At 35.3% G+C, this 288358-nt stretch overlaps 5 protein-coding genes and 1 long non-coding RNA gene across 9 annotated transcripts; 4 read left to right on the forward strand and 2 right to left on the reverse strand.

Annotated features, from left to right (window-relative positions):
- Positions 1-12565: 12565 nt before the first annotated feature.
- On the forward strand, positions 12566-59955 carry LOC128990402 (CD151 antigen-like). The gene is made up of 6 exons (XM_054412750.1): positions 12566-12839; positions 42551-42669; positions 48044-48235; positions 55967-56140; positions 57675-57830; positions 59530-59955. Exons 2-6 carry the CDS (start codon positions 42574-42576, stop codon positions 59677-59679), a joined length of 768 nt encoding a protein of 255 aa, XP_054268725.1. The 5' UTR covers positions 12566-12839; positions 42551-42573; the 3' UTR covers positions 59680-59955.
- A 1476-nt stretch (positions 59956-61431) lies between these two features.
- On the forward strand, positions 61432-70819 carry LOC128989400 (probable cytochrome P450 6a14). Its single transcript, XM_054411290.1, has 5 exons — positions 61432-61501; positions 62999-64075; positions 65527-65651; positions 67308-67420; positions 70621-70819. The coding sequence occupies exons 1-5, from the start codon at positions 61432-61434 to the stop codon at positions 70817-70819; spliced, it is 1584 nt and encodes a 527-aa protein (XP_054267265.1).
- LOC128988555 (uncharacterized) lies at positions 70736-174218 on the forward strand. 3 transcript variants are annotated; one of them, XM_054409944.1, is made up of 17 exons: positions 70736-70986; positions 116228-116503; positions 117284-117392; positions 118440-118464; positions 119262-119408; positions 120665-120812; positions 122034-122227; positions 123408-123487; positions 124263-124327; positions 125568-125669; positions 126605-126727; positions 135192-135392; positions 150447-150647; positions 152006-152322; positions 153732-153930; positions 172434-172813; positions 174080-174218. In XM_054409944.1, exons 2-17 carry the CDS (start codon positions 116228-116230, stop codon positions 174111-174113), a joined length of 2601 nt encoding a protein of 866 aa, XP_054265919.1. In that variant the 5' UTR covers positions 70736-70986; the 3' UTR covers positions 174114-174218. The 3 variants fall into 3 exon arrangements, with proteins under 3 accessions (XP_054265919.1, XP_054265920.1, XP_054265921.1); XM_054409945.1 differs by having other exon boundaries at positions 123411-123487; XM_054409946.1 differs by having other exon boundaries at positions 70737-70986; positions 172434-172841.
- Positions 128681-133081, forward strand: LOC128988557 (uncharacterized). Of its 2 annotated transcripts, none has more exons than XR_008490401.1 (4): positions 128681-129245; positions 130093-130258; positions 131173-131283; positions 132932-133081. It is a non-coding gene; the product is annotated as an uncharacterized LOC128988557 (long non-coding RNA). The 2 variants fall into 2 exon arrangements; XR_008490400.1 differs by having other exon boundaries at positions 128682-129257.
- Positions 154290-170388, reverse strand: LOC128988556 (arylsulfatase B-like). The gene is made up of 8 exons (XM_054409948.1): positions 170281-170388; positions 165011-165170; positions 163258-163481; positions 162287-162548; positions 161478-161635; positions 159108-159243; positions 155427-155579; positions 154290-154877 (listed from the first exon to the last, which is right to left on the reverse strand). Exons 1-8 carry the CDS (start codon positions 170377-170379, stop codon positions 154456-154458), a joined length of 1614 nt encoding a protein of 537 aa, XP_054265923.1. The 5' UTR covers positions 170380-170388; the 3' UTR covers positions 154290-154455.
- Positions 174219-255996: 81778 nt separating the features above from the next.
- LOC128989401 (arylsulfatase B-like) lies at positions 255997-272541 on the reverse strand. The gene is made up of 8 exons (XM_054411291.1): positions 272481-272541; positions 271365-271450; positions 263163-263322; positions 260626-260849; positions 259221-259473; positions 257973-258130; positions 257008-257143; positions 255997-256064 (listed from the first exon to the last, which is right to left on the reverse strand). The coding sequence occupies exons 1-8, from the start codon at positions 272539-272541 to the stop codon at positions 255997-255999; spliced, it is 1146 nt and encodes a 381-aa protein (XP_054267266.1).
- Between the last annotated feature and the right edge of the window lie 15817 nt (positions 272542-288358).

The following is a 288358-nucleotide window of genomic DNA, read 5'->3' on the forward strand; positions in this document are numbered from 1 at the left end:
TCTAACATTCATTTGACTCAGAATAAATTCTCAACGTATAGTTAATATGCATCCCTTATCAGAATGTCTGTGTTTGTCCATAAATTAACAAAAACGTCCTGAAAAGTTTCAACTCAAATTTCATAGTGTGGTAAAGATATAAGAAGAGAGTACAGATTAAGTATTACCCATATATGTTTTAAATTGAGCTAATATCTGCTTATGTTTGTACAAATGTTGAACTTAGTAAGTAGTTTCGGTAAGTGACAACGATAAACTTATTTTCATGTTGAGGTTTAGGATAGCTTTTTGATGGTTTAAAATTGGACCCCTGATCAATGGGCTATAAACATGATACTGGCTAATGAAACAGCTGATCATAGCCAGTAATAAAGGATCACAGTTCATCTCGCACCATTATACACTCTTCCTTTACACATATTTGGCTAAAAATACGCATCTACGTCCCCATTTCAAATTATAATGACAGAATCGCCTTGGAACCAAAGCTGGCTGCTGAGTGTAATTTGTGGGTTGCCATAAACCAGTAGTGTATTTACACTTAAAATTAAACCTATTATCAGATACCACGAATAAATTAATCGTGACACTTTTTTGCCAATCCAGTTCGGGATGACTATCCTATTCACAACAAATGATAGTAATGAATAGATGATGCAATTTTCACCGATTCAGTTTTCAAATATGGAAAAGCTTGCTGGTATACATCCTTCAAACTATATGGGCTAGGTGAACTGAACAAATTTCTGATATAACTCTAAATTGATTCAGTCGATCATAAATTAACGTTTATTTACCCCTGCAGTAGAGCTGAGATGCAGTGTGTGCTACACAGCTGAGAGGGATGGTTGTAACCTCTGGACTTGTGTACCCTTCGTGTCCTACTCTGTACTCTGTGGACCAACCCTGGCCGATCTGCTGGTCCTGCTGCTCAACCTGCTGCCCATGTCCTTCCTCGCCTGCCTTGGCATCGCCCATCCGCGCTGCTGCAAAGGTGAGAGCAAAATACTAACAGAGTAGTACAGTTCAAATCCATAGGGTTGTCTGTTCCAATTGTTGTTCCAACAGGTATTCATCTGTTCTGTCCTGAGATCGAATGTAACTTCAAATGGTATGAAACTGGATCCAGCCATCCAGCTGTTCTTGATCACTGAGATTTTAAATGCTCCTGGAAAAAGAACGATTTTATCTTAGTCAGTAACAAAATTATTTCAATCACCCATTCAAAAATCGTCCATTATTAATCTTCGCCTTGAAAAACTCACTCAGAGGTGCCTTGTATGGATCCAAATTAAAAAACCCCACTAGTCTTTGATATTAGCGAATTTCCCTATAGGAAAGTAGCTATTACCGTAGGTCTCATGGTAAGACCTAGGCCCGGGACCGATTTACTTTTTCATTTTGATGTCCCCAGAGGCCAAAAACACCATCCGTTCAAATTCATTTATATATATATATATGTATATTTATTTATTTATTCATGTTTATTATGTTTATTATAATAGATTAATAATTAAAAATCAATCCAGGTAAATGGGAATTGGCCAAGTCGGCAGGTTTGCTGCAGCGGGGGTATTTGATTTATTATCGTACCAACCAAGTGTGTGGCTATTACTGGTGTGTATTGTAGCTATGTTACTAATCAAGATGAAATATTCTGTTATGAGTGAATTTATGAATTTAGGAACTTCACTTTGAGGTTATTTACCAAGTTATGATGGAAAGTTTGTGCATTACTTGTTCAAACAACATATGGAGCTTAATAATCTATGTAATTTCTAATAATTATCTTACTCTTGCCTCATTTTCTTTTTCTTTAGAAAAACCCAAACCATTCATCAAGAACTGTAATCCCGAGAAGAAGCCTCCGCGGTGTGTTCCAGTCAACAGGTGTGGAGACAGGCGAGAGGTGAAGAGAGCATCTTACCCTAAACCTGAGGCTGGCGACACAAGCTCTGGTGTGAGTGGTTTTATGGTTGTAAACCATAATACGTAATTTTGAGTTGCTAAAATCTAGATATTTTAAAAAAATGGTGTGTAGAGTGATCTATAACAATGACCACAGTATTTATAGCTGGATAAAATAATTGTCACTGTTAACGGCCCTGAGAATGCTAGTAGCTTTTTGTTGGTTCGAAACTAGACCGAATTTTCCTTGATCATTGGGTTAATATACTGTATTGTTTGCTATGTCAAAAGAAAGCTCTGTAGACTCATGTTTTACCCTCATTTTGCCCTCAATGTCTGACGACAGCCAAAAGTTATATTTAATCTTCTGTATCCAATAGTCAATGATTTAATCAATAAATAACATATGATTTATTTATATAAATAAAATTACAGTTTTGTCTGTACATTGCTTAGAATCATGCATTTTTTGGTTATTTTTACGTTTCATAGCCCAAGAAAGCCGAAACGAGTCTTATCTCAATTTCTGTCTGTATGTCTGTTTGTCTGTTTGTCCATTCTGTGACTGCGTCTGTAACGCCAAAATGTCATTTTACGCGGCCTACTCCTAGAAAACTAGGGTACCGATCAAGGTTCTAATCATTTTTCTGTATTTACTGGATTGGCGAGAGTGTCTTTGGCTATAAAAACATGGCCTCTCTTCTTTGAAAACAAAATAACAAACCACCAAAAACCCAATTTTGATCGATTTTTAAAACGTTTTTATTAGCTCGCTTTCTTGTCCGGTACAAATTTTGAAATCAATTTTATACTAACTTCCCGACGAGCTAGAGACTTGAAACTTGAACCATGGCCCACAAATGGAAGACAATGCAATATTATATAATTTAATTTTCATATTTCCCTTGGGCTACGCCCCATGGGCTTGTTTTTATTAAATAGCTTTCTTGCAAATTTTGATACTTCCCGATGAGCTAGAGACTTGAAATTTGAAACATAGCTCACAAATCGATGACAATGCAATATTAAATCATTTAATTTTCATATTTCCCTTGGACTACGCCCCAAGGGCTTGTTTTTATTAGCTCGCTTTCCTACAAATTTTTATATCAATTTTAAACGAAGTATCCGATGAGCTAGAGACTTGAAACTTGAAACATAGCTCACAAATGGATGACAATGCAATATTATATAATTTAATTTTCATATTTCCCTTGGGCTACGCCCCTTTGGCTTCCAAATTTTCCATGTTTACATTTTAAAAGAATGTAAACCTATAAATTAATTCAAGTCAGCTGTAAATACTTAAATTTGACAGTTAGAAGGGCAGAGGTTAAGAGGTACAGGTTCTGCTCCCGAGATATTCTAAAAATATAAAACAATCATTTCAAAGTAAAAATAAAACATCTGATTACAGATAATAAGGTTTTGGGTTTTGGTTATGCATTAAGAGGCAATATAAAATAGGTTTAACATATTTACACATTAAAGACTAAAAACTAGATAATAATTTATAAATAAAAATACTTTTTTTAAAATAACACGTTTTTAAACGTACTAAAAAGTATAAAATAATTTATAAAAAGTTGAGAGAATAAATACTTAAGATTTAAAACGAAAAACGTGGGGCGCATGCAATAGATCATAATAGTTCAATAGGTGAATTTAAATCAGCATGCGCCCCACGTTTTTCGTTTTAAATCTTACAAGTATTTATTCTCTCAACATTTTATAAATTATTTTATACTTTTAGTACGTTTAAAAACGTTTTATTTTAAAAAAGTATTTTTATTTATAAATTATTTCAAATTGTCTCCCAATGTTTACTATTACATTTTATGAAATAACGATCAGCTGTTTGGATTAGTTCTCACTTCTAGCTGTCACTGATATGTTTACATTCAAAGTTGTTTACAAATACCGCAACCATTTCCGATCAAGTTTTGTCAGCACATCCAAACCAAGTGAGATTAAAAACGTTGTGCCTTACTTATCAGCTTTAATTAATCGCAAGTGCAACGATTGTTCTTGAGTTTTGATAACCGGGGAAAATACCGTGAATCAGTGATGTATTAGTGCAAGGAAACTTACATTTTTTTAATCATCGTCACCAATACCGTAGCTTACAAAGGTTTCCACTCATTGACGGCGCTTCAAGGACAGTTGTGTTAAGTGCAAAGTAAAAAATCACAACTGCAGTCAGTGGGTGATCGTGGATGTTGCTGCGATCTTGGAAGATCTTTCTGATTTCGCTGTGATCGTACCGTAACAGAGGTTTAACTTAACAGATGTAGCTAAACTCGCTTTTCCAATGTGTCACTTTTGGTTTCTACTTATTTAAATTTCGACAACGATATCGGTACTTTTCCTACTTAGGAAATAAAACTACAAACGTACAAAACCCCAGATTTGTGCGTTTTTCTTCACATTTCCTCCGAATGTTTGCTAGATATATGTACCGATTATTGTTTAGGGATTACGTAATCTTTTAAATAAGAAACCTTTGTTTGGATAAAGGCGGTTTCTTCAAACTGTCGTTAATATGTTAACATTAAAAGCTGCTTACAAATAGTGCTATTAATGGGAAATAACTTTGATTTTCGAAAACTAAAAAAAAAAAAAAATTAAAACCAAAGGAGATTAATAACTTCGGTACCGGTACTGCACCACATAAAGTGAAAGTTTTTTTTAGCAAACCATAGTGATTTTTCAAAGCTTTACGTTGTTAACGTTACATGTTACATGTTTTGTGGCCTGTGTATTTATTTATTTATATATTTGCAAACAGATTAACACCTATAATACAGTTTGATTAGAAGGACAGTTTGAATTAGTCGTAAGTACTACAGTTATTTTCTCAAATGTAAACGTTGGTAGCAGTAAGAATCATTTTTACATACAAACACATCACTATTTTCACTATTTATTTATAAACACTGCACCTTATTGCTTATTAAATTTAATTGATGTCTTACTGTATAATTTTTAGCGTTTTCTGTCTGGACTCCAAAATGTTGTGTGGACTCAATTCTGTATTTGTGTGTGTATGTCTATTATTGGTAACGCATTAATGTCCTTATTTTTCGTGGAAAAGACGAGAGCACCATTGTTAATAGAAATTTCAACCCGAATAAAGTGTGCAGTAGTGAGGTTGAGGTAGTGTTTTAACTACTTTTAACCAGTGTGAAAAGTAACTTTCAATTACAGGCCTACCTTAGGGCTATGCCTCATAGATCTATACTGTAAAGCAATTCCTTTCATCATTAGATATCAAATATGGACTAACACGATTGGGTGACATTTAATTGCGAAGCATTCGTTTTGGCTTTGAAACTGTCTGATATTGTATTTGAGAAGGTTTACCTATATGAATTCCTAAACAATTATAGTTTTGCCATCATATCTGGAAAAATTCACCCTAAATATGCAAACCAACTCCTGTTCTGAATATAAGGTTTTAACTTACCACAAGATTCCCTTACGTAGAACGGGCAAACAGCTAGTGTTGAAATAAAACTATGACCCATTCCATTACTGTATGAACGATTGAACTTAACTTGTAGTTTTAGCGAATTTCCCATACAGGAAATGCCAGACGTATATCAGCTACTACCGTAGTACTCATAGTAAGACCTGGACCCGGGACCGATTTAATTTTTCATTTTGAGGACCCTATAGGCCAAAACGCCATCCGTTCAAATTCATATCCATGTGTCCGTTAGCACGATAACTCGAGCAAAAATGATCCGATTTTAACATTTACGTAACACACGTGTGCAAGTGGAATAGTGTACAATATGTAGCCTAACCTTTTTTGATGCGTGTTTCATATTGGCTGAGATCGAGTCCGTTGATGGTGACCAACTCTTTGAGGAGATAGATCGCTACATTTCGGACGATTGAATAACAAGAAAAAAATTATAAAAATAAAACTAACTGTACATACAAAATACAGGGAACAACACTGATATTTGTGTTCAGCAGATGCCTAAGGACTTTAGATCTATACGAGTGTACCTTTAATGTATCATTGAAGACATTCACACACCTAAGAGTTGTGAGGTTATAGACGGAGTTGCATATCAGTCTCAGATTCAATTACTTGAGTATCTCTCCTCAACTTCCGACATTGCATCTGTCACGCTTATTTCTCGCTGTTATATCACAGACATTTCTCTCCTGCTTTGAATATCAAATATTTGCAGATGATTTGGATTTCTTTGCGGTGTACTCTGTGCAGTTTTAAATTTGTTTACGAAATTGAACTTTTGATTGAAAATACTTTGTTCGGTAAAAGTTACATTGTACAACAACTTCTTTACCAAAAATGATTTACTTAAATTTTTTTTGTTCAGTGTACCTATGTCCTGAATAAATTATTTTTAATATTACATCACATCAATAGTTGTTATTTTGTATCACTAATATGAAATCGTGTGTGAGGTCGGTTAAAGCATGGGACTTTTGTCAAAAAGACCAGGGTTCTTAAGGGCAGGGTGGGTGGGATGGTTCTTCACTCTTTGCTAGTTATTTAGCCATCGTCACTAGCTATAAGCTGTGACACAATTTTTATTGAAGTTGCAAAACATTTGGTAGCTGTGGAGTTTCTATGGAATATATTGAAACATCGTGATTATGAATATATATAAAACCTCATAACATTATTTGCATAGCTTGTTTTATAAAGGCCAACAGTAACGTTCGAAGACTAGTGGTATAAATAAGTCGTGGACAAGTTAAGAATATTGGATACTACGAATAACTTTCTTCCATATGAAAGCTTCGCAGCACAAAAGGATTTCATACACGAAAAAGTCTCTTAGACAAGGAATTTCCCTCTTTGTAAGGGATCTCCATCAACAAAAACACAATTTTAGATTTTGCTAATTGTTATGGCAGAACGATGACATCTACGCTTGGATGCACGGAGAGTACGAAGCTCTGGCCCAGGAGTTGGCTGAGATCAAGAGATTGACGACGGAAGACAACGACACTGACAACAGAGACTTGCTGCAGGCTAGGAACTACGTGCTGGACAGACTGGCGGAGATGCTGGCTATGCGAGAGGAGATAGAGAGGTTGGTGTCTATTTTTTTTTTTTTTTTTTTTAAGGGGTAGGAGGGAAAATGTTTTTGCGCACAAAGGTAGCCAGCTTGTAGTGTGAGACTCCTGAATCTATCACAGACTACTCACTAAAAAAACCCCCTCTACTCTGTCGGACACAGACTTGGAATTGTTTGTCACATTACTTCAAGTCAGGCCAACATGTGACCTAAGCCCTCAGGGCTCTCACCATTTTTGGTATTTAGATACTTTATGACCTACACCGTATCCCGGTCAAGATCGAGCTTCTTGGCGCGGAGAATACCCTGGATGTAATGTGACACACAGGTCCTATTAGTGTGAGGTTGGTGGCTATTAGTGTCATTGTTATGATACTATAATCCCTAATAGTGCTACATTCAATGTTAGTATATACTGACTGACTTCAGGGTAAACACGTATCAGTTTGTCAGTGATTCACAAGGTACAACCGCTATACCTAGTACGTGCACGGGTGGTCTGATTCACCCTGTTAGCAGACTGGTGATTTTGTCTCACATGAGCTGATATCGTTATCTCCTGATAATTACTGTGCCATCAGAGAGGTGGTGCACCTACGGGACGGGTGGCGTCGTCCTATAATCCAGCTACTAGGAGGTCACGAATTGTGGATATTTATAGGGATGCACTGTGAATGTGATGCTCCCTGGTGTGGATTAACGTCCGCACTAGTGAGTACTTACAATTATCCGCAGTACTATCATGATAATTAGACCAATTCGTAAATTACGAGGAAAAAATGTGGTTCGGATTCCACTATAAACTAACTGTAGGTCCCTTAGTTGCCATTAGCTGTATGGGCTATTAATTAACAGCTGTGTCTAAGGAACTTGTCGACCTTAGCACAGAAAACATACTAAACCTTAGTCACTAACAAGACTACAAGATCGCGCCACTCATCCTACACTCATCCTTCACTCATATTTGGGTTAAAAGACGCACATAGTGGCGTCCCCATCTAATTGATTAATTGATTAAACATATACATACTCACGATCAATATCAGTTGGCATGATAACCGGTCTACTCCCTACTCAAATGTCAATTATATTGATCTTAAATGTCTTCACTTCTTAAATCTCTTCAATTCTATATTAGTTTTTGTAATTCGCATAGTATTTTGGTTGTCGGACATATTTTTCTAATTTATAATCTGCTGTATGTTTCCAGAAAGGAGAAAAAGAAGCAGAGTCGATGATTTGGGATATTGCATATCTAATACGGCAAAAACTAACTCTCAACATACTCTTCATTAATTTTTTCTTTTGTGAAATTATAGTCCGTATAAAATTGTGTTTGTAAAAAGCTGTTTCGTGGTATGTATTAAAATACAGCCATAACCCTTGAGTAAACCTTCGAAGATAAGGGATGATTGTATCACGAAGTAAACGGTTAAGATGGAGATCTGTGTAGCTTCATTAATGACTAAGATCAGCCAATGCTAAAGGAAATTTTTATAAAAAGTCCTGTGATGAAGGACAACAACTGAGTCCATTTAACCATTGACTTTTGGAATACTGAAGTACACGTCTAAACTATATTAACCAGCTGTCGCCAATTTTTGTAATTAAAATAACATAGTTGTGTAGTCTAGTCACAGATTGCACCAGTGTCTGAAATTCTATGTTCTACCTTATAATTGTTGTTTGTTGCTACCAAGTTATAACAGCTGCTATAGCTCACAGTAAGTTGGTATTTACTCAGGGGAGGTATGGAAGAGGCTACGATGACGGCTGTGGGCTTCTTATTAGCTGAGGAAACGCTATTACTGTAACAAAACAGTCGGTAGCCATCGGCCTCGGTGGTCTAATGGTTAGCGTGCCGGGCTGATATACTGTAAGTCCCGAGTTCGAATCCTGCTGATAGATTTAACTTTTTGTCCAAGATTTTTTTATTATCAGCAAGTTTGGTTGGTTTGGTTCGGTTATTACATTTTAATTTGATTATTAAGTCATTACAAAATTTTAATTGAGCAAATTCTAGTTTTATTTAATAAACAGAATTATTTTTCCGATTACTAAACTTTTGTTATATTATTTCTTTATCAGCAAGTTTGGTTAGTTCGGTTAGGTTATGATAGTTTAATTTTATAATTAAAAAATAATAAAATTGAATTTCAGACATTTATAATTTTATTTTATGAACAGAACTATTTTTGCGATTAGTAAACCTTCATTGCCAAAGTGCTCTCTACTACAGCGCTGTTCACGGAGGAATTTTGAACTAAATGCCTCATTCGTACCTCCCCTAAGTCAGACCCCAGTAAGTTCCATTAGTTTGGATTGGTAAAAACGTTGGTGTTGGACAGAAATCAGTAATTTAGATCAGCACAATCTGTCGGTGGCTCACATCAACTATGACGATTTCGATTTAAAAACTGGTGACAAATTTAACATGTGGATGGAATGTCTAGTTGTATCAGTCAAAGATATGATATAACTTTAAAAACACTGACTTTTCATAGAATCAAACCGACAACCTTTTGATTACTTAGTCGAACATTACGACCAAAAGGTGATCAAGCTTTTTTACCGTATTAAATTTTCCTATGTTGATTTCTGTGTCAGTGGAATAGACACAAGAGCTAATTTACATGAAGCCTATATATAATCAAACTGTTCTTGGTGTAGGTAGTAACCCAACTACAGAGTGACTATAGACAATGTTGTTGTAATAAACCTTGTTATTGTAGCCAACCCAGTAAATATAGTTCATATCCTATGCAGCACCTGCATGAGGTGTTACATAGCTATTGTAGCAATGATGATGCAATCACAAGTATCATTTGATTTTTTACTAAGATAGTAATTTTTGTTTTGATACCATCCGTACACATACTTTTACAGTAGTACGTTTTCACCTAGAAACGCAAAATAAAATTATTCCCCCTAAATCACATACGAAAAATCCATTTAAAATAGAACATGATCCAAGCACAGGGTGTTCCAGAAATGAAGGTTACGGATTCGAATCTCGGAATGTCCTGATGACAACATATATCTCATTGTACAGTTTTAGAAAGGTCTTGAGTTACATTTTGGTTCAAATAGAACTCAATTATCTCAATTAGTTTTAAAATGGCGGCTACATTTGTGATTTTTTCGCGTATTGACGTAATACCCTGTATTTTCAAAACCACTAAACATGTTTCCGTCCTCACAGAAAATTCTTTATCCTGGTTAACACAGATTTACGATGACGTGTCACATGTAATAATTTTCAAACTGATCATTTTTTACCCAAATTTGTTGTAATGTAAGTAGCACTGTAAATAAAAATTCAAATAGCAAAATATTTAAAATAGGATATCATTTAATAAGTCTCTTGTTAAGATTAACAACTTTCCAATTTGCATCTAATGTATATTTCTTTTAGTATTTGAGTAATAAACCAACAACTAAATTTTCCCATATAAAATGCATGTTAATTTCAAAAACCTAAAACTAAAAAATATTGTTTGGTAAATACGTACGATTACGGATGGTACGCCTCACCCTGTATTTTAACAGTACTAATATTTGCATTTATTCATTTTGTTTAACATGCATTACATTTTTTCTTAGCCCTACCATGTATTTGAACATAAAAACTGCGAAAGGAACCATATTGTTTTCTGGCTAGAATAAAAAAAAGTTATAAAGATTTAAGAGATGTTTTCTTACTTGTTTAAAGTACCGCGCTATACTATACAACTTATAGCATGAATGATATTTCTTACGTGAGAGGACGAATTAACTTTATGCGATTACCTAATTACTATTTGAAGGGGCATCTACTACAAATGTTAAAACACGTACTTTATTTGAAATTTTATTGGATGAATACTAAGTTTTTTTTATGTATAATTATGTAGTACCATTACATACATTAATATGTTAAAGCCTTGACCACGGGGATAGAAGATCATTTTAACTTTTAATAACTAGTAGCTATAATTAGGAATTGCCTCTGTGTAAAATCTTTTCCGCGCAAAAAATATAGAAAGATTTTTTATCTAGTTAATGAATGCTAAAGCTTAATGAGTTTTGAAACTTGGTATTCAAGCAGAGTGGGTCATGCTCTTTAGAAAGGAATCTTCAGTCACGTGCCACTGCATTTCACGCATGTTTTATAAGTTATAATGACATTTAATGATCAGTGTATTGGACAAGAGTTGTAGTTTGTTGCAAGTTTGTAATTCTTTGTTTAGAGGTAATTGTTATAATGATAGTAATTTAATGGGGAATTGAGGAATCCTTCAATAAAACCCCAAACCATGTTGTTTTATTGTAACAATGGTCTTTTCTCAATTGTATTGATGATTATTATTTTCAAACTTGATTGATTTTTTTTATAAAAGAGGTTGGCTCTCGGATTGCAAACATGTTTTGAATTTAAAATTCCAAATTTTTTCCAGTTTGAAATAATTTAAAGTATTAAATACTCTATACGCAAATAACCCTTGCCGATTGTATATTTGCAAAAACTAAAAATAATAGTCGATATGAATTGACCTCTTTTCACTGCATGTTGGATTATTATATTTATATTATGTTTGGTTTTGTCTCAGTCATACAAAATTAAAACTATAATAATTAATTATTGCATTTTAGTGATGATTAAACACTCGAACATATAATAAAATCTACAGTTCTGCTGGACCGATTTTATTAATTAATGGGTCGTTGGAAAGCTCATCCCCTGCAGATTTCCAAATAATTATGAAATATTGTTTTTGTTAGTGTTTGTGGTAAAAATAAAAATAAATGTTTTCCATAAGAAATACATAGAAAAGAGGGGTGTTCATTTTTTTTTTAAGGCATGTTTTGAGTATTTTCATGAAATGAAAATATTAAAATATTAGAAAATATTAGATTTGTAGGAGATTTTATTCTCTTTCAGAATATCACCTTCCACTTTTTGGCCGATTTCCTCACCATTTAAAAGTTATTTGCAAAAACTTAAACGACCTCTGAATGTATAGTGGTGAGGAAATACTGATTTAGGCTATATATTTTTTTTACTTTGTACAACTAAATCTTCCATCCTTTGGGCCGATTTGATTAATTATTAGGTAGCCTAAATGGAAGGAAAGCTTCATCCATGTAGATTTGCAAATAATCATGAAAGTTTAATTTTTTTTTACATTATTAGGGTAGTAAGGGGTTTGCCGGTATGCATAAATTTGATCATATGGAACTTGTGTTAATAAAACAGCTGATTGTTGTATTGTTGTTTCCTTGGGTTTTCTTGGTTTACATGTTGTAAATAAATCATATATTATGTACTATGTTGTAGTATTAATAGTCAATAGTAATATTTTAGAGAATGTTGTATTCAACCACAACGGGCTCTGTTGCTAATTATACATACATATAAACAAATAATACAAAATAGTGCTTCAAACTCCAATTCCACTACTATACTTCTTTTACATCAAATGCAAATAGTTCACAAGCCTATCTAAAGACAGCACTGACAGCGCACCGTGTTCAATCTACCCTACCGACCTAGTTTCAAATGTCGCCGACAGGAGCTCTAGTGTACAGGACACAGTGAACTGCAAGGAGTTCATTCCGGTACGGGTACATCAGCTGTAGTGTAGTAGTTGTGTAAAAGTTGCTAGCGCGCGGTTGTTCTCAAGGACGTGGTTGTTATCATCAACAATTAGCCCTTTAACACAACTCTGATAACGCCGTTATCGTAGCCGTAGGATGTAAAACGTGTAAAGTGAGAATATTTGCATCTTTAGATTTTTAAATTTAGAAAATTAGTTTGCCTGCGAAGATTACGTGATGGATTTATAGTGTGATTTCTGCTTGTGTGCTTGAAAAGGAATTCTTCAACAGGTAAGATTTTTAATTTTTTAAATTTAAAAACGAATTTTAGGAATAATAAAATGTTTATTTAGAATTTTGTTTTATTTATTCGTACATTATCACGTAGATTGTAAAAGACAATTATGTGAATTATGTAGTTATTACGGTTGCTTTTAATTTTGCATATTATTTGATGTTATATGTTTACCATTTTGATGGATCGTATTTATTAATATTTAGGAATATGTACCACGACTCCGACATGGTATATTATTTAAGTGTAGTAAACAGATAACGTCTTAAAATCTTACGCAAATAAATATATAAAAATAATACGATGAATATAATGAGAATAAGGTTTTGATAAAAACTAGATCAGGTACTTCAACTTTGTTTCAATTTGATAGGAAAAGAGATACAACTTTGAATTTTATTGGATTTATTAAAAGAAGTCTTTTCTTGTTAACGCTAATATTCTATGATATATATGTTCACTGCCAAATTAATAATTTGTTAGTATTTTGATGAAAGATTGAATATTCTACTATAAACTATTAGTTTAAAATTTTACAAAAAAAATATACACTTTTAAGGAGTTTAAAATGAATATAGCTATGCTATAATGTTAAATAACTCACCAAAAGTGATACTGGACCATTTGTAAAGATTTAAAAAATTGCGTTGCACAATAAATTAGATTTTGGCGTAAGACAATCTACTTAAATTAAGTATCATGTTCACATGTTTGGTAGTCATTAAAAATGTTGTAAAAGAAAATTTTTCAATTTATCGGCAAAGTTTTATAAATAATATTAGTATTCAAGATAAATCCTAATTTACATTGTTGTACGTTACTTCGCTAAACTATGTTTTGTTTTTAAAGTAATTTCACGTATGTTACAAATCTACAATGTTATTGTTGTTGTTATCCGACAGTTGTCCATTTCAATATTTTTATTCAGATAGAGCATTGTTGAATAAACGTTCTTTTTTCAGTAATTAGACAATGCAATGCTACCGAAGTTATCTTCCTCATATTCTGATTTGTGATTATTGTAACGGTTATTTAAAGTAGTGCAGGGTACAAGTTGTTTTATCTTTAGCCTGGTATTTTTTTACACCGGGTGCAACGGTGCAACTGCAAATACAAAATTTGCATCTTCTTCAGGCCTTTCTTATAATTTCGATTAACCTATAAGCTCAAGGACAAAATCAACAGTTTCAAGTAAACAGGTTCCCTTCTCTGGACTCGAAACCAAGGCATTTTTTGTTTATGGAATACAATGACTTCCAGGTTTATTATAATTCATTATGTTTATGATGTTGTTATTATTATTAGCTGTGACATCGTGATTCCTTAGTCAGTGCCTCAAAAGCATTTAATCCGGAACTATACTTCGTTAAACTTTCTTATTGCATTCCTTCATGTTTGATTAGGGCTTAAAGAAGAAATTACAACTGCAAAAGAAAGCGTAAGCGTGCTCATGATAGTTTGATCCTCCCAATAAAGACTACAACATATAACATAGCAAGTAATCCTTCTGTTTAATTTATATATCTTAACAACTTCACGGAAGTTCCCATACCTTCATAGAAGTAAATTATTATATTACTGGTTTTTTAAGACTATCTACAGCCTTAACATTGGGATCAGAAGTCTACTTCTATCTGTAGTCCTAGGTTTTAGCCTCCACTAAGGTCTAGTTCCCTTTGTATCTTTGTCAGCTCAGCCTCCCGTGGACTCCAGACTCTCTCACACCCACACACGACGGCCCGGTACACCCTAGTGGGCGTAGACCTCCCACTATCCTAGACCCTAGACGTGTTACTGTGTCTCTAATAACATCTGTGATTAAATATTGTAACTTTATTGTTCTTTAGTCTCAACTGAGGTAATTGACATCCTTGACTAAACGTGTTGAGAATTGCTTCCAAAATACAATTTTTTGTAAAGATCGTTCATATAATTTCACTAGCATTTTACATTGTAATTGTTTCACAACAGACTTACGTTGTTATTAAAACAAAGTGTGAACAAGAACACTATTTTTTCAATAATACAATACAATTTGAAGTTTGATTTCTTTTGTGTTGTAATTAAACTAGGCCTATAACAGAACTTATCCAGTTGTTATTGTAGACCAACGTTATTTTCCACTTTGCATGATCGTCAGAAGTTTACATTAGGCTTCATGGAATTGCTATTCATTTACTTTCTCAAGACAACAGTTCAACTGGTGTTTACAACTGAAATTGTTGGCATCGCATCATATTGTGAAATATAAACTCTGTTTTTAAAGTAATAGTGTTTTTCATACTAGAAAATTTTAGGGTGGGGTATGTGAGTAGACTAAATGGCAATAAGTTAATTTAAGGTAGATTTTACGAGTACCGTTTGGTTGAATTGCCAAGGAAAATCTTTTGCTTATAGTCTGAACATTTATTTTGGGTTGGGGTAGTTTTAAAGAAAGTTAAGCGAGAGATAAAATGGTAAACAACAAAATGCCTCTTAAACTGGACGATACAAACTCTAATATTGAGTTTAGCTGATCGGTGACTGATAAATCTGCAAAAGAGTATGTTTTGAATAGTATATAACCCATGCAGCATCACATGATGGTGTAGTATGATTAAACACACTTGTAAAACAATTAGCTTAACATTTCAGTTAAAACAGCTGTTTCGATGACGATCATTGCCCTATTAACTCCGGGGTTATCTGTTCAGTTGCTTTCGTCGATTTATCATCTGGCAACGGGCTATTTCGTTGTTTTCAATCGAAATCTGAAAGCCTTTTGTTTTATTTATTGTTTATAAATCTTCATGTAGTTTAACTTTTTGTAACATGGATTGCCCTAGAATATATCTCTTCAGCCACTAAACAAATAACTACTCTCCTGCACACGTTTTGCTTTGCGGTGGCCTAATTTAGAGTTTGTGTGTTGTTTACAACATGTATAATGAAGTCTATTTCTATTAGATTTTTGTACATTTTGTAAGGCTGTTAGTAGAGAAATCTCTTAAACATAGAGAAATCTCTCTTAGCCTGAAAAATACAATTTTCGAGTGATTTCTTGGTATGACGTCACCACGTAAACAACGCTTAACACCACTACTATAGGTCGGCCGCTTAGAAAGCGACCTCCTCCAGTATTGGTTTAGCATTAGCGCGCAGGTCGTTTTCTAAGCGGCCGAACTATAGTAGTGATTGGGGAAGAAGCACGGACTTTGGTTCCCAAGTCCCAAGTTCATATCCATCCAGTACATTTGATGTAAGGCCTACTCTCAAGGCCTAGTCTATGAACGTGAAACGGTTCTGGGTGTTGGTTAGAGCTTGGGTGGGACAAAAGACACAAAATAACCGATTGGCAAAATTTGAGCCCCAGCTCAGAACCGCTCTAACCTCTATCCCAGCCACTACCGGAAGTTTTCACACTAGCGCCTCCGCAAGGTTCTCCGAAGCCTATTCACCGTCCCAGACGCTGAGAGATGTTCGTGGCCCGAGGTCCATCAATTACTCTAACTGATGGTCTAGAGGAAGCCGTCCGTGCCGACCAGCGAGTCTTTGTCATTAGCAGACCTCTGTGAAATTGGGCTTCCATGTTACGGACCCACCTCTCACCTCTACTCCGGTGAACGGGTTCGTAACATTTTGAGCGACGCGATTCTATCGAAATTGACACAACTAGAATATAGTGTTTAATTCACTAACGTTAATAATTCTGTGAAGCTTTGTTCAGTTTAGAACCATCACTACTGCTCTTTCTAAGAATCGAATTATTTGTACTTTGTGAGCAATAAACCCTCTCAGCTAGCAATGATTCTCGATATAGACCTAAATCTTTATTTATTTCAAATCTGCTAATAAGACCTCTTCAACAACTATTTATCCAAAATACACTTTTGTGGTTTTGTGACTGATTGTCACTCAACATTCTGTATGTGACAGCTGAAACATATGTTAAGTGACGATCACAAAACCACAAGGCAGGCATAAATAACTGTACTTTGCAACACTAGCCTGCCTAAATAGTATAAACTGTCAAGTGAATTAATTCCTACGTATATGAGTGTAATAAGATTTTAAAATATTTAAATTTTGAAGATGATATTTTGTCAACATGTAAAGTGATGTATATACAGTATGCAGTGGTACTATTCATATTTAGTGAACACGCCTTAACTTTGGGCATCCTTATAAATCGTGTAAAGAACGTAAAATAATATTTCTAAACACCGACTATATAAGTATTTCCATTTTCACCCACTCCAAACAATATTCGTGTCCCGAAATCTTTAAATTTTCATGAAGGTGATTACATCGTTCCACTGACACCACATATACCATACCAAAAACTCACGGGGAGTCAAATACTTATAATGATAACAGGTGTTTGCCGTAAAACCCAAAACGGTTTAGCAAAGAGTAAAAAGAGAAATGGACATTTCAAATGTGAAATAAGTTAGTGACATTAGATGACGGAAGTGTCTGTTAAGGGTGCCGGTTGACCAGATGGTACATTATCTACGGTATCTGCTATCTTCTGGTAACGGAGCAAGTCACCAACGTGCTGAAACCGGTTACTGAAGGTGCTTAACATCAACTATCCTCCGCTCATTACACCGCGGCCTGAGATACTGTACACTGTACACAATATTGTACAATGTACACTAGACACTGTACACAATATTGTACATTCTACTACACCATACACTAGACACTGTACACAATATTGTGCACTCTATGCCATACACCAGACACTGTACACCATACACTAGACACTGTACACAATATTGTGCACTGTACACCGTACACTAGACAATGTACACAATATTGTACACTGTACACCGTACACTATACACTGTACACAATATTGTACACTGTAAACTGTACACTATATTGTACACTGTACACCATACACTAGACAATGTACACAATATTGTACACTGTACACCGTACATTAGACACTGTGCACAATATTGTACACTGTACACCGTACACTATACACTGTGCACAATTTTGTACACTTTACACCATACACCAGACACTGTACACAATATTATACACTCTACTATACCGTACTCCAGAAACTGTACACACTATTGTACAATGTACACCATACACTAGACACTGTGCACAATATTGTACACTTTACACCATACACTAGACACTGTACACAATATTGTACACTCTACTACACCATACACTGTAAACAATATTGTACACACTGTACACAGTAAACAACGATTGGTGTACAGCGCCGTTGGGTTGACAGTTCCCGCTGTACAAAGGTAATAATTCTGATGAGATCAGCTCTATACATCGTGCACTGTAAACCTATTACTATACAACCAGTATTGCACGATTCCGTTCACTTATAAACGGCGAGGCCAGTTTGTATACGATTCTTTCGACAGATACATTTTGAATAAGAAAATTAAATTGTAATCATAATGTTAGGTAAGCGAGTGACTCCAAAACTTCGCCTTAAACGATCTTTTTTAGGAGCTTTATTTCGATAAAAGAACGTTTTGCAAGAACATCACATTACTATCCTCATTACATGATGGTGATTATTGAATATAAACTATATACCGATCTTAAGCCACATTCAAATGTCTAGTTAAATATCATTTTTATCGTTTATGTAACATAAAGCAATATAAACCAATTTTTACAGCAATAACATTATTTTGTGGCAAACTTTTGTGTCAGGCGCTCCATAAACATTTTCCGTTCCGTGTTTGCATTTTATGAAGGTCACGACGAACAGCTGTTTATGAATAATACAAGTGACACACAGTTGAGTTGTGTTGATGCCTAGACCAGCCTGGTACCAGATCTCTGTATGTGTTTGCTGTGCACAGAATGTTAACTGCAGTAGTATTGCATCGCAAGGCCGTTTGCTCTGTAGTTTGCGCAACCACCCGCCACTTGCTCCAACGTCAATTAATTTCTGCAGTTGCGCAATCTTCGAACTCGTTAAACTAATTGCCTTTTACTGAAATTGCTTTTTGTATAAGATAATGTTCTGCAACTGTGTATACTGTGTTAACATACTATCACTAAATTGGCATAACTGTTGGTGTGTTTGAAGCAACCATTTACTTTAAAGAGGACTGCTAGATATTTTAAATACTTCTAAAATCACTTGTGTATCCACACACCCCTTCTCAAGAGTTAAAACCAATATTTAACGCAGTAAGGGTAAATAATTCAAGTTCACATTTTGTTTAACCTATGGTACAATCAATCAAACACTAAGCCTAATAGAGATTAGTGATGATGAAATGGGATAGGTGAGACTTTTCCATATTGATCGTCAATTGAACAATTTTTTGCTAAACATTTCTTGTCGTGTAAATTATCCCATATGATTGGATGAATGCTATATAAAAATAGTTCTATGACTCACTTTACGATAGTATAATCGCATAACATTGCCAACGCATGAAATGCTAATCAATAATTTACGGAGAGAAGTCGAATAACAAGTCGCGAAGTTTAGAAGGCACCGAGGAACGTATTTTATCTATTCAATTGAACTGTAACTGGTATTGTAATAAACATACACGTACGAGTTCCAGTGCTGACCAGCGGCCACTAACAGTGGATCACATATCACATCAGTGGGCGTCGACCTGCTTTCTCTGGTTAATGTATTCTCTCTAAACGTTCAACCCAAAACGGTCGTGAACATCACATTAATCCGTCTGTTTCAAAACCTACGTACCACGGTCTGAGCGTAGGCGGAACATGTAAACAAACTTACACTTGGAGCAAACTTCGAGGAACTTGGATTTGATCCATTACAAACGTTAGTAAGCTCTAAGTCCTAAACTGACAAGAACATTAGAAAATTAAACCATTTGAAAAAATCGTTAAACTATTTAAGAAAAAAATCAAGCGAGATGGTAGGCCTACATTATTTGGAACTCGGATGAAACTTTGAGGATGAATTTAGTTACTTTTGTAATCATTGTAAACGTTCTAAAACTGAAGCGAATATAATTTATTCCATTGTTTGAAATCTGACGTTCCAATTAGTAAATTCATTGAGACGGTGACCCATAATTGGGTGCGTATTTTTATTTTATGCTGAACATGAACGCAAGATAGCTCTGTTACAGAGACACATTTATCAGCTGTTTCATTAGTCACATTTATTAAAAGCCCAATCATCTGGGACAGCTAGGTCAAGTTTTGAACTATACATAAAACTACTGACATTTTCCAGGATCACGGTTAGGAACAACGGGGGATAAATGTGTCGACAAACTTTGAAGCTATTTACTCCAACAATATATCAAAAATTAATCCTGAATTTCACGTTTTAGCAACTTCTTCAAATCCTTCATCAACTCGGGAACGGAATAATGCGTGAGCAAATTTGGAATCTAGATCAATATTTTAAAGGAGACTTGGATATTCAATGTCAATGCTGAATCCTCTTAAAGATAAATACCTCATTGAACTGTTTCATACCAAGGCCCAACTCTAGTGGGGCCTTGTTCATACCCGATGTTCAGCAGTGCATAACAACAAAACAGACAAATGTAAAGACACTTTAAAAGAATCTTTGAGTATACACTAATGCTATTTACCCAGAATGTTGAAATAATACAGCTGTGTTCTTGACATGCCATATAATAACTAATAGTTTTAAAAAGAGGAAAGCGTCAATAAAAGTGAAACTTTGGACCAGCTTTGTGAATGAGTGGCAAACATCAGGTGGGCCTGTAGCCTGTAATGCATGGATGCCCAGTGTTATAATAGGTGACCTTTTATGTAGTGGGTGGAGTACATGCGCAATTAACTATAATTGGACTTTCAGAAGGTTCGACGGTTGGTATGAAATTACGCTTGCAAAGATGGTTGAAATAACATTGGTTTCGGTTATAGGAAACTACTACTGTACTGTACTTCTTTGACAATGCAATATTGAATACTCATATTTTAAGATAACCATTGATTAAAAGTGTAACACCGTTAATTAGGTGTAGAAAACACAAATGTGATTTTTCTATCATGAATTTTTTGTGATGATTTACTTATCTAAAATATTAGAGTTCAACTTAGGCATTTAACATTTCAAATATTTTGTGAAGAGTGTAATATTTTCAGTGTATTTAGGTTATATACACATTGTAATCTGTCCAAATAGGTTTACCTACGCATGGATTATATTTTTGGTTAATTCTTATTTTTACCCAAAAATAGTTGTTGAATGTTTAAAAAAATGTTTTTTATAGAGACCAATTTTACTAGAAACGGATACCACAACATTAATAATTAATAACTATTTGATCAACTTTAAACAATCAGTAATAGTCCTCCTTATGTAAAATTCAACATCACTTTTACAAGATTTTATTTATATGTAAATTTTCGGTTAATTTTTTTAACAAAAACCTAGCCCTCGTTTTTCACCAAAAGTTCAGTTACAATAAAATAAAATAAAATGCTTTATTGTTGTTAAAACTAAGTACAAAGTTCATGACAATCGTCAAAAGATTAAGAAAACTATAACTAAAACAATATAACTACAGCTGAAAACAGGTATAGTTTCCAAATCATTCGACGAAAGACTTTTTGGACTCTGTACAAAACACAGACACACGTGTTTACAAATATTACAAACACAAACGTGCTACTGTTTTTCTCTGCCAACGTAACATTCAACAATGAACATCGCCACAAATAGAGGTTATGATCTAACAGGCACTGGCGAATGTCCATGCAATTATATCAGCTGTTTACTCGTTACAAGAATATCTGGAATGCAAGATGCAACGAGCGCTGTGGTCATGGCTAAACTGGACTAATGGATTCAGCCAACTATTTTTAGAGACTTCAGTTTAGCCAGTTTTGTATTTTTGTGGTGTTAATTAACAAACTACGGAATTTTCATATAAAATCATTAAAAAGAATCGCAAAGGGCAAAATGTTTGATTTTGACGAATAACATTTTTTTTTTTAATTAGGATATATTTGTTTCATAGTTTCATTGCTTGGCTTTGTACAGTTTTTAGCTACGATATGAAACTTAAAGTTAAATTAAAATTAATCAAACTTTGGATTGCAAATAAAAACATTAGGTGAGTTGAATGAAATGCTTACAGATCTATCGATGACAACTATCATGGGATTTAAGATGCAATCAAAAGGGTATTTTAAGTCAAATTAAAGTAAATGCAAGAATAAGGTTTTGAGTGAGATGGTTGTGTAGAATTGTTACTGAGTAATATTATCTGTTTCTTTAACTAAGATTATTTAAGCTACACAACAAACAGTAGCTGGGTAGGTGAGTAAACATCACGCTCATCTAAAAATCACAATATGTTTAGTCCTGAGAAAAATCAGAGGCTTTTGATGGTTTGACACTGTACCCAGCTGTCCTTGAACTTTGAGCTTTTAATAAATGGTTCTAGCTAAATTACCAGCTGAACTTTCATCGGAAAAGCTCATTTCATTCATTTAACGCTCAAATATACATACACCTTGTATGTCGTTTGCCTACAACTCTAATCAAATCTGATAATATTATTTAACAACTTACAGAACCGCATTTTTGTGTACTACCGGTATATAATTTTATTAGCAACTAATCATTCAAGCTAGACATTGAACGAATCTCAATACTTGCAAGTGAAGCAACAGCAGTTATCAACCTTGATAAATCAATCCGCCAGCATTCGCAACATTGCATACAATGCAGGTAGTACTGCATACTAATTGATAGCATTGAATATATAAGTTGATACTGACATCTCAATATTTATCACGTGATTATTCTTCCATTACGAAGGTTGACAACAGAAAATGTCAGTGATTATGGTATTGTTCTCATTAAATCTAAACTCACCACTTTAAAAGGAATTTTAGATAACTAAAAGTTTGCAACAACTTCCTGATCCTTATTTGTGGATTTGGCCATTGCATCAAGAGAAAAATAAATTTAATAAAATATGAGGATGGACCGAAGGTGCTCAGTTATTCATAAATGTTTGTGTATCGCATTTACAAAATTCCTTAATAACTTAAGATCCGTTCGAGCTACAAACTTGAAACTTATTATGATTACTATACTGTGTACGAATTACACTTCATGTTTCTAACATTTACAGTATTTAAATTGCGAGTCTTAGTATTTAATTTTGACTTCGATATTTTAGTTTTAAAACGTTAACAATCCGCATTTTTTTCATTCCATCCTTCGGTAGTTGAGGAGGTCCACGTATGTATGGGTTACAAAAATAGTTCCTAATTTTAAGCGAGAACCTATTCCCTATTGAAGAACCGCCTCCGTCAATTGAGACTTGGGTATTTAATCTCTGCAGGAAATTACTCAAACATCCTCCAGTTCCAAGAATGCAGACCCCGGGTTCATGGAGGAACCACACACGTGGTATTCCAAGAGTTCGCACGCTGTCCACGAACCACTTCCAAATATCGACCACGTTTTATCGGCTGTACGTTGTGTGGTGCCAATTAGTAATTGATTTACTGTCAGACGTAAAAGGCACGTTGTTTGGAGTATTGTGGTCGGAGGAATGCTCCTAACAAGCGGTGTATTTTGATTCTACCGGACCCAGCGACTCGGAACTTGTAGTCAATTAGCCAAATTTGGTAGAGAATACTCGCAGAGAGGCAAGACGTGTAGATACAGGCAGGGGCTGTCGTAGAAACGTATGTCGGTATTTCCACAGAACAAATACTAGACACTGTATACTTTATTACTTTCTCTACTATAACTGAATTTTCAAAAAGCTTCTTATAAATATGGTTAAATTGAACACCAGATTTCTACATTGGTTGTAAAAGTATTCTAAAAGAAATCGTTTCAAAAAGACCCAAGGAAAAAAACTATTTGTGATATTTAAAAAAGATTAAACATAAGAATGTTTGTGTGTGTTCAAGGATCTGAAAATCGTTTAGCTAACACGCCTACAATTAAGTAAAGAAGCAAAATTGATCAAGGTTTTTCGTTCAATAATTTAAATGGCATTTAATTCCTCAGAAAAGTAGCATCGTAATAGATCACGTACATTATTTATACTTCTATTTCTTAATCTATTTACAGATTTTACATAGGTTATGTTTTGTTCTGTCGAATTGGCGATGTGTTTTAATTTTCATAGATAATATTTTTATTACAAAACTCACGGTTCATACAGTACTAAGTTTGAGCTTGTGAGAAATTTTAAATAAAATCGGCAATCTTCTGCTGAAGAACCAAATTCCAATCCCCCAAAGTTCATTAACGAACCATACGAGTGCATACCGAAATTGCCATCACATATCACATATGGCCGAGTTATCACAATCAGAAAGCGACGCACTCACAGAATATGTGATAAGAGGCGTCGTCTGCGATACTAGCCAGCTGTCTATGCAAATCAAAAACAGAACATCTCGCAGCACCAGCTGTTTTACATTAGGAGCTGTCAACGACTCTCAACACTCGACACGAATATCCTTCAACACGGACACGCGGACGACGCTCGTGTTGCGACCGCTTTGACGACACGGTCGTGTCCTATGTGTAAATAATAAATAAATGTATTTTAGTGGCTTAAGTTCTCAAATAGAGTTTCCGGTGGACCCCAAGGGTCAAAGGTCAAGGGTCAAAGGTATTAAAATAGCTAAAAGTCATGATTAACGTGATTTGAACCTAGCCCTCTGGTCCTTGCACTACATGGTGTTTCCATTAAAATTCATTTTTGTTACTTTGGCAGCAATGCACGCCAACAAGCTTATTTTATACTAAATATGCAGGGTGAATGTAGAATGGAGTGATGACCTCTGTTGCTTTGTTACTGACTAAGACCAGAATTAATTGATAAAAAAAGGACAAGGGCAGCTTGGTCATGTTTCGAATCAACCAGCAACTGATTTATCTTAAAATCGAACTAGTGATATTTTGCCTTTTAGGTGATTACTATAACTATTGAGCTACTTCCCGCTATCACACACAATGTTGTCTATGCAGCTTTATAAGAATGGCAACAATTCAAAATGCATAAACGTATTTGTTAACACCAAGGTTATGTCCACGCTAAAATATATGTATGTGACAATTTACTACCAACCATATTTACACATTTTTGTTTTACGTTTCATCCCCTACAATCACCTTGTTACGTAATTGACGTAATTCAAAGGCAGATTGCAGTGTGTTCTATAGTAGTTCTCCTAAACGTTGACTTTTTCGACATTCTTTTTAATCTGCTGTTTCAATTGTAACGGTACCAGGTACCAGTTACAATAAGTTCAGTTTAGGTAATAGCTTTGTCTAGAACGATACCCTACTGAGTAGAATAAGTATTAATCTCATTGCACATCACGTGATCTCTGTAAATTCACAGTCGCAACAATGAAGATAAGAAATCAGCTGATTGAAGATCAATGACAGCGACAAGAGGATGATGTTTGTAAACAGTCAAGAGACGCCCGCTGGCCCAGATAAACATTGTATATGTCAGCTGAGAGAATATAGGAGAAACGATGCCAACTAATTCCCTCTCGTAAATGGTTTTCTTAAAATAAACCATCCGTATTATTAGTTTCTAACGTTTTGTGTGTTTTAAAAACTAAGTTGCCTTATTGTAAATTAAATCACTGTAATATTTTTACTAAACCTTAAGTACACTTAAAAGTGAAGCTTTGGTTAAGTAATTTTTAACAGGTTTTTACCCCGTGATAGTACAGTGTGTTTCAAATAACCCTTAGAGAGACAGGTTAGATTATGTAAGTAGAAAATTACTTACAGACATGATTTTTCTGTCACTTTTCATAATGTGTGAATGATTTTACATGTAAGCTAAGTAGCTATCGTGTGGGCTCCAGCTACAATGCAGTAGCCTACAGAGTGCGGAAATGATATTTAGAAAAAAATTCATAAGTGCTTGTAGCTTGTCTAAACACAGATAAGTCACATTTCTTTGATCAAAGGTGTCTCTAAATTTATTTTCCTTCTTGGACATGGAGGAAAAAACTATCCTGCCTTAAATAAGAATTTTTATAAGAGCCATCTTAGGTAGGGCTTACCCGTCTTAAGACTTAAATTTTTATGTAAGACAAAAAATTTCTTGACATTCATATCGCATCACCGGTTATTCAAAGGTAAACAATCTTTCAATATTTCATTATTTTTACACGTGAAATGAACAAACCTACAATTTGTCAATACTGCAATTACCTTTTGCAACACCCAGTGTAAGTGAAATACTAAAGTTACCTAGAAAATGTCTAACTTTACTTCGGAAAGTTGTATCGTATAATCCCTAAATCTGAGCCACGACTTGTACCGCGAGGTCTCGTGTTTTATAGGCTATTAGCCAGATTCGACATCTCATCTCCATCTCGGGAGTTGGAGACGCCCTGATGGTAGATAGTGACCACTACTCTTTGAGGCGCACAATGTATCAAATCGTTCATCATGTCTAGCTTGAAAATAACCAGGAGTATCTCCTCAACATTATCGCATGCTAAAGGGTTCGTTACTCGTATTTATGACAAAAGAAAAATATTTGACTAGAGGTTGCTCAGTCGTCATAGTGCTCATCGTCTATATGAATGATGAACAAAAGTTTACCAGTCGATTAGTAGATTGAAGGTTAGAAATTATTGTACCCAGCTGTCCTTAATCTGGACTTTATGAATGATTCTGGCTACAGAAACAGCAATAGTCACAAGCTACATAAGACATCACAGTTAATTCTTGTTAGGCTATATTTGAGGAGTTATAAAATAATAATTTAATAAGACTATTTCAATTTTCAATATAACCATTTTAAACTTATATATCCATCTTCAAACCATTACAGTGCCACAATTATTTCATGGAAAGTAAATAAAAGAAACGTCTTGTAACACTTAAAACACATATTTACGCTTATACTGTTACTCACAAGACAGTAAATATACATAAAAGATGGTAAGTGTTGATCGATTTCGATTGGACACTCCAATAATCATCAGACCCAGGCGAATGTAGACCCTAACAGTATAAGTGTAACTATATGTTTTGATGTTATAAGACGCTTCTTTTATTTACTTACCGTAAATTTAATAACACGTACAATGCTGATCAAGAAGTTTACTATTCCATGTCGAATCTCCAGATTGAAAATTCATACTTTCATAAATCACTCAACTTTTTATGGTGGTGATTAAATGTGTGATAACTGAATGATCAAAAATCTTAAACTGATATTGTTATTTATTCAACTGTCAACATTTATTTTTTGAACATAAAACGTGGATGTATACACAGTCAATACAACCAATCGATAAAAGAAAAGTATTATGTATTCTCTTTTAAATTCAAAATCATCACTGGTCAAGTAGAAAATTTGGTTATGAAAAAATATAAATTTTTTGTTAACCAGTTTTCCCACGGAATTCTCTAGGCGGCAGTCGATCTGTGCTCGGCTCTTGGCAGCCGTCTTTATATTGACTATTGTTTCGGACGAGAACCGATTATGTTAAACAATAACATTGAGTAGCGCTTGTAACCGCCCACTAACAGAGCCAAATGTTTCTGTATCATTCTCCTTTTCTTCCATGTTCAGGTTCCGATCAGGATAATCTAAAATTCGTAGGCGTTTAAAATAGATTCATATAATGCAGGCTGTCCCGGAACTCCTTGATCCTCTTGTTGCATATTTCTTAATTGCATTCAGACAAACAGATTTTAAAACAAACACGGACCACAAGTGTGTAGGTGTGTAATACATCTAGACTATGTACTGTATAGGTATGCAAATGATTTCAAACGGGGAAAAACTAGAATCTGGTCTGCCATTTTTTATGGAAAAAGCTACAATTTACCAACTAGAGGAATAGTTTATATATTTCTAAATAAATATCAAGAAAACATCAAATCTTGGTACACACTCAATTAAGCAAGCGTTATGCAAGCGCAAAAACGATTGGAGGACGTACCATCTGAGGTTTAAAGCTAGAAGTGAAACTTTTGAACTGGAGTCTAAAATATAAAAACTAACCTAGAATAAATATAAAACATTTATGGAAGAGGAGAGAAGGAGAGATTTTGAAAATTTTATGGAATATATTTCGTCTATTGGTCTATTTACATAATAAGTTTCCTCCTAGCTCTAGGTGTATAGTGATAGTGATAATGGTGCAGATGGTATTTTATCACTAACCCCTCCTTGCTCCTTATCACTGCTTGTATGGCAGGCATCCCATGATAACACAGGACAAATATACCCACGTTCGTCTCCATAAGCCATATTATCGTCTAGACTTCCATGGATATAGACGGCTTTAGACGCCTCGACGGATGGATTAGAGTTATCCACTTTTATCCTCTGAGATATCTCCGGCGTCAATAATTGCTCTAGGTATACTCAAAATAAAAACTATAGTTTTTTTTCTAGATAGTCCTGCTAACTGGTTACTGTATTTTTTTATTGACTGCAATGAGACAGGAGCTAAATGTTGTCCTAACTACAAGCTATTTACTTAGTCACTACCATTTATCAAAAGCACAATTACTATCACTTTATTACTGAACCATGAAAGTGACGTAATTCCAGGGAGCACAGAATTTTGTGCTCGTTGTGTAATTCGTGCTGAGTAGAGATAGAGATTACTCACTTCGGTTGATACGCCAGGGTGTAGAGGTGAGGAAGTCAACTACAGTTTGACTTTTAATGATCAGAAAAACTGACTTTCCTCAAGCTTCAACCGACCTTCTACTAAATGTATGTGATCAACTTTAACCACCCAGCTACCCATGGAGAGAAAGTTGTACAACATTAAACTTTTGCACATCTGCTTAAAAAATGGCAAAATCTCAACTAGCACCTCCTAAAAAGCATCTCCTAAGTCTTCGTGAGGCAGTAAAACGGGTAAAATTATTTTTCATGTCAGGAACGAAACTTCTACAACTCTTTACAACGAAGTAATTACTGACGTCGGAAATTCCAGGAGATTTGCCATCAGAATTTCCAAAACTCACGTAGTGTCAGGTCATGATGTCTCTCTCACTCATGATGTCAGTGATGGTGATGTCCACGAGAAACGTGCTATGACATCATCTACTCTGACATTCACCGTACCTCTCCCACCGCCTTCTGAATTGCAGATCATCCGCCACAATGGGGCTTCGTTTGTCAACTTTTCACCTTTTAGGAAGAAGTCGGTTTGCTTTTTTCCGAACTTGTCGGCAAATAACAGTTTTTTGAGTGGATTTTATGGCTATAGAAACATTTTTGGACTCAACTATCAAGAAAATAAAGAAAAAACAAACAAAAGAAACAAAAATGGCAATATTTAAATATATTCATACATTTGACATTATGTTATTCGTTAAAGAAAATGATGCTCAAAAACTATTTTATTCACACTTAAAATAATATACAAATACACATACGCAACAAAAAAATTTCTCTTCAATTTTTTCCTTAAAAATTGGTTTTTCTTTAATTTAAAAATACAAATCGATGACTCATTAGGAAATTTAAAAACTCTATTAATGCAAGGAATAGACAAATATAAATCAATAATAACCAATAAGTATTGTTTTAAGGATAAATTCATGCAGAGGATGAACAAGTTGGAAGCTAAGTCTATATTTGGATCAACTGATATTATTTTACAGTTCACGTTTTCTTGACTGACGTAGCACGTGCCTAATATCCCGCGTCGAATAATAACTCTGCTGAAGACTCAAAGTACGACAGACCTATCTCTGTTTATTTCTCAACCGATTTCAAAACGTTGTTGGTACCAAACTGCTTGCTGCGTATAGTTTGGAATAAGACGTTTTAGGATCCGAAACCTGTGGCTTTGGACGTTTTAAAAAGCTTAGAGATATCGATAGATGAATAAAGGGGACCTCACACCTTCATGACACTAGAAGTTGGCATTCACAGTATTATTTTCCGATGACGACCGCCAATAACCTTGTCATGACGAAGTTATAGCAAACTTTGTGTTGCTCTGTATGTGCTGAAGAGTTATCATTGGTATCACCGGAAACTGACAAGACTTCCAAGACCCACTGGAGATAATAACTCTGTGTTGTTCAGTAATTTAGGACAGTCATTGACTTTGTACAGGACAAAACCTTTTTATCCTATTCCGAAGTTTTTCCATCCTGGTTTTGTAAATTGTTTATTGTTCGTTACATCTGAGTGCGCTGATGTTTGAAATGTAGATATTAAAATTATTAAGGAACGCGGCAGCGTTCCGCCCCGCCAAGTCCCCCAGCGGTACACAGCTGCTGCAGTGTATATATACTTGACGTGACAAAGTGGCTTTTTCACTCGTCTATAGCTCTGAAGAAACAAAAGCTATTAAAATAATTGTTCATCTATTGGATAGGGGCACTCATCCTCAACAAAATAAAAAAAAGAATTTAAAAAACTGTTGTGTTTGAGCCAAGAAAAACTAGTTTGAAAATTCACAAATTTTCCGTGTTCTCCTTCTCCTCCTTCTCCTTCTCCTTGAATGTTGACGGACCTACAGCCCAAACCACTGGCTCAATTTTAATGTTCTTTATGTTGTTTGAAAGCCCTTAACGTGTAGATGTGCCTTTTGAGGGTCTCAAGTCGGTGAGTTGAACCATAAACCCTTGGCAAGCCCTCAAAGTACGATTTTGGCCCATTTAAATAACATGGGATTAAAATCAAAACAAAAGAAGGACCAGCTGCGATTAAATCGCAATTAATTTAAATGTTAGAGAAATTCATAGGAACAGCTGAAAAATTATTTTAAAACTTTCATAAAGTATTTTTTCAGGTATACCGAATGATTTGAACTACTTACTATATAAAATTACTTAGAGCAGTGATATTCCCCGATACTTTCCATTGAAAAATGCAGTGTACCGATGGTACACTGGTACAGCAGTTCGTCATTTTTAACAGTTTAATACTACTTATCAAAACATATGAAACCTAGTAACTTGAAACTTAGTACTAGTACTAAGGTTTGTTTTATGTTTTGATACACTAAAACAAATAAAAGAATCGGGAAAGTCACTTTACGTATGTTAAACCAGCAATTACAATGTAAATATAGGATTAATTAGTTTTTCAATATTCGTTTTGCCTTATGCTATTTCCAACAAACCTAAACTGTTTGATTACATTTTTACTTCTATAATAAGGGCTCAATTTACACTAGTCTTTAGATATACGGGTTTAATTATCAGAACACTTATGTAACACCAACGCATTTTATGTTGTTCAAGATGAACATTGCTGAATTTACAGCCCCAGACACAGAACCTATATTAATGGATGATGACTAGATTATACAGTTTCAAAGTGTGTGTTTAGTTTAAAATAAACATATTCTTGACAAAATCATAAATAGAAACAACCACCCTGTTGACTATACGTTTAACACATGTTTTCAAAAACTTCCACCACCATGTTCTATTTCTTATACAAGAATATTATTCACACATCTTGCTTGAACAAACTCTATTTTCAAACTAAAACTAATGTTTACAAAAACATCTGACAACAAACATATTTAAACACATGATAAAAGAACAGACTTAATACAACATCCCGCTTCAAGATGTCCACATCTTTATGAATCCCAGTACCGCCTCGGTTTCTTAATGGACCTTCCGTAACGGGTTACTGTGCCAGCTCCTGGACGATCACGTGAGTTGCATGGACGATTAAGGACCATGGATGAACAGTTTGAAAGAATTCCATCTCCTCCGTAGTACGGTGCAGGAACTAAGAACTTCCTGTTTCGGCGAATAGTTCTCTTGTCAGTTTCCACAAGGTAGGAACGTGGTTCGTTCAATTTCCTGACTACCTTACCGTGTCGACGTAGATCTGTGATCCATACCATGCTTCCAACTTCTAATTCACTTAAACCACTCGCTCCATGTCGTTTATCAAATTGTATCTTGTACTTATTCTGGTACTTATTCTCCCTCTCAAGAAAATTCTTATTTTCCACAGGATTTCCAACCAATAATTGATATTGGGGAGTCCATATTTACATGTGGCCAATCATATGTTGCCTTGTCACGAGTGACTTCATTAGAAGGGCTTCATCTTATTAACTTTAACCCAAGAGATGTGAAGCCTCAGAAATCCGCCATTCTCGAATACAACAGACTAAGGCAGAAGTACAAATCTGATCTTCCACTTTACTTTCTGTTCCGTACATCAGAGAGATAATAAAGAACTCGGAACTAATTTGTCCTCAGTTAAAACAACATCTTCATGATTACGAAGTGTCTCCCTCGGAGGTTGTTTTAGATACAGTGATTTTAAGAAACCTCCCTAACAACAATACATATACCCTGACAGAGCAGCAAGACTGTGCTTTGTTCTTGCTGGACTTATTGGAGACCAACAAGGGCATTATAGAAGCCATCTCATACAGCACGGTGAAAACCACAAAATGCCAGCACTGTCATTACACATTCACAGGGCAAGAGGAGACAGGCAATATAATCAGAATCCCCGTGGTGGCTGGTAAAGTAACACTACGAAATCTGTTAAGCCTTACGATGAACGACCACTGGGAGCCCTTGTTGGATTATGTGTGCAGTAATGCTGAATGCGGCCAACGAGGATCGAGCCTGGGCAAAGTACACGTCACGAAGTCAAACCGCTGTGTTCTCTTACAGTTTTTAATATTCAACAACAACTTACAAAAGATTACCACAACAAACATAGCAGGAGTCCCAAGTGCTCAAGTGACTATAGGTACTAAAACATACAGACCTACAGCAGCAATCTTTCATCACGGAGATACAATATCACGAGGCCATTACACTTGTACCATGAAGACAGCTTCAGGTTGGACAACAGCCAATGATGAACAAATATCAAACCAAAGATGGCCCATTGGTTCAAAGAATCTGTACATGCTGTTATTAACAGAACAGTAGAGGCAGCAGTTACAGTATTACTTTGTTACTAATAAAATTTATTTTAATTTTTTTTTCAAAGAAAATAGAATTTTTATTTTAACTGTTAATTTTCTACAAAAATAAATAAAATCTAACAAAAAACCACTAAGTGGTAATACTTTCCCCGCCAAGTCAGCAATCCAAAAAAGATAATAAATCATTGTTTTTTTCCGCCAAGAAAAACAATGTAATGTATGGCTTGTTAAATACTTCAAAACATCAATGGCATCTTTGCAATGGCAAAAGTTTACTGTTAATTTATTTTCTGTAGTAAAATTACATCATTTTGTTGGTTTCTACTTTTATTTTTTATTTTTAAAATCACCAAGTTTGGCAACTTGGCGGCAGACTTTTGCTCGATCACTTTAAAAAATACCATAAAATTAGTTTCATTGAGCAAGTATCTCTCCCATTAGTACATTGCTAGGTGATAGCTTATTTTTAAAAAAAGACCTTATTTGAGCCACATTTCATAAAATCATAATAATGATGGTTTTATATTTACTGATTACCTCGAAATTATTATACTTAGTTAGTTGGACTAATTAATTAGAGAAGTTGATTTATGAAATTATCCTCAAACGTAACTTTAATGAAAAAACCAAGCAAAAGTCTGCCGCCAAGGTGCCAAACTTGGTGATTTTAAAAATAAAAAATAAAAGTAGAAACCAACAAAATGATGTAATTTTACTACAGAAAATAAATTAACAGTAAACTTTTGCCATTGCAAAGATGCCATTGATGTTTTGAAGTATTTAACAAGCCATACATTACATTGTTTTTCTTGGCGGAAAAAAACAATGATTTATTATCTTTTTTGGATTGCTGACTTGGCGGGGAAAGTATTACCACTTAGTGGTTTTTTGTTAGATTAACAATTGGTTATGTGGCATAAAATATTCTCAATTTATAATGCTGAACATTCTCGTTTGTTTGTATTGACAACAATCTTTCCTTGTTTCAGTCCATTTGTGTAAAATACAGCCTACTCTCTCAATGTAAACACATTTTTACTCTATAGGGGACTCTTTTACTCTAGACTTGTCCTCGAGAATAATTATAACATCCAAATACAACCATAGACCAACGGTGCAAATGGACTGTTACGGTTCAAATAGTTTAACAGCTGGTTAAATATTTAAATTTGGAAAGAAGCAAACGCTAATCGTAATGAATCTACGAGAGAGCAAATTTAATCCACTATAACGAAAACAAACTCGGTAAAATTGTTAGTGGACAACACTATATTAATCACGAGATAATTTATAATCCAATAAACGTGACGTCGCGTCCCTCGGATGTGAACGTCCCCTCAGCCCTTGGAGGTGTCAAGAATGAAGAATTGAAAGGAGCCGCCAGGTATTGTGGACTCAGGCTGGCCAGGCCTAATTGCTAGGTGATACCTGAGTTCGTAGAATCTACAGGGTGTCTCACAATAGAGTTTAGGAAAGATGGGGACAAGGAAAGTTAGGGACACGGAAAGTTAGGGCCAAATAGGGGTTCGACCGGGGGGAGGGAGAGATTAGCTGAACTAGGCTCTGAAACGACTCTTTTAGAACGAATCGTTCTCCTGTTTCAATTCACAGAGAGCTACAGTAACGGGATTGACTTCAAAATCATAATTTGAATATTTCCAAACAGTAAACCTAAAAAAATTAAGAAGTATTTTAAGTAGCCTAAAATGCGATGATACTGTGTATTAGGAAGGAACTCTTTAACAACAAAATAATCGTTTCAAAAGTTATTTGTTTGGACGAACCTTGACTGGGCACAAGCCAAAAAGGGTTCACTAATCCTCGCCTTGGCTGGGCACATGGTCCACGCCAGGCAGACGGCGCGCGGCAATGAATTCCTAGAAAATCCCGAGTGACTAGTGAAAGTGCAATGTTACATGTTAATCAACGGAAAGTAAATGAAAGAAACGTCTTATAACACTTAAAACATATATTTACGCTTATTCTGTTACTCACAAGACGGTAAATATACAAAACAGATGGTAAGTGGTGATCGATTTCGATTGGACACTCCAATCATCATCAGACCCAATAGGCGAATGACAAGAATCTTAATGGCGTCCATACTTATACCCTATTGGCTACCGGAAGCACCGGCCAATACATTTTTATAAGTACAACTGGAATCAAAATGTATTTGTTCATTAATCAACTTATTTCTATTTTTACATTTTTCCTTATAAATATACAATTCTTCCCAAGCATTCATTACATATCCTTTCTTACAATTCTTTAAATTATCTAGACTATCCTCAATTTTTCCTAGTGAGTGGCCATTTTGTAACAGGTGTTGTGCGACATTTGATCTTTCCGGTTTGTTGTTCCTCCACGCAGATATGTGGTTTTTGAAGCGGTTAACGAAGTTCACAGTCTGTCCAATGTAGAAGTTATCACAATCGTTACAATTAATTTTGTAGATGCCCGAAGCGTCGAATTTGTTGAAATCTTCTATTTTCGGATGCAGTATTTTACTCATGGTGTTCTGAGTCCTGTAGGCTATTGAAACTCCGTATTTCTTGAATCTGTTAGCAGTCCTTTGTGTCGTAGTCCCCGTGTAGCTAAATGTGATATATCTGGTGTTTTCCTCTTTTATCTCTTCTAATGTTGTTCTGCTGTGTAGTGTATTCTGCCTATCGATTTTCCTCCTCGTCTTCCTTGCGATGTCCTCTATCGTCTTGGTTCGAAATCCATTAACTTGAGCGATCTTCTTAATGGTGTCCAGTTCTTTCTTCCTATTAGCTTGGCTAAGTGGGATCTTATAGGCACGGTACAGCATAGATCTAAAGGCTGCGGTCTTGTGGATTGTCGGATGGATAGACTTCCTGTTGATTGTAGTGTCCGATTGCGTAGGTTTCCTGTAGATGTCAAACTCTATCTTGCTGTCTTTTCTCTCTAATGTGAGGTCCAGGAAGTTGATCTTTTTGTTTTCTTCAAACTCGTTGGTAAAGGTGAGGTTTGGGTGGTGGCTGTTTAGTGTCTGCATCATCGTTTCGTGCTCTTGATCCTGGGCTTGTCTGAAGATAACAAGAATGTCGTCTACATATCTAACATACAGTTTTACATCATGATTCTTTCTTAAATTCTTTAACATTTCTTTTTCCTGATGCTGTAAAAATATTTCTGACAAAATTGCCGAAAGTGGACTTCCCATAGCTAAACCATCTGTTTGTTCGTAACATCTATTGTTAAATCTAAAATAATTTTGTTTCAAAACAGTCACAAGCAATTTTACAATCTGATTGACATATTCATCGTCTAAACTATTCTGTAAAAGCCTACATTTAACAAGATCTACAGTTTCAGATACAGGTATGTTGGTGTACAGATTTGCGATATCAAATGAGACTAGCCTACTTTTCGAATTTATATCTATGTTCTTTACACGTTCAACAAATGTTAATCAAAACAAGGGTTAAGTTAATTCTAAAATCCCAACATTAGATAATTTTTCAAAAGCTAAAATATAAGTGAAGTGATTTGATACACAGCACACATTTGAAAGACAGCTGGCAACAACAATGAACCTCTTGTGTGAAATCTATATAAATAAAATTACAGTTTTGTCTGTAAATTGCTTAGAATCATGCAGTTTTTGGTTATTTTTACTTTCCATAGCCTAAGAAAGCCGAAACTAGTCTTATCTCAATTTCTGTCTGTCTGTCTGTTTGTCCATTCTATGATTCCGTCTGTGACGCCAAAATGTCATTTTAAGCGGCCTGCGGCCTACTCCTAGAAAACTAGAATACCGATCAAGGTACTCCAAATCATTTTTCTATATTTACTGGATTGGTGAGATTGTCTTTGGCTATAAAAACATGGCCTCGCCTCTTTGAAAACAAATTAACGAACCATCAAAAACCCAACTTTGTTCGATTTTTGTCCAATTTTCTCCCAATGTTTACTATTACATTTTATAAAATAACGATCAGCTGTTTGGATTAGTTCTCACTTCTAGCTGTCACTGATATGTTTACATTAAAAGTTGTATACAAATACCGCAACCATTTCCGATCAAGTTTTGTTAGCAGTGTTAGCACATCCAAACCAAGTGAGATTAGAAACGTTGTGCCTTACTTAACCGGTTAAATTAATCGCAAGTGCAACGATTGTTCTTGAGTTTTGATGACCGGGGGAAATACCGTGAATCAGTGTTGTATTAGTGCAAGGAAACTTACATTTTTTTAAACATCGTCACCAATACCGTAGCTTACAAAGGTTTCCACTCATTGACAGCGCTTCAAGGACAGTTGTGTAAAGTGCAAAGTTAAAAATCACAACTGCAGTGGGTGATCGTGGATGTTGCTGCGATCTTGGAAGATCTTTCTGATTTCTCTGTGATAGTAACAGAGGTTTAACTTACAGATGTAGCTTTGAAGACTTTGAAGGCTTTGAAACTGTCAGATATTGTATTTGCGAAGGTTTATATGTATTCCTATACAGTAATAGTTTTTCCAGCATATCTGGAAAAAATGCACACTAAATATGCAAACCAACTCCTGTTCTGAATATAAGGTTTCAACTTACTATAAGATTCCCGTACGTAGAACGGGCAAACAGCTACTGTAGTTAAAAAAATCTTCGCTTGTCTATCAAACATGTCAGCTCAAGCACAACGTTACTAATCCTGAAAATAAGTGTTTACTGGACGACTGTGGTCGTTCCCGTGCGAGACCAAGTCGAGTGCGGGATTACCATACGAGTCCGGTAAACACATTTTGGACAAGTGACGTACAATAGTTTACTCTTGTTATACTATTTCAGTGAGGGTATCATCCATAAATATATTTTCTACGGTAAAAGGTTATAAAAATATATCTATTAGCAATAGAAGAGCAGTGGTCTATATATTCTTTTGTTTTTATTAAAATTTGTACTGCCACATCAACAATTCACGATAAGCCACTGTGAATAACCAAACCTGGTAAGAACTTTCAATTTTGTGATTATCAGACCTAGACATCTGATGAAATTTATCAAAGAAACATTCTTAATTTCAATCTATCAAACTGAACATCAAATATCCAAAAGTACAATGTTTGAAAAACTTTCTACAAAGCATCAAGAATAATAAAATACACCCGCCGCAGCAAACCTGCAGACGAAGCGAATTTCAACTTGTCTGGTTAAATTTTTTTCTATAAATAAGACATTATTGATTCCCAATTTCAATAACATTAGATTTAACGAGTGCTTAGGTTTGTTACTACGGGGAAGGTAAAACTGTCTATACTCATTTTATCTATGGTAAAACATGTTGTGCCCCACTAACAGACAGGAAAACGAAACAAAATGTGCGTTTCATAAATCAACAAATTGAACTACTTAACGATCGTGATATTGACAGCAGTGTATCTCGTACAAAGTATCACGTTAACATTTGTGTTCATCGGATCTAAGCATTGTAGATTTTGTAAAACCTATCTTTTTGATATGCGATATAAAACCTGCACATAGGAGAAATGCATTTATTTTTTTTTATTAGTCTTACGTTCATTAGTTACGTCTTTAGTTCACTGGCTACGTGAGTTATTCCTGGAACCAATGGGGGCAGACCCTCCCTGCCAAAGATAAAGGATGTGCCCAGCCAAGGTGTTTAAGTTGCCGCATGTGCCCAGTAAAGGCAAGCCCATTTGTTTAAGCACATAATGCGTTGGAATAGTGATAATTAGTTTGATTTTTTTTGCAATTTTGAGGATGAAGCAACCCGGCATAATCCTGTCACTATCTAGTTCCCACGAAATCTATCTACTGACTATATCACTGATAGACAGTAAATCACATAGTAAATGGAATACGGAATACCTGGAGACTACAACTGATTTGTCAGTTTGTAATCACCTTAATATATTAACGGATGTCTCGTAATTCTTGCGTACACATACAAAACTGTCTACGGCCATATTCACAAACAGTAAATTGTAAAATAAATATAACTATGCCAAGAAGCTGTAACGTTGATGGTGTTGTTATAAGTCATACGGCGACGAGCATATACATAAAAGTGTAGCAAATACTCCTTAGCAGCAAACCTAAGTACTTACTAAAATTAATGTTAATTAAATAGGAAATAAATCTGACAATTTGTATGGAATATTTTAGTAGAACTCAAGCCGGGTAAATGGAAATTAGCTTAGTTTGCAGGTTAGCTGCGGCGGAGGTATTTTAATTTAGTTTCGCGCCTCGCGGCACTACCGGATCGCACAGCGAAAGACATACGGTAAGAAGATTATTCCTATTCTTGGCGTTATAACTATATGCCTACATACTTTTGCCTTATCCAACATCATACCTTGCATGTTAGGCTGCCAACTAACAGAATTCGTTGTTACTCATGGTTTTGGCATAAACAATGTTTTAAATGTAGGCCTACTGTTCGATGTTTTTTTATCTTAAAATATAATTGTTGCTGGTTAAATTAATTTGATAGTTTCATCCTGAGATCATTAGTTCACCTTATTTAGATTAACAAGTTATTGTCAATTGACCAAAAATTTATCAAAATGTATTACTTTGTTAAGACTTAGTACTATTGATTCACTCTGATTCGGATTCCTTTGACCCTACTAAGAGTTATTCTTGCCCGCGAGTCTATGACATGAGTTAGTTATGTACCGATTGTACTGGTACTTTGAACCATAAATACATTTTTTTCAAAAACCTGTACCGATAACGAACGTGTAAAATTTGTCACTAAATTAATTGTCCTGGAAGCGATTCCAAAACACGTCACTGATTGTAAATAACTTATAACTTAAAGATAAAAGTGGAAGTTTGTAGGAAGAACACGTTTCTAAACAGATCGGCATTTGTTTTCAGACGAAATATTATATCGTCACATTATTGGTATTTGGTAAGTGACGTTTGCAGTAAAGAATTAAAGAAAACGTGTCCAATATCATACAAATCAGTGTTTGGATAATTTTTTTTATAAATATTTCAATCAGTATATACTGACGACGAAGGAATAAATTAGGCCTAAATTACTACCACTTTTAAGAATTCACAAAAAAAATAGTTTTATCAACAGCTGATCCTTAGAGTTCCTCTTTTGCGATTGCCACGTAAAACCAAAACAATATTTAGGTTGGGAATTGGAGGTCAATCAAACTCTCGCAACTACACAAAAGTGAACTGACCCGAGTGACCCGACACCCCAATAACTGGCCTGTTTGAAAGGAAAATCTAAGAAATTGCAAATGTAGTCGATTCGGAGAAACGTGCGAGGGGATTAACGGGACATCGCTGTATTCTGTTCACTCATATTTCCATTACCTTTCCAAGTACTGAATGTTTATGGGTTTGCTTAGATTAAACAAAAGGTGGAATACTTTGTACCAGATGCCTACGACTACATTTTACAACAGGTATTTCTTTAATCTTTCTCAGTAATAGCTAGTCACGGGTTGTTCCTGAATTATATTGTATTATTGTTCTAATACAAACGAGAGAAATTCGTCTATGTTCACGGTCGTATAACATAAATTGGAGGCTATAACATCCTCACGAAGTTGAAGCTACTGTTTTAGAAATATTCAAGTGTATTTTTTATTTAAAAAATGTATGCTTGAATAATCATTTACAATTCGAGTTTACTCCGTGATTAATAAAATAACCCTACAAAAACACTTCAATGTACTAAATCTGTTGTCCCTAAGCTCTACAAAAGTAACCATTTAAACAAGGTGAAAAATGTAAGGGGAGATAGAACTAGATATAAATACAAGTCGTAGTTACGACTAGACCTAAGTACAATAAAAATAGAGAACGAGTCGATTTAAAGAGTCGTTCTCAGAGCTTAGTCAGCCTCCGTTTGCCTCCCCCTCGGCTCAAAACCCGATTTGTCCCCAAGTTTCCGTGTCCCTAAGTTTCCTCGTCCCCATCTTTCCGGACACCTCACAATAAACCTCCCCAACTGAGGGTCGCCCTTATGTTGCCACTCCAGCCATCACCGACTGTCAACCGTTAGGCACTCAGCTGATTTCAAGTATCGCGTTAAGTACATCGGCAGTTAGGAAGGGTTGAAAAACCCAGTTGCTCTGCATTGATTAGCGTATTAGAATAAGCTGTTAAAACAGCTGTTACGATATAGATGGCATTATAGTAGGTTAAATACGCTCCAGAATTACTTTCGTATCAGAATTAGTATCCTCATGGATCAAATTAATGCAAAGTGGTGTTTGTTTGTTTAGAGTTTGTAGGCTTTTATTGTTGCCACGACCCAATAATTTGCAAAATTATATTTGTAAATTATTGCTTGTCCAATGGCATAGTCAAAGGTATAACTCAAGTAAAGTAATTGTAGGTGTAAATTATTTTCTTCCTTTGGGAAAGTAAAAAATAGTGCAAAGGGAAATGAAAATAGCATAAATAAGCAACTTTGTGTCAAAACAAAATAACAAATTTGGTATGTATGTAGTCCTAGGAAAAAACACATTTTTCGTAAGGGGATAAAACACATGGTATTGGTGATTAAATTTCATTGGGAGGACCTTCGCTACTGGGCAGGGTTGCCACTTTAGGTTAGGGAAAATGGGATATTGCCCCCCTCCCTCTAGGTGTCGAAAGAGATCTACTTCAAATTTATGTTTATAAGTTTTTCATCAACAATTTTACATTGCCAGTCAAAATTTCACATTTCTCTCTCCGTCATGCCTGTCGTCGTGTAGGCCCGAGGCACAACGGTCCGCTCACCGCCAAAGTGAATGCTGATGCTGAATGTCCGCGACGCGACGCCAGCCGCAACTTTCTACGAGTTCGCCAGTTTAATCATGGCAGTCGTGGCTTTACCACTTTCTATCCACTTCCGCGGCTCGGCACCCGGAGAAATCTTTAGTTAAATTGATTCGAAAGTTCGTGATTGTCAGTTTTTTTGTCGCATTGAAATGTTGAAACGTTTTCACTCGTAGTAAAAGTGCGATTGTGAAGTACTTTTAAGATGATAAACCGTGAAATGCCTATCAGAAGGGTGATAAGCAATATGAGAGTAACGTGTGAAAGTTAAGTGGAGATTGAAATGAATCAGACTCTGTAGTTTTTCTGACCAATTTGCGGTTTCCTGGAGCATATTTAGTCATTGTAGGTCGTGACTAGCTGTTGATTCATAATTGAGTAATGTGGCTGAATGGTACATAAAACATTTGATAAAACATTCCATAAGTTCAAAACATTCAGAAATTCCATAAAACATACATTTAATTTTACCCAAACCTCCCTTATTTTTCCTCAAATAACGTATGTACGAAATAGTGTAGATCTTAGATAAAAATAACCAGACAGAGATCTTATACTCCGCATATACTGAGACCATGGTAAGACGTATTTTGTGTAGGACTCTATAGATTTATATCAAAATCAGATAAACTGAAATTTCCTAAAAAAAAGTAACTAAAAATCTATCGTGGACCAGCGTGCGTTTGTACGGCTTTTTTTGGCTTAAACATGAATTTATTTCGTGTTCAATACATGGTGTAGATGAAGTCCATCGCCATAGTAAATATTATTGACAATGGTTCAATGTGTCTAAATATCTACCTCAATTCCAATCTAACCATTCCAGGCTTTAATAAAAACATTTGGTTGAAGTGGTCGATTGAAGACATCTGCATAAGTATCCATTTTAGCACGCAGGTTTACAAAAACCTTCTATGGAGTATATTTGATGAAGTTTGGTGACGGACATTACTGACCCATGGAAACGTGACCAACCCCGTATAATGAGTGAACTAGAGAAGCTTACGTTGACAAGTAAACGCACTCTAAAACAGTTAGTGAAGGTGTGAGATTATTATCTGTTTTGTTGCAGAGAGATGATGATGAGATAACGGCATGGCCACCACCACCCCCGCCAAGACCCGAGACTCCGACTTCTGCTCTGTCAACTTCCTCACCTACTTCTTCCACATCTTTAACATCGTCTTCTTGGTAAGTAGATTCGACTGCTTGCAATGTTAAGTGAATTTAATTCGTTGTTTAAGGCCCTTTTATCATAATTTAGACTTGGTAAGTAAAGGTGTGACTTGGTTGTGATGTGTAATACAATTTTTGAGCACAGGAGTTTATACAAGCAGCTACGGAACTATGAATAACGATCAAAACAGCCTGTTAACCCCTTAGTATTTTCCACCTTTAAAACGATGGATTTAAAAAAGTTCAAGCTCACTATAGTTTTAACCGTCACATTTCTCTATTGGGGGAGGTCCTTTAAATAAATTTTCAAAAATATCAAATGTAAGCCACCTTATTTACAGAATAACACCTTATTTTAAAGAAATTGGTTGAAACACATTGATGCAACCCTAAATGAAAAAAAAAAAAAAAAACACCTTCAATTTTAATCGACATTTTTAACACTTCCTCCACAACACAATACGTTCCACTACAGTGAAAGGAGAGGGAAACGGTTCCAAGTTGCAAAAACAGTTAGAAAATACAGTATGAACGTAATGCTAGAGTTTCATCGGTTTATGGTTATTCGCAAGAGGAATACTTAGAAGGTTTTCACACTTTCCGAACACCCGGTAAGTCTCGGCAACGACTCAGCGCAGACTCAGTACTCCTATCACTACATACATCAGCTGATTCAACACCTGTGCTGATGAGAAGATTGGGTTACAGACACGTGCAGCTTCAGCACAGCGCGTGCTACGAACGGTGGAGCACACGAGCGTAGAGTGAAGTTCTGGCATACGAGATCACTGGAGTAGGCCTAGAGTAGAGTACCATTCGGGTCTTAGGGCGCTGATGTAGTGGAGCACGAGCACTGAAGGATTAGGCTGGAAGACTGCTGGAGTTCTAAAGCTTCCGGAGCGCTAGAGAAGCGTAGCACTGAACAGCAAGAGTTTGGAGCAGTGAAGACCTTTGGATAGCTCTAGCCTTGGAGGAATGCTAGTGTAGAATTGCTGGAGTACTGTATAGTGGAAGCTCTGGAGTGGCGTCTGCTGGAGAACAGGTGTGTCCAGTGGCTCTTACACGCCCACACTGTCTTCGGAATGCGGCGAACCCACCGTGAAGTGGATCTTGTATGCAGGTCTGACCAAGGTAGAATGCAGGCTGTTGGAGATAACAGTCTGAAGAGAATATTTGATATGTTTACGTATTTTGTACCCACGAGTTGTCTTTATGAAATTAGTGTACGCAATTTAAGATTGGCAAAGAATCAGATCTCGAGTTTTCAACATTTAAAAATCATCCAAGGAGAAAACTACCTCCACACACAAAATGCATGCCTATATGCAGAGTTATGATTTTAATTAGACTTGCTGTACCACAAAATAAAGCTGACTCACTTTATATCTTTGACACCATGCCTCAACATGCTCTGGGGAATAAACTAAGAGTTAATTTGAACAATGCATAGTGAGCCACATATTGTTAGCTATCCATGTTTCGATTTTCATTAGCCTACTTCCGTACAGCGTAATCTGTTCTCCCCTGCCCCCAATACAATCTTAGTTCTTCATCTATGTCAAACCCCCAATAAACTTAACAATTTTTTCTCACCTTCTATTGCAAAGAAGAAGCATTTTCATCAAGACACAGTTAGAAAGCTATAATATAATACTAATACATAGCACATGGTTACTAATACGGCACACGTTTTAACACGTATTTATTACTGTGGGAATGTACGCTCATGGAATGCACGCCTGAACGACGTTTTGAGGTTAGGTGTCAATGTTTACGGCACTTTGCCGCGGTTTACAGTGCACGTGTGTGGCCGCCATGTTAGTAAACATTCCCGCCATCGCGGTCTCGGCTCGCCACTTCAGACACGTTCATTTATTTGTGGCAACTCCAATGTGTATTTGTGTTCAACATGCAACGGGTCAGAAATAGGCCAATGCTTTCATCTGTACAAGTGGAGAAATTGTTACCTGTGGCCGAAATATAAAATTATATCTTTCAAAAACTTAGATGAACTTGCTACAAAGCAATGGCCAAGTCAAAACTTGGACGGAATTGATTAAAATGATGATTCACTCTTAAATTCATCTGAAGGACCTTCAAAAGAAAGAAACTTTAAAATTGTATTTAATGAGTTAAAATATATTAAAAGAATTTTAGCTAATGCAGTAGCTTTGGCTGTATATAAACTACCACATTGAAACCCCCATGTACAATCGAGATTGTTGATGTAAAATAAATGTCTCCTTCTAATAATGTATAGGCCTACCTACCATTCCAAATAATGTGAAACTGTGAAAGAGCATTGTATTCTAAACAAAACCAATAATACGACCTTAACGTTTCCTTGGCTATCACAGTCAGCATAAACATCTGCAAGAGGAAATAGAACTTCAATACAGTACCTCTCTTTATGAGAGGTTCATCCAGCCATGTTGTGTAATGTCTTTCAGTAAAAACAAATGCTGCAACAGGATTTCGACTTCAGTATCCAATGTCAATGGTTAACAGGATGTGGGTAGGAGGAAAATTATAATTTGAAGTACGTATTTAGAGGAATCGAGGACTATATCAGGTATTGAAGAAACATTGTTGAAAACGGGTTGATTATACAAAATAATCTTGACAAATACACATTCTCATTTACAACTCAAAGAAGGTTTTTGCATATTTGTAAATGATAGTGCACGTAGTATTGTTTATGTCTCTATTGTCCGTCGAAACATGCCAATGACGTTTGCATACATTCACTTAATTGATTTTGACTTATGGTGAACATTGTGGGATCTGAAAAACTAAATTATCATGAATCTGCACCTCAAATAAGCCGTGTCAACCTTAATCACATACGCAAGTGACAATAACCATCAACTGCCCCACTAATGCTTCTCGTATCAAATCTTGCTCGTGAATAACAAAATGAGAAAATAGCCTCAATTCAGTAAGTGGTGTAAATCCTAATTCCACATTGGGAACAAAACGGCCAACCACAATATAATTCTTCTCATCTCACATCAAATGTTGTTCACAATTTGAAAAAATCAGACTACTGCACGCCGATTACTGATGTCTTAATCAGACACTGGTGACAAACAATCTGACCTCTGTAAAGCTGAAGAGGGAAAAAGTCCAAAACAGCCCCAGAAGACTCAACACCCTGTGAAGTCATTATCACTCTACGTCTTGTAGAGTGAATCCAAATCATCCGAATCTGGAATCTCAATAGGCTATGTCAGTTTTAATAACACACCCAAGTGACAAAAGCCATCAACCACCCTTGCAATTCATCTTGAAATCTCACCCATGTATATTTATGACGAGAGAAATAATTACAGCATAGATCAACTCTGACAGAGACAAATGTGCTGTTTACACTTGCTCAGACCTAAATCGACTCCGACACTCAAGACTAATGTTGACGAACAACCAATTCACTCAATTACCGCTGAAAGTCGACATTAGTTTAGCGGCGTGATTGAAGACGGCCCGCATAGCTGAGAGTGTGTGTGTTTGATACGTGCCAAGCATAGCTTCTGGGGCCCCGCTACTGAAGGGCCCCAGTCAGGACGTCACTACCCAGATGGGTCGAGTGGGTGTGTGTTTGACACGTGCCAGGCATAGCTTGTGGGGCCCCGCTACTGAAGGGCCCCAGTCAGGACGTCACTACCCAGATGGGTCGAGTGTGTGTGTGTGTGTGTGTGTGTGTGTGTGTGTGGGTGTGTGTGTGTGTGTGTGTGTGTGTGTGTGTTTGACACGTGCCAAGTCTAGCTTGTGGGGCCCCGCTACTGAAGGGCCCCAGTCAGGACGTCACTACCCAGATGGGACGTCATTACCACACAATGCCACAGCCCGGAGTGAACCATTGTCTCACGGCTCGGTGATCCTGGATCAATGGGGATTATAACAAGCGTACAACTCCATTGCTGAGTCATTCCACGCTCAAATTGGATCCGGATGATCATGAGTCATTTTGAAAGTTACATGCGGGCTCTTAGACAAAAGTTACTTGTAAGTAGGATAAAAGTCACTGAAACAACTGGATTGGTTACAAATGTGTGTTACTAGAAGAGAGCTAGTAGGCCTTTGCACTTTTTTTAGTAAAAATAGTGAACTCTATACCTACTATTGGTTATGGAAACAAAACTTTATTCTTCAACTCCGATTTGATTTCTATTCTATTCCATGTAATTGGCTGTAGCATAATGAAAACTTTAGGAACTTAAGAAACCAAACTTATAGATTAACTAAAGACAGTTGAGGATTCTTTTTGATGTCTTGGACTCATACTAATGTTTACTAAACAAGTGTCGATTTTGACTTAGGGCGTTCATGGTAAATAATTACGAGATGAATAGGCTGTTTGTTTAGCTGATCTCGTAATAATTAACTAAAAACAATTCTGTAGTTTGTGCGTTTACCTGATACAGACACAAAGTCAGAAACAATAATTTACTAATAAATATTGATTGACAATAAGTTAATTTGATGCAGTGATTTCTTGGTCTTCGACTACTTAATCGTATAGTGGGGATAGACATTATATTATGATCAATCCTATCATTTAAAATCATTTAAAATCACTCGAAAATTGCTGCCAATTCCAAGACTACCTCCGATATTACCTTTAGAACATGGATAAATAATTGTTGCTTTCATTTTTATCTCTCCTTGGCGAGGTTTCCAATCTGAACTGAGGAACAGTGAAACTTTAGATTTCACTATAGACAATTATCATATCATAATTTATAGAAACTTCTTGCACATTATACATTATACTTCACTTTATTTCTTTTTTAAAGGGTTGGTCTCCTCTTTTAACCCAGCAATTAGCTAAAGTCACAAAGAGCTGTGTGTGGAACTTGCCATGGATGAGGTGGTAAAGTAAAGAATAAATTGTAGTGGTGTATTTAAATTCGCTGTCATTTTTGTACCGTCTTTCAATCTACTAAGCATACTCACAAGTCACTCTTTGATCATGTTTCTGTTTATACCTTTTTTTTAAGTATGAATCTAGAAAATGTATGTGAATCCCTACAGTTTTATCTAAGCTATCTAAACGAATTTGTTCTTGTATTCAGGTGTACTTCTTAACAGCAAGGGATCAAGGCTTAGTGGCTTTGTTAAGGAAGAGAAGAAAATCTGAAGAAGTTTAAAAGTTGGTTCTTCATGGGTTCTACTGTCCATGAAGATGTGTCTATAGCCCAAATGCATTTTCAGGAGGGTAGATGCAGTGACTTCCCAGCTTTTACCATTCTGAAAACGTATTTGAGCTATCGATAGCATAGCCTCATAATAATCCAGGAACTTTTTGCAGATCTCTTGGAGTTTGGGTTACGTTTTTTATTTGGGACCTCTCTCTAGAATGTTAATTACACCTCTTTGGTTGTTCCAGCTATCAGGCTGTGGAGTGTTGGCTGTAGGTCTATGGTCAGTGATCTACAAGCACCAGTACGTCTCCCTGTTGACAACATCCACCTACGCCCTCACAGGGTACGCACTCGTCCTCGCCGGAGCCCTCGTACTCCTGGTGGTCGTCCTAGGATGCTGCGGAGTGTGGCGAGAGAACAGATGTCTTCTGTTGGTGGTAAGCCGTTGTTGGTGGCCATTGCTCTAACGTTTTGCATCCCTTCCATAGGTATAATGGTATATCGAATTTCGGTTAAGTTGTGAATGAAAACGACCAATCTGTAAGGCTAGCAATTTCTACTTGCTAAAATTGCTAAACTTCGAGCTATCATATCAAAAAGGTTCACTCATACATTTTACTTACTTGAATATTTTTTTTACCTTGAATAGATTCGAAATTTGACTATTCAACATGATTTGTCCATACAAATCGTTAGTTGATTCTGATTGGGAAAGAACTTTCTACGAAAAATCAACTGAAAATAACATTATATTGTTGAATTATTGTGATCTTTGTTATTTTCTTAAACACTTGTTAATTCTCTTAACTGGTCAATTACTCACAGATCTAGATCTATATGAACTAACGACGGCATAGTTAGTAATCGTATAACTTAATAATGAGAGAGGTTATCCATGTAGCTTTACTGGCCAAGATCAGATATTGTGTATGTAGTATGGATCAGTATTTATTAAAACAGATTTCATCAACACCTGAAAACTACTGACTTTTCTCAAGATTAAACCAGAGATCTTCTGATAGGGTGAGCGATCTCGGTTTAGGTGTTTTCCATTCGTTTTGCAAGAGACGAAAGATATTTTCCACAGCAATAACTTGAGTGTACACATCTCTTAGACACACACCATCTCGTTTCTCTACTTTTCACTGGCTAGCTGTTGTACATGTTTTCTACCTGTTTTACAAGGAAGATATTCTCCACAGTGGTACTGTATAAGTAACTACAGCATTTACTGCAAAGTATCTCGTCACTATAAACTACTTCTTTGTACTTCCTAGATGTTTTACTTGTTTTCAACTGGTTTTACAAGGAAGATATTCTCCACAGTGGTACTGTATAAACAGTAACTACAGCGTTTACTGCAAAGTATCTCGTCACTATAAACTACTTCTTTGTACAGCTTCTTCCTAGCTGTTTTACATGTTTTCAACTGGTTTTACAAGGAAGATATTCTCCACAGTGGTACTGTATAAGTACCTACAGCATTTACTGCAAAGTATCTCGTCACTATAAACTACTTCTTTGTACAGCTTCTTCCTAGCTGTTTTACATGTTTACATCCTGTTTTACAAGGAAGATATTCTCCACAGTGGTACTGTATAAACAGTAACTACAGCGTTTACTGCAAAGTAACATCTCGTCACTATAAACTACTTCTTTGTACTTCCTAGTTGTTTTACTTGTTTTTCGAGGGGTTTGCTGACGCCACGTCTAGACCGGATATTGAGTAACCCATCTTCTACTTCCGGTGCTGAGAAAGTGTTTGGTTTCTGTTGAACGCTGAGTCTCATCTTGCTTGGTTTGAAGGTCGACGCAGAAACCTTATATGATTAGGAATGCCATATTTTGGCTAAACAAGATGAAGATGGAATAACCTACTACTGACGTGGTAGTAGAGATTGGAGAACGTTCTCTACGAATTATCGGGACAATAATTCTATCTTTAAAATGATTACGTTAAATATTATTTAATTTTAACACCTATCTTTATTACAAAAAGTCGTGATTTCCCCCCTCTTAAGCATCGTTACATTTAATAACTTTTAATTGTAATTGAATGAAATGTATTAATGAATAAATACACAAAAAACTTCTATGTATCGTTTTATTCTTTGCAGGGTTGTAAACCTGTATTCAAACTCGATTAAAATAATTCCATGCATTTTATTCCCGATTGAAAATTTAAACCAAGTCTGTAACTGTAAATGAAGATTGTTAACTACAAGTAAGAATTGAAAATAAGATAAGCATCTACGAGAAGGAATTAGTTGGCATCGTTTCTCCCATTTATTCTCTCAGCTGACAACAATGTATATCTGGGCCAGCTGGGCGTCTCTTGACTGTTTATAAACATCATCCTCTTGTCGCTGTCATTGATCTTCAATCAGCTGATCTCTTATCTTCATTGTTGCGACGTTACTCACGAAACAAACAAACAGCTGATCGATCACCTCGTTAGATGTTGATAGAAGCGGCTCTGCACAAGAGGGTTGCTCATAGTGTGACGTTTTTGTTTAGTGAATGCCATTCAAAGTGGTGGATAATACAGCAAATCAAATAACAAAAAATATGTTTATTATAAATATGTCCGTTCTTAAACAAATGTTACAGCATTCAATAGCAAAGACATATTTTTTAATTAACAGTAAAACTTGGGCATAATAAACTTGACAATTTTACCCTTGCTTTTGATTAATCAAACAAATTTATAAACATTACCAATAGTTGACTATTAAACATACTAGTGTAACATCTAAAAATTGTAACATTATCAATTATCAATCAATTATCAATTATCAATTAGTTAAGATGGGGACGCCACTATGTGCGTATTTTAACCCAAATATGAGTGAAGGATGAGTGTAGGATGAGTGGCGCGATCTTGTAGTCTTGTTAGTGACTAAGGCCGACATGTTCCTTAGACACAGCTGTTAATTAATAGCCCATACAGCTAATGGCAACTAAGGGACCTACAGTTTATAGTGGAATCCGAACCACGTATCATTAAAGCTTGTTTTGATAAACGTTTTATGTAAAAGTGCTCAAGTCGACAAAATTTTTCCTCGTATTTTACAGTAGATGTTAAATATGCATTAAAGTCATTCTATTTGAACCATGAGAATTATAAATCCATAAAATAACATGTTTATCAATAATCATTGTTTTCAATTCCGTCCATTAAATGGGAAAAGGATGGAAGTCTAAAAAAGAAAATTAACCCCACTATTGATCCAACAGAGAACAGACACAATTAATTAAAAGTCACCATAAATCTTGATGAACCCATTGATTAAGACTTTTAATAGATTTGTTGTTGGACAACTTTGTTTCTACTTTGTTTCACGAGAAGATATACAGTGTTGAGACAGAACATTAATTTAAGGTTATAATAGAAATTTACGTTGTAATTGTTGTTGTAATTCGTTTGTAAATTAAAATACTCCCTGAAGTAACCCACATTCGTAAAAATAAATTCCAATGTCACGCATAGTATGTGATGCATAAAAAGTATGAAGTAATGACATGACATCATATTTCATACTCATGAGGTTAGGTCTAAAATGTTTTTAGATTCTGCATAATTTGTATTTCAATTGGAGTTCCAGCATACAGTGCGAGTGGAGTAATTTGATTGGCTGATCCAACAGTGTCAGATGGCAGATGCAGATATTCCACATTTTTAACTAATTATAAAATGAAACTGTTATAACCTAACCTAACCAACCAAACTTGCTAATAATGAACAAAATCAAATGAAGGTTTACTAATCGAAAAGATATTTTCAATCAACACTAGGGCAGCTCATAAGAAACTGTACCCAAAGTCATGACATCAATATGTATTTTAATATGACCGTTGATGAATAAATAAATGACGTCACTGTTAGATCAGCCAATCAAAAGACTCCATTCACAAGCCGGAACTCCAATAGAAATAAAAATTATGCTTCCTGGCAGAGATTTGCACCCATAACCCATCATAACAGAAAGTAACTTAGTGGAATAAGTGATAGCATAACATCATAAGACTTGTTGTAAGATTTGTGAGGTTAGTTCTATATAGTCTTAACTGTTTCTGAAGGATATTTTCGCCCAGTGTCTGGCTATTATCACAGAAGCCGTTATCACAAATCCTTGTGAGGTAATCCTCAGACAGCTCAGTCTCGTGTGTTTAAATATACCCACCTTGCCTCATATAAATTACTAAGCACTCGAGATATCACTGGGTTAATGACCGCACATTGTGTTCTTATCTACCTAGGTTTAGTAAGAATGAGGAAATCATTGTTGGGCAATATGTGAAATTAGCATAGCTCTGAAACGTAGCAGATCATGCGATCATACGTTCTAAGAGTGTGAACTATCGTGTGGTAAATAATGTACATTTACTAATGAAGAGTCGTATATATCTTTGCAATATCTTTGAATATCTTTGCAATCCTATTGCAGAATGATACAACTTTTAATCCAAGACTGGATGACAAATGGAGTCTAGTTTGACGGATTTGTATTATCTTCATAATAACGGAAACCAATTAAGCCATTAACACAATTAAAGTACACTGGTCATTTTGCCAGGATGATCAATACAAAATAATTCACACAACTTAATCACGTTGGTTAAGCCAATTACACTATCTGTGAGGCAAATGATTTTCTGCATACCAAACAACACCTCTAAATGAACAGGAAATTATCAAGTTTTCAAAGCCAACAAAGCCGGTAAAAAGTACGTAGTAAAATTGCTATACCTCAGGAATATTTGGTCAGAGTTAACCCGTAAAGGGAATGGTAACCTTGCCGTTTTACGGTAAACGTTTTTTCATAACCGTACATTTCGCAGATGTACAGGGTGTTTCAAAAGGACTCCACAACGGTAACTCATAATGGAAGTTTAACCAGATATGGTTTTCACTTTATCAAAATACCGCTCTTTTCCGTTCAAGTTTAATAGTTACAATACTACAATATGACTTCCAAGTATGATGAAGCAAGTTTAATAAATACCGGTAGATTTTAGAAAAACTGCAGCGCTTTTCTGAATCACAATTATGGAAACCTTAAAATTTAGAGAACTGTCAAGAAGACCATCATGTCCTAACGAACGTTTCTATAAAAGGTTAATTCTATACTTTACCCCACCTTAACGTCGGTGGGGTAAAGTCTAGCATTTAAAACTTTGTAGTTGTTTTAGGATGTGTCCTTTTTGAAACACCCTGTATTTTCTCTCGCAATGTCTACCAGAATACGTCTGTTCGACGACATGTTTACGGTCCTCCAGATATATCTCGGTCACAGTGCACGTGTTCAAAGACGTGGCGACCAGAGATGTGGGCGTTTTATGGCAAGGGTTCCGAAGAGTTTTATAGTGTAGTAAAATCATAATTAGCTCCGTTCAAAAGTGAACAGACTGTTCAGAGATGAAGCGGTTGAAAAATGTAGTCACCTTACCAGCTAGAGTATTCTTGGTGTTCAAGACTGGAATCTCTATGAGATTTAGTTTATGTTTAAGAAAGACGAAACACTGGATTCGGTATCATTGTAGGTACTGAGTACTGACTTGTTGATCACTTAAATGTATTTTTCAGCCGAGAGGACGTACTCCAGAGGAAGGTAATTAAAATGGCCATTTACAAATTTTAACTCTAAGCATAGGAGGGACACGTTGCGTAAATGGCTACTAAAATAAGACCATTCGTTTGGAAACGGTAGTCACTAAACGTTTGTTTTATGCTAAAATTGTTAAAATACGAATCAGTAAGTATTTCATTCCGTTCAGTACGTTATTTGAAATTACATTAGCACTAAAATAAAACAAACTTTGGGTGGCTGCAATGTCCCAAACGAATACAGAATTGCTGGATACCTGAGGGAATAAAGTGTTCGCCCAAGAATCTTAAGATCGACTGATCCTGAAAAAAGTCAGTACCTTTTAAATGATTCCCAACTGGATCCCTTTTGGCTTTGAATAGCTTGAGGTGGAAGAAACAGTGTAAATTAGCCAGTATCAAATTGTTGGTACACGCTGCATATCCTTTTGTCGATCAGGAAGGTATGCAAGTAAATTAAATGACACTTTGTATCTTGCTTTATGAACCGTTGAAATCACGTTTAGAACAGAGCGAGCGAGAAAAGAGGTCGAAAGACTCACGGTTTGAAGCGGTTCACTTCACATCTGCAACGAATCCGTAATGGGCCATCGCTGACTTGTAACCACATTGGACCGCTCAACTGTGGAATACAGCTAAGAAAATGTTCAGATGGTACTTAGTAAATGTAGACGGGGCAGTAGAAATACCCCTGGCTCAGCAAACATGTTTTACCACGTTCCTAGTTGATAGAAGCACTCACATTTCACTCATATTCAGGTTTGATACATATAATTGAGTCTCTGTTTCAACGGAAAAGTGATAGAATAATGAACATTCTCGTAGTTTGCGTTCACACAAAATAAACACACATACACAGATACTTCGTAAAGGAGCCAAATCTCAACAATCCCATGCAAATACAGCCAAATACAGCTAATTGACTACAAGAGATACAGATAACCCAGTTTGCTGGTTGGATGTGGTGATGGCGGGGATGGTGGGGGGTCAAAGTAAAAACCCCGCTTGTTAAGGGGGCATTCCGCGTCGCCATATCCCCCACAAAGCCCCAACGCGCCTTATCCGCACAACAATACATCATTCGCTAATTGGCTCGATGGGATCCACAGGCAATAAACCCGAGAGCTCAATATTATGGAAATGAAATCAGCTGCGGTCGTTCTGCAGAAATGCAACGGCCTGTGAAATGTTTATGTGCCATTCCAGGGGGATGTTGGTCTACGGGAACGGTCCAATTCGTTTTTCAGCTCGTTTGGTTCTTTCTCTCGTGTTTGCGGTGCGGTTCCGAGCGATGGTCGGTCTATGAGGTTGTGATTTCATTGGATTACGCTAAATATGTAATTGCCGTTTGGGGCTTTTTCTCCAAGTTTATATCATATATAATTCATATCATGCATGTTTTCTCAACACGCATATTCATTAGCTTCTCCAAAAAAGCGAGCATAAAAGTGGGCTCCAAACAACTGGGTCGAAGAATCATCACATGGTGGGATTTACATAGTGGTATAAAGTAAATGCTAAAAGTTACTGATGGATTGATGTTTAATGGGATTTTTTACTATTGATTACTTTCAAGTATTAACCATTGATGTCTGGTGATATTGACCCTGTATTGCAAGCTATTCCATTGCATTGATAAATAATGTGTTAAACCAAGACATCCCAAACGGTTGGCGTATCTTCACCAGCGTCCGTCTATTTGTGGCAACACTTTAGTCGGTTATCTCTGGCACTCTTGAGCGTGTTCGTGAACGTGTCGAGGCGTTCAAGCGTGTACTCTCATTTGTATAACCACAGCCTTCCTCATCTCATCAACGTGTGTTAATTAAGCCATCGAGGAGGCCGTGCTACGGCGACACCGTCAATAATTAACATTAATTAGACGCAGAAAAAAATACATAGAAGCTGGCTGAAAGGTTTTGCGATTTTATGTTTTACATCATACAGTAGGCTACTTTTAATAAGAACTTTATCTATCCGTGATTATGATTTCTGTGACGCAATTTTGATTTGGCAATCATGTAGGATTCCTTATCACATGATTAAACTTATCAAGTTGACGTAATTTTGCAGTCATCGGTTTCATCAGAACGGTTACGGAATGTTTGGAATCGAGTGTCACTGTAGTTGGCTTGGAATCGAGTGTCACTGTAGTTGGCGTGACAAAATGGATGAAAATAAAGATTAAGACTAGCTTTACAAATACTCGTATTGTATCCTTCACATGAAATTTCTTAGGGGAATACGTGAATTGGCTCTTTACTTACCAAGGCGAACACAATTAAAATGTATCACGCCTTGCCTGTTGTTAGAGTGATTTGAGATACAAACATAACTTAGTATGTAGTTATTGTGCTCTTTAGTTATCAGAAGGCTACCGGTTCAATCCCTAAAACAGTTGATCTTAGTCAGTAAGCAACAAAGCTATAATCTAATTCATTTAAAAATCATCCTCATCTCAATCTCAATTCAGGTTAAAATATGCATAATTTAATGGTGTGACTGCAAATCTAATTTAATCCTATTTAACCTATTGAATCTAATTTATTTTGTGGTACAGTACACGTTCCTGTTGCTGCTGATATTCCTGCTCGAGGTAATGGCAGGACTCCTGGCCTACGTCTATCAGGCTCAGATAGATGACGAGTTGTCTCACACGCTCAACGCCACCTTCCTGGAGACGTACAGGATCAAGAACGAGCAGACGGCTGCCATAGACAGAATGCAGCAAGAGGTTTGTGTGTGTGTGTATTTTTCTTTCAACTCATTGAGTTCTGGGCCAATTTGTCAGGCAGAAGAGTAATAACTTGCCTTTTGTTACCCCAGACCCCCTTGGGTGTGGAGGTGGCGTCTTATTAGATTACTTACTACATCCTTGGCAAATTTCAAGTCTCTAGCACGTTTCTAAACGGTTCAAATCAGCATTCCAAAGTAAGCAACTTTCAAGTTTATTCCCCATGTCTCCCCAAACCAGAGAAAAGTCTGAATTAAGGGGTTGAGAATGATAATTTATTTAGCCAGTAAATATTTCATGCTAATTCGGCAGTATCGGTATGTCAAATTACAATCCCGGCTCTGTTAGTTCAGGTGGGCAACTCATTACGAATTTACCTGCCTGTATATGGCAGAGCTATTGCTGAAACATTCACACGTTATAAGTATATCTTAATTTTGTTTTCCTCATTAAGGCCATGAAGGAATCAGAGAATTTAGATGCTTGATAGTTCGGCTGGGCGCACACTGATCCAGCATTTCACCTGAAGCAAAATGTTGCACAACGATTTGCTTGAAGCGTTTTGTTTATTTGCTTCTCCAGTGTGCGGGAGGTTCAAGCATGGTTTCAAGAAAAATTAAGAAAAATAAAAATTAGAATTACATATTATGTCTACTCGTCTTATACTGCAGTATTGTTTTAACATATGTGACAAGGAAGTCGACTATTGCTGTATGTCAGTTTTTGCAAAATGCTGGACTAAATAGAAAGACAACATTGGTTTCCCCCAATCAATCTGTTGATAGACAGCTTTCCTCTCAGAAATTAAATCAGATCCAGGGAAATTTTACAATCATTGTCGAATAAATGCTATACTATTTTATGGAAAGGGTTTTAAATACCATAAGAAATTATTATTAGATAGTGTCGTGATGGTTAAATAGGTAATGATTAATGAACTGAATAACCTTGATAATTTCTTAATTATTTTACTACTTTGCATGACAACCAAAATGTTAGCAAGAAAAATTAACAACAGTATTGTTCAATATAAATTCAAAATATAATTGTTAAGTTATAACGCAACTTCTGAATTCATTTTTCAAAGAAGAGTTATTTTTTAATCAACAAACGGTCAATTGAATTTTGAAAGCCACTTAAGCTTTACTAGCTAGAAAGGATTTGGCGCATGCGCAGAACGTTTTGCTCCTTGAAACATCAAACATCGTGCTGTATGGGATCCATTCGTCGAGCAACTGCTCAAATGTTTCAAGGCGTTGCGAGGCGCCTCGCAACATTTGCTTGATCAGTATGCGGCGTCCCATTGAAATACATGGGGTGCTCGTACCCAGCGAAACATTTTGCCTCGCAACACTTGCTTCAGGTGAAATGCTTGATCTGTGTGCGTCCGGCCTAAGGGAGGTCTGATATACAACTGTGGGCAAAAATAAGAAAATATGTCTTCCAACCTGAAATCCTCCGCAAAGATGCTCCTCCCTGTTAAGAACAGGAAGCTTAAGGCTTTGTAAATGTTATGGTCTATTCCTCTTCACAGTTGGAGTGCTGTGGTGTCAACAGCTTCGAGGATTGGCAGTATTCTGTGTGGAAGCGGCAAAGTTCTGAGGCTCCTGTGAGAGTTCCAGACACTTGCTGCCTCAGTCCTAGTCCAGGCTGTGGCCGAAGCATCAACCCCAGCAACATCTTCTATGCGGTACGTAATACACCAGTAAACAACTTGGAGACACTTACATGGTGTCCCACTTTATCGTATATTGTATACTCAAATAATGTCTATGCTATAACAAAATATCATAAAGGCTACAACCCATGTCTGAGGTTTTAGGAGGAAAGCCACAGGGAATGCTCCTCCGAGAATACTGTTCTGGAGCCGCATCTGGCCTCAACCAGTCAACTTTTGATGTTAACTCAAGCTTTTTCTTAAAGGATAGGCCTAGTTACTGAACATGTTCAATTGTGCTCATGAAAAAAGAGAGATCTTTGTAATAGCATATTGCGTTACTAGTCCGGACTGGACGAGTGTGGTCGTGGGATTACCATACGAGTCCAGTAAACACATTTTGGACGAGAAACGTAGAATATTTTTTTCCTACAGTCACCCGACAAAGTGAGCTTCCTTGCACAGGTTATAGTACAGAAAGCCTTACTTTGGTGCACAGTTTTTACTTTGGCGAACACCAGTATTCCAACCAAACAACACAAAACAGCGTGCTTTTATTAGGCACGTAATACGTGAACGCTTGAAAATAAGTTGGCAACACTTAAAGATATTACGACTACGATCAGCTGGTGCAGCGTTTCCCTTTTTGTTCAATGTTTAGATTTCACCTAACTTAAAAACGTGTTGTATAGTGTTTGAAAAACTAATTATTTATATAATTGATAGAGTAACTGTAGGAAAAATATAATGTGTAACACGAGTGCAAACTGCCTTTGCTGCACTCGAGAAACTTTCCAAAAGTAAACATTCCAGTAAACATTTCACTCGTGTGCAGCAAAAAATGTCACTTTGTCCACTAGTTACACAAATTAACTTTTGCCATGCTACTCTATGCTGACCTAAGAATAAAAAAAAACCTGTTTAAGTTATATATTCGCACCGACTTAACGACCAACAATAACTACTGAGAGAGGTTAAGTTTTTGTTTATAACCACTTCTTCCCAAATATGATCAGCTGTTGTCCGGTAAAAGCTCATTACAGTACAATAAAACACAGTACAACCAGTAATAAAACAGTATAATGAAACCCTATTTGATTAAGCTGGTGGCAAAAAAAGCTGTTTTCCGGACTAATTTCATGTGTGGAAAGTCTATTAAAACAGTGTAGTATGGTGAAAAAGAATTATTTGATCACTATATAAAGCTTGAAAGACTTGAATGACCTAAGTTTCATATAGGAAACTTAGGTCATTCAAGTTTTTGAAACTAGAATTGAAAATAAAAAAAATATAGAAACTGACTCGTCCATAGGTTAGTTATTGATAAATTAATAACTACAGTGGAACTTTGATAACAAGACCCTTCTTAGCACGTCATCCTCGATAACAAGTGTCATTTTCTTATTCTCTAGAATTTAGGTTACCTTCCCCTAACATAAAGGTTCTACTGTAAATTCTTTGAGTGTAAGTATTCTTCAAGCTTTAATTATTCTTTGAGGTACAAGTATTATTTGAGGTACCACCGGCACAAGTACTCTTTGAGGTACCACCGTTACAAGTATTCTTTGAGGTACCACCGGTACAAGTATTCTTTGATGTACCACCGGTACAAGTATTCTTTGAGGTACCACCAGTACAAGTATTCTTTGAGGTACCACCGGTACAAGTATTCTTTGAGGTTTATGCCTTCAAGTGGTCCACTGTTTATCTATCTTATGATCTGCTTGTACAGGGCTGCAAGGACGGGTTTGTGGAGGTGTTAGTGGAGCAGCTAAACATCATAGGAGCGGTGGGTCTGGGTCTCTGTGTGATCCAAGTCTTCGGCATGATTCTGTCCTGCTGTCTCTACCTCAAACTTCGCTACATTACCGACTACGTCTGACTTCAGAATCTTCAAGATTCCGTCCACCTGTACTTAGTCAGTGGTCAGAGACATTCAGAGATCACTCTAATCCGTCAATTCTGTCATTGATGTTTGCTTTATTTATTTTCATTAAAAGATCTTCGCAACGCCTAGTGTATGTGTAACAGTTAGACTAATAAGGAAAATGAAGCTTGTTATCTTTGTTCCTTTATGTTTAATGTACTAACATGTAAGTTCTGTTGAAGTGTATATATGTAGGGAATATATGTGTAAATAAATATACCAGTAACTGAATTTTGTAGTATATGTGTTTTATTTTGTAATCTTAGTCTTTGAAGGATGGGTACTTGTGTGGTATCTTGGTGTTGTCTGGCAATGTTATAGAAAGAGCTCCCACCCTCGTCTCTTGAGCTACTAAGGCTAATTTATTGGATGCAACTCTACTTCCACTTACAACAATCTTTTCGATCATATCTCATCTAAAAATCTAAAATCTTGTACCTGACAAAACTTGTACTGCAGCCAGGGATTTTATTTAATTTCATTTTTGATTTTTTGTTTTTGATCACGGCTGATGTTAATATTCCCATGATAGCGGGAGATGTTGAGGGATCACGATTCAGCCCCGATTGTGGGTGGCGATAACAATGTCCCCTTAATAGAGGGAAATGTTCACAATTTTGCTTTGATTGCAGGCAATTCTTTTTGCATTTCTTTTCCACCCGCGACTCCTGGCTTGATCCACCACTGATATTAGACAAGACAATCAAAGTCTTAGCAATTATCACAAAGTATCATCTCAATTAAACACATTTGAGCAACAAAAACTCCATTTTCTGAATTAATTTAAGACGTTGGCTGCTAAAAATCAAGAAAAGATGAATTTTTTATTCTTATTGAGGAATTACAAGTTTTGAGAGCTGTATGCTTGTGACAACCAAATATTAAAAAAAATCTTTTATTTGTTCTTATAAAAATCGTACTTACATGTTTAATGGACACATAATAATATACCAATTTTTAAATTATTACGTTTTTAATATTCTAATATAAGTACCATTAAACCTTTGGGCCATTTTCTAAAAAATAAGTTTGTGTGCCTCGTGTTAAGAATTAATGTAAAATGCCATTGGCACTAAGAAAAATCCACAGTTGGGTGGTGAAAGGGCGGCAAATTTATAACTTGCCCCCTTTCCCTAGAAAGATTTGTAGCTGCTGCCCTGGTTGTTACAGGCTTAAGCTACGTTCGAATACTGAATTGTATACATAAGAAACAAACAAATAATCAAATCAATCTAATAGAGGAAACACCTAATTAATTGTGGTGATTCTTAAATTCTTAATATTTTGTCAGATTTGTTTATTTATTCTGTTTGTTCTTTGTTTGAAGTTCATTGTTGGTGATGGCGAGTTAATGTTGTTCAAAGGTTTATTGGGGACATTTTCCATCACAATGGAAAATACCATCATTTTTTTTACCATCGTGAATGTCCCAATAAACCTTTGAACAACATTATTCTGTTTGATTGTTATTTTAATTCTAGGATCGGTTTCAAATTTAATTTAGGTTTAATAAAATCTAAGTTTTCTTCTGAAAAGGTTTATTACAAATTTAGTTTAAGATGAGATTGGCAGGTCATATAATAAGAAAAGAAGACAACACTTTACCAACGGAAGTACTGTTGTAGAACCACCCAGAAGTAAGAAGTCCCCTAGGTACCAAGTAGAAAATGACATAAGAAAACTGGGTAGAAGGAAGGAGGATGCAAGATGCAGAGATGTATGGTGGCAGTGTGCTGGGGAGGCCAAGTACCATTTAGGGTACCAGTGGCCACAGCAAGTAAGTAAGTAAGTAAGTAAGTATTACAATATTACATGACTAGTGCACCTGTTGCTCGAATTCGAGCAATTGCAAAGTATTACAGGTGTTATTTCAAAACAATTATAAAAATAAAACAAAATAAGTAACAAGAACAAAAACCAAAAACTACTCATGTAATGTTACAATGTGCAAACCACAAGCAACAAGAGGTTGATCGTTAAAGTCAAAATCATGGTAAAATGTTCTGGATGTTGCCCTTTTGGCCAGGATCAAAAACAGCAACAGTGATTAAGAGTTCGATCTTAATGGAACTGCTATCTTTTGCAGGCAACTCAAAAGGCATGCAACTACTTCTTGGGCCCATAGCGCATCACATGCAGAATATGGCTGGGTGCTTATAGTGCTCGCCTAAGAATGAAAGGTTGCACAATTGATCCTAAAAAAGTCAGTAGCTTTTTGGTGGTTCGAAACTGGATCCAGCTGTCACCTGATCATTGAGCTTTAAATCAAATAACCCTGGCTAATAAAACAGATATTATTAGTCAGTAAAAAAGCTATAGATCATCTCACTCCATTCTATACTAATTCTTAATCATATTTATTTGGGTAAATAATATGCACGTAGGTGGTGTTTTCATCTCAATACTGTAATGAGAATAAGACTATAGACTAACCAACACAAGTAGACTTCTCACCCCATTGTAAATTTTGAAGCACGTTTTTCGTGTCTAGTTCATGTACAGTGACAGTGGGCGCTAGTGTTGAAAAAATTTTGTTCCTATTATTTTAGGGTTAATCTTTATTTGTGCTTTACTGTTTGGTTATATAACTAGGGGATAAGTTATTGTTTATGATTAGATCGTATTGTTTGGTTAAACGAGGTTTTGAATGACTGTAATAACGGGAAACAAATTGTAAACAAAACAGAACCTCTACATAGACCATACTGTACAGAACTAACAATAAAATTGTCATCAGCTGTTTCATTAGGATGAGAAATCTACTAAGGGAGTATGTTTTATCTATGATACTATGTCAAGTGCCAGAATATTAACACAGGCAATTGAGCATTATCTTGTTTTGTCAGTGCAAACCCCTGTACACTGTATAGGAGTTTTCCATTACTTTTATCTAATGGATTGTATTATCATTTTGTTCCCTTGGAAAACCTGCTAGTATCGATAAATGTGTAGTGTACTTTGAACATCAGCTTTTCTTTACTTTTAGAAATATTTGGAAGTTTTTAGTTTGATATTGTTCTTGACAAGTGCTTTGCAATGTTTGTATTTTTTATACTAACACTGGTTACTGTGCTATGTTTTATATATTGGTTTTTAACAAAAAATAACAACTATTGGAAGGACAAAGGTATTCAATACATTGAACCTGCTTTCTTCTATGGCAGTTGTAAAGATGAAGTATTAAACAAAGCATCATGGAGAGAATTTCCTAGAAAATGTTACAAAAAGTTCAAAAACCACCAATTTGGAGGAATATTCTATTTGAATTTTCCAGCATTGTACGTCTGTGATGTTAAGGTTATTGAGACAATTTTAGTAGAAGATTTTTCATTCTTTAAAGACAGGTGGGTGAAATTTAAAAACCCTTTAGTAGATTCGCTCACATTCGGCAAAGGAGAAGAATGGCGTGAAAGACGTCTTAGAATTGCTCCAGCCTTTGGTCCTGGCAAAGTACGGGGTATGTTTCAGCAGATATTTGGTGCTACGGATGGAATACTTAAAGAAATTGAAGACCAAAATGCAAGAGAAGAATGTATAGAAATAGAAAATTTAGCAAACCAGTTCTCTATAGATGTAATGTCCAGTTGTTTGTTTGGAGTAAATATGCTTCACTCCCGTGAAGCCATTCTGATTAAAAAAGCCCTCGATGAAATGTACGTTGTTTCAAAAAGTCACCCGATAATAACGATGATAGGGTTGAAGTATCCAAAAATTTTTGATTTTCTATACATGATCAAGGGCTATCGAGATGCAATTATTTCCTACGTGAATGTAATCAATGACATAATTCAATTTCGGGCGACAAACAAAACCAAAAGAAACGATATTCTTCAAGTTATGCTAGACTTGGAAGATCAAGACGAGGAAATAAGTGAAAATGTGAACAAATCTAAAGCTGAGCAAACTAATGAAAATAATGCAACTGTTACCTCTCAAAAATCTAAACATATTTTCAGCCATGAATTAATTGCTGCAACAATACATAACTTTTACCACGCAGGTATCAAGCCAACAGCCGTAACCATTATGTTTGCTCTTTATGAAATCGCTAGACATCCAGAAATCCAGGATAATTTAGTAGAAGAAGTAAAATCATCATTGACAAAATACAAGGGATGGAACCCTTGTGCTCTTGAACACATGACATACTTGGATCAGGTTATTCAAGAGACTCTCAGGCTATACAGCTTCAACATTTCACTGTCTAGAGTCTTGACCAAACCCTACACCTTGCCTGGGACTAACGTAACTCTAGATGAGGGAATGAATGTTTTTGTTCCAATCGATGCCATTCACAGAGACCCAGAGTTTTATCCGGAACCAGAGAAATTCAGACCTGAGAGATTCGATGGTATTGATAAGTACTTTTATTTAATTTTCTATTAAACTTTGGTCCATTTCCAAGCTATCAAAAAGATTTTGACCTTTCTAGGATTGGGCCAACAATCTTCTGATTTTAATAAGCTTAAAGTACAAGTACTCCATAGATGGACTCTTTTAAACAATATGTATACCAATAAATTAGAATAGCCTCGTAGCTTAGTGGTTATGGTGCTTGCTTTGTAACAAAAAGATTAGCTGCTCAATCCTGAGAAGAGTCAGCAGCATTTTGATGGCTCAAAATAAAGATCACAGCTGTCTGTGGTTTTCAGGCTTTCCCAAAGGTCAACACTAAAGAAACAGCTGTTCCTAGTCGTAAAACAGACCACAAAGATTATGATACTCCATTCTTCTCGCTATGCTTCCATTCTACTCACCATACAGTTACTCACCATATCACATTTAGCTTAAAATAATACAACTAAAAAAAGTGTTCTGCTGCCTTAAAGGATTTTGATTTATTTATTGATTGAATTCCTTTTTTGAAGAATAAACTTCTTGTTGTAAATAATTTGAATTAGAGTAGCATCAAAGCAAACTCGTTATTGTCTAAAAAAATATTCTTCTCATTTAAATAAGACAGCCAAGGGTGACTACTGACTGACTACCTTACCTTTTGGTGACAATCATAAGCAGCCCACACACTACACCATGCCAAAAACAGATGAAACGTGCAATTGTGTCGTGAACACCGTACAAGCACGGTGTGCATTGACATGGCTCAGTGGAAATGAAAACGAGTTTGATTTTTGACGTGCCATTCCAAAACACGCCGTTTTGACGTGCCAGTGTGTAGGCGGTCCCGTGCCAGGTTCTGGTATTTAAAAAAATTTCGACAGGGATTGACCCTATAATAGTTATTCTTTCTTATTAGTTTTTTATTGTACAGCATTTTGTCTTTGGCATGACCATCGATATTTATATTATAACACAATTGATTCAAATCAAATCAAATCAAATCAAATTACATGATTACATGCTGTATGTGATGCGTGAGCCGAGATGCAGTCATGGTTCTCTATATTATATTATAGAGCACACATCCTCCACCACAGTCCTGTGAACCGAGTGCTGTGTTTGTATATCTGTTTGGCAGAGGTGTAAGGTCTGGACTAACCTAAGGCGGTTTAGTGCTGTGTAGTATATATTTTTTAATAATTAATTAAGTATGTTCTTAAAACATGCCATATGTGTGTGTTCTGCATTTAATTTTTACGAATAGACGATGCAATTTGGCAGGTTGCAGGCTTCACTGAAGATCAATTGTGAGGGCAACAACGTCCCGTGCTAGGGCACGACGTGCCATGCACGTGTAGTGTGTGGGCCACTTAAACGGTGCCAGACAGAAACCGCGTACTTACATATTGCTTGTTGAATAATGCACTCTGGTGAGCACAATATAAACTAATCTAATGGCTACAGGTCATCACTACAAGCCTACCTCTACGTTCCTTCCCTTCGGCCAAGGCCCTCGCATCTGTGTGGCTATCCGCATGGCTGTCACTACAGTCAAACTCTGCCTTGCTCGCATATTGGCTCAATACCAGGTAATTACTATAGTTCGGCCGCTTAGAAAACGACCTGCGCGCTAATGCTAAACCAATGCTAGAGGAGGTCGCTTTCTAAGCGGCCGAACTATAGCTGGATAGTCAGTGCTCAATTTGTGGGGGAACGTGTCGGAATGGAGTTCCCCTACCTCTCTTTCGGAAAGATAATACCCCCGCCGCAGCAAACCTGCAGACTAAGCGAATTTCCATTTGCCTGATTGGATTTACACTAAAATGTCTCCTTAAAAATATCACATTTATACCCTATTTAAATAGAATCAGTTTAACACATACTTAGGTTTGCTGCAACAGGGAGGGTATAAGTGTTTTTTGATGTAAAATGTTAATAGTTAGTAAGAAATTAAAACATTTTCCAAATTTGGGCAAAATATGTTCATAAACAAGCAAACTACAACAGTTTACTTATTCTCCTTAAGAATAACATGGGAATTTTAAATTAACAATTTCTCCGTAACCATTAGGCGCATTATAACGCTTCAATATACTAAATTATTTGTTTTTTTAAGCTCTACAAAATAGTTTGGAAAGAAATTACAAAATTCTATGTTTTTTTGGTCAAGAATTGGAAAAACCCATTTTTACCCCATAAAAGCCCCCACAAACCCCCGTTCCCATGGTCCGATCATGCTGGTTCGCGAACTCGTTCGAATAAACGTAGGTTTACACGTTTGTACCAAATTTCATCAAAATCGGATCATTTTTGCTCGAGTTATCGCGCTAACGGACATATATATATATATATATATATATATATATATATGAATTTGAACGGATGGTGTTTTTGGCCTCTAGGGACCTCAAAATGAAAAAAAAATCAGTCCCGGGTCCAGGTCTTACCATGAGTACTACGGTAATAGCTTATTCCCTATGTGGGAAATTCGCTAAAATTCCCTATATGGGAAATTCGCTAAAAATATTGGTATAAATAGGTACTAATTACATTAAATTAGTTACAGATCTGGTACCTCATTTTTTACAAATCAAGCACTGCGGACAACATTTTATGATGGTATTGTCACTAGGTGGTACCTATGGTATTTCAGATAGTCAAAAGTCAAATAACAATTTTGACTAGTTACTTACCTCTGTTAATTCAATAGCTTATATAACCATTGACAGTTTATTTTTGTTGGGATACAATAAGAATAACTAGCCTATATGTGTCATACAAAAGATTGTTTTACAAATTCAAGATGTGCTCTGACGTTGTTCTTTCCTTATAAGCAGACTATGCTTTCAGTACAGTATATGTTGACAATCAGGTAACAGCCAGGTGTCATGGTTTTTGGACTTTAATTCACCAAGGTCGATGGTCTGGTATGTAGCTTATGAGGAATTAACTCTGACTGAGGTAGAGACCCTCAAAAACACAGCCCAGGTATAAGTTGACGAGATGAGTGGATGTGTTACACTTCTCAGGGGTTTTGAAACTTTTACCCTCCTTTTCTCTGTGCCCACAGCTGAATTGTGATGATATTTGATTTTGTGTTTACAAAATGGAGAAAAGAATTAAAAATATTGCTCAACGCTTAATTGAACCCATCAATAATGCCTGGGAATTTGAGGGTTAAATTGATTATTTTAATAGTTAATTACTTTCACAAATTTCTTAATATTGATCAACACATTTTCCAGGTGAAGATTGCAGACAAGATGCAGCTTCCCCTGGAGCTGATTCCGAGTGAGTTCTACCCCAGACCTAAGGGTGGCATGTGGCTGCAGTTTGTGCCAAGAGAAAATGTCACACAGTAACTTATATGTTAATCATGGGACCATTGCTATCTGTAATTTATAATCCTATCCTGTACTAATTAAAGTATGATTTAACACACTCTATGACTTCAGATTTATGATTTTGGTACCTAAAGATGTGGAAAAACTTTCTACAACGTGCAAGGTAGAATAAGATTATTTTCCTACATATATCAATGTTCTGTGGTTTTTAAGTAATTGAAGGAAACTGTATATTTGAGTTCCAAACTTGTTTACATATGTAATTTGTCTTGTAAGGTTTATTTATGTGAATAAAATGTGGGAGCCTCTAAACCAGAGATCTATAAACCCTTTTGACATCCTATTGTTATCCAAATATTTTGTAGGTTGAAAATTCTTCCAAATCATTGTAGAGTTCATAAAAATGCACTAAAGTAGTGTGAATTCAGTAATTCATTTGACAGTATTATACCAGTGGAATGCTGCAATTGATAAATACCAACATTTTATCAACGCCTGCAACTAAACGACGCTAACCGTTCAATTGGCGCGTGTATTATAGTAGTATCATAAGTTTGGAAGGAGCTAAAAAATCGCGTTGGACACAGAAACCAGACCAAGGACGTCAACATGTCATTCAGCGAAAGGTTCATCCTTTGGAAAGTAACGCACCTACAACATTATCGGCATTGCCTTTAGAGGACTGGATTGCGATATGTTCGGCTAAATGACCGACACTCGAAAAGGGAATAGATACTAATTTTGTGATTGTAAAATGTAATAGTGGCATATAAACCATAGTATCTGGATTGTTGTAGGTTTATAATATAGATATATAATTTTTGCGTTAAGGTTTCACCTTTGAAACGCAAACTACCACAGATACGACAATAGTATTATAATAAGTATAAGAGTTTACATACTTATTCCCTTCTTTGTGGTATTACTGCTTTGCTTATACCTGCCGATTGCTTGGGGCAGAATTAAAAATGAAGGTTTTGCTGATCGAGATTGGTTTTGAGATTTTTAGTGCTTGCACAACGCTCAGAAACGCTTTTTCCTACAGTTACTAAACAAAGTGGGCTTCCTTGCACTGATTAGAGCACGCCAAGTAGTAAATTGGGGCATTTACTTGATTTTGCCGCACTAATTTTTTTGCCGTACTCATTTTTTCCCGATTTCGTTCAAAGCTTGTTAACCTAACCCAAAAACGTGTTGTATAGTGTTTGAAAGACCATAGTTATTTCGTTATTTGTATAGTTATTTGTATTTTGTCTATACAGTAGTTATTTGTAAAAACTAGTGGGCGAAGTAGAACGCTGCACACGAGAGAAATGTTTACGCAGGCGAGTGTGGAAAGTTTCTCGAGTGCAGCTAAGGCAGTTTGCACTCGCGTTACACGTTATATTTTTCCTACATTTACTATAAAGCATATAAATAATTGATCTTTCAAACACTATACAACACTATTTAGGTTAGGATGTTAAATCCAAACATTGAACGAAATGGGAAACGCTGCACCATGTGATCGTAGTCTAAATATCTTTAAGTGTTGCCAACTTATTTTCAAGCGTTCACGTATTAGGTACGTGCCTAATAAATGCACGTTGTTTTTTGTTGATTGGTTGGAATACTGGTGTGCGGAAAAAAACGGCAAAATTAAGTAGATGCAGCAATTAGCAACTTTCTGTACGGAACTGTAATATGCTTTATAGTAGTTTAACTGTAGGAAAAAATGTAATGTGTAACGCGAGTGCAAAGTGTCACTTCGCACACTAGTTAAGTACACAAATAACTATTTCCAAAACATGATGATTTGTTTTACATAATGTGATAAAATAATGAAAAATGTGTTTTTACAATTATTATTGTAGACATTTATACAGTGTAGCTAACTTGTAAAACAAAATATTCTTGGTACAGTACTAGGTTTTTAATATATTTGGCAAAGCTGCTAAAATTCATTCAACGTAGTACAAAAATCGTGATAAATAATGGTTTTAACGAATTTCTCTATAAGGAAGTAGCTATTACCGTAGGTGGCATTAGGCCCGGGACCGATTTACGTTTTCATTTTGATGTCCCCAGAGGCCAAAAACACCATTCGTTCAAATTTTTATATATGTATATATATAGATTTATATATATATATGTGTCCTTGAACACGATAACTTGAGTAATTTGTGTCCGATTTTGATAAAATTTAGTTTGAAGGTGTAAAGTGGCATAAACTTGAATGAGTTCGCGAACCAGCATGATCGGACCATGGGAACGGGGTTTTACGGGGGGTTTTATGGGGTAAAAATTGGTTTTTCGAATTCTTGATCCTCTAAACCCCAATTTCTTCTCAGACCTTTTTGGAGAGCTTTAAAAAACAAATAATTCAGTATATCAACTTTTTTTGTATAATAATTAGTTACGGATAAAATTCAAAAAATTGTTATTTAAAATTCCCATGTTATTCTTATGGAGAATATTGTAAAATGTTGTAGTTTGCTTGTTTATGGATATATTTTGCGACCATTCCGGCGACCCTTTTGATCAAACTTGGTAAATTTATTTATTTTGTACTAAGTTATTAATATTAAAAAAACAGATTTTTTCATCCTCCCCGTAGCCTATGTACTCATAAAACCTAATGTTAATTAAATACATTTAATTGAAAATAAATTCAGACAACTGGAAATTCACTTAGTCGGCAGGTTTGCTGCGGCGGGGGTATTGAGTTTAATTATTTACTTAAGACGCTCAAGTAGACAGTAGGCCTACGTCTGCATGAAAAATCTGAAGCCTATTTTCATCTCTCTCGTGCCCGGTTGACGTTTATAGTTTGTTACTAACTGGGACTCCAAGTGGTATGGAAGTTTGGATTAAATTAAATAAACTATACTGCATGAAAAAGTCTGTGCTACTCCGGGGCCGTTGGTAACCTCTTGAAGGCAATGAAAATTTACACATTAAAGCTTGATTAGTGTAATCTTAATTTTAAAATTAGTTAATACTGAAGCACATCGTAAACAATTTAGAAAAACACAAAAAAATTCAATGTGCTTGCTTGACTTGATTTATTTTATTTTAGTCAAAATTTACCCTAAGCCAATCCTATAAACCAAATGGAACCTCTTAAACCTGTCAAAGGTTTGGGTCCATCAGCATTCTTGTCTCTTTATTTTCTGATCCCTGTCTTCAGATATATTGCTCCCTGATGATCATTATTGTTCCCGCACCTGTCCAGAGTCCAGACCCTGATACCGGAAGCTACAGTGTTGTCCCGGTTGCCTGGGCAGCGACAACGACAACGCCACCTGGGGGAGGGGGAGAGAGAGAGAGAACACTACTCTGTTCTGTTTCTGTTCGTCTGTTTGTCAGTTCACCTGTCTCGTCTCGCACGCGAAACCAACGTCGCTGCGCTGTGTGCCGCGCCGGTTTTATAGTTTCATTGTTGCGTAGACTCTCTCTTGTGTTTTATTTGTGTTTTACCGTTTCATCCAGTGTTTTGTGTAATGTATCACCGTAGACTGGACGAGTATCTAGTAGCTTGTGTTGGATGCAGTGATCAGTGATCCGTGCAGTTCAATAACCTGGACTCAACATTGTACAGGTAACTTTTCTTATTTAATCAAATTATTCGTTGTTTGGTGTGCGAATAGATATTTTTGTTATACAATAATTCGTTACGGTACTGTATGGTCATGATTCGTGCTGTTTAGACTTGCAGTGGTGTTTACTGGTTTTTGCATGTTACTGCATAGGTCTATTTAGTTATAGGTTTTTTGTACTTTTACAACTTGACGTAGCCTGTCGTGACTTGCTCAAACTAAAACTGTTATCAACGGAATTGTTCAATTGTTAGAACTTTGCTATGAAAATCATCTTTATTTATCATTATGAGTGTCATTGTTATATTGTGACATGGACACAATGGTTTAGCATATTAACCTGATGATGGATTTGAGTGAAAGATAAGCGTTGATGAGTGAGAAATGCTTTGTTTTGTGTAGCTTTGTTACCTACCGTCTAACTCCAGTAAAACCAGATAGTTTATAAGCAGAACCATGTTACTAAATCAATGATAAAGAACAGCATGTTTAACCATCGAGAATAATAACAAAGTTAAATCTCTTTTCTCGGGATCGAACCAGCGACCCTTTGATTGTTGGTAGCCTACAGACCAACAGTAGCATTGTAACCACATGATGTTTGTATAGGCTACAGTAATATGAGATCAACTGCGAAGTGCGAATATGTGATCAAAAACCAAAGATAGAACCATAGATAAAACGTGTTGCTTAGTCTATGATAGAACGTGCATGTGCATGACGTTAGCTACCGTAACACGTTGATTCAGGAATGGCCAATGGGTACAGTTTATTTTATGAGGTTGATCTATTTATCTACAATCTTTATCTTTTGTATTTGAATCTATGCTATGCTTCGAAAAAGTTTAGACGGGTTCGTTTGGTGAGGTCAAGATAATCAATACTGAGAACAGATGGTTATGCTCTTTGGGAGTTGAACTTTTAACAAACATTTGTTTGTCAAGAAACAGCTGATGTTAGATAAACAAAGGTACTTGCACGAAGGACCATAGATAAAACACTACAGATCATCGCTATTTAATCCATTCTAAAAAAACCCGTACTGTGTTCATATTCAGATTATAACAGGTACTGTACGCATAGTAGGGCTACATGCTGTCTTTGTGAAATGTTACAGATGTTTTGTACTACATCTTAGCAATAGGTACGGTACTAAACTAAATGGTACTAAACAATCTCAGTTTACAATAAACAACCGGTTTATAATCTACCTTATATTCAAACAATGGTGCATAAAAAGCACGTTTCATTTAGAAGAATTGTTTGGTTGTTTACTTGTAGTGACCTAACGAACAGAAAGCTTACTTTTAGTAAAAAGTTTATTGTTGGTGATGTTGATTTTATGTTGTTCTGTTGCTCTGTGGGAATTTGTCTTCATTGATTAGTCAACTGGTTTTACTGACAAAACACAAAAGTCTGTGGTAAAACTGACAAGTCATGTTTTGGGATTTGGAATCTGATGCTCTTTAGTTGCGATGAAACCTATACCTATGCTGTTTTGTGGTTTGATTTATAAATTACTAGATTTGTCCAATGGCTATACATAATGTGTATATATATAGGTACAGTATATGAGTATATGCGTGTAATTTTTTCACTGATAACCTATTGCTATCCACTGATTCACTAGATTTGGCTAGTGCTTTGCTGTAGGGTGAGAAATCGTGGAAAGATATTATTTTTTAAACATTCTTAAAAAAAAGAAAAATAATTACACTTAATATATTATTTTTATCAAATATAATCTATCGTTTTTATCGGGCGTGCAGTATTACAAATTTGGTAACATTGGGAAACTTAGAACAAATATAGCCTATTGTTTATAAATTGCATGTAGGTAACGATTTTGACTTAATGTACTTGCCATACTTACTTTTATTCTGTAAACTACTTTCACAAGCATATCATAAACACCTTTCTATGCCTTGGGCAAATCCCTACAAAATGTAAAACATTGATATGTGATCTGTGTTTGTGATTTAGTGAAAATAATCTAATAGTTTACACGTGAACACGTGACACGCAAACTCACATAGACACATTCATAAGTTAGATAGATTAGATTAATTTGTCGCCATAAAGGGAAATGTCAGCTCAAGCCTGTCAAAATGTTATGACGTTTAAGCTCTTTACAATAAAACAGCTGATTCATAGAGTTTAATGCGTAATGAGTTAATGACGTCATTATTATCGCCTCGAGGGGTAGGACTAATTAAGGTTAGTCACTGTTACCGAACACTTTCCTGTAATGTTTAACTAACTTTTGACTTTGCCTAGAGATTAGTGCAGTAGGTCTATATGTGAGTCGATTAAAACTTAGTACTAAACTAATTGTTGATCTAAAAACGCTTTTGATTAAACCCCTAAAACAGTTTGGGTCAGGCTAGGATTATTGCATTTTATTCATGTAAGATATTATGAAATTCAATACAATTTATTTTGAAATTATGAAAATTGAATAGTTATCCTGATCTGACGCAACCTGTAAAAGTTAGGGTTAGTATCTTACAGATTTCGACCCTTAATGTATTCCCTAGAACTGTTCCATGTTAGTAATTTAAAAATATACTATAGTTTAAGATACTCAGTGACGGGTTCTGTTAAAGCGAAAAATTGGTCCTTCGAACCGGATTAACTAGAAATTAACCTTAATGTTAAAAGTTATATGTAATGTTTCTTTTTCTGAAAAATTGAATTGAATTGAAATGAATTTTGATTCCCATTTTTTATTAGTGTTTTTTTTTATTGAATCGGCTTATAGCGAACTGTGGACGCTAGGTTTTAGCTCGGGATTGTTTTCACATTACTGCAGTGGCTAAAGGTTGCGGCTTTATAACTTAGGCTAGATAAAATATTTGCGAATGGCGGGATTTGAACCCAGGACTTCCGAGACCAATGTGAAATCAATTGAAATGATGCCAGTAAATAAGCTTACCATTCTAACCTAACACAACTTGAATTTAAAATATTTAACACCGAATACGGGATTTCACTACGTGTTTAGGTACAAACAAAGACACCTCTTACACAAGCAGGTAACGTTTGCCCACTGCCATTCTCGGTTTCATTTACATCTTGTCATCCCAGGAACTCTTCTACAGCCTACTATTGGTCAGTTTTGCCACAAAAGGCATCACAGCTGTTTTGACCCAGTTACACAATGTTCTTCTTATTCGTGAGTTTACAGCTGCTCAGTTATAGTCTCCAGTATGAAGTCCTTTCGCTCCTCTCCTTCTTGGGATTCAGATTACAGGCTTGTCAATACTCCGTGAAGAGTTGTTATGTTTATTGCAGACTGACTCCAGACTCCAGTCCATCTGTGGACGATTTTACGAAGCAATTTCCTGCAAGTGTTGTTGGCGGGAAGAGGAGTTCTTTGATTGGATTTTGTGTTCCGTAACTGTTGAACCAAATGGATATTGGTATAGTAAAACAGTTTTGATTGCAATTAGAGATAAACAAAGATATTCCGTGCAGTTTATTAGTCTATTCGTGCTTAACGGAACATTAGTCAGAAATTAAAACGATGCATAACGGTTGCTACAAACTACTGTTATTACCAATGATTATGTATTTCTCGTTGACAAGGTACTGTGTTTTGGCTAAAGTCTACTAACTATGGCCATTTTATTTTTATATTACATTCTATTACCGTTGTACCCAGTATTACACTGGCTTTGTAACGGAAATAGAATGTCTTGTACTGTCCTTGGTTCAAGTTTCAACCATTTCACAGATACACAAGCCTATATGCATTTCTCAGCTCCTAGGTTTGTCTACCTTTCACTACGGATGGGCTAGACTTTCGATTTTAGTTCTATAGTTTCATGTAGTCGAATGAGCCAACTTTTTGACCAAGTCCAACTGAAATGACAACTTATCGTCGTAACCCACGTCAACTATCACAGCAACAACAGATAATATTTATGTACAACAATCTGCGAGTCTACCATCAACTGTGGTCTTTTAGAATAAAATAAAACATAGATGTCTACAAGTATCTAAAAGTCACTGCTTCTACTTTACCATGAATTTTGCTGGGTTTTCTATGGTTCAAAGCTTCAACTCTCTCGCAAAAAGCTAATGCGTTCTCACACCTCGACTTCCAGGTTTGTCCAGAACACGCTCACATACCAGGCCATCTATCATCCCTGTGGCTGCCTGAACCTCTGGTAGAGAGTGCGATTTGCCAGGAGAAAGTAGATTTGTTCACACTCAGCCACAGCCTCCGGACAACACGTGTGGGACTGATTGAATGTCCTTAGCAGTTTACCGTTGCCAGGACTGATCTTATCGCCGTGTTTGATGTGGCCGCTGTTTAATGGTATAGCACGTAGAGGGATTGTTCCGAAGATTGCCTATCACGATTAGTAAATATACTTTATCACGAAGATTTGGGATCTGGAATATCCGGTACTTGGGTGATAAAGTACTAAACCATAACAATGTTAGTACACAAAACTAGCCAAATCGGAAAACCATAAAAGAAACCCCGCATAGAGAAACGAGCCTACCATCTTGTGTTGACGTGTGGGCCTACATTTGTACAATTTGTCGTTTTTCTTTAATCTGGTTTGTAGTCTTCAATCAATGTGGTTTTACTTGGTGTTTTTCTACTTTTCCTGAAGTGTACTTAGGGAAATCTTGTTACCTCTGATACTTTTTCATCCGAGGCGATATCAGGTTCCAGATCCCAAAACCTTGTGAAACGGGTTTCGAAAATCATAACGAAAAGTTTCAGCAACATCACCTTGAATAACACAAAACTTATCATAATCAACAATTCACTTTATCAAAGGACATGTTTGAGTTTGCAACAATTACGAGTTAGGACTGTTATGTGTGCGATGTATCTTGACAAGACAAGACTAATCAATGCAGAGACCGTTTAGTTGTAGATGAGGAGTGATTGTGGTGACAACTCGCTCAAGGTAGGAAATCTTTAGTTAGGCATTCAAGCATTATTAGTCAATCTAGTTAGAACATTTTACAAAACTAGTCGATCTTACATTATGAGTCAGACGATTCCCACTCCCCCCATTTCCTATCCAATTCGGGTTAGAATTCTCAAATTGTAAAAAGTAAGAATCCGTGTTAGCTGATTCTAACTTCACTCTGAGACCACTTTGAAACATTGAGTCAGACGAAAGTCTTGTAATTTCCTTTCAGCAGACGTGAGGTTCATTAGGGACAAACCAGATCGGCGATCGTGCAAGAGGAATTAGCCGAGTTAGCCTCAAGGTCTTCGGCGTGGTGGACGTTCAGATACCAGAAGGCCGCGTGGCGAAGATGCGTGGGAAAGCTTACCAGTTTCTCCTCTGCACACATGTTACCGGTTACCACTTACCATATCCAAACACAGGTCGAGCTGGTATGCTCGGACATGCAACTCAAAGATTAGCATTTATCTGGGTAGTTGGTGTTCGTCTTGTAATCTGAATGTAGTCAGTAATGATGAATTATTCTCAAATAAATCTCTTCAGATTTAGCGCAAAAAACATAAAATTAAGAAACAAATCGTCGCACTTATTTTGTGTGAGTTGAGGTAAATTTCGATGATTTGGCTGGACTAATCTTCATGTACAAAATGTCGATCCACCCAGCTGACGTCGATCATTTGACGATCCTGGCCTGTCCAATGAAACAGCTGATCTTAGTTAGTACCAAGCTATATAAAGTATCTCATTCATCATACTCATTACCATATCTACTCATGCTTACATCCGCCATTCGTATTTCTAACGGAATATACAATTGCTTCTCGTGTATAATGATTGAATACTACATAAGAAATCATATTGGTTCTGTAACACCACCTTGTTTTATAGCGTTCTTAGTATTGTATGAATAAAAACGTTTTTTTGACGGAATTCTGTTTACGTATTTTCTTCATCTTGGTGGAACTCCCGATTCTGAAAAAAGGGTTATCGTACATTTAAAAATTATTTTTGCATGCAAAGAAGATCTCTGTTTTGTACTACAGTACGGTAGGTCAAGAAATGATGAATTTGGCATTCATACAATTGGCTATAGATACATTCCAAATTCATCAGTTGTTTCATCCTTGGTCGTTAGAGACATTTTTGTATTCGCTCTCGCTGTGTTTGCTTTGACACATTTGTCATGTATAAGACTTATAGAATATTTGTCTATTAAAATAATTTCCCATACTCAGTACATTGATAACAACATTGATGAGTCCCAAACCTAGTTAATACTATATCTGATGAAGCCTGTCTTACCCTCATCAACGCATTCTTGATTCAGTTAATTTAAAAAGTTTAAATAACTCAATTACTACCACAACTCAGTAACGGCGTAACGCTGGATGAACTGTAACGTTGCAAGCCAATTATTGCACCGGACACAGCCGAACGTAACTCTGGATTATCTAAGTATCGTTAATTACTGCAGCTTACATCACGCGGTTGAGTCTGTCGTGAGTGAGATGGTCGGTTATATAAAGGCAGAGCTTGACGCTGGTGGTCATTGACGCGTGACGGTCCAACTGTTTGTCATGCTACCAGGAGAAACTACCGTCACGCCGTGCCGAGGAACTGCTACTGTTCTGTAGCCGCTACAGAGTTTAGTGTCTGGGATTCTCACTGCTACTGTACTTACTGTACTTGCTAATCTATAGATTACTTGAACTTCAGCAGGTTTTGGTCACATCCTAGGACGCTAGGGTCTGTCCAGAAAGATTAGGCCTAGAGGGCGTTGTATATTATATACACAAAGGGGTGCCGCCAGAAAATTGTACAATTGGGGAGCAACTTACCAATGGGTATAGGGTGTGCAAAAATATACCCGGAGGCCTCAAAAATATTTGAACATTTTTTTTAAGACGAATCACACGAAAATTAATTATGTTGCTCGTATTAACAGAAATGTCGATGTATGATACAGAAAGTTGCCAATTTTATTCACTATTCCATGCTCTAGCTGATGAACTATTTGGTCTCTCCAGCCACTAGCCAGTCGTTGGGGTGCAGTACAGTAGAACAATCGCCAACTAAAGAGGATAGAAGGAGAAGACACATGTAGGTACATCACGTGTTAAACAAAACAGGCTACATCACTGGTAAATATACCATTCCTACACCGTATATTAATACTTATAGATTCGTTGTCTATTACAATACAGTACCAATATTCGTACACATTTTTAGCAAAATAAGATAATCGTTTCCGATACACCCAATACTGTCCATAAATGAATATTCTGTTCAATATTTGCTTGTGTAAATATTATGTACAATCCTAAATACTAATGTAGTGGCGTGCTTAACGCTTAATGAACAGTTATTCCTTCACTGTTACCCAGCACTGTGATAACAACAAACGTGAAGCTTGTCTCACTTTCCACAACTGTGACAATGCCAGTCGTGAACAGTTTAATTACAAGTATCAACTCCAACTCTCTACAAAGATGGAAACCTTCACAATGAACGTGTTTTGTCGTGTCGCCCTGGTTTTTGTGGTCTATCTGAATTTGACAGAGTTTTTACAATGAATATATTCGTAGTTTTGTTAGTCAACGTTACTGTAAATTGTTATGGATTCTATCACCATGTGGGAATACATTTGTTCTATAAATTGTTCATAAATAAAATACTGTGCAGCGAATATTGTAGTCGATACAGTTACCACAAAATACTCATGGAAACGGGAAACTATAACTAAGAACCATTCATACCTGAATAGGTTTGTTTATAATAACGTTTCCGGAAGAGTGACACATATGTAGATGAGCTTAAAATACTACAAAAACACCAAAATACATCCAAATCGTTAGAGACGTTTTCGAGATACCCAATATTGTATAGTTCTAAAAAATGAATGAACACTGTACAAGAATTGCTTTACCAGAATGGAGGGGTTTGACTAATCTTTATAATGAAACTATCTTGTTATTTTTTTTTTTTTTGTGACATTTAAGATATGCTATGGGCTATTGAAAATTTCATTTAGATATTACAGTACCAAGGTTGGGATTACAAAATGATATTTAAAAAATATTTGTCAAAAGTGTCACAAGAAGCATAAAATGTTAGGAGGTTAAAATTAATTAATGTGATCACAAAAGTCTTATTTTGATGAAAAACCTTATAAGTGCTCTAACATATTGTACATAAAGCCACATGTTGTTCTCATGATATAACAACTCAGTCATGAATTTTCTGTGGGAACCGCGTGGGAATTAAATATCGTAGTTATTTTTAGAGTGAAGCATAATACGGTTTATTATGAAACTATATCGTTGTTGTATAAGTATACCATGAATTATTGATATTAATAATCGATCAAAGTCGAAAACTAATAAAAATATAATGTACTTTAAACCCCAAAATATGAAATCAAGTAAGTACAATATTAATCATCTTAAATTTCTTTTATCGATACATTTCGCAAAAAAAAATCCTTAGACGTTCTGAAATGTTATTAAATTAGCTGAAGATTATTCAGGTCTACAGTTTATGTTTTAAACTATTTCTAGGTCATTCCACATAGTTAAACCAGGAAACGCAAATAGATTTTTTAGGAAACAGCTTATTGCCGACAAAGGACTCAGATACCTTTATGTATTGACATAACGTGTTTACCACACGCCTCGTTTACGTATACGACACCAAGATAACAGTGGGAGTGACGCAACGATGTAACGTAAGGAAAATACTCTGGCAGTTGAAAGTGTTTCATTTCATCACCTACAGTACAACCAACGAACTATGCTTATGCTAATAGTACTGTATACAGTAGTTTGTATAGTTGTATAGTTCGTAGCCTACAACATAAACGTGATGCATAGCGAGTTTTCTTGTTGTGCTATTTAAAAATAAAACACGTAGCTGTTTGATAATTGAGCTTTTTAAAAATGGACCAGCTTTAAAAGTGATCTTGGTCAGTTGTAAAGCTTCACTCATCCTACATATCTCATTGTATTTGGGTTATTTTGGAATCCACCTTTGCTGTTTGCAGCATCCCAATATCGTAACTGTGATATAGGTGGCATTAGGCAATGTGAGGGCAAACGTCTTGTTGAAATGCTTCTCAATGTAAAATAGTAAACTAAGACAAAACTTGTTTCGGCTTATAGATGAAACGTCAAACCACAAACTTCAAGGTTCTAATATAAAACACACTCCCAGTTCTACGCAACGCACATTGACAAAACTGTAATTTTATTTATATAGATAGTCTACACTAATATGTTTAACTAAAAACTGACCAAAAACACTTAAACCCTAACGCAGATAATCTATATTTAACTAGTCGACTAGAATGTAATACACTGTCTCGCGCCGAAATGGAACTTTCGTGACGAGTATTGAACGATATTTTTTATCACGATGAAAAAAACTACTTCATTAAACTTAAAAAAATATCTGATATTTCCTAATCTAGAAGTTTTTTTAGTTGTAACTTTGTTGATGTCAGGCAAAGTATTGTTTGTGTGGCGAAAGTAATGTTGTAAGGAAAAGTCAGCTGACCACTATTCAGAAGATCTCAGCTGTATGGGAATGGCCCATTTTCGAATAGAGAGTGATTCAAAATATTTTACACTTTAAAACTGAAAGAGAAAAATAAGTTGAATATAAGCGCAATCGAAGAGAGGCTGATTCAATTACGTTCTTTTTAGTAAATAAACTAGCTACAGCTGGTCCATGATGGCAAGTCTACCTATACGAAATCAATGCAACTTGAACATATTCCAACCTTTCACACACCTCCAGGTTAGTTTCTCTGGTGTCTTTAAATGGTCCAGATTGTTGACCTTTCGACCACACTGACATCTCATCTGATAGTACAAGTACAGTTATTGTTGATTCAGCTGCATCTATGGATCCTCGACATCGTTGGTATTCATTAGAGATCGATGCTATCACAGTTCCGACGCCGACATCCTTTCCTGTCAGACATCATGAGCGATGTCCTACTTGTCTCAAACTATGTCTTGGAGCTTGAGGTCTTGAAACGTTCTGATTATGTGATAATGATTAAACATACCGCATAGGGTGAAACTTTTTAATCGTTTGGTATTTACACAAATCGCATGAAAAACTTGAGTTTGTTAATTTGATGATGTTATAGAACATATGAGGAGTTGGGAAGGCCTACTATATTTTGTAGCTTTTCAAAGTACTTATTGAAAAAATACCAAGCTAAAGCCCAGAGATGCAAAGCACAGTTGGGATTTAGATACTCTAAATACCGTGTATTTATTTATTTACATTGTGGTTCCAAATGTCTGACATAGGACCTCTTAAAATCCTCTGGGGCGAAGTCCTTTTGACAGATCTGCACCGAACTTCACACAAACCATCCTTGAATAATGCCTGAAAGTCACTACTATCTGTTGAGTGGTTTCGGAGTCCATAGGCAACATACAAATATATACATACTTACTCTTTTATAGATTTAGATAGGGAAACTAATCAAACTACATGGAAAACGCATCCAGATTCAATATGGCAATAGGTAGTCAAGTGATTTCCTGTTAGTAAGTAAATCGCTTGTAGTATTCCGTGGTCAGATCACTTGAAATCCATCTTCCAGTCACGGTTGTTTCTGAAACTGAACTTGTCACTAAATAGAAGATAACTAATGAGAAATTTTATCATGGCGAGTAAATCTCTGAGTGGTTCCGCATGCCGTAGAGTTAAGGCTGGAAAGGTTTGCGAGATAACGTTAGATAAGGCTATGCCAACCCAAGTATTGTCTTAAAACTAACCGTGTTCCTGAAAATACCGTTGCCAGGAAATAGTTACTATGAATGACCAAACACAAAGATTAGGCCATAGACGAAAATAATTCCTATGATAAGACAATCAACGTTTTGAAGCAAAACACAATCAAAGTACGGTAGGCCTACTTTTTGATTGTCTCGTTTGTCAGTAGAATACACAAAACATATTTCCAATAATTTGTTGTTTAACAAATGATTTCTCATAATCTCAAACAACCATTTTTCGACCCTCATTCTATATCATAATATCATCGTACCATTAATCTCCAGAGCAACATTTAAATCCGCTTTCGCCTCATTGAGTCTGCTGTGGAACGGCTTGGCCGCAAAATCGCATTTTGGGCCAACTAGTTGCAATGATAATCAATTCTGCTGGGGCAGGATGTCATTAAAATAGGTCAAGGTGGTGTTTGTGGCTTACCCGTGTTAAATAATAACATACAGTTCAGTTAGGAATTTTTGAACTTAGTCAAACAGTCCTCCAACGTAAACCCATTTTACGCAGATTGAACGCAGGAGTGGAAAAGACCGTTTGTAAAAACTAACTGTTCCACCTTTAAAGAGCTTGGATAAGGTCTAACCGTAACTGTACAAGAACAGCTTCTCTAAGACACCATTACCATAAGGAACAACAATAACAAATGCACACAATGTTACATAAACACCATAAACCTCCCACGGTTATCCAACTATAGGAACCTCCGCAGATAGACGATCAAGCAGTACACACTGTGACTTTTACGAGTCAATGGGAGTATTATGGTCCTGAGAAACCGCAGTACCGCAGTACCGCAACGTAGGCCGGTGATTCCCGCTGATTGATGGCCGAGGAAGGCCAAGGTAGGACGCCATTGTTCTGGACTGTGTGGATGCCTCTAGGTATGAATGGCGAACGGTGACCTTATGTGGTGAAAGCCGCGGTAGACGCTGTGTTATGCAGATATTGTGTCGTCATCTCACCCACAACACGGGAATGTGACGCACCTGACTGTGGTGATCTGTGACTGTAAGTAGGTCATGTGGGGAAGAAGCTGAAGAAGCCAGATAACTAGAAGGCTAGAAGGAGATGTAGAATAACTGCTTTAGCTATTGTCTGTGTTGAGGCTGAAGATGGGTTCTAACCTTTTGACAGAGTACATAACTGAAAGTAGGTCATTAGGATGAAAGTAGGTCAGAAGGAGATGTAGACTTGAAGAAAAACTGCTTATTGTCTGTGTGCTAAAAGAGACTAACCGTGTGCAGAACTTGTTGAAACCAGGACTGCAAGTAGGCCTGAAGAAAAATATGTTTAGAATAACTGCGCTCACTCATTCTGTGTACTGAAAGAGGATTAGAACCTATTGACAGGATACATAACCCTGTGAGTTGGCAATTCTGTGAGCTGGAAGATGTTTAACAGTTTAATCGTCTATAGCTGGCTTATCTGAATATTTCATCTTGGCTCAAAGAAATATCCTCGAATACGTTTGAAAAAAATCGTAATGTTTATCTTTTGATGTGAAATCAAAAATATTATATGTTAAACTTCAAATAAATTTCACATAATCTGATTAAATTAACAATGTATTCTGAAGGACTCCTCTAAAATGAAGACTTTTTCAATACTTTATAAACATGGTAAACACACACGGGAGGAAACGATGATAAGCATTGAAGTACCACTAAGTGCCGGCGAGGAATTCTTGTTCTGTGTACGAAACAAATTTGTTCAGGCCGCATTCCTGGACCCTACACTTCCGACGACAAACAAGTAAAGATAACTGGGCATGTCTTTGTGGTTGAGACGGTGTAGAAAGTCGGCTTCTCTGGCTGTGAGAGAACATCACGTTTAGACAAAAACAAGATGTGACTGTGAGATGAGGAGAGCAACAAATACACAGAATCGTTCGACAACTCGCCTCTATCGTCCTGCGAAAACATTTAATAATGTTCATAGAGCATGGTAATCATAGAGATTATTTACCATGGATAAACATCATATCAAGTTGAAGTATAGTAATGCCACATTGAATGTAGACGTATTGCTTAGCGAGAGTAAAAGATAAAATAAATTGATCAAATCCTAAAAATCTTCGTAATTATGCACTTTATACGTTATATTTAAAGAGAGCAATCCTTTAGTTGTATATTGTATAGTATTCTAAATAAAGAATTATGTGTTGTTCGTTCATTATTACGATCCAATGAATGGCCATTCCATCATGTACAAATAGATAGTATGTTAAGAGCGGAACAGGTTACAATTGTTAAAAGGATCAATAACAACTTTGGATTCCGTTGCGTGGTGTGTGTCTATTCGATCAAACCAACCAAGGTCAAAATAAGAGAGTGTGCAATCGATTCGATTATTCTCGTACATCAACGGTTTTGAAAGCAGTTCTCAATTAGCGATAACCTTATTTGAAATTTCACAAGTTCATTATTGAAACCAATCTCAATAAACCACCAAATCGCAACATCCGATCTTCATCACTTTCACAACAATCGTGAATTGACAAACTCACCTCTCAATCCCACACGATGAAACATTCCGCGATCTCAGCACGAGAAAAATCTTTACGAGTTCGTGTTCCGGTTTAAATGACGCGAAGGAACTGTTAATAAAAGTCAAACAGAAATGAACGAGTTAGCAGTCTGCAGCGTGGTTATATTAAGCAAGAAACTATAAAGGTCACCGAGCGCTGCCGTTGCGTGGAAGTAATCAGAGAACAATCCGGGCGATGTACTTTCTACCTGCACTCCGCACTCTGGTTGACCTTTACACTTATACCGACCATCGCCTCTCGGAACTCTCGATCGTGCCCGACTGCAGACGACTCCTCGCCTTGCAGGATCCTGGATGTTTTTGTCTGTATGCTGATGACTCCTTTACTTGCAGGATCCTTTATCCGTAGGATGTAGACTCCTCGCCTTGCAGAATCCTGGATCGAATCTGTCTGTAGGCTGATGGCCCCTACCTTGCAGAATCCTGGATGTATTTGTCTGTATGCTGATGACTCCTTGCAGGATCCTGGATGTATTTGTCTGTATGCTGATGACTCCTTGCAGGATCCTGGATTGTACTTGTCTGTATGCTGATGGCTCCTACCTTGCAGAATCCTGTATCGTATCTGTCTGTATCCTGATGGCTCCTACCTTGCAGAATCCTGGATCGAATCTGTCTGTAGGCTGATGACTCCTACCATGCAGAATCCTGGATCGAATCTGTCTGTATGCTGATGGCTTCTACCTTGCAACCTTGCAGAATCCTGGATCCTATCTCTCTGTATGCTGATGGCTTCTACCTTGCAGAATCCTGGATCGAATCTGTCTGTAGGCTGATGACTCCTACCTTGCAGAAACCTGGATTGTATTTGTCTGTATGCTGGTGGCTTCTACCTTGCAGAATCCTGGATCCTAGATCCGTCTGTATGCTGATGGTCCTACCTTGCAGAATCCTGGATTGTATTTGTCTGTATGTTGATCGCTCCTATCTTGCAGAATCCTGGATCCTATCTGTCTGTATGCTGGTGGCTCCTGCCTTGCAGAATCCTGGATCGAATCTGACTGTTTGCTAATGGCTCCTACCTTGCAGAATCCTCGATCCTAGATCTATCTGTATGCTGATGGCTCCTACCTTGCAGAATCCTGGATCCTATCTGTCTGTATGCTGATGGCTCCTATCTTGCAGTATTCTACATAGAGAATGTATGTAGGCGGAAAACGCTTAGTTTTGCTGGATTCCTTGTGAAGTAGTTGACTCCTAGCATTGCAGGATTCGTATTGTGCCTGTGTGTAGGCTGTAGTCTCCTTGAATTGAATTAATAACATGGACTTCTTCCTATAAACACGAGGGTGTTCGTAAACACAACATCCGGGACACGAAACCATAGGGATTCAACACATCCGGATCCGTAATAGAACGCTCGTATCTCGTCCATCATGTGAAGTATTTATTTACATTGGCTGTCTGAATTGTGATTAAACTTTTGACATTTTAAGATCATTAGGAATGGGATGATCATTAGGCTTAAAAATAATAAACCTTAAGTAAAAATAGGTTACATTTTCAAGCTCTTTGTTTTGAGTTACCTAAGTGACTTTCACACGAATTATTTTGACTAAAGTAGTCTAAACAATGAGATGATTCACAATTGCCAGGGAGGTTGCAGATAATGTAATGGATGCACTCCTCCCACAACATGCAATTGGAATAATGTAACAATGGATGAGTTATACTTTGATATATTTTCAGCTGAACGTTTGCTTTTTGCCTTTCGACAACTGCAAGGCTTCTAAAATGGCATAGACGTGGTGGAAAGAAGTTATGCATTTTTTTCGTGTAAAATAGTCTTTAAAAAAATAATTTGTATGTGTTGTGATAACATTTTCCGTTGTATCAAAGTTTTGGTTTATAATCCACTTTTAATATGATAACATGAATTGTGAGATGGCATGCAATAAACTAGTTGTTTATAAACACCACAAAGAATAATCGCCGCTCTCCATAAAACACGTTTAACAAGAATTGCTTCGGTGAAAGACAATAATCTCCCGTCTTCCAGTTCAAGAGGACGTCTCCAATTAAGTTTGATGGAGATTTAGTCTCAGGCACGTAGATTGTTTTTCTTTAGAGGGAGAGATTTCGCGTTTCTTCTTTACATTCCCCAAACAATAGCTCCAGTGTAAAACTCAATACAAACCAAGACTTATTTTAGAATACCCTAGCAAAGTACACAGCACATCGGCATTCTTAATTTCTCTAAAGGTGGTTCAACTACGTGGCTTCCTTAATCCTTCAGCAATATTTATTTATTCCGACAAATATCTTAGTTTTCTTCAATATCAAAAACTCCAGGCGATATTCCCATCACTTCCTCGTCAGAACTTTCCCCCAGTGTTGGTCAGACAAGTGTTTCTATTTGCCATAGCAACCCCTGGATTGCCCGGGGAAGCACCCCACGTCCACTTCCCCCTGCGGAAGTGGCAATGACGTCATCGATGTACCTGGCACTGGCAATGTCACGCTTCAATTTACATGCGATAGATCCAATTATTCTGTTTGGTTTCCCCTTGGATCGTAGACAGGAACATTAATCTTACCCATTTCGAGACAGGTTGGGGTGAATCCTTTAAAGGGTGTTTACGTTGAAATGTAGAATTTAGTGATGATGAACCTTGGGGATAGCGTGATGGTAAATACAGTAGACATAGTACAAGGAGAAATTCCTAGATTACACTATATTATTGTATCCAATTTGAGGAAATTGGTTTGGTTTTGAATGTATTTTTCTTTAGTCAACACCATTTTGTTACAATGGTCAAGGACAACTCGGTACAGTTCCAGACCATCAAAAGACTACAGACTTTTTTAGAGTCTAGTCTTTGGGAATATGCACAACTCTTACTTTTAAATGCATGCGCATCTTACGAGTATACATGTATCCAACCACTGACACAGTTTTGAAATCATCACCGCAAATTAAATTTTCTGAAAGTCCTCTCTCTCCAGATTTAATTTCAGCCATCGAGCATTTTCCAATCACATCGAAATCAATTGGTTTCCTAATGAAGACCTACCTCGCGAAGGGAAGATTCCAATGGGTCGGTGGAAGGTTGGTTTATAAATTGACGAACAACTTTCTTGTTTCAAGGATATCATGATCATACACATGCTTCGCTTCACCCGAGCGGCCGGTGATTTCCGTTGCATCACTTACCACGACCCACCCATTTCCTTCAGACCGTCGTCCTCCTGCTCGGGGCGAGATTTCGCTCAAGTATTGATTTAAATAGTGAACATTATACTGCTAAGGGAAAAGTGTCCTTTCTCCGCTTTGTTAGGGTTGTTGCTATATCTTCGGGTGAGTATTATCATCATAGATAAGAAGGAAAATGGTTTGGATACGTATTAGGAGACCCCATGGAAATCCTTCGGGTCTCCTAATCCCTCAGGTGCCACGGCTCTTTAACCGCACTGTAGGTGGAACTACCGTGGGCGAAAATGTTCCTTTTCTTTACCTTTTATGTATTTTAACCAATAAAAAAAAAGTATTCTGTTGGTTAGTTTTGGCCTTTCGAATGCGTCGTTTCAAACATACACGGGACATGACTATAATTTAACATAGTTTGATCATCAAACTTTGACGATCATTTACACGGCATTGTTAGTGAACAATTCTGAACATATAACGGTATAACCTAAACCTTCAACGACCTTTCTGCCTCTCGTCATTGGAGAACAAAACAGTATTTACCACCCTTCCATGGACTTCAGAGTGACATTTTTAGTCGCTTATTCTAAACATCTCGAATCGTTACCTTCGAAGTTTCTACCAAACGTGTCTTGCTGTATTATCACGGTCGACACCTGCTCAACTTTACCAGTCAATCGGACTTTCTCCCACGAAGAAAGCATTAGTCCCACGGTGTTTGGACACTTGATAGTAATGGACGAGAGGTTCAACACGAAACACATTCACTCCCCATGAGTCACTGTTTACTGGGTCCCATAACTCACTTTGACATGCCTTTGCAGGGAAAATATGTTACAACTGGAGAAGCATTCGATACCTAAAAAATGGACGAAAATTTAACGCAAACCACATTTACTGACTTGAAAATCTTCACCGTTTATTTAGATGGTTATTCTTACTGACATAATTTGAAAGTTTATTTAGATGGTTAGCAAATTATGGCACGAAAATTAGGGATGGGAGCACTAAAGTCCTGCTGTGTTATTTGTTGCAAATCATAGGTAATCAGTTGGACCTTAAAGTTCTCATTCCTAAAAGGTAGATTGGCAGATCTGGTTCTATTTTATGCCCCCGCCCCCATCAGTCCATGTTTAGCCCTATACTTTCACCCTGTAACCTTTCTTCCAAGGCCATGTAGAAAACATAGTTTATTTGGAAAAATTCAACCGCGATAAATAATCAGTTGTGTTCTCTACTGTTAAAAGAGAGATGTTTTGCAAAGTATGGGGTGAAAGGGTGGAACAGACTATGGATAAATGTCTTGAGAATCTAAGAGTAACGATTCGTTGCCAAAGTTAAAAGTATTATTAATGTATCACAATTGGAACTCGTCAGATTCGTACAACCTTTATCATTTTAAGAGTTTGATAATCAACCCCAACCATATATTACAAAAAATAAGAACGGAGAAATACTTTTGGAAATTTAAACCCCTCACATTCGGGGGTTTGAACCTAACCACCGCAGTCTTCTCCAAATGAAGTATCTTCATATTTTCACTCAAGTGGATTTCTTCACAACATTCGTCACAAAATTGAATCAAAAGAACAATCAACTTTCCATGTAATTTTCTCAGCTGTTTTTGCTCATCAAACATTAGGGCTACAACCACACAACCATTGCATCAATTACTTTGACAGCTTCGCAGAACCACATTACCATTACCATCTCATAACCAGTAGGAAGTAGGTTCAATTTCGCTCCAGTACGATCCAGTCCGATGCGGAGCGACGCTAATTCGCTGAAAGGTAAATCCATTCTCTACGATTTCGCGACTGCAGTGGGTCGACGTCGACGTGTATGCGATGTTACCAGTTGTGGCTTGGACTCCTTACTTCCTCCGTCGTAACACCTCATTAAATATGGCCGAATAATGGGACACTAGAGGCTCCCGGTGAAATCGTAGACATCGAACAGCTGATTATATTGATCAGCTGATTGTCAGCGGCGTCTGATCAGCTGATAACCCTGGGTCAGTTGCTAACCCTGGGTCAGTTGCTGTGGTGTAATGCTTCTTCTGGTGATTTCTTTTGCTACAAAGAGGGAGATTTTTTAAAATTTATTATAGTTTGTAGTTTTACCCGAGTTTTCTGCTTTTCAATTGGGTGAACGCATAAGGGATGAATGTAGTGGTTTCAAGCTAAATGTAGAAAGTTTTTGCATCTGACCTTCAGTTATACCGTACACGATTATATAAGTTTACTATATTAGTTACCAAATTTCCTTTCGGCTTAATTCAGTCATCCATACACAGTAATAGAATATGTAAGTGGTTAGAAATGAAAAGTGCGAATGTAAACTTTGTGGTTACTATTTTGTGTTGCCAAGTAGTCTTTAGGTAAACACTCCTACAGTAACCCATGGTCTTCCGTGTGATAGTTAAATTTAATTTCAGCATTATCAATCTGTAGTTTTTATCATGCAAAGAGAACTACATGATCAAATTCCCTAGTATGAACTATTTTAACTTATTTCAAATTAATCCTTTTTATATGCTCATGGTGTGCTAAGCTTGTTCACAGAAAAGGAACAGTTTGAATAGCACACTAAAACGGTATGCTATCCCCATAACCTTACTGAATCAAATCGGGTGCGTTTTAATCTTAAAATCACATAACTGAATTCAACACAATTAAGACTTAAGTTTATAAAGCCGTTGAAATGTTACATTTAAGAAGTCTCTGCACGATCTTGATACTGTACCACAACAATACAAACATCAAGAGAGTTACTTAATATATTGTTGCTCGTGGGAAAGTTGAGATATTCTATTCAGCCGTTCCCTCCCGCCGTGATATGGTTGTGGACAGAGGCAGGCGATTATTTTCTCCATGCCAAAACAATTGTGACTTTCGATTCTTTTCAATCGTAACAAGATTGTTGATACATGTCGTTTTGTTATTTGTTTGTTTATATGACTTGCTTTTGAGCGATTAAATTATTTCTTAGGTGACAGCTTGAACTTTTCTTTTCAGGCTCCAATACCTAAAGTAGGTCAAGTAGGAGATAGACGATTTTAAGTTCTTGAATTATTGTTATGGAGTGGAGTGAAAACTATCTTTAGAAGGAGTATTGCGGGATAATTCTGGATAGGAAGGCGGGTTTTTTTTTCACATTACTTCAGGCTAGACCCTGGGGTTGCGGCATTATCACTTAGATAAAATCCATTGGTGACTTGGCGGGGATCGAACCCGGGACCTCAGAGACTGAAGTCCCGCGCTCTAACCACTAAGCCAGCTCGCTCCCCTGGATAGGAAGGCGGCGGACTGGTTCAAGTTGAACCTCTGTCCAGATGGCTCAGGTTTAAGCCCCGCCAATGACCAAAAGCGTTTAGTTGTGTGATTATGCCACTGCAAGTGAACGGAACCACAGTCTGCCATACCAGAGCACCTCTCGTCCTACGCATCATTCGAGGCCGGCATTCGGAAAAGGAAGTTGACGGAGTTGCAAAAAGAGGTTTTATGCGGTCACTACAGAAATAACCTACAAATTATCAAGCAATAAAAGTAGTGGACAACTTTCTTGGCGGCAAGTTTCCTGAAGAGTCGTGGCGACTTTCTATTTCTGCGGCAGAGGTCCTCCTGGATCCGTGTCACCGGGTCGGACGGGTCGTCGGGCGTCTTCGGACATTGTCGGACATTCTCGAGTGTTGCCGGACATTTCCGAGTATTGCAGGTTTCCTTGTGTGCCCTTTTGTTGTTGTAGTTGTATCATGTAGACAATGCATTTTCATTTATGCTTTAGATACTTTCTTTGGCTTTACATGCTACCTTCAGATACATAGAATCTGATCTTAGCAACAACGCTATAGGTCGAAAGACATCCATTAATTTTACACTCTTCCTGATTTAGCTTGGATATTTTCTGCTACCGTACCTCAAGATAGTATAGAAACTTATTGTTGATCTTAGTAAAAACACCTCACTCCACTACCTTTGTTTTCATCCCGCTTAAGCCTTACATGCCATCTGTTACCTCCAGATGTGTTTAAACAGCATCTGTTAACATCTTAGTCAACAAAGCTACATAGGTCACCTTTCTTCGTTCTACTATACTCCCTGTACTGTATCCATTTTTTAAATATTCAGCTTATATTACGAACACAAACGTGCACACGAAGATGTATCACTGTTTAAATCAAGTGTTTACTTTTTGAGAAATAAATATCAATTATTTCTGTGGACTATTAAGCTTAGAACTAGTCGTACTTTTATCCATCATTGTCAAAGCAGTAAAAAATAGTAATGCATATTTAACTCAGGGTGGTAAAATAAGATGGTAGAGATTCAAATAGATATAAGGGATTTGTTTGAGATTTAACTAAAAATTTAGTAGGTACTATACTTTTAAAATTAAATGTATACAATTGTATCTTACACATAATGACGTTATCAGTGAATTCAGTTATGTGAGTCATCATGGTTTTTAAAGAGTGAAACTGAAACTATTGTTGATAGCCAATCATAGCGGTTCAAGACTAGTTGATGAATTATGACATAAGCTTATAGGAAATCATGACTCGATTTATTTTATGTTTTGTATTGTAACAAACAACAAAAGAGATACAATACATGGTGTGACGAAAAGCAGTGACAATACGAGTATGCCTGGCTCTCTTTACAACATTATCTGCGTTATTAAGGATTGGAAACGGCAACAGTCCAATTATAAACCCTCGTCCCAGATGAATAATATGTCATTATGTACAACATAGTTTATATTTCTATCAATGTCACCCGTTCCTCATTTCACGGTTCCTAGTTTCGAAGTATTTGTTCAACGGTTCCAAGTTTCACAGTTCCCAAATACAGTTTCTCGTTCTACAGATATTCGTTCCACCATACCTAGTTCAATAATCAGCTGTTCCACCGTTCTCCATTCCTAAAATCTCAAGTTCTCCATGTCACAATTCTCCGTTCCTCAATCCTCCGTTTCGCAGTTCTCAGACTCAAAACTCTCCACTCCTAAACATCCTGTTCTGCTACAGTACTCCCTTGTGCAGTTCTCCATCCCAAAATTCCCCTTGCCAAAGTTCAGAGTCCCACAGTTCTTTATTTCACAGCCCCAAACTCAAAAGCTCTCAATTTCACCGTTCACATTTCTACAGTTTCCAGTTCATAATTCCACACTCCAGAGTTCCCATTTCTAGAGAGGCGACACCACGGATGCGTATTAATTATGTGTTCGTCTCAGAATCGTGTTGCGTGTCGCACGTGACATTGGCGGGAGATGATTTCTACATGAGCGCTACATGTTGTCAGAGAGAAAATGTTACAGTATGAGGAACAATTGTAAAACATTTAACAGAAGATGGTGGTAGAGGACAGAACTGTAATGAAGAATAGCTTTAGACTTTAGGGAAATAAACCCTACATTCATTACATCGATGGACTGCCAGACACATTTTACAGGAATGTTAAAATACTTGAACCTAACTAGAGTAATAGGTTTAAAAGGTAAAGTGGAAGTTGGTCGAATAAGATTATCTCCAAGCATTAAGGATTTTTTCTGACAAATTCCTTTTGTGGTTTTAGATAAACTAGTGGTCGTCCAGTGGTCGGAAACTCGACCAAAAATAAGTAATGTACAGGCTCTTTTTACCCTAGCTGTAAATAAAACATGTTATTGTAATTTCATCAATTTGTTTTAATTTTCTGTTTATTTTTTGTTGTTATCACAAGCATAACAACCCATAAGGCCCATGTAAAGTGTTTTGAAATTTCAAATTATTTTTTTGTGCTTATTCCTGAGCCTATTTTAATTTATAAAGGGGTTTGGCACATCTACAGGATCTTTCTAACTGTACGCGTAGATTTTCCCTGCGATGCACACGAGCTGAGAAAAAATTGTGTAAAGAAACATGCTTTCCTATTGAGACAAAACTCTAATTTTTGGAAAATATGAAATTGTCTGAACTAGTATAAAATCAAAGATTGCTTAAAATACGCGCCTTAAGTGTGCATCACATAATGTTATAAAAAACCCTGTGCCATAAATATACTTATTATTTCGGCATCTTAAACTGCAGTATTTTCTATTTTCAAGCCCGAAGTAAATTAAAATGAATACATTTTTGATACCGGAGTCGGGGATCAAACCAACTCAGATGTAGGAACCACCAATGGGGCTGAACCGGAGTCAGGGGGTCAAGTTAGTGTCACGTATTTGTTATTTATACTCTTCAGACCCTCATTTCCAAATATCTAATATTACGTTGTCATTCATCTTCTTTATCTCCGTATTCCCGAGGACCGGTTTCGAAACATACGTCGGCTGCTTTTATGTTACCGCTATGTCTGTTATTCCCAAACTACCCTGTAATCAAGGTGTCTTCTTTCACTAAGTATAATTTATGTATATTTTGGGTCAACGTAACTGGTTATATATTGTTTCTAAACCTTCGTTTGGTTTCTTTAGCATTTGATGAAGTGTTTTTTGGCATAACTATGTAAATCATTGTATTGTAAACCGGTATTTATGATTGAATGTGATTATACGTTTATTAAAACTTGTATTTTTATTACGCCCGTTTGTTATCGTGGTTTTATAGGACAACTAATTAATTGATTGTATAGTAATCATACCAATATAACGCCAGAAACAGCTGATGTTATATGCAAGACTTGTAGGAAGTGTCATCTTCCTAAACCCCTTGAAATCGTGTTTTCCCAGCTAATTTTGATTATTGGATCTTTAATTAATCAGCTGATCTAGGTCAGTAACAAAACTGCAAAAACATCTCACACCAATTTAGTATTCATTATTGGGGTTAATTTCTCATTAAAGTAATATCACTCACTGATCACTTAACGAAGTCAGCGTCATATTTCACCACGTATTTTCAGCTTTACAAAACGAGTGTAGGATTCAGGTAAGCTGTTTCTATATCCAGGAGCATTTAGCCACATGATCAAGGACTATAACAATGCTAAAATATCGGTACCGAACGTTTATCCCTTCTACTCAACACAATCCAATTTATTCCCAAACCATCTTATCACAAAATCTAACCACGACGCCATTGGGTTATTACCTTATCAGGTCTAATTCAGCCATTGCGTCTCGTGAAGCTATATTATATTACCATCCGCAACTATAACTTTCCATAAGGTCAGGCATGCAGCGTGACCCATGCAGCCTTGGAGTCCGTTGCGTTTACCGTTCGCATTCCCTGAGGAGACGAGGTCTATCCCGGTGTCCAATCGGAAATCGGAATAGTCAATGTGTGACAGGAGGACCCAGTTGTTTGGGTCATGCTATACAGGCTGTCCCGGTAGACCCTGGTCCCATTTGATCTGTTCGTTGCATCCAGACAATCATGTTGAATGATGTATACATGAGCCGACAGTTTGGTTTGTAAACTGGATTTAAACTTGTCCATCTTGCCCCGAAGATGGGTTGCGACGCATCCAAAACGTTTGCGAGTATTTTTGGTAGATCAACATAGCAGTCGTTTCCTGAAGATAAAGATTGGACAGTTTAAAACATCCGATTTTTAATATTGCGGTTAGGTTGATACATTTCTTTCTTTAATCATTTCCCTTTGACTCAATACGGGTTTTGATGGACAAATGCATAATTCATCGACCACATTCCTTAGTAATGTTTCTAGACAAAAAGAACTAATCTTAACCTGGATCAAGACAAGTAGAAGGTAGGTATAATCTCTTCTAGGCAGATCTTTGCTATACGGTGACTCAGTCATTCTATGGATTAACAAGCTTATCCTGTAAATATCGACCTTCGCGATGATTACGATTAGAGCGTAATCTGTTGGAATTTGACTCGAAAAAAAATGTAAATACACTTATAATGATGACTAGTGGTCGTCCAGTGGTCGAAAACTCGACCAAATTATGTAATGTAATGTAGAGGCTTCACTATTTTCACCACACGTTGTAAATACAACATCTACAGGAAAATATCTTTCTAAAAGTTTGCGTAGATTTTTCCTGCGATGCACTCGAGCTGAGAAAAATGTTTAAAAGAAACATGCTTGTCTTAATATGCAATTTCTGTCATATTCTTTCTGTAGGTTTAGTTGGAATGTTGAACTTTTTCTTTACATCAGTATGAATCTACTTACATCTCTATGAATAAAATTATATATTACTATATTATGATAACACCTGAGATTAGAGTTATCAATAGGCATACACTAACGCAAGAAAATACTAATTTTGTTTCGATATTCGCCGTAAATACATTGGAGACGAAAGACAAAGTCTTGCCTCTTGCTGGAATCCACCATCATAAAACCGCGAGTGGAACGCTTTACACGCTTGTAGTACCTGTAGAGCGTCGTAGTCTAATCTGTAACACTGTAGCAAACGATGGACGTCTTGCCATTAACTTCGTAACATCGGTTAACAACCGACAGTAGGGGGGGGGAGGGGAGTCAACGACCGACAGCAAATGAGTTTATTCCACCCGTATGAATCTACGATTTGGACTGATTGTATCGCAGTTTGCACCAAACGCGTCTTCCGTGTGTCGGTGAAGGTCTCGGCCGCCATTCATGTTAGAAGTCACAGGAAATGGTGGTCAAAGAAATGACTTTAAGGTCAACTTGGTGAGAACAAAGATAATTATTAATTTTGGAAAACGCTAACTAAAGAGATGTACATGTGCTTCTAAATTAATTGTTTATTACCATGACCTGTCAGTAGCACGATTATAGACGATTTTTTTTAATACTCATTCTAACCGCAGTGGACAGAGAAAAAAACCCTTACTTGGAGCATAGACAAAAATAATTCTTTTTTTCTATGATTGGAGGTTTGTTAAATTGCTCCATCTGGAAATTTACTTATCCCGGCAACCCTAACAATGATCATCAAGTACCTCAAACATTGAAATTATTAAACGTTTCCAATTGAAATTGCTACGTAAAATTGTCGCACCTTGGTTTGTTACCAACAGAACACTTCATATAATAATGATTTAAGAATTCGAACAGTCAAAGAAGAAATAACAAAATCTTTTGAAAAATACATGATCAAATTAGAAAATCATTCAAATCATTTTGCATTAATTTTATTGGACAATCACAACACAATTTACAGACTGAAGCGACATACGATATTGGACCTCCCATTCAGATTCGGCTGCGTTTTCAAAATTCTCTTTGTTAGCTAGTATTGACAGTGGTCAATCAGTAGCTCATGTTCTTCAAGTTAACTTTTTATGTTGTATTGATATTGCCTATTATTATACTTTTTGAACAGATTGTAAATTAAATAAAGTGAAACCCCCTTTAACGGAATAAGTTTGTTTGGCGTTTCTTAATAAAATAAATTTACTGCCTTAAACGAGATTGAATGAACCACATGGAGCCGTCCGTAAAACAACCGACAGTTATAAAAAAAAAAAACACATAATTTAATATCTATCTTACATTATATTCAAGTTTAACTTATACATCTACCTAATTAATCCCGGTGAATATGATGTAGATTCAAACCATCGGTTTACTTTTTACAGAAATTACTTTTCATGGCTGTAAACATGAGTATAGTTGTGAGGAGTTATTTTACACATTGTAAAAACAAACATTTTAAATTTAATCATATACCTTTTAACCCGTAATAAATATCTGTTTACCTTTATAATGCGTGGTTTAAATGCAGTAAAGTATATACATTGATCAAACACTTTCAATTTGGGTAGCTGAGTGGTTATAGTGCTCGCCTAGTAATCAAAAGGTCGCCATAGTTCGATCCTGAGAAAGGTTTGATGGTTCGAAACTGGACCCAGCTGTTCCTGATCATTGGGTTTTAAATAAATGATCCTGACTAATGAAACCACTGATCTTAGTCAGTAACAAAGCTACACAGGTCATCACACACCATTCTACACTCATCCTTCACTCATATTTGGGTTAAAATACGCACCTAGGGTGTGTCCACATCTCAATGATTGATAATTGATAATTGATAATCCTACATCAATGCTGATTCATAGTCTTTTTAGTTTAAACGATATTTTTATAAAAAAATATTAACAGGGCGAATGCCTAACAACATAACACAGCATAAAGTGATAACACTTTTATATATTGGAAATAAATATTTCCTATGAGAAACTAATAATAATGTAGGTGGAAATTTGATTTGTTGTATCAAGTTTTGTCAATTTTTCATGCTGTTGATTTCAAAGGCTTTCGAAAATCTTTTTGCTATCAAACTGTTTCTTACGATGCCCTACTGTTGTTTAAATTACAACAAAAACCGAAAGTAATGGATGATCGCCCAGTCAAAATATCCCTGTTTCCTCTCTGGTTAAAAGAATCCTTTGCCTATTATGACTGAGCATGAACTAGCATCTCATGATAAGATTCTTCATCACTAGATTTCCACAGCCAAACAAAACCACCTCAAAGACCTTCCAGGACCACAATAACGACACAATAGCTCATGTCCAGTGATAAGGGACTATTGAAGCTGAAGGACACATAATCACCGGGTTCAGTTAGTTTCTGAGGAAATTCAGCGTCCTGTAATATCCAGCTATTTTCACGCTTTCCATGTCTATCGGGGAAACTGTAATCTATGGAACACTCATTGATTGCCTATCGGGAAATTTCACATTATGTTTTCCACCGCGGGACTTTCTTTGTTGTAGATGCGTTTACTCGGTATTAAACGTTTGGGTGTTAGCATTAGTTTTTAACAAACGTATTTCTTATGTTTTTATGTAATAACATTTTCATTTGACCTTTTCATCCAATTTATGGGGTCTATTGAGTGCGTAATGCTCAGGATTTTCTTCTTGGAGGCGAATTTATAAAACAATTTATGGTTTTCATGTGTAAGATCAGTTAATCATCTAAAATCCCATCTTTTGATGTACATTTCTATTATTATCTTTATTAGTTCGTCATCATTAGAGGAATTCGAAAACGGAAACGCTTTCTACTTTCTATGGTAGATTTTTTGTTAACATCATATAATTGCTCGTAGCCAATCAACTTTGTGCAGAAGCAATAGTGCAATGATAATAGCACAGAGTAAAGAAAGAAGCTATAAAATGTATTTATCTTTTAACTCTGTGGTTGAAACTGAGGAGCAATTTTGACTCATTGACAATTTTGCCAAACAATCAATTGTTTCTACAGCTTTAGATAGAACACTAAACTATTCAAATGTTTAACATATGCTATCCATCAAAGTATAAAGAAACATTGGAATGTTCAGTAAATACTCTACTTAGCTTTGGTTTATGTACAAAACATTTTTTCAAAAGTAGTCAATTAAAATAAATTAGTTAAGTAGCTGATTGGTTATAGGGCGGGTGTGGTAATGAGGTTCCTCCGGTTAAACCTTTTGCTGATGAAAGTCAGTAGATTTTGGACAGTTTTACACTGGGTCCAGCTGTTCTTGGTTAAATCGTAGGATTTCAATAAAAGGCCCTGACTAAAGAAATAGCTGGCCCAAGTCACCAAGCATCCTACTCCATGCTACACAATACTTGATTTATGTTTGGGTAAAAATACTCCCATTTGCGTCCCAATACTAATTGGTAGTAGTAATAATAGTTATAAATGTCTAATCGATCATAAAACCAACTTAACGATTATCCGAACCAACACTTAAACACAATATAATCAATTATAATGTATAACTACTATACTACCACTCTATCGATTATATTTTGAATTTAATTGTATTTAGATCGAACTATTCGATTATCCAAACCTGGCCATTCAACCCATCTAACCCATTTCATCGGTAGGCCCTATAATCTACTTTTCCTACTTATCGATTTTAAAATCAATGAATCGATTATTTAACTAATCGGCCATGTAAATATCTCATTGATTTACCAACTCATCGATTATACAAATCGACCCATCGAATCCGATTATCGAATCCGATTATCGAATCCCCTTTGAGGTGCATCAGGAGCAAGGGCGATTGTCGCATTACGCAATGGTTATGTCGGTAGCCTTGCGATTCGACGCGGGGATGATCAGTGACCAAGGCCTCTCTAGAGGTCCTTTGTAATCATCTGCTGATGACACAGACTAGAGACACACGGATGTCGAGGGTATCATCAATACTTCCTAAGGACAAGAGGAGGCGTACACATGTCCTGTATGGGCTTATGATGACAACTCATAGTGCATCATCAGTCAAAGGATAAACACAGGTTTCCAATCATGGGAAGGTTGAAGAAATACCAATAACGTTTTAAGCCGTAGGTCGATGAGTAGGTTAGGTTAGACGGAAAGTAGGAACATTGTGACATATATATCAGTGTGACAAGTGATCAACCGATCAACTACATCTAATTACATTACATTAACGAAGCATTCCAAGGACCGAATCAGTGATGATTAGCATTAGATGTCGAGTATAATTGACGTATTTACAAGTGATATAATTGTTAAAAATACATTTAAGATGTTTTTTTCTGTCATGTACTATATACGCGTTTAAAATGTTTAAAATTCTCGAAGTGAATAACTTAAGGAAATTGTATAGATAACGTCAACCTATAAAAACCCTCCACTTGTCTTCACAGTGGTAAAAAAGGTGTCACTGGGAAAGTTATGATGATTCTCAGATATTCTAGATTAGTTCATGATTTAATTCATGAGTTTTAATGAACTGACTCACCACAGAAGTCTACAGTTTTTCAAGCCATTTTAAATTTCTTCCAACCATTTCTCCAGATGTTCTTCAACCCCCTTGCCGTTCGTCAACGATTCCATTGATGGACTTTCGTCAACAAACCAAAGAGCACGCTCGTTAGTGCGCAATCCGGACCAGTTCACATGTAACCCGATGTTTGAGATGCTGAGCGCAAACGCACAACAAAGGCTGTGCCATCCCAGAGGTTTCCGTGAGGCGGTTTCTCTTTGTTGAATCTCGGTATTAATTCCCACTTATGAAATCGTGTCTCCAGTGGCAACTTCGGTTTAAGCGTGTCACCTCGCGCGAGTTGGTTCTCACAAACAAGACGGGGCTTAGAGTGCGCTCCTGAGGAACGCCAAATTCTTTCGCAGACGCTGAGGAATGCCATTGAAGGATTAGTTACTTTTACGCTAAGGTTTTGTGAAGAACTCGTGATTCTGGTATGACAATTCCCTTATTGGAATAGTTAAACTATAACTCTTCGGGGAGAGTTGGTTTCATCAGCTTAGTCATCGGAAGATGGTCAAATGGTAAGCAACAACATTAAGCGACGGAGGATTAGAATTTTTATTTGTTTACTCTTGTGACACACTTTTTGGTACTCATAATACAATATAGTCAACGTGTATTCCACTATAGTTAAACTGCGGTCTTCTTCAGTGAATGATGAATGTGCTTGTCTTCGGGAGATGGTTACAGTACTGAGCGAAGTGGCGCTGCTGCATGAATTTAACATTTCTGGACTGCTCACATTTAGCGAGGAACCGTATAACAGATTTTTCTTCGTGGATGGAATCCTAAAAGAATTTGGAAATTTTAAACAGTTTAGTGGTAAATTATCTAAATACAAAACACTACAACATGTTTATTAGTTGTTTAATGAATGCATATAAAAAATTCCAAGAATATATAATAATATTAATGTAGCAAAAATCCAGAACTAAGAAAAGTATTTTTTTTTTCAGAGTTACCTTTTTATATATGAACTTATACAATTTCAACTCGCATAACTATTCAAGGAAGGTTCGTTAACCAGTTGAACGACTGCGATAAGATAACAGGAAACGCAAGTTCAAGAGAAGTAATAATACCATTGTGTTAAACGATCAACCTTGCATAGCCTTCACTTGACATTAACAAGTTCTTCGCTTTCAGATAGTAACGTATCCAAACAGTCGATACAAAATCAAAATTCCTTCTGATCAAGCTTGCATAACTTACGATAGCAGTACACCCCAAAAGAGCACTATGTTTACGAACAATTATACACCAAATTCAAACAATTAACGCAAAATTAACTTGCTTGTTTAGTTTGCCTGACTTAATATTGTAACCGGCTGACAACGCGCCAGTGAAGTGCCAAAATACTCGTTGCATATGAAAGGCAACATTCGTGACCTCAGAAATAAGCGTGTAGACCACGGGCGAGGTGACGACATCTGCCATCTCCCTCTCTCAGATGCAAAACAGAAAATTACACCACAAACATTGCCTCATATCTAGTCTACGTCGAAGTCCATCATATGGTAATGGTGCTAATAGCAGTGCAGCGTCTGAGGAATCTTGAATGCTGTTATTCTTGACAATAAACATTCATGTTCTGATGGGTAAAACACGTGTTTGCTTTTCCGCATTCCTTGTGTAATGAAATTGTGTTATGTTTGGTGGCTCAAGATATTATTATTTATCGAATGGGTTATATAGTTGTGGTAGTTCTTTGCTGACATGTTCTGATTGTTTGAGAGTCGAGTCTTATTCTATAGATGAATCTACAGCATATTTAGATTTCGTTGTCTGACTCTCCACCTACTAAATGTTGGCGAGGAAGATCATAGCTACTTTAACTGTTCAGTGAAGACAAATCATGAGATTTTTCACTTTACAGCATTGACCTAAATGAGCAAATTAATTCTGTTAAAGAAATACAACGAATGGAATGAATACTAGTGAGATCAACAAGATTTACCACAACTACAGACACATCCAAAACCCCTCCCTTGAACCGGACCTTATGACTGTTTCTTCACCTGCCAAACACCGCCAAACAGCACTCTATGTTTGCTGTAGTTAGCTGTTTCACCACAGTTTAACCGCACTTTGCTACCATGGTAACAATGTCGCAATTAAAGTTTAATTGCGCGTCGCAACCACGCAAGCGACGATTGCTCGGTCCATTGCTTGTGGTTATATCACCTTTCATCGCAACCGCAGAACGTTATGCCCCATCTGTCACATGTTGAGTGAAAGTCCTTCATAAGTAGGTTAAGTCTTCTGATTCGGAAATTGCGCTGGCGATCCTAGAGTCATTGAGTTGTTATTGGAGGAGCACACAGATTATTGCCAATTTGGTTGTTTGGGATGCAGCTAGGAGTTGTTAAGGTGAACACATTTTTATGACTCAGATTTGCAAGTAGTATTTAAAATGAATGATGAACTTAGATTACTAGAGCATACACTGAACCAACATTTGTCTCTTTGAAAAAAAAAGAAAAAAAACAACATTAGGGCCCTGTGTAATTTGCTGTTTGATCAACAATTTCAACATTTAATAATCATAAAATATTTTTCATAATCTAAACCAATTCTATGTTCAATACGATTCAATGTTCAGTGCAGAAACTTAACATTATACAAATGTTTCTCTACATAATCGATAACCCTCTATACGATAAATGACCTTTCTTCTTTTCAACAAAATATTATGTATTTATTTTTAATTTGTTAGTTCTACATGGTTAACGTATGATTCATATTCCGTTAGCCTAGTTGATGAAACATTGCAGCCACACAGGACATACAACGGTAATCAGTACCAACACAAGGCCTCAACTGGCCCGGAACACAACCTGAATGGCTCAACATACCACATACCGCTGTTGTTGATGTTGACCTGTAAAATGACATACTATTGTTGATGTTGGCCAGGGATGTGACAAACCACTGCAATAAAGTGTTAACAATTGCCTGTTTAAGGTTTTGGAGTTGAGGGTCAAAAAGGTTGTTGTGAACTGCATTGAGAAACAGCGAATTTAAACGATAATGTTGAAGTCTCATCGATCTGTTCTCCTACATTACAACTGAGTTCTGTTCCTCCAAAATATTTCGTATTTCTTCATACTTTTTCAATGTGTTACAGTTACACGTTTTCCTTGTTACTCGTACAGAGTTGCGATTACAAGGGTGGGAACTACATAGAAAGTGATACAATTCAGGAGTGGACAATGCAAAGTTCACATGGTTGCGTCACCGAGGCTGGAGGCTGCACGAGCTCTGAGCATTAGCATATCCACGCGGACCGCATCAGATAGGAGGATGGAGGATGGACCGCAGTCCGAGGGTTGGGAAAGTAACAGAGCGTTGGCGAGTGTCCGATGTGGGATATGCGAGGTTTGGTCAGACGGTTCAATAGTCGTTTGGTAGTTCCATGTTAAAGGTGTTTTATTTTCAAAAGACAATCATCCATTGACAACAAAATCAGTAATAGAAAAGATTCTTCTCCTAGGCCAAAGTCTGAATTGGGAATAGTCCACTATAGCTCACAACTTAGTAATCCTACCTGGCAATAAGTGAGATATAACTTAATATACAGTAGTGATTATATCTCAGTAATAACTTATTTTACTGATAAATAGAACTTTTATTTAGCTGCATTATTTTCATCTTTTCAGGACATGATGGATTACAGTTAAAAGTTAGGATTAGTTTTACATTTAAAAATTATCGAGTATTTGGTATTTATGGATGGACAGACGATGAACAATTAACATTAGGAAGTGCCAAATGTTCAGTAATTATAAAATTGTATACACCAAAAATCATTTTTTCCTAAAGAGGATTATTAGTTTAAAAAAGCCTTTGTTATTATTTTAGTTTCAAATAACTTCTGGTTGTTTGTCAAGTAGCTACGACAATTTCCTTTGGTGTATGCAGAATCCTTTTTTGGGTACCCTGTTTTATATCAATGAATGCGCAAGAAGAAAGTTCCCAGTCTAATGCAATTTGACGAAATATTCTTGAATCTAAAGGTTTGAATGTTCAAGGGGTTAAATAAAATATCTACGTAATTAAGGATCGGTCAGAAATGATTCAGACAATACAGAGTCATCTCAAGAACATTTTATGCCGGAGATCAAGTCACAAATTGTTCATAGTCTGGAAAGGTACTTTTCTTTTGTATTCCTTCTCGATAAAAGCCCCCAGGATCAAGCTATTCAGCTATTGTGTACACCTGGGGTTTCGCAGCACCGTCGGTCGTCATGGTTCTGCCTCCAATTAACATAGTCTGGTGCTCTGCTATCAGTGGTCGTGTCCACCGGCGTGGTTCCGCTTCCACCGTCACCCGACAACGTCCACGACCAGAGGCTTCACACTCCTCGACGGTCAAGTCAAGACTGACTGGCAATGATTGTATTCGGTCTTGGAGGTGGTACATGTGGTGGAAGAACAACTCTGGAAACCATCGTGGAAATTTTGTATTCGTTGTACATGTTATGTGTCTCCAAATCGAGAGAGAATCCAATTCTTCTAATGAATTAGCCTCCTTTCGTCATGTAATACTAAACTTGGAATGTATCGAGCAAACTGGCAAGGTTGCGCTGTAGTTGTCAAATGTATTTGTTTCAAGTGTCCCAACAATGATAGAGAATTCCACACTTGCAAACACCTTTATCTGAAGAACAACCCTGAGAAACGTTGTTGGGTTTGTCCAATGTATATGCTACAGACAAATATTCCAATAACGTTAAGGAGTCTACTCTTCTAGGCAGTTGGCCTTTACTTGGGAGCTGTCCATGTGCAGAAAATAGCTATGGATAACATCGTGTATGGAATGGTTGATGGCGTTTTTAGACTGTATATGTTAAATGAATTTCAACAACATGTGGGGTATACTCTTTAAGCAAGTGGTCTTGGAGGAGGTCCATGTTGGAAGAATAACTTTAGAAGGTTACTAGATTTGTATATAATGTAAAAAATGTTCCTACCTAAAAGGCTAGAAAACCCCACTCTTTTGAACAGTTATCATTGGAGGAACTCCATGCTGAAGAATAATTTTGCAGAGTCAATTAAATGTTTGATTTTTTCTCTGAAGCATTTACGTCTAAAGTTTTACTTTTGTTTATAAAACTGTCTAGTAAACCCTCGTAATCACAATTACACTGGACCAATTAAAACTCAATGCCTTTCTTGAGCAATCGGGAGAATGAGCAAATTGTGAAGGGAATTACGTCAAAACTGTCACAGTGTAAACTAGATTGATCTTGTAAATGACATTCAATCACGACTCTGTAGGAAATGGTTTCTCAAGAGGTTTAATATGAAATAAGTTTTGTTTGTAATTATGGAATTAGTTGCTTAACCCTAGATTTTTTTAACCCTAGAGATGACGCAGGAGTATGTATTTCAATTTACCATGGTAAAAACCTTACCCACTTGCCATTGATTAAACAAACAAAAACTGAATTGTACCCTTAGTTCTTCGTGTTGAATACCATCACCTGTATTTGTGTAGCTGCGTAATAATACTAGTAGCTCTATTGGATAGTGTCTGCTAAAGACATTGAATAAACTTGAGCGATTTTATGAGAAAGCAGTCTAACCCTTGTATGCCGGGAATCGAACCGAAATTGCATCGAAATTCCAGAATCTATGTTACGCTTGTATTAACATTCGTCGTAATGTAAAAAAATCTTAAAACTGAATTCGGGTTTTTTGCTTTGGTTACTTAACAATGATAATTATTCCCAATAAATTCACAAATAAACCTTTGACGCCCACGAGGAGAAATCCTAGGGGAATCCAAAAGCAAGAAAGTGCCTAACGTTGACCGGGTCATATAACTGTGTGAACTATTAGCTAAGTCGGTTCGGTTGTTTTTGCAAACATCAGGAGCAAACACACAGGACTTCTAGAAATATTATACTTCGCATGAAATAAGTTTGGATAGACACAACAAAATAGAAAATTAAATTTTGACCAGAGTTCTCCCTAGTATACTCCAAAACCAAACCAAGATCAATTTATTTTTATACTGATCTGATTCAAAAACCATCGCAAACAATGTATCAGTGTGATCGCAGTTGTTCACACTAGTTTAAAACCGGACGAGAAGCTGGTTATCCTAAGGTAAGAAGGGAAATTCATTTTTCCCTGATTGCTTCAGACTTCAGCCTAGTCCTGCAATTATCCGACAATTCTGCGGACTTTCGCCGAGCGAAGATCCGTGAGATTTCGTGTGCGTGTGCGTGTACACCTACATTCGTGTTTGTTAGAGGTCTAAGTGCATGGGATGACAACATTTATGTTTTGTTCAGACGAGTCACCGTACTTACCAACACTTGGCGGCTCGATTAGATAAATTACAGACACCAAGAGAATTACTCACATAATTTACCGTTAGAGAGCTGGCATAGCACCATTGTAGAATGAATAAACTTACACTGCAGCAGTGTAAAACTGTAAAGTTAATAATACAACTTATTGTTTCCATGAATAATTTAACAATCATACCATGGGAATTTGTATGTCCAGGACATTCCAGTGTATCGTAAGATTAGGAATGAAGAGATACATGCCCAAGCTAAATTCTATTTAACCCATTACGATAAAATGTCATAAACTGTTGTATGTTTGCATGAGGATGTTTTATGAAAAGCTCTGATGGGTCGATTAGAATACATAAAGAAAATACACGTTGATTTTTGCCTTTCCTCCACTAAATTGCTAAGCTATGTTAAAACGGAATGTTCCACGGGACGTATTCATTGAATTTGAATTTCTGTAGTTTAGAATATTTTGAGCCATCGGTAACCACGTTCGTTAAAGTCACCTTCTTCATCGTCTAATGGAGAATGCAATAGTCCATCAGAGCTAAAGTGGGGAATATTTTGTCTGTCTACTATCAAAACTCAATAGTAGCATACATATCCCTGACTGTAGCTTAGTAGAAATAATGCTCACGTAACAATCTGAAGGCCACAAGTTGAATCAAGAGCATATTCAACATCATTTTGATTGTTCAAATCTGAAACCAGCTGTTTATGACCATTAGAACTTCAGTAAATGACCCTGGCTCTAGAAACATCTTTTCTAGTCAAAAACAATACCAGAGTCGTCTCACTCACTATATTCATATTTGGGTTAAAAACTCCTTAATTTCGTCTTCGTGGTCATAGTAATGCAATGACACCTCAATAAAACCCACTTAAAAAGATCTCTTTTGGAATTTACTTGAATTATTTGCAGAACAGTTGATCTTTAATCGCAAATACCTCCGGTGAAGATTAAGCTGAATTAAAATTTTAGACGTTTCATGACCTTTTTATGGACATCTATTTTTTGTAACTATTTATCATTGTAGTGAGCATATCTTAAAACTAAAAGTAAAATTTTCTGTTGTATTTATATTTTGTATGTGCCAGGGGACTAATATTGCCTAACAATGAGAAGTTTGCCAGTTGGATCTTGAGAAAAGCCAGTACCTCTTTTCTTCTGTAAACGGTACCGAACTGTCTTTCGTTAACATTTAACAGTGTATTTTTTGTTCAAAATCACTTTAGACACTCATTCATGTTGGGTTATAATACAGTATACCTTTGTTTGTACGTCCCATGATGGTGGTGTCTGCCACTCCCATCACATCCTCCACATAGGGACGTCAGTTGGACGTGCCCAAGACGTGCCAGTCATCAGACAGTCTCCCAGTTACAAGTCCTACATTGTTCTCGTTTCTTGTAAACACGACCTGGATCCCCGTTACATAAAGGCCGCCGCGGGACCCCGGGACCATCTCTCTTGTTTCCCTCTCTCTCCTCCAGACTAGACATAGCCTGTAGGCGATGGGCTAGGCAGGCAGAGCAGTATATCATAGGACTACGGCACACCTAGGGACGAACCTTCACTGGGCACAAGCCAAAAAGGGTTCACTAATCCTCACCTTGGCTGGGCACATGGTCCACGCCAGGCAGACGGCGCGCGGCAATGAATTCCTAGAAAATCCCGAGTGACCAAAGAAAGTGCATGTTACATGTTATTCAAAACAAGGGTTAAGTATATCCTAAAATCCCACCATTAGATGATTCAAAAGCCAAAATATAAGTGAAGTGATGTATCAAGAAAGAAGACAGCTGGCAACAACAATGAACCTCTTTTGTGAAATTCTTCGCTTGTCTATCAGACATGACAGATTAAGCACATTATAGCTTATTACGTTACTAGTCCTGAAAATATGTGTTTACTGGACGAAAAGTAAGTAAGTAAGTATTACCATACGAGTCCGGTAAACACGTTTTGGACGAGTGACGTACGATAGTTTACTCTTGTATTAATTAAACTAGGACTAATTTTAACTAGGATTAATTTTCTATTTTAGTGAGGGTCTCATCCACAAATATCTTCTAAAGTAAAAGGTTATAAAAATATAGCTATAAGCAATAGAAGAGCAGTGGTCTATATATTCTTTTGTTTTTATTAAAATTTGTACTGCCACATCAACATTTAACGATAAGCCACTGTGAAAAATCAATACTGGTGAGAACTTTCAATTTTGTGATTATCAGACCTAGACACCTGAAGAAATTTATCAAAGACACATTCTTATTTTCAGTATATCAAACTAAATATGAAATTTCCAAAAGTACAATGTTTGAAAAACTTTCTACAAATCATCAAGAACAATACAATACCCCCGCCACAGCAAACCTGTAGACGAAGCGAATTTCAACCTGTCTGGTTACATTTTTTCTATAAATAAGACATATTTATTCCCAATTTCAATAACATTAGATTTAACGAGTGTTAACGAGGTTTGCTACTACGGGAAAGGTAAAACATGTTTTTTGACCATACGTCAATAGTATAGAATGAAATAAATAAATTTGCCAAATTTTATCAAAATATATCCGTAAACCACAACAACAAAAGTAAACTACAACAGTTTTCATTTTCTCCATGAGACTGTGGTCGTTCCCGTGCGAGACGAAGTCGAGTGCGGGATTGCTATACGAGTCCGGTAAACACATTTTGAACGAGTGACGGACGATAGTTTACTCTTGTTTAAATGTTTAAATTTTAACTCAATCTATCTTGTCTTGGAAAAATATATAATTAAAAATATCGTTATGCCAATGGTTTTAATTATTAATTTTGTCTTAATTTTTCCATCTTTTCATAAATTGGGTTTAAATTTTGTGTTTGCATTATGTTAAGGATGTTGTTTTCATTTTTCTTGTTACTAGATATACATGTAATTCTTCTTTTACATTCATCCTTCCTCCTTTTTGTTCATATTCTAACATTTTGACACTATCTTTAATTTGTCCATAACTATGGTTATGTGATAAAATGTGTTCGGCGTACATTGATTTTTGAGTTGTTATTTTGTTGTATTTTACTGCTTGAATGTGTTCTTTGAATCGTCAAGAAATTGATCACCATATTTGTCCCATATAAAGTTTAGAGCAATCTTTGCAGTTGATTTGGTATGTTCCTGATTTTCCACATTTGTGCATTAGTTGTTCATAAATATATATATATGCAAATGAAAACATTAGAAAACAATTAGTACCCTTTTAACTCATTTTATTATCAAACAACTAGTTTCAACACTTGGGCCATAGTCATGTTGATATTTTATTCAAATATAATAACAAATAATAAAAGGAATAATTATAATCATATAACTAACTATACTAACTAAGAGCTAACTTAGAATTTAGAGGATATTGATTTATTCTTTGTTTAATTTTGAGTATATCATATAATATTTCTGTTTTATTGCAATTGTAGGATTTTTTCAAACATCGGATTTGTTTTGTGGGTGTTCATGGTATTCAGTAAATTTTGAGGAAATCTTTAGTAATTTGGGTATATTTATGAAAATCCTCTTTGACATTTATATTAAGATTCATTATTTTGTTATTCTAGAATTTCTAAAGTTCCATGTATATTTTTATATTTATGCCACGTTTCAATTAGGTGCTCTGCAAATTTTGATTTCATTGTCGTTTTGTTACCTGATTTTAATGCTTGTATGTGTTCGTGGAACCTTTTCTTGAATTTACGACTTGTTTGGCCAATGTAGGATTTATTACAGTCTGAACATTTTATTTGATAAATGCCGGATTTGTTCATACTGTGTCTTTAACTTGGTTGTTATATGTTTCATTAAAAATGTTTAACATTAACCCCACAACCAATTTCTCAAAACTATACTAGAGGGTACTATTCAATGGCACAGAAGTACGATATAAACTGACGCGACGTGACGAAGGAAAAATCAAACTAACACTGTGACGGATGGACCTCCCTTTTAAGTTAGAATGTGTCTCCTCAACAAACAGATATTTTTTTTCTCAAATATAATCATAGATTAATCTTTATTGCACTGATGAAATCGCGGAAGTTTTTAACTACAAAAGATCCACCAATACGATTTTAATACTATTTAAAGGTTCTTCCAAAAGAAGAGATACCAGTTAACATACTAATAATAACTCCGATGACGTACGGTATGGGAAATATTTTATTCATTGAATGATCAACCATATTTGGTAACTAACGCAATTAATAGCATTATTGTTTTAACACTTATTACTCTTTAAACAATGCTAATTGCTCAAAATATGTATAATTTTCACTCAATTTATCGCAGTTGGATTAATTAAAGTAAGCCTTGAAAGTAAACCGTCGATTTTGACGGGTTTCACTTAGTATCTGTCTATTCTGTTTAAGAGATTTAAAAAAATCTAAATTGTAAGAGTTTGTTAGCTCACAGGATCATGGGAGAGGGTTCAAATTACAGGTCACAGGGGGTTGGGAAAAATAGCGGATTATGTCCAAATCTACCAGATCATGAGAAATAATGAAAAATATGCTCATTAACATGTGATTACAAATGAATAATTGTAACTTTTATTCTACTTTTAATTCTGTTGGTAGAGTGTAGTTATAATAAATACAATAAGCCCAACAGTTTTAGTGGTTTGTACTTACAGTCTTACGTTCATTAGTTACGTCTTTAGTTCACTGGCTGGCTACGTGAGTTCTTCCTGGAACCGAGGGGGGCAGACCCTCCCTGCCAAAGATAAAGGATGTGCCCAGCCAAGGCGTTTCAGTTGCCGCATGTGCCCAGTAAAGGCAAGCCCACACCTAGATACGCCCGCTCACTGCATTGTTTTATACTTAACTGTTTCATTGTAAATTGTTGTTGCAAGAGAAGGAGTACTTAAAATATGAAACAAAGTAGATATTGTTCAAATTCGGTTTACATCAAATGCAAGCCAGCAACTATAGGTTAAACAACTTATAGGCCAATTCAGCTATAGGTTAAACCAGAGGTTGATCAAGTTATAGCTGTCCATGATGATTAGGCTAAGCACAAATTGCAAAATCCATCCTAAAATAAGGGACAAAAATTTTACTAAGATAAACACACTAATTCAACCAACTTAATATAAAATACTACAGCAACATGCTACAAATGCAAAAAACAAGTACAAAATACTAAGTCTATAACACTAGACTAAAAAAAAACTACTAAGTCATAACAAGTGTCAGTCAAATGTATAAAAAGTATTCTTAAACTACTTCCAAGTCAAAGGTCCGACATAAATAACAATTAAACACATTGCAACGGAAGCGAAACATTTTGTGAGACTCTCCCAATGTAGTATAATACTTAAGAATTGAGTGGTTATACAGTATTTGCTTGTCTAACAACCATTGAATGTGATCAGCACTTCGCCGGTTTGATCTATAACTGGATTTTTGATTAATAAATGATCCTGGATCAAGAAACTGACGATCCAATCAGTAAAAACCTCATCACACTCTATTTTACACTCAACAAACGATTTAAAGTTAGTTTTTTCACTAATTCTGAATTCTGCACCAGTTTAAATGTACGCACATAGTAAGTCTCTGTTTTAGTTAAGTGTTTTAGCAGTTTTTATGAAAATTTTAGACAATTTACTCTTTTAAAAATTTACAACACAAATCCTTGACAGTGCTAAATGTTGGAGACTTGACTTAATATGCAGCGAAGTTTGTGAGAACTTCCATACGTCAGTCCGGTGAAGTAGTTCGTGCGCCAACCGCGACTTTCAACTTTATATAATATCAGAATGTATTTCTATGGCCCGTCAAGCACAATAGATGAATACGATTCTTCAAATACCGTCCGTAACAAGAGAAATGAATCAACCGAATCGCGTTAGGTAACACAAAACGTGCCATAACGTACTGAACGACTAATTGAAGAAAAGCAGCTTATGTTGAATGGAAACGTGCGTGGTTAATAATCCCTTGTCATTATCGGCCAATGCGGAACTTTCCCTGTATAACTACGGAACCAATTAGACGCGAAACCTCAACAGCTGTTAACAATAGAGACATCAGCTGACCGATGTTTTACAGCTGACCGTGATGGTTAGCGCCAGACAAAAGGCGATGTAATTTCTGGTAATCCAGTGAATTTCTCCCCACAAACAGTATGGCTGTAACTCTCGTCTGAAAAAGGACGTAAGTAGTAGGTATTAAATTTGACTCGCGAAATAGCAGTCGAATGATTTCCTGGTGTGCTGAGAAAGCTGTAATTGCCGAGGTTTCTGCTAATAGTTTAAGCGCTTCTGTTTTAGGCTCGATGTATTCTTTTAGACGCCGTTACTACCCGGAGAACAATAGCACTATAGATAATTCCTGTAGTTTTCTAAACGGAATGATTTCCTGTATTCCTTCCGACAGTTCCAAGTTGACTGGACATCCGTAAAACTGAATTAGTAAGAATTCTGAATTACCAAATGTCTTCTAGTTTGATTGATATGATACAAAGAATTATTGGATGACCTAAAACGCAGCATTACCGGTTTTATCAATAATTAGGGCTTCTATGAGCCCTGAATATTCATATACATATTCACACAACCATATAAATGCTTCGTAGTAGTTTTGCTGTTTAGTTTATCCTGTATTACCGAATATTAGACAGTTCTGAATCAGCTACCGCAGCTTTCGGTTTCAGATATAAATGGTTTGAAAAAATGCATTGACGAACTCTGAAATAGCAAGAGCTATTCATGAGATCGTTATTTTGATTTGTTTAACCTTATTAAATATTGAGTTTTTATTATCAAGACTTTTGCCTTTTGATGTATCTAGTTTTTGCTGTGTCACTTGAGATTGTATAGTTCACAGGTCAATCCTCGAACTACTGTCTGTTCTAACGGGCTCTTATGGTTCAGTTTTGAATTACCAGTGTGTATAAATCGAACTTTGGAGGAACAAGAAATGAAATTGCCAATGCTTTGAAGTTATTGACATTTTTTACTAATAATAAGATGAATGGTCAAAAATAAACAAGTATAGGCTTTCTTTGTTGGCTATCGAACGACATATATTTTCAAAAAAACCCCGTCATGTCTTTCTCAGCTCCTTGCAAAATATCGAATCATGAAGCCGTGCCCGAACACTTTACAGATCTTCTCGAAATGCCAGTTGCATCATGGTAGTGACTCGGTATTTCACACTTTTCCATCATTTGACACTTCGTGCATGATTTTGCCAAACCTCAACTAGTGGTTTCCAAGATAACCTCTGCATAGAGGCTGTGTGCCACTTCCACGATAAGTGAGAAAATTGACGCAATCATGATAACAGTCATACCAAATTGGAAGAGTCGGGTTTGTCTAACCACTGTCATCTTCGACTGTCAGTGACCTCAGGAATTGCATCACTAATGCTTGTTGACATGTCTTGTTACTTCATATGTTGATGTTGTATACTGTTATTTATAGGTAATGTTTATAGAGGTTCAAAAGTTCAACACTTTATGATGTGCTCTTTCAATTCGTGATATCAAATCCATCTATTATATTGCAAAGGGTTTTTCTGTGTGGGGGGGTTGTTCCGGGGTTGAGGCTGGAGTAACTTCTGTCATAGACTAAGCAACACAAGGGAGTATGTTTTATATATGCTTCTGTAAAGGCTGAAACTTTACAAAAAGTTAGTCTCTGAACTTAGCGAAAATTTATTTATCTGCCTATTCATGTAGAGTATTTGAAATCATTTAAAGTAAAGGCTGAAACTTCTCAAAAAGTTAGTCTCTGAACCTAGCGAAAATATATTTATGTGCCTTCATGTACAGTATTTGAAATCATTAAGTAATAAAATCAGTTACTCATGTTTGTTTATGCTGCATAATTTTTCAGAGTAGGCAATATTTAGTTTTTAGGAGCGTCGGAGTCGAGAGTTCAGTCCTTTATCGCTTTATCATATATCATGTACACACACCACACTAATTTTACCTCTCAATCCTTCACTCATTTTTAAGTATAAAATATGTAGGGTAACATTGTGTCTTTTTCAATGCAATAATAATTATGACCATGAGGATAATGATCACTACGCTGAAGTTGATAACTCCACAACAGAACAAATTTTCAATGTACGGAAATTTGATAACTTATAAGAAATTTAAAATAATTTTGACCACTACAAAATTACAATCTCTTAACCATCAACTCGGAAAGTCAGACAAATATCAACACTTTACCACATCAATAGCTGTCCTCCTAGTGGATCGCACCTATCAGATAATTCGATAACCTACAATTCCGAGCGCCAACCTTTGAATGGAAGCTGAGGGGGTAATTATAGGCTGATAGAGGTGAGATTGAGATGAGCGTGTGATAGCGTACCTCACCTGTTCTGCAATGTACTGCCCTCGTGATGTAATGAACTGTAATGTGTGGAATTACCTCCTTATCTGGGAAGTAAAGCCACATTACAAACCAGTGGCTATTGCTCTCCCTGGTAGCAATTTAAGTGCAATACGCACTGATGTGGGATTTAAACATGGTTAATATTAGTCATGAAGCTACTTCAGTAGCTTCATTAACATTTATGATGTTGGATTAGTATGGTTTAGGTATTAGTTAAGCGTCATATAAGATTTACGTTTTTGCATCTCATTTAAATAAGCCTTAGGATATTTTCATAGACTTTGAATGATGAAAGTAGACTTTTCTTCCTATAGCAACTTCTCCAGAATGTTTTTTGCATGAGTGATTTGAAAACCATTGACATTTATAGGGGAGATTGCATACCATGATTTTGTTTTTATCTAATGTGAACCTTATGTTAGATACCGCCATGGATCTAATGACAAATTGGCACCTCGGTCCAGAAATTGCCTCGATCATTATTGTGTCTCTTGTACACAGTACGTTTTCTGTGCTCTTGTATGTGTTAGATTTTCATGTTCGCGTAACAAAGTTCCTCCGTCTTTTATTTGCTTTACTGGCTTTACTTATCTCTGTCTGACTTTCGTTTCTACGCTTCCTCTATATCTAACTTGATGTCCCCAGAGGTAAGAAACACTGTTAAAATTTGTTTATTTTATTATATACACGATAACTAGAGTCATTTTGGTCTGTCTTTGACAACATAAAAGTTTAGGGTGGTATAAACTTGAATGAGTTTGCGAACCAACAAGAGAAGACTATGGATGGTGTTAGCCTATGGGGTCTGATTTGTACTTTATTCCCCCCCCCCCCTTAAACATAAAAATATGCAATTCTCACTGCAATCCTCGTTTAGAGCTTAAAAACAAACATCTTTTTATTGAAACATTGTTGTACGATTGAAGGTTAGGAAAATTTAAAAAAATAACGTTTAAACATTGTTATTGGGAAAACGATCTGTTGTAGTTTATTTGTTCATGAATATTTTGATTAATTTTGGCAAATTTATTTATTTCATCATATACTATTAAAATTTGGTCAGAAAAATCACTTTTCATCATCCTCGTAGCAGCAAACCTTAGTACTTGCTACATCTTATGTTATGTACCTAAGCTATTTGAATAGATACTATTCGACTTGTTTGTGGAAATATTTTCACTTAGTCTGTAGGGTTGCTATGACGGGGGCATTGTTTGCCTCTTTTGATCTGACTCTATTCTGGGTTTCTCTGCCCCTGCTTTGTTCCAATTGCGTTTGTATAGCCTGCATTTTCCCGCACCCTTCTAGTCTTAAACGTATTTCTCTTATTCGTGTGTCTGACTTGTATTTCTTTGTCTCGTGTTTTGATTAACTGTGTATATGACTCACACTGACACTGCTTGTTCCAGATGGCGTTTACCAGCACGCTGCTGCCGCTGGCAGTGCCAGCCCCGGCGTGCCAGGTCTACGCCGCCAGCTCCGGCACCTCGGACTCCGGCGGTGACACGTCAGTCAGCTGCCACTCCGGCAGTACCCGGCCTGGCCCGGCGGCACGCACCCTCACACTCTCCCGTCGTCGTCAGGGCAATCTAGGGTTCAGTCTGCGTGGAGGACGGGAACATGGCACGGGGTTCTTCGTCTCGGCTGTAGAGCGAGGGTCCGAGGCCTACTTGCAGGGGCTGATGGTGAGTGGAGGGGAGGAAGGTTGAATGTAACATATTTGTGAATAATGGAAGTCCAATAATATCCTGTCCAAGTTGACTCTTCTACTGAAATATTACAATAACGCTGTTGTTGGTTTTACACATCATAACAACATTTATAGTCCAAAAATATAAGGAATTTCCCGGGAAAAAATTCCCGGAGTTTTTTTCTCAGTGGTTTCTTATGTATTTTTTGGCACTGAATCCGATTTTAAACTTTGCCAGAGGTGAGCTAACTTCAGAAATTGCAAAACACTTATAAAATACTGTAAATACATTTTGCTGTCAGTTCTCACTCCTTAACTCAAACCCTCCTAGGTAAAAAAATTCTATCAATGATAGTGAAATATCCTAATTTGTTGTGTATAGTGTAGAGTTTACTAGTGCTTCTTGTGCTGGAATAAACATTTCTAATCAGGTAGGCCTGCTATTATAATTAAATCCCTTAAGACTTTGGCCGTTCCGTTTAATGTCACATCCTTGACTTATTGTTAATTAATTGGAAAGTATATTGACATACAAAGTAAATGGCACCACTACTAATTAATTTCCTATTAGTCCTTACAACACAGAATCCAGTAGGCAAGTACTTGTAAAGATGCCAATACAACCATAAAAAGCAAACGTTCACTAAAAGCCTTGATAATCAGTTGCAAACAATAACTTCTCCTTCTGAGAGTGCAACCTTTCCAAACAGCTGTTAGGAAAGGTCAGGGAGGATTGAGTGGTCAGGAGTGTAAGTGATGACCTCGGGTGTTTCAGGTCGGAGATCAAATCATCCGAGTCAACGGTCTACCTGTGGAAGACGCGACACATCGAGAGGTGCTACATCTCATACAGAGTCAGATTAATGTCACGCTGAAAGTCAGATGTAAGTTTATGCCATGAAAGTCTTAAATAATTGCAAAGAGCTTACCACATCCAGTGGCTCAGGAAATAACACCTGCTGCTTGTTTTATCAATGCAGGTGGATTCACTGGTTCCTACCATACATCCAAGAGAAAGAGGTTTGAAAGGTAGCCTTCAAAGTTGGGGAAAGCTCAATGAAAAACAATTATACAGGGTGTTATTTTAAAAACGCAACAAATAGTAAAGATATTGCGAGACACTTTTTAATGACGAACCTAGCTCATATTTTGGAATATCTGTTTTCTTTACTTCATTGCAAGTCAGCTGATATTCATTGTTGCACAGTTATCTATGAGTCATAGTGTTATTGGGAACTTATTATGAAAAAGACACAAACATGGTGTTTTTGTAAACTCAAAGATTATGTTTTGTACATTAAAAGTAAATCATTGGTTTTATGCCAAGAAAGGTTGAAATAAGGTTTCCAGAAGTGATTCCATGACTTAAAAAATTACTTTAAAAAATTAAAAAATACTTTTCATAAAATTAATTGTCTAAAGTTTTAGGAAGCCGGATCAGTAGAGAACAAATCAAACACATAGAGCTTGTGAAAAACCTGTTGAGTCTCATTTACAAGATTTTCTCAATAACACACAAAAGCTTTATAAATATCTATGCAGCAATGAGCAATGCATATTAGCAGATTAACAAGGAGGGATACCAACATGTGAGCTATATTTGTCGTAAAAAATATCTCACATTTAGTCTGGGTAAAAAAAATAATTAACACCCTGTATCCCTCATGAAAGAAAGAAAATCTATTACTAAGAATGTATGGAGTGTATCTTGCACACACCATACTTTTGAAGAGATCTGCCACCTTGGGCAAAAGCTCATCTGGAAACACATCTCTGATGCCTACCCATTTGATCTCATGGTTCCCTACGATACTTAACTGTCTTGTATTTCTATCGCTATAAAACCTCTAGACCAGTAGTCTATATATAGACAATATTTTGAAAGTTTTACCAATGTTTGAAAATACTCTAATAAAATTTTTATTTTTCAGCTGTGGGGATGATTCCTATAAAAGAGTAAGTACTGTAATACTTTAATACTTTTATGCCACACTACGCTGTTTTAAAAAACTTTCCACACAAGGATTTAGTCCAGAAAACAGCTGTTTGCCACCAGCTTAATCAAATGGGTTTCCATTATGTACTACTGTATCGTAATATCTTGAATTCAAGAGGAACAAAATACAAACATTTTTTGAAAATTCTGGGAAGGGGGAAGGAAATGACAGGAGTTTTACAATTGGTTTTGTGGGTTTCATTATGATTCTTTGGCCAAGGAAGTTAAAGGGGGACCATTAAATAATGGATTTGGTAATTTATATAAAGGCCATATTAACAGGGGAATAAAGTTTTGTCTTTTTCGTTGGTACTCAGTAGACATTCCACCTAGAATAGCTACAGTCAATTTTGTTTTCAAATTGCACATGGTCAAATTGACATCTTTCAGAGTGTGCTACTGTTTAAATACCTTTTTCCTCATTTTTTTTTTTTTTTTTTTGTAAATATTTGATTTGACATAACCAGTACTATCGTTCACAGTAAAATTTCTTGGCTTGGTGAAATATTTTGCATGTGCATATGGTTATCAGTAATTTACATCAGCAACCACACTCTCTCGGTAGCTGAACTAAACTACTTAATTGGTTTAAACTGGCATCCTTAAGACGGGAATGTATGTCTACTTCTATTTACACTCAATGGATAGAGTACTTAACATTTATTAGAAAATGCCTTAACAGTTTTCTTTTATTAAATTTAGAATGGGAACTAACTAGTGACATGCTTAGTACTAATGTCATGTTGTCACTCTACAGCAGCAGTCAAGATTCTCTCACCTGGAGGTTGGTAGAGCCAGAACCAGGGGGAGGGGAGGGAGGGGAACCTCCAGATCCTCTCAGAACCTCTTGTCCCACTGCTCACCTCTTCATCAATGTCGCTCCAAAGGCAAAGCTAGGTTGTGGGTAAGTTAAACTATAGATAAAGTATAAACCCTTAGTAGATTTCTCATCCTTATGAAACAGGTGAAGAAAATTTTATTGTTAGTTCTGTTCGGTCAATGTAGAGGTCGCTTTTTGTTTACAATTTGTTTCTTTTTGATCTAGTCATTTAAAACTACCTATCCAAAATAAAACAATCTAATCATAAACAATAACTCGTCCCCTATTTATATAACCAAACAGTAAAACACAACATGAAATTAACCCTAAAATAATAGAAACCAAATTTTGTCGACACTAGCGATCAGTGTCATCGGACATGATTGATCTAGACACAAAAAAGAAGCTTTAAAATTTACAATGGGATTATAAGTCTACTTTATGTTGATTAGTCTATGGTTAAACTGTATTTTTCCATACTACACTTAAGTAAGTACTTAAGTAACAATGAAAGTGTGCAAATTTATCAAGTACCTGTACCAAATTAACACTAAGTCTCTCTTATGAACTACTGTACGTTTTTCTCTTGAAGATGTTAATACTGTAGGCCTACTTTGTTAGAAAAAACAAACACAAAGCTGGATTTAAACAAGGCCCCACTAGAAAACAGGCCATGCTGCAGGATCCATGACGTCACACTAATGGATAGATTTGTTGATAGATTCACTGTAATATCCCAACATTACATATTTTTTAGGTAAATAAGTTGGCTGTTTTTTTCAGATTTTAACGGTAACAATTTAGTACAAATATCCACCACTGTGAGGTAGTGTTGCTCCGCAGCATGGCCTGTTTTTCTAGTGGGGCCTTTATTTTTTAAACCACACCGATAATTATTTCATGTGTTTAAAACAAACAAACTCGCTATTGAAAGAAAATTACCTTAAATAATTATTCATGTACAACCAAGCCGCTTGCTATTCCCTCATGAGGTTCAGAATACTAAACCTGCACAGACACTATTATATTTTATTACTGCAATAAAAATGTGACCAGTTGTCTTTGGATTCTTAGAAAAGCTTTGGCCAGTTCTCAAGTTCAGTGTGAATAAACCAACCTCTATTTTTACCTGGGCAGGGACGGTTAAACTGAATAGTATTTGGTCTAAGGTAGTTGGTTAAGAAATAGTTCACTGCCTGGGATTTCAAGTGAGTTTTCATCAACCCTTTTTAAATATATAAGAAGGCTTTTCACTCATACTTTAGGAAAAGGATATGGAACATGAACTGCAAACATTGTATTTAAGCTTCTCACAACCTGACCAAGTCTCTATGTTACAGCATATGCAAGGGTCCGGAGTGGAAGCCCGGCATCTTTGTCCAGTTCACCAAAGAGAACAGTCTGGCTAGAGGCGCAGGACTGAGGCCAGGAGACCAGATTGTTCAATGTAACAATGTAGTCTTCACACCAGACACTGCCTTTTCAGAGGTGAGATATTGTATAAGGAGTGTATTTGGAAAAAGATAAAATTCAGCTCATCTAACAAAATTTGTCAATGGGCTTATTGATACACAATAAAAGGTCATGGAAGTACTGAGATTACATCCACATCACCAAATCATATTCTTGGCAAGCTACTGTTGCAATAATTTAATTAAAGCTAGCCTTAATGATGGATTGCTAGAACATCTTAAGCGTTGGCTAGTATTTTCGCCAGTCACCAAATCTTCTGTTAGAGACCAAGGTTTGACAAGCTATATCACAGTCTAATTCCCTATGACAGAATATGAGTGATATCACAGAGAAGTAGGGTACAGAGGAAACATCCAATGGAATACTTAAAAGTGGTGTCTAGCACTAGTCGCTGGTGTTTTGGGAAAGTCCAACATTTCCCCTCTCGCTCTCATGTACTACAACACTCAAGGTGGAGAAAGGCCCTGTGGCCCGTGCGATAACCAGCCAGTCAAGTTCTTCCTTGCTTATCACAAGCATATTTCCCCTAAAAGCGAGTACGTACACTCATGCCCAACATACTAGAGCCCCCCCCCCCCCCACCAAGTAAAGGGGGAACTTGACCATAAGCAAGTTTCTTTTTACCTTACTTCTCTGTGGTGTTATGCTATGATACCTTTTATTGTGTATCCATTAGACACCTGGAATATATTTTTCCGTGTTAAGCTGCTGAACTCTAGCCCCTTTCTAATAACTTCTTAATCACCCATTCCACTTTTCTTTCAAATTTAAATGATATGTTTATTTAAGTACAATGATTGACAACAGCTAATCCAGTTTAAAAAAATACAAAAATTACCAACCCCTACTCCATTAATACCAACATAACACGTCATAACCTAAACATGATCTTTAGTAACAAGGATTCGTCATTCTAACTACCTACCTTCTCCTTTTTGTGGAGTTTAAAATATGATATCTGAACTGAAGTATATAATAGACATCTTAACTCTAAAATGTGTGTATTTTGTATACTTTAACACTTAATACTTTAATACTTTTGATTTTGATTGATACGTTGTTCAAATATTTGAGCCTATTACCTAAATTTGACCCTTTCAATTCAGAATACACTTAACTATATTAGTGTTATAGTGTTTTATCGCTACAAATTTGGTTTTCTTATATATAAAGATATAGGGTAACAGAGCGATTATTAGTGAAATTTCCTACAATAAAATAATTTATGTCAATCAGGCGGTGTCCATCCTAAGATGCTCCGGAGTCCTGGAGCTAGTGGTGGTTAAGGGAGCGGGAGTTGACCTGTTCCCGGGGGAGAGTTCGGGATACAACAGCTCCGCATCCAGCCTCGCGGGAGACCAGAGTCCGGACACTTGGCCTCACAAGAGACTCTCCGTAGTCCGGGAGGAATCCCTGTTGGACACTGAGAGGTTAGTACAACTGTTGATTAAAGTTTTTAAACTTTAGGATAAAGACTATGGATTATCCCTTAATAAACCTCAAGAAGTATATGGAGTACTGTACACTAAAATTTTTTTCTATACGGTTTTAATGAACAACAGACTAGTGGCGGATCCAGAGGGGGGGGGGGGGGGTGAATGGGGCAACCGCCCCCCCCCCCCGGGCATATATTTTTTGTACTACATGTAATGTACAAATTTTGCCACGATCGGCGAAGACGATGATAATGCTCCGATACCGCAGGGGTTATTCAGGATTTTAAACCTAAGGTGGTTATTGTTATTTTTTTTTTGGCTTCACTGCTTATCTCGCCCCCCCCCCCCCTCAATCTAAAGCGGGATTCACCACTGCAACAGACTGTGACTAGAGAGGCTAGCTTGTTAATCCAAAATTTAACATTTGCTTTGTGGTCGTTGAATAGGTCTAACACATGGTGGAAGGAAAAAACATAGGTGTGCTATTCCCACATATTCTGACGTCACTCGGATTGCAAACAAAAGATCACCTGATTGTAACTGTCAAATAAATGTACACATTTGACAGTTACAATCAGGTGATCTTTTGTTTGCAATCCAAGTGACGTCAGAATATGTGGGAATAGCACACCTATGTTTTTTTCTTCCACCATGCGTCTAACATGTTTTTAAAAACCAGTTTAATGTTAGTAGAGACTTACATAAAATAGATTTAAGTAAATGAGCGAAATTCTGATAGAACAAAGTTTAATATTATACAATTTAAAGTTTCCACCCATCCCATTAATTTGTACCTAAATTGTACCACAGAGAAGTAATAAACAGAGGATACTTTCAATGGTACACTTTTGGTGTCTAGCTCTAGTAATGGTGTCTAGGGCAATGTCCCGCTCTGACCCCTTGCCCCATGTACTACAACGCTCACGGTGGAGGAAGACCCTGTGCCTTGAGCAGTATGAATTTTTGCACAGTGCTCTCGTTCAGCCTCTTTCTTGCTAGTCACAAGTATATTTCTGCCAAAACATACCAAAACTGGAAGGGCATGTTTGTACTATAACCTTATATCCTCTGTACCTTTCTTTGTGACGGGACTGAGAATGTAGTTACACATTTGTTGTGTCACTATTTTGTAGTAGCATTTTAGAAGCAATATTACTTATGATTTCCATTCCAGTAGATTGTCAGGAGAGAGAAGTAAAGACTCAGACAGACCTGTTCATCCTTCGCAGTTCTCTGTCAAGCCACAAACCACAGGTAATCAAGTTGATGAAAATATTTACACTTTAATTCTTTGCCAAATTTTTACCTTGAGGTTTTTAGATGGTTAATCATCAAAAGCGATCAATAACACCACACAGTGAAACCTCAATAGTCCGGCCCAACTCACTGAATCTGTACAGCTATTTATGAACATTTCATACTACTTCAGTAGGTCAGGAAAGCTCTACAGTAAAATATCCAGTTTTGTTTTTGCTTGCTGGTTTTTAGTGTGTGATCAATGATAGCATTTAATCTAACCACAGACACTTTCAAAATTGTGTTTTCATCTCAAGATAACAATGTCATTGTCGTGGCCATGGACATGGCCATTAAGTAAATTGACGGATTCATAGCCATCATCGCCATTCTCTGTAGACTTTTGCCCTATATTTAAAAAAAATATGTTTTGGGTCAAAAACAGCGAGTTGAATATCGTGGGTCTCTGACACTGGTATGCCTTGCATGAGGTTAGAAAAGTAGCTTCCACACTACTTCTTAAGACCAAAAGCCAATGTGGTTGTATTTGGCCATTCATAGCTTTGCTAACAGACAATGATTCCAGTAGTTGACAAGTTTTGGCAACCATTGCTTAAAGTTAGTTGTACCTCATCAGTTGAGAACATCATGGTGGTCGTCCTATGTGAGTAGGCCTATGTGATAACTACTTTATGGTATTAAATATTTTTGGGCTGGTAAAAAATGTAGAATAAGTTTTAAATATTGCTATTGAAACTTGAAAGTGCTAACTTCAGTTTTTAATGTTTTTCAGATGGTCCTTGTACAGTTATTCGTGTTGGACCAGACACTGAAAATGAGAAAACTCCTTGTACAAAGGTATAGTAATTATTTTTATCCCCTTGTTACGTTATATTGGTATGTTTTAGCATAGAAACACTTTACTGCCTTCCTATCCCTTTCAACTTAATCCTTGATAGCAGAAAGTGCCCTTATTATTGTAATACAATTATTTTTAAATATTTTCATCACTCCCTACAGATTCATTAGCTAATTTCAATACCAGCTGATTTCATTTCATATACCGATTATTTACTTCAACGGTGAATTGCCAATTCAAACAGGTACAATTCAAAATTGATAACAAATAAAGTAATTGTTTCCCAAGATATTATTTAGATTACAGCAAGGGATTTCTTGCTCTCAGATCTCCATTTGCTCACTTTGTTTGTTTACTTATTTGTTTTCTCTATATTGTTGAAATCAGCTGTTTTTATCCTCAAACAATATAAATGTGAACAGAAATATGCATGAACTAGTTTTGCTGTGTTTTTAGCTTAAAGTCCATGTTTGTTAATTGCCCAATACATAACCTTGATCTTGAACTTATGATTTTCCTTTTGTTATATGTAGGTTTCCCTTTCATATATACTCTTTGCCCTTATTTTTATTTTAGAATAGTGTTTATTAGGAAATATGATAGCTCTAATTTTACTAAGGCCTGTTATTCAGTATGTGAGTATTTTTTCGTTGTGATCATTCATAGCTTGTGCCAAAAGTGATTTTCTGGATGCAATTAATTATTCCGACCCTCAGCTTTGCCTTGTATTTGGAAATAACATTGATAAAAATAAATAAGCTAATTACATAATATTTGACCTGACATGTTCAGCTTCGCCTTGCATTTGAAATTTGAACATGACATTTTCAGTACCGGTATGCTACTAGTGAAATGAAATAATGCTGAACGTGTTAATCAAATCATAATAAACTTTATTTTACAAAATTATTTCAATTGTCTAAATTCCTAAAAAAATGTGAGTTGAACTCACACTCATCGCTGTCATAGCATCAATACGTTTTCATCGTGGGTTTTATGTAAATTTTTCTAATATGTTCATCTTTTCACCTTCCATATTTCCCAATGCAGGAACTAAGGATGCAAAATGATTGACAAGCTACATATATCGTAAATTCAGCGGTTGTCTGTCTAATGACTCGACAATGAGTCGTTTGACTGTAGATTGACAACCACTATCAACAATTGATTTTAAATCATAAAAATTATGCTTTCTACCGGTAGGCCTACTTAAACTAATTTTGTGTTTGATTACAACAGTTAGCAGAGATCTGCATGGTTTCGCAGCAATTAGAAACAAAGACAACGACGGTGCTTGTAGAAGTACATCAGAGCGGGGATGAAGAAACCACAAACAACCAGGTAAATAGTTGGTCTAATCTAGTGTATTTTTTAGGTTACTCTAACATTCAGTTTGTAGAACTTCCTGCATGTGCCAGTTGGAAAAATAGTTGTCACCAGTGGTGTGGAGGGGCTTGAACTTGTGGGAACGATGTTTCCTGCTTTTACCAAAGAACCTATCACTTCTCTGGAAGTTACCCCTTTTATTTTGCAACAATGGTAAGCATTCTTGGTCTAAAAAATTTACAACTACAGCACTGGTTTTCATTAGTTCTGTAGGACTACATGTCAACTGAGCAGTGCGTACCTGAGCCAACAGTTAGTTGAATACGGTATTTATTTTTAAATGTATTGTCTAAAATGTTTGTGTGTGCAAGTTTAATATTTTGACTACCTAAATATGAGTGAAGATTGATGTTTTTGACAAGGATTTTAACACTAATACCGAAACCCTACCAAGGCTGACGCTAACTGAAACCCCCAGTCTGTGAGACCCCATTTGAAAATAATGGACCCCGCTTAGAAACACACAAACCGAAACCCTGGGCCTGTGAGACCCCCCTTTCAAATACACTAACGCTGGGCTTCTGAGACGTGCATGTTATGAACAGACAACCCTTTCAAGGTCACAGCACCCATGCAAAATGAATAAGCAATATATCAGCAAGCAGGGGAGGATAATGGGGGAAGGTATTGGGGGAATGGAATTTCTCAAAGTAAACAGTGTTGCCAACATGTGTTTGTGAAAATTCCCGTGGGCCTGTCAGACCTGAGTATTGGTATAAGTGTTAAGATGACATAGTCTTTCACTGAAACGATCGTTATCCACCTTTATAGGAGGTATAAGAATCATAAGAAATCAAGGTGAACTAACCTTTCATTAAAAACATTCGAGCTACTACTTCCAAATTCAACCTATGACTGATGTAATTTTAAAGATTGACATTCTGTTACAGAGTGACAGTAGTCTGTGCCAGTTGACCAACAGTTCATCTGTCAGTTCCTTCTCTAGCAACGCCAGTGCTGGGGCCAACAGTCTCTGCAGCGCCATCAGTCAGGAGCTGCAGAGGAGATCTGAGGTTAGTTCTGTATTTTCATGTAACAGTGTTTTATGTATGGGTTTTCTGGTGGGAGATCCACTTAGGATGATTACAATACATGATGAGTTGACTTTTTGTTTTAGCTCTATCAAGCATGAATAATTAAAGTTTAATATTGCTGTGTAAACCCTACATCAGACCAAGAAGTTTTCAGCTCCTTGTCAAACAAAGGTGTCCCAAAACCCCCTCTTTCCTGGACCAACCCCCCAGTAAGTTGTAATGGGTCAAAATTATAGAGGGGTTAAGTTTTTGTATTTATTATTTAATTATCAGTAGGCCTATTCCTTACCTGGTTGGTGATAGTGGTAAACCTATCATGGTAAGGTAAATAGGCTGTTTTAGGCCTATCCTAGGGTTGAAGTAGGGATAACCTCACTTTTGGCAAATCACTAAAGACACTATTGTTGAGATTCACAAGTCACAGTATAGCATCGCTGTGTACAAAACGAGTGATAAACCGTTTCCGGGTAACCCCCATACCTAATATACACCTTTGGGAAGTACGGTCAAAGTTGTGTTGTTTAGGCTAGGGTGGCGAACCGCGATCACAAATACAATGTCGCGTACATAACATGCATACACTTTGTCGCACACTAAGCTACACGTCACGGGTGGAAATTATACTTTTTGTTTAAACCAGCGATGATATTAAAGTTCTGCCGTATAATTTCACAGTCGGCGCAGGTGAATAACAACATTAACAACATAACCTGTACTACTAGTCGACTGTCTTGGCATTGTGTTGAGACAGCGCCAAGTTTGAACTCGTGACGTCACCGATCAGCTGGTAATTGAATCAGCTGATTCCCCATCCCTAGAGGATTAGGGTGGGGGAAGTAGTGGAGATCCCTTGTGGGCTAGGGATGCGACGACATTCTAATTCTGCGATTTACAGTGTTAGGACGTGTCTTGCTTTGAAACGATTAGTGATTTTGCTAAACGTGTGCTTAGTGTGTTTTAGTGAAGATCTCTGGAGTATACAGGTAATTCACCGATTTTCTTAGTAGGGTTTATTATTAGTCAAGGCATTCATTTATAGCAATTAACCCTCATTTTATTCTTTTAGACATAAAACACACGGTAGGGTCTTTGACGGGTGTTCGAACCTGTATAAGTCCGCTTTAGCGTATGCTAGGGCACCCATGGGTGGCGATAAAGATTCAATACGTATAAATACATCGTTTAATATTGTGTTTACAATATCGATTGAGGGTGACGGGGTTTTAGCGAATATTCTGCCGGGATATTCAGTTGGTGTTGAACTGCTGCGACAAAGCGGGCAAAGTTGAACCCGTCTCTGCAGGTCGTGCAAACACAAGGTTGGCTAAGTAATATTCTGAAGTGTTGAGGTTGACGAAACTGCAACATTAATTTCCCACATAGCACAGAATATTTATTTGATATCAAATAAACGTTCAATATATCAAACTATGTCAAATCAAAAATTTGATATTTATTTGATATTCATTTAATGTTCAAAATGTCAAAGTCAAACAATGTCAAACTTTGAATATTTATTGTATCTTCAAAATATCAAAGTCAAATAACATCAAATTTAGAATATTATCTAAATATTCTTAATGTTAAAAATTTGATTTTCTCTTTGAAAATTTCCAAATATACTAGTTTTAAAAAGTTTTAGATTTAACTTTTTAAATTTTTTAGAGTAAAGAATTAGTCCCCAGCCTACAGTTTGTAACATGGAGGTCGGAGGTCAATTATCTCAAAATAATTAATAATAGGAAGGAACACTGAACACTGTAATTTTTAATTAATTGATGATGGATTTTGACTTTTCGCGGGGGGGGGGGGAGTTGTTGGAACATCTGATATTTTTCTGAATCTAGGCTTACTACACATTTCAAGAAGAGTTAAAGGAAACACAGCTTTTTTAAAAGTTTTGTTTATTAATAAAAAAGTCAAACTCTTAACGATTGGCCTTATCATTTTATTTTTACTAGTAAATTAAACCAAACGTAAATTTAAATTTTTTTAAGTGTAATATAACTCTAAAAATATGTTAAGTATCTAGTTTGAGCTTGACTTGGCCCATTCGTATGAAAGGAAGAGAGGAAGACTGAAGACAAAACACCAACTTAATTCTAACCTAACTCAGCAAACAAAACGAAACATTACAATTACAATACAAAACAAATTACAAAATCCGTCGCACGACCAGTGGTGGCCAGTTTACTCACGGTGTGGATTTATTTATTTATTAACCAACAAATTGCCCATTTTGAGGGAAAGTACACGATTTATGTAAAATGTACCTATGACAACTAACTTGTTGAGTAGGCTACACAAGTAGTGAAAATAAACTATGGAAGCAACAAGTGTATCAAGATTCAAGAACAAGACATAACCTCAAATCAGTTAACTTAAGTGTGCTGATATTTTGTTTAGTGTGTGTCACTGTTAGTTTAGAGTTGTTATTTTTGTGACTGGGTATTGGCATAACCTACACCGAACATCTTTTCACGTTTTGATCCTTGGAGTCTTGGAGTATGTAAGTATAAGTCACTATACCTAGTAACATAGACGTATTTTAGGCCTTGGCCTTACCTAGACCTAAGTTAAGCTACTGTACAAATTAAATTGGCCAACTTATCATTCCTAATGCCTTGTATAAATAGATAAATCTGAAACCTCAAAATAGGCAATCTGTTTTAGAGGAAGTATTTTTCTGCATACTAATTAGGCCTAGGCGTAAGCTACTAAGTTAGGCAGCTTGCTTAGTTCTTACTGAACCAGTAGTTTATTTAGCTTCAAAGGGCAACTTCCGGATGAAAATAGTGTTCAATATATAGGCTAGTAAGTAGGACTAACTTACTGGTTTACAAGGCAAATGGAATACCATACTGTTTTGTAATACCTTGTTAGGCTAATTTTGAAATATTACTAAGTTATGTGGGTTATATTTTACGTCAGTCACTAACGTTTATGTAAATTCACCATCAAGAATAAGTTAACTTAATTTAGGCTAGCCTAGGCCTAACATATTCTACCTCAACCAGGTTACAATTTACCGGTATTATAAAAGAAATAGCCTAGCCTATTTGAAATCCATTTTCCTTTATAACTGAATTGGGGTACACTTCCGTATCTGTTGTCAAAAACAACAGAATGAACATAGGCTATAACGATCGATATTTTAATTTGGTTGTTTTTGACAACAGATACGAAAGTCTACCCCTGTATTGTCTCTTAGTCTTTTGTATTTTAGTTGTTGTCTGCTTCCTTTACCAACCAATGATTAGGCCTAACTAATCTTGATACATATTTAGGCCAGAGAAAGGTATGCATGAATTTAACTAAAAGTAGTTTTCTCTCCATTGTTTCAGTTGATAACTCTGCAGCTTTGGTGGAAGTTATTATTTGGTAGCAGTGAATAATTTGCCTACGGTACCAATTCTCCCGAGTGACAAAGTGGCTGTCTAGCAGCCTGTAGGCTGGGAAGGAGGAATAAATTTTTCTTTTGCAATCTGCATCTGAAGCCAGCTATCTTGCGTAAGTTTTTTTTTTATTTACAATCAGACATTAATAATAGGTAGACACACATATATTTTAATTACGTTTTCTCAAAGTTAAAATAAGTTAAAATAAAGTTTCAATCTTAGGTGTTTTTAGTTCAATTTTTCTGTTTGATTCGCCATGACTGTGTATGTCTTTTTTGCCATAACGGGTACAGTTCCGCAGAGAACCTGCGATATATTATCGGATGAATAACATTATATATCAATAATTATCCGATTCAATACATCGTTCCCTATGTTTTTTCACTATGTAAACATCAAATTGAGTTATGATTTGCAGATTTGGTGAATTGGTTTTGCAATATTAATATAAAATCAGATATATATACCGTCCGATAATATATCGCAGGTTCTCTTAGGAACTGTAGATAAGTTAGGCTCTACCACCAAAACACAACCTAATTCATGATAGGTACCTATTGGGTAATAACGTAGCCTAAGGTTCATCACACAGTTAAGAGAGTTTCTCTTTTTTGTGACCCACTTATATAGGAAGTCTTTGATTTACACTATATAAATATTCCGGCAGTGCTAACTTGTGTAAAAGAAAACTGTATTAGTTGAATTTTTTTAAACGCACACATAGGCCTATACACACACCAAACTACATCCGACCGTTGCACTCATTTCAGTCAGTGCTCACCCCAATATTTGTCCGTTCAAGTGACTGAGGATTACTTTTACCACTACCTAGGTCAAAATTTTCAATTTTCAGATTTAGATTTAGCTTTAACAAGGCTACTCAAAAGAAGCAAATGCCATCAAAATATAAAATAGATTTCACTAACAATTTAATATGTGTACCTAGTTGTAGGCTATCCTGGGTGTTGATCATGAAAATTAAAATATATACAAATTCTAGTGCTAATACTAATCTCTTTTATACAGAGGCAGAACCGGTACGCAAGAACACTAGGATCGTGGTGTAATGGAAATATATGTTGTTGCTACTATAATCAAGAATTGGCTTCGCCCAGCAAAGTTTAGGATTGATGCAAGGTAAATTTATTGTGTTATTTATAATTTAGGTTAAAGAAAAGATTGCTTATCTAATTACCTAATATAGAACTTACATTTTATTATAATTAACAGATTAGGCCGACATCTAACTACTGTGATGTTTTCTTTTCAAATTGTGAATTTTCAGTGACAGGCTATGCAAATGAGCAAAACTTAATCTGCGGTTTTATCCATCTCTTTTTTCTTTATTGTCAAGAACTCAATGCCTTATCGACAAATTTAATTATAAAGTACAGGTATAGTAAAAAAATAGGTCTTAAAAATGCCTAACGAAGGGGTCTCCAACCTACAGCCTGTGGGCTACATCCGGCCCTCGTGCAGTTTTATTCCAGCCAGCAGAAAGCCAGCATACGTTTTTGAAAATTATTATTTTTTATAGCAAACACCAATTATATTCTCCCACGATTGCGTAAACACGTGTGGTCAGGTGGTCTCAGCTATATCGTGATCATCTCCCGTGATCTCGCCAAGACTCACGAGCATATTATACTGCAGTCTCGACGGTGCCGTGATTGTCTTTTGCAATCCCAGCAACACCCTTCATTGTTGACCGTGATTTCCTTGAGGTGTAAAAAGAGAACTTTGTCAATGAATGCAGGCTCAGCCATGGGATATTTATTTACCTCGCGGCTCATACCATAATTAAGAGCAATTAACTGTCTCTTCCCCATTCAACAAAATTTGTGTACAATACCCTGTCTCCAAGTTGGCAGGTTAACGTATTTAAATAGGAACATAGTAAATGTCTCTCACTTGCTAATTTTTTCTCAATAGGCCTAGGGGAATATTAGTAGTAGTCAAGTAGCGGCAGATTAATTTAAATATATATATTTTTAATTGATCCTAATTGGCAGAACTACAAATTGAAATCTTAAACTAGCTGACATTTTAAGTGTCAAATTTTATAGCCTATTCTCACTAAAAAATCATTGAACTTTTTGTCAAAGATTTAGCTTAGAATGTGATTGCTTCTTAATTGCACATCTTTCGTTAGAATTAGGGGCATTTATAATTTTATTTTATGAACAGAACTATATTTTAGATTATTAAAAAAGGAAACTATGTAGTTTATTTGTTTATGGATAGATTTTGATAAAATTTGGCAAACTTATTTACTTTATCCTATACTATTGACGTATGCTCAAAAAAACTTTTTACCTTCTCCATGGCTGCAAACCTAACCTTGTTAAATCTAATCTTCATTCAATTTTTATCTTGTATATTTTTTTATATCATCAGCAAGTTAGGTTAGCTTATGACAGTTTAATTTTATAATAGAATGCTCTCATTTTGTCCGTAGTAAACCTTAATTCAATTTTTTCACAATCAACAAGTTTGGTTAATTTGGTTAGGTTACAACATTTTAATTTTATAATAGAATGCTCTCATTTCGTCCGTATCACAAAAAGCCTTTACCTTGTGACAAACGACAACTACAACCGCATCGATAGTAGATGATGTTGTGATTCGATAGAGTAGCGAACAATTAACGTTAGTCGCTAAATCGGTGGCGTTTTTAGACAAAAAAGTGCTCACCGAGGAAAAAGGGTTGGAGACCCCTTGTCTAACATATTATATTTTATCTATAGCTGTCTTAGAAAATAACTCTGTTAAACCTCTTTTACAGGAACAATAGAAAACTCAAGAAGGCCATTTGGGAGATGAAGAAGACCAGAATTATTTTTTTTGTAAATTGTACATATCTTTTTTATATTTGTGTTTAAATAATTTTTAATTAAACTTATTTTATCATACAAACAAAGTTTTTTCTTTAAAATGTTTTCCTTGAATGCAATTTTGTTTTAAACAAATATGTTTTGTGATACTTTTGTTAATGTTTTGTCAAATAAGAAATATATATATATATTTACATTTTTGGGTCACCCAAGAACTTTAACAAACTACCTATAACTTCAGAATAATAAGTCAAATCAAGGTAAGAACAGTAAAGAAGTCTGAACTGATATTATTTTAATCGCCATGAAATTTGAAATGTGAAAAAATGCAACCTAATTCTTCTAAACATATTTTACCAATAAATGTATGAGACATTTATTTGATATTCAATTTAATATTTATTTAATGTCAAATTAAGTGAGGTTGGACCTAAATTGACCATTTATTTGATATCAAATGAATGTTCGCGAATATTAATTTAATATTCGAATGTCAAAAATCTTATATCAATATTTATCACCATCATATTTAAAATGTGAATGTAAATTCAATCATATTCTCTTTATTATAGTTTACCAATAAATTTATGAATGTCAAATTTGATATTTATTTTATATTCAATTTGAATATTTATTTGATGTAAAATTGAGTGACGTTTGAACCTAAATTGAACGTTTATTTGATATCAAACGAATGTTCGTGAATATCAATTTGATATTCAAATGTCAAAAATTTGATAGCTATTTGATATCAAATAAATATCTGGTGCTATGTGGGTTGTTACAACATTTCGTTGAACGTTTTTTTTCATTATTTTTGAATTTAATTTAATTAGCTATTTCCAGGTGTTACATGATGGTACAGTAGCGTTGTTGGTTACCGGTACTGAGTTCACACCTGATTCACACTACATTTTTGCGTAAATACAAATCTGTACCTGTGCTAGGTTGTTGAGTTAATTAAATAAATTATTTTTATCTGAACCCTGGAAACTTCCCAGCACGCCGATTTGAGCGATCCGCTGGCGAGAGTTGGTGACGTCTTTCCCGCTATTATAACTGCGGAATAGCGTATATATTCCGAGCGGGAAAAACGGCACGTTACAAAGTATGGGTCTGGGTGCAAGTACTTTTTTACTTCGGGTCTAAAAGATTTAGTGACTGTGAAAATGGTGACTGTCTAAATCGGCTCGGACCAAAATCGGATAGCTTTGGATTTCTTAAAATAATTATTACTATAAACCACAATGGGTATACAATAAATTGCAGACGATCGTGTTGATATTGTTTTGTCAAGCGTAAATTTAGTTTCCTGCCTGCTTTTTTATTTTTGAAACAAAACTGTCAATATTTTCCTCTTCCTCCTGTCTCAGCTGGAAAAAACGTATATCTCTTAAAACAACATTTGAGTGTGGTTTAAAATGATCGACAAAAGCTTTTATCACATTATCATAGGACTCATCATTTGAGCAAATTAAATGTTTCCACTGCATTCACCACCAATGTTAAGAAAAAGAGCCTTTTTTACGTCTGACTGCTCTTCATTAACAGAGGCTATGAAGAAAATTTCTAATTCTTGTTTGAATTGACACCATTGTGTACTATCACAATCATTATTTAACTTACCAGTTAGCCGATATTCCATTTTGTTTTTGATTGTGCAATCTTAATAGACGCTGTTTGCTATTGCAAGAATAAAAAGCTTGCATTCACGAACATGGAGCAGCTTGCACACCACTATTATAAATGACCCGATGCGAGTTTGACCCAAAAATTGTTTTTGGTCCGAGTCAATCTCTTAGTGCCAATCGCAACCCAATCATTTTTTCCGACAGTACCTTTGCTGCAATCTTTTTCCTAAGCCTGTGTCCTTCCTATAGTTACAGCACAAATAACCTGTTTAGTTCATTATAAGTGTAAAACCTTGAGGTCTCCAAAGGCGCAGCCATATACAGTTGCAGGTGTATCGCTAATCGAGTGGTTATTATCTTGGGGTGCAGTAAGGATGGTTTTGATCCCTAGAATATTCTCAAAAGCATTTTAGAGGTTTGTACCTTTTTCCAGAGTAGCTTAGAAGTGTTTAAAATCATTTCTTAGAAAATTCTAGAAGGTTAAAGGGACTTCCTCCTTTTCTCTCCAATAATTCCATTTAAAAATGCAACTAAAAGTTGTTTTGGAATAACATAATTGTGTCATTTTTTTATTTTACAGAAACGCGCTAAAGAGGGTCCCAGTGATCTAAGGCCACCCAAAGTTGATCTTCACAAATGCGGGATGGACAAAGAAAAGGTTGAACAGCACCAACAGCTGATGGAAGAGTTTAGAAGAGCTCATAAGAAGATGTTCGCTCACACACTTGGCGAGGAAAATAAGACTGAACCCAACCGGACTTGTGCCCTTTCTTCGAAAGAGGTGAGTGAAGTCAACTGTTTTTTAATCAGAAAAGATTGAGGTTCATACGTTCTAGAACAATAGTCTATTTGTGTCCAGTTTGACATCTGGTCCTGAAGTTGCCTTACATAAGCATTCTCAGGGCCGGATTTCCAAATAGAGAGAGGCCCTCCCCTATGGGCGCAAGCGCCCAGGGGGCGCACGTCGAAGGGGAATTTTTTTTTTAATGTCTACAAATAAAAATGAACAGCGATAACTTAACATATTTTGTAAATAGATTTTGAAACAAATCTGGCTGATAAAGCATTCTAATTTTGAAGTCCATTAGAAGAATTAATTGTTGGTAAAGTTGACTATTTTACAACATTACGCATCAAATTCGTTACGAAGGCTGTTGGGATGTTGTCGAGCGGTAGGGCCCATACATTGTATTGTCACTGCCACTATGCTGGCTCGGCGCTACTGCTCTGAGTGATTAGGGGCGTAAGCGCGTGCCAATGTTATTGTCTAAACACTGTGACCACTCTCTCTCACCAGGCAAAACAAAAGTTACTATCCAAATTTTTGATTAGCTTACAACAACCTGCATGGTCAAGTTAAAATATATAATTCAATAACCTAGGACTTTTTTCTATGTGTTTAACTACTTTAAGACTATCTCTTTAAAATTAAGGACACATTACTAATCTGAGTTTGCCATAGGAAAAAAATCCTGATCATTCTCGTCAGTCCTAGACCATCTTTTAGCAAAAATAAACTCAGGAATTTATTACCTTTAAAAGATTGTAGGCTATTATCTTTGTAATTCAAAAGTTCTAAAAAATGTTTTTCATGCCCACGTGCACTCCCATATATCTTAAGGAGTTTGTGTGTATGAAGGTACAACCAAACAAAACCTTTGTGAAATTTTAATTAGTCAAAAAGGTGCTATAAGAGCCATGTTAAATCTTGAGTTTGATGAATCGGTAAGGGAGCATTTTACTAACCAAAATATGTTAACCGTCTATAGTTTGTATATCCTTGAGTGTATTATGCATGTCAGGAAAAATAAAGCCAATTTTACAACACATGAAGATATACATAAATACAACACCAGAAAAAAAAAAAACATAGTCTTACCTTTTCACAATTCTGAGCTATATAAAAAGATACCCCCGCCGCAGCAAACCTGCAGACTAAGCGAATTTCCATTTGACTGATTTGATTTACACTGAAATGTCTACTTAAAAATATAACATTTATTCCCAATTTAAATAGAATTAGTTTAACAAGTACTTAGGTTTGCTGCATCAGGGAGGGTAAAACAGTTTTTTTTTTGTAAAATGTTAATAGCTAGTAAGAAATAAAAACGTTTCCAAATTTGATCAAAATATGTTCATAAACAAGCAAACTACAACAGTTTACTTATTCTCCATAAGAATAACATGGGAATTTTAAATTTAAAATTTTTTTGAATTTTCTCCGTAACCATTAGGCGCATAATAACGCTTCAATATACTAAATTATTTGTTTTTTAAGCTCTACAAAATGGTTTGGAAAGAAATTCCTAAATTTTATGTTTTTTGGGTCAAAAATGGGAAAAACCTATTTTTACCCCATAAAACCCCCCGTAAACCCCCGTTACCATGGTCCGATCATGCTGGATCGCGAACTCGTTCGAATAAACGTAGGTTTACACGTTTGTACCAAATTTCATCAAAATCAGATCATTTTTGCTCAAGTTATCGTGCTAACGGACACATATATATATATATATATAAATATATATATAAATATATATATAAATATATATATAAATATATATATAAATATATATATAAATATATATATAAATATATATATAAATATATATATATATATGAATTTGAACGGATGGTGTTTTTGGCCTCTAGGGACCTCAAAACGAAAAAAAAAATCGGTCCCGCGTCCAGGTCTTACCATGAGTACTACGGTAATAGCTTATTCCCTATATGGGAAATTCGCTAAAAGAAACCATCCTATGCCGGTTCTGTATTCTTAAAACATATCCCAAACGAAATATTGAGCATAGAAAATCAAAAATTCAAAAGCGAACTCAAAAGTTTTTTGATCAGAAATGCATTTTACTCTCTTGAAGAGTTGTACGATTTAATCTATGTGAATGCTGATGCTACATAACTGTAAATTTCATAACTGAGCAAATCAATGTAATGTACTGAGTTAGATTAAGGAACTGTGACGCTATTAGTATTGCTGTACATGAAACAAATACAGAAGTTTTGAATTTGAATCATTATTATATCATAGAAAAGTAAGAATACAATTGAAAATCCACACAATTTTGGTTATACAAACATCAAGTCCACATTTATTTTTCACATGTATCAGAGATAAATGACATCACATATAGGATATTATATTTTTAGCAACTTTATTTTGCCTTCCAGTACTGATTGTGTATGCATTGAAGCTGAAGATGGCATTGATACTAAAAAAATAATATGGGGTGGGACTGTAGGAAAATATTTGTGCATTCGTCTAAAATCTAAAAAAACACTTTATCCTGGCTCTAGGATTTTTACTCTATGACCCTGCTTGAGGAAATGTTAAAAATCGTTAAAATTATGGCATGGGCAGCTGAGTTTGCCTATTCATAAGAAGGCTGTCAGCTGCGTAGAAAATTTAGTTGCTTTTTGATGGTTCTAATCTGGACTCAGCTACCAATGGTCATTTGGCTTTTATCAAGCTAAAGAAAACTGCTGGTTTTAGTCAGCAATAAAGCTGCACAGATTGTTTTACTAAATTCTTAGCTCTGAATTTATATAGCTCATACTATCCATTTAATTTGTTTTCACCACATTATCATGTTTTTGGCTGTATTACATACGTTAATTGGTGGCCGAAAGTTACGTTTTGCTGGCGATGCCAGCTGTCCATAATTTGGGGACCGAGCAGGTTTTTACAGGCCGGGGCCGCAAAATCAGCTGTCCGCTTACTTACTTAAAACATGAATGCATTTTAAATACATAATCAAAATCCATAGCATTTCAATAGAATTGTGTTATTGTCACCGTTGCCTAGCAACTATATATTTTTATTTTTGCTGATTCCTCAAATTATTTCTTCACATAACCTTAAAGTTGTAGTTGTGTTGACTATCAGTGTGCATTATTATTGTGGTGAATAGTGGTAATAGGGTATAGTGTGGTGAAAAATAGCGTTCGTACCACGGACCGAAATGGTTTTGCGGCTCTCGATCGATTTAAGTTCTCGACTTCGTCTCGAACTTAAAAACTATCTCGAGCCGGCAAAACCTAATTTTCGGCCCTAGGTACGAAATATACTATTGTGTCACCACCATAAAGGACTTCAACAACCTCAACAGCATGTTTGCATTATTGTTTTCTAGTAAACAGCTTTTCCAAAAGCAATTATTTAGGCTGAGAGATTAATTAAATGTTTAAAGAACCGAAGGTTTAATGTTTGTAGGTAAATAGTACAAGGGCAGTATTCTCTCAGTTAATCAGTGGGAACACTAACTCATTGTTTGAAGTATTGCTCCACAATAGACAGTTGTAGAGAACTGGTTGAGTGTGATTTGGGAACTGTTCATTCAATTAAAGTTACTCTAGTGTCTTGTTAACTAGATTATTCAAAATTCAATTTTCAAATACTTTCTTTCTTCTGATTTCAATATTAGTCAACAGACACTTTTGTGGAAAATTTGTAGCTAAAAAGAAATATTTATACAGTTGGGTTTATTTATTTATGAACATTATTTTCTAACAAGGCTAGACTGTTTTGATAATTACGTTAACATCTCAGTAGTAAATGTATGTAGTAAATCACCAGTTACATTCAATAAATTTTATTTTTATTCAACACCCTATAAAACAGAACAAATAATTGTTGCTGTATAAAAAGATAATTGTAAAATCTCCGTTTTAAGAGTAATATAAATTTTTTTACGTTTAAAATATTTAATTTTAAAAAAAGGAAAACCTCCAAGTTAAAGAGTGGAATCTTCATGTTAAAATTTGAACTCTCTACATTTAAGTGAAAAATCTTTATGTTAAACCTGTGGTTCACCAGTAAGTCTTTACCTCACAACAAACAACTACCTGAGATTATTACTTAACTCATTTTAGAGTTTAAGACAATTTAGAAGATGTAAACAAGTCTATTTGTGTGACAATTGGAGAAAAGCTGTGAGAGAGGGAGAGAGTGAGAGGGATAGAGAGAGAGGGAGTACTCAGTACTTCCACTAAGCTCTCACATTTCCCAGCCTCCAGTAGTATTACATGGTCCCCCGCTGGTCTATTGTGTTGTTTGGTGGTTAGTTGTGGTCGTGTCAGCGACAATTCACCATGCATTTGACTACAACCTCCAAACCTTCCTTTACCCTTCAGACATATCAGGTAGGCTTATCATTCACACTGATAACATGGTGTGGCTTTAACTGTTACTATTTTGATCTCTCTAGTCTCTAGTTGATATTAAATTATTATTTGTAGGCCTATTGTATGTAATATATTGAATCAAAATGGTACTTAAATGTTAAATACAAAAACATAAATAATAAACATTTGGTAACTTTAAAATTAAAAACCCCCGTAAATAAGATCTTAATATCTACAAAAACTAATGGAAAGTCTAGAAAATTCACAGAAACCATTGTTATTCGTATTAACCAATTATTCGTATTAATATTATATTACTTAATCAAACTTAAAGCTCAATAGAAACCTTGTAAAAATCCATGAAGACATTTGATTTTGAACAAAAGTGCCAGAATCAAATTTGTATGCTTTTTAAAAATATTAGGTTATATTTATTTAAAGATTTGTTATTGTTAAATATTCATTGGATTGCCAATGGTGTAATGCCTTGAGTTATAACTTGCATACTAATAATACATTTATAAAAAAACATAAAAAATACAGTCACAGAACATCACATGAAGAGGCCGAAAGATTTCCAAAAGCTTTCCAGAATTACTACCACCGCAGGCATAAGGGGATTCTGCTATTTGATTTCATATCAAAACGCAATATTTTTGACAGTCATCAAACAATCTTTTATGGATTTACATGAACTCATAAAAAGTTTAATAATATGTATGCTACCAAGCCCAACTAACTTATTTTCTTTCACTCTTATTGCAACAGAAATACTTTTACTTAGGCCTAGATTGTTTATGGAAGCATCTTTAAAAATAAAATGTTGTGTCACTTATGGAATTGTAAACAACTGCATCACATTTCCTATTACAAGTTGTTGTTGATCAGATTAATCAGGTTTATGGGATTTCTAAGCTCTTTACTGCAGTAATGCAGATAATTTTGGGATTAGATGATAAACACATTTCAACATATCTAGAATGATAAAGTGACATTTTGTTCCTATATAACTTTGGCTGTGACCTAACCCAATGTACATTTTAGTAAATATTTCAGTTCTGCCAAATTTGCTCTTTGTAAATATATTTTTTATTGTTTTGTTTACCCTATCAATATTTAAGTCAAGATTATAACAGTAACAGTCGCATTGTTATAAACCTTGTCATATAGTCACACAATATAGTCAAAAATAATATACTAGAAAATTATCAACACTGTAAAACAGTATAGCAATTTTAAGCTGATTAAATGAGGACTTATTAGTTTTTCAGCAGTCCCCTGTTGGGAAATGTTACCATATTATCTTCATAGTAAGAGCTACGACTAGGACCACAATAACTTTATGTTTTATGCTCACCAAATGGACAAAAACCCTGGTATAGTACGGTGTAGTTCAAATTCACATAAGTAAATATTTGTGTTTGTATAGCCACAATCACCCCTAAAAGATTCTTCCTAAAATTTAAAAATGTGAAAAAACAAAAACATAACTTGATACACAGTCATTCTTGTTTTAAAGTGTTTTGATGTCTTTATTGCTGTAAGAAACATAAGATAAAGATATGCTTACTAACTTTATTGTCATGATGTTTGATAGCTTTCCAGGTGAATGTTCTTTTCATAGCTCATTAGTTATAGCTACAACCATGAAAATGTTATCATTCTGTCACCTCCAACACATGGCCTTGTCACTATCTAACAAAAAACCACTAAGTGGTAACACTTCCCCCGCCAAGTCAGCAACCCAAAAAAGACAATAAATCACCACTTTTCCGCCAAGTAAAATGTAATGAGAGTAAGAATGAATTAAAAAGAACTTTTATTACCTTTAGAAAGGTTTTTAATAACTTGAACAATACTACATTGAATTATAATGGACTTGTTTACAAACACAACAAAACAATAATAAAGAATTGAAGACACATGTTTTTTACTACATTCTTCCTCCCTAATGTTAATGAACGTAGTCATTTAAATAATTAGGAGGTCTTCTGCTTCTGAAACTTCTTCTCGGATATGTGTTATGGTTCTCTCCTCTAGAAGATTCTTGTCTAGGTTGTAAATTATCGGCAGTAGTATTCATTTCATCTTCTTGGTTCTCTGTTGATGATGGACTAGGAAAGTATTCAGATTCAGGTTGAGAAGTGGGTAATAGAATATTTTCATCACTCTCAAAATCTGTTTGCTCTATGTCGGTTTGGTACTCACCAACCGGAGCAAGATGACGTGTAGACACGGTAGTTTCTCTTCCGTCAGGCAACTTAACATGAGCATACTCGGCATTCCCGTGAAGAAGTTGGACCTCTTCAACAAGGGGCTCATACTTGGACGTACGATTGAATCTCTTCAAGTAGACAGGGCCGGAATTGAGAAGCCATGAAGGAGCTGAAACACCATTGTTCCCAGATCTACGTGGATGTAAGAACATACGCTCGTGAGGAGTTTGATTTGTGGCTGTGCAAAGTAATGATCTCACTGAGCTGAGGGCATCCTCTAAAACTGTCTCCCATTGGTTTATTTCTAAGTTAAGTGATTTCAACGCCAGTTCAATTGTTTTCCATAGAATGCCGTTATACCTTTCAACTTGCCCATTACCTGCTGGATTGTACGCAGTGGTTCTACTAGTTGAGATTCCAAGTGAGTTCAAGTAGCTTTTTAAGTCTTGGCTCATAAATGATGTTCCTCTGTCCGAATGTATGTAACTAGGAACCCCAAAAGTAGAAAATAATGTTTTTAGTTTCGACTTAACTGTTGACGATGACATGTCTGAACAAGGGAAAGCGAAAGGGAACCGTGAAAACTCGTCTACTATTACTAATAAGTAACGGTTTCGACTTGATGAAGGCAGCGGGCCTTTGAAATCGATATTTAGCCGTTCAAATGCAGAAGTGGCTTTAATCAAAATCCCTTTGTGTTTGAAGAATCTAGGTTTTACAGCAGCACACACATTGCAGGAGTTTGTTATTCGTCTGATTTCATCAATCGAGTAGGGCAAGTTTTTACTTCGAACCCAGTGGTACAAACGTGTCACACCTGGATGACATAGATTCGCATGTAAATCAATCAACAGTTTTTCTTGATTTTGGATTGAAGAACATACTCTAGTCAGGGCATCTGCAGCCATATTATCTTTACCGGGTCTATATACAATATCATAATGAAAGCACGACAATTCCAGTTTCCACCTCATTATCTTTTCATTTTTCACTTTGCCATGACGGTTGTTATCGAACATAAAAGAAACCGACCTCTGGTCAGTAATCAGCTTGAAATGTTTACCAACCAAATAGTGACGCCATTTCCGCAGTGCTTCCACAATAGCTTGTGCTTCTTTTTCGACACTTGAATGTCTATGTTCTGCTGGAGAAAGTATCCTTGAGAAGAATGCGACTGGACGGTTTGATTGAGTCAAAGTAGCAGCAATGGTACTCTCAGATGCATCAGTTTCTACGATGAACTGTGCTTCAGGGTCAATGCAGCTTACTACAGATCTGATGATTTCACTTTTTATAGTTTCGAAAGACTGGAGCCCTGCTTTGGACAAAGGGAATGTAGTACGCGCAAGTGGAATCACTTTGGTAGCATAATCTGGTATAAGTGATGCATAATGTGAAAACATACCAAGGGTCCTCCTCAGTGATGCGGTGTCTCTGGGTGGAGGTAAATTTTTCAAAGGATCTAGTCGACTGGGGTCAGGCTTGATAGTTTTGTTTGATATATGATAGCCCAACAAGTTGATCGATCGCAGTGAAAATGAAGACTTCTCATTATTAATCGTTAGGTTGTATTTGGATGCAGCTTCGATAAACTTTTTTAAGTTTATATCGTGTTGTTCTTGTGTTTTTCCACAGATTGTGACATCATCAAGATAGGCGTAAGTATCTTGTAACTGTTCTGTTCGTATGACTTGGTCAATTACACGTTGGAATGCTGCCACCCCATTAGTGACCCCAAACGGGATACGCTTAAACTGGTAGAGTTGACCACAGGCCTCAAAAGCTGTGTAGTGCTTTTCTTCATTTCTTATCTTTACTTGGTGGTACGCACTTTTCAAGTCGATAGTACTGAAAAACTCATAATTTGCAACTTTGTTAACGATATCATCGATTCTAGGTAGTGGGTAAGCGTCCAGTAATGTAAAACGATTTATAGTCCTGGAGTAGTCAATGACCATTCTTTTTCTATGATTTTCAGTAGTAACTACTAATGCTTGAGCCCTCCATGGGGACATACTAGGCTCTATAACATCGTCTTTAAGCAATTTACTTACTTCGTTTTCAATAAACTTTAAATCATCGGTGCTATGGCGATGATACTTGATAGCGATTGGCTTACATTCCGCTTTTAAATTAGAAAACAAAGATACCGGTTCTACAGTTGAGGCTGCCACGCTACATACGGTTAGTTGTGACTTGTTGCCACCAAAGACTACTTTAATACTTGCATGGTTTTTCAAAATATCATGTCCAACAATTATATCTGCACAAAGATCTGGTAACAATGAAAGATTAACTTGCTTGTAAAAGTGATCAAGAATGACAAGATTTACTTTGCACTGACCTGTTATGTCGGATGTGATTGATGTAGTAGCCATTGAGACAGTACCCCTACCTGGTTTTATAGGAATACCTAAATTAAGAGCAGTAGATTTGTTTATAAAACTTAGAGAGCTTCCCGTATCTATCAAAGCAGAGACAGATTTACCATTAACTAGGGCTTGTACTGTACTCTTTGTTAACCCACCGGGCGAAGCTGCTAGGTCAATAGAGTTCATTACTTCTTTAGATTTATCCAATTGCTTGGTTTGTTGTTTACCTGCCCTGCAGACCTTAGCAAAATGCCCCTGTTTACCACAGTTATGACAAATTGTATTTTTAGCTGGACATTTGACCCTAGGATGTCTTAGATTACCGCAAAAGAAACATTTTTCAGTCACAGCAGCTAGAGAACACTTTTCTAAACTGCTTGAAGTTGCATCAACATTCTGATTGCTCGCTTGAGTTTCTTGGGACGAAGTTGCATTTACTATAGATTGGAAAGATTGAAAAGCTAATGATTGCTCATGTGCAAGTTCTAGGGATCTGGCTTGACTATATGCCTGATCTAGTGTCAACGAAACATTTTCTAGTAAGCGCTGGCGAATTGCAGAAGATTTTATTCCAGCAATAAATGTGTCACGGATATAATCATCCCTATTCTTTTCAGCTGTGACAGCTTTAAACTGACAGTCTTTACTTAGTAATTTTAAAGCCTGGAGATATTGGTCAATAGTCTCCTCAGGTTGCTGCTGACGTGCAGATAGTTTATGTCTGGAATATACTTCATTTACAGGTTTTACATAGATACTTCTTAGCACAGATATAGCATCGTTATACGTACCGCTTTCACTTATGTACTCGTTGATTTCTGGAGTAATAAAGTTTATAAGTATTTTGAGTTTATCGGAGTCGGATGGTTGTGGTGTGATGCTGGTAACAAAATTCTGAAATGTTTTGTACCAATGTGTCCAACCCTTACTTGCAGATGATGAGTTTGGATCTACACTAAACTTGTCTGGCTTTAGGATCGTATCCATTTCACAATATCAAGTTATTAAAATTGTAATGAGAGTAAGAATGAATTAAAAAGAACTTTTATTACCTTTAGAAAGGTTTTTAATAACTTGAACAATACTACACTGAATTATAATGGACTTGTTTACAAACACAACAAAACAATAATAAAGAATTGAAGACACATGTTTTTTACTACATAAAACAATGTAATGTATGTAAGTTTGGCAACTTGGCGGCAGACTTTTGCTTGTTTTTTTTTTTTTCATTAAAGTTACGTTGGTGGATAATTTCACAAATCAACTTCTCTAATTAATTAGTCCAACTAAGTATAATAATTTCGAGGTAATCAGTAAATATAAAACCATCACTATTATGATTTTATGAAATGTGACACAAATAAGGTCAAATTTTGTAAAATAAGCTCTCATCTAGCAATGTACTATTGGGAGAGATACTTGCTCAATGAAACTAATTTTATGGTATTTTTTAAAGTGATCAAGCAAAAGTCTGCCGCCAAGTGGCCAAACTTACATACATTACATTGTTTTACTTGGCGGAAAAGTGGTGATTTATTGTCTTTTTTGGGTTGCTGACTTGGCGGGGGAAGTGTTACCACTTAGTGGTTTTTTGTTAGATTGTATTTATTTTTGTAGAAAATTAACAGTTCAAATAAAAATCCTCTTTTCTCTTATATAGACCAGGGCACAACTACACATAAAATGCATTGGTGTTACATAAGTGTTCCGATAATTAAACCCGTATATCTAAAGACTAGTGTAAATTGAGCCCTTATTAGAGAAGTAAAAATGTAATCAAACAGATTAGGTTTGTTAGAAATAGCATAAGGCAAAACAAATATTGAAAAACTCATTTTTATCCTAAATTTACATATCACTTTTTACATTCACTTTTTTGCTTGTTTAACATACGTAGACGAATTTTCCCGATTGTTTTATTTGTTTTAGTGTATCAAAACATAAAACTAACCTTATTTAGTTAAATAAATTTTGGCAATATTATGAAGAAACAATGTTAAAACTAACCTTAGTACTAGTACTAAGTTTCAAGTTCCTAGGTTTCATATGTTTTGATAAGTAGTATTAAACTGTTAAAAATGACGAGCTGCTGTACCAGTGTACCATCGGTACACTGCATTTTTCAATGGAAAGTATCGGGGAATATCACTGCTCTAAGTAATTTTATATAGTAAGTAGCTCAAATCATTCGGTATACCTGAAAAAAATACTTTATAAAAGTTTTAAAATAATTTTTCAGCTGATCCTATGAATTTCTCTAACATTTTTAATTAATTGAGATTTAATCGCAGCTGATCCTTCTTTTGTTTTGATTTTAATCCCATGTTATTTAAATGGGCCAAAATCGTACTTTGAGGGCTTGCCAAGGGTTTATGGGTCAACGCACCGACTTGTGACCCTCAAAAGGCACATCTACACGCTAAGGGCTTTCAAACAACATAAAAAACATTAAAATTGAGCCAGTGGTTTGGGCTGTAGGTCCGTCAACATTTACGGAGAAGAAGGAGAACACGGAAAATTTGTGAATTTTCAAACTAGTTTTTCTTGGCTCAAACACAACCTTTTTTTAAATTCTTTTTTTTATTTTGCCAAGAATGATTGCCCCTATCCAGTGGATGAACAATTATTTTAATAGCTTTTGTTTCTTCAGAGCTATAGACGAGTAAAAAAGCCACTTTGTCACGTCATGTATATATACACTGCAGCAGCTGTGTACCGCTGGGGGACTTGGCGGGGCGGAACGCTGCCGCGTTCCTTAATACTCACTACAGTAATTTCTCTTTCTTGTTTCAGTTTTCACTAATAATTAGTGAAATATATCACTTTTCATCACCTTTTAAAACACAAGTACTTTAGCCTGCATATATTTTTTTCATTCAAAACCACCAGCTAAGTGAATTCTGCTGCTTGCTTTAAGTTTTAGATTTTTTTAGCATTAAATGCAATGTACATACTTTAAATCTAGATGTTTTTTTATTTGTTATATAAAATGTATAACACATCCTAAATGTTATTTGAAGGATTTATTTTAATAGGATATAGTTTAACTGGCTTTACCAAAGGAAATTTAGAGCCCAGGAGATTAGGGTACACAGTACGAGGTAACAAACATAATATTCTTTTGTGAAAATATAATTCCCCAGAATGTACATTAGTAATTAAATTACTTATCAGGTAAGGTATTCCTGACTAATTTATTTTTTTTAAACACCTCTATTCGGCATTATGGGTTTTTCCCGTTAAAATATAACCTATTTTATTATTAATGTTTGAAAACATCATTTGGATATAATACTTCTCGTGTTGTTTTATGTTATTCACACTATCATTAAATATTGGTGATAATAATTTCAATCTTTTAGTTTTGCCTGTATTGAAGCAGAGGCCGGGAAAACATCTTTGAACTAGAATCTTACTTTTTTAAGCTTAAATTTTCAAATAAGTTTATTTATTTGGAAAATTACAACATTCAGCAAGGACAAACAATCTAATCACAATGCTATCTCACATTGCTGTGTTTACATAGGAAGTCTGATTAGCATTGGTGGTCGGAGATCATTGTTACTGGAACCGATCAATTAACGGTGTACCATTCCCATTTGGTTTTAAGGTTGTGTTTTAGCTTTTGTGCCTCATAGTGTTATAGCCTTGCCTGTTGAACTGGACATTTGATTTCCGTGGTAAGTGGTATTGTAGTGAGTTATAGAACAAGAACAAACTGAATTAAACCTCTGACAGTGGTTGCTGTCAATTTCTAAATTTATATTGTATACACTTACTTTTAACCAATCTAAACTGAAAGGTATTTATTTCAGAAACCATAACTTAAGTGGGCCTATATAGCAATAGTTTTTGTACTGTGTTTCATGCATTTGTTCATGTATCTTGTAGGTATTTGTATTTGTAGATAAACAAATATTTTTACTAGCTGGATGACTGGGGTGGTTACAGTGATTGCCTGTTTATCAGGAGATTATTACAATCATGAGAAAAGTCAGTACCGGTACTTTTTTGATGGTTTGCAACTGAACCCAGTTTTCCTTGATTATTGGCCTTTATATATAAGCGGTTCTGCTTAAAACCCCCTGATTTTGGTTGGTAACAAAGTTACACAAAGTACTCTATTCTAAATCAATATTACCGATATTTGATACCCATTTATACAGGATGCGGCAGAAAGAACTCCCCTATTAGGAAAGCTAATAAAAACAACACAAAGTAAGATATGACATTTTTATTGCTATTAACCAAAAACACACACTATGCCATTTAAAAAAATATAAAATTATAGTGCTTTAAATAAAATGTCGTTTTAATAATCGATAATGTAAAATTATCGTGTTTTAAATAAAATGTCATTTAAATGGCGGCCTCCAGTGTTAACACATTGGTTCAAATGTTCCCGGTAGTTGTCCAATACCTTTCGGTCATGTCGGGTGAGATGGCTGCAACTTCATGCCTTATTCTTTCCTTGAGGGCTTCCAAACTTTGAGGGCGATGTTCGTATACCTTAGACTTTATATAGCCCCATAAAAAAAAGTCACACGGGCTCAAGTCTGGCAATCGCGGTGGCCATCCAATGTCACCGCGCATTGAAATGACATGGCTAGGAAACATTTCCTTGACCAATGTCAATGATTGACGGGACGTGTGTGAAGTAGCACCATCCTGCTGGAACCATACATTGGCCAGATCAGGAAAGATATCAGCGAGTTTGGTTGCAAAAAAGTACGGAGCATCGCACAATAACGATCGCTGTTCACAGTCACAATCGCGCCATTTTCTTCAAAAAAGTACGGCCCAATTATACCCCTGTTAAACACACCGCACCACACTGTAACCTTTGGACCATGAAGTGGTCGTTGGTGAAGTTCACGGGGGTTGTTTTCAGCCCAATACCTACAATTTTGCTTGTTCACCGTACCAGAGAGATGGAAATGTGCCTCATCTGATAAGATCACAACATCTTCTTCCTGAATGAGTCGAAGAACATCCTGACACAATGCTGTACGCATATCAAAGTCTCGATCACTTAGCTCCTGTACCACGACGATCTTGTAGGGATGCATCTTCAAATCTCGATGAAGAATTCTTCTGACACTACGATCAGACATTCGTAATGCCGCTGCGTGTTTTCTCGCGGAACGTCGAGGGGATTGTTCAACTGAGTCCCGAACAGCAGCAACATTTTCTAGGCCAGTAACAGTTCTCGCTCGTCCTTGAGGTTTACGTTTCAGAGCAGAACCAGTCTGTCGAAAATTGGTAACCCACAAGTAAATAGTCTTTTTATCGGGAACAGGGTCCCGTCGACCAAGCGCGAAGTGGATACGAAAGGCGCGTTGAGTGGCTACAGGCGATCCGCCATTTTGAATGAACTGCTCCACCACAAACGCGCGATGCTGCCCTGACCAAGCCATGGCGTACACTGAAACGGCACATACGCATCTTTTTAAGGACTCAACCCCCACCACTCTACCTCGCCGCTGCTCGCTACCGCTAGCCTTAGAAATCGGGGAGTTCTTTCTGCCGCACCCTGTACTATTTTATCACCATTTTAATTGGTAAAACAGTACAGTGCACCCTGATCAGTTCGGACTCCAATTAATACAGTTTTCACTTAATCTGAACAATTATTTAACATCAGCTTCAAATTTCTCATATACTACAAAATTAATTATGTGCCTCTGTAAACAGTCTGCAGTATTTTTGCTGCACAGTTTACAACGTTTCAGCGATTTACATATTCAATTCAAAATTCACTATTTAAATTTCATTTTTGTGAAAGGATGTTTTATTACACACGAGTGAAGCCAATAGACCCTCGACTACTTCCTATTTAATCCAAACTTCCAAACTCATATAATGCTATTTGGAGATCCAAGTCATCGGAATTATTGTGAGAGGGCATATAAAGGTTTAACCTATTATAATAATATGATAATATAATACATTATCACTGCTCTAAGTTATTTATCTCTACCCTTAGGAATATGAAGTGCCCTGGAACTCATTTTCAAATACGGTACCTATTTTCAAGGGGACTCCCATATTGCTGTGGATATAACATTGTGTTAATAAACAATTTGATGTAAGGTTTTGTTACAGGAAAGAGAATCCTTCAGGGTGAAGAGGCAGCAGAAGGAAGAGCAATACGCTGTGAACATGAGTCAGGAGAGAGCTCTCGTAGCTGTGAAGGAGAGAGATCTCCGGTTAGAGAGAGACAAACAGGATACGACAGAGACGGAAAGAGAACTCTTGAGATTGGGAAGGAGACAATCTAGTTGTGTACCCCCACCTCCCCCTCCTGTGAGTTAATTGTTAACTTTAATCAATAATCAGTATAGTTTATCATAGACTACCTACTCAAATTAGCAATTCCGTCTATATGGACCATCTGTTGCCAGATTTATAATGGAAAAAGTTGGAAAATCTTTTCACAGAGTGTTATACTGAATATTTGGTTTTTACCTTAGTTTTCAATACAATTCTAGTTAATACTGAAAAGATGTTGTGATTTTTACAAGTTGACCTTTAATTTTGGATTGTTCAAACAGTTGCCGTTAACCAAACATCCTTATTATCAATGAATAAAAGTTAGAGATGAGAGGCATTCAAGCGACTATTCCAAAATGAATTATCCGAATAATTAAGTGGAGTAAACAAAATATCAAATAAAATATCTGTTTTGAAATATCAAATTGGATACACTGGTGCTATGTAGTTTTGTACTCACCGTTGTCAACCTTCTTATCTTAATTTCTTCGGAATAATTTGGAAAAGCTAAATTTGTCTGGTGTTTGGTGTTCCTGGGAGAAATCAATAATGGACAGTAGCACATTTTTTATAAAGGCCAATCCAATTATTACATTAAATTTTGTGGTTATCATTTAAAGATCCAGACAACGGTAACTTCTTTAATTTGGGTAAACGTTTAATTTAAGGCACGAAAACCGATATACACTTAAATATGAAATTATGTACTTTGTATAAGAAAATTATATGTATGGTCAAGTATATTCAACTATGGCCTATTATTATTTAATAATATGGACTCTTTTCCTCTCTGCTATGACTCAGAAACCCATGATGACACAAGACATGCCGTGGAATAGTAAACAACAGAATTTCCCTGTAAGATTACTTAAGTGATAAACAGTCTATTATACTATTACCATTAAACCTTAGTTAATTGACCAATGAAATAGAATCCAATGGGGGCTGTGATCCTTGATCTGAGTTTTAGAGTTAACTTGACTTTGACTGGTCCCAACTGAAGCTCCTATCTCCACCTACCTTGAAAGTTTTTTCTTATAGATTTCTGATTGCTATTTACTACCTGTGCCAGTAAAATTACAAGAGTTAGGACATCAGTCAGACTTACTCCTAGTTAATGGTGGCTTTACTACCAGCGAAAATAGGTTCCACCCTAATAGGTCTGGACTAGCAAATGTATTAACCTACCTATCGGCTAGCGTAAGAATGAGTGATTTAATCAAAGCACAAATACTTTGGAAATAAAAAGAGAAAAAGTGGATCAGTAAAGCTATTAATACTTCTTCATATTAGTACAAACAAATTGCAATCTACATCTAAGAGATTATTTTGTAGTGAATTTTGTATGGGAATGCTTCTTTAGGTGATTTAATTGTAATTTTCCATTACAGATGCCCTCAGACGATCTAGACTCAAAACCCACCAACGGCTTTGTACCTTTAGAAGCTACTCTGCCACCCTTTCCTCCAGATACACCGACCCCTGACTACGACCAAACCAGTCTGGCGTCCGAGGCGAGTTCCACCATCAGAAAGCCAAAGACAGTGGCACACAAAGCTGTGAACGGCAGCAAGAACGGCAACGCAGACTTTGTGGAAATGCAGTCTTTAGAGTCTTTCAAACTGACAAACCCAGAAGTCAGTAAACCCAAGCCTCCACCAATATACTTCCCTCCAAACGCTCACAACACCGTGTCGTCTACTTCAAGGTAGAGTCTAAAATTACACAGTAAACTTTAAACTACTAGGTATCTCACTATCGCGTGTGCGTGAATGATCAAAGTAGACATCTGAAATCTTAGTCTTCTGGAGACTGACTGATTCTTGAAACAGCTCAAATACTAGCCAATGATATAACTTAGCCAATGTTTCTTTTTCGGATGCATGGCAGCAAAATACAGGTACATCTCTAGGACAATCTTGAATTCAAAAACTGTCTTCATAGGATGACATATGGGTACTCCCGATATAGACAGTACAGTAGACTCCCCTCTTATCTGGACTCCTTTTAACCGGACATCTATTTAACCGGACAATTTTTATCAGGGCATTGGTTTAACCGGACTAGATCGGCAGGAAGTGGGCAGTACTGAAACAACTGTTCTTGTGGGAAAGATTTGAGACCAATGATCACGTGTCTAAATACAATGCTCTCCTAAATTTAAGTCAAATATCACAAAATATCTGGTTTTATCAGTTCCAAAAGTAACTTCCGTCAACGTGTGTTACATGTTTCGGCGAGCTGCCATTGTCAAACACTTCAATACAGGAAGATGTAGATCCGCTTGAATAGCTTCGTTACAACACATCACACGACATACAACATTTTTACACGACACGTAAAAACCAGATATTTTATATATTACAGTTCCGGGGCTACAACAATGAATTCAAATATCACAGTTAACAGTCCATTTTAACGAGTTTTTGGGGACGTCGGTTTAACCGGAAACCCAGTTATACGGACTAGCCTTGGTCCCGAGGAGTCCGGATAAGACGGAGTCTACTGTAATTGGATTCCAAATTGTCTTTGTAATTAGTAGTAACGATGTTTTCCAATGAAAATATTGTCTTGTCAGGTATTTTTGCTGTTCAACAATGCAGTCATCTTCCTGAGACCAAAAATGCACAATATAAACTTTTATTTATTCTATGTCAAGATTTGTTATGAAACATAAGCAGAACATATACACTTTTAATAAATGGTGGTTATTTTATTCTCATAGACTGAATTATAACAATCTGATTTAGCCACTTAAATATTTGAGAAATTTGGTACCAATTCAATGCTATTTTTGGATTTTAATACTGTTTTGATATACAATTTTGTTATCTTTCTAGAATGAGATTTACTCTCAAGATATCTTAATAGATATAAATCCAGAAAACAGAAGCTTATAGTAGCCTACGATTGAAAATTGCTATGGATATTCTTATTGGCCAAACAAAAAGAGGCTATATAAACAGAGAAATATTATAGAAAAGTATGAAGTCGTCTCTCAGGTTATAGAAAACCTTCTAGCTTTTTATCCTTTTCCCATTGGATATGATTATTAGATTATTTTATTAAATATATTTATAATGGTTTCTAAAACACAGCCGTTTTTACATCTAACAGCAAATCGTCAGAGGTGAAGCCCACAATAACTATCCGAGAGTATCCAAAGAGCAACGAGAGGAAGAATCCAGAGAGGTTCCAGTTCTTGGGTCACAATGGGACCAGCCTGGGCAGTGATGAGCCAATCACAGCTCGGCTACAAGACGAACTCACGCAGACTCTCTCCAAAGCCAACCTCAAGTGTGATACTTCACCTACTGTGAGTACAATTCTCAGTTTTAAATGTCAATAGCCTTTATCAACTAGAAAGGCTACTTAATTGGATGCAAGCGTAACATAACCTATCTTCTACTCACAAATATCCATCCGAAGGCAACATAGCAAACGCAACTGAAAGCTGAACTAGACATAAGCTGGAACCTGAAAGTCAAGTTTTGAACTAGTGCTCTTTTAATGGACATTGATGTTACAAAACCATTTATTCTAAACATTGGTAGAGAAGTCTGACGTTGCCTCCCTGGCAAAAATTTGCGAGACAAATCGAGGCATGTGAAGTGGGATAAAAGAAAAAAAAGTTACTCCACAAACAAATAAAATTTGTAGGTAATCAAATGAATTCATGTATTATACTGATTTACTTCACTTACTACTTTTTACACATCACAGAACTATCATTTAAACTTTTTTTCACTTTTTTCATTGAAATGGGGTGCTCGCTACTAGTTTATGAAAAAAGATGTTTTGATCGGAAAACAATATTCATTTAATGTCACTAAAACTGGTTTCATTCCACCCAAATACTCCAATCCCCATCAAAGTTCTCAGGATTAGACTCTGGGTCCTCTATTAGTGGAATCACAACAGCTCCTTTCCTGAAGGGGTCGATAACTTGTCGTTCTATGTGTTGTGTTGCCACCGGTAGCTCTTCAGCAATGTTGTATTGCTCGCAAGGGTCCTCAAGGATGTCGAACAAGCAAGGTTGATCTACACATTCCATCGCTTGGTCAAAGTCATGATAACAAGTGATAGTTGCTTGGTGTCTTAGTTGGTAGATACCATCGATTGGGATCAGAGTTTTCATATGTTTCTGGACAGCTTGCCATGTCGGTGATTGAATCACAGTCCTCAGGTTGTACTTGGGTTGCCTGGGAGAGAATATTGTGTTTGTGTTCAAAAACATGTCTTCAGGGCCTCCTCTTGATGGTCCTAGAAATAAATACATTCTTTTAATCCTTCAGAATAGAGGATAATAAATGGATTGAATTATTTAACGGACAGCACTCCTATTATTGTAGTGAGAAGTGCACAATACTGTATTTTGAACAGAATATGGGTGAAGGATGAGTGTAGGATGATGGTAGAATGGAGTGAAATGTGTGATATAGCTTTGTTACTGACGTTAGCCACCTTTGTCATTAGCGAAGACCAATTGCTAAAAGCCCACTGATAAATGATCAGTTGGGCCCAGTTACAAACCATCAAAACATTATTTTAAGAAGATTTTATCTTTGACTGACATTATTATATACAAATATTTTGAAGGTATTCCAATTAATTTCAACAGCTGGTTAGAAAACCCTCACTAATCCTGTATCTAGTTTAAGCCTCAATTCAGGAGCAAAAATATTTAGAAGAACTCATTCATACCATTACTTCAAACGATTTTCATATTATTTCAGTCAAAAATATATTGACTTTGAATAATGTTACTGTTCGATTCTCAAGGTCTGAACCTGTATTCTCAAGTTATGTTACCTTTAACGTATTTAAAAGTTTTGTAAATTGCAGCAACCATCTTCTTTTTGTCATCAACATCGATGATAACTTCTTCCCTCGGCCCTGGGTAGCCTCTAGATAAAGCTCTCCACTGGTCAATCCCATCTATGTCTGAAATCTTGCCTTTGTAGCCTGAAAATAAAATTAATTCAAATGTTTAGAATCTTTACAAAGTATTTGACCTACAAAACAACATAAGGTTGAAATTGAAATATGTGCGTAACTGTGTATGCTGATTTAGAGGCCTTAGTAAATAGAAAGTAGAAACAGGGTTTATTATCACAGGAGTTTCTCCCAGTTATCATCAGACCTGAAGACAACTCAAACCTTCCTCGATTTTACATTTTGAAAATTTGTAATGAACGGACAACGGAGTAGTGCGGGACTCACACCCACTGCTACACGGAACGTGGAGATCCTGGCTGGAATTCTCATAGGATTACCTCATATCTGGATCATGTACTGCATTCTATCAGACCATCAGTAAGGCTGTGGTTTCCTAGACGTGTAATAGATGCGCTGCGTGTGCGCATCTAAGACGCAGCACACTCGTCTTATGGAGTTTCGTTTAAGCGGTTTCCTAGGCTGCGTATCTAATGCGCGCGCATCTAATACGCGCACACCAATAGCTGCGTATTTGACCGACTGCTTTCGGAGCAGTCGAATCTGAGTTACGCTGCGTTTTAGACATGTCTTGTGCAATGGATTCGGAAGTAAATGTTGTACAGAAGGCAAAATTCTCCAACAACGACGAAAAATTGATTGAATTTGTCTCTTCTAATGACATGTTATGGAAATACTTTGTTCATACAATTAAAATTTTATAGTATCTATATATTAATTTGAAACCGTTTTTCTTTGTCATAGCTATTTTGAGAGAACGGCTGGGTGTAGAAACTCGGTAGAGGTGTCTAAAGAAAGGTCTTGGTCTGTAGATGAGCCATCAAAAGAGAAACATGGTGAATTCCCTTGGGGCTCTGCCCCAGTGGCCTTTAAATTCCTATCCCATGTTATTCTTATGGAGGAAAATGGGGTTTTTGTCATAGCTAATTTGAGAGAACGGCTGAGCGTAGAAACTTGGTAGAGGTCTCTAAAGAAAGGTCTTGGTCTGTAGATGAGCCATCAAAAGAGGAACGAGGTAAATTCCCTTGGTGCTCTGCCCCAGAAGCCTTTAAAGTTGCCTCTTCAGATTTGTTTACATTATGACCATATGCATAATTCTACACTACTTTTTAATGAAACAGCTGTTAATATTTAAATTGTGATTTATTGAATTTGTCAAAATGAAGTACAGTATTTGCAATGGGGTTTTCTGATTTTAAAATCAATTTTCTTCTGAATCGTGTCATGTTTTGCAATATAATGTTCTATTACCAAATCAGTGGAAAATTCTAATATCACAGTAACACTTAAAATTATTTCTTTTGGAGTTAACTTATATCTATTGTATGGGTTGGTTTCTGCCTTTTTTACCACTTCTTGGAGATTGTACGTAGGTGATATTTGTTGACATATTGCATCTGTAGACGAAACTTGGGTTGGTGTAATTATTACAATGGAAAAGAGCGAAAAATCCTGGACAATTAGATATAGGCTAAAAATAAAACTGAATTAACACTGTTCTACATTTCTTGAGCAATCATTGAAATAATCGATTTGCAAACAATGGAAACATAGAAAAAGTCATAGAACACAACCAAGTAGAAGAAATAGAAATAATGTTTTTTTCATTTATAATCGTTGTCATAGACAACCTAATGCGGCTATGAGAGGGAAAAATTTGTAGAAAACACTAAAAAAACAAGATAAGCTTTTTGAAAAAAGATAAGATATTTACAAAAGATTTTGATTATATCTAAGTTGTGTAGATCGTGAGTATTTCCATAATCTTTGAGTCGCCTGTAATGCTTCGCAATTGCTCGAATTCGAGCAACAGGTTATATTTAACACTAGTTATATTTAATATCATTTGTTATGTAGTGTTAATTTGCCCTTAATGTGTGATTTTAATATTTAATACCCTTGTTACATGTTCCCTACAATTAATTTGTCCTCACATATTTTCATATTGTTGTTACTGTATTAATAATAATAAATAAACCTAGTACTGTCAAATATTCTTTTTAAGTCAGCACAACCAACTCCCAAATATAAGTGCCCCCATAATTATTTTAAGAACTCCTGAACATCTTAGTAATAACTCCATAATAATTAATAGCATAGTACCCAAACTTCTTACGGGGTTGGCGTATAAGTGTAAAAGATATTTTCATCGATTCGGTAAATCCCGAATAGGTAAATATAATAACAGTAAAAGCAAAGTTTGACAGGCTAAATTAAGATTTATTGTTTTCATTTTAAATGTACATGTTTGCTTTAACACTACAGTTAAAAGATACGTTCCTAACCTGTACTTTTCACTGCTTACGCTTCTTTAAAGCTTTTAATGCCAAAATATCCATTTCATTATCTAAATCAACGTATTACACCATAGTAGCCACTAGTAATCTCTCCCGTGAACTTAAGTTACGCACCAACCATGTGTATTGTACGCAGGTTTTGGGACCTGGATAAGAGACGCTGCGCATCTAAACCACTGCGCATCTATTACGCGTCTAGGAAACCACAGCCAGGCCCGTTTTTGACCCTGTCAGCGCCCTAGGCATAGGCCTTAACTATATAGTAGCGCCCCTTTGCTATATATATATATATACAGGGTGTCCACCGACCAGGAAAACTGGGAATCTGTGAATTATGCTTGAGTTTTTTTGAACCAGGAAATATGCGTGAATTTTGTATATGCACCTGGAATTTTCAATTTACCGCCATTGCGAATGACAATAGTTACGTTTCCGTGACCGCGTGAGACGACAATATGTCTACACACGGCAACGAGGGATTATCAGAATTTTCCGCGATCGAAGAAGACGATGGTGATTGAATTGATTTGAATTGAATATCTACAGAGCCACGAGGGATGATCAGAATATTGTCGCGATAACGGAAGGCGATGATGATGTCCACACGAACGCAGGAAACAGCAAAAATTTTGCCGCGATCGCAGAAGACGATGATGATTGCCACAAGATGGCAGGAAATGATTACCATTTTGCCTCAATCGCGGGAGGCAATTGCTATAAACAAACGACCGCAGGGTACAATTAATGATGTCTTCACGGCTGCGTAGGGTAATCAGAATTTTGCCTCATTCGCGGTACACGATAATTGTCTCCTCACGACCGCGGGAAATGTTCATATATTGCCGCGATCATGGAAGGCAATAATTATGTATACACGACCGTGAAAAATAGTCAGAATGTTGCCTCAATTGCGGGAGTCGGTTACGATTTCTATACGGCAGGGAGGGATTTTTGGAAGTTTACTGCGATCATGCAAATACAACTACCAATTTTTTTTATTTCCCAATTTTTTGGCGCCCCCCAAAAAAGCCAATTGCCTCGCGCCCTAGGCACGTGCCCACCGTGCCTATTTGGTAAATCGGCCCTGACCACAGCCTAACCTATCAGTAACATCAGGTTGAAATTGACTGTGAAATATTTCAATTATTGAATACATTACCTAAATATGAAATATGCCCCATTTTGTGAGGCCTGCTATTCCAATAATACCCCTAATACAACTAAATAATGATTTCTTTACCTGCTGCACTCAACAGTGTTGGTAGCCAATCTGAAATATGCATCAGATCATTGTAGATCCTGGAAGGTTTGCCAATCAGCGGACTCCAGATGAGAGAAGGAGTTCTAACTGCAGCCTCCCACAGTGTAGCTTTTTGCTGTCAAAACATTAGTTTGGTTAAGTTAAATAAGTACTCCTTTAATGGATAACTCTACTAACTAGCTTAATTGCAAACCTAAAAAGCCCAAGTGTAGTAGTTTCAAACTTGTCTGCCAGTTTGCAGCAGATGTCAGGCATTTATCTGTTTTTTTTTTTTTTTTTAGTCGTATTCGTATCTAGATAGGTAGTTGTAAGTGGACACGGTGCTTATGTTACTCTTGTGTTCAATTAATTGAACCATACAACTCAAGGGCTTAATTAAGTCATAAAACAAATATGACACATTATGTTCATGAGCAAACAAGAAAGGGTTGGACCCCCAGTTACATTACTGGTATTTATTCCTCTCCAAGGGTAGTTGAACCGCCAGTTAAGTTACCAGTACTTCCTCTTCTCTAAGGGTAGTTAGATTTCCAGTTACTTCTTTACTGTTAATACTGTTCGATGAAATGGCTACCATACATAGTAGGTATTTTAAGCCAAGTATGAATGGAGATGAGTGTAGGATGAGTGGCTCGATCTTGTAGCCTTGTTAGTGACTAAGGCCGACATTCCTTAGACACAGCTGTTAATTAATAGCCCATACAGCTAATGGCAACTAAGGGACCTACAGTTTATAGGGGAATCCGAACCAAATTTTTTCCTTGGTATATACGAATTGGTCTAATTATCAGGATAGTACTGTGGATAGTCGTAGTACTCACTCGTGCGGACGTTAGTCCACACCAGGGAGTATCACATCCACAGTGCATGCCTATAAATATCCACAATTCGTGACCTCCTAGTAGCTGGATTACAGGACGACGCCACCCGTCCCAGTCCAAGTATCCTTTGGTACTTACTCCTCTCCAAGGGTAGTTGGACCCCCAGTTAAGTTACCAGTACTTACTCTTCCCCAAGGGTAGTTAGATCTCCAGTTACTTCTTTGGTACTTACTCCTCTCCAAGGGTAGTTGGACCCCCAGTTAAGTTACCAGTACTTACTCTTCTCCAAGGGCAGTTAGATCTCCAGTTACTTTATTGGTACTTACTCCTCTCCAAGGGTAGTTGGTCCCCCAGTTAAGCTATCAGTACTTACTCTTCCCCAAGGGTAGTTAGATCTCCAGTTACTTTACTGGTACTTACTCCTCTCCAAGGATAGTTGAACCCCCAGTACTTACCAGTCCTTACTCTTCTCCAAGGGTAGTTAGATCTCCAGTTACTTTACTAGTACTTACTCCTCTCCAAGGATAGTTGAACCCCCAGTACTTACCAGTCCTTACTCTTCTCCAAGGGTAGTTAGATATCCAGTTACTTTACTGGTACTTACTCCTCTCCAAGGGTAGTTGAACCCCCAGTACTTACCAGTCCTTACTCTTCTCCAAGGGTAGTTAGATCTCCAGTTACTTTACTAGTACTTACTCCTCTCCAAGGATAGTTGAACCCCCAGTACTTACCAGTCCTTACTCTTCTCCAAGGGTAGTTAGATATCCAGTTACTTTACTAGTACTTACTCCTCTCCAAGGATAGTTGAACCCCCAGTACTTACCAGTCCTTACTCTTCTCCAAGGGTAGTTAGATCTCCAGTTACTTTACTAGTACTTACTCCTCTCCGAGGATAGTTGAACCCCCAGTTAAGTTACCAGTACTTACTCTTCTCCAAGGGTAGTTAGATCTCCAGTTACTTTACTAGTACTTACTCCTCTCCAAGGGTAGTTGGACCCCCAGTACTTACCAGACCTTACTCTTCTCCAAGGGTAGTTAGATCTCCAGTTACTTTACTAGTACTTACTCCTCTCCAAGGGTAGTTGAACCCCCAGTACTTACCAGTCCTTACTCTTCTCCAAGGGTAGTTAGATCTCCAGTTACTTTACTAGTACTTACTCCACTCCAAGGATAGTTGAACCCCCAGTACTTACCAGTCCTTACTCTTCTCCAAGGGTAGTTAGATCTCCAGTTACTTTACTAGTACTTACTCCTCTCCAAGGATAGTTGAACTCCCAGTTAAGTTACCAGTACTTACTCTTCTCCAAGGGTAGTTAGATCTCCAGTTACTTTACTAGTACTTACTCCTCTCCAAGGGTAGTTGGACCCCCAGTACTTACCAGTCCTTACTCTTCTCCAAGGGTAGTTAGATCTCCAGTTACTTTACTAGTACTTACTCCTCTCCAAGGATAGTTGAACCCCCAGTACTTACCAGTCCTTACTCTTCTCCAAGGGTAGTTAGATTTCCAGTTACTTTACTAGTACTTACTCCTCTCCAAGGGTAGTTGGACCCCCAGTTCTGGTAAACTCCAATGTTTGGAGCTCCATTGTCTGAGAGGAAAACTATAATGGAGTTCTTCAACATTCCTTTCCTCTCCAAGGCAGTGATCACACTTCCAACAGACTGATCAAGTTTGGAGACCATAGCTGAAAATTATTTTGTCAAAACAATGAAAAAATCTCAATATTATTAGGCCTATATTTTATTGCATATAAATCTTGATAAATATCTTTTGAAAAAAGTTTAATTTCTTAGTTTGAATGCATTTAAATTAATTCTGCTGTCTATAAACTATAAAAAGATTCACCCACTCAAAGTACAATATTTGAGGCTAAAAGATTAATTAACATAGAGGTATGTTTGGTCTATTGATTTTCGTATATGGATACTGATTCCCCCATTATCGAATTGTTTTTAGACCCGAATTTTGATGCATTTTTGATCCATCGCACCAGGATTGCACACCCCTACTATTGAAGCAATTCATCTCTCAATTTAACGACCACTAATGACTTTAAGCAAAACTTCATGTGATCTTGAGGCTAGAAGCCCATCTCGAGTAGTTTTATCAATAAGGATATATTATGTAAGTTTTTTGTTTGGATTTCGTTATTGGTGATGTTTAGTATTATGTCATTGAAGGAGTTATTGTGGACCATCAAGAATCAATGAAATTTTTGTTTTGGCTAGTGAAAACCCTGATCCTAACACTGGAAAGTTGTTGATCGAAGCATACAAATTCAATATTTTATTTTTGAAAAAAAAAATAGGACTTATACACTTTTACCTTTATTCACCTGCGTAAGTTCTCCTGTTGGGATCGCTGATGTAGGAGAACTTGTTGATCTCGTCCTGAGGAGCCTCTAGCCACTTGCCCTGGTTGCCAGCGTGAGAGGCCAAGTGAGCCATGAACATGAACATCGGCCTGTCTGGCTCATGGCTCTCTATCACACGGACAGCTTCTCTGGTGAACAGATCTGTAGCGTACTGACCTACCATGTCACACGCCGAGGAGTAGCCTCTCCTCATGTCGTGGCCGCTGTAGTTGAGCGTCGGAATCTGTAATGTGGAGGAGGATCGTTGAAATTTTTGTGCTGATTGATGAATAGAGACCTGCTGGTGTGGATTACTGTATTATAAATCAAGATTTGAACATTCCATGCACAAACTAATGGATCACTTCTTAAAAATTGAAGGTGGATGAGTTGTTCTCGTTGAATCCCATTCAGGAGATGATCTGAACATTAAGATACAAATTCTATGAGGATGCCAGTTCAATATGGTTGGTGCCTGCATGTCAAACCACTGTGTAATGTAATCCAACATTAGAAATTACATGAGGAAACTCATTAGCACAAAATACTCAGTTTTTCAGTTTTTTATTCTAAAATGACTCCAAAACTACCCAGTCTTGCCAATGCCACGAAGACGAAACCATTGTAATAGTTCTTCTTTCAAGTGAAATAATAAAAAATAAAAACAAAAAAAAAACTAGATATACTGTCAAGATAGTGTCAATGTCTTAGAATAAAAGGCTTTTCTGCCACCTGATATACAGCCACTGTCTTGGCTCTTCGCATTAATCACATCTGAACTTCAAAAGTGTTCCATCACTGACATTTTACTCCTACAGCTTTAATACGAGTAAATTAGTGGCGTAGCGACCAGTCAGAAACCAGACTTGGAGTAAATATAAGTTTGTGACGATAGTACGTTGTGCATCTGTAAAAAGTATAACATTTTCCGGACTGGGGTGAAAGAAGCTTACCGGGTTTTCATCGATGTGGTCGTAGTAACTGATTGCTCCAGACCAGTAGCCGAAGTGAGAGTCAAACCCTCTCTGTAAAGGTGTAAACTCCTTTTTGTAGAACCCGAGATGCCATTTGCCCACCAGATGTGTGGAATATCCAAGCTCCTTCAGATACTGAGGAAGAATCTTCTCTGTCAGTGGAAGACCTGCCTTGTGAGTTGGTAGTAAAGCATCATGTAAACCTGAACGGGTATATCATCAATAGTGATATCTTGTAAATAAATAATTAAACTTTACTTTAGGGTTACCTAGTACACAAATATTATTTTTTTTCAGACCCCTTTTATGCTATTCCCTTAAAATACCAAAAGTGGATGGATTTTTTTTCCAAACCTGCTTTCCATCAAAGACCTAATAGCCGTGCAATGATCGAAGCACAGTAACATGTATTTCACACTGGATATTCACTGTCCAGTGGTGATAGGACTAATTGTATTGCATTGGCCATTATCATCATCATCATGACTTGATAGATAGCAACTACATCACCTAGGTGTGTAGAATTGAACAGAGGTGGTGTGAAGTCAACTAATTGTCACACCGATCCGGAACAACAACAAACAACATAAAATAAAGTGGTGTGTGCTTTATGACTGACTAAGATCAATGAATACAAACCCTTTAAGAAGCGCAATGCCTTTGTAAAAAATCAGTCTGGAAATTTTGAATTTTCAATAATTTCCACGTGAGCCGCTAGGCAAACCATTGCAAGCGTGCAGCCAAGTCAGGTGACTGAGTGAGAGAGAGTGAGACAAAGAATTGGCTTAGAGAGAGAGAGAGGTAGAGCGCGGCAGCCGTGCGAGCGATCGTAGTTGCGGCCTGGCGAAGCTCATTTCGCCGGCAAAATTCCAGTCTGACTATTCTACACAAGCATTTTGCTTCTTAAAGGGTTTGTATTGATTGCTAAGATCAGCTATTTCTATAGCCAGGACCATTCATTAAAAACCTAATGATGAAATTTTGATCATTTCTGAACCATTAAACCATTGGCTTGATCAAGTTTCGAACCATTAAATAATATCTACTAACCTTTCTCAGGTTTGAACTGGCAACTTTAATAGGCAAGCAGCGCAACCGCAACCACTGAAATAACGAGCCATTTCCCAATGAGTAAACTCTGGCTTATCAACTTAATGTTAACACGCTAACATTGAGCTACCGTGTCCGCTAGAATTGGACTGAACGAATCATATAACTTATGGGAGTAACTGAGTAAAGAGAAGCCCCCCACCTGGCTTAGTGAGAAGCTTTATAGAAAAACTCAACAAAACAACTTGATAGTAGCATGTACTACGTACCCGTGTGTACAGCGTATTTGCCAGTCATGAGGGAGGCCCGGGAAGGAGTACACAGAGGCTGAGTGTAGTGTCTGTTGAGAATCACCCCATTGTATGCCAGAGAGTCAATGTTGGGGGTGGGATCAGGTCAGACTTACCTGTGTGCACAGCGTATTTGCCAGTCATGAGGGAGGCCCGGGAAGGAGTACACAGAGGCTGAGTGTAGTGTCTGTTGAGAATCACCCCATTGTAGGCCAGAGAGTCAATGTTGGGGGTGGGGATCTGGTCAGACTTACCTGTGTGCACAGCGTATTTGCCAGTCATGAGGGAGGCCCGGGAAGGAGTACACAGAGGCTGAGTGTAGTGTCTGTTAAGAATCACCCCATTGTAGGCCAGAGAGTCAATGTTGGGGGTGGGGATCTGGTCAGACTTACCTGTGTGCACAGCGTATTTGCCAGTCATGAGGGAGGCCCGGGAAGGAGTACACAGAGGCTGAGTGTAGTGTCTGTTGAGAATCACCCCATTGTAGGCCAGAGAGTCAATGTTGGGGGTGGGGATCTGGTCAGACCCGTGGAAACTGACGTCGTTCCATCCCTGCAAATGGAAAACTAAAATACAACTGTAAAATGTGGAACTATAACAACAACTGTTACAAACTGTAAAATTAAGTAAAAACGTTAAAAAAGCGTCGATTAGACCCGGAGCATTGAAAATTAAAATGAAGATACATTTTCTAACTACATGCAGCATTCCGAAGTTAGTCCTGTCCCTGTAAATGTAATAATATCGAACAAACAATTGTGATATGAAACTGGCATATTTCAACCATTGTTCTGTAACAACCACGCATGGGAAGGGCAGAAACTCCATGATCAAATGCTTAGTAGAGAATTTAACACTTGGTTTATTACTTCAAAAGAACAAAGTTACTTAATATGAGTTGCTATCAGTTGCTACTGTACATAAAAACCAAATTTTAACGGAGACATGTCTACCGCGATGGATATGCTGGAGAGGGATGGATAGTACGCGTCTTCTCGACTCTTCCAACCTGACTAACTAACCGTCCCCCAGGTTCGGCAGTCCTACACACGGAATGATGACACCTCCTTGTCAGCAGAACAATTAGGCCACACATTCCATGCCAGGATAAAAACAATCGAACGTGATGTAGCAATCGATGTACCCAATACTTTGTGACACTCAACAAAACCCAATTAAACTGCAAGATTATGCTGGTAGCGGAGTTGCGACACGCTTCTACTGACCTATTACCAATACTACTGGCAATAACCAATAACTGAGTTTTGGGCTGGTATCCATGAAATTAAAAAAAAATATGGTTAATGACTGCCTGGCCATCACAGTTCCACCTAAAAAATAGATTGTTTTAAATAAACTGAAATTGTGTTATCAAAGAAAAACCAAAAAGTTTGCAACAATAAACCAATGATCTACATGGTTTTTCTTGTGGAAAGGTTTTGTGATGGAAACTAACATTCTGTTAGTTAAATCATTGACTACTGGTATTGGATACTACTGAAAATGACAGGTAGTTCAATAACTGACAATCAAATTACTTTTTGTGGCTCCACTTATGACATAACTTTTAGAAAGAAAATTTTAGGTGGAACTGGCACAGTTCTGTTCCATAAAGTGGAACATTCTCTTGGTTACTGAATGGATTTGGAATTGTAAAATAAATATGAAACATTGTATGAAAAAAAATACATCTTGTATGATTAGTCTAGTTACATAAAACAAATGATAATTGAGACCTATATGTGTTGTTTTACAGGACTATTAAACAATAGTCCTCATAGTAAACATTATTGGTACACAGTTATGTAATACAACTAGTCCCATAAAAGGAATAAACACTGACTCAGTGGATTTAATGAATTCCTCATTAAATCCACCTGTTCTTTGTTTGTGTTTGTCTTGTGGGTATAATTTAGTTTTTACTACTGGGTTATTTCTTATAACTGGTTTTCCTTGAAGTCATTATTTAAACATTCATCGAATATTTCACGATTTTAGGACTTTAAAAGGATGCAAACGTACTACAGTGTCTTTCTCATTTACTACCTATTTAGGCTTCCAGGAACTTTCCTGTAAAATCACGTTAGAAAAGGTAAACTGAACTTGTTCAAGCACAGTAATTCAAGCGCTTATATGCTTGTATAAGAAACTTGACAAGTACAGCGATTTGTTTGCTAAACAATATAAGTAACAAGTAAGCCTATTCCTAAAAGAATGTGTTTAAACACAAACAAGTTTATAGAAATAAAACAAGATTTGTGTAACAATAGTAAAAAAAACAAACTAAAAAGTGTTCATAAAGTAGCTTTTAGTGAAAGAAATATGAGTGGACATAAGTTAAACAAGTATAGACTTCATAAAATGTAGTCCTACTATTTTCTAAAAGTTTTTGTTATTTCAGAAGTAGCCTACACTGCACTGTAAAATGACAGGACATTAAATACTCAAAAGAGTATGGATTAAAATATTAACGGCAGGTTATTGCACCTTTTGATATTTCTTGAAATTTGAACAAGTGATGTTGGAGGCAATTTGAATTGTTCTGTAAAGGATATCTCATTAAGAGGCTGTAAACAAACCTTGGCTACTTCACAAACTATATTTTATGTAGTTATAAAAACTATATATAAGTCAATGTACTATTTTACTAAGATTTTAGAAACGTTTTGGTGGTAAATGTTTAGCTAAAATACAAAATAATGCTTTCGCTGTAATAGATTTACCTTTAGTATAAGATTTGTTGGCAATGTATTTGTAACTACCATCTATCAGTTAGCCAATCATGCTGGAGCATTATGTGGAGGAGGATTGTTTGCATTTGAAGCTGCCACAATTTGAATAAGGCCTTTTAAATATTCATGCTTTGTCCTTAAATCTGTTTTTTAGTAGAGATTGGCTAAAACGCTAAAACTTAACTATTCTGTTTTATATGCCGCTGTAATATACATAGTAATCTATAATGTAACCTAGGTTCGAAACATCATCAAACCAACCCCTAGAAGTAGATGAAGAAAAGAGGAAAATTTATAGTAAATGTGAAACTTATTTAAGAAACAAATATAATCTAAATTCAATATCAGTAATTGGCATAATGATTGGTGCAAGAGGGACTATTACAAAATTTTTTGACGAATTTTTAAAAAAATATGATCTTCCATCAAAATTAAAAAATGAAATAGTCATAAAAGTGCTAAAAGAATCATGTAAAATCATTCAAAATCATTTATATGGACAACGTTATTAATCTATGTTACATGTTATTTATATCGTAAATTTAAGTTTTTTTTTACTGTGTCTAATAGGCAAAGTTTATTAATAAACTCAGTTAAAAAAAAAAAAAAAAAAAAAAAAAATAATCTTTTTCAAATCAATCTATAGGTATATAAAAACATGTTGCATGTCTGTCTCTGTGTGTGTGTGTTTGCTTAATTCAGTTCAAAATTCTTTATTCAAATATAAATGTTTTATAAATGTTGAAAAACTTACAACTATCCCTTATTTACTGAATGCTGTTTCTTAATAGGTCCCTGATGTTAATAAGTAATTGATACTGATACTTGTCTAAAAGTCAATGTTAAAAGCGTAAATAGACTTTTAAGTTGGCGTACATTTTGAAAATAAAAAATAGTTGCAGTATTTTCATAATAACATGTGGCTCAGCACAGTTTAAATTTCACACTAGGCACCTAATAATTGTTATAAATCACTTACCTAAAAAATAAAGATCAAAATAAAGATTCTTATAAAAAAAGTTATACTATTGAGTTTAATTTGTTTTGTAAAACCAATGGTAGATGTGTGACTATTTCATACAGTAAAATTAAATAAACAAATTTGGCTCTTCTGCAACCTCTCCCCATTAGGGATAAAACTAGTATAACTTCAATAAACTGTTACAATTATAGGTCAACCTGAAAGAGATATGGGACCTCTACTAGTTGTAAATAAATAAAATAAATATATAAATAAACGATAAGTAAAAGTTATATAAGCCAACAGGAAATGTTGAATTTGTTAGTCAATAGTGGGTCATCCACATTAAAACTGAGATAGGATAATGACTAAACCACGACTTGCAACCTCAACATGAAACTAGACCTCATTTCCTCATTTCTCCATTTTCCAAACGTTTGGTTGTGTCTCTACTATTTGAGTCTTGGATTGAAACATGATTATATTTGGACATTAGATTATTTATTAGAAGTTACAGTAAGTGGTGTATGGAGACATTTTACAAAAAAATATCTCTGAAAATCTTTGATTTGTTTTGTTTTTCAATGAATTATTTATATACAAAATTTGATCTGCTTGTCTGTGTTAGTTTGTTCTGGGTAAAGGGAACCCTACCCTGTCTGAGATGAAATTACACAATAAGGTACATGTTAAACCTGGGTAAATTATAGACCTATTCACATTAAAATTCCCTAGGGCTAAGACCTGTGGAGCATTAATTGTGATAGATTGTATAGTCAATATTAGAGCCAACACATGAAAGATTTTGTTTAATATACATCTGTGTCAGCCCTAAGTACACTTAAAAACTTAATTTATTTTTTAAATCACCTACAGACAGAGCTTAGAACTGACTATGGAAGATAAATTCAAGATTATACTAATCATGTTTAAATGACTAGACTTAGACTTAACATTGTCTGTAGATAAGATACTGCTACTTAATCACTTCTAATTTTACAGTATTTTTCAAGTTGATCGTTTTAATGAAAATAAAATTGAAGTAAGTAACCCTACTTGACCTTGACTTATCTATATTCTGGATGAACAACAATCATCTGTAATTTATAACAGGTAAAAAATAATCATTGTTTTTTTTCAACCTGTTTGAAATAACAGAAATTGATACTGCAATTAAAAAAAGTGTTAAATTTTTAAAGAAAAATTTAAATTAATAAAAAAAATTTTTGTCCTATGAAGCTAGGCACGAGCCTGGGATTGTTTTTCACATTATTTCAGGCTAGACCTAATGGTTACGGCATTATCACTTAGATAAATCCATTGGTGACTTGGCGGGGATCGAACCGGGACCTCAGGGACTGAAGTCCCGCGCTCTAACCACTATGTCGCCTCGCTTCCCAAAAATAAAAAAATAATCAAATGATTAGGGACTTAAAACTCAGTCAATGAAGTAACTGATAAAAAGAAAATGTGTTCATCATGGAGATATTTTCTAGGAAGCGTTTTAATTCAAAGATGAGCAAATGCTATTTTAAGTTTGTTCCAAATAATCATTAGAAACACTAAGTGCATGTAAATAACAACATTTTTTACAATATCACTTTAAGTTGAAATTTTTATCGTGCATTAAATTTGTGTAAAGTATATTTTTATAAATTTACAACCAAAATGTTTAGTTCTAAAATAAAAATATAGACTATCCATAAATACATGTTAACTACTGTAACCTGTTACGTTGGTCGAAATTATTAGAAATGATGAAAAAAACGATGATAACCACTAAATTACACTGTAACAAATTCTTTTAGAAAAAACGCAGATAAATTTAATTTAAACAGTGAATTTGATTAAAAATAAAAATAAAAAAAATCATAAAAAAACTTTTACTAATAATTTGCTAAATACATTCGATCTAGCTAATACTTTTGGAAATTAAGGAAAAACAATTAGAAATAATATATTTACATACCAAATCATCTGCAAGTATATAGACAATGTGAGGAGGTTTTGAACCATCTTCTACTTTTGAACCAGCCACAAAATATAACAGAGAGAGGAATAAAAACATCTTGCTACTGGTCAGTACTCTGACAGACACACAGACAGACAACCAAACAACCTTGAGCCCCCCCCCCCTCCTTGGTGAACCCCCTCCCACCTGTACTTAGTTACCTATAATTGCTCACTTCATAACATAAGTACAGTTTGAAAAAAATAATTGCATCCTTACATAACTTAACTAGGCACTTGAACAAACATATAAAATAACCTTAACTAAAACATGTTGTCAGCGCTTCATGTTATGGGAATACGTTTTTAAAGTAATTAAATGCTCATTTTGTTTGGTTGTTGCTTATGGTCTAATATTTTACATTCCCAGTCCATTTACTTATATTGGGAACTTGAATGAAAGTAATTCATAATACACTAAAATCACGCTTAAAAACTATTTACACACAATATTGAGTAAATAATATTTGGAATTGGAATCACTTATTTACACTCTATTCGTAACTTGAACAGTTCATTAGAGACCAAATGATGACGGAATAATGTACATCCCTGTAGATTGCTTGCTATGAATATATACCTTTGTAAAATTTACGGATCATTTGGTGTGGTGGTGTGGATCTAAAAATATAAATTACCTTTTCTAATGAACATGTTTAGATGAAATTACAATAAAGCAACTGGAAATTCCATTACTTTGCAGGTTTTGCAAAGGTGATCATCATTGAAGATGTGTTAATCATTAGGAGATGTTTTCAACTAATTAGTGTTTTGATTTCCATAATAATTGAGAGCTGAAGAATGATGTACCTTTATGCAAAGGTTAATACAGGAAAAAAATGTGTTTATTAATATAAATTTGTCAAAGTTTTGTGTGAGTCAAGAAAGCTAGCAAATAGGTAAAATATTTAAAGTTAAGTTATAGTATTATTGTTATGACTAAAAACTTAAAAACAGCCCTGCCTTAAGAAACAATTTCTAGAAGTCCGTAACCAACCTACATTACACCTCTATCCATTCCACCCCTGTCCTTTGGCCCTATCAGGTTTAAATAAACAGCATTGTGTCCTCTAAATAATAATAACAATATGATAAATGAAGAAAATATAGTTTTATGAAATAAAAAGGGTGTCCCAGTAAGAACGCCGGATTTTAGGAGCGTCTTATTCTTATCTGTATTTCAATAGGAATTTCCAAATTATTAGTGATTTAATCAGTATTAGGTCCCATTTGTAGTCATGAATCGTTACACGACGGATCAACACGTGATCATAGTTAAAGTGCACTACAAGTACGGGGAATGTTTCGTGAAACGGTGCGGAAGCTGCGCGCAATTTTCGGCCGAGACAATGCGCAAAAGTCATCTGTCCGAAGATTGATTTCTAAGTTCGAAGAATTTGGCTCAGTTTTTGAAATTAAAAGCCCAGTGCGCAGTCGGGCAGGTCGCTCCCTTGAAAATATTGATGCTGTACATGATAGTGTAGAGGACAACGCAAGAACATCAATTCGTCGGCGTAGTCAGCAGTTAGGCCTAGCTCGGAGCACAGTACAAAGAATTTTTGTATAATACATGTTCCCTTACAAAATTCAACTCACACAAGAGATCAAAGCCAAGAGATCCCATAAAACGGCTTGAATTTGTAAGATAGGTGGTTGGAAATCAAGCTGAAAATGACATGTTTTCAAAAACTTTGCTGTTCAGCAATGAAGCACACATTCATCGTGCGATTAACACCGAGTGACTAGTTTCTTTGAGGATATTTAAAGTCGCTTGTTTGCGCCAATAATCCTTAAAAAATCCAAGACATGAAGGAGGAAATTATTTGTGCCATTAATAGAATTCAACAGCAAGTTGGTGAAAAAGTTATGGAAAACGTTGTCAAACGATGTCGGGCTTGTCAGCAGGCAGCAGGTGGGCACTTAAGAGACATGATAATACATTACTAATCGGAGATACTATGCTTTAAGATTCCTGTTTCATATTGTAATTTTAGCGAGAAAATATATGGTTTATTAAAATTTTAAATCCGGCGTTCTTGTTGGGACACACTTTACTTGACAAATAAAAGTTATTGAATGCTTTAGATCTGAAAAATTCTTTTCTTGTTACAGAATGAATCTGCGCCTCAAAGGCCTTCAGGCAAAAACACAGTAACAATATCCATCAGCGCTCAACCTAACCCTCAAAAGATGGAAAACGGGACCAAGCAACCTCCGTTCTTCTTGCACAACAAGAACGACTCGACCGGGAAAGAGAATCAGCGGAGGATCAGCACAACTGTGATAAGTCCCTCGTTCACGAATGGCAAGAACGAAGAAATCATTGGCAAGAACTGTGTGAGCTTCAACATGGGTCAAGGCAGAGATGGGAAGTCAGTGACTGTAGTGCAGCCTAACGGAATATTGAAGAACGGTCTAGCGGCCAACGTCGGCCAGATACAGACGAATCCTCCAGTCAAGTCGCCATGCAAGAGCATCAAGTTTGCTGGGATGTAGGTGTCAACTGCCTTCTATTTGAACGTAAGAATATTTTTAGAAAAAGTGTTTAAATACTGCTGAGTTTATACTGTTGGATGATCCGGACTCTTTTCACATGTGATTTAGAAATGTACTTATGGGGCTGAAGTACATGTATTGTCATATATTTTCTCATGTTTTATAGTCTGTCACAAAATTTTAGCCAGTTTAAAGGCAAGGTTTCCTTGGTTATCCCACCATTTCTTAGCCTTTGATCAGCTGTTGGCTGTTGTTTCAAAGAAAGCATGAGGTGGAGGGAATGAAATTGCTTCAAACCGCCAAAATTGTTTAAACAGAGTATAGTTACTCATGTTGTAAAGAGTCATCAAAATTCTTATTCAGATTTTTTGTTGTGAAAAAATATAAGTATGATTTAGGAAAATGTAAAAAAAACTATCTACTTTTCTTTTCTGTAGACTGTATTTTAATTAAAGATGTCTCTTATTTCACAAGGCACTTGCACTAGAAGATTTACGATATATGAAATGAGTCTTGGTTGATACAAACCAAAGGTGAGTCGATGGCTCAGTTGGTAGCGTCACGGACTTCGGGCCCAAGGCAGCAATGTCGTGGGTTCAATCCTGGTCACTGCCGAAAACATTTTATCAGTACAGATCACCCTGTAAAGTTTGATTGTGTTTTGTACCGGCTCACCCCTTCTATACTAGATACTATCCACGCACGGGCAGTTAGTCTATGTGGACGGGCAAATGCAAGGTCAAAAGAGGCCGCCAACCTCTTAATAAAAAAAGAACCCTTCTTTACAAACAATAAGCAATTAAACACTTCCAGGACCATAGGCGGATATATCCGCTTAACTTTTTGGCTCCCCGGACGGAAGGGTTATATATCCGCCGATTATTATGACAGTTTATTAATATTGTTATAGTTGATTGTCTATAACATAATTAATCTTCGTAAAAATGTTCTTTTATTCAATTATATCGTTAACCGATGTACAATACTAGAAATGTTTTTCTAGAAGAATAACAATTTAATAAAAAACTATTTTTTATACAAAAAGTTTAAAAAAAATAAAAAAGAAAAAAAAATATTTGAGGCAAAAGTGCTGCATAGGTTAGTTATTTACAACATTCCACAAACTATAATTTTAAATAAAATAATTTTGCTGTATCTATACATACTGGGAAGTGTTAAAACAATAGGTTTATACATTCAAATATTTTGAGTGAATAGTGAAAATCAATGGATATTTAAGAAACTGTTCATTTTGTTTTCAGATCTACAGCAGAAGTTCAAGAACCAAAGAAGTGAATTATTGGAGGAGTTCTATTTAATAGATTACCATTGATAATCATTGTAATGTATTTGTGTATTATTATGTTTAATATTGTATAAAATAAAGTAAGCCTTTCCTTTATATATTGTGACTTTATTAAATAATAAAACCAATTTAATGCAGCTATGGGTCAAAAGAAAACACTATACAGTAGATAAAAAGCCAAAGATCTTCATACCTGTTTAATATAAGGAAACTGAATGAAATTAAAATACACTCAATCTAAAAGGTAGCGAATTTCCTTAACAAATCCATAAAACAAAAATTTGTTAACATACCAAAAACTAGAACATGTTATTTGTGATATTGTTTATCAACATATCTAATGGCTATAATTTGAAAACCAAAGAGAAAATATTTTGTTATCTTATACACTTAATCTAATAACTTTCCTTGATGATCAGAGTTCTAAACATTTCAGCCTTGTTATTTTTAAATAATCGAGTTTTCCCTACTCTCATAACCTTTCACTAACTGCGCTAACCTTTTTCACAGTTTGGATCAAAACTATTTGAACTATAAAAGATTGAATGAGAACCAGCTTTCAAAACAAACATTTTTCAAATTCCAAACCAATAAGGGAACTAATTTAGTGAAAGAATAGTTAGTTATGGTGCTCGCCTAAGAATATCGTCAGACCAAATTCTGGGAAAAATCAGTTGTTTTTGATAGATGGTTCAAAACTGAACCGGCTGATCTTTTCATCATAATAAATTGCCTTGGTTAAAAAATTTCATCATAATAAATTCATAATAAATTGCCTTGGTTAAAAATACAGCTGATCTTAGTAAGAAAAAAAATATCATCTCAACCATAGAGCGCTTAACTCATCCCATCCATGTTCAACGCTCCCTTTCTTGGCCTTAAAAACACCCTCTGGTGTAAAATAAGGACCTTATCTTATCTTTTGAATATCTTTTTAATTGGCTTTCAAATGGCACTGGCTGAAGAAACAGCTGATCTCGGCCAGTAAAAAAGCTACATAAATTACCCACTCAGTTCTACTATATCAAACAGCTGATTGATTTATCACTTGACACAGAATATTGTCATTAGATGGTAGATCATCTCAACTGACTGCACCACGTCTTTTGGCTTCAGATTTTTACATTACATGGAAAGTCTATCTATATTCACATCACATAGTGCAATCTTAGCTATACAGTAATTGTTACTTCCAAAGCTATCATTGCGGTCTCAACAAGAAGTGTGGTGCAATCTTAGACGTGTTGTGTTGTAGCAACTGTTTGACAAACTAACAGATCAACAACTGAGACATCACCTGACGACTGCACTGTCAGCATAGCTAAGGTGACTTAATCTAGTGTTTACATTCTTTTATGTATGGAATGATTTCACCTTAAACCATAAATAAGTACTAAACCTGAAACACTAGAATACTGGACTAAACTGCAATGGGCATCCAACTACTAATAGACATCTGGATTTCTGGGTTATGTAAAATTGCTTACATTACCAAACCTGTCAAGAGTCTTTGTTTAGTCAAACTTTTGACTATGGCTTAAAAGATAAGTAGGTAGTTGTTTGGAAGGATCATTCAGTTTTGTTGTAATAATTGTACAGTTTTACACTCAAGTTTAACTGCACATTGTTGTACCTTAAAATTAGATGTTGCTGACTCATAAAAATTGTACAACTTTAAACAGTATGATATGTTAAAGTCTATGACAATATATTGTACTCTGCCACTATGAAACTGACTTGAAACTATAAATATAACTATATTTAAAATTGCACAATAGCACAGACAATATAATACTACTGTAATGCTGGTTTTCATCACTCTTCGCCGAAAGTAACTATTTTCGATAACAGCTGTCTTCAATGAAAGTAGCTGTTTCCCAAAGAGGGAAAATCGATCAGCTGATTTTCCCTCGCTCTCGATTAGTTCTCTATTTACTCACTACGTGCGCTAGTGTTAAGGTTCAATTTAATGATTTGAAACAGCTGTTTTTATTGTTGAACAATTTAAATCCATTCAGAAACAGGCATTAGTTTCATTTGCTGTGTTTTTAACATAGCGCATGTTTGGAATTGCTCAAAGTTTTTCTAACATTATTGATGATTTGATTAAAACAACTTAACTTATCACATTTCACCAGATAAATCACCGGCAGGATAAGAAGAGGAATACAGAAAGCTTGGACACTGGTTAAAGTTACAAAATGTTAAGTTAATTGACGTAAGTAACGAAGTATTTATGTATTTATGTAAATAATTACAATTATGAAGCCATATATTTAAGCTGTGAAGTGAATTTTCAATGATAAAGAGTGGTCTAATAATGCTACTGAGATATGTTACTCTGCATAAGTGTATTTTTGCGTCGTGATGAAAAGTATCGTTCTTAACTCGTACCAAAAGCATTTTTCCGACACTTGCTCCAATATTCCCGTCCTCGGCTTCGCCTCGTACATGAAAATAACTCTCACCTGGGGCCCTATTTTTGAAATGGTTGACTGTTGAGTCAATCGTCAGCACTCAACTCAACCAACAACATGATTTGGTATTTTTGAAACCCAACAGTTGGGAAGCGAGTTGGGAATCACTAGTTGAGAGACTCGTGGTGGAAATGTAGAGCATACGACCGTCAAAAATTCAGATGACGTCATTTTGAACCAATCACAATGCAGAGTTCTTGTGGACTTCAATTTAACCTCTTCTTACTCTAAAATCTGGCAGCTAATCTCAATCTGCCATATTTCGAGACACTGAGGTAAACTGTCAACTCCGTTCTTGAGAGATTGAGATTGAGGTTATGTCTTGCTTAATCTTAGTGATTGCAAAGTACCTTAACTTAAGTAATAAACTAAAGTAAACTAAATAAAGTAATAAACTTAAGTATAAAAAATAAAATTTACTATGGATGTTTGTTTTAGGGTGTAGCTAATTATAAGTTTAGGCATAGGCTGCACTTTACTTTAGGTCCTACACTCATCCTAAATACATTATTATTTGCTTTCTTCGTCTCTATTTCGGAACACATCACCTTATTTTAGTTTCCTTCATCGGTTTGTTTTATGTTATTTTTAATTGTTTTTTATTTAGGTTAAAGCGGCTATTTGCCATTGCACTGAAAGCATATCGTAACTTAAATTAATTTGATCCCTTCATTAGGTGAATGGTATTGAAACAAACTATGATATTGTTTCTCTCTACCACAATCTTTAATACCTTAAATCATAGGTCTAATAACAATAATTATCTTATAATAAGTTCAATTAGTATGCCTAGTCTATTTCAAACATTCCAACAAGAATAAAACCCTTGATTAAATAGTCTAGTATTGACACAGTAAATAAAATTAAAATGCGATTATTCTACAGAAAACAATCGCATAATTGGGTGCTAATACATTGACAACAAATACATAACCTCTAAATCGCAATTAGTAAATTAAAGCAATAACAAAACAATATGGCGTCGTCTCAAAAAGAGTAATTTTTTGCCGAAGGAGAGGAAGAAGAAAGTGCAGTCAACCTTCACTCAACAGCTCGATAGGTGTTGAGTAGTTTTGGTTGTATAAGTCCACCGTCAACCGTTTCAAAAATACGAAACGATTGGAAATAGAATGACTCGACACTCAACTCAACAGTCAACCATTTCAAAAATAGGGCCCCTGCTCAGCTTTGCCTCGCACGTGAAATTTGGGTTTCTTGTGTTCGGCTTTGCCTCACATATGAAACTAGGCGCGCGTCGGAAAATACCACTTTTGGTCCTAGTAATGAAATATACTATTCCGTAGTCTGTGACAATAGTGTAATTATAAATTCTAAATTCTATTATACTTTCAAGGCGGTTTTTGCAATTTATACATATATGTTAACTACTTGCCATGTAAAGGTAAATGGTAATGGCCGTATGGTAACCAGGAAAGTTTGATCTCCTCAACCTAATTTTTTATTAAATAAAATCCAATCATAACTACAACGTAGTTTTATATATATCTTTACAAATTAAAGTTGAAGTAAAATGATTTTATGTGTATATATGCAATGTTTGACACACCAAAAATTAATCAACAACATTAATCAATAAACATTGTGTTCACATAAAATCTGCTCTAATAATTAAACTTTTACTTTAGTTTATAAAGTATATTATCTTTGACAAATATTATGAAAAATCATTGCAGTTAACTTAAAACGCAGTTAATAAAGAGCTAATAACAAGTGAAGATAATTTAAGATATTTTGTAATTATAAATTTTCTTGGGAACGTTTCACAAACTCCAAACTTCGCCAAATCAATGTAATTTGAAAAACAATTCATAGTTTGTATATTTGTTGCTCATGTTTAATATGTTTTATTTTTTTCTCATATATATTTTTTACAACAAAGTAGGGGGGCCAAGATCCTCACCCAACCATTCTCTTGTGGTTGTTTACAAAATAATTTCGTTGCTTGGAACAACATCTGTCCCTGTTTACTTTACAGCTTTGCTGCTAAGTTAATTTAATTGTATAAACTGACAAATTCGCCGGAGGAACAAAGGTAATTGTACCACCTTATTGTTACACCAAAACTCTTAGACTAACAACCAACAATAATTGTAGCTTTATAATAAATTTTCTTGTAACTTTACATTCGGCTATGGTTTTTTTTTTATTTGCTTTTCATGGTATTTTGTAGTCAGGCACACTTTGACTTTTTATAGAACAGGAATAGAAAAACCAACACAAAATAATTTCTTGTAGCAATGCACCAAATGTGGTTGCTTTTAACATGGGATGTGAGACCTAAGTTATAAAAAAATAAAAAGATCTTTATTGAGCCTGTGTTTTTCAGATACAATTCTGCTTTTCAAAACAACTTTTGTCCTTAATACTAATTAACTATCCATAAAAACAATCTTTACTATAATACGAGTAACGTTTGTGATTTAAGGAATTATAAAATAGAAACGATATGGACATAAACAAACAAATGACACGAAAAAAACTTGTTTCTATTATTATTTTATTGCAACTGTCAAAAAACGTCTAAAACACATGCGTAGGCCTACATTATTAATATTAGATTCCATCCAGTTACGTCATTATTTTATGTTTTTGATCCAATGACTGCATGTCGCAACCAGAGAGCGCATAATATTCGCAACTCGCAACAATGCTGGCCAACAGCTGATATGTTAAACTATGTTATGTACAGCCCATTTTATCAACTTGAGCCCACGTCAAAAACTGTTACTTCAAGCCTAGTATTGAAACATCTTGAACAAAAACTAAATATAATATGAAACCAAATTTGGAATAAAACCAAACTTCATAACAAAGCAAAGAGTCAAACAAATGGTTTAACCTCAATACAAATTATTTATCCACAGTAACAAATCAGTCTGCACCGCAACTCTACAATATGTAACCACATTTGCATTTAAACGTTATATTTGGCTAACTGAAATATAACAATGGTAATTATAACGTACAGCAGAGCGTTCAATTTCAGTGCGTCTTTTTATCAAAGTTTCCCGCATTGTTGGTAATAGCCTGTTCAGCTGTTAATCCTAAAATGCTTGTTCTGTATGAGTTATGAGTTAAGTTTTACAGCTGGAGAAAGTGGGTGCGAATTATTGCCTATGCAGCTGTAAAATCCACTATGATTTTTACCTAAAACATAGATAACTTATTTTTTTTAACAATTTAATGGACGATTTTACATTTATATTTTTTTACTCTTTGTTTATTTTATTAAAATGATGTTAGCTACTTTTAACTTTAGATTTTTTCTTCCACATGATTCTCAGTTCTGTGATTGAAACATGTCAAACAAAACAAGAGGTAGCCGCACGTTCAGGAACTAACTGTAGGTACTTAATTACGAAGATGACAGAGGGTATGAGGACAATTGGACCTGTGTGTCACATTTCGTCCAGGGTATTCTCCGCGCCAAGAAGCTCGACCTTGACCTGGATGCAGTCTAGGTCGTAAAGGAATTAAATGCCAGAAACGGCGCGAGCCCTGATGGCCTAGGTCACAAATTGGCCTGACCTGAAGTAATGTGACTTACAATCCTAGGTCTGTATCCAACAGAGTAAGGGGTTTTTAGTGAGTAGTCTGATAAGCGAGTCTCACACTACAGGCTGGCCAACTGTGTACGTAAAACCATTTTTACCTCCCTTCCCGAAAAAAGATCCCTAGAGAATATTCATTCTGATAATTTTAAACAGAAAAGGGACTCTCCTAGTTATGAAGATTCTCAAAGAGTTTATGTGTTTATCCTCATTTAAAAATTTTCCTATATTTCTCATCGAGGTTTACATTTTTACAATTCTTCTATGAGTCTTTGTAATTCTTTCATACAACATGCATACATGATGAACATGTGTTCAAGAACCATACAGACCGGCGACTCACCATGCTCAATACAGAAAAGCACTTCAAGTAAATTAGATTATAAAACAAGCTAAAACAAATTGTTCTGTTGGTATGTGGAATTTACATGATAATCTTAGCCAGTGAGGGCTTGGAATTGAATCAACTCTGAATCTCTCTGAAAACCCTCAGAATTAGAAGAGAAAAGCAGCCACGCCTGGCCTGCATAATTAGCGAGAGTTACATGTGGAATTCACAGAATCCACTCGCTGAATATAAACATCGTACAACGCGCTTTGAATATAATATGTTACATCACATCTCTTTATTTGAGTAGATTTTGTATTTCATTAATCAAAGAATTCACCCATGTACAAATGAGCCTTAGGAGTAATGGTAGAGTAGACTGAAAAATTTCGTTGATAGGTTTTAGAGAAATATTGTAATCCAAGGTGATCAAAAACGATAAAATCTTGTCTTAAGAACTTACAGATAAATGTAGAAGTGAGATAAAGCTTTACTACCAATACAAGTAGACGCATAAAATACACCGGAAACCAAAAGTTTGAGAGCGTTAACAGTTTAATAACGGGTAAATCTTCGAAATTAGAAAACTTAAATGTTTAAACACAGTAATTAATAGTGTGCTAGAGTTTAAGTAATTTTAAAATTACAAAATGTATAATATGCCAACCTCTTATAGTTTTATATCAATCGATTTTTGGCAAATTTGCCCTTTAGGGAATTTGCCATTACCGTAGGGGGCAGATATATATCTGCATGAAAATATTTATAAATATGTCCATAGTGTAGGCTAGAACTAAAATAATGTCCATATTGTTGAAAATTGCAGGTTACAGGGGAAATAAAAAAAAACATTTGAAATTCTTATGTTATTATTATTATGGGGAAAAGTAAACTGATGTAGTTTGCTTGATTGTTGCTATTTTGTGATCAAATATGGCTAATTTATTTATCTTACAATATACTATTAACATTTTAGAAAGAAATACGTGTTGCCTCCCTGTAGCGGCAAACTTAGGCACTCATTAAACCCTGTGTTATTTAAATAGGAAATACATGTGACTAAGGAAATATTTGATTAAAAATCCTATCAGACAAATGGAGATTAGGTTAGTCTTGAGGTTTTCTGCGACAAGGGTATTTTATTACTAAATTATTAAATCTCATTCATCAAGACATACAATTATGTATATGGCTTATAGTGAAACCCAGTTTTAAACTGGTGTGTTAGATTCTGTAACATAAAAAGTAAAAAAGTTACACAAGAATATATATAAACATTTACATCTAGGTAGCTCGGTGGTTATATGTCTCTCCTGCATATGTATAATTTTGCATATGTCAAAAGTATACGTAGATGGCCACCGGTTCAATTCTGATAAAAGGCAATAACAATAGCAATAGACAATAATATTTTTTCTAGAAAATCATTTAAATTACAATAACGATTTAGGGGCCTTGAACGAAGTTTTTTTACGTATTTATTACAAGAAACACAAACATTAATAGGAGCGAATTTCGTTTAATATTTACCTATTTCAAAATCCCTTTTATAGAAGCGAGGTCATAAAAGCGAAATTACAAAGATAAAGTTTCCAGTCCAAAAATCAGCTGATCCCTGAGACTGTATGTCTGACTGCTAATTTTAAGTTAACATCGTTGGGACTTGAACATGTTCCAGCGAGATTTTCTCTCTACCGTATTTTATCCCAAACATTATTTTGTTTGTATAATAATTATCATAGGTTATGGTACAAATATTTTACATTTGAATTATCGTGCAGATACAGATTTAATGGGGCAATGTACCCAAAAATACTTTTTCTTTATAAATGGCCTAAAAATTTTTATTTATTGATTAAAATGTATCCTAGTGTAAAAATAAAAAGAAAATATGGTATGAGCCCCCCCCCCCCTTTCTCTTTCGGGTGAACGGGGGGGGGGGGCATTAAAAAAACATACGTTTACGTTTTACAGCATAACTCCTTTTGTATGGCACGTATTCCAATTTTTAAAACTTTGTTTCAAAGCTAATAAATAGCCTTACAAACTGTAGCATGGCTTTTGATATTCTTTTAAAAATAGATATGGGACATTTTATTTTAACTTTTTGACGAAATTCCGTTTATTTTTTTACTAAACAAAATATGTAAGGAATATGGTTAACAATATGTAAATTTCCATGCTACTGTTTGTGCACAATATATTGAAGAACATATGTACAAAATTTGACTTCTCTAGCTAAAAAAATAAAGAATTTATGCTGTAAAACGTGAAGGAAAACACTAAAAAAGAAATATGCGGGAAATAACAAAAACACTTTCCTTCCAATAGGTGCCTGAAGAAGAAAAACCAGCTGTGGATGCTTATGATATTTAGTCTAAAAAACTATTTTCAATATTAAAAATACAAAACTAATGCTTGATACTAGTTCTTAAATAGTTTAAGAAAAGGAAAATAGAAAAAAAAAATTTAATGAAGTTTTTTTGGTTACATTGCTTCCAAAATAGGCGCCTGAAGCAGAAAAGCCAGAGCTGTGCGCGCTTATGAAATTTAATCCAAAAAACACATTTTGAATATTAAAAAACCAAAACCAATGCTTGATACTTGTTCCTAAATTGTTTAAGAAACAAAAAAATAAAATACTTAAAAAAAAAATCAAATTTTTGGGTACATTGCCCCCTTAACAAATGTGTATATAACATCAACATTTAATTAAAGAAATATTTATACTCAGTTTTGTAATAAAGTAACGTTGTAGTAATAAGTTCATGACATTATTTTTAGGTAAGTTCATACTGTAACAAGTATGTTATAAGTACGATACTATATGTTACTACTATATTTTATAACATACTTTATAAGGTAGGTTATACTGTGTGTTTCAACATGCACTCCTAATGAAACAAGTAAATAGAAGCAAACTTTACTACTCAATATTTTTAGGACAAACATATATTGCAGACTATACTATAGGTTTTCCTAAAATAAACTCAATACATAAAAATAGAGAAAACTAGCTTGATAACCGATCCATTGCTACTAAGCAATGTTTATTGATCAAGCAAAAAAAAATTAAGAAAATCTTAACATTGTGCCAAAATTTCACTGATATTGTATATTTTTTACTGCTATAATTTTTCATACAAACACAAATAATCTGAAAACCCTCGGTCTGTGCAGTTTTTCATGATACTTTAAACGTCTTTTCTCTCCTTAGCAGTTAAGCTTGAGAAATATCAGAGGTGACATTTGTAAGCTTCTTACAGTGGTGTGAGTGCAAGATATCGACAATGTATGACCAGACATAGTAACTGTCTGAGAAGTGAAAAATAGTACAAATAGTTGTTTGTGTTAGGTAATAGTAGTTTACGCAACGATTGCGTTAAGTTAGTCTTTACGACACAAGGCTCGTGCCTTAAAAACTTCTACGAGTGCCGTAAAGACTATTAACGCGAGTTGCGTACACTACTTTACCTACGACAGTTTTTTAATTACTAAAAATCTGGTTTTTATTACTGACAATCACTATACTCATAACTTCCTAGAGAGGTTATGTTTTCGTTTATTGTCATTGTCACTGAAAGTGATGCAACGACTTATTGTATAATCAGCTGATTTCATGTAATTAAGTGTTTGTAAAACTTTATTAAATAATACGTTACTTTTTCAGGCAATAGGTTCTGCTAGCACCATTCTTACCATAAATACTGTATCAGGTACAATTAGGGAAATATATCATATATTTTTGGACAACTGAATAATATAGTGAAACAGTTAATTTACAGTTAGATCTCAGCATCAAATAAGTTATGTGGTCCACAACGAGTTGGGTAAAAATGTAGTTAAGAGGTTTTCAAAATAAACCAGAAGAACATTTTCATTTATCAATTTAACCTTATTTTGTTTCGCCCATTTAATGAATTGCTGGTATGTAATTGCATACCTTTGTTTTGATTTTGGTGGCAAAAGATTAGCACAAACAGTTTGTGCTCTCATTTCTATCTCGTCAACATCACTTTACTAACTGATATTTTAAAATCAACCTTCATTTAACTTCCACCAACTTAGGTTAAGAATATGCGAGTATCAACAGGAACAAGCCGGATCAACAATTAAAATTGTCAACTGATCAGCTGATCAGTTGATTAGTTGACGTTCGAAGTATCTATATAATTAATACGCTACATGAAACTTTGTCGGTTGAACTCCTCCGCCATTTCTTAACCGATTTTATCCATTGACGTCTCATTGGAAAGAGTGTGTCGCGTAGATTTGCAATCTGGCCTTACATTTTTGAAAAAGTCCCTTGGGCTCTGCCCCAGTGGCTTCGAAAGTTCCCATGTTATCCTTATGGAGAACATAATTGCTTACATTTTGATCAGCTGTATAATATTATTGTAGTACATTTATTTACTATTTGAGTTTGTGTAAACATAACCCCCAAGACGGATCGTGTTAGTATGGTAGTATCTTAAATTTGTGCATTTATCGTGGTTTTGTGTAGCTATAATTTGTTTATTTGTTTCTTTCTTTTAAATTCCTCCGACGCGACGACAACGAAACATAGACAGGAGGCGTAGTCTAATTGTGATAACGACCGCAGCTACAGAACAGTGGCTTAACTCATCACAGTCAGCACCTGACCCTGGACAATCTCAACTATTAGGTTACCAATGCGCCCTAACACTACCCCCACACGACTTTTCGTTCTCAATTGGCCCTCTATCAATGACCTGTATTGCCTGTACAGCGAGGCATTTTCAGAAGGAGAAAACCGACCGGAATGCTTTAGGTTTATCAATAAAAAAGCTAATCATGGACAACCTTACTTGGCTAAGTCAGGAAATGTTTGTAGAAAACATTAAAAAGCAATACCAGGTTATGAAATTTGATCAAATATTTACAGGAAACGATTATTATCGTTATATACATTGTGAATTTCTCCATGAGTTACACACCGGTATTCTTTGAGTTGACTCTTTTAAACTCATTGTAAATATGACCTGTGCAATTCGTTTTGAAATAACTCCTGCAATACTTTGCAATTGCTCGAATTCGAGCAACATGTACACTAGTTACAATTAATTGTACTTCTTTTCTCTCAATCCTTGAACCTCATTGGTCCGTTACCCGTGTTGTTATGAGAAAAACTCTGCTTTTATGAAATGAAACTATGCTGTTATGAAAGTAAACAGCTGTTAAGTGAAACTTTTCAATTCTAAGAACTGTACTGAAATGGCTACAAAACGGTCGCAGGTAAATATTTTATGACCACTATCAGATCAATAAACTACGTACGACAGTGATGCACTCACAGTGTGTGTTTTTAAACCCAAACATGAAATGGTGGGTGTAGAATGGAGTGAAAGTATCTTTATCGTTTTTGACTCAGTAAAAAAACGCCTCCTTGGATGAGATAAGATTTATTGTAGTAAAAAAATAATTACATATCCTTAAATTAAATTAAAACGGTTCCACATTAATGCATAACTGGAAAAATTGTATGGTTTCCATGAGTTTCTCAAAACTGTACTGAGTATTAGTTTGGATTACAAAGTACCATTATATGCTTCGACTATTGGTTTTAATAAGTTTATTTATAACATAAATTCAACAGAAATTACTTAGCAGAAATATACACGTAATATATTTATCTGAAAACTGGCCAGATGTAAAAATTTATTGCGAGTAGCCTAAAAGTACTGTTGAGTTGATTTTAATTTTATAAATTAGTTTATATAAATACCTAAACCTACCGACTAAGTGAATTTCCATTTGCCTGGATTGGTTTTCAATTAATCTATTAAATTAACATTTCTGTTTAACGAGTACCTAGGTTAGCTGCTACAGGGAAACTAATAAAGTGGGGGTTTTTATTAAAATATCAATAGCTTAGTATTAAATAAATATATTCACCAAGTTTGATAATTAAAGATCAAGGAACCTAAGATTAACAATGGAGTATTTTATTTTAACAAAAATTATGTACACAAATAATTAATAATTACCATTACATTTAATTAATTATGTATAAAAATCCATGACAAAACATGCTATATTGTTACAAAATTACGAAACTAAACAAGCTACAGACCTCAGCGAGTGTTGATACATTTTAAATGACACATCAAAACTAAACTATAAGACAGACTCTAAAACATCATTCAAAACAAATCCCTCGGAATTGACACCATCGCTGCAATAGCCTTAGCATTGTTCTCAAGATGGTTGAATATTTGTGAAAATAAGAATCTTCATTAAACGAACAACAAAGAAAAGAAGCTATCATTAGAACTACAAAGGTGGAAAAGTAATTTTGCCGCAACCTTGCGATTAACCTTGTTATCTTCTTCCTTGGGAGCCTCGTTTTCTCGAAATGTTTGGTCCTTTTATCAGTTTGATGGGTTCTACTATTATTAGGGGAAAATTTGTCCAGCACAAAGAAGAACAACGTTCTGTATGACTATTATGAGAGGGAGACGCTACCAAGGCCTAATTTACAATTCAAATATCAATGGGAGGTGGTTTCTTGAGTCAAGAAGATTTGTTAAAAGTCCAAATAGAACCGTTGTGTCAAGTTTCATATTATCAAAAGCTACTGGCATGACTCAGTATGAACTGTGCGACCTTCGGGATAGATCGTAAGGTAACTTTGTATTGAGTTCTACATTATTTGGCCTGGAATAGAGATGGGAAGTTTTGAAAGCATAAAATAGGCTTATGGTTTCAACCAAATCAAGGGAAGACACATAAATATTTAGTACAAAAGAAAAAGCGTTTATTTCCCTCTTTGGAATTTCCCATGTAGGGAATAAGCTATTACCGTTGGTCTCATGGTAAGACTAGACCCGGGACCTATAGTTAGTTTTAAGGTCTCCAGAGGCCGACTTTGATGAAATTTGGTATAAACGTGTAAACCTACATTTATTCGAACGAGTTCGCGAACCAGCATGATCGGACTATGGAAACGGGGGTTTATGGGTGGTTTTATGGTGTAAAAATGGGGTTTTCTCGTTTTTGACCCTGAAAACATACAATTTTGCAATTTCTTTCCAAACCATTTTGTAGGGTAGTATATTGAATCATTGTTGTATGCCTAAAGGTTACGGACAAATTCCAAAAAGTGTAAATTTTAAATGTTTTTGTTATTTTTATGGAGAATAAATCAACTGTTATAGCTTGCTTGTCTATGGACATATTTTTATGAAATTTTGTTTACTTCATACTAAGCTACCAATATTTTAATAGAAAACCCGTATTTTATTCCCCTTAGCAGCAAACCTAAGTACTCATTTAAATTAATGATATTTAAATAAGAAATAGATCTGACAATTTTAAGGGAATAATTTAGTGGAATTCCAACCAGGTAGATGGAAATTTGCTTAGTCTGCAAGTTTTCTGCGGCGGGGGTATTTATGTTATTATAAAATACTGTGTTATCTAAACTAACAGTCAACAGTTCTAATAACGTTATTGTCCAAAGATTCTTCCAATAATTTTGCAGCTGATTAAAATAGCAAACGAAATCCAGATTTTTTAGAGGAACGAAAGAGTCGATATATAGTGTTATGTACTGCAAACTTGACGTACATTTATACATTTTCAACAAAACGCATCACTGTTTCCAAAACACGGTCCGCAAAGGCAAAATTACCAAGGTAAGTTTTCCGGTCGAAACATCACTTAATCCCCTTAGCCTGCGCTGGTGGAAACATTTTATTTTAACATCATTAGGACTTGAAAATGGTTTGCATAGAGGTATTTTTAAATTTATATTTTGACGTAGAAGCAGAATGAATTTCTCTATTGGTGGATTAAAAAAATAAAATAGTTTTTTGTTAGTATTACGATAGTACTGCTTTCAGTTATTTTACCTGGATGATTCCTAAATATTGGTGTAAAATGAATGTTTAATATTACGTGTTTGACCTATTAAAATATCATTAGGTAGTTAGTCTAGTATAATGTAATCTACTCTTTGTTGAAATTACTAACATTATTTATAATGTAGAATAATTAGTGCACTGTATAACTACACAATACTACGAAATACTGAAATACTTAAATACTATACAGTACAAAACATAGGGCACACTTCACGGTAAAAAAACTATTTTCTAGGAGTTTCTTAAGTACAAAAGTAAACACTTATTTTATTGAAATAAATTGCCCGTCCTAACTATTACAACGCTTTTTACAATTACCGAAGGTGCTTTGGTAAAGTTTTTGACCCTCAGGATTTTGCTATAGTCTCTGAAACCACATGGTGGATCATAAAAACAAATAATTTAGTTTATTATGAATATTTTGATTATAAATAGTTCATAACATAGTTTTATAAGCCTAATGGTACAGAACAAATAATGTAGCCTACATTTAACAATGAACAAGAAAACTGTTGTAATATGTTTTTATTGATCTACTTGAATTAAGTTTGGCAAATTAATTTATTTAATACTAAACTATTTACATTTCACAAAAAACAAGCAATGTAAATAGGCGATGCAGATAGATGTAAGTTTGTTCGTAAACACTGCCTTTAAGTTGCCTAATTAAGAATCAAGGAAACATATCCTTTTGATATAAAGTCTATCTAGGATTTCCACGAAACAGATGCGTTTGTAAACGACTCTCTATCCGAAGCTTGTAGAGTAGGATTCTCTGTAATGAGGCTTTCCCAGAAAAATAAAAAAATAATAAAAAATAAAAAAATACAATAAAAAGAATTAAAAAAATGGTAAAATATATAACAAATTTTAGAAGGTAGTGTGAAAACTTTTTTGTATCCTAATGTTAAATAAAGGTAAACCTAGAGCCTGAAATTTCAAATGTGTAAGAATAAATTGAAATAATTGTAAAATGATAATTTTTAGTAAGCTTTTTGAAAGAGCGAGCTGGTCCAGTGGTAGAACGTGGGACTTTTGTCCCTGAGGTCCCGGGTTCAAATCCCATCAAATTACCATTCGATTTAATCTAGTGTTTGCTCCTCGTAAGTCTAGCCTGGAGTAATGTTAAAAGCAATCCTGGGCTCGTGCCTAGCGTTCAAATAAGGTCCAGGTAGTTGACAATAATTTTCTGTTATGTTCGTCACATGAGAGAATTATTGTGTTACAGTACGGTCCACGAGAGTCTGCCGTTGGAGCCTATTTACCACGTGACTTCGAAGGAGTCAATGAGGACAGTGCTGTGTTGCCAAATCTACTAATACCAGCTGATTTCAAAATATTGTTTAGTATATTTTAATAAGTTTCGAAAATTAGTGAACGGGCGATGTTGCAACGTCGCACTAGTCCAATCTTGCTATTGGCTGCCGCCAACTGCAGATTCTCGTGGCCCCTAGTGTAGTTAATATTTATTTGTTTATTCATATAGATATTTGTTTATCTGTTGATTTGTTCCTCAGTTCATCCGTAAACTTGTCCATCAATATTCCTTCACATGTTCGTTAGTTTGCTTATTCCTTTGACACTTGTCAGTGAGTTGAGCATAAGTTATATGTTGATTAGACCATTCCCAAGGCTGTATTGTTAGGATTGTATTCTAAAAGGGGAAGCTTTTGGCTTACTTACTTAAGTTTTTTTTTTGTAAGTAAGTCAATGTAGGTATGTGATTTTACAAGAACAACAAGTCGTTGTAAAATAATTATAAAACCAATATTGTTTACCAACCCTGGAGAAGCACCCAAGCCAATTCTAGCTTAATCTAGTGGAAATTGTAAGATACAATTGGAACAATTGTATTTAAGGTTACTTGGTGTGCATTCTTTACGTGAAATGAGGTGTTATCATTCTTGTATGTACAATCCTACTATTAGATTCAATATGGTTGCTTACAATTATTTAACTTATAGCTGTGTCAGTTAAAATGGTACTGAATTAGGAATAGAGGTTTGATCGGAAAACTATGCCATATTAGATGATAATTTATAGAGAAAAAAATTGTCTAAAAACGAGTACTGTATTACACTTTAAATAGTTTCATTGGTGTAAAGGCATGACCACACTTGGATTTTATCAAATGTTTTCCGTAGCGTCGTTTGATAAAGTAAACTAGAGTTTTGCTATACTTTATGCTTTTGGAGCGAAGGCTACATTATACTCTTTAAATGGAATTGATCAGAATGTAATAATTTCGAACATATAACATTATCCTTTTGAGCATAGCTTAGCCTTAACTAAGTAGAACCCATTTTCATTTCTAACGACTCTCATAGGCTATTAATTAACTTATTTATGGAAATATCTTACTTTATAACTCTTTAGCCTTCTGAAGAGGTTATTCTAGAACACTATATCTGTTCTATAACAGGAACTCGTCCATGGAAAGATGCAAATGTATAAAATATATCTAATATAAATAACTAGATAAATGTTATTTTGAATAATAGTTTTCTTTACTTCCTCAATGTGTGTTTTTGTATGTCATCAGTCTTATAGTATAGTTAAGGACATAAATTGAGGTTAACAAGCAATGAGTTTTATTTTATCAGACTTTTGTACAACAATATAAAAATAATAATAGTTTGACTTTTTTAAATTCTTATGGATAATAATTATTTTACCTTCAATGTCTACCAGTTGGTCATCTTATGAGATCTCAGAAAATTAATGAAACAAACATTAGTAAATTAATGTAGAAGGAAAATTAATGTACAAATCGAAACAGTGTGTACAACAGTACAAATGTATTGAACCGCTTAAGGATACAGTTAGCATTACCATTACGAAAATTTAAATAAACAAATGATGCTTCTTAAACTATAACCTAATGGAGTATGTTTTATATACGCAACAACAAAACATTAACAATAGTCAGTATAAATCCACTATACTTTCTGTCCCACCAATCAGCTGTTCTTTGAATAATACAACAATCACTTACTATCTCCAGTTTTTGTCTGTTTGTAAACAATGATTTATTTATTCACGTTTATTTTTGTCGATTAAAAGTTTATCGATTTACTGTGGTTGGAGGTTCAAGAAATATTTCTTTCAAGACGATTGCAATAACAAATTTTAACCTTACATCGCTAAAATACATCGTTTAGACTAGAAAAACGACCGAGTTACAATCAAGTGATTTCTATTCTTAATTTAATCACGGACAAGAGCTATTTACAATGTGTCCCAGAACTAACAAGTCATAGATATTATTTTATCAAACTTTCCCCTGTGAACTCTCAACAGCACGACATGTAGCGTGCTCTAGGCTCACATTATGCGACGTTTCTGTGGTCTCCGACATAAAGAATTGTACCTACTGCGGTGTTGGTCCTTGTACCATTACCAAACCTTGAAAGTTTTATCAAAACAAAATGTATCTTCCAAATGAAAATTCTGCATGAATAAGTTTCGTTTTTATTAAATTTCACAACAAAATTATTTATATTTAGGAAAAAACTTTATAGCTTTATCTTGAGCTGAAATAAAATTATGGATTTTTACTTTCTCCCCCTAGGGTACCTACTTTCTCGTATAAGTATATGGAAAAAGTATTGATTTCGTCATCATCTTCAAATTTGAGTTTTGAGTGGACATAACCGTTTTGGGCCCCCCTGAACCCAAAAAAGTGGTTTTCGAAGTGATGTCAGTGTGTGTGTGTGTGTGTGTGTGTGTGTGTGTGTGTGTGTCTATCCGTACGTGTGGATGTGTAAAGAGCTACAGACCACATCTTTAGTCAGATTTTGATGGAATTTGGTATGAAGGAATTGCATGGGATCCCCAGGAGTTTTTAAATTTCTTAGAAATTTTGATTTTTAATGGAAATTTCCCATAAAACCCATAAAATAACGAACAATTAGGATTTTCTAGAAAACGGCCCAAAAGATTTGGATAAAAATGCATTATGTTATAGTCTTTTATATCCTTAACAAAATAGTACAAATCCCCTACGGTAAAAATTACGGTGCATAAGTTATTGTAACTTTTGTGATTTTCCCTTTAAAATATAATTGTTAGTTACTACCACGATTACCCATGGTAAAGGTTGTTAACAAGCTTATGGGAGAAAGTATATGTCAGGTTGCTGATGCTGTTTATTTAAAGTAAATGCTTATACCTTTATATCTGAAGGTTTCTGGTTCAAATACTGTACAAAATTAAAAAAAGCATATCTATACACTGTCATCTTCGACCACCCTTAATGTAACGTTCAAATTACAATAACAATATTCTAAACCAATAACTATTATAGTAGAGCAATTGTACAAAGCAAAGTCGTCTATAAATACCAGGAGGATTCAGTAAGGATTTAATGGCGACTGTTTGCTGCCTTAACTGAGCACTAAACTAGACTACAGATTACATCACTTCTACTTAAGATGTTACTTGTTACGTGGACTGTACATTGTACATTAACTTAACAAGTTAACTAGTTAATGCAGGAACCATAATGAATATGGGTATATACACTAACTTACTAAAATATAACTACAAACGTCCCTGGAGTAAAAATTAGTTATAAAACAACTAAATTTATATAATTATTTACGCCTTATTGATCTTTTACAGCCAATTATGTAAAGTATTTTACTGATACTTTGAACAATGTGGAAATACGGCCGCATTATTAAAAAAAATCACCTCGAAGAAGCAAAATTTGTTAAATAAAGTTAAATGTAACTGAAACGAGTTCATAAATTACAGAGGTTAAAGCATGTTTCAAAAAATTATTTTCTTCTTCACATTCTAACCTAAATTCTAATTTCTTGGCAAATGACTTACTCTTTATTTGTCATACAAAAAAAAAAAAAAAAAATATATGAATCATATTTTTACCCATTTAAGATTTGAAAAATAAACTATCGTTAGCACAAAGGTATTAAGTAAAACTTCTATCGTAATTACTGTTCTATTGTTTTTGACACTTTTTTAAAGAGAAGGAATATAATAATAGTTATTGATTATAAATTAATAATAATAATTGTTCTTTTATACAAGTTTTTGTATTTTTGAAAAAATAATTACTACATACATTAACGTGTACTGGGCTAGCGTTACATATATTCGGATAACCATTGTAATCACATACATATCCATTATAAATGAATTACTTGTCTGGTGATGTACTACAATTTCATCTGTGAAAAACAGATACCTGACTTTTCTGTTCTCTTTGAGATGGGAAGTAACAGGGTTACTCCGTTCAGCCAAATAGGCATGACGAAATTAAAATGTTAAACTCTTCTGCTTTGGAATTAGGGGTTGTTTTTAATTTCTGTCCCAAAAAAACCCGGTCAAGGGCATTAGGTTTAACAGAGCCGATTGAAAAAGTTTAGTTTCGACATAGTTTAAGTAAATGTTTTTACTAATAATCTTTTTTTATTGTTTTAATATGTTCTAATATGACATGTGGTGATGCCATTAAGCTTACACAATCTCGAATGCAAGCTATTTACTATGTATTAGAGTAATATTTGTTTTGATAAAGTATTGCACCAAAAAGTTTGCATTAGGATTTTCTTTTTAAATCTCATACCCAAACTTATATGACGTCATCAAATGTCAGTAAGATACTGATATTACAGATGTGGTCACGAATTTTTAAAATTATAATCCTAATTATAATAATAGTCGTTAAGGAGCAATATTTATTACGTTCGGATTCTTGATGTTTTTGTGAAGGAAATAAACATCATTATTGACCTAACGAGTTAGATTAATCATACTTTCTTGACCCTTTCAAATCAACTCGAATAGGTTATACTAATTATTTTTCACATACCTTAAGCCATTTGAGTAGGTTTAAGTTTTCGGGCACTTGAATTAAATAAAAATACTGTTAAGGCCTATATGATTTGCAATACTTCTCTTCTCACGTTATGAAAAATATAATTAAATGCCGTGATGATAAGTTTACAAAGCGATATGTTTAATCTATGCAATATTATGCTCATCTACATGTGATGCGATACACTTTGTGAAGGGCTTTGAACCTCGAGTAATAACGAGACATCCAAAGGAAGCAATTGAAAGTTTTGATGTCGTCAATGTCTTACAGGAAATATAATACTACGTCAGCATTATGTATGTTGATTGAATTTGAAAGAGACTGCCATCAGTTTTATTCATAGCCTTTTTTTACGTCCCACTTTCATATTCTAGGACGCTAGGTTCTATCCCGTGACTGTTTTACACAGGCTGGTCCTAGAGGGTCACGGCAATATCAAAATAGATAAAATCCATTGGTGATTGGCGGGATTTGAACAATGGACCTCAGGTTCTGAAGCCCCAAGCTCTACTACTAGACCAGTTCATTCACCTTTATTCAAAGCTTTTAGATGTTTCGTGGTAGTCCTATTAGAACTTTGGCTTTGGGCTTAAAATACCTCAACTCTTTTAAAAAAAAGGATGCATTTCAATCAACGACTTACATGTTTCATTATTATGCGAATTTAATATTTTACGATCACAAAATTTAAAAATATATAGTGGGTAATACTCTTTTTGCTTGAGGATTCATTTTCCAGTTTACTAAAGCTGTTTGACGTTTTTAGTAAATTTTTCATTTACGGAATAAGCTTTTACCGTAGGTCCCATGGTAGGACCTGAACCCGGGACCGATTTAGTTTTCTTTTTGATGTGCCAAAAAACCCCTTCCATTCAAATTCATGTGTGGCCGTTAGTTACGATAACTCAAGCAAAAGTCATCATATTTTAATGCCATTTGGTACAAAGGTGTAAACCTACGTTTATTCAACACAAACCAGAATGATCGCACAAAGGGAACAGGATATTGTGGGGTAAAAATTAGTTTTTCTAATTTTTTACCCTTGAAACATCGAATTTTCTAACTCCTCTCCAAACAATTTTGTATAGCTTGAAAAAAAAAAACTAATAATTTAGTAAAATGAAGTGGTTTTTTACTGTTATTGGTTTCGGAGAAACAAAAAATGTTAAATTAAATTCCTATGTTATGCTTATGATGAATAAGTAAACCCTTTTAATTTGCTTGGTCATTTTCCAATCAAGCAAATGGCATTTCACTTAGTCTGCAGGTTTGCTGCGGGGTTAAATAGATAATATTCAGTTTTTAATTCACTGAAAATACAGTCCGCAAAGAAAATGTTTAAAAGACAAACGCCCATAAACTGCTATCTACGTGTAACAGTGTCTCAAGTTAAACAATGTGAATAGAAGACATTCGAGTGTAAGTAAATGTTTAGGATCCACTTACCTTAGCGTATCATTCTTCTTTGTGAATACTGTTCTTGATACAACATGTAAACGTATCTTGGGCAGCTTCCTATTTAGCTTCCCTTTAAATATTGTAAACTAGCAACAGAGCCCGTTGTAGTTAAATACAACGGTCCCTAGAAAGTACAGTAGTACATAATATATGCCCTTGTAAGTACCTGAACATTTTTTTAAGAATGAGATTGTTTATAAAATAAACAGATTTTTTAAAAGAGTAAAATAATGAAAAACACAAACAATTTTACAAAAATATTTTATTTACAGTATTTCTTTGTAAACAACATTCTTTGAAAAGACTTCATCTCTGATTGTTTTAATAATCTTCCTTGTTCTTTGCTAGGGATAATTTTAATTTTTATGTCTTCAAACCTTAACCCTTGATATTGCAACATACAATTGTCCATGGCTGAATACTGGTGCTGGAAGGTATATCCCAACTTTATCCAATGTCTGGCCTTGCGCTTTGTTTATTGTAATAGCAAACGCTAATTTTAAAGGAAATTGCCGTCTTTTTAAAACAAATGGTAAATCTGTGTATCTACTTCATACATCATTTTGCAGGCTTCTGCAAATGGATTATACTTTGACATGAATAAGCCTAATGTTTGTAATAAATGTTCATTGCATCCAGAGTTTTCTTTGATTTTCATTCTTTGAGCAGTAGCCTCATCAGGATCGAGTATGTACCACTGAGCATATTTACGCTGCTCTCCATTTTCAGGATGTAATGTACCAGCACGATGATAAATAGCGCCATTTATTCTAAAACAATAAGGACCATAACTTGAAGGGGGGACTATTTGTGCTCCCATCGAAGCAAAAGACAGGGAGCTGTTAATTGAACGGATATTGGACTTAAAGTTATCGGAATAAATATTGTTATTAGTCATAAGCTGTTCAAGTAATAATGCAGTTTGAATCCGTTCTAATGTAAATTTTCCTTTTGAGCAGCATCTAGAAAACATTTTATCACCAGGTCTTTCTCCGACAAAGTGTTTAGCACCACAGAATTCACACACTTCACTAAGACTACCACATGAGTGTAACTTTATTTCACTTTCATCGTTTATATCTTTTAAGGCTTCAGGCACAAAAGTAATAGGTAGCTGTAAACTATTATTTACATCACTATTGTTTCCCCCTCCTATTCTTGTGTGATGAGCTGTTGATTCACGTCTGCCAGAACATGTTATCCTTTTTCTATTCTTTGCTGGACGTCCTTGTTTGCAGGTTGAGGAAGCTGCATCATCTTTGAGTAAAGTGTTAGTCACATTATCTTGTTTTGTTTCATCTTCTGTGTCTCCATAACATTTTTTTTCTTTTTCCATTCTCCGCTGGACCTGTGTGATGAGCTGCTGATTCACGTCTGCCAGAACATGTTTTCCTTTCTCTATTCTTTCCTGGACGTCCTCGTTTGCAGGTTGAGGAAGTTGCATCATCTCTGAGTGAAGTGTTGGTCAGACTATCTTGTTCCTTTTCCTTTTCATTATCTGGGTCTCCATCCTTTTGATTGCTTGATAAACACTTTTTTACCTCTTGGAGTAAATCTTTATCTATACTATAAATCGGTTTCTTCAATTTATTTTTATGAGCTGTTGATTCACGTCTGCCAGAACATGTTTTACTTTTTCTATTGTTTGATGCACGGCCACGTTTTGATTTTGGTAAGATTACATCTTTTCTTGATTCTCAGGCATACTATCGTAATGCCCAGCATCCACATTTCCTGAGAATTGTAGTTTATAGATTGTTGTGCCTTCACCAACCGTTACAAAATAATCCAATTTCTCAGCATATATTTTGAATTGGCAGTCAAAAACTCTTGCTGCAGCTTCGATTTCGACATTACCGGCGTATTCCCCATCTTTGGTCATCAAATTTCTGTATCCCGTCGCGTTTTTTACTTCTAGTCTATATGTCTTATCCCCTACGATAAAAGGAGAATAGTAGTCCCAGTTATTGACGACTTCATCAACTACTGTGGATCGTATATCACTGTATCTGGATTGAGATTTATGGCATAAAAATGAGACACTTCTAAAGAAACAGTTTCCATCACCAACCATGTAGTGAAGAGTAAAGTTATTCATTTTTCAACTAATGTAAAATATTGAGTTTATAATTAACAGTTCAAAATAACGAATATTAAATACTATTTTAAACTGTGAATTATAAATTAAATTTGAACAATTTATAATTGACAGTTTAAAATAATAATTTTTGGTTATGAAATCCATGCATCACTTAACTTCCCAATACTTATTAATGGTACAGATTAAAAACATCACTTTAGAAACACACTTTACGGACCTCAACCACCAATTCAAATAGTAAACAACTAAATGTAAACAAAGAAAAATCAAGGAAATAACAATAAAACAATCAGCTGTTAAACTGTAGGTTAATACATGTGTTCCATATGATCAGATGATGCTTACTGGCTAACCCATTATTACTACCATAAAAATTTTAGATTATTCATACCGGCAAACGTATTACTACCATAAATAAATAAAACTCAAACTTTACTAATTATTTGGAAATCTACACAGATTTTATTGACCTATTAATTAATAAAATCAGTCCAATACAACTGTAGATTTAGTTGTAGAAAGTTAACAAAAATCTCTCCAATTCAATATTTTCTCACCACAATAAATTAGGAGGTTGCTAAGCTTTTTTGCAAATAACTCTTAAACGGTGAGGAAATCGACCAAAGTGGAAGGTGATATTCTGAAAGAGAATAAAATTTGCTACAAAGTACTCTTTGGCGTTTTTTGAAAATATTCAAAAAAAGCAACCTAAAGTTAACTATAAATAGAAATTTTAAAATATAAACTAAAAAAAAAACAGTTTTTAATGTATTTTTGCTTTTTATTCTTTATTTACCACAAATATTTAATAAAATCAAACTTTCATAATTATTTGCAAATCTACACAAATTAGGCTTTCCAACAATACATTAGTTAACAAAATCGGTCCAGTAGAAGTCTAGATTTAGTTGTACAAAGTTTAACAAAAATATCCCTAATTCAGTATTTTTAACAACTAAAAATTTGGAGGTCACTTATCTAATTTGACAATAACTTTTAAATGGTGAGTAAATCGTAGTAAACGCACGTGATATTCTGAAAGAAGATAAAATTTCCTACAAATTACTTCTGTGTATTTCTTGAAATTATTTAATAAAGGCAGCCAAAAGCTGACTACAAATATAAACTTGAAAATAAAAACCTGAAAAAACAGTTTTTAATGTATTTTTGTTATTTTTATTTTTCCACCACAAATATTAAATAAAATCAAACTTTCATAATTATTTGCAAATCTACATGAGTAAGGCTTTCCAATGATTCATTAATTAACAAAATCGGTCCGGTAGAAGTCTAGATTTAGTTGTACAAAGTTAAACCAAAATATCCCAAACTCAATATTTTCTCATTATTATAAATTCTGAGGTTGGTTAGCTTTTTTGCAAATAACTTTTAAATGGCGAGGAAATCGACCAAAGTGGAAGGTGATATTCTGAAAGAGAATAAAATTTCCTACAAAGTGATACCATACACTTCTTGAAAACACTAAAAAAAAGGCAGCTAAAAGTCGCACCCAAATAAAAAGTGTGAAAAACACCATTTTCAATGTATTTCTTATGGAAAACATGTTTTTTTGAAATTTTTCACCATAAATCATAATAAAAACAAACTTTCATAATTATTTACAAATCTACACGACCTAAGCTTTCCAACGACCCATTAATTAATAAAATCGGTCCAGTAGAACTCTAGATTTAGTTGTACAAAAATTTTTAAAACTGAATTATATATAGAATAGATAGATAGGTACAGTACCTTTAAAAGTAGTTCACGCAACGACTATATACGCGAGTTGTCTACATTACTTTACCTACGACGGTTTTAGCGAATTTCCCTATAGGGAAGTAGCTATTACCGTAGGTAGCATGGTAAGACCTAGGTCCGGGACCGATTTACTTTTTCATTTTGATGTCCCCATAGGCCAAAAACACCATTCGTTCAAATTTGTATATATGTATATATATATATATATATATATATATATATATATATATATATATGTGTCCGTGAACACGATAACTTGAGTAATTTTTATCCGATTTTGATTAAATTTGGTTTAAAGGTGTAAGGCGGGATAAACCTGAATGACTTCGCGAACCAGCATGATCGGACCATGGGAACGGGGTTTTACGGGGGGGTTATATGTAGTAAAAATTGGTTTTTCTCATTTTTGACCCTCAAAACACAAAATTTCCCAATTTCTCTCTAGACCTTCTTAAAGAGCTTAAAATAACAAATAATTTAGTATATAAAAGTATTTTTGTACGTTTATTGGTAACGGAGAAAATTAAAAAATTGTAAATTTAAAATTCCCATGTTATTCTTATGGAGAATATTGTAAAATGTTGAAGTTTACTTGTTTATAGATATATTTTGATCAAACTTGGCAAATTTATTTATTTTATACTAAGCTATTAATATTTTACCAAAACACACTATTAGTTTCAGTTTCCTTGTAGCAGCAAACCTAGGTACTTGTTAAACCTAATTTTATTTAAATAGTTTTAATTGAAAATCAATTCAGATAATAAATGGAAATTCGCTGAGTCGGCAGGTTTGCTGCGGTGAGGGTATTTTAATTACTAATAATCAATACTCATCACTTCCAAGAGAGGTTGTAAACAAAAACATACTAGTGGTAGGTAAAGTAGTGTAAGCACATCGCATCAATAGTCTTACGACACTCGTAGAAGTTTTTAAGGCCCGTACCTTAAAGTTTTACTCGTGTCGTTAACACTATCTTTACGTGATCATTGTGACAAACTACCATTAATTGAAAACTTTAACAATTATTTTTCTAAATTAGTAAATATGAGTGTCAAGTTAAGCTATTAAAAGCTTAATTGTTAAAAACTACTAAAACTATTATTAAACCATAAAAACTAAAGATATTTTTCGGAATCAAACCATTCTTCTGACTAATAGAAACATTTTAACTACTCAATCAAGAGTGAGTAAATAAAAAATAACAATAGTTATTTGTGCAACTTGTGTGCCTCGAGCTGCACATCACATTTTTCCTATAGTTACCATAGAACAAATAAATTGGTAAAGAAACGTAACATATTTTTACACAGAAGTGAACTTTTAATATGACATTTAATGATACAACAGTACAACAGCTGACCAGCTGATATACAGCCAGTCGTGCCAACGTATTTCGCGCGCATACGACCTTGTCCGCATGTTACGCCGTTACGCGCTCACTATTTCGTGCCTTCACGTTGCAAATCTGGAGTGAGTGAGACAAAGTAATTAGTTGTCTCACTGATGAGCGAATTGGCCACTTTGCTTTCTCAAATCAGTGAGAGAACAGTACATTGTTAGGTAACTGTAAGAAAATACCGTTTCAATGTGTTTAGGGACAAATATTCTATAGCCTATACTGTAATTAATTGTTATGTCGGTTTCCGTGTTTGATGCGATGAAGAATATCTGGTAAACCGTTGTAATAGCGGGAGTTGGAGGTTTTGATGAAAAAAAATATTAATTTGGTTTGCAGACGAATACTTGAGTTGTAATTCGTCAACAGCTTATTTATTCTCTTTTTTAACCAATCTCATTTGTGAAATCGTTCTAAAACTATAATATTTTTTTTCTGACAATTAATTTGGAACATTATAACACGTATGAATTCTTAATAGTAAAGATAAGGTGGCATTTTAATCAAAATATAACTAAATTCCCTACATTTTAAGCCTTAAATTGCAAAGTATATAAATTATACTTTGACATGATACCTTTACAAGTATCAATGGAAATAATTTAGAATAAACTATGTTTACTCACAGGTGTATGAGCGCAAATGCATTTCTACATTTCCACATTCTGAAACCAAATCTATGAACTACTATTATGTGACACCTAAGAAAAGTCTATAAATTTGCTGGTCCCAATTGTCTGTGATAATTGTACTATTAATTATTGGTCCTGACATAAAAACAGTAAGCAACAACAATATTGGTACATTGATTGGCCAAACTTAAATAATCATCGGTCCAAATTAGGCATCTCACTCTGACCTACAATCATTCGCAATTTGTATTTCTTGGAGGATAAACTACTTGAAGATGTTTAGGTTTTGTTCAAAAGACTTATAACAAGGTAATTTTCTCGGCAGACCAAAGCCCCGAGATTTAGTGAGTTTCACACAAAGGTATCTTACCGGAATTCCGACCCTTCCTTTTCCTAATTAACCTTTGGCAAAACCTCGTTTCGTAAGCTTCTTTATTCTCCAACGTTTGAATTTGAAACGGATTATTATGTCACAAACAATTTTGTTATAAGAAATATTATTACTTCCTATGGTTAATTATTTACTCCTACAAGTATGTTTACATACTCTATTGTTTGATTTTTATTGAAGTGCTTTAGCATATTTTATATTATTCAATTAACTGTGTCTTTGGTAGATATTCACCAACTTTATGGTATTTTTTAACACACAGTATTCAAACAAACTAATTAAACCTATTCGAATATGTCGAAGTTCTATTTGTAAAAGGTGGTGTAATTGATTTTTTATATAGAGAATCTTGAAATGTAGATTTAATTAAATATTATAAAATTAGTAGAACAATAAAATAGGTTCTCTGCAGATTCTAGCCCACAGCATATATTGCTATAGCAAGCAAATCGTAAAAATGCTAAAGACCATAAATGCTGTAACATTGATTTAGCTAGTTTTAAATAACAACTATAACCTTACAAATAGGTAATTTTAACGATAACCCTAACTGAGTTTCAAATGACCGACGGATCTTTTAAAGCTAAAAACCATAGACAAAACTGAAAACACTCTGAATGAAAAAAAATCCAATTGCAGCACATTTAGCTCAGAACGAGACTGGACAAATGTTTAAACGTATTTTCACGGCAGGCTAGCTACAGCTTGGGGCAGTATAATCTTGTTTACGGAATTACGCACCTCAAAGAGTTCAGGCAAAAAAATCTGTACAAATTTAGAAAAAAACCCATATAAACTAGAGTTTTATTACATTGTGAAAATTATGTTTCCCGGTTACGAAACATAGCAGTTTAGTATCATATATCCGCAAGAATGTGAACCTGTATTCTGACATGTGATTGAAAAATACTTGAAGACAATGTATAAATTCCATAAATAAATTCAACATATTTATAATGTGTTAAAACTAACGGAATGTGGTAAGAAACATCTGTTCATAACCTGTCTGCTGCATATAAAATAATCAAGAAGCTACTAATAAACATATTGTTTTTTATTCTTATGTAGTAAAGTCAAATCTAGTGTTTGTAGATTTACTACCAAAAGTAATATTTGCCATTTTAACACTTATTAATACCTATGACTTATCACAGAAAGATCTGCTTCGATCCTTTAAAAAACCTTAAAAATCATTTATTGATTGCGATAAAAATAATTATCGCCGAAGATTTTAAGCGTAGTGATAAGATTAAACCTTTCTAATGGTTAATTTACATTTGATGCAAATTTATATCAAATCAAAGCTTCTGTCGATTGAACGAACATATTTAATCTACATCCGCTCTATATACCCGTAACCATTATCCGTAACCGTATCAAAGGCACGTCAGAACTAAATTGCATCTTATTGGCAAGGAATTCCCTCATATCCTCTGTACAATTAAGGCTTAATATCCTCATTAAGCATCAGCATATGTGGAAGCATTCAAGATATTTGTACGTTGACATAGTTGTAAAAATAACATTGAGAGTAGAATTTCACGCGTTTTTACCATCATAATAGGGTAGGTTTATATTTTATTAGTATTTAATTAAGTAGTTTAAAAAGTGGGTGGATGAGAGATACAAGGAATTGAATTGAGACAAACTGACTTAATAAAGAACACAAGCGAGGTGAAAATATATTCCTTGGCGTTTATTCATGCAACCGACTAAGCATTATAAAAAAATAAACATTATTGAAAATTGAATTGGAAATTTTTGATTTTATACAGTATTATGTAGTTTTCCTAACTATCACCTAAAGGCAGTTTCTCTGTCCACTTACTCCCTCGTATAATACAATGTGCTGTGACTTAAAACACCACTAACTCCATTAACCTTCCTCCTCTGTAAAAGCTCTAAGCTTAACAAGAACCAGTATTGTATGAGCTAGACTTATTTTCGGGTGTTTGCTGTAGTTATACGTAGCCTATAGTATTGCTTATAAAATTAAAATTAGGAATTCGTAACCTCAATAGTCGTTGTTTATTTTATATAAAAAAAACTAATTTTTTACATAAAAAACCTAATTATATGCATCTTACAGTGTCATCAAAACAGTTTACTAAAAGCAGCATTACTTAAGTAATTAGAAAGTGTTTAAATATAAACACCAAATTAAGACACAGTGAAAAATATGGGTTGGTAAAATACACAACTGTATGTAATTCGTGCAAATCGTAATAATTAGTAGAGTTTTCCTTCCATTTATCCACACACTTTTGTCATAATTTATGCAAAATACCATATAGCAACTTAACGTACATCATTATTCATTATTACATCATTATTCCTAGATAGCACACACCATAGATAAAGTGACAGCAAATACTTCTACCTTTTTTATTTTTATATATAGCCCTTACCAAAACGGAAGTATACACCTCATTTTTTTCAGACAGCTGGTGGTACTACAATATTACTTCTAATTATTTTCGGAAAGCACGAAAAAACAAGTATTATTTACAGAGAGTACATATCAGAACATATTTTAAGCTGTCACTTTTTGGCAATATTGTTTGTAATTCCTAGGTAATTATGTTCAAGCTCACACCGGAAGTCCGGAGCTAGAAAGGTGCACAGGAAACGCACCGAGCTGTGCACATCCTCCGTGGTATACTGAGTTTTATTGAAGCGCGTGAGGGTAAAAAAATACCAGGATCATTTTTTGAAAACTATTCAAATTTCGCAAGCAATCGAGATGTTTCTTATTTGTGATGAATTAAATAATTAAAAATCATTATTGTTTGATCGAGTTTTATTTAATTTAAATCCCACTTTTTTCACTGCATTGCCTTAAGCACTTCCATAACTAAAATTTCAATACGACATAGATGAAAGCCATTATTTTCATTTTTAGTCAATCTTCTGTTTTTGATGTGATATTTGTGTGTTTTACTTTTTTCAGTAATTTAGTTGGTTAGTTAATTCATTTTCATCCATAGTAATTTTAGATAAATTAACTCTTGTTTAGTGACCAATATAATTCCGTAACGCACAGACACTGCTTTTATGGAAAACTATGTATTTATGCTAAGAGGTTTCTGATATGTGTGTAAACAAACTTTGATTGACACAATGAACTATTAAATGTACGCATCAATGTTGATAATTTATATTTTTTTTGTCCTAGGACGCTAGGCACGAGCCTGGGATTGTTTTTCACATTACTTCAGGCTAGACCTAGGGGTTGCGGCATTATCACTTAGATGAAATCCATTGGTGACTTGGCGGGGATCGAACCCGGGACCTAAGGGACTGAAGTCCCGTGCTCTAACCACTACAATTGAGAGAATCGAAATAACAACGCTATTCTCAGTTAGAACTTTGATTGTTTATTCAAAATTATGCAAAATTCTTAAAATTTATCCAGAAAGTTTTTTTTAAATTTAGAATCTACTTTGAATATAATAGGTTTGTTTTACTTTTACGCCAGCTTGTTATACTAAACAAAGATGGTTGCCAATTAAGTTGTAGTAAAAGAATAGCAACCAAGTGTCAAGTTTAGCTGTTTTCAATACTATTTTAATATTCAGTATTTTTTAACATTCAAATATTATCTTGAACTCAAGCTAAAAAATTATAAGCTTTCAATTTTATAGAAACTACAATTAAATATGACGTAGTACTGTATTAAAATAAAAATTATACAATAACTTTTTGAAAACAATTAGATTGGATGAAAAATTTTTTATTGTCTCGTTGGTTTTTTCAATCAATTCAATCAATCAATTATCAATTATTTCAGATGGGGACACCACTATGTGCGTATTTTAACCCAAATATGAGTGAAGGATGAGTGTAGGATGAGTGGCGCAATTTTTTTGCAATATTTTTTTAATAGTATCATTATTATGTTACACTGTGTTTTAGTTTTTTCGCCTAAAAAGGTAAATACCTAGTGGGCTTAACATTTGTGAAACTGGTATAAAACATATGACTTTGAAATCACAATAACATCGGTATAAAAGTTATTATTTCTACCAAAATCACTTATCTTCGAAAACAAATTTAGTTCTAAAACTCAAAGCAAACATCACTTAAACTTAAGTAGTTTTGACATTCATATCTCTGAATACACGAATTACTGAACGGAAAGATAAAACTGTCTGGGACATGAACTTTGACAAATATTTATGTTTCAACTCTAGACTTTAACACTTAAATTATTGATAACTTTCCTAACTTCAACACACCAACAGTCCAATAACCTAAATAAATAAATATTGATTATTATTTAAAAAAAGTTAATTTTACATTGACAATCATTATGTATCATATGATGTATTATCATAGATAAAACATACTCCCCCATTATTTATTGATTAAATACAACAGTCTCGGATCATTTATTAACAACTTTTTGACTTAACTTACAGCTTTATCCCTTGATTATTTTAAGATTTTCATGTTTTAAATTGTATATTGTATACATTCGGGATAAAGAAAACAGCAACCTTTTAAATGGTTTCAGCAAATTTCACGATTACTTAGTAAAATGACTTGGACAATTTTCTCATCAAGTACTGTCTTATTGATTATGTATGAAACACAACATTTACATTTGTTCCATGTACCGAAATGGAAATAAGTATCATAGTATGTAACATGATATAAAAATGCACAAAATGTATAATAATATAAAATTAATACCGTCCCCATTTGATTGTCATGTCATATATCTATTGGTTAGAATTTAGTATTGGTCTGAAACTGTGCAAAAATATATTTAGATGAAACAGATTTATCTTAGAAAATAATAATGTATATACAATTATTGTAGAATGAAAAAAAAAAACACGTTAAACGTATAAGTGTTAAATCAATTGTACATTAATAGGGCATACCGATTGGTTATTCCTTTTAGCTATAACTATTAGTAAGAAATTCGAAAATTCAAAAACATTCCAACTTGAATTATTTCATATTTTGTTTGTTTGATAGATCAATATAGCTACATTTAACATTTAACGCAAATTATCATCAGGTTGTTTTTTTCGTTTTCACATTACCAAATTACATATTTTCCCTTTGAAACTATCTTTTGCAGTTTTTAAAAGTTTTATAAAGCTCTCTAGACAAAAATTAGTTAATCAGTTAATCAGAGTACATGTGAGCACAGAAAACGTACTACTATAACCAGTACGTTTTCTGTGATGTGAGGCTACACAGTCGAAATTGGACACAAGAATTACTTGTTATAGTCTGACATGTTCTTTAGTGCAAGAATAAAATGTCATATCATTTGTTATTTGTGTAATGAGTATCATAATTTGTGTTTTCAATATTCAGCTGATTATATGTTTAGCTCATCAATTTATTCTACTTAATTTATTCTACTTGTAGCTTATTTATTTCACACATACAATCATCTCACTATCAATTATCCTATTTACTTACTTTTATTTGCGTGGTTGGACCAATACATTCAACCTGTTCAAAACTACTTACAAATCTCTGCATATTTTCTGTACTTGATTTCTATCCAAGTTAAACACAATTTCTCAAACTCTTTAATTTTTAAATGAATGTATTATGGTAAAATACTTATTGCTAAATTTTGAAAAACGAGACCTTCTCCTTTCCTCTTGATATCGGTTGAAAACATAACTCATTTCAGTGTTCTCTGGCAGATAATGGTGGTTGACATACAAGTTGAAGTACGAGTGTTTATAGATTTGCTATGCCTCTCCTTGAATTTAAAGTTTATTAAATGTGGCCCTTTAAATACTGGTAATTGGTTTTCCCGGTTACACAATAAATTATATTCAACAAAATAAATTACTTTGTGGTTCAGTTCACCTGATCAGTATAAATTCGTTTCTTGATAGGGAAATCTTAGGATGGCTGCAAAAAGCACAATCAATTGCCAATTGGTCCAAGGTGTACTTAGTATTTTGCATATCTTATAGTATGCACGTTCATGACGTCTGCCTTACCTGGGCATGTTTTGAAGTTTAAATATTTGTTTCACAACAATGGATCAGCTGATACATGCAAATCATGTTGAAAATCAAATCAAATCAAATCAAAATCTCTTTATTCCTGAATTAATGTTACATGTTTGTTAAAAATTGTGTGTGTACAGGAAAAATAGTTCCCAAGTAGACTATCCGTCTGTGTTTGGGAATGAGTTGCTAATACAGCTATACACAGGTCCATGACATTCAGGAGTAATTAGACACTTAATGATGATAGTAAATAAAAAAAATATTAACAAGATCAAGAGAGAAAAAAACCTAATTGCATCGAAACATCCAAAACTCAAATTTAGTGATTGTAAGTGGTATTTAGCAATGAAGGAAAAAAAGTGATTTGGTGACGCATGAAACTGCAGAAATTTATGAGTACAACGATTTGAGTAATCCTTCTGATTGCTCCCTGCCGATATTTAAAAGCCAGCTCATGACTCTACGCTTAAACACAGCGACTTATGAGTTCCTCTATCATATGGTAATTTAAAAAAAATAACTATGGATACCTAAAAAGGTTCTATTAGGCTTCAAAGTTGTTCAGTTTGTTGGGACGTATAGTCAAATTTTATGTCTGGATTAAAATTTGATCTGATACAAAATTTCAAAAAATAAAACAAAAAAACTAACAATAAATAATCCTTCCAACTTAGTGTTGATACATGCAAAACGCATGTTACTGCTTTATCATCCAAAACAACTCACTCTGATACTTTAAATTCAGCTAAATTAAAGTTTTCTGATACTTTTATATAAGAATCTGCGTTGAATAGATTCAAAACATATTTTGATTCTTCAAGTTTCTTATTAACTCTGCAAATTTGTTAATGAACACGCAAGTTTTTAAAGAACAACAATGAAACAAGTACAACGCTCCCAGGGACTCACAATTATACTTGCAAAATATTCGTTTGTTTTAGAAAGTTTCTAATTCAACGCTTTAACTATCTATCGTGTCTTGCGTTCCAGTATAGAAAGGAGCTCCGGTTAAAGGTTTTATGAATTTAAATCCATTCAGTACACGGAAAATCTGGTACTTTTTAACGTGTCAATAAACCTACCTTATACTGCTTTCTGGTCAAAATGGCAAATTGGAACAACGACATTAAAACAGTAAAACTCATCAGTAAAAATATTAGATTTATTTTCGTGTAAAAAAGGACACTTTTTTGGAGCATTAGATTCGGCAACACTGGTTTTCAGAAAAGGTTTGGCGTTTATTAAGTTTGAATACTCTTGATATAACATGTGAACGTAACTTGAAAAGCTTCCTCTTTCAGGGCAGTTAAATTATGTAAACACCGATACAAGTTATCGCAAACTTCTACGATTTCATTGAGATTAACACAATTTTTTTAAAAGAGAAAATAATGAAACATGTCCATTGCATTATTTTCAAAGAAATGTACACCTCTTAGATGCGGTTTGTAAGACAAAGAAGACAATATGGTTGAGCTAAGATAATCTGTTTCTTTAGGGTAATTTATAAAAAACCTATGTGCAATTTAAGGTCAGATTGGTCTAGTTTGGAACCAACTTCAGGGTCGAACCCGTGACGGTTTGTTTATTCCATAAACACTGAAAGTACTTACCCCAATTGAGTAAATAAAGTAAAACAATTACAAAACTGAAATGAAACATGTTTTGTTTTATTTTTTAGGTCTATTTACCAGGTGAAATTTGATTGCTAACTTGATAAACCGTTGTAATAGAGTGAGCGGAAGGTTAAAATACGAACAAAGGATTCGTTTGGTTTGCAGATGAATACTTGAGTTGTAATTCGTCAACAGCCTTATTTATTCTCTCTTGAAACGTCATTTGTTAAATCGTTCTGAAATGTTAATACTTCACGTCTGATAGTCAATGTGATATTATACACATGAATTCCTTTAAAGTAAAATGGGTAGTAAACAAAAATTCTGCTAAAACTACATATATTTATAAAGCCATTATTACATTTTATCCACATCATACTTTGTCATGTATAACTAAAACACAGTTTTACAAGAATGTATCAAGGGGATTTATTAAAATAAGTATGCGTTTACTCACAGCCGGATAAGCGTGTGGATAAGGGTATGGCGTTTTTACCATATTTTGAAACCATGTCTACCAATTACTAATGTTTGGCCCCAAGAAAAGTCAACAGTTGTTGTAATGGTTTTAGGAACCCAGCTGTTTATGATGGTTGCGTTTTCAGTCATTGGTCCTTGCCTTGAATGCGAATTTTTTACTCAGTAAGGCGTCTCATTTTAGCGAATTTCCCATGTAGGGAATGAGTTATTACTGTAGAACTCATGGTAAGACCTGGACGCGGGACCGATTTTTTTTGTTTTGAGGTCCCTAGAGGCCAAAAACACCGTCCGTTCAAATTCATTTACTGTATATAATATGCTTGTGTCCGTTAGCACGATAACTCGAGCAAAAATGATCCGATTTTGATGAAATTTAATTTAAACGTGCAAACTTACATTTATTCGAACGAGTTCGCGAATCAGCATGATCGGACTATGGAAACGGGGGTTTACGGGGTAAAAATAGACTTTTCCAATTTTTGACCCAAAAAACAAAAAATTTAGCAATTTCTTTCCAAACCATTTTGTAGAGCTTAAAAAAAATAGTATATTGAAGCGTTATTATGCGCCTAATGGTTACGGAGAAAACTCCAAAAAAATGTTAACTTAAAATTCCTATGTTATTTTTATGGAGAACATGTAAAACTGTTGTAGTTTGCTTGTTTATGAACATATTTTGATCAAATTTGGAAAATGTTTTTATTTCATACTAACTATTACCATTAAAAAAAAAAAACAAAACATTTTTGGAACATTGGTGGAACATGGTGGACCCTGTTGGAACATTTTTGGAACATTGGTGGAACATGGTGGACCATGTTGGAACATTTTTGGAACATCGGTAAAACATGGTGGACCATGTTGGAACATTTTTGGAACATCGGTGGAACATGGTGGACCATGTTGGAACATTTTTGGAACATTAGTGGAACATGGTGGATCATGTTGGAACATTGGTGGAACATTGGTGGAACATGGAAGAACATGTTGGAACATTTTTGGAACATTGGTGGAACATTGTGGACCATGTTGGAACATTTTTGGAACATTGGTGGAACATGGTGGACCATGTTGGAACATTTTTGGAACATTGGTAAAACATGGTGGACCATGTTGAAACATTTTTGGAACATCGGTGGAACATGGTGGACCATGCTGGAACATTTTTGGAACATTGGTGGAACATGGTAAAAATGTTCCAACATGGTCCATCATGTTCCACCAATGTTCCAAAAATGTTCCAACATGTTCCACCATGTTTCACCAATGTTCCAAAAATGTTCCAACATGGTCCACCATGTTTCACCAATGTTCCAAAAATGTTCCAACATGGTCCACCATGTTCCACCAATGTTCCAAAAATGTTCTAACATGGTCTACCATGTTCCATCAATGTTCCACCATTTTCAACCATGTTCCACCAATGTTCCAAAAATGTTCCAACATTGTCCACCATGTTCTACCATGTTCCACCATGTTCCACCAATGTTCCACCATCATTTTTGGAACATTGGTGGAACATGGTAGAACATAGTGGACCATGTTGGAACATTTTTGGAATATTGGTGGAACATGGTGGACCATGTTGGAACATTTTTGGAACATTGGTATAACATGTTGGAACACTTTTGGAACATCGGTAAAACATGGTGGACCATGTTGGAACATTTTTGGAACATGAACATTTTTGGAACATTGGTGGAACATGGTGGACCATGTTGGAACATTTTTGGAACATTTGTGGAACATGGTGGACCATGTTGGAACATTGATGGAACATTAGTGGAACATGGTAGAACATGTAGGAACATTTTTGGAACATTGGTGGAACATTGTGGACCATGTTGGAACATTTTTGGAACATTGGTGGAACATGGTGGACCATGTTGGAACATTTTTGGAACATTTGTGGAACATGGTGGACCATGTTGGAACATTTTTGGAACATCGGTGGAACATGGTGGACCATGTTGGAACATTTTTGGAACATTAGTGGAACATGGTGGAAGCATGGTCCACCATGTTCCACCAATGTTCTTAAAATGTTCCAAACTGGAACATTTTTGGAACTTGGTGGACCATGTTTGGCCCAGCAATGTTCCAAAAATCTTCCACCAATGTTTCAAAAATGTTCCAACATGGTCCACCATGTTCCACCAATGTTCCAAAAATGTTCCAACATGGTCCACTATGTTCCACCAATGTTTCAAAAATGTTCCAACATGGTCCACTTTGTTCCACCAATGTTCCAAAAATGTTCCAACATGGTCCACCATGTTCCACCAATGTTCCAAAAATGTTCTAACATGGTCTACCATGTTCCATCAATGTTCCAGCATTTTCAACCATGTTCCACCAATGTTCCAAAAATGTTCCACCATCATTTTTGGAACATTGGTGGAACATGGTAGAACATGGTGGACCATGTTGGAACATTTTTGGAATATTGGTGGAACATGGTGGACCATGTTGGAACTTTTTTGGAACATTGGTGGAACATGTTGGAACACTTTTGGAACATCGGTAAAACATGGTGGACCATGTTGGAACATTTTTGGAACATCGGTGGAACATAGTGGACCATGTTGGAACATTTTTGGAACATTAGTGGAACATGGTGGACCATGTTTGAACATTGGTGGAACATTGGTGTAACTTTGGTGGAACATGGTGGACCATGTTGGAACATTTTTGGAACATTGGTGGAACATTGTGGACCATGGTGGACCATTTTGGAACATTTTTTGAACATTGGTGGAAGATGGTGGATTATGTTGGAACATTTTTGGAACATTGGTGGAACATGGTGGACCATGTTGGAACATTTTTGGAACATCGGTGGAACATGGTGGACCATGTTGGAACATTTTTGAAACATTGGTGGAACATGGTGGACCATGTTTGTGGAGTGTTTATGAATAAAAATGAAATATTAAGAGAGAAAAAAATAAGTCATGTTTTCAAGAAGAACAGAAATCAATAATATTTATTTATACAGTTTGAATCATTTTTAAAACATCAGCTGTTCTAAATAAAGGCTAAAGAAAATTATTAGGTGATAGAACTTAACATACTCCCGGCCTTGAAGTGTCCTCACTTCAACATTTAGTTTAGAATAAAACACATTAACACAGTTAGTCGTAGGCTGGCTATAGCAGCTGGTTGCTTTTTTCTACTTCTGCTTTTGAACCTAAGCCATCTTTGCTGGGAATACGTTTAACGTACAACTTACGTACAACTTAAATACGTTTGCTGGAGACCACTGAAGCCCTAATACGTTAAAAATTATGATCATCAGAGTTTTGAAGACCCCTTGGAGTTTCATTATGAGACTGAAGAATATAAGTTAACAAGTATTTAGAGTTCATAACACATTTCTTCAATTCAAAAAAATTCTTGTTTTAATAATTCAACGAGTTGTGATTGTAAGGTGAGTACTTTTTCTGTAGTTTGTAATGAAGAGTAGCTATTGGTCAGAGCTCCATCGGAAGATATAACCACTTGACTGGATTGCTGGACTGTCTTCACTTGATGTACTTACAATTCGATAAAAATAAGAATCAAAGTCTTCTTTCTTATTCTGGGTTTGTTGCATGAGAGTCTTTAAGGCTTCGTGTTGCACAACTGTTAATGTTTCTTCTTGTTCAACATGTTGATCTACGATGTTTCTTATTTCGTTGAGACGAGTTTTAATAAAAGATGTGAGTCGTGTATAAGTTTCAATTTTAAAATCACTATTTGGAGATGCCATTGTACAAAGATGATGGGATAAATGTACAAAATTCAAAAAGTGTAAATGAGAGAGTTAACAGTTTCAATATGGAAAAGAGATCAGTTAGGTAAGAGTTCAAAGGTACAGAAAACAATGGGTGAAATGAGGAAATATTGATGTAAGAAGAGTTTAGTGGATGTGTGTAATATTCCAAATCGCTTAAGTAATATCTTGGATCGAAGGACCATTAAATTATGTGGAGTGTTTGTGAATAAAAATGAAATATTAAGAGAGAAAAAAAATAAGTCATGTTTTCAAGAAGAACAGAAATCAATAATATTTATTTGTACAGTTTGAATCATTTTTAAAACATCAGCTGTTCTAAATAAAGGCTAAAGAAAATTATTAGGTGATAGAACTTAACAATGTTGGAGTGTTAAACATTGGTGGAACATGGTGGACCATGTTGAAACATTTTTGGAACCTTGCTGGGCCAAACATGGTCCACCATGTTCCAAAAATGTTCCAACATGGTCCACCAATGTTCCAAAAATGTTCCAACATGGTCCACCAATGTTCAAAAAATGTTCCAACATGGTCAACCATGTTCCACCAATGTTCCAAAAATGTTCCAACATGGTCCACCATGTTCCACCAATGTTCCAAAAATGTTCCAACATGGTCCACCATGTTCCACCAATGTTCCAAAAATGTTCCAACATGGTCCACCATGTTCCACCAATGTTCCAAAAATGTTCCACCATGGTCCACCATGTTCCACCATCATTTTTGAACATTGGTGGACTATGTTGGAACATTTTTGGAACATTGGTGGAACATGGTGGACCATGTTAGAACATTTTTGGAACATAAGTGAAACATGGTGGACCATGTTGAAACATTTTTGGAACATTGGTGGAACATGGTAGACCATGTTGGAACATTTTTAGAACATTGGTGGAACATGGTGGACCATGTTGGATCATTTTTGGAACATTGGTGGAACATGGTAGACCATGTTGGAACCTTTTTGGAACATTGGTGGAACATGGTTGACCATGTTGGAACATTTTTGGAACATTGGTGGACAATGTTGGAACATTTTTGGAACATTGGTGGAACATGGTGGACCATGTTGGAACATTTTTGGAACATTGGTGGAACATGGTGGACCATGTTGAAACATTTTTGGAACATTGGTGGAACATAGTGGACCATGTTGGAACCTTTTTGGAACATTGGTGGAACATGGTTGACCATGTTGGAACATTTTTGGAACATTGGTGGACAATGTTGGAACATTTTTGGAACATTGGTGGAACATGGTGGACCATGTTGGAACATTTTTGGAACATTGGTGGAACATGGTGGACCATGTTGGAACATTTTTGGAACATTAATGAAACATGGTGGACCATGTTGAAATATTTTTGGAACATTGGTGGAACATAGTGGACCATGTTGGAACATTTTTGGAAAATTGGTGGAACATGGTGGACCATGTTGGAACATTTTTGGAACATTGGTAGAACATGGTGGACCATGTTGGAACATTTTTGGAACATTGGTGGAACATGGTGGACCATGTTGGAACATTGGTGGAACATTGGTGGACCATGTTGGATCATTTTTAGAACATTGGTGGAACATGGTGGACCATGTTGGAACATTTTTGGAACATTGGTGGAACATGGTGGACCATGTTGGAACATTTTTGGAACATTGGTGGAACATGGTGGACCATGTTGGAACATTTTTGGAACATTGGTGGAACATGGTGGACCATGTTGGAACATTTTTGGAACATTGGTGGAACATGGTGGACCATGTTGGAACAAATCAGACTTACTAATTCAAAGAAGAACCACACTGATTTCCCTCGTTTTTAACTGCTCTGTTTACAATATTTAGAGTTAGTTTTCAGCTGTTTATTGATGTCACAACCATTTCTATAGAACAAGGCAGTAACTACACAATTGGATGAGTACTGCTAAGTAAAATAGCAGTATCTGTAGGACACTAAATAAGAAAGCAGTAACTGCAGAGCATATACTGCTTTTATTCTTAGTACCTGCACTTACTGCTTTCTTTCTTAGGAAGCCTAGGGAAAGGTAACAGATACTGCCACTGAATATGTGCATAACTAAGAAACCACTGTAGATACGGCTTTTTAACTTAGCTCAACGGATTCAGCGTAGTCTAAAACCTGGAACATTTTTGGAACATTGGTGGAACATGGTGGACCATGTTGGTACATTTTTGGAACATTGGTGGAACATGGTGGACCATGTTGGAACATTTTTGGAACATTGGTGGAACATGGTGGACCATGTTGGAACGTTTTTGAAACATGGTTGAACATCGTACACCATTGCTGGAACATGGTAACAATGTTCCACCAATGTTCCAAAAATGTTCCAACATGGTCCACCATGTTCCAAAAATGTTCCACCATGTTCCACCAATGTTCCAAAAATGTTCTAACATGGTCCACCATGTTCCATCAATGTTCCAACATTTTCAACCATATTCCACCAATGTTCCAAAAATTTTCCAACATGTTTCACCAATGTTCCAAAAATGTTCTAACATCGTCCACCATGTCGTGTATAAGTTTCAATTTTAAAATCACTATTTGGAGATGCCATTGTACAAAGATGATGAGATAAATGTAAAAAATTCAAAAAGTGTAAATGAGAGAGTTAACAGTTTCAATATGGAAAAGAGATCAGTTAGGTAAGAGTTCAAAGGTACAGAAAACAATGGGTGAAATGAGGAAATATTGATGTAAGAAGAGTTTAGTGGATGTGTGTAATATTCCAAATCGCTTAAGTAATATCTTGGATCGAAGGACCATTAAATTATGTGGAGTGTTTGTGAATAAAAATGAAATATTAAGAGAGAAAAAAATAAGTCATGTTTTCAAGAAGAACAGAAATCAATAATATTTATTTGTACAGTTTGAATCATTTTTAAAACATCAGCTGTTCTAAATAAAGGCTAAAGAAAATTATTAGGTGATAGAACTTAACAATGTTGGAGTGTTAAACATTGGTGGAACATGGTGGACCATGTTGAAACATTTTTGGAACCTTGCTGGGCCAAACATGGTCCACCATGTTCCAAAAATGTTCCAACATGGTCCACCAATGTTCCAAAAATGTTCCAACATGGTCCACCAATGTTTCAAAAATGTTCCAACATGGTCCACTTTGTTCCACCAATGTTCCAAAAATGTTCCAACATGGTCCACCATGTTCCACCAATGTTCCAAAAATGTTCTAACATGGTCTACCATGTTCCATCAATGTTCCAGCATTTTCAACCATGTTCCACCAATGTTCCAAAAATGTTCCACCATCATTTTTGGAACATTGGTGGAACATGGTAGAACATGGTGGACCATGTTGGAACATTTTTGGAATATTGGTGGAACATGGTGGACCATGTTGGAACTTTTTTGGAACATTGGTGGAACATGTTGGAACACTTTTGGAACATCGGTAAAACATGGTGGACCATGTTGGAACATTTTTGGAACATCGGTGGAACATAGTGGACCATGTTGGAACATTTTTGGAACATTAGTGGAACATGGTGGACCATGTTGGAACATTGGTGGAACATTGGTGTAACTTTGGTGGAACATGGTGGACCATGTTGGAACATTTTTGGAACATTGGTGGAACATTGTGGACCATGGTGGACCATTTTGGAACATTTTTTGAACATTGGTGGAAGATGGTGGATTATGTTGGAACATTTTTGGAACATTGGTGGAACATGGTGGACCATGTTGGAACATTTTTGGAACATCGGTGGAACATGGTGGACCATGTTGGAACATTTTTGAAACATTGGTGGAACATGGTGGACCATGTTTGTGGAGTGTTTATGAATAAAAATGAAATATTAAGAGAGAAAAAAATAAGTCATGTTTTCAAGAAGAACAGAAATCAATAATATTTATTTATACAGTTTGAATCATTTTTAAAACATCAGCTGTTCTAAATAAAGGCTAAAGAAAATTATTAGGTGATAGAACTTAACATACTCCCGGCCTTGAAGTGTCCTCACTTCAACATTTAGTTTAGAATAAAACACATTAACACAGTTAGTCGTAGGCTGGCTATAGCAGCTGGTTGCTTTTTTCTACTTCTGCTTTTGAACCTAAGCCATCTTTGCTGGGAATACGTTTAACGTACAACTTACGTACAACTTAAATACGTTTGCTGGAGACCACTGAAGCCCTAATACGTTAAAAATTATGATCATCAGAGTTTTGAAGACCCCTTGGAGTTTCATTATGAGACTGAAGAATATAAGTTAACAAGTATTTAGAGTTCATAACACATTTCTTCAATTCAAAAAAATTCTTGTTTTAATAATTCAACGAGTTGTGATTGTAAGGTGAGTACTTTTTCTGTAGTTTGTAATGAAGAGTAGCTATTGGTCAGAGCTCCATCGGAAGATATAACCACTTGACTGGATTGCTGGACTGTCTTCACTTGATGTACTTACAATTCGATAAAAATAAGAATCAAAGTCTTCTTTCTTATTCTGGGTTTGTTGCATGAGAGTCTTTAAGGCTTCGTGTTGCACAACTGTTAATGTTTCTTCTTGTTCAACATGTTGATCTACGATGTTTCTTATTTCGTTGAGACGAGTTTTAATAAAAGATGTGAGTCGTGTATAAGTTTCAATTTTAAAATCACTATTTGGAGATGCCATTGTACAAAGATGATGAGATAAATGTAAAAAATTCAAAAAGTGTAAATGAGAGAGTTAACAGTTTCAATATGGAAAAGAGATCAGTTAGGTAAGAGTTCAAAGGTACAGAAAACAATGGGTGAAATGAGGAAATATTGATGTAAGAAGAGTTTAGTGGATGTGTGTAATATTCCAAATCGCTTAAGTAATATCTTGGATCGAAGGACCATTAAATTATGTGGAGTGTTTGTGAATAAAAATGAAATATTAAGAGAGAAAAAAAATAAGTCATGTTTTCAAGAAGAACAGAAATCAATAATATTTATTTGTACAGTTTGAATCATTTTTAAAACATCAGCTGTTCTAAATAAAGGCTAAAGAAAATTATTAGGTGATAGAACTTAACAATGTTGGAGTGTTAAACATTGGTGGAACATGGTGGACCATGTTGAAACATTTTTGGAACCTTGCTGGGCCAAACATGGTCCACAATGTTCCAAAAATGTTCCAACATGGTCCACCAATGTTCCAAAAATGTTCCAACATGGTCCACCAATGTTCAAAAAATGTTCCAACATGGTCAACCATGTTCCACCAATGTTCCAAAAATGTTCCAACATGGTCCACCATGTTCCACCAATGTTCCAAAAATGTTCCAACATGGTCCACCATGTTCCACCAATGTTCCAAAAATGTTCCAACATGGTCCACCATGTTCCACCAATGTTCCAAAAATGTTCCACCATGGTCCACCATGTTCCACCATGTTCCACCATCATTTTTGAACATTGGTGGACTATGTTGGGACATTTTTGGAACATTGGTGGAACATGGTGGACCATGTTAGAACATTTTTGGAACATAAGTGAAACATGGTGGACCATGTTGAAACATTTTTGGAACATTGGTGGAACATGGTGGACCATGTTGGAACATTTTTAGAACATTGGTGGAACATGGTGGACCATGTTGGATCATTTTTGGAACATTGGTGGAACATGGTAGACCATGTTGGAACCTTTTTGGAACATTGGTGGAACATGGTTGACCATGTTGGAACATTTTTGGAACATTGGTGGACAATGTTGGAACATTTTTGGAACATTGGTGGAACATGGTGGAACATGTTGGAACATTTTTGGAACATTGGTGGAACATGGTGGACCATGTTGAAACATTTTTGTAACATTGGTGGAACATAGTGGACCATGTTGGAACATTTTTGGAAAATTGGTGGAACATGGTGGACCATGTTGGAACATTTTTGGAACATTGGTAGAACATGGTGGACCATGTTGGAACATTTTTGGAACATTGGTGGAACATGGTGGACCATGTTGGAACATTTTTGGAACATTGGTGGAACATGGTGGACCATGTTGGAACATTTTTGGAACATTAATGAAACATGGTGGACCATGTTGAAGCATTTTTGGAACATTGGTGGAACATAGTGGACCATGTTGGAACAATTTTGGAAAATTGGTGGAGCATGGTGGACCATGTTGGAACATTTTTGGAACATTAATAGAACATGGTGGACCATGTTGGAACATTTTTGGAACATTGGTGGAACATGGTGGACCATGTTGGAACATTGGTGGAACATTGGTGGACCATGTTGGATCATTTTTAGAACATTGGTGGAACATGGTGGACCATGTTGGAACATTTTTGGAACATTGGTGGAACATGGTGGACCATGTTGGAACATTTTTGGAACATCGGTGGAACATGGTGGACCATGTTGGAACATTTTTGGAACATTGGTGGAACATGGTGGACCATGTTGGAACATTTTTGGAACATTGGTGGAACATGGTGGACCATGTTGGAACAAATCAGACTTACTAATTCAAAGAAGAACCACACTCATTTCCCTCGTTTTTAACTGCTCTGTTTACAATATTTAGAGTTAGTTTTCAGCTGTTTATTGATGTCACAACCATTTCTATAGAACAAGGCAGTAACTACACAATTGGATGAGTACTGCTAAGTAAAATAGCAGTATCTGTAGGACACTAAATAAGAAAGCAGTAACTGCAGAGCATATACTGCTTTTATTCTTAGTACCTGCACTTACTGCTTTCTTTCTTAGGAAGCCTAGGGAAAGGTAACAGATACTGCCAATGAATATGTGCATAACTAAGAAACCACTGTAGATACGGCTTTTTAACTTAGCTCAACGGATTCAGCGTAGTCTAAAACCTGGAACATTTTTGGAACATTGGTGGAACATGGTGGACCATGTTGCTACATTTTTGGAACATTGGTGGAACATGGTGGACCATGTTGGTACATTTTTGGAACATTGGTGAAACTTAGTGGATTATGTTGGAACATTTTTGGAACATTGGTGGAACATGGTGGACCATGTTGGAACGTTTTTGAAACATGGTTGAACATGGTACACCATTGCTGGAACATGGTAACAATGTTCCACCAATGTTCCAAAAATGTTCCAACATGGTCCACCATGTTCCAAAAATGTTCCACCATGTTCCACCAATGTTCCAAAAATGTTCTAACATGGTCCACCATGTTCCATCAATGTTCCAACATTTTCAACCATATTCCACCAATGTTCCAAAAATTTTCCAACATGTTTCACCAATGTTCCAAAAATGTTCTAACATCGTCCACCATGTCGTGTATAAGTTTCAATTTTAAAATCACTATTTGGAGATGCCATTGTACAAAGATGATGAGATAAATGTAAAAAATTCAAAAAGTGTAAATGAGAGAGTTAACAGTTTCAATATGGAAAAGAGATCAGTTAGGTAAGAGTTCAAAGGTACAGAAAACAATGGGTGAAATGAGGAAATATTGATGTAAGAAGAGTTTAGTGGATGTGTGTAATATTCCAAATCGCTTAAGTAATATCTTGGATCGAAGGACCATTAAATTATGTGGAGTGTTTGTGAATAAAAATGAAATATTAAGAGAGAAAAAAATAAGTCATGTTTTCAAGAAGAACAGAAATCAATAATATTTATTTGTACAGTTTGAATCATTTTTAAAACATCAGCTGTTCTAAATAAAGGCTAAAGAAAATTATTAGGTGATAGAACTTAACAATGTTGGAGTGTTAAACATTGGTGGAACATGGTGGACCATGTTGAAACATTTTTGGAACCTTGCTGGGCCAAACATGGTCCACCATGTTCCAAAAATGTTCCAACATGGTCCACCATGTTCCACCAATGTTCCAAAAATGTTCCAACATGGTCCACCATGTTCCACCAATGTTCCAAAAATGTTCCACCATGGTCCACCATGTTCCACCATGTTCCACCATCATTTTTGAACATTGGTGGACCATGTTGGAACATTTTTGGAACATTGGTGGAACATGGTGGACCATGTTAGAACATTTTTGGAACATAAGTGAAACATGGTGGACCATGTTGAAACATTTTTGGAACATTGGTGGAACATGGTGGACCATGTTGGAACATTTTTGGAACATTGGTGGAACATGGTGGACCATGTTGGATCATTTTTGGAACATTGGTGGAACATGGTAGACCATGTTGGAACCTTTTTGGAACATTGGTGGAACATGGTTGACCATGTTGGAACATTTTTGGAACATTGGTGGACAATGTTGGAACATTTTTGGAACATTGGTGGAACATGGTGGACCATGTTGGAACATTTTTGGAACATTGGTGGAACATGGTGGACCATGTTGGAACATTTTTGGAACATTAATGAAACATGGTGGACCATGTTGAAACATTTTTGGAACATTGGTGGAACATAGTGGACCATGTTGGAACATTTTTGGAAAATTGGTGGAACATGGTGGACCATGTTGGAACATTTTTGGAACATTGGTAGAACATGGTGGACCATGTTGGAACATTTTTGGAACATTGGTGGAACATGGTGGACCATGTTGGAACATTGGTGGAACATTGGTGGACCATGTTGGATCATTTTTAGAACATTGGTGGAACATGGTGGACCATGTTGGAACATTTTTGGAACATTGGTGGAACATGGTGGACCATGTTGGAACATTTTTGGAACATTGGTGGAACATGGTGGACCATGTTGGAACATTTTTGGAACATTGGTGGAACATGGTGGACCATGTTGGAACATTTTTGGAACATTGGTGGAACATGGTGGACCATGTTGGAACAAATCAGACTTACTAATTCAAAGAAGAACCACACTCATTTCCCTCGTTTTTAACTGCTCTGTTTACAATATTTAGAGTTAGTTTTCAGCTGTTTATTGATGTCACAACCATTTCTATAGAACAAGGCAGTAACTACACAATTGGATGAGTACTGCTAAGTAAAATAGCAGTATCTGTAGGACACTAAATAAGAAAGCAGTAACTGCAGAGCATATACTGCTTTTATTCTTAGTACCTGCACTTACTGCTTTCTTTCTTAGGAAGCCTAGGGAAAGGTAACAGATACTGCCACTGAATATGTGCATAACTAAGAAACCACTGTAGATACGGCTTTTTAACTTAGCTCAACGGATTCAGCGTAGTCTAAAACCTGGAACATTTTTGGAACATTGGTGGAACATGGTGGACCATGTTGGAACGTTTTTGAAACATGGTTGAACATGGTACACCATTGCTGGAACATGGTAACAATGTTCCACCAATGTTCCAAAAATGTTCCAACATGGTCCACCATGTTCCAAAAATGTTCCACCATGTTCCACCAATGTTCCAAAAATGTTCTAACATGGTCCACCATGTTCCATCAATGTTCCAACATTTTCAACCATATTCCACCAATGTTCCAAAAATTTTCCAACATGTTTCACCAATGTTCCAAAAATGTTCCAACCTTGGTGGACCATGTTGGAACATTTTTGGAACATGGTGGACCATGTTTGGCCCACCAATGTTCCAAAAATGTTCTAACATCGTCCACCATGTTCCATCAATGTTCCACCATTTTCCACCATGTTCCACCAATGTTCCAAAAATGTTCCAACATGGTCCACCATGTTCTACCATGTTCCACCATGTTCCACCAATGTTCCACCATCATTTTTGGAACATTGGTGTAACATGTTGGAACATTTTTGCAACATTGGTGGAACATGGGGGACCATGTTGGAACAAATCAGACTTACTAATTCAAAGAAGAACCACACTCATTTCCCTCGTTTTTCACTGCTCTGTTTACAATATTTAGAGTTAGTTTTCAGCTGTTTATTGATGTCACAACCATTTCTATAGTACAAGGCAGTAACTACACAATTGGATAAGTACTGCTAAGTAAAATAGCAGTATCTGTAGGACACGAAATAAGAAAGCAGTAACTGCAGAGCATATACTGCTTTTATTCTTAGTACCTGCACTTACTGCTTTCTTTCTTAGGAAGCCTAGGGAAAGGTAACAGATACTGCCACTGAATATGTGCATAACTAAGAAACCACTGTAGATACGGCTTTTTAACTTAGCTCAACGGATTCAGCGTAGTCTAAAACCTGGAACATTTTTGGAACATTGGTGGAACATGTTGGACCATGTTGGTACATTTTTGGAACATTGGTGAAACATGGTGGACCATGTTGGTACATTTTTGGAAGATTGGTGGAACATAGTGGACCATGTTGGAACATTTTTGGAATATTGGTGGAACATGGTGGACCATGTTGGAACATTTTTGAAACATGGTTGAACATGGTACACCATTGCTGGAACATGGTAACAATGTTCCACCAATGTTCCAATAATGATCCAACATGGTCCACCATGTTCCAAAAATGTTCCACCAATGTTCCAAAAATGTTGGAACAAATCAGACTTACTAATTCAAAGAAGAACCACACTAATTTCAATCGTTTTTGGAACATTGCTGGAACATGGTTGACCATGTTGGAACATTTTTGGAACATTGGTGGAACATGGTGGACCATGTTGGAACATTTTTTGAACATTGGTGGAACATGGTGGACCATGTTGGAACATTTTTGGAACATTGGTGGAACATGGTGGACCATGTTGGAACATTTTTGGAACATTAGTGGAACATGGTGGACCATGTTGGAACATTTTTGGAACATTGGTGGAACATTGTGGACCATGTTGGAACATTTTTGGAACATCGGTGGAACATGGTGGACCATGTTTTAACATTGGTGGAACATGGTGGACCATGTTGGAACAAATCAGACTTACTAATTCAAAGAAAAACCACACTCATTTCCCTCGTTTTTCACTGCTCTGTTTACAATATTTAGAGTTAGTTTTCAGCTGTTTATTGATGTCACAACCATTTCTATAGAACAAGGCAGTAACTACACAATTGGATGGGTACTGCTAAGTAAAATAGCAGTATCTGTAGGACACTAAATAAGAAAGCAGTAACTGCAGAGCATATACTGCTTTTATTCTTAGTACCTGCACTTACTGCTTTCTTTCTTAGGAAGCCTAGGGAAAGGTAACAGATACTGCCACTGAATATGTGCATAACTAAGAAACCACTGTAGATACGGCTTTTTAACTTAGCTCAACGGATTCAGCGTAGTCTAAAACCTGGAACATTTTTGGAACATTGGTGGAACATGGTGGACCATGTTGGTACATTTTTGGAACATTGGTGGAACATGGTGGACCATGTTGGTACATTTTTGGAACATTGGTGGAACATAGTGGACCATGTTGGAACATTTTTGGAACATTGGTGGAACATGGTGGACCATGTTGGAACATTTTTGAAACATTGTTGAACATGGTACATCATTGCTGGAACATGGTAACAATGTTCCACCAATGTTCCAAAAATGTTCCAACCATGGTGGACCATGTTGGAACATTTTTGGAACATGGTGGACCATTTTTGGCCCACCAATGTTCCAAAAATGTTCTAACATGGTCCACCATGTTCCATCAATGTTCCACCATTTTTAACCATGTTCCACCAATGTTCCAAAAATGTTCCAACATGGTCCACCATGTTTTACCATGTTCCACCATGTTCCAAAAATGATGGTGGAACATTGGTAGAACATGGTGGACCATGTTGGCACATTGGTGGAACATGGTGGACCATGCTTCCACCATGTTCCACTAATGTTCCAACATGGTCCACCATGTTCCACCAATGTTCCAAAAATGTTCCAACATGGTCCACCATGTTCCAAAAATGTTCCACCATGTTCCACCAATGTCCAAAAAATGTTCCAACCATGGTGGACTATGTTGGAACATTTTTGGAACATGGTGGACCATGTTTGGCCCAGCAAAATAAGTATGCGTTTACTCACAGCCGGATAAGCGTGTGGATAAGGGTATGGCGTTTTTACCATATTTTGAAACCATGTCTACCAATTACTAATGTTTGGTCCCAAGAAAAGTCAACAGTTGTTGTAATGGTTTTAGGAACCCAGCTGTTTATGATGGTTTCGTTTTCAGTCATTGGTCCTTGCCTTGAATGCGAATTTTTACTCAGTAAGGCGTCTCATTTTAGCGAATTTCCCATGTAGGGAATGAGTTATTACTGTAGTACTCATGGTAAGACCTGGACGCGGGACCGATTTTTTTGTTTTGAGGTCCCTAGAGGCCAAAAACACCGTCCGTTCAAATTCATTTACTGTATATAATATGCTTGTGTCCGTTAGCACGATAACTCGAGCAAAAATGATCCGATTTTGATGAAATTTATTTTAAAAGTGCAAACTTACATTTATTCGAACGAGTTCGCGAACCAGCATGATCGGACTATGGAAACGGGGGTTTACGGGGTAAAAATAGACTTTTCCAATTTTTGACCCAAAAAACAAAAAATTTAGCAATTTCTTTCCAAACCATTTTGTAGAGCTTAAAAAAATAGTATATTGAAGCGTTATTATGCGCCTAATGGTTACGGAGAAAATTCCAAAAAAATGTTTACTTAAAATTCCTATGTTATTCTTATGGAGAACATGTAAAACTGTTGTAGTTTGCTTGTTTATGAATATATTTTGATCAAATTTGGAAAATGTTTTTATTTCATACTAACTATTACCATTAAAAAAAACAAAACAGTTTTACCCTCCCTAATGCAGCAAACCTAAGTACTAGTTAAACTAATTCTATTTAAATAGGAAATAAATGTTACATTTTTGAGTAGGTAGACATTTTAGTGTAAATCCAATCAGGCAAATGGAAATTCGCTTAGTCTGCAGGTTTGCTGTGGTGGGGGTATTGTTATATACTTATTATTTATTAATATTTGGGCAAAGTTACATAAATAGCTATCCAACCTATAAATTTGAATACTAATGATAAATATGAAATTAATAATACTGTAGCCAACTTAAGCTTAGAGGATAAACTACTTGAAGATGTTTAGGTTTTGTTCAAAAGAGTAATAACAAGGTAATTTTCTCGGCAGACCAAAGCCCCGAGATTCCGTGAATTTTACACAAAGGTAACTTACCGGAATTCCGACCCTTCCTTTCCCTAATTAACCTTTGGAGAAACCTTATTCAGCAAGCTTCTACTTTCCACGTTTTCAAATTCAAACCTATAATTACAATAGTAAGTCACACCGTGGATATTTAAAAAGTCCATTTTTAACCATTAGTAACTCTCTAACCATTTACGTTTGCAAGATTGATGTTTGAAATTTATTGCAAATTATCTTCTCAAATAATAATAATAATAATAATTCTGTGTCAAATTGCAAAGTTTTTGAAACATTTCATTAGATCACACTTGACTATTCAAAGCTCCTACATACCAAAGGTGCATCAATATTAAATTACATCTGATTGGCTGAAAGGAAATTTCTGTAAGAAATCCCATCATATCCTCTATAATTAGGAATTTATATCCTTGTTAGATATATGGAAGCATTAAGCCAATTGTACTGGAATTGGTGTAGTTGTTAAAAATAATTTCCCTAGTGACATTGTACGTCTTGATGTTATTATAATAGGGATGGAATAAAGTATATTGCATTACTAGGACGGAAAGTGGTATTTTCCAGCACGCGCTCAAGTTTTTGTCGGAAAATAACTTTCGTATGAGTTATGAACGATATTTTTCATCATGACGCAAAAATACACAAACACAGAACAACAGACAAGATGATTAAATCCAATATCAATTCAATTATCAATTAGTTAATATGGGGACGCCACTATGTGCGTATTTTAACCCAAATATGAGTGAAGGATTTAAACAGTAACAAAACACTAGCGCACATAGTGAGTAAATGGAGAACTTTTTAAGAGCGAGGGAAAGTAAATTTAGGGCGAGGGAAAATCAGCTGATCGAATTTCCCTCGCCCTAAATTAGAGCTTGGGAAACAACTATTTTATTTGATATCAGCTGTTATGGAAAATAGTTAATTTCGGTAAGGAGTGATGTAATAGCTATTTACCTTACAAGTGTAGTAAGAGCGTTTTACATCACGCAGGTGAATGTTGTGCAACGAGCGGAAGCGAGTTGCATAATTTACCTAAGTGAAGTAAACACGCTCTTGCGCAACGAGTAACGTACAAGATTTTACCTGACCCGACAATATACAGGAGATTACGAACAATATATTTCATTATCCATTTCACTCATCTTCTAACAGTAACGTTCATTTACAAACAAAAGCTAGGTTAGGAAAATTCTTCAAAACAACAATAAAATTCAAGCGAACAGCTGATTTCTAGCGTTGAAAGTCGTTGGCTCCATAGAGGTATATTTTTTAAGTTCACTCAATGCTATTTAAATGTGTTTCATTACCTCACCGAGTGAGTTTTTTTCAACTTTACATCACTCGAGAAGTAAAGTAGTTGTATACATCACGCTTGGGATAGGGAAGTTTAACATGGCGGGTTAGGTAAAAACCTTTTTCGTGTTGGTTTTATTAAATGTATATATTTAAATAAGTTGTTCAAAATCATATAATAAATGTTGACCACACAGTAAATGTGTATAGCATAAGTGTTATTATATCAAATAGTGTTGGACTTCTGTGTAACGGTATAAGCCCATTTCCCCACTATTCCCTAGCAAGCAATTTACCTGTCCAATTACTTCGTATAAGACAATGTGTTGTGACTTAAAAAACCTCTAACTCCATTAACTGTTGTCCTCTGTAAAAGCTCTAAGCTTAACAAGAACCAGTGCAGTATTTCTTTTAATACTTGTACTCCGCTAACTCTTAAAGATCTGACGTCATCGTCAACTCAATCACAACTAACAGTATTCGTTGGAAAAATTAGGAAATATCTAACTACTACCACCTTGTACCACCAATGTTGTAAGAACTGAATAAAAAAAATACTATACAGACTGTCCCAAAAGTCCCGGACCGGTTTAATATTTTCTAAACGACAACAGATAAATCAATAAGATTTGGTACATCAACACCACACCTAAAAGTCTACTTTTTTATGGAAATATAAATTTTCTGTCACATCATGGGGACGTCCCGCAAGGAGTCAGAAGGAAATCTTAAATAGAAGCATAGGTTGATATGTACATCAAATTAAAGGTCTTTAATAGCAGAATATAATGCTGCAAATTTGAACTCAAACGGACAACCAAGTCAAGAATGACAGTGGTTCAAAGATTCATTTAATTTGCATTTGGGGGCACAGCCCTAGGAATCGGAAAAAATTTTTTTACGTAAGCATAGGTCGATATGCACATAAAATTAAAGGTCTTCACTAGTAGATTACAATGCCGTAAATTCAAGCTCAAAAGAACGCCTGAGTAAAAAATGGCAGTCGTTCAAAGATTCAAAATGGCAGGTTCCAGAAATCTTTGATCGGCCGCCATTTTGTAACGGGTGATCCTTTCGAGGCGCGGTTTCCGGCATTGAACTTTGCTAGCTAAGCCCTTTAAACTGATGTGCATATTGACCTATGCTCTTATTTAAGATTTCCTTCTGACTCCTCGTGGGACGTCCCCATGATATGACAAAAAATTGATAGTTCCATAAAAAAGTAGATTTTTAAGTGTGGTGTTGATGTGCAAAATCTTATTGATTTATCTGTTGTCGTTTAGAAAATATTAAACCGGTCCGGGACTTTTGGGACAGTCTGTATAATAGTAGGCTTACTCAGAAAGGGTGTTCATACACTGGAAAATTAAACAAGGGGTTTTTATATATTTAAAACTACTGATTCATACTATAAAAATACCTTAATATTTTTTCATTAGGGCTTACACCTGTATAGAACACATAATTAAGAAATCAACCCTCGTATAATTACATACATTCATAACATGAAGGATGGTTAGCCTATCTCTCGTATTTTGTAAAGAAAACAAGGAAAGTAAATATAAGAGACGTCTTATAACACTTAACCATCTTTTTTGTATATTTACCGTCTTTTGAGTAACAGTATAAGCGTAAATATATGTTTTAAGTGTTATAAGACGTCTCTTTGATTTACTTTCCGTAAATTTAATAACACGTACAATGCTGATCAAGAAGTTATTTATAGAAAACACCACAACAATTTATTATTTCACCATTGAGTACTATAAAACCAATTTGTTCTTATTTTTGTTCAATATCACAAACTAATAATAAAATTTTAGACGTAATTTTAATTACAAATAAGTTTTGTTCTTATTATTTTTAGACATCATACATTACAAAATGGTTTTGTTGTTTTGTTTTACAAACTATAGACAATTTTTATTTTTAATTATTTTCTAACAACCCTGTTTGTAATTTCTACTTAATTATGTTCACGCTTGCACCGGAAGTGTGGAGCTAGAAAGGCGCACCGGAAACACACAGACTTTGTTTAACATCCTGTGTGGTATATTGAGTTTTCTCAGTTTTCTTCGGGTAAAAATAAGGCTACGATTTATTAATGTAAGGAGTTAGACTATTTATGAACTAACCTCGATTGAACAATTACATCCATAAGGCAAGTTGTCGATTATTATAACTTTGTTTTTATTTGTAGTACAATTTTATAATTAATAAATATGGCTAATCGTAGCCAAGATTTAAATGGATGGGTACTCAACTTACGAGTTTTTACTGGGAATCGAGTTTTTGTCCGTGTTAACTATATTATTGTCTACTATCGATATGTTGCCTCTCTTGTAATATCTTAACACTCAAATTTAATTTAGTTATTTAAGTTAATGTTTTGAGCTCAAAAATAATGATTGTAACAATATCTGAAGTGTTAAATATTAAGTAATTTCAAAGAGTTAAACAATGAATCTAATTATTGTAGCTCAACCTTTTTTTTTTACAAGGATGAGTAAAAAGCTAAAAGTTAATTTGGTTGGTGTGATTGTATTTACACTTACAGCCTTTTAAGTATACAATATTATTAGTTTATAAGTTTCGTGCTATAATCGTGGAGTACCGTAATCAGTTGTTGTTGAAAACAAATTAATTATCAACATTGAAACCGAACATCACTTAAACCTTAGTAGTTTTGACATTCATACATCAGAATACACGAATTACTGAACGGAAAGATAAAACTATCTGAGACATGAACTTCGGAAAATATTATGTTTCAACTCTTGGCTCAAACACTTAAATTTATGACTGTCCTTCCTTCAACATACCAATAACAAGAGATAAGTACGGATTATTGTTTTGAAATGTGAGTTTTCCGTTTACTATTACATAATTTATGTACGATGATTATATATCCGAAACATCTTAAAACTTTAAAACTACAATAGAAACCCGTTTTATGTTTTTATTTTATTTTAGTATACATTTAGGATCAATGATAATAGTTTTAAATTGTTTGGACAGATTTTTCGTTTAACAAATGTTATTAAAACTACTTGAACAATTTATTTGTTTTAAATATTTTATTACTTACTAATTTCTACACAAATGTATGTTCTACATTAAATTAGATGCATTAAATACGAATAAAATTTCTTTCCCTTGATGGATAACACATACATTTAATTCACTTAACCTATTAATAACTACCTCTAAATAGTTTCTTTTTTTACTTTATATCTACCAAAACGCAAAAACACCTCTTTCAAACCTTTTGATCTTTAATATCCATATTATTACGGTAACATGTTTCTTCTTAAATTTTGAAATACGAGATTGTCTTTAGGTTCTTCTGATATCGGTGAAAACATAACTCACTGAAGACAGCCAGATAAGGTTGGTTGACATACGAGTTGAAGTATTTATGAATTCGGTGTGTCACTTCCTGAATTCAAAACTTTTGTGCCTTTTGATTTGTACTTATTTTGTTCAGATACACAAAAACTGATGTCCTGCCAAAATTCTCGTATAACATATCTCGGAGTAAGGTATTAAATATATATAATCCAATACAGTCTTGTATTCTCGGTGTATTCTACAGGGTGTCCCGGAACTCTCTACCAATATTTTAGGGCGTTGCTCTTGAGTAAGAAACATAACTAAATATCATATTTAAACTGTCCGGAAGTCCTTAGTTACTCACACAGCAACCATTTTGTTTTCAGTTATTAATTTTTTTCTAGAGAATGGTTAAACATACGAAATGGAAACTTTGCACAAACATTTATGACAACTAGACAAAGCTACCAAAAAATTATCACGATTTTTCAAAATCATAAAACAAAATGGCGGCCATTTAAAATTTTTGTAAAATCAATGGTTTTTGAGTTATTTAAGAAATAAAATTGTATATGGCCGCCATTTTGTTTTATGAATTTGAATAATCTTCATAATTTTTTTGTAGCGTTGTCTAGTTGTCATAAATGTTTGTGCAAAGTTTCCATTTCGTAGGCTATGTTTAACCATTCTTAAGAAAAAAATTAATAACTGAAAAAAACAAAATGGTGGCTGTGTGAGTAACTAAGGACTTCCGGACAATTTAAATTCGTTCCTGGGGTCAAAACTGGTAAAAAATGTCCTATAAGCATATGTATTAAACTCACTCGTTTTCTAGTTATATGTAAAAATATGTTTTTTTTTAGGGTTTAAGTGTATCTGTTGAACATTTTGACCTCTAGATTGAAAAATTGACGAGATATTTTGATAAAACTTGCATTGATAGATACAATATTACATTTCAAAGAGGTTCCATTACTATTTTGGACACAAATTTTGGTTATTACTGATAAAAAATAAGATTAAAATTGTTTTTTGAAAAATTAGATTAAAAATATTTTTATTTTTTTGACAGCTCTTCATGTAGTAACCATTCAGGCTTTTTGCTTGCAACTTTAACAAAAGTTGTAGAATTAAACTGAGAACAAGGAAATGTGAATTTTTTATACCTTTTATTGGAATTGTTTTGGTCAAAATCTAAAATATTGTAAAATATCAAAAATTAATTAAATTAAGCGAAAAAAAACACAGCTGTATATTTAGCTTATTTTTAAACACATCCAAATAAAAGTTGGTATATGGGTTCTCCTAGTTGAGAAGTTAGTTCATAATGGTCTAAATATTCCTTCTTTTTCATTTTTAATTATAGAAAACGTGAGTCATGAAACGTTTTTTACAATCAGACTATTGAAATCTTATACTAAATTTTAACATTTAAAAAAGACAATATATAGTCATTTTGTTTAATTCCACAAGCTTGTGGAATCAAAGAAATTATTATATGTTGGCCTTTTTGAACTTTTAAATTTAGTATTACTTTACATTAATTTGAACAATATCTTCAACATAACTTAATGATCAGACTATTTCTGTTGGCTAAATGTTCGTATTGGTATTATATAGTCCTTTTAAACTTGTACTTTTGTGTTTTTTATGATCCATTACTGTTTTGGCTCTCTCCTAGTAGTAGAGTGTGGATCTTTGGTTCTTGAGATCCCGAGTTCAAATCCTACCAAATCACCAACGGATTTTATCTTAGGAATAATACTGCAACCCCTAGGCCTAGCCTGAAGTAAAGTGTAAAACGATCACAGACAATACAAATATCATCATTAGCATTTTTGCCATAACGCTAACAACATAGACAATATTTGGTTTCTAGCTTGATAAAAATTAAAAAATTAACTCAATTAATTTTTGTTGAAAGGTATCATTTATGGTTGACAATATGTGGATATAAAGTCTAGACTATTACTTTAAATCTATCAGATAAACCCATGCTTTTTATATATTTTTTATGGGAATTTCCGTGGTATGTTTAAAAAAATTGGTGGCCGTTTTGAGCTTTATTGGTTCTACAAAGTTGTTAATGAACACGCAAGTTTTTAAAGAACAACAATGAAACAAGTTTACAACGCTTCCAGGGACTCACAATTATACTTGCAAAATATTCGTTTGTTTTAGAAAGTTTCTAATTCAACGCTTTAACCATCTATCGTGTCTTGCGTTCCAGTGTTGAAAGATGGTTCTGTGAAATGTTTTATGAATTTACTTTATCCATAACATGAAAAGGGAGTTTATTTATAGATCAACCTTGTTTTATTGCATAATTATCTGTAATGAGGAGTTTCCGTCAATAAATAGTAATATGTAGGGTTTTAAACGTGGAATATGATATGTATATTGCAATAGTTTAAATGTTGTGATAAACAATAAAGAGAGGTTTTAAATTAAGGTATTGAAAACATGTTTCCATTTTCTAGTGGATTTAGTGTTCTGTAATATTGTAGGTGATAAATATAAAAGAAAAATAATGTTTTATATTTCAAAAAAGTCAGACCTGCAAAGAAAGATACATTTCTTCCTAAAATTCTTACTGATGTCACTATGAAATGACTTAATGAGTATTAGTTTATCTTTGGTATTTTATTACGTAAGTATGATAATAGGCTACCAAAAGTATTTCTATTAGAGGAAAAACTCAAGGTCTACATTGTTTAAGAGATTATTTTAATATAGGCCTATTGTTGGCTTGTTTGAATACTCCTTTGGAAAACAACTAAAAACTAAACTACCTTCAGGTTAAGTAGTTAGGGGCGATACCTTGGGTGTAACATGGGCTCTTATGGGGAATAGATTTACTGTTATATCTAATGTAAATAAACTGCTTTTTTATCTCTGGGTACATTTTTATTTAATAACTGTATATTGACATTGTATTATATGTATATTGTTTAATATGTGTAAGCTATAATCTAACTTTTAATCTTTATGTCTTTTAACTAATGTATATAATATTTATATAACATATATATAATATTTATATTAGGAGTAGGCTACCCCCAGATCGAGGCCAAAACCACCCCTAGAGTGGTAGTTTAATCCTCAGGGGTAGTGAATATATATATATGTTTGAATGTTAGGGGTTGTTAGGGGTAGTTTTATGTTTACATAGGAGTTATCAGTTGATCATGTGACCTTTTTATATGTAGGTATTTTTATTAAACTATTTTGTGGATAAAAAGTGTGAATCCTGACCGGGTATCGAACCCCGCTCTCCTAGATGTTGTTCCAATGCCTTATCTATAGGGCTATGATGTCAGTTATAGGTATGGTGTTTATAGTGGTAAATAACAACTTTGATTTCTTAATTACATATATAGGGTGTGTAAAAAAAAAACATTATATTTTAATTTTATTTTATACATATCTATATGCTTTAGTCCATAACAATTGTGAAACAAATGATAATTTATGTATCCAATGTTAAAAACAGCTGAAAGAAGGCTTAAGCGGAACTTTACCGTTGAGTATAAAAAATGGCCTTTGTAAAGGCCACCAAATGTTGGATGTTAAATTTATATTTTATATATGTTATGTATTTTTGGGATGATGGGTGGTTTGAATTTATGTTTTTTTTCTAGTGGTTGGTTGTGTATGAAGATGTGTATGAATCAGAGGTTCACGGGTTCGATCCTTAGCAATCACCAAATGCTTTATTTTTGGTCAGGGTGATATGTTGATTTCTGTTATAGTGTTGTATCGTAGTGGGAGTAGTGTGAGTCCTTCTTTGATCTTAGAGGTTCACGGGTTCGATCCTTAGCAATCACCAAATGCTTTATTTCTGGTTAGGGTGATATGTTGATTTCTGTTATAGTGTTGTATCGTAGTGGGAGTAGTGTGAGTCCTTCTTTGATCTTAGAGGTTCATGGGTTCGATCCTTAGCAATCACCAAATGTATTTTTACTGGTTAGGGTGATATGTTGATTTTTGTTATAGTGTTGTATTGTTGTGGGAGTAGTGTGAATCCTTCTTTGATCTTAGAGGTTCAAGGGTTCGATCCTTAGCAATCACCAAATGTTTTATTTTTGGTTAGGGTGATATGTTGATTTTTGGTATGGTGTTGTATTATAGTGTGAGTCCATCTTTGATCTTAGAGGTTTGCGGGTTCGATCCTTACCAATCACCAACTGCTTTTCTTCTGGTCAGGGTGATATTTTGAGTGTAAGTATTGAAGTAGGAGTAGTTAACTTGTTTAGAATGTGAACCTATGATCCCAGAGGTTTGAGGGTTTGATCTTTATCAATAACCAAATGTTTTATTTCTGGTTGGGGTGATGAATTGATTATTGGTATGGTGTTGTATTGTAGTGGGAGTTGTGTGAGTCTTTGATCTCAGAGGTTTGTAGGTTAGAATCCTACCAGTTATCAATTATCTCATTTCTGGTTATGGTATTAACTTGTGTTTTAGTATGGTATTAAGAGTTTATGTGTGAGACATCGTTTCCTGAGGTTGCGGGTCCGATCCTTACCAGACAATGATTGTTTTATTTCTGGTTGGGGTGTTTTTGGTATGGTATTGTATTGTAGTGGGAGTAGTGTGAGTTCCTTATCTTAGAGGTTTGTGGGTTTGATCCTAGCTAATCACTAAACGTTTTATTTTTGGTTAGGGTGATATTTTGAGTGTTAGTATAGTGTTGTATTGTAGTGGAAGTAGTGTGAGTCCTTGATCCCAGAGGTTTGTGGGTTTGATCCTCACCAGCCACTGTTTGTATCATATCTGATTGGGGTGATTTTTAATGTTGTATTGTAGTTAATTGTTTGTGTATGCCCCCAGAGGTTGTGGGTTTGATTTTTATTATTCAGTGATTGTCTCATTGCTGGTTACTATAGGGTTTACTATGGTATAGGGAGTTAACTGTTTGAGTGTGAGATCCTGAGGTTATGGGTTTAATCCTTACCAAACACTGATTATTTTATATCTGGTCACTATGATTTTGTATGGTGTTGTATTGTAGTTAACTGTTTGTGTATGAGTCTAGGGTTGAGGGTTTGCATCTTATCAGTGAGAGTAACATTTTTTATGGCTGTGTAATATGTTTCTGTCAAATTAATTAGCTATGACTTTTACTGTAAAGATTGTATCTGTAATATAACCTTACTTGTATATGTAGGCTGTGTGTTTTTCTGTCAATGGTTTCTGTTAATATATTAACCTTATTTGTGTATGTAGGAGCTGTCATCTGCTTTATCGTCAACTGTATTGCTAAATGATATAACCTTATTTTATGTACTGTGTATGTTGTCTATTTTCCCCGCCAACTGTTACCGCCAATTGATCTAAGCTCACTTTCTTGCCAAGATTGTAATGCATACGTAACATAACCTCACTCTGAAACAAGTCTATTAGTTCATATTTGTGACACTGGAGCGCTAGTGATGATGAAATCTGCTTTGAGTTATTTTTATTGATGTATTGAATAACAAAGTATCTATAGAACATCTGATAAAGCTTGTTCTATAGTAATGAATGTATATACTGGCTTACCTGTATCTCTGTAACTATTAACTTGATATGGGGGATTCACTACAACAGATTGTACTAATGTATTGAAATTTGAGCACTGTACTTTTTACTATTACTTGCATTGTATTTTAATACATCTTACTAATACACCAATACTTTTGTAGAGTTGTACTACAAGTATATCTGATATGTGTGAACTGTGAGTGATGTCATCTTTCTGGTATAACAACTGTTGATAGCTATTTGTTCATTGTAAACATATTTATGTACTACCTCAACTCAGAGGCTATGGGTTTGAATCCTACTAGTCACTGATCTGGTGGGGTAAATATTTTGACTTTTAGTATTGTATCCTGTCTGTGTATGTCTGGTTGTGGGTTTGAATCTTACTAGTACTCAACTGTTTAATAACCGGTATTTCCTGTGTAACATATTTCTACCAAATTGTGATATAATCTTAACTTTGGACCTTAACTGCAACCTAATGTATGTAGACCAAAACAAGTCTTTTTTGGAGTTAACTTAGTGTTAATGAATTTTTATTTAGTGCTTATTTTTATTGAGGTGTTGAATAACAAGAAACAAATTGGGTAATTTCATCAAGTTTATAGTAATGAATGTAATTGATTTTAATGACTTACCTGTATCCCTGGTATTTGAAACTGGTACAGTATTACACTTGTACTACATTGTATTATACTTGTATTGCATGGTATTACACTTGTACTATACTGTATTACACTTAATATTTGTACTGTTTCAATATACAATCACTTGTATAGAGTTGTATATCTGATAGCAATGACTGATATGTGTTGATCTTATCACCACTGATTGTGGTTTCTGGTGTAACTTTTGTTGACAACTACTTTTTGTGGATCAACAAACACATTTATGTACTACCGCAACTGTTTACTGTATATCTTGTTGTATCCTACATTAAAACCTGTTATAATCATTGTGTTCTTTAGTTAGGCCTAACCATATTATATTAAGGGTTTGTTAAATGTTTAAATTTACTGTTTATGTCTTTGTGTTGTAACTGTAAACATATCTTTGTTGTCTGTGTATTGAGTATGACTATATTTTTTATACTTGTTTTATCTTAACTGAGGAGAGTTTGGAATATATGTTGACTTAACCTAATGTAATGCTAATTGCTCCTAATACAGCCTTCTATTGTATCCTTTTTTCATACTGATGTTAAATTTGTACTATCTCTAGCTACTTTTCTACATTTCTGTATGGTGTTAATGACTATTACTATGTAATGCTGTTGATACAATCTACTGTTCTGATGTATTGCAATGTTGACATCTATGTTTGTTGTGACTGCTATAAAGAGTATAGAGAGTCAAGAGTATAGATGAGAATCATGGTTGTTTTATTTTATAGTAAAAATTATACACCTATCAGTGATTTTGTATTTTAGAGCAATAAAAACTAATAACTTTACTGACAACATAGAAAACCTATATAAAGAATAGAGGAGAAAAACTAAAACAAAGATGGGTACTGGGTAGTACATGTATTTAAATATACTTTACCTAGAGGAGGAGGAGGAGTGGAATAAAAAAGAGGATGAGGTAAATGAAGAAGAGGAGGAGTAGAAGGAAGAGGGATGAGGAGGAGAAAAAGAGGAAAAGGAGGAAGAGAAGGAGGAAAAGGAGAAGAGGAGGAAAATGAGGAAGAGAAGGAGGAGAAGGATGCCTAATTCAAGTAAAACATTTGTGGTTTTTTATTCTTTAGAGGTCTACACTATCTAGACACACAATTAAACTGTAGCTGCAATCCTTTTCAATTGTATAATCTCTAAAGAGCTTAGGTGACCCAAGTTTCCACACCACGGTAAGCTTTTAGGCTAAGCCGTATGGGTCTTGGCGCGTTTTTGTTTTAAGTGAGTTTCCCCTGGAGGCCTATTCTCACTATTATGGTAGTAGTTAGTCTATAACAGATTTACTACTACTATTCATATTTTTTATGTTAACCTGCTTATCTTTAAAATGATATTTGTTAGGTGTCCTGTTTTATTTTAGTATATTTCATTCTTGTTGTGTTTATTTTAAAATTTGTGAAGTTTATTACAGGGTGTATTGTTTATTTTAGTTTATGATTTACTAGGAATAAAGGAATATTGTTATCAGATCAAGGTCCTGAAGGAAAGGGGTTAAGGTTGGTGACATAGAGGGTAACACAATATGGTTTTATGGTTTTTTAGGCCAACCCCCAGTCTTTTAATTGACTGCCTGATGGCAAACATACTCATGGAGGGTAACACAACATGGTTTTATGGTTTTTTAGGCCAACCTCCAGTATGTTGAGCATACACATTCACACAGGTACAAAGAGTAGTACAGGTCCTTTGAGATCTGAACGCCTCAATGTACACACACACATTCACACAAGTACAAGTAGTTGCACAGATTCTTTTCAATCTAAACGCCTCAATGTACACACACATGCACACAGGGGGAATGGGAAGGGACCCATAATCTGTTTATGTATTATTATATATTTTATTATCCCAATTTACTTTACTTTGATATATATTTTAATATTTTAATTGGTAGCTATTGTCTGTAGAAAAAGTTAGAGGAGTGTTTTATCTTTATAGATGGATTATACTTACTTTAGGTTAAATGAATTAGGGTTTTATGTATCAACGATACCTGCTTGGTATGGAAACAGTTGTCACTTCAATTTTTAAAACACCTGTCATTGATTCTATTTTAGCAAATATACTGTCAAAGTAATCAGAGAATGATGCTGATGTAAGTGTAGCGATAGGAATAAATGGTATATTACCTGATGTGTCTTCATATGTTAATAACACCCCAATAGAACATGATGGGGGTGTGTCTTCTGTAATTATTTCTATAATATAGTCTGAAAAAGCCTTTGGCCATTCCAACACATCTATTGAATCAGTGAGAAAAAATTGAAACTCTGAAGTTTTAATATTAAACCTTTTATTTTCAACTATGTCTTTTTTAGACAGAAATCTGAGAAATACAGCCATTACAAGTGAGGAGATCACCAGTGATATGTCTGTTCTTGTTGACTGTTATGGGTAAAGTGATTAAAAACATACTATGACACCCATCTATATAAGGGTTAATGCTTCTGTCTTTTGTATCCATAAGGTAGAGTGTCATGCTCTCCTTCATACTTTCTCTTAGGACCAGTTACCTTAAACTGTTTAACCTCCTCTGTTGTTATAATATCTCTATATTTTGTTCGTCTAATTCTGTGCTCATTAATTTCAATGATTTTAGAAGATTCACTTAAAACCATTTCTTTTAGTTTCTCAAAATTCAAAATTGTTGATGTTTTAATATTGAGAGTAAGCCCCTTGATTTTACACACAGGGATCAATTTCTGTTGATTGGTTGACCAGATAAGGTATGCGTAAGTTTTAGGCCCCCCAGAGACAAATTCAGTGATATAAGAGCCGGGTCCATAATCTGCCAATTCATCGGTCATTTCGCCGAGGTAATCTCCTGTAGATACTCTGTACAACCCTTTGTGGCAGTAATATATAATACTATCTGTATCCCAATATAGTACTTGATCTCCTAAGGCATCAAGGTGTTCATACAACTTTAGTCTAGCGTGAGCAGTAGTGAAGGCTGCCATAACTACATTTACAGTTCTTAAAGACTCACTAGCCTCTTCAATATTTTGCCAATTTACTAGCACAACATCTTGGTTAATAGCCTGAAAGTATTTTAACTTGCCCTCAGGATTGGTTAACAGCCGAAAGAACTCTTTAGAATCTCGGATGATTGATGTTTTCATCATATTCTCCCTTTGCCCAAATTTACCCCAGAAACTGTTTAGCATTAATTTTGCTACTGATCTTAAGCCCCCGTTTTTAACAATATGCTCCTTTGTCATTTCTATACCTTCACGCTCAAGAAATTTTGCAATATACTGTTTCTTATCCTCCTCTGTTTTACACCACCCAGGGTATCCAGATGCTTCTTGTTTTAGTTTTAGAAATTTATTAATAAACTCAGTGAATAGCCCTCCTTTCTCATATGTGGCTACCTCATACTCCCACAGCTCAAACATATCTAATACAATGTACCCTTTCTCTACAGCCTTCCTAATTTCATCCATTGTCCACGTCCCAACCAACGCTCTATCTTCACTTTCATGAAAACAATCCCCCTGGTACATCATTTCCCCACATGTTCTGCACAGAACAAACATCAATTTATTATGAACACGTGTTGGTAAAACTGGATGATATAAGTTGAAAGGAGGTAAGATCTTGCATTTTAATAGTCCATCTACATCCATACCTCTCTTTCTACATTCCTTATTACCAACATATATAGTTGGATGACCTATAGGATATTTACAGTATTTATTTACAAAAGGATATAGTGAGCATACATCGATGTATTGAATGGTTTCTCCTGGACCACATTTGTAGTAGGTTTTAGCGTTTCCTGTTCTACCTCCAAAGAATGCATCTCTAGGATTTAATGGAAGTGTACTTAAAATTGGTAATTTGTCCAGATGGTTGAGTTTTTGGTCCTTTTTTAGCTTATGGAAATCACATTCCCACATCTGCACTATGTCTCCGAGCTTTTCAATTTTAGCTTTAGTGCGCTCATAGCGAAGATGTAGGCTATCAGAGGGATCCTCTTTTAGTGGGGTATCACGATTATAGGGGAAGCATTTAGGGCACCCGTGCCAGTAACATCCGTGGAACTCGTATATGTTTTCACCATCGAAACCGTCTACTTTCATTCCCTTTATAACAACCTCTTTACTACGTCCAGCATGATTGATTGTCACCCCACGTCTTTCCTCCTCCCAGGTAAGCCACTGTAGAGCAACAGCTGACTGGGTAGAAGATCGGTAACCGTTTTTAGGGATAAGTCCAATTGTGTTTGGTTTCAGGAAGTTACGACGGAAAGCTAGATTGCAGGCACTAGCAATTGTTACGGACTCAAGAAATGGATCTACATTACATTGTTCAAGTAGCAATGATCTAAATTTGATACATGCCTGAGCTAAAATGTCAACGTCTGACATGCAATATTCTAATAATTCTTTTTTTAAATTAAATTCATACTTTTTAGCAACCTGTTCACTGTACCATTTGTCAAAGTCATTATGGGATTTCTCAAACATGGATTCGGGACAGTAGTACTTTTTATCAGGCATAGGGCCTATGTAATTTTGATTTGCTATTGTATTGAACAAGTGTGGAAAATAACCTTTCTTCTTTTCAGGTGGTAAGTCAAAAGCTTTCGGTAAGGCAGATAAGGACATGGGAAAGTAGCTAAGGGAGTCAATAAATCTAACGTTAGCAACCTCCATTAAAATAATTTTAGTTCCTCTAGGAATGATGTTTGGTGTGAATTTAGTTTCTTCGAGGATATACCTAAGTATAAATTGAAAGTCAAACCCTTGTCCGTTGTGTGCAATTACACATACATTTTTGAATTGTTTGCGGGTCTCCATTACATAGTTCATGAACTGCTTAACAGGATTGCTATCAAATATTTTATAACGTTCTGAACAAGATTCACACTCACTCCCATTAATGCATTTGAAACAGAACTGTTGGGAAACACATAAATTCACTTTATGTAACTTAGTCTCAGAATCTGAGGGTAGGGACTCATCTTGACGGGTTTCCAGATCAAAGAAAATAAATAGGTAGTCATGATCTTTTGGTTTTTTCTTGTCTATCTGAATGTAACATTTATGATTAGGATCTTTAAATGTACCACAAGGGTGACAATATGCCTCTCCACACACATGAGCTGATTTACGTTTAGTTGGGAAAATCATTTTTTCACACCCTCGGCAGAACTTAATTGTTTTACAAATTTGTCTTTGGTGAGCAATAAAACACCGTTCATTTTTGAAAAATCGGTTACAATAGCGGCAAGATATACCACCATTTTCCTCTATACAAGGAGGGGAGAATGTGTGACAAGACGAACAGATGTTTGAACATCTGTGGTGACCTTTGTGCTCATAAGGTATGTGACATGCATCACAAAAGTAGCCACAGGCAAAAGCAGCTGTTAAGTTTGTAATGACATTATAGTGGTTATTGTGGTACAATAAGTTGATTTTAAATTTTGCATCACTATTCCCACCAGAGAAATATACATCCCGACCCTTGCTATCATAATTATACACAGTTATTTTATATTTCTTTAAGTGTGCCTGGAACTTTTCAAGTTCAGGGATACCTGCTCCCTCCTCAGGTATTTCAACTCTTGCTTTAGCTATAAGTTTCTTTGCCCTAAGTGTCTGACGCAAGCACTCGTCTTTACGAATTCCAACAATCTGAGGATCCATTTTTGCATAAGCTTTACCTACTACTATTGCTCTAGCTAGACATAAGTTGTCAGTGTTATTTATAACTACTATCCCCTTTCTTGCTTTACATTCTTCATTAAATGAATTGTACATCCCCGAACGCACTCTACCTCTGCCTACAGGAACATTAACTCTAGAAACACTTACTGTAAACGTACGGATAGATTTAATGCCTTATTTTTTTACTATTATGTTATGTATTTCTTTTTAGCTATCATTTAACTGTTAATGTTGATGTTTTTAACTTAATGGTAAAAAAATAAGGCATTAAATCTATCCCCCATAAGAGCCCTTGTTAGACCCAACGTATCGCCCCTAACTACACCATCATTGTTTGATTTTATTATTTTAGCCTGTTATCAGCTGGTGTTGTCACCATAGTTCCATGTTTTACCACTAGAGTCGCTAGTTTGAGTTGCGTTGTAGTTTGATGTTTTGCCACTGGAGGCAGCACCGTCGCTTACAGTATATATAGCGTGGATAGACCAGCTACTTTAGACTATCACCTGCCTTTGCTGGGGTTAGACGTGTTTTGAGCTCTTAACTTATCCTTAGACATTTATGTTATGGAGTCCTGTGACGGAGTTTGCCAAAAAGGTTCTCATAAATCTACCGGCCCCATTACTTTTATCGACGAAAACAGAACGTTTGTGCCAAAGGCTTTATGGATGGAAAACTACCTTTAAATTTACTGAACCTCCGGAAGGTGTATCTGAATTAGAGTGGATACGCAAGGGCCTTAAGCAATTAGTAGAACAATCTAAACACGACTGTTCACCAACTGACTATTTAGGGTTTACTCTTACCTCTATTAATTTGAAATCTAAAGAACCTGGGTATGTTGTTCCACAACTAGCCTCCGAGGTTACAGCTGATTCATTGTGGGATATTTTTGGGGGTATCATTCAAAGTAACTCAGAGTCAATTACTAGTAGTGATACGTTTACAGTAAGTGTTTCTAGAGTTAATGTTCCTGTAGGCAGAGGTAGAGTGCGTTCGGGGATGTACAATTCATTTAATGAAGAATGTAAAGCAAGAAAGGGGATAGTAGTTATAAATAACACTGACAACTTATGTCTAGCTAGAGCAATAGTAGTAGGTAAAGCTTATGCAAAAATGGATCCTCAGATTGTTGGAATTCGTAAAGACGAGTGCTTGCGTCAGACACTTAGGGCAAAGAAACTTATAGCTAAAGCAAGAGTTGAAATACCTGAGGAGGGAGCAGGTATCCCTGAACTTGAAAAGTTCCAGGCACACTTAAAGAAATATAAAATAACTGTGTATAATTATGATAGCAAGGGTCGGGATGTATATTTCTCTGGTGGGAATAGTGATGCAAAATTTAAAATCAACTTATTGTACCACAATAACCACTATAATGTCATTACAAACTTAACAGCTGCTTTTGCCTGTGGCTACTTTTGTGATGCATGTCACATACCTTATGAGCACAAAGGTCACCACAGATGTTCAAACATCTGTTCGTCTTGTCACACATTCTCCCCTCCTTGTATAGAGGAAAATGGTGGTATATCTTGCCGCTATTGTAACCGATTTTTCAAAAATGAACGGTGTTTTATTGCTCACCAAAGACAAATTTGTAAAACAATTAAGTTCTGCCGAGGGTGTGAAAAAATGATTTTTCCAACTAAACATAAATCAGCTCATGTGTGTGGAGAGGCATATTGTCACCCTTGTGGTACATTTAAAGATCCTAATCATAAATGTTACATTCAGATAGACAAGAAAAAACCAAAAGATCATGACTACCTATTTATTTTCTTTGATCTGGAAACCCGTCAAGATGAGTCCCTACCCTCAGATTCTGAGACTAAGTTACATAAAGTGAATTTATGTGTTTCCCAACAGTTCTGTTTCAAATGCATTAATGGGAGTGAGTGTGAATCTTGTTCAGAACGTTATAAAATATTTGATAGCAATCCTGTTAAGCAGTTCATGAACTATGTAATGGAGACCCGCAAACAATTCAAAAATGTATGTGTAATTGCACACAACGGACAAGGGTTTGACTTTCAATTTATACTTAGGTATATCCTCAAAGAAACTAAATTCACACCAAACATCATTCCTAGAGGAACTAAAATTATTTTAATGGAGGTTGCTAACGTTAGATTTATTGACTCCCTTAGCTACTTTCCCATGTCCTTATCTGCCTTACCGAAAGCTTTTGACTTACCACCTGAAAAGAAGAAAGGTTATTTTCCACACTTGTTCAATACAATAGCAAATCAAAATTACATAGGCCCTATGCCTGATAAAAAGTACTACTGTCCCGAATCCATGTTTGAGAAATCCCATAATGACTTTGACAAATGGTACAGTGAACAGGTTGCTAAAAAGTATGAATTTAATTTTAAAAAAGAATTATTAGAATATTGCATGTCAGACGTTGACATTTTAGCTCAGGCATGTATCAAATTTAGATCATTGCTACTTGAACAATGTAATGTAGATCCATTTCTTGAGTCCGTAACAATTGCTAGCGCCTGCAATCTAGCTTTCCGTCGTAACTTCCTGAAACCAAACACAATTGGACTTATCCCTAAAAACGGTTACCGATCTTCTACCCAGTCAGCTGTTGCTCTACAGTGGCTTACCTGGGAGGAGGAAAGACGTGGGGTGACAATCAATCATGCTGGACGTAGTAAAGAGGTTGTTATAAAGGGAATGAAAGTAGACGGTTTCGATGGTGAAAACATATACGAGTTCCACGGATGTTACTGGCACGGGTGCCCTAAATGCTTCCCCTATAATCGTGATACCCCACTAAAAGAGGATCCCTCTGATAGCCTACATCTTCGCTATGAGCGCACTAAAGCTAAAATTGAAAAGCTCGGAGACATAGTGCAGATGTGGGAATGTGATTTCCATAAGCTAAAAAAGGACCAAAAACTCAACCATCTGGACAAATTACCAATTTTAAGTACACTTCCATTAAATCCTAGAGATGCATTCTTTGGAGGTAGAACAGGAAACGCTAAAACCTACTACAAATGTGGTCCAGGAGAAACCATTCAATACATCGATGTATGCTCACTATATCCTTTTGTAAATAAATACTGTAAATATCCTATAGGTCATCCAACTATATATGTTGGTAATAAGGAATGTAGAAAGAGAGGTATGGATGTAGATGGACTATTAAAATGCAAGATCTTACCTCCTTTCAACTTATATCATCCAGTTTTACCAACACGTGTTCATAATAAATTGATGTTTGTTCTGTGCAGAACATGTGGGGAAATGATGTACCAGGGGGATTGTTTTCATGAAAGTGAAGATAGAGCGTTGGTTGGGACGTGGACAATGGATGAAATTAGGAAGGCTGTAGAGAAAGGGTACATTGTATTAGATATGTTTGAGCTGTGGGAGTATGAGGTAGCCACATATGAGAAAGGAGGGCTATTCACTGAGTTTATTAATAAATTTCTAAAACTAAAACAAGAAGCATCTGGATACCCTGGGTGGTGTAAAACAGAGGAGGATAAGAAACAGTATATTGCAAAATTTCTTGAGCGTGAAGGTATAGAAATGACAAAGGAGCATATTGTTAAAAACGGGGGCTTAAGATCAGTAGCAAAATTAATGCTAAACAGTTTCTGGGGTAAATTTGGGCAAAGGGAGAATATGATGAAAACATCAATCATCCGAGATTCTAAAGAGTTCTTTCGGCTGTTAACCAATCCTGAGGGCAAGTTAAAATACTTTCAGGCTATTAACCAAGATGTTGTGCTAGTAAATTGGCAAAATATTGAAGAGGCTAGTGAGTCTTTAAGAACTGTAAATGTAGTTATGGCAGCCTTCACTACTGCTCACGCTAGACTAAAGTTGTATGAACACCTTGATGCCTTAGGAGATCAAGTACTATATTGGGATACAGATAGTATTATATATTACTGCCACAAAGGGTTGTACAGAGTATCTACAGGAGATTACCTCGGCGAAATGACCGATGAATTGGCAGATTATGGACCCGGCTCTTATATCACTGAATTTGTCTCTGGGGGGCCTAAAACTTACGCATACCTTATCTGGTCAACCAATCAACAGAAATTGATCCCTGTGTGTAAAATCAAGGGGCTTACTCTCAATATTAAAACATCAACAATTTTGAATTTTGAGAAACTAAAAGAAATGGTTTTAAGTGAATCTTCTAAAATCATTGAAATTAATGAGCACAGAATTAGACGAACAAAATATAGAGATATTATAACAACAGAGGAGGTTAAACAGTTTAAGGTAACTGGTCCTAAGAGAAAGTATGAAGGAGAGCATGACACTCTACCTTATGGATACAAAAGACAGAAGCATTAACCCTTATATAGATGGGTGTCATAGTATGTTTTTAATCACTTTACCCATAACAGTCAACAAGAACAGACATATCACTGGTGATCTCCTCACTTGTAATGGCTGTATTTCTCAGATTTCTGTCTAAAAAAGACATAGTTGAAAATAAAAGGTTTAATATTAAAACTTCAGAGTTTCAATTTTTTCTCACTGATTCAATAGATGTGTTGGAATGGCCAAAGGCTTTTTCAGACTATATTATAGAAATAATTACAGAAGACACACCCCCATCATGTTCTATTGGGGTGTTATTAACATATGAAGACACATCAGGTAATATACCATTTATTCCTATCGCTACACTTACATCAGCATCATTCTCTGATTACTTTGACAGTATATTTGCTAAAATAGAATCAATGACAGGTGTTTTAAAAATTGAAGTGACAACTGTTTCCATACCAAGCAGGTATCGTTGATACATAAAACCCTAATTCATTTAACCTAAAGTAAGTATAATCCATCTATAAAGATAAAACACTCCTCTAACTTTTTCTACAGACAATAGCTACCAATTAAAATATTAAAATATATATCAAAGTAAAGTAAATTGGGATAATAAAATATATAATAATACATAAACAGATTATGGGTCCCTTCCCATTCCCCCTGTGTGCATGTGTGTGTACATTGAGGCGTTTAGATTGAAAAGAATCTGTGCAACTACTTGTACTTGTGTGAATGTGTGTGTGTACATTGAGGCGTTCAGATCTCAAAGGACCTGTACTACTCTTTGTACCTGTGTGAATGTGTATGCTCAACATACTGGAGGTTGGCCTAAAAAACCATAAAACCATGTCGTGTTACCCTCCATGAGTATGTTTGCCATCAGGCAGTCAATTAAAAGACTGGGGGTTGGCCTAAAAAACCATAAAACCATATTGTGTTACCCTCTATGTCACCAACCTTAACCCCTTTCCTTCAGGACCTTGATCTGATAACAATATTCCTTTATTCCTAGTAAATCATAAACTAAAATAAACAATACACCCTGTAATAAACTTCACAAATTTTAAAATAAACACAACAAGAATGAAATATACTAAAATAAAACAGGACACCTAACAAATATCATTTTAAAGATAAGCAGGTTAACATAAAAAATATGAATAGTAGTAGTAAATCTGTTATAGACTAACTACTACCATAATAGTGAGAATAGGCCTCCAGGGGAAACTCACTTAAAACAAAAACGCGCCAAGACCCATACGGCTTAGCCTAAAAGCTTACCGTGGTGTGGAAACTTGGGTCACCTAAGCTCTTTAGAGATTATACAATTGAAAAGGATTGCAGCTACAGTTTAATTGTGTGTCTAGATAGTGTAGACCTCTAAAGAATAAAAAACCACAAATGTTTTACTTGAATTAGGCATCCTTCTCCTCCTTCTCTTCCTCATTTTCCTCCTCTTCTCCTTTTCCTCCTTCTCTTCCTCCTTTTCCTCTTTTTCTCCTCCTCATCCCTCTTCCTTCTACTCCTCCTCTTCTTCATTTACCTCATCCTCTTTTTTATTCCACTCCTCCTCCTCCTCTAGGTAAAGTATATTTAAATACATGTACTACCCATCTTTGTTTTAGTTTTTCTCCTCTATTCTTTATATAGGTTTTCTATGTTGTCAGTAAAGTTATTAGTTTTTATTGCTCTAAAATACAAAATCACTGATAGGTGTATAATTTTTACTGTAAAATAAAACAACCATGATTCTCATCTATACTCTTGACTATAGCAGTCACAACAAACATAGATGTCAATATTGCAATACATCAGAACAGTAGATTGTATCAACAGCATTACATAGTAATAGTCATTAGCACCATACAGAAATGTAGAAAAGTAGCTAGAGATAGTACAAATTTAACATCAGTATGAACAAAAGAATACAATAGAGGCTGTATTAGGAGCTATTAGCATTACATTAGGTTAATTCAACATATATTCCAAACTCTCCTCAGTTAAGATAAAACAAGTATAAAAAATATAGTCATACTCAATACACAGACAACAAAGATATGTTTACAGTTACAACACAAAGACATAAACAGTAAATTTAAACATTTAACAAAACCCTTAATATAATATGGTTAGGCCTAACTAAAGAACACAATGATTATAACAGGTTTTAATGTAGGATACAACAAGATATACAGTAAACAGTTGCGGTAGTACATAAATGTGTTTGTTGATCCACAAAAAGTAGTTGTCAACAAAAGTTACACCAGAAACCACAATCAGTGGTGATAAGATCAACACATATCAGTCATTGCTATCAGATATACAACTCTATACAAGTGATTGTATATTGAAACAGTACAAATATTAAGTGTAATACAGTATAGTACAAGTGTAATACCATGCAATACAAGTATAATACAATGTAGTACAAGTGTAATACTGTACCAGTTTAAAATACCAGAGATACAGGTAAGTCATTAAAATCAATTACATTCATTACTATAAACTTGATGAAATTACCCAATTTGTTTCTTGTTATTCAACACCTCAATAAAAATAAGCACTAAATAAAAATTCATTAACACTAAGTTAACTCCAAAAAAAGACTTGTTTTGGTCTACATACATTAGGTTGCAGTTAAGGTCCAAAGTTAAGATTATATCACAATTTGGTAGAAATATGTTACACAGGAAATACCGGTTATTAAACAGTTGAGTACTAGTAAGATTCAAACCCACAACCAGACATACACAGACAGGATACAATACTAAAAGTCAAAATATTTACCTCACCAGATCAGTGACTAGTAGGATTCAAACCCACAGCCTCTGAGTTGAGGTAGTACATAAATATGTTTAAAATGAACAAATAGCTATCAACAGTTGTTATACCAGAAAGATGACATCACTCACAGTTTACACATATCAGATATACTTGTAGTACAACTCTACAAATGTATTGGTGTATTAGTAAGATGTATTAAATTACAATGCAAGTAATAGTAAAAAGTACAGTGCTCAAATTTCAATACATTAGTACAATCTGTTGTAGTGAATCCCCCATATCAAGTTAATAGTTACAGAGATACAGGTAAGCCAGTATATACATTCATTACTATAGAACAAGCTTTATCAGATGTTCTATAGATACTTTGTTATTCAATACATCAATAAAAATAGCTCAAAGCAGATTTCATCATCACTAGCGCTCCAGTGTCACAAATATGAACTAATAGACTTGTTTCAGAGTGAGGTTATGTTACATTACAATCTTGGCAAGAAAGTGAGGTTAGATCAATTGGCGGTAACAGTTGGCGGGGAAAATAGACAACATACACAGTACATAAAATAAGGTTATATCATTTAGCAATACAGTTGACGATAAAGCAGATGACAGCTCCTACATACACAAGTAAGGTTAATATATTAACAGAAACCATTGGCAGAAAAACACACAGCCTACATATACAAGTAAGGTTATATTACAGATACAATCTTTACAGTAAAAGTCATAGCTGATTAATTTGACAGGAACATATTACACAGCCATAAAAAATGTTACTCTCACTGATAAGATGCAAACCCTCAACCCTAGACTCATACACAAACAGTTAACTACAATACAACACCATACAAAATCATAGTGACCAGAAATAAAATAATCAGTATTTGGTAAGGATTAAACCCATAACCTCAGGATCTCACACTCAAACAGTTAACTCCCTATACCATATAGTAAACCCTATAGTAACCACCAATGAGACAATCACTGAATAATAAAAATCAAACCCACAACCTCTGGGGGCATACACAAACAATTAACTACAATACAACATTAAAAATCACCCCAATCAGATATGATACAAACAGTGGCTGGTGAGGATCAAACCCACAAACCTCTGGGATCAAGGACTCACACTACTTCCACTACAATACAACACTATACTAACACTCAAAATATCACCCTAACCAGAAATAAAACGTTTAGTGATTAGCTAGAATCAAACCCACAAACCTCTAAGATAAGGAACTCACACTACTCCCACTACAATACAATACCATACCAAAAACACCCCAACCAGAAATAAAACAATCATTGTCTGGTAAGGATCGGACCCGCAACCTCAGGAAACGATGTCTCACACATAAACTCTTAATACCATACTAAAACACAAGTTAATACCATAACCAGAAATGAGATAATTGATAACTGGTAGGATTCTAACCTACAAACCTCTGAGATCAAAGACTCACACAACTCCCACTACAATACAACACCATACCAAGAATCAATTCATCACCCCAACCAGAAATAAAACATTTGGTTATTGATAAAGATCAAACCCTCAAACCTCCGGGATCATAGGTTCACATTCTAAACAAGTTAACTACTCCTACTTCAATACTAACACTCAAAATATCACCCTGACCAGAAGAGAAGCAGTTGGTGATTGGTAAGGATCGAACCCGCAAACCTCTAAGATCAAAGATGGACTCACACTATAATACAACACCATACCAAAAATCAACATATCACCCTAACCAGTAAAAATACATTTGGTGATTGCTAAGGATCGAACCCATAAACCTCTAAGATCAAAGAAGGACTCACACTACTCCCACTACGATACAACACTATAACAAAAATCAACATATCACCCTGACCAGAAATAAAGCATTTGGTGATTGCTAAGGATCGAACCCGTGAACCTCTAAGATCAAAGAAGGACTCACACTACTCCCACTACGATACAACACTATAACAAAAATCAACATATCACCCTAACCAGAAATAAAGCATTTGGTGATTGCTAAGGATCGAACCCGTGAACCTCTAAGATCAAAGAAGGACTCACACTACTCCCACTACGATACAACACTATAACAAAAATCAACATATCACCCTGACCAGAAATAAAGCATTTGGTGATTGCTAAGGATCGAACCCATGAACCTCTAAGATCAAAGAAGGACTCACACTACTCCCACTACGATACAACACTATAACAAAAATCAACATATCACCCTGACCAGAAATAAAGCATTTGGTGATTGCCAAGGATCGAACCCGTGAACCTCTAAGATCAAAGAAGGACTCACACTACTCCCACTACGATACAACACTATAACAGAAATCAACATATCACCCTGACCAAAAATAAAGCATTTGGTGATTGCTAAGGATCGAACCCGTGAACCTCTGATTCATACACATCTTCATACACAACCAACCACTAGAAAAAAAACATGAATTCAAACCACCCATCATCCCAAAAATACATAACATATATAAAATATAAATTTAACATCCAACATTTGGTGGCCTTTACAAAGGCCATTTTTTATACTCAACGGTAAAGTTCCGCTTAAGCCTTCTTTCAGCTGTTTTTAACATTGGATACATGAATTATCATTTGTTTCACAATTGCTATAGACTAAAGCATATAGATATGTATAAAATAAAATTAAAATATAATGTTTTTTTTACACACCCTATATATGTAATTAAGAAATCAAAGTTATTATTTACCACTATAAACACCATACCTATAACTGACATCATAGCCCTATAGATAGGGCATTGGAACAACATCTAGGAGAGCGGGTCTCGATACCCGGTCAGGATTCACACTTTTTATCCACAAAATAGTTTAATAAAAATACCTACATATGCAATACATAAAAAGGTCACATGATCAACTGATAACTCCTATGTAAACATAAAACTACCCCTAACAACCCCTAACATTCAACATATATGTATTCACTACCTCTGAGAATTAAACTACCACTCTAGGGGTAGTTTGTCCGCGATCCGGGGGGATCCTACTACTACCTATAAAAGATGTATAGATGTTGTATGGATATTACCAAACAACCATTAGTTAAAAACATCAGTTAGTTAAAAAACATTAGTTAGTTAAAAATATTAGTTAGTTAAAACATACATTAGTTAAAAACATGAACATTAACAGTTAAATGATAGCTAAAAAGTTATACATATTACAGTGGTCAAAAAATAAGGCATTAAATCTATTCCCCATAAGAGCCCTTGTTACACCCAAAGTATCGCCCCTAACTACTAGGTTAGATTAAAGTTAAAAGAATTAAGGTCCAACACCATAACTATATTTGTCTGTAACTGAAAATATATTAAGACCAACTGAAAGTTAAGGCTGATAACAATACGTACTAATTAATTCTCAACAGCCTAAAGTGAAGGTAAACAGTACTTTGGCATTTGTAATTAAGTACTACGGGAACCAAACACATGTTGAAACTTCCTGCCAACATGTTATGCCTAGGCTTCTCGAGAATCGTGTCTATATTTTCATAGAAAACACCTACTTGACTGAACATGTAGTGAAGAGAGATTGTTGAAGGGATAAAAAAGTAATAATGTTTAATGTTGTTTAATACCATTGAACTAATATTTTTCATACTCTAGTGCAATTTTTATAAACTAAAGTAAATTAGTAACTTTGTTACAAGTGTAGATATTTAATTCATACTTTCTAAATTTATCGCTATTCATCACTTTTAGTAAGTCATACAAGGACCAGCACTACTTTTGAAATATACTGAATTTTCACTGAACTATTAGTAAAGAGTTCAACTTGCCAAGAACTAAACTATAGGACTTTCAAAATTGTAATTAAAATACATATTGAATTAAGTATATCATTGGAATAAATCTCTTGATACAAATGTTTAGTTTTGTTGAAACCCAATAGCTCTACATGTTTTTTAGACATAATAGCTCTACGCCTACACATTTTTACCGAAAATAAATTGTAAGATTGGAAGTTTTTTCTCATACAAACGATTTATTAACACATTCAAAGTTCTTTGGACAAAAACCAAATCCATCATATGTCTTATTCCTATTAGGACGGGATTAAAGAACTTCAATATTGTTATGTTTTACATACCCGTATATTTATAAATATATACATTTTACAAATATTAAAAAGAAGTTGTAAATAATTTTATTTAACTAGTAAAATAGTGGTACATTTTGAATACCTTTGTAGCAATGTTAAACAATAAATGTTTTTCTTAATTTGGTTATTCATTCATACTCTCATCTTGTACTAATGTTTTCGCTATACTTCTGAAGTAGTCATTCCTAGTATCTCAAGTAACCCATATGCTCCAATCCCCATTGAACCTTTCAGGATCGGAAGCTGGGTCCTCCTCTACAGTGATTTCAACAGCGCCAACTCTGTACTCATTGAGCCTGGCTTGCTCGATGTAGTTGACAAGTTGAGGGTAAGCACCTGCCACGTTGTATTGTTCACAAGGGTCATCAATGACGTTGAACAGACAAGGACTGTCTGAACAGTTGAGCTGCTTGTCAAAGTCATGTTGACAGACTACAGTCGCCGCCCTCCTGAGGCCTAAGATCCTGTATTGAGCTCCAGGTCTGGAGTATTTCTGCACCGCAACCCATGCTGGGGAGAGGACCACGGCGTTGACGTTGTATCTCGGTTGTCTTGGAGAAAATATATATTCAGTACTCAAGAATGTGTTTAACGCAGGGTTACTTCCTCTTCTGTTCGCCCCTGAAATCATGTTAGTTTTAATTGATTAATGCCATGGCTGATTCTATTTTACTTATTGCAGGTTATTATAATCGGCAAAATCTTGGTGCTCGGGAACTTTCCGAAATTTCTGACCAAAGCTTTAAATGCGTAACAGCAATAGATCTCTGGGTTAAATAGTTTAACCAAATCGGCTCTAAATTAGGTGAATTGCATTGATGGATTTCTGCAACACATCTTGGCCTTTTCAACGACCGGTCACTCCTGAAGACCAAGAACTAAGAGCATATTTTGGCCATGCAATCTTGCTTCTACTTCTTACCATGACAAGTGTTGGAATACACTTAAAATATAAGGTTAAACCCCAAAAATAAAAATGTATATGTATTAGAATTGGGAAAACACTTTGGGTAATATTAAAAGACTTACTTAGGGATACTGGATGTTCATAGAACATTACTTCTGTATATTAAATGTTTAAATCACAATTCAGATAGATATACTTGGCTATGAGTAGCAGTTGAGTATCTTTATCAACTACAAGTATAACTAATCGTATTTTTTTTAAATTTTTGGTAACATGGATTTGTTATGTTGTTTACTTAACATATATTTAAATTAGTTTTCTTTAAATAAATGCATCAAGAACTGTATAAATAAAATACCTTTTACGTATTTATAAGATCTGAAGATCATGGCAGCCATTTCATTTTGATCATCAATATCCACCACTAGTTCGTGCCGTGGAGTTCAGCGTCCTCTTGAAATCGCTTCCCATTGATCGACTCCATCTATACCCGATACTCTTCCCTTGTGACCTGAGCATATAAATCGGTAATAAGATTAGATATTTAGTTTATAAACGTAGGCTTGACACCTTAGTTATTACGTTTTAAATTACTTCTCTATAGTTCGGCCGCTTAGAAAGCGACCTCCTCCAGCATTGGTTTAGCATTAGCGCGCAGGTCGTTTTCTAAGCGGCCGAACTATAGCATGTGCAGCTTACACACCAGTAATTATATTACACACAAGTAAAGAACATAGGTTAAAGGTCAATGAACATTTCCGTTATGTGGCCTTTATAGAGCGATGATTAATCTTAGTCCGGCAACTGTATCAATTTTCAAATGTAGGTATCTTATTATTGAGCCTATTAACGATTAGCTACTGCTGTGTATTCATGGTACTAAACACATGTAATTTTCTCTCTTTAATTCTTACTTTCTCAAAAATGTTTTCCTCATAACTCTCTATTAAGCTTAAGAAAATACCATTGTTCGTTCTAATTTTATTTTGTTAGACAGCACTGCATATACTTGTATTGTAGTTTACCCAGAAAAATAATCACATTCTAAATTACTTGTAATATTCATATGGTAAACACCTAATTCTCTACCAATAAAATCTTGTTGACTACTTCATTAGTGTGTGTACAGACTGTGTGTCATTTGACGGACCAGATTGCTACGTAATCTCTTTTTATTTATTCTTCTTTTTATGTGACCTTGGAGTGTTTCAGATAAAAGCCAAGTCGTTTGTTTCATAACAAACTATGGGGATACTGAGGATTAAATTTTTTTATGTTTCAACGCTTGTGCATGCATTAAAGTTTGCTTTTAGGTAACTAAATATGATCGTCTCACTACCGTGCTGCATCATTAATTAACTTTACTAAAAATCTAATTCAAGAATTGGCATAGTTTGGGATCAAACCAGTAACCTCCGGTTATGAAGACAAATCAATATCACATGGTTACTCACCTGCGGCACTCAGCAGTGTAGGCAGCCAATCAGCGACATGCATGAGGGTGTGGCTCACTCGAGAGGGGTTGGTTATCAGTGGACTCCATATGAGACAAGGGGTCCGGACACCACCCTCCCATAGACTGGCTTTTTGCTGAAAGAAGACTCTATTTCAATTCAGCGAGCAGACGTATATTGTAAAGTAAATGGTATGTTTTGTGATATTATTCTTTTTGCGAAGAAGATGTTAACGGGGCTTTGACTGATTTTATACACACTATTTTAGACCACAGGATTTGTTTTATGTCAAAGATATTTAGGTTTGGACTTTTGAAGTTGCAATCGGTTTAAAATGTAATTTTCAGTAAGCATGGCATATAGGTCATATATACTTTGTTGGTTGGCCCTTCAACTATAAATATTTAACAGTCTTAGTACTGTCGATATAATGAGTACAGCGAATTAGAAATGGATGATAGCAGATTTATCTTGTACTTTATCAGCTCGAGTAAGGTTTTTTGCTTGATGCGTTCATAGCACAGGCTTTGTGGATGATCAATGCGATATTTATAGGCATGCACTGTGGATGCGATACTCCCTGGTGTGGATTAACGTCCGCACTAGTGAGTACTACGACTATCCGCAGTACTATCCTAACAATTAGACCAATTTGTTGATACCAAGGCAAAAATGTGGTTTGGATTCCACTATAAACTGTAGGTCCCTTAGTTGTCATTAGCTGTATGGGCTATTAATTAACAGCTATGTCTAAGGAATGTCAACCTTAGTCACTAACAAGACTACAAGATCACGCTACTCATCCTACACTCATCTTCATTCGTACTTGACATAAAATACCTACTTTGTATGGTCGCCATTTATTAAAAAAGAAAGAAAGATGTAAAAACATTCCATCCTTTCTTCATTTCCAAAAAAAACTACAACCCTTACGCTATGTTTGTTGTCAATCATCTGTTACTTACCCCCCTCCAGGGAAAGTTTGAGCCCCAGTTGTTGTAGAGTCCCAGGTTCGGGGCGCCGTTGTCTGCCAGAAGCACAACTATCGAGTTCTTTAGCATCCCCCGTTTGTCTAATGCAGTGATCACCGCTCCAACAGACTCGTCCAGCTTGGATACCATTGCTACAACAATTATAATTATTATTTGGACAATGACCAAAACATCTGCTGGTAAGAGCTCTTCCCTCGAGCACGGACTTGCAGTCCATTCGGGGGAACACTATTCTTGCCACTAATAATGTATTCATGTATTTATAAAGCTGAATAAAGTGATTTTTGATTTGATTTGATTTGATTGAAACAATTTGGAAAATCATTAGAGTTGGCTACACTGTTATGCGTAATGTAAATATTACCATTCCTATGGGACCTTTTGAGACAGAAATGCCACCTAGCAGCAAACTTAAAGCAATATTATGACTGTAGAATTCAGTTGGATGATCTGTATAGTTTTGTTAATGACAAAGATCAGCCGTTTATTGAGAAAGGATCGTGTAACAAATTTCCAATTTTTTAGGACAATCGGGCTAGTTTTGAACCTACTAGTGCTAGTAGTTACTGGTTTTTGTTTACGTAAGATGATAACTTTTTACCGTCAGGTAAAAACTTTAAGACTTAAGAACTTTCCTCTCGTTAAAACTATTTAAAACTGCAATACCGGTAATTTAGTTTACAAAAATATCAGTTCTCTTATTAAAAAGATGCTAGATTCAGGACGAAAAAAAAACACTAAATAGTTTTTTGGAACCATCTATTCAATATCATCCAGTCCACACTCGAAAATGACCAAAGCAGTATTATACCAACTGATATATTTTGATTCATGACCAGTTTAATCGATGTCAAATTAATTTATCGTAGTAATATGTTTATAAAATAATCAATGGTATTGACATTATGTGAGCAGGATGACAATTTATCAAGAAGTTATTTTTTGATAATTTATCGTACAGTAATTATATATATAAATCTACTGTATTTATTGACAGTAAAAATGTCACAGACCTGAAATAAACTAAACATAAATCACTGCGCCCCAGAAATTACAAGCTATATCATTTACACTGTATATTTTAATCACACACAGCTTATTTTGAACCAGTCCCCCATAGTACGTTCATATCCAAAAAAGCCTTGCACCTGTCCAAAAAATATGTTTTTTTTCATAAAATGTCTTGATTTTTCAAGCTTGTATAAGCACCAGGATTAATACCTGCAAACGTCCTCCTGTTGGGATCGCTGATGTAGGAGAACTTGTTTATCTCGTCCTGAGGAGCCTCTAGCCACTTGCCCTGGTTCCCAGCGTGAGAGGCCAAGTGAGCCATGAACATGAACATCGGCCTGTCTGGCTTATGGCTCTCTATCACACGGACAGCTTCTCTGGTGAACAGATCTGTAGCGTACTGACCTACCACGTCACACGCCGAGGTGTAGCCTCTCCTCATGTCGTGGCCGCTGTAGTTGTACTTCCTGTCCGGGGTTGGCTAAAAGCGTAATTTTGATTTAAATTAGATTACGATAGAGTAGAAGAGGAAATGGTTACGTTCAATGAGACCGTTTCGAAAATACATTAAGCGCCGGTCAGCAGAGTGGTTAGAGTCGTTTAGTAATTTTTAAAGTGTGTTAGATACTAAAATACCCCCGCCGCAGCAAACCTGACGCCTTAGCGAATTTCCATTTGGCTGAATTGATTTTCAATTGATCTATTTAAATAACATTAGGTTTAACGAGTACCTAGGTTTGCTGCTACAAGGAAACTAATAAAGTGTGTGTTTTAAGTAAAATAATTATTGCTTAGTATAAAATGAATATATTTGCCAAGTTTGATCAAAAGATATCCATAAACAAGCAAACTACAACATTTTACAATATTCTCCATAAGAATAACATGGGAATTTTAAATTTACCATTTTTTTTAGTTTTCTCCGTAACCAATAACCGTACAAAAACACTTTGATATACTGAATTGTTTGTTTTTTAAGCTCTTTAAGGTTTAGAGAAAAATTGGAAAATATTGTGTTTTAAGGGTCAAAAGTGAGAAAAACCAATTTTTACCCCATAAAACCCTGTTCCCATGGTCCGATCATGCTGGATCGCGAACTCATTCAAGTTTATCCCGCCTTACACCGTCAAACCGAATTTCATCAAAATCGGATAAAAATTACTCAAGTTATCGTGTTCACGGACACACATATATATATATATATACATATATACATATATATATATATACATATATAAAAATTTGAACGAGTGGTGTTTTTGGCCTCTGGGGACATCAAAATTAAAAAGTAAATCGGTCCCGGGCCTAAGTCTTACCATGAGACCTACGGTAATAGCTACTTCCCTATAGGGAAATTCGCTAAAAGGCAGTCACATTTGACAGTTCAAATTTGCTTTGGATATCCTCGAACTTAATTAATGATCCTGGCTGAAGAAGCATATGGCCTTAGCCAGTTAAAAAACACAAATAAAATCCTACACCCTTCACTCACCTTTCAATATGGTAATTATTTGTAATGTTAATTAAATTGGAGTAAATATAAGTTTGTGACGATATTACGTTGTGCATCTGTAAAAAGTATAACATTTTCGGGACTGGGGTGAAAGAAGCTTACCGGGTTTTCATCGATGTGGTCGTAGTAACTGATAGCTCCAGACCAGTAGCCGAAGTGAGAGTCAAACCCTCTCTGTAAAGGTGTAAACTCCTTCTTGTAGAACCCGAGATGCCATTTGCCCACCAGATGAGTGGAGTATCCAAGCTCCTTCAGATACTGAGGAAGAATCTTCTGTGAAATACCAAGTCCGACTCTGTCAGTTGGCTTAAGCGCATCGTGAAGGCCTGCAAAATGTGTAAAACCTCAATAACCGGGTTTCAGATAGACTTATACTGTCAAGAAAATTATCTACGGCACCAACGGCTATAAACGAGACAACCTGCATTACGTGACAAAACGTGAAGAAATACTTTTGACGGTTACCCCCCACACCTATAGACGTGTTACTTCCCCACCTAGATAGAGCGCTGCACGCACAAGTCCAAGTGCTATCTGGTACTAGTTGGTGTTCTTGCAGCTTATAAAGCTTAACTTAATACATAAATATATGCCTTCGTAAATCTACAATTTAGTCTGTATTCAATATTTGTATAGTTAACATTACATAACATTACATTGACATAATAACATAACATAAGCACTATAAGTAGAGATTAATATGAAAAGGAAGATATGATGTTTGTCCTTGTATATGGCTTACCCGTGTGCACAGCGTTTGAGAATCACCCCATTGTAGGTTGGTCAGACTTACCTGTGTGTACAGCGTATTTGCCAGTCATGAGGGAGGCCCGGGAAGGAGTACACAGAGGCTGAGTGTAGTGTCTGTTGAGAATCACCCCATTGTAGGCCAGAGAGTCAATGTTGGGGTGGGGATCTGGTCAGACTTACCTGTGTGCACAGCGTATTTGCCAGTCATGAGGGAGGCCCGGGAAGGAGTACATAGAGGCTGAGTGTAGTGTCTACATTATTTGTCATGAGAGCCGAAGCCCCCTGACTGCATACCCGGTACCTATCCTTGAGGACATACCCGGGCCCCATGATGTAGGCCGAAGCTTAAGCATCAACCTTTAGCACATCATGGGCGGATGACTTAAGGTCATCAGGCTCGCCGGATGCCGAAGCAGACCCTTCGGAAGGAGGGTTGCCCCTCAATCCTAACCAGGGATTCCGGCTGCTTGTTTAAGCGTCACTCCACCTGGGTTCCACTAGGTCGGGACCTAGAGGTCCATGGTAGAGCGCCCCGACGCATTTAGTGCAAGCAACACTCGGTACCTATCTAATCCCTGACAGGCAGAACCCGCCATCAATAGCCAGGAGGAAGGGGACCGTCAGCACGCTGACGGGGGGAACCCCAACCTCCCATTTACACCACTACCCGATCGAGGCCTTACCCATTGCTGGGAAACCAGAGATAACCAGAGCGATAGATCCCCAGATACCCCTGGCGGGCTCGGACCCAGCACCCGATCTACTTCGTTTGCCCGTCAGACCCAACATCACTGCCAGGCCATCAGGGTTTCCCAAAAGGAGGCAGGTATAGAAGTGGGACCCACCCGGATGAACCTATCCACCAGAGGTGGCGACACCCTTGACTCAATTGAGGTTCCGGGAAGAACCCCCCACACTCAAGATAACCATACCGTCCGTGCTCAGAGACAGGGATTGGTTTGCATAAGTGCCTACAAACAGTTGCCCTCACACTGCGGAAAGTTACGTTGCCCTTGAGTGTCCCCGTGAGCTGCGGGTACTTGCCCGTTTTCACCTCCAGGAAAGGTTACTTCCAAAGTCGAGGATTTGCCCACTGAATGCTGGTCGCACACAACAAGCAGGCCGAAGCCCAAAGAACCACAGACACAGGTAGGTTAGAGAATATGATGCACTTCCATCTCTCCTAGAGCTAAACACCCCTCCATTCTGGATAAAGGAATGTCACTGGGACCCAATGCCCAGTCGTCCATGTCTGTGGCCTACTTGAAAATGCCGATACCAACACCGAGCATTTACCTCCCCTCTGGGGGCTAGGTATTTCACCTCCCAGGACGAGGCTACTTCCAAAGTCGAGGATATGCCTCACAAAATGTCAGTCGTACACAACAGGTAGGACTCAGTCACAACCACAAGCTACAGGCAGGTGAAAGATCTATGAACTTAATCAACACTAGCAGAGCTGAACACCCCACCACCCTGAATGGAGGGAATGTCACTGGGTACTCTTACTTTGGGTACAACCCAAAGAGGCTGGCTTGTCCAGTCGTCCATAGCTTGTGGTCTACCTGAAGTGCCGGTTCCAACACCGGGCAATTACCTCCCCTCTGGGAGAGCTAGGGTCCGCGTGGTCGCCCAGGCCACGAACCCACGCAAGCGTGGGCCCCCTGCGGTTATGAGTGTAGTGTCTGTTGAGAATCACCCCATTGTAGGCCAGAGAGTCAATGTTGGGTTGGGAATCTGGTCAGACTTACCTGTGTGTACAGCGTATTTGCCAGTCATGAGGGAGGCCCGGGAAGGAGTGCACAGAGGCTGAGTGTAGTGTCTGTTGAGAATCACCCCATTGTAGGCTAGAGAGTCAATGTTGGGGGTGGGGATCTGGTCAGACTTACCTGTGTGCACAGCGTAATTGCCAGTCATGAGGGAGGCCCGGGAAGGAGTACACAGAGGCTGAGTGTAGTGTCTGTTGAGAATCACCCCATTGTATGCCAGAGAGTCAATGTTGGGGGTGGGGATCTGGTCAGACCCGTGGAAACTGACGTCGTTCCATCCCTGAAAATGGAAAATGATCCTTCAAACTGACTTGATAATAAAACAATGTAAGATTGTAGAAACTGTAAAAAATATATATCAAGCTATCCATCGAAATCATGAAACGAAAAGAGTAAGAATGTTTTAAAAACGTTTCACTTCTGCTAATAGAACATAATATTAGCCTACTGTTGGAAACGTTACCAAAATAAACTGGATTAAAATCAACTTAATAAAAATAAGATTAAAAGTTGCCTTAGTACTTAATAAGTTCCCAACTAATATTTTAAAGAAACAATCTGATACTATACTAGTACAAAAGTAACGTAATCGTAAATTAAAGTAATCGTGTAAAACTCAATCTATTCCATTCCCAAAGGCAAAACATTTTGTATTAAGTTTCTTAAAATTACATAACATAATTATAATACGGTAACTATAAACGTTGCATGATAGCACAGGGGCGTCGCTCGAAAAGATATAAGGGGGGGGGGGGGATACGTAGATTTTCCCAACTATTTTACGTGGACTTCGCAAATATATTGCACGAATTTCCCAACTATACTACTCGAATATCCCAAATACATTACTCAAATTTATTCCTAACTAATTATTAAGTTTTAATAGTAGAAAGACTATTTTACCAATTAAGCCTCTTTATAGCTGACACAAATAACAAGAAATTGATGTTTCATTGTGTCTAAAGTGTCTCGACAAATATTTACACTGTATGCTTACTGATCAATAATACATTAAGTGGACAGTCTCCTAAAATCATTTTAAAGACCCTTAATGAATACGTCTCTCCACGTGCAGCTCAGAAAAATTCTCTTAAAAGCCTTTAAAATTCCTTCGAAACTAGAAGTTATCTTGCATAATTTCAAACGGCTACTGAAGAGTTATTTAAGTTATTTATCGTCCGAAAATATATTTTTTAAACACCGAAGTGATTATAATTTAAATATCTAGTATACTGTGGAATTAGAAATGTTTTTTGTAGTATTGAATTGTTATCCAAGGGAGTCCATGGAAGCCAACGGCCATCTTGGATTTGCCCGCCATAAGACCAATGTTAATTCCGTAAATTTCAAAAAGCCACTGAAGAGTTATTTACTATCACAAATCATTTTTTCAAACATCAGAGTGATTGTAATTTAAATATCTAGTATACTGTGAGAATAGAATTTTTCTTTGAAGTTCTTTAATTGTTTCATGAGTCAGAACGTCTTGGATCCAAGGGCTTTTAATTACTGTGTACTACAGATACGTTACGTAATGTACCTACAAGATAGACATTTCCAACAGTTTTTTTACTTAAATAATTATCCTATACGTAAGGGTAGATGCCTGCTTAGTTTAAAAGTAAACTTCAAAGTCGACAGTGTAATGACAGTTTCAAACTTCCCAAAATACAATTTTCAAAGTTGATTGGTGGCTCCCCCTAACCCCCCCCCCCTTACGTGACTTCCATGTAAAGATAACGTCTTTTGACATACTAGAGTATATTCGTAGAAACATTTGATGCTGTGCTGTTTAAAACTCAGACATCCTACCACACGATTCAGACATGCATTTTATTATCATTGTTATCGTTATTATTATTCTTATGCCTTGTTATTGTTATGTCATAGTTTATAGCTGTTATTGTTGATCGATTGTATCGATGTTATTGCTGATGAAATATTGTTTTGTTGTAATTTAATGTTTTGTATTTATATAATCTTATTATAATCTTAACTGATTGTATTTTGTAAATGGCATTGCCGTGGAAAATAAAAATGAAAATGAAAGGAAATTTTACAAAAATGTCGGTCACAATGTCAATAGTCTAGGAGCTAGGCAAAGTCCCGTGTGCACTTTAATGTGCCCTCAGTTTTGTTGTGGGGTTTTGTTTAACACCTTTGGGAGCTTAAAAAAATACTGGTCACGTGGTCCAAATCATGGTCGTTTGGCCGCCATATTGGAAAATGGCCGCCAAAACGCTAAATTATTTGCTAATACGTATCTCCACACCCAGTGGTCCGATTTTAATATTCTAAAGCTCATTTTACTCCTTATGTGATTGCAAAAAATTTTTGTATTTACACTTTTTTGCTAAACCCATTATTTATTAATATTAATTAACATTTATAATATTTCCAGTAACGTTGTGGAAATAATTGTTGGTTAATGCGTCCATTCGTTCCAAAAGCTTAAAAGTATCGATAGCCCCAGTATTTCGCTCCGCTACTGTCGCTAGCGATATAAACTGTCAGCTGTTTACATGTCTGATTCATTGTTTACGGTTTCTTGTTTTTGTTTGTTTGTTTAGTTGGTAAAATATGGTTGGTTTTAGTGCAAGGTTATTTCTCACGTTTATAAACTGCGATGTGAATAAACTTTAAGTAGGTATTTACTTATACTTATCTTAAGTAAATAGTCCAATTTGAATTAAACATAAGTAATTTCTTTTTTTAAGAGTTTACTTTTTTCTATAAGTACCTATTTACTTTAAGCACACAATGTTAATTTAATGTAAAATTTTACTCACCTCTAAATAAGTATTTAATTTACTTAACAATTAGTATTTACTTTACTCAATAAGTATTTACTTATAAATAAAGTTTATTCACATCTCAGAAAGAGTAGATAAACTTCAAGTGAAATAAGATGAGTGACACCGTGAATCTGGTCCACCATAGAAAGAGACGTAGAGACGTTGATGAAGACATTGACTTGTGCATTTTCTGTAAAAAAGTCAAACGTCCTTTGCAATTAAGTTCAAGCGAAAAAGGTATAAAAAACATTAAAAGTGCAACTGAAGTTATTAAGGACGATGTGTTGAAAGGCATTAAAGATGAAAATAGCATAAAGTATCATTTAGCCTGCTACAGACCTTACATATTGAAAGGAAAACGATTTAAAGAAAGACAAGAAAAATATGTTGAAGACTCAAGATTGGAAGAGGATAATACTACCCAACGACAGAGACGTAAAAGTATACCTGGACATAGTGGACGGTTAAAAAAATGTATAGTGTGTAATAAATCAAAAGTACAAGGAGACTCGAAACTGTACCGTATTTGTGAGCAGTTCAGAGCAGAGCAACTACTAAAAGCGTCGCGGTTTTACCTTGATGCAGTTTTTCAACGAACAGCTTTGATGGAAGATGTGAATAGTGTATTTGCTGCAGGTATCCACTGTCATAAGAATTGCATAAAAAAGTACATTGTAAACTATCAAAGAGATAATGAAAAAGATATAGTTGAAGAAACTGCTGGTTCTGAAAGCCTGAAAGAAACATTTGCTAAGTTTGTGGCTGAACTTCAATTTGAAAACAAAGGATACTCGATCGGATACCTACGCAATGAGTTTAACGAGAAATATTTACCCAGTGACATCAAAATTTCAAACAGAAGGATGAAAAGTTTACTGATAGAGCACTTTGATGATACTATTCATTTTACTTACTCAAGGGATCGATCTGTATCACAAATGGTATTTTCAAATCAAATAACTGTGACACAACTTGCAGAAGAAATTCGTAGCCACGATTGTGTTAAAGAATGTGCTGAAACATTGCGAAGTGACATTAAAAACTTTAATTTTGACTTAGGTAATACAGACTGCAACGCAAAAGATATATTTCAATCTTTTACAGAAGCAAAGAACACATTACCGAAATCCTGGTTGAAGTTTTGCTCAGTAATGTTTCCCAGCTACCAGACTTCTCCCCCAATACAGTTGAAATGTGTAGTAGTTTTCCAGATATTATTTTACCTACTACACAGTGGTGCACATAGTACCCCTCTGCATGTTGGATTGGCACAAACTATCCATGAAATGACTCGTTCAAAATTATTGCTACAGATTACGAACCGTCTTGGAATGACTGTTAGTTATGATGCGTTAGAGAGACATAACGTGGTACTCGCAACAAGAATTTTAAGTAGCTCTAAGGGCACAGGAGTACCCCTTCCCAAAGAAGTTAAGCCAAACATACCAATAAGAGCAGCAATGGATAATTTTGATCACCTAGAGCAAACCCCTTCTGGTATTGGAGGCAGTCATGACACAGTACTGGTAATATTTCAAAATGAAAGTAACAATGATGAAGATACCCCTGAAGTAAACCAAAGCATAGTCAACAAAGGAATGCGATCTTTTCACAGTCTCCTGCCATGTCAAGAGCTGAAATATTTTAAGAAACCAGTGCAAAGAGGAGAAATCAGTGAGACGTTTACGGTAGCACCTAAACCTAACCTTATCCTGCCTGCTTCATCAGCTAAAGAACAGGATATGATCTGGAGTTTGTGCAGATATTTCGCAAGCAGAGAAAGTGACCCTAATGAATGTAAGATACCTACCTGGAGTGCATTCAACAGTATGATATCGAGTGAACATATCCCACAGACTAAAACTGCTTTTACCCCTATATTGCCACACCCTGCGACCGAATTTAGTTCAATATATACGTGCATGAAAAACTTTCAAGACTGTCTGACAACAGTAAATCAAAAGTCAGGATCCCTTTGGTCTGATGAGGGAGTGTACAGAATAGCCAAAGAAATACAACTGCTGCGACCAGAAGAGTTTTCTAATATTTTTCTTGGCTTAGGAGCTTTTCATCTTGCTAAAGACGTTATGGCTTGTTTTGGGAAATATTTAGCAGAAAGTGGAGTAAAAAATATTTTTGTTGAAACTGAAACGTTTGGACCAAACATTGTCGAGAATGTGCTTACTGGGAAACATTATTCTCGTGCTATAAGAGGATTTTCCATGCTAGCTGAAGCTTTGCAACGTTTATTACTTGAAAAATTCATGGAAAGTAACAATTTTTCAGAAACCACAGCCAAAGATCTTAAGGATTTAACAGAGTGCATCAAGATTAAAGATTCGACACGTACAAACACTCAAGTCAAGACTCTCAAACAGCAAATTTCAAATATTATGGAAGAAATAGAAAAATTTGCTATAGAAAAAGGTAGAGAAAATGAGACGTTTCGGTATTGGTACCAATTCTTGACACATCTTTTTCCTATATTACGAGATCTTAATCTCGCACAGAGAGAAGGGAATTGGGATCTAAATATTAGTGCCTTAATGCGGTCAATACCACTCTTCTTTGCATTTGACAAGACAAACTATTCTCGGTGGGCAAGTGTTTTTTTAGAGGACTGCTTACGTCTTCCTCTGGATTTCCCTGATATCTATGCGGATTTCAAAGCCGGAAATTTTGTTGTGAAAAATACTCAGCGAAAGTTCAGTTGTGTGGCTATGGATCAAGCACTGGAACAAAATTACAACAAACCAGCTAAAGGCCAAGGAGGAATCATCGGAGTAACAAGAAGAAAAGAAGCTGTGTTGCTTCATGATCTAATCAAACACGAGAAAGTCCAAATAGTAGAAGTTTTGCGTGATTTATGTGGACTTGTCTATGAAGATGAATACACTCTGCACCACGAATTTTCAAACAACACTACAACTGCTGATGAGCTATGCGTTAGAAGAATTGTGACTTTCATGAAGAAGCAAGGAAATCCGTTCATGCATACAAGCTCTAGCTGTGGAACAGAACTACAAAATGTTATTACTAAACAAAAGATAGATCGTGGAATGAGCACTGATCTTTTAGACTGCATACAAGTAGGAGAAACAGCCCACACTCAGTTTCGGAGTGAACGATTTGAAGATAAGTCACTCAGTCTAATGCAACCAATTAAGAGACTAAAAAAAAAAGAGTAGTAAACCCCATAATCCGTTAGAAGTGGACGTAAAGAATGAAACCGCCCATGCTCTGCGTTTAATTGACATTTCACGGTGTCGAGGATATGACATAAATCATCTTTTGTCCTATGAATTAACTTCTACATCTTTGTTTTTGACCAGAAATGGATTTCTGACAAAATCAGATAAATCGCAGCTGGTTCATGAACTTGAAAAAAAGTTACAAACACCACCAAATTCCGAAACTCCTCAATCACCTGGCAAAGCAACAGTTATAGATTTTATGGCATTTGCAAGGAAGGTACCAACTAAATCTTTAAAACTGAAGACATATGAAGAATTGGTACGAAGCATTTGGATAGCTATATCCCAAGCATCTTACAAAAGTGAACGCATCGATATTGTTTTCGACGTTTATAATGAAAAAAGTGTTAAAGGGTTTGAGAGGTCCAAGCGATCAAGGAAACAACCTGTAGAATATGGAGCCCCAAATGACAACACGCCACTTCCTGTGGATACTGACGCTTTCTGGGCCTCATCTAAAAACAAAGAATTGTTGCAAGCTTACTTTTTTGAATGGATATCCCGGAAAGAGGATTCATTCACTGCGTCTTCTATCATTTATCTCGGTGGTGTAGTAAAAGATGGTCAGCCAAGATGTTTTGCTATTGAAAACGGGATAGTTGAAGAAGAGCCTACTTTGGAACCCGATCATGAAGAAGCCGATGACAGGATCTTAAGCCATATTTCTCACATAACATTGTCTTCAAAATTAAGCAACGTAGTTATCTGTTCTACTGATACGGATGTTTTTGTTAGTGCACTCTATCAATACCTACAGAAGTGGAAAAGCTTAGGACTTAAAGAGCTGTGGATTGCTTTTGGAGTAGGCAAAACATCGCGGTACATCCCACTTCACTCCTTTGAAGACAGAGTACCACTTACTGTTTTAACAGCTTTACCAGCCATTCACTCTTTAACCGGCTGCGACACTACAAGCAAGGTTAGTACGAAATTAGCAGCTTTAAAAACAGCTGAATCCTGTGCAGGAGACCTCTTGGTAGAGTTTGGAAAAGGGCCATTAAATGAGGACATGGAAAAAAAAGCAGAAGAATTTTTGGTTCGAGCACTTTCTTCAAGTTCATCAACAATGGATAAATTGCGTTTTCATCAGTTCCATCACAAGAAACTACGAAACTTTCAAGATTTAGCACCAACCTCAAGATCTATCCGTCTTCATATAAAAAGAAGCTACTTGCAATGTTACAAATGGATCCATGCTTTGGAACCATCTGAGAAACTTAATCCCTTGGACTATGGTTATGTAGAGGAAGGTGATTCTCTGATTCCACAAGTGACAGATGATCCAACGTTCCCTGAAGATTTCCCTAAGCCATGTAATTGCCAGACGTGTTTCAGAGAAACTGTATGTCCCTGTAGAAGATTGAAAGTAATGTGCTGTGACTTTTGTAAATGTAAGAGTAGTGTTTCAGACAATTGCAAGAACCCTCATACATAATTTTTCAATTCTTATTCTTGATAAGATTTGAAACCCTAAGTTTTGGAAGACTATGTCTCTATATAACTTTTATCAGTAGGTAAATAGTAATGTCTCTATGTAAGTTAATAGTAAATATATATTTTAAACACACGTTTAAGTCTTTTAATATATTTTTAATTGATAGTTTTAAGCTTTTGGAACGAATGGACGCATTAACCAACAATTATTTCCACAACGTTACTGGAAATATTATAAATGTTAATTTATCTGAATAAATAATGGGTTTAGCAAAAAAGTGTAAATACAAAAATTTTTTGCAATCACATATGGAGTAAAATGAGCTTTAGAATATTAAAATCGGACCACTGGGTGCGGAGATACGTATTAGCAAATAATTTAGCGTTTTGGCGGCCATTTTCCAATATGGCGGCCAAACGACCATGATTTGGACCACGTGACCAGTATTTTTTTAAGCTCCCAAAGGTGTTAAACAAAGCTCCGCAACAAAACTGAGGGCACATTAAAGTGCACACGGGACTTGGCCTAGCTCCTAGACTACAACCCAAGACAGCGAAACAACCTTCAGATATCTGAAAATTAAATACGTACGTAAGTTGTTTGAAAGTAATTTGTATAACCAATGAGATAACTTTTAAACAGCTGATCAAAAGGTAACAGCACTAGACTTAAGTCCTACAGTAATCCCGAGGCCCAATATTTTGGGATCCGACTACATGGAAAAACATGCGTTTCCCTACATTAGAAAGCGTAGAAACTCTGTTAAAAAAACTCCTTCTATTGCAGGCATTGTATAATAGGCCTTATTGTATACATTATAATGAAATACACAACATACCATGTCATCTGCAAGTATATACACAATATGAGGAAAATCGGGGCCATCTTTGTAACCTTTTACACTCACAAACGATACAGACAGAACTAAAATTAACACACACGTTTTACACCAAGACATTTTAAAAACTGAGATTGTATTATCAACCTCCTTCCACTTTTCACTTATTACAATGTAATTTTAGGCTTTGGTTGTGTTTACACTGCATTGAAGTATTTGTAAAGGGTTTTTAATCTGTACGGTCCTATATCTTGCAGATAACGAAACGCTGTGTTCTAGTTTTTAGTATAACTCTGAAAAAACTCTCTGGTATTTATGAGATTTATACTAAACAACAAAAACTAACACCTATTTAGTTGAGTCCAAGAACTACTCCAACGATCCAATAACGTCAAACGGTATTCAAGAGTTCCTTTATTTGCAAATAGAAATGCCATTACGTTTTTTTATATAGCTTTAGCGGGCTCACAGGAGTAAAACCCAAAAGTCTGGCGAAGCCGACGGGCACCACCTAGTAATCGTATAAAACGCAAAGGCAAGGGTTGGTTCCATTTTGCTTTGCTTTTTTATGGAATTATATTCAAAGAAACGTCAATTAATTCGCTTACTGTCCTATCATGTCAAAAAACGTCTATGTAACCCATTTCATTGTAAATATTAGAATAATCATGCTACACAATGTAAAAATTGTCAAGAGCAATAAAAAAATCATTAAATCTAAAAGAAGCGCGCGTACGGAAAAACTGTTATTTTCGTCCTAGGACTAGAATTTGTTTTTTTTATTATGGGGTATTTGGCCACGAGAAATCGATTGGAGTTGGTTACAAAGCTAGGAAAATCCAGTTTCCGTCCTACAGCCCTTTAAAGTGTCCATGTTATCGTCAATACCTTTTTATAACTGCAGTGAATAAAACAGTTGATACAGGTAGATTTTATTGCAATCTGTGTACTTATAAAGGTGTATTTAAATGTTTTCTTAATGTAGGATATAGTGATGGGAGTATATTATAAATTGTGTGAACACTTTGAAACAATAAATATTTACAGTTTACATAGAAAATATGTAATGTGTTAACAATCTAACACTATAACTACTCATCCACCAGGGGTTTTCACCTTTAAAAATGAAAGTTGCTGATTTGACCCCGAGCAGGGAGATCATGGACTCATACGTCATTTATCATTGTAGTGTTAATAAATAATTAACAAAATTCTGCCATAGCTAGTTTAAAAACCTGGTTTTCCCTTACAAATGTAATACCCAATGATGATTCGTTTAAAATTAAAATACAGTAAATGAAAAAAAAGTAAAAACATAAAAAATTAAAAAATGATTAAATTAAATCATACCTTGATCCAATAACTTCACACGTGTAATATACAAACACGTCGTAAATATTTTCCCAGCATAATAGCACATTCGGGAAGAAGGGTGATTCTATACAAGATTTATTGAACTGAATACTGTTGTAAATATGATTATCCAGATTTATGCTTCTAGCACCTGTAGCTATTGCCGCAATCCTCTTACATGTACACGAATAGCTTTGGCTTACCTTCGTACACACCTAAATATTATATAATTCCCACTATAACAGCAGAATATCATTTATTTATAAAACACTAAAAGTATCAGTTGCAATGACACATTGTCACAAACAATGAAAATATTCTAGTAAAAATTGACCTTCTCAATTTTGTAATGTAATTTCATGATTTTGTCGTATAGACTGGTCACAAGTAGTGTGAATAATTAATTTAAAATACACATTTAGACCGTGTGATAAACCTCATTTTTCGGCATACTAATATAAGCCATTCTACTAAAGAATTGATATTGTTTATAAGTCTTCTACATTATTTACGAATCTCCATTCATGTAAAGACTACACAAACCCAATTTAAACCATCAGTATCATGTGCGTGGCCTGGGAACAGGTTTTTAACACCGTTTTCATTGTTTATACTAATTAATTTAGAACAGGTGGCAGTATTTAAACAAAATTCTATTACACAGTAAAAAAACTGACTATATAAACAAAGAGGAATCAATAAAATTAATTTCATACATTTCTTTAAGTGCCTTATTTTAATAAATATTGCCCCACCAAAAATAATATTTCCAAACAAAAACTTTGGTTGTTTAAAAACAATTATATTTTTTTAGTCCTGAAAAGTAAATAATACCGTAAAAAGTATGATGCAATAAATGGGGAATACAATGTTTACATGGCATACCTATCTAACAAAATTGCTATTTTAAATATATTCTTGTGTTAAATGGAACATGATTGGTTGATGTGGTCATCGATGCTCTCCAATTTTAATCACTGAAATCGTCGTTGTATTGTAATTGAACCTTTTATGGTTCAGGGCTAACGAGCGAGCCCTAAGTGTGTAAAAGTTAACTAGTTTTAAACGTATCCAAGCCTCCATTGCCACGTTTACAATATACAGGGTGTCCCTGAACAGAAAAAAAACTGTAAAGACAAAAAACCCCTCCTAACATAGATAAATTCTAGTTACATAGACTAGCAAAACCCAAGGCCTTCACCCCGTTTGACTTAATAAGTATTAATAAAGCTATTGATTGGTTAAGTTAAGCCATCGGCAAAAGGAATTAAATAATTATTTTTTGTCTATGGTTAAGCTGAAATAAACAAAACAGAATACAATACAAACACATAATCACACCTGATTTTAATAAGGTATTAAATTGAAGGAATAACATACAAATAAGTACAGCTGAGGTATTTTTAATATTAAGATATGGAAAGTTCCCTTTAAAAAGGAATTACGACCTTAAAGGGCAATTTATGAAATAATGGATAGTTTTGCGCAAGGTTTCTCGTTATGACGAACATTTTAAGTATATGGTTTATGGGGTGTGACTTGTAATTTTCTCAAAAGCTCATGGGTACTTTGGGCTTTATAACTCCATTTAAGTTCAAGTCTTGTTATGATTTCATGACTAGAAAATTTAATAAGAAGAGGCAGTAAATGCCGATCATTGAGTATAAAACACATTGAGTATATGTGATTCATTGTCATAAACAGCTGCATGACAGATCAGCTGTTGTTACCTATTTTGAGTACATATCCACCCTAGTGATGACGGTTAATTCATTTAAACCATATTATAATTCAGATAAATAAGCCAAATATACCGTGGAAAGATTTGATAGAGGAAGACTAGAAGAGAAAAAGTTACTTGTTACTACTTGTTATAATTTTTTAGTGGCTATTTTCGTATGGTTTAGAAGAGTACAAAAAGTAAAGAGCCTTAATACAAGAAGAAACGGATATTGGTATAAGCTCTACTAATTTTTCTCATAATTGAACATTAATCTTAGCAGGTTTTCAAAGTACTTTCTATCTGGTCTATTACACTATATAACTCCAGTGAGACTTACTTTAATCTAGTGAGTCGGTGGCTCAGTCGGTAGCGTCACGGACTTCGGGCCCAAGGGAGCGATATCGTGGGTTCGGATCCTGGTCACCACCGAAAACATTTTATCAGTACAGTTGAACTTAGCGGCGCATTCCTTGCTTTGCTGTATACGATCCTTGCATGGGTGGTTAGTCTATGTGGACGGGCAAATGCAAGGTTAAAAGAGGCCGCCAAACTCTAAAAAAAAAATAAAATAACCTATGTCATACTGTGTCCTAAGTATGTATGTCCTACCGATACACAAACACACATACCACTATTTAAAACACTATTGTACTTTTTGTGTGAAGTCATATATGAAAAATTAAAATTTTTTGTTGGTTTAAGAGTTTTTGATTTTTAGGTCATCACACACAATATGACTGTGTTGTTGAAAATATATGATTACATCGAACAAAATAAACATATTTTTACCGACACGGAGTTAGCCAACTGATCGTCAGCACTTGAAGATGTAAAAGCCATTAAAGTGAATCACGTGAACGTAAGTCCACTACGGTATCGAGCGCTTTCCACAAGATTTACCCGGAATCGAATCCCACTGTAATACTGTAATGTAAAGTATCGCATGGACCGCGATACAGTTTAACGATAAGTTGATTTCGTTTTATTCTTTCACACAAATTTCAATATTCAAATTGCAAAAATATTTTTACCAAAATTGAAACACATTTTGAAATATGACGTTGGTTTCAGATTCAAAGTAAAAAATCTGGTAATGGTTAAGATTGGGTGAATTAATATATCTATTATATTCTGTATAATAAAGATTACCATGAGACGAAAAAAAAAATTAAATTATCATGGCTTGTAAACCCGTTCTTACCAACAATTATTAAATCTAAATTCGATTAATTAATATTTCTGTATTTTGCAATCTTCGCTTAAAATCTTAGTTATTTATCATATTAATATCAAATTGAATAACTTAGAAGATATTTTTCATTTAAGTCTGACGCATGTAGAATGCCTGTTAGTTGTAAACCCTTGAACAAAACGTTACATTGCTCAAATAAATTAGTTATGAAGTTATGAATAGGTAAGTTTGGATATGATTTTGGAATTTGTGTGTAACGTACGTATCTGCAAATAATTTTGTTTTAATGCATATTCCAGCAGCATTACATTCATTTTGCGTTAATTAATAATTAAATCAAATAGCAAATATACAAAGTTAACGACCGCAAAGTTAAAAACAAACAATAATAAAAATGTAGCAAATGGTTTTGACAAAATACGAATTTGAAATACAGTATTAAATTTTCTAAATAAAATGTACTTAAGCTGATTGAACAATACTCCTAAATACTTAGCACACATCAATAGTAATTACAAAATCCTTTAAGCGTCCACAGGTTATCAAGGTGAGTTATTCCCAGTCTATTCGAAAACGAACCGATTAAACGGATAAAGAACATAAATTAAGGACGATAAGAAAAACACGTTTGTATTGCAAAAGAAGCGAGATTCAGGGAATACAAACGCAATGTGTCAGGAGAACCTAGAGATAATGATACCCGAGTTTTGTTGTTGAAGATATACAAGAATTAAAAGATATATAAAAATAGTATTGCTAACGTTTACACAACAATTATTGTTTTTTACCACCACCAATTACTTTAACCGGAGAATTAATACGATTTTCCATAAAAAAATTTAAATTCCGTTGGCTTAGCTAGTGTGTGGAGTAACCTGGTATGGCAGTAGAAGTGGGACCTCAGTCCTTGAGGTATCAGGTTCATATCCTGCCAAACACTAATGGATTTGGCTGACATGCAGTTCCCCCGGTGGTCACTCCGGTGCATTTCGCATGAGTTAGTACACATGTAACCTGACTCACGCATGCTTTTAATCCTTAGGTAGCCAGTGAATTGGTATTATTATTATTTAAGTCCACCTAGTGAGAATTTTGATTACAACTGAGCCGTGACATGTCCACCAAGCGTCCCACCAATGTCACGCCTCAGTGTTTTTTGTATAGTGCGAGTGCTGGCTTTGCGCCGGAACTCAGTCGGTTTTGGGTCGGGCAGCAATCCTGCAACCCAGAGTCAATGTCCGCCTTCTGTCACATTTTCACCAGAAGGCCGGCGATTGTCGATTTGTCAAGACTTGGTTATCTTCGATGAATATCAGTGTTCATCCTTCGATGTCACTGTTAATTTTGTTCTTCTGTTCGTCGTCAATTCAAGTCATGATTTAAGTGTTTTGCCAGTCGTCAGATGAGGTCCCGGATGGGAGGTTTAGTTCTGCGGATGTCGTCCTCGGAGAGGGTCGCCTGGGGGAACTCTCCACCTTCCTCCTCCTTGGGCTGCCAACGGCCCTGTTTCTCCGGGGACCTTCAAGCAACCTTCCGCCCTTCTAACACCACCGCCTACCACCAGGAAGGACTATGAGTGTGCCAAAGCCGCAAGTGTTATTTGTTAAATATTACCTGAACCTTTATGAACATTTTCATGAGCTTTAAGAGAAATACCGCTATTTGAAGGGGCCCCAAAATCTATTATTCGTTATTTATTTTATAGTAGCCTAATTGTTATTTATTTAATTGTTGAATTTTTAAAAGTTTAAAACAAAATTTACAGTTTTTACCATCTTTTAATTTATTTATTGTTAGGCCTAATTTATTTGTTACTGGTACCAGTTCTTGTAAGTTTAGAAGGGTAAACCTAAAATCATCTTTTAAATTAAATTTTTGAGAAAGATTATTTAAAGAAATTCTTTGGATGGATGTTTTGTTATTTGTTGATTTTTTTGTAAATATATAGGCTTTGTTGACAACTGTTTGTTTATTGATATTCACCCACGGCCTTTCATTTTTGTTAGGGATGTGGGGCGGCCACTCGCACTGTCACTATGGGGGGCATGCTTCCAATAGTTGTTCGTCTGGGGGCGGTGCGAGGGGTCGGCTCACAACTTAAATCCATAACATTTCCAATTAACCCAACACCTAACCTAACCCAACCTAACACCCTAACCTAACGTAACCTAACCTAACCTAACCGAACCAAACCTAACCCAACGTAACCGAACCCAACGTAACCGAACCAAACCTAACCTCTTAATATTATATTAAGTTTATTTACTTTTATTTAACACTTATTTCATTTGTTGCGTTTGCAAATAAAACTAATACAGAAATTACCACCGGGGGAACTGCAGTACGCCCAAAAAGGGCCTCCGGTCAACTGCAGTACTTCCATGGATTTCATCTATGTGATAATGCCACAACCCATTTAGCCAGAAATAATTTTTAAAACATTTCCGACTACGACCATAGCGTCTAGGATGTTAACGTATAACATATTTTAAAACAAAAATCCGTGCGACTTGTTAGTGGGAAGATCGCAGGGCTTCTTTCCCGAAGACCTGAGTAAAGATCCAACCTAACATTATATATTTTAGGTATGTGGCAATTGATTTACCTTGACTCAGTGGCTTGGCTTAGAGCCAACCTTACAACAACAATGTTAACTTTTATTGAAGCAAACACTGAAAACAAATGTTATGTTGTGCTTTGACTAAGTAAGGTTCTTTACATTTACTTTCAAAAGAATCAGACGAAACCATACCGCATTAAAACCCTTGTGCTTTTAAAACTAATTGCTATCGTGACTCCAAATGCAATTTAAAAACAAAAGATACTAAAAACTGCGTGTAGAGGGTTCATCTCCTAATCCCAAGGGTCGATTAACCAATGGGCTCAGGTATTATTCCAGTTGTTTAAAGGTACTTTTCAACGCTTGTTTTGTTCCACAATCACGTACGTGTGAAATTGCCCGTGAGAGTTTCCTATTCCAGATTGCAGCGTTTGATTAAAGTGAACAACGTGAAATGCTGCTCCCGTGCAAATCTTGTATACATATCATTTCACATGTTCTCATTCCAAAATCTCATAACTAAAAAGAAAGAAACTGTAAGGAAGCAGGCCAAAATTAGGTAACGCCTTTTTTGGAAAGGATGTTTTTATCATCGTTACTCAATGAAATATATCATCATATGGTCATACTGAGTGAGGTGTAGTAGATGTAAATTAATAATAATGGTTAAATACCCCCGCCGCAGCAAACCTGCAGACTTAGCGAATTTCCATTTGCCTGATTGGATTTACACTAAAATGTCTCCTTAAAAATATCACATTTATTCCCTATTTAAACAGAATTATAGTTTAACGAGTACTTAGGTTTGCTGCAACAGGGAGGGTAAAAAAGTTTTTTTTTTATGTAAAATGTTAAAAGGTACTGTAGTTTAGTAAAAAATAATGTATTTTCCAAATTTAATCAAAATATATTCATAAACAAGCATACTACAACAGTTGACTTATTCTCCATAAGAATAACATGGGAGTTTTAAAATTACAATTTTTTTGAATTTTCTCCGTAACAATTAGGCTCATAATAACACTTTAATATACTAAATTATTTGTTTTTTTAAGCTCTACAAAATGGTTTAGAAAGAAATTGTGAAATTTTGTGTTTTTAGGGTCAAAAACGGGAAAACCTATTTTTACCCCATAAAACCCCCCATAAACCCCGGTTCCCATAGTCCGATCATGCTGGTTCGCGAACTCATTCAAGTTTATCCTGCCTTACACCTTCAAACCAAATTTTATCAAAATCGGACAAAAATTACTCAAGTTATAGTGCGGATGGACACACACACACACACACACACACACACACACACACACACACACACATATATATATATATATATATATATATATACATATATGAAAATTGGAACGAATGGTGTTTTTGGCCTCTGGGGACATCAAAATGAAAAAGTAAATCGGTCCCAGGCCTAGGTCTTACCATGAGACCTTACGGTAATAGCTACTTCCCTATAGGGAAATTCGCTAAAACGTACCTTGTCAGACAATCCTTGACATGTTTTATAGTGTCGAAAATAAACTTGCTACATGTTTCGGTGGTTATTATGTAGCAAGTTTATTTTCGACACTATAAAACATGTCAAGGATTGTCTGACAAGGTACGTTTTTAACCATTATTAGTCATATTACGCAATCCTGGGGCTATAAAAATGAATTATAATTGTAAATTAATGTTAAACAGTTGAGTTCTGCTACCTAAATTAGGTAACACTTATAGAGAGAGGGGGGTTTTATAAGCGTTACTGGGTAGAGTGGGGATCAACTGTGTTACGTTGTGGGGTTTTCTGATTTTGAAAATTATACGAATATTTAAGTTTGTAATGACAATACGTCCGGGTTTCTTTCCTTTGTAGATATTTTTTAAGTTTTAAAATATGTAATATTCATCATGTTTGTGGTTTTAGTTTTAGGTATTATATATCAATGTAAAAATTACAAAATAAACTTCAGATGCTTCAAATCCCTCTCAAAAGCACAAGGTCAGAGTTTTGACTACTGTGTCGTGTGTCGTATCAAAATTATAAATAGTACTTGGGGGGTTTTACGCAGTGGGATTTAATTATTTGGGGGTTTCATTAAAGTTCCATCCTTTTACAGAAGTGTGTGGGTTGGTTGGGGGGGAAGGGGGTAAAACATCGATGTTTGTATATATTGAATAATACAATATTTAACAATTAACACACCTATCAGTTAATTGTTTATGAGTTATTAAATAAATATCGGCTCCGAGCCACCGGGTTCAGTAATTGAATACCAACGGGTTCAAGCCATCGTAAAAGAATATCTATAATGTAATGTCCAGCTACCCGATACGTCTATGATATGCTTATTGAGGTACATCATGCAATTCTCAATTTCTGGAATTTACTGGATACTTCTGGTTACAACTTCCAAATTCTGGATACTTTATGTCATTGACTCTAAAGTTAACACTTTAAAATCTTAGTATCTAAAAGAAAAATATGGTGTAGAAATGTTAAAATTACATTAAAATTGCGCATACAATATTTATACGGTTGATAGTACATGTAATTCTTAGTAATACAATATTTTCCCAGTTCATGTGAATAATCTCACTTTAAAAGTACAGGGTTTTCATACAATAATGGTGGGGTTTAGTTACGAAGTAAAAAGACAACGAGAAAAGATACAAAAAAATATTTATTTTGTTGAATTCCTGACATCAAAAAAATGTTATACATACCTGATAAGCTTAAACATAACAACAATTTCTTGCTATACAGACGTCCAGACAACGATTTATTTCAGCCCAGTCGTGCAACATTTCTCTTGTTCCAATATAGACTGCATCTCTGGTTCTTTGTCTATTTTAGTAGATGGGATGAATTTAGATTATGTTTTTTGACACCCTAAATGGCCGTTATACTAGAATCACTGACTTTAGTTCACTTATTACACACCTAGACTTTTCTTGACGGAAAAAATGTTTGTAAGAAAATACAACTTGAAGTTTAAACTAATAAGGAGGTTGTCGATTAGCACAACAGCCGACACAACTGTTTCAATTAATGTAAACAAAACTGTTTCAGCTACCGGATGCAGGGGTATCAATACAAAATATTTAATTGGTCATATAATAGATTTACAGACAGTTAAAACCCTGCCATTATTTTATGAAAACCCTGTATTATCATTGACTTTTGGACACTGAATATTTATCCTCAATAATCAAAAGCATTACGCATCGCTACAAAAATGAGTTTTGCGAGTATTATAACATATTCTTTAGTTTATTTACAAATACAAATACAAATATATTTATTATGAAAATTACAACAGCTTGGCCTCACCAAGTTAAAAAAAAAAACTTGTCGGTGAGGTTTAATTGATACAATATAAGGCTAACAAACAAATGGTTTTCATTTTTTTTTCTTTTTTTGAACAAAGTTTTCTTAATATACTATATTTCTACGGCGGTTTGTGGCAGGCACTTTAACTTAAAACAAAGTAGTTGGCAGCACACTAAAAAATCTAAAATGTTAAAAATTTAATCATGACTTAGGTATATTTCTGTCAGTAGCGTTTTTTGCTTTTTAGCAATGTTATTCAGTTTAAAGAAAATTATAATGTAAAAGTTTAGAACTGAAATAGCAAACTGATCGATAAACCTAATATTTATTCTTGTATTGAAATAATAATGTGTTAACAAATCCAAGTACTTTGGAATAATTCATTTTAATAGCCAAACAACAGGTAAAGTTTAAGTATCTTAGTTAGACTTAAAGTAGTTTTTATGTACTTATTGTTTTGAAATGTTCACTACTGACTTGTCCATTGTCTGATTCAATTAAACCATATCTTTGCAAGTTGCATTCTAAACATTTTTAATGGAGTTACAATAAGATGAAACAAGAGGATTCACCACTTGCATAAAGACTTCTCAAAGATGGCTCTAAAGTTTTAGCTTAGAAAATATTATTCCTTTATAATCCAACGATTTATTTTAATTAGTAGCGGTCATTTTTAAATTGTTTGTAATAAACCTGTTTTCACAGTATTATTTAAAATTATAATTTTATAGTGGTAAACAATGGTTATACTAATGTAAGTAGTCAATTATGCTCTTTACAACTGTGAAAAATGGGGGATCGAGCTGGTGTAGTGGTTAGAGCGCGGGACTTCAGTCCCTTTGATCCCGGGTTCAAATCCCACCCAGTCATTAATGGATTTTATTTTATCGAAGTGATAATGCCGCAACCTAGCCTGAAGTAATGTGAAAAACAATTCCGGGCTCGTCCTTGGAACAAAAAAAACTGTGTACAATATCTACAAGTCAAATAGAAATTTTGTTTTTAATAAGACTTACCCCCCCCCCCTATCGTATTATACATTAAAACATGTGTCGATGTTTGCAAATGTGAAAACCGGCTGTAGAGTACGCAAGCTATACATTCAAAAGAAATCGGGAACATTTCATTGTAAATTAGTTTCTCACATTTTAAATTTTCACTACAGAAAATGTAACTGTTTCATTAGCTGATCTACTAAAACCTTATCTTTTTATACTGTAAAATCGAAACTGGGCGTATTTAAACCCAAATATGTTGGTTGATGTCAGATCAATATATTTGACAAAATATACAATTTATTTGGTGTAAAACTTAGCTTGAGTCTTTTTTTTAGTTTGAGTATTTTGCAGTTTATGAAACCTAACAAGGGATTAAGTCAAAGTCAATTACGAATACGCATCTCCCCTTTCTTCGCTAGGTACTCGTATAATGGCATTCCCTTTGCATTTATTAAACTGGATTCCCAGTAAATGAAATATTTAACCCTGCCGTAATATTTTCCAGGAATATTTCTAATTCATACAAAAAACAACGACCTAATATCCGACCATTTAACATCAATCAACATATGAATTTTTACCGTACAATAATTAGTATTTAAATCACAAGACACTTAATTTAACATCCAAGAACATTCATATTATTTTTTATGTTAAAATTAACTCATACATTTTTAAGAGGTTGGTATCCTCTTTTGTATTTGCACATCTACATAGGTCACAGGCCTAAGCGTGGGACATCCAGCAATGCAAGGAGTGAGTACAGTACTGTGTTCGCTGGTACGGTACATAGGTGAACTGTAATAATACGACTAGTGGTAGGTACCAGGACCTGAACCTAGGACATCGCTGCCTTGGACCCAAAGTCCGTGACACTACAGACTGAATTACCGGCACACCCTTTCACTTATGATATTGTATGATGCTCAATGAAAATTTTATATTCTATGTAATAAACTATATGTGGGCTAACATACCTTAACTATAATACTTTTTAAAGACAACACTGCAATAAACCATATAAATTAATAAGTAAATAAGATGTCCCGTAAGTAAACAGCCAAACTCCGGGAAATGGTTCTATGGGTCAAAATAAAGAGAAAATCAAGAATAAAATCTTTTTCAAAAATCGTTTCATTAACCAGATATCTGCCATTTTGTATTTTTTGCATAAACATTTTTATTTTTGAAATTTTTCTCCCGATCTTTATAAAAGTTGGTATGAAGGTTAAGTTAAAAAGACCAATGTTAGAAAAACAAATTTAGCCATTTAAATTTGCTAACTTAAATTACTCAAAAACGGTCAATTTTATGAAAGAATGTCAAGAACACTTTTATTCCCTATCAAAAAATACCAAGTTCAAATCGAATAAGAATTAGCCGAAATATTACGATTTTTTGTTGTAAAATTGGATAGAATAAGGCTGAAGCTAGTCAGGTTTGCCCAATGTGTAGTTGGTTTACACAGTAGTATGCATAAAATATCATAAAGTAATCAACATCTTGCAGTGATCAAGGGGCATTAACATTTAACATTAACATTTAAATTAACATTTACAATTAACATTTAAAATACTTAATCTTATCATTCTTTTACCGGAAGAAGTCAGAAAAATCATTACACAGGACTTACAAAACGTTTGTTAAGAAAATATGAAATAAATAACCATGAACATCAGTGAAGTCAATGTCGCGTCGTTTTGAAACTCATCAGTTCATTTGGAAAATTGACATCGTTAGATTTGGACTACAATTATAACAACAGCACGCTTTGAGCTTAATTGTAGTAGTATAGTCAATATTTGTGGTCTGTGGTTTATAAAATCGATTGAACTGCAAAAAAATTGCTAAACCTTCCATTACTTAAGGTTTGTCCATTTCAATATCCTTTTCATACTTTATTACAGTATACAAGCATTTAGTAATCGATGGTTGAGTATGATTTGAAACTCCTAAAAATATATTAATTTAACTAATATATTTTTTCTCGATCTTTACGCAGTATCAATAATTACTTAAATGTAATTCCCCTAAATGCTAGTACGAAACAAATTGCAGAACATGTAGCTATTCCAGTAAACAGGATTGAGTACAATAACCCAGTTGCACCAGGAAATAAAGTGTGTCTACCTTAAATAAAATACAGATAAATATTTCAGTTTAGAGATACTTTATAACAATTATATACCCTAAAATATATTTAGTCTTAGAACAACTTTTGGAGCTGTAGCTGGTATAGTGGTTAGGTCTAAGAGGTCAAAGTTCAAATAATGCCAATCACCAATGGATTACGATATGATAACGCACTCACCAGGTAGCTTAGAACAAACTTATTAGTGGCGTAGACTAAAGTACAGTAAAAATATACTTGTCTACTCATTCAATCTAAGCTAGTGGTAGTAGATCCACATAGAAAACAAAGAAGTTAGGCCTTTCTTTCATGGGAACTTACAAAAAATTGAACTCACATCACTGAAAGCCATTGTCAAGCTTGCCAAATACACTTTCTGGGTAAATGACAGTAAAAACATTACAATAATGTAAACTTGGAAGGCGTAATCTTAACTGTTGTATTTCAAGCTTTGTTTGATCAACCAACAAAAGGGAAGAGTAAAGTTTTTAAAACTTTACCTAGAGTTTATGAATTTGAAGTATGATGATTGTATCGTTAGCCTTGCCTCGCTCATCCTTTGTTTGGCGATCTATTATCTGAAAAGTTCCTTCTTTATGAAATATTCAAAACTTCATCTTAGCTTCGAGATTTCTTATAAGGTAATTTAATGTTTAGGGCATTATTCATTAGCAATAATTGTAACATCTCATGTTACTCAGAAAAGTATTGTATTAGTTTCATTTTATTTATTTTCTAGTTTGTAGCAGCTGTGAGTATTTTTATATGATATCCCAATGTTTCTGTTTTGGATACAAGTTTGTTTAAAAATCACAATTAGTTTAATTTCCTGTTTGGTTTTAGCACATTATTTTTGTTGCAATTGTTTTTTAACGTGTTTTTTTTTTTTTACTTAAAGTAAATAATTTACATGCAAATATGTTGCGTAGTACTACATATTTGTCCCCATTCATCCAATACTAGAAGACGGGTTTTATTACCCATTTGATCCATCACAAACAATCCTATATCCACCGATGTTATCATTTCAGTTACAATAAATTCCAAAAACAAATGTTTGTTTGGTTCCATTTAATTATTTAAGACCACGAATCTCCAAATGTAACCGCAGAACACACAATTGTATTGTAATTAAACCCATAAATGGCCTCAACTAACGACCACAGCCAACCATTAGAAACGTGACGAGTTTCAACAGATTCAAACATCGAGTTGAGTCTGTTTCATAACAAATAATTAGAACTGTTTCTTTAGTTAAACGTAATAAAACATGCAAAAACATTGAATCATGTTGCTTCAGATTCCAATATAACGCATAATGTAGATGTATACGATCCTACTGCCTATTGTTAACGTAATGGAGTCCTTGGAGCATATATGCTACATTCTTACTCTTAAAACAATTAAAAAACTACAAAACAAATTTCTGATCTCACGGTAAACTAGATATTTAAATAAAATCACTTTGGTATTTAAAAAAAATATTGTGAGGTGGTAAATAACTCTTCAGCGGCTGTTTGAACATAACAAAATTAACATTGTGGGCAAATCCAAGATGGCCGTAGGCCTCCATTGACCTACATTGGAAATACATTCAAAGCAACAAATAACATTTTTTAAATTCAGAGTATATTAGATATTTACATTATAATCACTTTGGTGTTAGAATAACTATTTTTGGATGATAATTAACTCTTCAGCAGCTGTTTGAAATAATCCAAGATGGCCGCTAGCCTCCAAGGACTCTTAATGGCGTTGGAAAACTGAACAAATATACTTAACAGTTTCAGGCTACATTTTCAGTTTCAAAACGGAATTTTATTTCAAGAACGATGCCCGTATGCTATTTGAAAACTAGTTTCAACCTTTTGAAACATATTTTTCATATATAAAACTTTCTACCACGTAATACATTTCGTTTCACACGAGAAATTAAAGGTTTCAAAAACACAATTTGCAGACTTTACTCACATTTGACAAATGTCGAATCGATGATGGGCTTAACCGGGACGCTCGATTATATTTGCATTACCCGAAAACCCCGCAGGTTATGTTCAAGTTACTTATAAGCCTCAACATTTTGTAACAAACATTTTAACTCACAGATGTTCAAAAGGTTGAAAAATATCTGCAACATTTTTACTCGACTGTTTCAAAGGTTAATTATTGTCCATTTTGTTGTATCCATTTAATATAAATTATGAACAGAGACATTACATAGAACTTATAACACCCCATTTAGCATAAATAAAATACTTCAAGTAAGTAAAATGCAATGATTCCAATGATATCTTACGATTTCCACAAGATTAACCTGAAATTGGCTTAGGTAGCTGTCTTGTGCCGTACAGTAGTGACATAACAATTTTTTTTTACAAAGACTTGTTTTGAAATAAAAAATACTGTGACAATGCTTTATTTACATAAAAGCTAGTATTTTCCATATTTTCCTCTTAAGTATACCGTGCTTACTATACCGTTAATGTATATCTTGAGGTTTAGTAGCCGTGTCACCTTTATGTGCAAATTTACAATATGGTATATAAGTAGACATTCTTAACGATTATTAAAGTAAGCCATATGGCGGTAAAATCTTAGTATGCTGGCAAATATACCTGTTCAAACATATTGTAGTTACACGTCCTATGTAAAAGAAAATAAGAAACCCAGTAATCAATAAAAAAATATTCTAACTGATTAAATAACAAATTAATGAAAGGATGAATGAATTTCACTAAGCCACATGATGTATGATTGTACAAACTAAACCCCTGTTAAATTTAAAAGAGCTCTCCTTAGCACTTGAATTCAAGAAGAGACGTAATGGATCCATAAATACTTCAACTCGTATGTCAACCAACTTTATCTGGCTGTCTTCAGTGAGTTATGCTTTCAACGATATCAGGAGAAACTAGAGAAAATCTTGTATTTCAAAATTTAGAAAGACACATTTATCATAAGTTATTCATATTAAAGATTAAAGAGATTTGTTTTAAGGATGTTGTTAGGTGCAAAATAAAGGAAAGATGCAACACATAAAGTTTTACTTGAGTCTAGGAAATGAAAAATTAAGAAACAAAGATATTAACTAATATACTCGCTTAAATCAAATCAAATCAAATCATTTATTATCATGGACATTTAGATGCATTGACATTGTCAGTGGAGCAGAACATAAAATTTCAATGTTCATTGTCTAAATAATCAGAGGTAACTTGGGTATGAACTTAAAGAAGTAAATTAAAAATATGCATATTATAAAGATAAATATGAAATGATAAACATAAATTAATACATAAATTACCAAATATTGATAAAATAATACTAATACTCAACAGTAATAATAATCTGTGATGTTCTCTTTTATGCATTGACAATCTAGTTCTCTTTCTACAAACCCCTAGTGGCTCTTGTGATCCATATAAACTTTTTAGTCTCCCTATACACTACATTTAACGGTTTACTACCCTACTTAAACACTTCTTTTCGGAAACAAACTATATTTAACTATTCAAAGTGATATCAATTGGTAAAACATTTCTACTTTAACTTAAAAACTCCAAATAAAATCAATTCATTTAATTTTTAAAAAAATCGACGTTTTCATGCACTTTATTTGTCTAATTATTGAATATTTATGCTAAGGCAAAACCTAAAAATACTACAATGAATATAATTCAATCCAAAAGTGTATTTATATATAAATAAACTA

This window comes from Macrosteles quadrilineatus, unplaced genomic scaffold (genome assembly GCF_028750875.1).
Source record: "Macrosteles quadrilineatus isolate MER2022 unplaced genomic scaffold, UCM_ALF_1.0 Scaffold_3__2_contigs__length_128488019, whole genome shotgun sequence".
NCBI lineage: Eukaryota > Metazoa > Arthropoda > Insecta > Hemiptera > Cicadellidae > Macrosteles > Macrosteles quadrilineatus.

Bases quoted from the DNA above. Each gene is read 5' to 3' on its own strand.
- LOC128990402 (XM_054412750.1), top strand. From the start codon at position 42,574: ATGGCCACCACCACCCCCGCCAAGACCCGAGACTCCGACTTCTGCTCT. The intron at 42,670-48,043 runs GTAAGTAGATTC...TGGTTGTTCCAG, and splicing joins TCTTTAACATCGTCTTCTTG to CTATCAGGCTGTGGAGTGTT. The intron at 48,236-55,966 runs GTAAGCCGTTGT...TTTGTGGTACAG, and splicing joins ACAGATGTCTTCTGTTGGTG to TACACGTTCCTGTTGCTGCT.
- LOC128989400 (XM_054411290.1), top strand. From the start codon at position 61,432: ATGCAGAGATGTATGGTGGCAGTGTGCTGGGGAGGCCAAGTACCATTT. The intron at 64,076-65,526 runs GTATTGATAAGT...TAATGGCTACAG, and splicing joins CAGACCTGAGAGATTCGATG to GTCATCACTACAAGCCTACC. The intron at 65,652-67,307 runs GTAATTACTATA...CACATTTTCCAG, and splicing joins GCATATTGGCTCAATACCAG to GTGAAGATTGCAGACAAGAT.
- LOC128988555 (XM_054409944.1), top strand. From the start codon at position 116,228: ATGGCGTTTACCAGCACGCTGCTGCCGCTGGCAGTGCCAGCCCCGGCG. The intron at 117,393-118,439 runs GTAAGTTTATGC...TTTATTTTTCAG, and splicing joins TGTCACGCTGAAAGTCAGAT to CTGTGGGGATGATTCCTATA. The intron at 172,814-174,079 runs GTAGGTGTCAAC...TTTTGTTTTCAG, and splicing joins AGCATCAAGTTTGCTGGGAT to ATCTACAGCAGAAGTTCAAG.
- LOC128988556 (XM_054409948.1), bottom strand. From the start codon at position 170,379: ATGTTTTTATTCCTCTCTCTGTTATATTTTGTGGCTGGTTCAAAAGTA. The intron at 165,171-170,280 runs GTATGTAAATAT...TTCCATTTGCAG, and splicing joins ATATACTTGCAGATGATTTG to GGATGGAACGACGTCAGTTT. The intron at 161,636-162,286 runs GTGAATAAAGGT...AATAATTTTCAG, and splicing joins CAACAGGAGAACTTACGCAG to CTATGGTCTCCAAACTTGAT.
- LOC128989401 (XM_054411291.1), bottom strand. From the start codon at position 272,541: ATGACGTATGAGTCCATGATCTCCCTGCTCGGGGTCAAATCAGCAACT. The intron at 263,323-271,364 runs GTATGTTGTGTA...TTCCATTTTCAG, and splicing joins ATATACTTGCAGATGACATG to GGATGGAACGACGTCAGTTT. The intron at 256,065-257,007 runs GTGAGTAACCAT...TTATATGCTCAG, and splicing joins TACACTGCTGAGTGCCGCAG to GTCACAAGGGAAGAGTATCG.